Below are 243,793 nucleotides of genomic sequence, written 5' to 3'. Positions count from 1 at the left end.
TTGACTGAAGGAGCGATTGCCCTGAAGTAAACTCGACATTTGCCTCTGCTCTACGCGATCTAATTTAGAATCATACTCCTGGATGCTAGCAAGGGAATTGTGTCCAGTTACCTGCATAATTTTGTGTGGAGCGACGCCAGATTTTACAAGGGTTTGGACGGTTGTTTTTCGTACCGAGTGATTAGTATTCCGGCCTTTCAGTCCAGCAGCCTCGGCTGCCCTCTTTATTAGCTCTCCCAAAACGATGCTCTCCCATTGTAGTGGAGTAATACCACACAGCTGCATCAGGTTTGAGGCAACATTCGGTAATTGGAAGATATATTTTAATATATGTTTGTTTACTACACAATACATTAGGCGCTGGACACTTAGGTGAATAATAAGTTCTTTTATTTAAACAAAGTATCTGCCCAGAAAGACTATGCATTATAAACTAACAAAGCCGTGTGGGTGATCATGAAAAGTAGAACAAATGTTGGGGAAAATGTGACTAGGCTAAGTTTCTTTTGAAACAAGGTACTCAAACAGTTCCAGTTATGGCATGTAAACTCAATAGCAAAGACCAGGGAACCCAACAGTACATTTATTGTAGGGCTTTTGGTTGTTTATTTAATACACACAAGGCATGAATATATTACTAATAATCAAGCTAAAAAAAAAAGCATGAGTTTAGACAGGTTTTACCAGTTGTGCTCAGGAGAGCAATCCAAACATAACTATATGCGTAATTGGTGAAATCTACCTAATGGCTGGACCTTTTGTTGTGGATTGCTCATGTTTTGAATGTGTAAAACAATTATGATCTAACTACACTATTATGTTGAGCAAATTTCCTGTGAAACTAATCACACAATTGCATTTCTAAAGCATCTGTATTACAAAAAGGCTTCCTCGTGTTTACTCTTCATGATTTGCATTTAGGTGTTTACCCTTTACGAGACGAGTGTTGACGTCACATGGGGCAAAGTCATTTTCGTGTTTACACTTCACTAGTGTTGAATTCAGATGGGACAAAGTCATTTCGTGTTTACACTTCACGAGTGTTGAATTCGCATGGGACGAAGTCAGTGCATTCAGGGCTTGATTCAAACCATTTCTGCCTACCCATAAGGAAACGGTGAATGAAAATATGATACACAGAAAGAAGCTAGAATAAGTCAAAGAAAATTTGATGCTGTAGAAGAAAATATGATACATTAAAACAAATGTATGATTTTTGTCTACTAGTCGTGTCCACGAAAAACTAAACAAAATACCAGGCTAACTTCAACGGAAACGAAGTGCCTTTCGGACAAATACATTCTACTTGATGTTAAGATTATGTGGGGCAAAGCAGTATTCAAATAAATTAATAATAAATATATCCTTCCACTAATGACAAAAAATATATTTATATATCAAAGTTTAAATCTCAAATGTTTTACACTTACAACGTGCTCATAAGGACAGCTAAAAAGAAGCTGCTATTTCATGTTTATGTAATCATGGTGGCAGACTTGTTTTTGTGATTTCAATGGCGTTTCAGTAAGTACTTGCAATTTCGGCAATGTCCACACTTAATAGCTTGTCTTTTACGGTTTTGCGTTATCCTTTAACATGTATTTGATGTGGGAGTGTGGTGAGAGTTTTTGTGGAAATCAATCTTACGACTATGCACTCGGAACGTCTATGGTTGATATATAAAAGTCAAATCTGACGCAGAAATTTATAAGGCTTCCAGACTTAAAATGCTTACAGTTGGTTTCCATTTACACATAGGAATCGTCGTTAAAACGGAAACACTTGAGGGCGAATTTTAACTTGTTGAACAGCTTTATTAAAACTACTAACAAAAATGATGATTATTTCACATTAGTTGATATTTGTGCTAATCATACTACTTAATACATTGTCACATTTTGCGCGCCTATAACTCCATAGTATCAGTCCCATTAGTGTACTACAGTAAGTTCCTCGTTAACTCTTTCCACTTTATCCATATCTGTTTACTGTCTCCTTAGGGTTTACCAGCTCATCGATCCAATTCAAGCCAAAGACTGATATGAAGAGGACAAGTTATGGAACGTTACCTTACGTGACCTCTAGTGGTTCCGACCTTAAACTTTATTTCTGTTGCCGTCGTGATGGTCCAGTGACGTCAACAATTGTTCTTCCTTATAGCACACCTTTATACCTGTTAAAGGTAAGGCAATGACAAGAAAAAATTCCTACTGGAATTGTACCCCCCCCCCCCCCCCCACTCTCCACCTTACCCCCAGAAAGATCGCATAAGATGGTCTATTTTAGCTTAGATGGTAACTTGGTGGCTTTTTACTTTTTACTAAAACAGGTGAAGTGTTTTACTGTGGTAAATGCAAATATCGCATGGGTAAAATAACAGACCGTTCTCACCATGGGTGTACATGTAAATGTTTTCTCATATGGGTGTAAATGTTTTCTCATATTCGTGTAAATATTCTCACATGGTGAGAAGCAAATCTCGGCGAAGAGATAGGGAGACGTAGATATTGCTCAAGTGGGAAGGTCTTCCAGCAACCTGCGGATGGTCGGTGGTTTCCCCCCACCACAATGCTGGCCGCCGTCATATAAGTCAAATATTCTTGAACACGGCGTAAAACACCAATCAGATAAATAAATATTGACTGCTCATTACGAAAAAAAAATTTGTAGAAGCTCTGTGCAGCTGGAAAACATTGATGACAGGTTATTATGATACCTAAGAAAGGAAGAACATTCTACCAACGTCAAACTTTTCCGTGCAGAGCTTTGGGGCCATGAGTTTTGGTAAATGGTGGAAATTTCTTCATGCTGTATGCCTCTGTCTCCAATATGATTCAGTTGGGTTACAGATATAAGGAGTTCGGTTGACGGTTTATTACTCTGTTTAGGAGTCATCTGCAGATGGTTGCCAGGCAGTGGAGCATATGAAGGTCGCTGAGGAAGTATTTCCAGTGAGTGAATTGGTCACCCAAACAACGATCGAGAACGAGGCTCTACCAGTTGTCACCTCACCTGACGGCACCGGCCTGCACTTGTGTTTCTATCAGAATTACCGTACGTACTCGCTTTGCATCAACAATTTATATATTTACTTTGCAGCTTTACTTCTTATTCCATTAAATATACTTTTACAGCAAGATCGATGGACAAGGTCTAGCTGGTAAGGCCTTATTACTCAGTTCAACTATACCAAACGTTTTCATCAATAAGCCAATGCAAACGCATCCATGAAAACGGTCATTTAATTTATCTTAGAGCAATATTGTGTACCACCGAATTCACCATGAGTATCGGACTCACGTGACCACAGCGAAAGCTCGACAAGAGATAGAGAGAACTGTACACAAATGTCACACATGGATAATATAATCAAAGTCGATGAGCAAATACAAGCGAATATATGAAACAGTTAATTCAATTTATCTTACGGCAATATTATCCACTATCCGACCTAATGAAAGGTGATACTTGAGCAGGTACCCCTGGGGAAATCGCGTGAGTAAGGTGGTTCACAGTTTAGACACTCATACTTTACAGTCGCGCTTCATGGTCTCTTTACATATTATGACATGGATGATAAGGGAGACAATGGTGGCTACTTTGAAATACGTACTCGTGTGCGTAAACGATTTCATTCATGATTCATGATTGATATACCCCGCCATATAAAAACGACCTGGATTTGTGTACTACTTGTTCAGATAGCGTTCTCAAAAGCTTTATCGGTGCCTTTGTATCTTCGGCCAAATGTAACTTGCATGTGATACTGTGTAAAGGACATATATTAAAGAAATATTTGTTTTATTGTACTAATACAGGGGACTACTTCAGACTATAATTACTACATTGGTGTTTCATGTAACGGTCATTACACTATCTTAGAAATTCATCATGTCTCTTTAAAGGCGAAGACCCCTCAAAAATGAAGTATGTATCAAAGGCCATTAAAACTGTTCAGGAAAAGAGTTGGATTTATTTATTTTTTTGGAATTTGTTTAACCAAGCAAAATGCATTGGAATATTTTATTCCATAGTGGCCGTTTCTGACCACAACGGTGTGAGTGACGTCACATTAGGTTTTTGCTATTTAACGCACATTAGAATGCTACATTTCATCATTCAAAATGCATATACATATGGTTCTATGAATGCATTCTCTGATTTGACCTTGAATCCAATTATTTCAGGCAAAAAGTATAGATGTGACGTAACTGATGCTTTTTCGGTCACAACAGACCACCGTAGTGTCTGATCCTTTACAACAATTTTAATTCCGTTAGAAAAATTCCAACTATTTTCCTGGATAGTTTTTAATGACCTTTCACCTGATATATACTTCATTTTAGAGTGGTCTTTGCGGGACTTCTTGAGTCCGTGTTTCACTGCGACGAGCAGCTATGTAGGAGGATTGTGTGATTGTGAGCAATATTCCAACTGGATGGTGTCATTCTTGTTCTTAATCGTGGTGTGCATGTTTGAAACGCGCTTGCGTCACAGCTTGTGGTCGCACATTTACCAATTGGTCTTGTTTTTTCAGTGTATGTCTGAGTTTAAATGCCTGGACACCAATGAATTAGAGGCATCTGACTGATAGAAGTGGAAGTTGAAAATAATTTACACAGTTCCCGCGAACTTTTTTTTTAAACGTGTGTAGATGTGTTGCGATGTTTGGAAACCTCTGTTGATGTCTTACGGTTTTGTAAACATTTAAGATGAGATGCGTTTTTTGTAAACGTTTGCAGACGTTGCACGATTTTTTGCAATCGTTTGCAGCTGTGCTGTTTTTGTACATTTGTGAAGATGTATGCTTTTGTCATTAAAATATAGAGATGCGTGATCAGCATGTGCAGATTTGGCGGATTGTTGGTTTTACATCATATACGCTTGCACGTTGGCGGATTTTTGTGATGAAAATGGGGAAGTTAAAATGATTTGGATTGTATCCTTCCATTCCAGAGATCCCAAAATGCTACGACCCGCGGGATCACGGTATGACTTACCGGGGTAAAACCTCGGTCACGGTTAATAACATGACTTGTGACGCCTGGGAGAATCGACCCTCCTCTTACTTCAAACCGACAGGGAAGAACAAATACTTCTTTCAGTATATCGGCCTGGAGGGGACGGGGTATTGCCGGCTTCCAGACCAGAGAGACCGTCCCTGGTGCTACCACCAAAAGCGAGATTACAGGTTTGCCTGGAGTTACTGTGATCTCGAACCCTGTGGCAAGTAACCTATTTTATGCTCCTATGTCGGCCCGTTCTACGTGAATATTGTCAATAAAGTATCAATAAATAATTTCCCACGGCTTCAATATCAAAACATTTGCTTTCAAATAAAACACGACGTTAGTTAGAAGAAAAATGCCCTACAGAGCTTTAAGTCAGGGAAAAGTCCTAAATTTGGATTTACCTTGGTTAATTCAGAATGATCACAGATTAGTTTTACTGACTATGGTTAATGGAGTTTACAATAACATACCGTGGATACCGGATCAAGTTATGTCAAGATCATTTCTTCGCTCTAGACTGTTTGAATTATTGCTAGTTGAAGCATACCCACCCGTAGAATATTTACCTTGTTGCAACTTCCACAAAAAATATTGAACAGATTAAACATTTATTTACGAAACGACAGGTGTATGTTTTCAGAGCCCGATGTAAGTTGAATCTTTTTAGTCACCTCTAAATTTCATCTGTCTATCCCGTTCTCGTAGCTGTCACCAGAGAGAAGCTATCCTCCTTGGCCGTTGGTAAGCCAGCACGGTTAAGTTCCCTCAGAGTGCCCTCCCAGGACGCGGGTCTGGTGGTTGATGACTTAGGTTTGTGTTGTTTGAATTTTCACCTAGTAACAAGGGCTGATTCCACAAGGTTATTTTGACTTCAGCTGGGATTCAAAACGTCATAATTTAAATTTTGCTGGATTACTTACCCTTTTGGTAAGGCATAATAGGTGTTCACGATGTAAGTGTACTCAAAGAAAAGCGTTCAGATTATGGTCTAATTGTGGGAGTATGTCAAACATAGCTTTATAAATTGATGTATATATTACTGGTGGTGACAGTCCAAATAGATGAGCCCTGGAAGTTTAGGGGTCGTTTTCAAAACGGCAAATTTTTCTTTGGCAAATACTTTAAAACATAGTTGTCATCGATTTTATTTAATGGTTTCATTTGTATAGCACTAATTGAAAACATATTTCTCTTTGGCGTCTTACACGCAGACTGGACATGCGCGGAATCGAGCCCAGAGTCATCACCATGGCTACAGATTGATTTGCAGTCAATTCATGTTGTAAAATCTATAGAACTTATCATTAACAGACTTCAAGGTAGGTTCAAACAACGTACTTTCATCTGAAAAAGGCAAGGGCTTCGTAAGGTGTTATATCAGATATCTTACTCTATCCAACCCATTCTGTAGTTTGTAGAATTGATTATAATGAATGCAAATCTCTTGTTAACGAGGGGAAATTTGAGCACATGATTTATAGCATTATGTTTGTAATAACTGAGATATATGTATGAAATTCCTAATAGGAAATATGAGCACCTCTGAAAGTATTCCATTTATTCCTGATAAATAAAGACAATAGTATAGTGAGTAAAACTAGAGTAGCGAAGACAGTGTGATAGTTGGCAAATCGTCACAAGTGACTGGTGAAATGCGGCCTCTTGCCAATTCTTTTCTCATTTAGGATTTTATTAATTTATTTGATAGGCATGTTGTATCAATCACTATTCATACCCAAGCACTATGTTTACAGGTACTGATCCCATACTTCGCCACCTAGATATTCACGTGGGAATGACGTCAGAGGACTTTAAATTTCGCGGTGCTACTCTATGCCGCCATGATGTCACACTTGGAATAGGCAGAAACGCATGGTTCGATTGTGTTCAGCCAATCAGAGGACAGTATTTAACAATACAAAACACAGTTTTCTTTGACGACCACTGGGTTTCCCAAGCATCAGTTTTGAAAATATGTGAAGTCAAAATTTTGGGATATGGTACGTGTTTGGCGACTGATGGTTATTTTTGCAGTACGAAGATAAGATTTAATAGAGAATCATAATCGATATATGAACAGTCATATATGGCCAATAATTACTAACGCAATCGATAATATCGATGTATGACTTATCAGTTGCGTTAAGTATTTCTAATTATTGATGATACATGCTTGTTCAATAATTCTGCATGAAATGCTATCTTTATCTACAATGGATAAATGGCAAGTTTATGTCAGACTTCTGATGCAGAGTTTAGTTTTTTTTTTAAAATATAAAACCACTGAACAACTGAAGCGCTTGACCTCGATTCCTCATACATTGCTACGGCCAAGTAATTTAGTAACATATTAGCAGTTCTGTTAGGTACTTGAACTGTTGAACCTGGTCAACTCGGGGAGTTTAAAACTGAACTTTGTTTTTTAACATTCGGTTACTTTATCCTCAACACACTATCATTTGACTAATCCTACAGAATGTTATTGAAAACATATTGTGACAAGGTATTTTCGACTTAAGACGCCTCTTACTGGTCTACGACTGGCTATGGCCTACCGATGTCGTACTTGAGGCGTCGTCTGGTATGTTATGAGCTTGAAGAGTCAGCCATCAAATGTGTATCTTATTGCATCTTAGACAACCATCATATGATTACCATTTTCCAACATATTGTAGAACTCAGAGACACTAGATCGATCTTGCTTTCATCCTTTCAGCTTTTCCTGAAAATATATCTTTGTTTTGTACGCGTTTTGCTCATGACATTTCAGTTACAAACGATGGTTTACCGTTAGGATTGGCGTCGCGTGAAATCGGTTCTACATCCCTCTTTGCATCCTCTTATGTGGTCGGTGGTCTTGTATACAGCGCTTCTGTTAAGAAGAATTATGCCAGGCTTTATGATCAGAACTCTAAACTGTCCAAAGGTGGCTGGTGTGCTGCTAAGAACGACACCTACAAATATTTTAGGGTGAGTATTATCTTCAGGGAGAAAATGGGATGGGAATATGCAAGTTGCCGTGAGGTTAGTGTGAAAGAAAACAAGCATATATGTTGTCCACAGTATATAGATACCAATAATGCCTCTGAGTTCGTTAAAGATTTATAGATAATGAATGTATTTTCATAGATATTGAATTTTTCGGGACTGAAATAACTATCCTGAGGCCAGTTAAAATAATGATTCGAGTGAGATTCGAGGGTGTCTAGCGCCATCGCTCTAACCCTTGAGCGCCCAAGCCAGATAGAAGCGGCTTGCATTCTCAGTCCACTTACATGCGGTAAATAACTATACACACGCGTACGCACCTTCCCTTTGTGAACAGTGAATCTCAGTCGAGCCAGTATTTTCACTGATCTCGATAGTTGGTTCGGTGGCATTACATATTAATGTATTCCCTGATGATGATAGCAGTTGTTTCATATTTGTATCCTAGTCGTGCTATGAGCCATCTGGTGCTAAGATGCATAGGTTTTCTCTTAACCTTTGAAGTGAAAAACCTGGTTTAAGACAATAACCATCTATAAAATAATACAATAAAAGTCTAAGTACATTATCAATAGTCCTGCATGTGGAGTGTACACATCTCGCCTTGTACCATCTGTAAGATCCTGTGTGTTATGTGAAAACTTTAGTCAACATCACAGGTTATTACAGACGGCCAAAACTGGTGTGTCAAGGTTATTCTAGCAAACGCCCTAACTGTGATTTAACTTGTGTCTAATTGTGCTTAACCCGGGGCTAGGACGGTATATCCATCGTGATGAATTAGATCGTCAAAGCGAATATATAAACAGTTGCAATCAAAGACCCAGTCCGAGTACACTGACTGTTGGTTGAGAAATATTCGGATACGCCATATTCATAACTGCTCAACCTACAGTCAGACGTGCAAGTTTGTCGTAATGGTGTGACATGGGTGGCCGCCCCAATAACCACTCCACCTACTTCTCTCTGTTTAATTTCACGTCGTAACATCTTCCCTTCCATTCGTCATACAAATTGTTTTTAATGATAATCCATTTAAGTATCGCTTTAGGCGTAAAATGCCTTCAGACCAAGACCAACCGTCATGTTTTCAAGGCGGTCGCCATGTATATAAAATGGGTGAATACAATTTGAGAACGTATCCAAAAGCGGTCTTTTGTACTTTTTCTTTTCTGACAGTGATAACCTTAGTCTCGTGTATTATTTTTGCAGCGCAATTTTCAACTTTGTGGAATTGGGTTATGTATAGTATGCTAATTTTGCAATATCTTAAATGAAGTCAACTACGAATTAGGAGCTCGACTGTTATTGACGATTCAAGTGTTCACGCGACCCTGTCAAACTACGAGGTGAATGTCGGCCGTCTTGGAAACACGACGGTAGGTCATGGCCTGAAGGCATCTTACTGATACAATGTAAGAGACGTGTCCACTGATACAATATAAGAGACGTTTCTATTAATGCAATGTTAGAGACGCGTCCATTGATACAACACAAGAGACGCGTCCACTAATACAACACAAGAGAGGCGTCCACTGATACAACATAATAGACGTGTGCAGTGATACAATATAAGCAGCGGCATAGCCTATGTGTGACAGTAATGTTCATAGTTAAACTTTTGTTTGCACTCCACTGTACGTGTTTTGACTTATTTCTCCTCTCAATTTTCTTTCTATTACGTATCATTTAAAGTACTTCACTGAAGAAAAGTCTGCCCAGAAGACTCACGATCATCACAAAATGGTACCAATCGTACACCGCCGGCTTCCTTAACAATGGTATAATTGTTTCCTATTAGACCATGGGAGCGTGTGCCTGATGCAGGCAAGATGCCGTGGCAGACACATTTTTCAGTGCTTAATTCTGGCTATTAGGTTTGGCCTTAAATTTTGCCGCAATTTTGACTACGTGTCCAGTTAGATGTCAAAACGAACAGATGCATTTGAAACAAATTTTTGTCTAAATGTCACAGGTTGACCTTGGGAGGACCCGGATCGTGCAGGGTATCGCTACCCGGGGACTTGACAGCTATGGACTAGATGCACCTGGTTTCTTCACTTCGGTGTACTCCATTCAAACTTCATTGAATGGAACTGACTGGAAAATGTATTTGGATGGCCTGGGGCAAGTTAAGGTGATCATGTTTAGGCCACGTTGTATGGTAGACGGTTAACATGACAGAGGGTAAAATATAACAGGCATTAAATTTGATAAATTGACATCAAAATTCTTATTTTAGCTGTACTGGTGTGCAAAATTCAATTCAGTGACTGTGATTCAATAAAATTAAATGAAATTTTTTTCACATATAACAAGACACAAGACAGTGCGTAGGATATTAAAAATAACTTTGTCTGAGATTTAAAAAATGATCCATTCAATTTAATTACTAAAAACGAGAAAACATTGGTTAATTCTAATGTCTCAAACAATGGTGTGTATTTGGTAAATCTATGATGGTCATTAAGTTAGACAGTTAATTTCAGCGTGTCGCGAGGCAAACCACATTTGCGGGATGTACATTCTGTCCAGTGGTCATTTTCATCTGTCAGTTTTACAGTACCCCTCATAATTATCAATTAAATTCGCTGACCAATGAACTCTTTCTAATTACATATGCTTTCAGAACTTTTCCGGTAACTACGATAATTTTACTCCAGTTAAGAATGTCTTCAATCCCGTCATAGAGGCGAGGTTTGTACAAATTGATATCCAAGACTTCAAAGGATATCCATGCTTACGGTTTGAGTTATATGGTCAACGCACCAACACAGGTACAGCCAACAATTTTCACCATTATAACAATGATGTTTTGACGGACATAATTAAGTTAACAGAATGTTTGCATAATTGCGCTTGTCATGTGAATTTAATTGATTGAGGAAGTTAATTAAGATGAAGATTTCTGAACGTCTCTAATTACGAGAAGCGTTAAGGGCAATAATTGTGAATAATAAAAGCTAAAGATGGCTATATGTTAGAGGAGTCTAGGAATTTATGAAAGCATAGTTCCTCTCGATGTCAGTAAAGCTTTTGTACAAGGGAAGCACTCGTTAAAGCTGTAATATATAATGATTACTGCACGATGCGGATCAAGTTTACACACCAAGAACACTTCTAGTTTCTTTAGGGCGCCATTCTGAGTATGGCGTCAAATATCATTCGAGTAAAATTTAAGGCACCACTGAGAAATTTTGACGGCTTTTAATTTTAATTAATTTATTTATTTGATTAGTGTTTAACGCCGTACTCTAGAATATTTCACCTATACGACGGCGGCATTATGGTGGGAAGAAACCGGGAAGAATCCGAGGGGAAACCCACGACCATCCACAGGTTGCTTGCCCCTCTTACTTCACTAATAGTTTGTTCTGAACGTTGTTCTGGAAATGGCGCCTGTGATTACTTACTTGGGGCGTGAATTATGATGTTTTGGTTGTGACCGGTCTTTCGTCAATGTTTGTTTTAAAATGTTCAATGAATATTGAACTTATTTTTGTTTTGACAGAAGTAAACTGTGACATCACTGTATCTGAGCCAGGTTATATCGAATCCCCGAACTACGGAGGTTACTATGGCGAGAATCGATACTGCGGTTGGGATGTAGTTTTTCCAAAAGGCTCTTTTGCTGTGTTAAAGTTCGTGGAGATTGATCTAGAGCCAAAAGAAACTAGTCGAGTGGTAAGCCCCGTTTAATAAAATCTATAGACATAACTATTTCTGCGAAGTCTCTCCTCCAAGTAAACAACTTGTATTTGGAGACGTTGATGGTATTTCTTTTGAAAGGAACACAAAATGAATCCCTAAACCTGTTGATTTCATTATAGCCACTTTGTTATGGATGGTGCGTCATTGGGCTAAAAAGTCTTTTTAATTATTTAATCTAGCAGACTCTACCAGAATATACCATTGGTGGTCTGTGAAATAAACCTACGCTGAACAGGACTGTATCTATGGCACAATAATATATTTTTCATATTTTTTTCATTTCTAGGAGGGGGACTACATTGTGAAACCAGGGGACTGTGAGGATACCATCCGGGTCCAGACGCAGGATGAGGGCGGGGCTTGGGTTTCTGCCACGAATATCACACACGGGGCTCCTCTTACTCGGGTTGTCTCAGCCTCAAGGCGTCTACGAGTAGATCTGCTCTCGTGTTTCCGATATTCCAGACCGTCTGCTGACGGCTTTCGGGCAGAAGTGAACAGAACAGGTGCGGTTCAGTGAGGAAGTGTGGCGCCATGTGGGTTTGACGTTGTCTGTGGACACGTTAGTCCGGAGATTTTTTCTCTAAATGACGACACCATAAATATGGCGATACAACAGTTTGGTGTCCTAAAATATCATAATTGTTGTCTTAAATGTGTCAAAATGTCAGCTTTTAGTTCCAAAGATTAAACGTTCCGATGAGGTTTTAAATTTTGTCTCATGTCAGAAATGACTTTGTGGAGATGTTTGTTCGAGATGTTTTGAAAAACATATATCTTCATGTATGTGGTCTTTTCACCATACAGCAATATCATCATTTTATACCATAATTCGCATTCGATGTTCTTGTCATCTTTTTTAGAATGTGCTGGTTATGGCGTCGGCCATTCCGCCTGTCCGTCGGTTCACCTTTGCACCGCACCTTGCGGCTTTCTGGCCTCAGCAAACTACCCAGCCAACTATCCCAATCAGCATACCTGTCGCTGGCATATAAAACTCTCCCCCGGGAAATACGTAGCTTTACAGATCCTGCACTTTGACATCCTGAACAAACATGGGGACTGTTCCAGCGATTACTTGGAAATAGAGGACGTGGATGTGTCCGGGAGAATGTCTTCTCTGGGGCGGTTTTGCACGGACGCAAGGGTTCCCGAAGGCGTCTTCTACTCAAGCAAGAACGAGATGTACCTGACGTTTGTTAGCGACAAGTCCATCGCGGCCTCGGGGTTCCTGGTTTCCTACACCGAATACCTCTATAATGTTTCCGCTGATATTTACAGTAAATGGAAACAGGATAGTAAGTTCTGTCATATAAATCATGTTTTTAGCTACTGGAGGTGGCATCCATCTATTTATCAGCCAAGTCTGTCAGAAATACACACGTACCTATTGTTACTATTGTAGATATATCATCTTTTTGACATTTAGTAGAACGAAGACTTCAAGCGAATAATGCTTGACGCTGCATCCGCATTCCACCCAACTTTAAGCTCAAAGATACATGAACAGGGGCCATTATCGTGAAAATAGGCTTACCTGAGGTGTATCCATTTCAAATAGGGTCAGTTTTGAAGAAAATGCCCGAATCATCACCAAATCCCACAGCTTGCATTTTGATAATGAATCTTCTCCAAGAAATACGTTCATGAAAGACTCGATCAGTCAACTGGCTGGTTATTGGTTTCTTTGCAGGGCTGAAATGTGGCGAGGGTTGGGAGGGCTTTGACAGGAATTGCTACCGACTATTTGTCACCAACAAAACCTCCTGGATCAGAGCAGAGCATCTTTGTCAAGTTCAAGGTGGCCATCTTGTATCCATCCGCGACAGAACAGAGGGTTCCTTCATCCATTTTCTGCTAACCACTGTCTGGAAGATCAACCAAACGGAAGTCTACTTTGGTGCGGCATGAGAGCCACGTATTCGTGGATGAAAATAGCCTACTTTCAACAGCTAATACTTTTCTTCAAAAGTTTTCTTGATAATGATTGCTATAGTAATATATAGAAAATTCTATTTTTAATCCGGTCCTGTTCCAAAGTGATAATGCATTGGCAATAACATATAATTTGTAATGGTTATTGAAAGCTTTTGAATTACCATGCTGTCTAATACTCACGTATCCCCTGATTTGTACAGGTTTGAATGACAAAAGACGCGAGGGTCATCATGAATGGTCGGACGGATCCCAATTGACCTTCACTGATTGGTGAGCATACACACTGCCATGGGAAATAATAATAATAAAAATAAAACAAGAGAAAAGAAAGAAAACGGTACAAATTATCAAAACTCTTAGATTGAAATCTAACACCGCACGTAAAAGTTTCCAAAACACACCATGGCAGATCTCTAAGACCCGTATCCTATGTCCCAGGTATCAATAAATCACCTCGGAAAATACAAAAAAATATCACTTTCGCAACAAACATGGTAGATAAGGAAGCAGTGATTAGGGTATATGTGTTTACGATTTAGGAAAGTCACAATCTATGTTCTGCTGAGATTTAATCATATTCAAAACATATATTTTACATGGTTAATTTTATGGTCTAACACAAATACCAAGTCGCAGTCGCAGTTCGAGTGCATAGGTTAAAATACAACCATTGCTGATGTAAAGGATAATGATACACACAAGGCTCAATAACCCGAACATATACGTCACATTGCAATACCATTTTTCATCATTAGCCCTTCTTCATTAGTTTTATATTATCTTTTGTCTAAGCAAAATAAAGTATTGTACAAAGTAAGAGTTGATACATTTGATCTTTCTTGGAGACATTCTCTACGGTATAACAGCGTCGTTATATATCCCACAGGTATGTGTCTGAGGAAAGAACGAAGGCGTCACAGCCGAATGGTGGAGAGCAGGAGGATTGCGGAGTCATCATTCTAGGTAATATACAGTCCACGGCATACTGGCATGACATCGCCTGTGCCAACGATGACGTCTCTCAGTTCATTTGTGAAAAACCAATAACAGGTAAACAACTTTCTGTATACTTCTATAGCGCTGTGTTAATTTATTGTTTTTTGCGATTTGTTGCGTTTATTTATTTATTTAACAAATTGTTGTCTAATTATCTCATACACGGCTTGGGTCAGTTTTATGACCTACAGGTCAACTTGACATTGGCGTTCCGGTAGTCAATAGCCTTTAGCTCTCAGCGTGGTAAGGGAAACCTTTCAGTGATAGAGACTTAGAAGACATTAGTCTCAGATGCAAGCTTTTGAGCTTTAAGTCGGATTTCCAAGATTTGAAGGTCATATTTAACCTTGAGGTAATATCAGGGGAGGCGAGGGGTGAGGATGTGGGTGGGGTGTTATACGTACACATCCGCCTCTCTGTGGCCATTCACTGTATTCACAGTCTGACAGGAAGAAATTGAAGTTACCGGGGTCGAAAACGTTGCAAAACGCCTTGGGGTTTAAGCTTTTATGATAAAATGGCAATTGTCTGCTGACAATTACTCTCCTACACAGTTTTGCCTACTACCAGCCCGAGAGAAACGATATTTCTAATTAGCATGTTATTGGGCGAGAACAAACTTCAATTCAGTGTAGTGAAATGCCAGCGCTTGCCACTGGCGATAGCACGTTCAGATATGTAAAACGTAGTAGCGAATGCGACATATTTTTCTTGTCTAAACTAATGAACAGTAATTAATCGTGCAAATTACACCTGTATCCAACTGAAACAGTCAACTGGTTCAATTTCTATATGTATTAAAACCCAAGCATAATATCCCCTCCCCCTCAAACCTATCAAGAGACAAGCTTATAATACAGTTATTAAAGGTGTTATTTTCGTGCCTGCTAGCACAGAAGTAACCACTGAATATTACCAGCGACGTTTCATCGGGTTGGTGTGACATTTTGTCAATTATCACATTGTTGTCAATGCTCTGGTTTTACTCTTTATGCCGTTTTACTCTCTAACTTACATACGAGATCATTGGAAGATATCACGAGTTTCTAACGTATATGCGGGACCTTCGAAGGCTATCACATGTTTCTAACTTACACGCGAGACCTTATTTGAGTATTAGGACTTCAAACGCTCTTACGGTATCTTTGAAGGATTTGCATGCATTTAATCTTTGAAAGTTAAAGCCTGTATTCTATTTCTGCGTGGATGAGAAGAATTGGCGGATGTACTCTGTTCGACCTCGTCCCGTGAACGACCATATCTTACTAGGCTGTACCACTAATATGACAATCTTGGCAGAGCAGAAACTGAATTTGACTAATGTGTATTAAAGATGGAAGGAACAAAAAGTTCAGTGCGAAAAATTAGTTGCTCGTTTCAGTTAACAAACGTCTTCAATATGGATTTCGATCATTTTTATTTTTTTAATATATTCCTGAATATTATCATAATTCAGATTAAATGCATGTGTTTAGGTATAAACAACAAATTTGTATTCAAATGAATGTATTAGACATGCATCACATCCTTATTTGGAACATTATTATGCAAAGATATATACCAAGATGTGGTCACAAATACCCACCATACAAAAGTATTTTCAAGTGCCCTTTTTCCCCGAAAGAAAAACAATTAAAAGATATTAGACCATATTTGCAAAATCATCTAATTTTGGCATCATGTTCATGTTTTCTTCTCATTTAACACAAGTGATTTTCCATGTGCATTATTCTTGGATGGTATCAAGAAGTTGTCGTCAGCGCTCGCACAAATAGCCGTTTAGGTCTAACTTGAAGTTCGTTCAGCTTCACTTGCCTTCAGTATTACATACATATCGAACTCGACTTACGAATGACACTCTGGTGTTTCATGCACATGTGAGAGAGTTCGTCATTACTTGGTTCAGTAATTCAAATTCCACAAAATATATATTTGACGAATAATTCTTGTTTACGCAGAACTCAAGCAAAGAAGATCGATATGCATGTTAAGGCGTTTTTACTGCTCTGTGGAGACTCATTCTTGCAATCTTTATCACTTTCTCTGATTATTCTATAGTGTTTTTAATTAGTTTTCCTTTCTGTGTCTGTTGCCTTCTCTTTCAGACAGGGTCGTAGATGGAGTGGATGTGTGTTTAGCCCCAGAATACACGTGGAGTAACGTCTCTGTGTGTCTGTCAGGGCAATACCGTTGTCAGAACGGAGAGTGCATCTCGGCCCTGTTTCAGTGTGACAAAATGCCGGATTGCTCTGATGGCTCAGATGAACTAAAGTGTGGTGAGATGTTATATATACAAAGCGTGATAAATAGTGCAATTGCTTTTTTATTAAAACAGCTTGAACGTTGAAGGTATAAACATATCCACTCCAAAAGTTTCAAGAAGTGGACAATGATAGAAAGAATTAAAACAAAAGCGTTTGATGCTATGCCTCGATTGCTTATTTTAATGAACGCCATGAATTTAGAATCTAGTAGTTGTGAAGTGTAGCGTGAACTTATTCCTACTCTTGGCGTATTTTGTGTTCATTCAGGAACTGAATGCGGCCCCCTAAGCTTCACTTGCGACAATGGCGATTGTATCTCAATATCATTCTACTGTGACTTCAAAGCGGATTGTGCAGACAGATCGGACGAGGCTACCTGTGGTAAGTACCTTATCTTTGACGTTATATCAACAACATCATTCTGTTCGCTTCATGCGTGAACTCAAAACATAGACTGTTGTATTCCAAAGTAACCATGATCGATACCCATTGGGTAATTACCAAACACCTACTACTGTCACTCCAATCTTGGAGAATACATTTTGAATGTACAGGCTTTCTATTGAATTCCGGCATAGCTGGCCAAGTCAGTAACGCAGGCCTTATTACCATGTACTCTAAGTGTGTTTGATTTGTCGTAAATTATAAGCAAGCACTGACTGTTCCAGCCAGGCGACGCTGTGATCCAGACGAATTCCGGTGTGACAATGGCCAGTGCGTTCCCGGCGACCAGGTCTGTGATATCCAGACAAATTGCCAGGACGGCTCCGATGAAAGAGACTGTAGTACGTAAAACAAAGCACTTTTTGACTTTCACGAAAAGTGCCATCAATCTATGCATCTTTAGCGATGAACTGTCTTCTGGGACTTGTCGGAAATATTCATCGTATATTGAGTAAACTTTGTATGGATTGCCCCTCATTAATAACCGACAAGAGATGACAAGATAGATTCGATGGGTAGCTTGCATAAAAGCGACTTTGTGTCATTTTTGATGAGGATCATTAAGCAAGACAATGCAGAGAACCTATTAACATGTGTATATTTACCTGTTTTGTCTCGTGTAACCGGAGCTCTCTGTTGAGAAGTAAGTGGATGTGAACCACCTGGGAAATGCTTCTTGCTCAGGTAATACGTGTCTAATCAGCGGGTTAACGCTCCGTGTAGCTCTATGTACACAAACGCTAGCTTCCTGTTAACGGGATGCTGTTAGCTTTCTACCTGTCTAGTGGACTATATTGCGTGTATGAAACATTTATTTACCAGTGTGTCAGTGGTTTGAATGTTCTTCTTGTTCTAGGTTCAATGAATGAACAATATTTTGGTAAATCAATGCGAATGATCCAAATATATCAACACCATTATATCAACATTTCGTCCAGTTCCTTCAAAGTCTCTATGGTTCACTTGATAGTGTTATTTTATTGTTCCCCAAGAGAATTATATTGCAAATAAAGGGGTCGTATTATTCAGAGATAAATGTGTGATAAATAAAATTGATTTTTATCTACATCTGTCCACAAAAAATTATGTAACGTGATAAAATCGCTTTATCTAGTTCAAAAACGAATCATGTAACATGTGAAAAGTTATAGCAATTTTCAAGACTGAAAAAGTCGTTTAACATTTCTGGAAACTTTCCCCTCAGCCTTCTGTAGACCAGACATCAGCTTTAAATGTTACGACGGCCGATGTATCCCGAAGAGTGCCGAGTGTGATGGACAGGTGGACTGCAGTGGACTGGACCATGAGGACGAGGGTGATAAGTGTATAGAAGAGGGCGCCAAGAGAACGTGCGGCGATTGGCGGGAATCCGGCTACACGCAGGACGGACTCTATGACGTCATGCCTCGTGCACGAGGAGGTCAGTGAACTGCTGATAACAGCCGTTCATAATTTTATTTACATGAATCACTTAAATTAATCATACTTTTACCATGGTAACATAAAACGTACAACACAGGTTACCGTGGCAATCTGAAAAAAATTATTTTCTCCCATAATCAGTACATGAATTTAATCATCAAAGGTAGCTTTTGATACATCGATTCGGAATTTGCCTTCCGCATCCACCAATTTTCCACATAGTTAAACAGACAAATCATTTTTGTTACCCAGCCTTGGTAACTCTGCTCTGAGGTTCATTCACTCCTGGGATAACTCTGGTCCAGACGAAACACGCCTGTTGGTCACCGCAGACTATGACAATGTGAACTTCATTAGCGATAATTGTACCGGTAGTCCTGATTCGCCAAAGTAAACATCGATCAAGATACCAATTTGTCAACCTGCACTCAGTACTCAGCCTCCATTTTGTTCCAAGATTTTGGAACCGACTCGGCTTTTGGAACCATTTTAGAAAAGTCCAAACTCCCCCAAAAAACGGTTAATGCCCAAAAAATTTGGAAAAGTCCAAAATGGGTAATGAACAGGTTTGTTTATATGTTTTTCTTTCAGACAACAATAAAGTTATTTGTTTTATGACCGAAAATTTGATCCATATATTCCTTTTAAAGTGTCCAGCAAAGTCGAGTGCATATTTGAAGATGATGTGGGCCGGGCTGTGAATGTTTTTCACCATGACGTAGAAAACAGGTCACACGTGAAGAATATCGAGTGGAACTACACCCGGGACTTTAACTATCTACAGACCACTGTAGATGACATCCGAGCAGTGGTCACAATGTCTCACAAGTGCCAAATGTTCATGCGATACGAATGCAAGGCGAGCATGCTTGGAAAAGACGCCGCCGCTGTGGTGACATATAATGGAACAGAAATAAGCTTTCACGGACGTCATGGTCGTTGTGACTGTCTACTGACCGGAAATTGTCAAAACGTTACCAGGTAAGACGGAATAACCGCCTATTGCAATTGTTCTTTTAAACGAAATTTGACGAGCTTGTGAATAAATTAATCAATTTCTCTGACTGTCTGCCTTATTAACATTCGCTGAAGACCACTTCCGCCCATATGCCGGTATGTATACATGTACGTCAATCGCCAGTTCGTCAGTAACAATCAAATGAATAAACAAATATTTGTAACCCATCTAAATGATAACTGTATACATCTTCTTACATCCCGATTTGGAATGGCAAAACTTAAATTATTATAAGCATTAGAAATGTGATTGATACACATGTACCACTTCATTTACTCCGAAGTTTCCAGCATAAATAACCTGGAAGAGGCATAGCTGAAATTGGGACTTGCTTTTAACTTTTACAGAAGATGTATGTGTGACAAAAACACAAATAAATGGTTGGAAGACCACGGGTATATTAACGATACAGATATGTTACCGCTGAGGAGAGTGAAATTTGGAGACACAGGAAGCAGTTATGAGGAAGCTTATCACACCATAGGACCTCTTCGTTGTTATGAAGGTAGATCATTTTTGTCATTTCTTGTCACTTTTAGCAAGTGTCACAGTCAGAATACTCGGAATGAGTTCAGTAGTACGCGTGGAATCAGTATTACTCGGTCGCTTTTCAGAAAATTCTGTTTTTGAAAGTGTATTTTGTTATTATTCTGCTATGTAGCATCAGAAGTCCATTACTTAGAAGTATGCAACTTCCCTATAGCTAGTCTCCACGGCACAGTACACATGTCATCTGTAGAAGATCCCGCCACCTGGTGGAGAAATATGTCAACCTCTTGGGTGGAAATCGTGAATTGAATCATTGGAAATCTAACGTTCTCAGAAACTTTCAAGGTCGAAGCCATTTTTTTAATCTGCTGCTACAAGATCTGACCTCACCTTGAAACCGAAACTCTAAAAAATGCGATTTCGCTTTTCATTGTTGCCATGTAGTTAAGAACCCATAGACTGTTTCAATGTTTTCAAGAAACTCTAAAGCAGTTACTATCAAAGACATTGTTGTTCTTTTAAAAAACTCTCCGTTGTCGTAAGTATTAAAAATTTATTTCAAAACAATGGTGTTTGGACCATTTTTTCCCACCATGTATCTGCCGTTTCTCAAAAGTTTATTGTGCAATAGAGAGAAAAAATACATGGCTGCGCAGATATGTCACATAATGGATTAGAGATCGAAGAAAAGCGTAATGTGCCGTGAAGACTAGCTATAAGGAACTTGCATACTTCTAGGTAAGGGGCTTGTGGTAGCACACATACTCTATATTAAAATTCAACATAAAGAGTGTATTCGTCTAACAAGATATGATGTTGAATATGACATAGTATTATGTTATAATAAGATAATACGTTCCAGCATCCCTCATAGATTATTTTTTGGGGTGACGTATCACTGTCAATATATAAAGGCAATATCACCTTAACTAAAGGTATAAGAATATCATATAAAATGCCCTACAGTGGTGAAAATAGCATGTGATCAGTCTCATAAAGCTGCTCTGGCCACACTGGAATCTATCTATAATTTATATTGAGAGCGTAAGGACATAACATGAAAAATATCGACTACCGTAAATGGCGAACATATTTTCATATATCGGTGTTGCCATTTCCATGTTTAAGTGTATTTACAGTGATTTGGAATTTATTAATCCTAACAGCGCTCAAGTGTTTTCGATCAATTAATAGTGTATATCAATAGTTTTGGAAAACTTGTTTGCAGATGTGGACTTTGAGAAAGCTAGTGCTGCCTTTGTCTGTCGCAGTAAGAAAATGATCAGCAACAAGATGCGATGTTTACACCAGTACAACCAATACGGATTTGTGATGGGTTGTCGCGATTTGTCCCACCTGGACGACTGTGGTGAGTCGAGCTAGATTTTTCTCGTCTCGAACATGCCCAGACTTTTGAGCAGAATGTGACCACTTGTCAGATGTTGGCTGTTACACGCTACGATGTGCTTATTTAAATCTATTGTGTGTTTATTTACCACCGATATTGACGCTTTAAATCCAAGTTTGTTCCTGTTCAATTATGGGTTGTGTTCTTTTTACACAGAACAGCACGAATGTCCAGCTGATTGGTACAAGTGCCCTCAAGCATTCTGTATTCCCCACAAAATGCTGTGTGATGGGCGGAAAGACTGTCCTTTTGGAGAGGATGAATGCTTCTGCGGTAAAAAAATATATATAAAGTTACCACAATGGCCTTAGAAGTGCATCGACCAAAAAGCGTTTTCATAGCTAAGTTATTGCAGAGCTTTGGACAGCAGCATCGTTATATGAGCTAGTCGTGGCATAAATACGGTGATTGTACGACTAATAGCAAAGAGCAGTAAATATGTGCTGGAAATGACTCGGCCATTATTTATCTTTCAGAACAAAAATGTAAACATTTATAATAAATGCATTCTAATAAGATATAAGATAATAGCCTATAAAACCATATTCCAAACCAGTGTCGTTCTGTTGCAGTGTGTTGGTTTGTATCTACATATTCCCCAAACACTTATCCTTTTCAACATTTATACGTTAACAGTTATCACCTCTATTCTTCTATCCAGCTAACTTTTCTTGTCACGGCATGTACAGATGTCGCCAATCTTCAAACTGCATCACCAATGCGCAGGTCTGCGACGGGAAACGGGACTGTCGCCTTGGAGATGATGAACGCGTGTGTAACGTGACCTGTCCGCCATCTTGTTTCTGTGAAGGTCATTCAGTGGAGTGCCTACACGCGGGTTATTCGCATGTCCCGAATATATCGGAAAATACCAGGTACCTGGACCTAAGGTACAACAATTTGTATCAAGTGAATTTCAACACTTCTCTGAGAGAGTTGGGACGCCTTATTCTTGCCCATTGTAATATCTCACGAATATTACCAAGTGCGTTTGAGCCTATGGCAAACCTGTATTATCTGGATCTAGGCCACAATCAACTGGTTCAAATTGCACAGAGAACATTCATTGGATTGTCAAACCTAAAATATTTAAACTTGTTGGGCAATTCTGGTCTGATGAACATAGAACCCAGGTCGTTTTTTGGACTGTCCAAACTGCCGGTATTAACCTTAAGTGGAGCACAGTTGTACGTTATTAAATCCAACATGTTCGAAGGGTTGGGGAATTTGACTGAGTTGTATTTAAACTCGAGTAAAATAGTCAGTATTGAACATGGTGGATTTGATCACCTGGAGCGTCTTCAGACGCTGGCGTTACAAGACAACGCCATATCCTCTTACCCCCGGGACGTCTTCTTGCCTTTGGCGTCTCTGAATGAGCTGCAGTCCGACACGTACGCGTTCTGTTGCTTGGCCACATGGGTGCCCAAAGAGAAATGCGCCCCAGCAAGGGATCAACTCTCTTCCTGCGAGGATCTCATGAGGATCGCTCCGCTCAGGATCTCGTTATGGATGGTCGGTGCCATTGCTCTGGTGGGAAATGTCTTCGTCATCGTCTACAGGCTAAAGCATCCGGAGAGGAGTAAAGTCAACGGGATAATCCTTACAAATCTGGCCGTGTCGGACTTTCTCATGGGCGTCTATCTCCTTTTTATCGCCGTCGTGGACACTCGCTATAAAGGCGATTATTTCATGCACGCTGAGAACTGGACTTCGAGTCAGGCGTGCCACTTCGCGGGATTCTTGGCGACAGTAGCGATAGAGGTTTCCATGCTGACCCTCGCCACTCTTACTTTCGATCGCTTCACCAACATTCTGTTCCCTTTCGGACACTATAAACTGAACAGGGCGAGAGCCAGGGGTGTGCTGGTATTGATTTGGGGTATTGCGATACTGCTTGCAGGAGTTCCTATCCTGCCGATGGATTACTTTCAGGGGATGTTCTATTCCCGGACAGGTGTGTGTATCCCCCTTCATCTGACTGCCTCCACATATCCCGGCTGGGAATACTCTATCGCCATCTTTATGGTAGGACATTACTACATATCTTTCTGGCACATCTTAAATTGCAATTGACTGGGAGCTGTATATTTGCTGTATAATTTACGACCAGTATACACTGGTGACAGATCAAGGCACTGCTAGACTCTTGCTATTTTCAAGGCAAACTTGTTCAGAATTCCTAATTACGTTTATATTTTGGATTACTTAACCCATAAAATAGTTCGCCCGTTGCTTTCGGTGTCCTAACGTTTGAATCCACCTCTCAGATGCGGATTCAGATGTTCGAAATTGATAAATTGGCTTTTCTGGCGTGAAATGTTAGAAGAGTATAATTACCGTTCATACCATTATATCGTGGAATTTGATGCCCTTTTCTTTAATATACTTTATGCATTGGGATTAAAACAGCTGAGAAAGATTGTCTGAAAACAACAACAAAAAATGAAAACAAAAGACAAAAAAATAGTTAAAGGGCTCAAAATCTATGTAAAGTATGTTTGTATGTATATTTTTCCTTGTAGTAGAGTTTACCATCTTTTGCCCCTTTATACCTTTGTCTATCTACCTGCGAATAATGAAGGGTTAAACATAGTCAGATACAGAATAAACTGGTCTGTTAATTCTTTGCTTTTTCGTTTTTAGCCTGACGATCAATCCATGTTTTCAGACAGGCGCTTCAGCGTACGTTTAACAATTACTTTAAGCAACTGGCTGATACTCACTCAAACAACTTAGGACTGTCATTTAAGTGAACCGTAAATGTTGTGCTGTAACTTGCTTATTACTTGAGTTGTATCTACATGTCACTTAATAAGACTATTCTTTACTTTTCTTGTCTTTTTACCAGGGCCTCAACACAGCAATTTTCACATTTATCTCCATTGGCTACTGGTACATTTACTTAGCTATCAAACAGACCTCAATACAAAGGGTGCGATCCAAGGGACAGTCGAGGACCGAGACAGTGGCTGCTCGCAAGATGGCGCTTCTCGTCTTTACTAATGTGCTCTGTTGGTTTCCAACGTTCATTATAGGTGAGAAATAACTGAAAGGTACAAGTAGCCGTTAAACATGTTTTATGGGCTTCCCGCTTCAACAAGAACTAAATGACAGATGTCTGAGGGTTTATTAATGATCAGCCTGGTCAGCCATAAATTGTCATGTAAAATATTTACCGTAGACGTTACAGGAGGCGTTTTATTGAATGTGGTGTGCCATTAGACATCCAGATCATATTGTGAATGCATATTTTTACAATTAATGACTAACCTACATATTCATCTACTGGAAGCAAACCGATGAAACAGCGGAGATATTTCACAGGAAAAAGTACATTGTGGTCAGATGCTTGACACAGATCAGGAATGTGGTACGGTATTTTCCCCGCGCAATGGCAACTCGGGTCCGTGCTGAATTGATAATTGTTCTCTTGCATAGCACGAGTAATACGTCACCGATTTGGTCACACAACTTCATCGAAAAGACAGGAATAAACAATAGTATTGCATAAAAATCTCCACTTTATTACAGTGGAATTTACACATTTCAGTTCTCGACTGTCGCTTCTTTTATCCGGATGAAATGTGTGTATACCGCACACGTAAGGTATTCACTTAAGTTTTGTGTTATCTGTGTGGATGATATTTGATATTACATGAAAAAAATGTGCCTATAGTGCGCGAGGCCTGATTGTCAGTAATTCATTTCAGTTTTTGTGTTCACTGTGTGCAGATTGTGGAAATGGCCGCAGAAATTTGTCTTTTTACCGTACACCTAAGAACGCGATGATCATTTACTTACTGGGTTTCTGTGTTCATCGTGTACAGGTTGTGACATTGGGCGCAGATGTCTACGTCAGTATACAGTACACATCAGAAAACGAAGATCATTTACTTACCGAGTTTCTGTGTTACCTGTTTGCAGGTTGTTTGGTCTTATCTGGAGTGGCCCTGGATGCAGATGTCTATGCCTGGACAGTGGTCTTTGTCCTTCCCGTGAATTCGGCTGTTGACCCGATCCTATATACCATATCAACCATCCGGAGGACGGACTGTGTAAGTCCACTGACATTTGCTAGCAGCCCTATTTAAGGAATGTTCTTAATATTAGTGTTCTCACTGTCTTGAAAACACCATTCGTGAAAAATGCGCCTTGTGTATGGTTAGTAAATATAAGGAAAGGCCTCAGATACTCTGCTAAACATCTGCCCGAGAGGTTTCTTTCATGGCCCATTTTTTGTCCCAAAAAGTCATTCATTCGTGTAGGCCGATACTTGTCCATAACACAACAACTGGTAAACCTTACTTTCTCTGGCCTACTCCTCAAATTTTATCAAATAAGAACTAAGTAGTTAATAAAAAAACATATTATTCATAGACCACATTCTTTGCTTTCAGACTGACAAGGCCAAAACGGTGGCGTCTCGTCTATCGATGTCAGCCTATGATGATCTTTTCCCGTTCTACAGTTTTCAGTCCGGTAGGTCGTGATACTGTTATCAGCTGCTACACAGCTGGATGGCGATTTCAAGACCAATCCAACTCCACCATCTCAATTTAAAATGATACAGACCACTCTTTTCTAAGAAACGAATGTATATGTATTTCTGAAGGGCGTGTTTAGTCTGCTATCAGCGGCAAATATTAACGAGGCTGTTGAGTGAATTTTTTTCTAATTTGCTTTGATGTGTAGCTGATTAAACTTTCACCATATTAGAGCTCAGTTTTGACTTCACAGCATCTTATGATCGTAGTATTTGTCAGGTTGTATTTCAGTTTCTCCCTCTCGCCAATAGTTTTGGGCTAACATAAACGCTTACTGTTTTATTCTGCATTTCTTCTCTTGAAGATAACATCGTTAAAACTAAAGAAACTGGCACTTTGTACACGGTGGAACAAATTGCAGAGCTGAATGCATTCAAAAAAATTACACCATACATCGAAAATACTTTCAGTAAGTATGAACAGTAAAATGCCGGAACTGAGGGATGGTGTTGTAAAGTCAATACAATAACAAAGTATTTATTTATTTATTTGATTGGTGTTTTACGCCGTACTCAAGAATATTTCACTTATACGACGGCGGCCAGCATTATGGTGGGTGGAAACCGGGCAGAGCCCGGTGGAATGAACTAAACCAAGGTGGAATGAACTAAACCAAGGGATGAGCTTATCAATGATTCCTTACACAATGTGATGGTACAAGTGTGATCTTTGATAAGACTTTCTTCGGATGGTCGTGGGTTTCCACTCACTATAATGTTGACCGCCGCCCTATAAGTGAAATATTCTTCAGGACGGCGTAAAACACCGAACAAATATATAAGTGATAAGACAATCACAGTGCTGCCAATAATGTACTACTCCAAAAGTAAATTCCTTAAGCGTTAAGAAAGTTCCTCTGGATCAAAGAAACATTACATTGTTTACTTTGACGTATATCTTTGGATCGCCAAAACTGTTGGAAGTTATGCCATTATGCTGATTGTTTTCAGCCCTGTCAACAGACGCCATTGAGGAGCGCTCTGTCACCTGTTATGACAGAAATCACATGGGTGAGCAAGTGACTCTCCGACACGCTGTCCAGCACAGTTCACATTTGGTAGGGGAGAGTATGGAAAATGACGCTCTAGCGGCCTTTTCAAAAGCACTCGGCAAAACATTAGTGAACTTGCACAAAAATTGCTTGACCTTGGACTGGCAGAATTTCAAGGTCCTTTTTACAGATATTGGAGAAGAGGTTAGTACTCTTATTTTTCTATTTCTACTCATAGAACACGCACCAAGCCCACTCTTGAAGAGCAAGTGTCAGAGTATTATCTCCGTGTATGCACTACAGATCGGTGTGGCTATGGTACTAGAATATTTCACTTATGCGATGGAAGTCGGTATTATGGCGGGAGGAAACCGGTCAGAACCCGGGGAAACACAAGATTATCCACAAGTTGTTGACACGTGCCACGTGACACAAGAGAGCAAAACAACACGAGTTCGACGTGAATTCATAGCGGCCACATCAGTGAGAGGCTCCTGAGTTATGGGGCATACTTTTGTGAATAGGATTTATTAATTGTTTTAATAAACAACTGACAAGTTACAAGCCAGCTTTCCCGCACGTGTGCGACGTGCGGACTTGCACACCAAGTTGTTTTCAACGTGCGTAAGACGGCGCAAAGCGCCTTATGCGTGCTTAATAGATTTACCTGATGCCCATTTCGTCTGTTTCAGTGCATAACCGTGCGGCTAAATGGAAACTGTTACCCGATAGCTGACGAGAAAGCCATAAGAAAAGACAGGCTGCAGTATCAACAGTTTGTGAAGAAACTGTATCGCGAGAGAACACACGTTGATTCCGACAAGGGAGAAGACATCAGCCGTGTATAAAGAACGATAACATTATTGTCAGTAAGATTACGAGGAGAGGAAACCAATCCTTTGAAACAACGTTTCCTCCCCAAGGGTAAACCACTATTGTGTAGAGGACAAATGTTTGCAAAGATACAGGGTAGACTCCTATTTAGAGGACAACCGTTTGCAATGATACGAGAGGGGCTGATATTATTCGTGTCTAGGACAAACGTTTGGAGAGATACGGTAGACGACACCATGCCTGTGTGGAGGACACACGTTTGGAGAGATACGGTAGACGACACCATGCCTGTGTGGAGGACATACGTTTGGAATGATACGGTAGACGACACCATGCCTGTGTGGAGGACACGTTTGGAGAGATACGGTAGACGACACCATGCCTGTGTGGAGGACACACGTTTGGAGAGATACGGTAGCAAACGACGCAAGGCCTCGGTATAGGACAAGCGTTTGTAATGCGATGGTAGGAGGCGACACCAGGCATGTGTAATGGACAGACGTTTGGAATGATAGTGTAGCAGCTGACCGCAGTCCGATGTAAAAGACATATGCTTGGAACGATACGAAAGGAGATGACATTAACCTTGTGTAAAGGACAAACATTTGGAATGATACAATAAAAGCTGACCTCGGTCCTGTGTGAAGGGCAAACGTTTGGAATAATACGGTAGGCGACGACACCAGTCCTGTGTAGATGACAAACATTAGTAACGATACGGCCCTGTGCAAGAAAAAGGACGGGGATTGTCGATGGTAAGAGTGTAGCCAACCATAAGTCAGGAAGAACACCTGCCAGGGTATAGGGCAAACCTTTGTGCGCACAGTTGACAAATGCATTAATTTTGTGCAGTGGTTGTTAGCAATTTGGGGCTGATGATACCAGTCACATGTGGAGGACTAAGGCTAAAATGGCGCTTCGGTGTCCTAAAGGTTAGGGCGTCCGACTTGCAACAGAATTGACGATTTCATTCTAATGGTTATTTATATATTGAATTCGTGCTTTGTCATACTTATACGACTCTCATACGACGACGGCCATCATTTTACTGGGAGCAAAGCGGGCTATGGAATCCCACGACAGGGTGCTGCAGACATCCGCAGTGCGACCAGAAATGAAGCCAGCAGGAGCTGGACTGCGACTGGATTTGTGAAAGGCTCACGAGTCAGTGTGCTGCGCCAGCACGCTAAGTTACTGTAGTGACTGGGCTTTAACGTTTATGTCTCGGGTCTTAAATATTAAGCTATCTTAGTTTTGACCTTCGGTGATTTACTTGAACATGAAGCAAACAGTTGATGAAAATGTACCTACTTTTGTCATTCCATGTTAAATATCCCCAACAGATAGACTGCAATTTAATGGAGGGAATGTCTTTGTTATTCTACTATGCGTCAAAGATTCATGTAAATCATGTGCTGGTATATGGGGTTTCCGTATGGAGCTTGGAGTAACCGCGGAAGTTACCACAGTGTAAAATTCACCATTTAGTCATTTAGATGATTTGCCTTTTGATTCCATTGTAGGACACTTTACCCATCCAGCGTCCACATCACTCCACATTTGCTCACAATGACTGTTATGTCGTTTGATGTAACAAGTAAATATGAAACATTTTAACCATTCATTTGAATGATGATAAAGCGTATTTGGACGCCTAAGACATTCAAATGTTTCACCATTTGTTTACAGTTTTTGTTTGAATGGACGATAGTAAAACTCATTCCGATGTTCAAATGGTATTACTCAGAAACTGCTAAAGGCTATAAGCTGAACTATTGTTTACCCAATACATATTGTTCTAATGCTTGTTCTTGTGTGGTTCTTCTGTCGTGTGTCACATCTTCATATGTCACTTCACTTATCCATCAGTATCCTTGTTGCACTGACTGCTGTCATCCTTTGCAAGTACAAAGGTCCTTTATTTTAAAATGCTGTAAAACGTATTCTTGCTAGATCGTACACATCTGAATAAAAATAGAATTGGAATGAAAGTTAATTATCAATCGGTACATATTTGTTTTGTCAATTTTCGCCAACCACGGGAATTGTCTTCCGTAAACGAAGCTATAAAAACAGAAAGCGTCTTGGTCTTACTAAATTTATTTTTTGAATTGGATATTTTAAACCGAATATTTCATTTATTCGACGGCGCCTAGCATTAAATATTTATTTTATTTATTTATTAAATAAATCAATAAATAAATATTTATTTGATTGGTGTTTTACGCCGTTCTCAAGAATATTTCACTTATACGACGACGGCCAGCATTATGGTGGGTGGAAACCGGGCAAAGCCCGGGGGAAACCCACGACCATCCGCAGGTTGGAGACCCTGGACTCTTCGTCTAGGTAGCTCTAATAATGCTTGGTACTTTCTTGGTTGAATTGCAAGGGCTCTGTTACACAACCCCGTTACTGGGATATTTGGTTCGCGATGTATATCATAAATCAAAGAGACGCAACGGAAATAATGTTCAAAAGTTAACAAAATTTATCTTCTGTTTTTTTTTTCTTATAGTAAACGAATTGACTTAGCTGGTGTTTTGTACTGTACTCAATAATAGTTCACTTCTTTCGTGTTGCGCTTATTCAAAACCGGTTAAATGTTGTACCTGTCTTCCCATGTAATTGGTTCGTTAATCACTGGAAAATAGGTACTGCCACTTTCAGTCATAATTATTCCCGGTGTTAGCGTCAGTGGTCAGCCCGTCTTCAGCGGAAATGGCAGAGGAAAACTGTGAGCGATGTACCATACACTCTCTAAGATAGCAACGCACAAAACACTCGGCAAATCATACCACAGCCTTGATTCATGATTACCGCGAGACCCTGTCATGCTCTGGACTGTTATCAGTCGTCTGGTGAAGTTTGTAATAAACTGGTAGTCATCAGGTATTAATTCACCAACGGATAAGGCGTACAACTGCTGGTCACTGGTTCTTCGCGATGACAGCTGTTCAGCGTGAGACGGCATGGTCAAAATTCTTTCGTTTGGTACTTGTTCAAATTCGGTTAAATCTTGTACCTTTCTTCCCCCGTAATTGGCTCGTTAATCATTGGAAAACAGGTACTGCCGCTGGGCATTTTCAGTCATGATTGTTTTCAACAGAGTCCCCGGTGTAAACTGTACACCAAACGAGAACTTCCATTAATTAATTAGTTCGCAAAAGCAGGGTACATTTAGCTGTAGCTGAACCATCCATCGTTCACCTATCTGATATTTGCTCGACATTTAAATAATCCCTCCAGTGCTTTAATCAGTCTCGGAGTTTTCCACATATCTGCTCATCGTTGCAAACATTGTTTATGCCAGAACTTCCAGAGGGAATGAAAACAGATTCGTACTGCCGAGTGATTAGTTCTTCCCAGTGTCGTCCAACTCGTATCAGATTTAACTTCACTCCCTAAAACACTCCCATAAGTAATGACATGTCTAATCATTTGGACAACTATTTATACACATGTATATTTAATGCAGGTAAAGCGTCTAATCCTGGTAACAACTGCAGTTGTAACCCCTTAGTGCAGTTTGTCTGGCGAATGCCAGTAGGTAGTTTATTCGTACATGTATATTCTCCCCCCTTCCATTCTCTGCCACAGCGACTGTCAAATATTTATTGATTTTAATATTTCACCAGCATTATGGTGTGAGGAAGTCCACGACCATTCGCAGGTCGCTGGCATATCTTTTCACAAATGTCGCAACTGTCACATACAACACTTGCAAACATGATTGCCTCTGTTACTTTCAATATTTTGTTTTCACTGTTTTATGTAACTGTACATACACGTGCACGGTGGGAACGTATTTAAGAAAAAGGCTTTTCCAGCAATACAATGTTCCGATGAATGTATGTAGATTTTTTTCACAACTAATGACTTTACATCAGGTCGGTAATAACATCACAAAAACTAAACAAGGGAGACAATACGTTTACATTATGGAACATGTGAAGCACAGATGTTTGAGGAGTTCAAATTACCAATGGATCTAATCATGTAGCACTTTCCTGATTCATGAACATCTACATAGACGAGAAACCTCAGTAAAGCAAAAACATAATGGAATTGTCAGAATTAAAACTTTGCAATAATACTTAGATAAAGTGTTGCAATATCTGAAAATACTGAGTTAAGCACACCCAATGATGTCCATAACGCCGGCATACATTTACTCGTCATAAACATGCAAACAGCAAAATTGAATAATATGAATCTAATCTACAGATGAAAAAAACCAGCTTTCTTGTAACTGCCAGGTTACACAGGTTAACCACATTATTGAAGACTTTTGTCTGTAATAGTGACCGTGAACAAATGGAAAATGACATGATCTCAACCACTACGGTTTCACAGCAAGTACAATGTACGTGTACAGGTAACACATTAATCGGTTTCCCACCTGGAAATAATCCTCCAGGCGGAATAAAGAATATTTCATCGTTCACTACATTCAAGTTTTCTATCATTCCAAAGTTTTCTTCCATAGAATCTTTGATCATTCACTAAACCAAGATTTTCCATCTTGCCAAGGTTTTTCTACAGGCAGAGTAACAGAATCTTTGGCTGTATACTATATAATGATTTACAGCAACTAGGGTTCCCAAACTACTCATGTTTGGCTGTTCCTTACATGATCCTGTGATCCCATCCTGCTTACATGTAGGTTATCTCACATGATATCACAATCCCTAAAGGTTACCTACGCTTTATGTTCCCATCCTGCACTTTTCTCCCAGAATAATACGATCCTTGACTGTTCCTTACATGTACATCCAAGGTTCCAATCCTGCGTGGGTTCTCACCAGGATACCAGAGTCATGGATTGTTCCTTACATGATCCTGGGATTCCATCCTCATTAGGTTCTCCTCCAGGATACCCTAACCTTTGGCTGTTCCCTACATCCAAGGTTCCCGTCCTATATAGATTCTCACCCAGGATACCAAAACCCTTGACAGTTCCCTACATCCAAGGTTCCCATCCTGTATATATACTCACCCAGGATACCACAACCCTTGACAGTTCCCTACATCCAAGGTTCCCATCCTGTATATATACTCACCCAGGATACCACAACCCTTGACTGTTCCCTACATCCAAGGTTCCCATCCTATATAGATTCTCATCCAGGATACCACAACCCTTGACTGTTCCTACACCCAGGGTTCCCATCCTGTGTAGGTTCTCCTCCAGGATAATCTAACCCTTCACTGTTCCCTACACCCAAGGTTCCCATCCTCTATAGGTTCTCCCCAGGATATTAGGGTCAGTAGCATGGTCAATCAGGGCCTCTACCTGTTGCTCTACAGACAGTCCAGTGGCAGGCAGTTTCCCTCTGGCGTTCTCACGCTTGTCCCCCAACAACACACTTTCAAAGGCAGAGAAAGCTTTGTTTCTAGAATGTCCCAGTCTCAGTTCATCTCTGAAGACAAGCAACACAGATAATCATATTTTTATAGCTGTCATCACATGTGCATGGCAATCAGTAATGTTTGTTCTTTTTTCACACAATACAACTGAGGTACATGTAAGTTTTCAAGGCAGAGAATTTTTGAGGATTGTGTGGAAAAATCAGACAGCTGTTCTCAGCAATGCTCAGCAAGGTTAAAATTACTGAACGACACCAGAATTCAGTACTGTTCAGCCAATGTCAGTATTTCAAAGACGTAGCAGTTTCATGCTGTTGAGAACACTGTGGCTGAATTATCCTAAATAAATGTAAGCAGTGTGACAGTACTGAATTGTAATGTTCAGAGTAGAAGTGTAAGGTATAAGGTATTGCAAGAAAAGTCTTCTGCAGCAAGACTTCTTTTCAGGCTTTTCCTGCTCTCCATTGTAAACACCAATAAGCCATACAGAATTCACTTACATCATATCAATGTCTGAACTGCTGAGTGTTGTTGTTTTATTTAAAACTTTCTGCTACAAGGGTTCTGCTACAATATTGTTCACTGGAAACTAGGTATTACACAGTTAGACAAGGCTCTCACAGACTACGAAAACCTGGCTATACAAAATTTATGTCACTATTTTCATCATGCTATTGAAGACAGAACACTGAACAGAGCACAATTGCTCAAACTGCTAACCTAACTGGCTTGAGAAAGCAGTACCTAGTTATTCTTACCTCATAATGAATGCCGGATTATCACCATGGAATTTCCGCTTGGCCAAGCGAATCTTCTGTCTCGGATACCAAGCAGAGTCAATATTGGCATCTACAAAATAACATTCCACATTTTCATACGCACAAAATAAATGCAATAGATATATTTATAGTTATCAATATTGTCCAAAGCTCATCAAATACATCATAAATTAATCAATGGTGATTTTAGGTGAATTCATTTTGAAATAAGAAGCAGTAAAATGTTAAAAATGGGGGATGCTTAACATTATAAAACAATGGACAGACAGACGTGAGCTAAAATCATTCAGGCCAGAGATTACAAGGCCAGTGAATTTTATAAAACCATTAGATTAATAACATGTAAGTTTTATGAATTATAAATAAACTGTGAATTTAAACAGGGTACAACACACAGCTGTACATAACCATACCTTCAGTTTCCATGCCTTCCTTCTGCTGTTTCTCAGCAAATTGCTGCAAATAGAAGCAAAGAAATTTTTAAGATAACACACGAGAACAGGTGCACACATATATAGACGGCTATAAAAGGTGAAGATTTGTGTACATTTTCTTGTTCAGAGTGCATGTGTACTGACCTGCCAGTCCAGAGACGGCTCCTTGATGAAGACATCCATAGTGTTGAGCAAGAGGTCCGAGTCCTGTCTCAGAGCCCTCAGCCCGTGGGTCATGGTGCTCTCCAGTAAACCTTTCTCCTCTAGAGGTAACATCAAGTTACGAAGCTGCCGGGTCAACCGGAATGGCATCAACTCGGGAATGGGCAGGAACTGTTACAACATACGACAGCACATGGATTTCGGTTACTCGTTACTTGCCCGTTATGGATGAACATGTAAGGATAAATGTATGTGTAAATGTATTTCCACTCCCTGGTTTTCCATGAATGCTTCAATATGTACCTATTGATTTATCTTCCTGCAAAAACACAATACTTATCAAGCACTCTCCAGACCTTGTAGATCATGAGTGAACATCATACCTGTGTAGCTGATCCAAAAGCATGACCAAAATCAATGCCAATCATTCGTCCAGTGGTCAAACTGATCATGAAGTTGGACAGATGTCTGTCCCCAATTCCCAGCATGTACTGAGAGATGGAGATGAGGGCATGAGTGACAGCACAACGACAACGCAGCACGTGGAATGCCTCTGGGGAGGTGCTCATCTGCTGAAAAGCTCGTCTGGGAACAGAGTCACATAGAAACACTTTAATGTAATAACATTTAAAGTATTTTAAAGGTTTCTCCATATACAGTTTGGTGTTTGTCAAATGTATGTGCATGTAGACATGCACAAGCTTCGAGCAGCACTTAAAATCATGAAGATCACTTAAACAATAAGAGCAGGGAAATCTTGGAATTTTGTGAAAAACAAACTGGACCGCATCAAGTACATGTACATGTGTCTTTGACAACATACAAGTAAAGCTACAGAGTATGCAAATATATGACAGACCAGTAATGTAACCGTATCACCACACAAGTGCCACTGGCTACCTGAAGCATACAAACATGTGTCATGTCTACAGAGCATCATTCTCTGATCAATTCTCGCACTTTACCTGAGAAGATCCCACGGGACTTTTCCTTCCTTCATGTGGAACTCCTTGATGGTCTCAGTACGGGAGTATTTCTTGTACACATAGCCATACATTTCGTCCAATCTTTGCCCACCAAAAGCTTCTGTCCACTTCCTGTGCTGCATGGCAGGTCCATGTCTGGATGACAAAAGATGGAATACATAATGACAGTATCCAAGGACATGATGCTGATAATGGCAAAATGCCACCTAATATTGGAAATTTGTGAATGCTGGGAATCACACCTACAGGGTAAGACACAAGAAGATTATATAACAATATGTAATCGATTTTTGCAAAATTGTAACTACAGGATGCCAATCCTTACATGGATCGAACAGAGCTTTAATTTATTTCCAAAATGTTTGATTTACCCTGAGTTATAGAAGTTTAATTCCTGCTCAGTCATTGCTTCAAACAGGAACTCCTTCAGAGGCACTGTGTTGTCCAACCATTCAATCAAACCAACTCTGGAAAGAGAACATGGGGCATAATGCTTTAATGAGTAAAATCACTGAAAGAACTTTAACGAGCAAAATCACTGCAGGAACTTTAAAGAGCAAAATCACTGCAGGATTAACTTTTATTTTCAAGAAGATGACATTCATTTTCACAATCAACTTTACCTGAAGACAAGAATACTGTTGTTTGTTTGATTTGTGTTTTAAGACGTACTCAAGAATATTTCACTTACACGATGACCACTAGCATTATGGTGGGAGGAATCTGGGCAGATTAATTAAATATCCCACCTCTGAGCCATTTGACATCTGAGTGTCATGGGAGATCTTTATACCTAGGGGTCATGATAGAACATCTTACCTGGGTGTCATGGAAACTCTTACCTGGGTGTAATGGGGCATCTCACCTGGGTGTAATGGGACATCTTACGTGTGCCTAGATGTCATCTGACATCTTACCTGGGAATCATGGGACATCTTACCTGGGTGTTATGATAAAACCTCTTACCTGGGAATCATGGGAAATCTTAGGTGTGCCTGAATGTCATCACACATCTTACCTTGGAATCATGGGACATCTTACCTGGGTGTTATGATGGGACATCTTATCTGGGTGTTATGATGAAACATCTTACCTGGGAATCATGTGAAATCTTACCTGGGTGTTATGATGGGACATCTTATCTGGGTGTTATGATGATACATTTTACCTGGGGATCCTGGGACATCTTACCTGGGTGTTATGATGGGACATTTTACCTAGCTGTTATGATGGGACATCTTATCTGGGTATTATGATGATACATTTTACCTGGGGATCCTGGGACATCTTACCTGGGTGTTATGATGGGACATTTTACCTGGGTATTATGATGATACATTTTACCGGGGTGTTATGATGGGACATCTTACCTGGGTGTTATGATGGGACATCTTATCTGGGTGTTATGATGATACATTTTACCTGGGTATTATGATGGGACATCTTACCTGGGTGTTATGATGGGACATCTTATCTGGGTGTTATGATGATACATTTTACCTGGGTATTATGATGGGACATCTTACCTGGGTGTTATGATGGGACATTTTACCTGGGTATTATGATGATACATTTTACCTGGGTATTATGATGGGACATCTTACCTGGGTGTTATGATGGGACATCTTATCTGGGTGTTATGATACATTTTACCTGGGTATTATGATGGGACATCTTACCTGGGTGTTATGATGGGACATCTTATCTGGGTGTTATGATGATACATTTTACCTGGGGATCCTGGGTGTTATAATGGGACATCTTACCTGGGTGTTATGATGAAACATTTTACCTAGGAGTTATGGGAAATCTTACCTGGGTGTTATGATGGGACATCTTACCTAGGTGTTATGATGAAACATCTTACTTGGGAATTATGGGAAATCTTACCTGGGTGTTATGATGAAACATCTTACCTGGTTGTCACAGAACATGGGTGTCATGATGGGACATTTACTCATGTGTCATGGGACATCTTACCCGCGTGTCACGGGACATTTTACCTGGGTGTCATGGGGCATCTTACTTGGGAATCATTGGACATTTTACCTGGTTGTCACAGGACATTTTACCTGGGTGTCATGCGGTATCTTACATGTACATGTACCTGGGTGCATTGGGTCAGTTCACCTTCACATACATGTGGGCATCTAAGAGTAACTCACTTGTTTATCACTGTCTTACCTGGGTCCCATGCGTCAGTTCCCCCTCCATGTAGACATCTAGGAGTACCTCACCTGTGTGTCAATGAGGTGCCATGGGTCAGTTCCTCTACCAGTAGACATCTACATGTAACTCACCTGTGTATCATTGGTCATCTTACCTGGGTGGTATGTGTCAGTTCCTCTACCCATAGACACCTACATGTAGCTCACCTGTGTGTCATTGATGGGTCAGTTCCCCTACCTGTTGTCATCAACATGTAGCTCACCTGTGTGTCATTGATCATCCTATCTGGGTGCCATGGGTCAGTTCCCCTACCTGTTGTCATCAACATGTAGCTCACCTGTGTGTCGCTGATCATCCTATCTGGGTGCCATGGGTCGGTTCCCCTACCTGTTGTCATCAACATGTAGCTCACCTGTGTCTCACTGATCATCCTATCTGGGTGCCATGGGTCAGTTCCCCTACCTGTTGTCATCAACATGTAGCTCACCTGTGTGTCGCTGATCATCCTATCTGGGTGCCATGGGTCGGTTCCCCTACCTGTTGTCATCAACATGTAGCACCTGTGTGTCATTGATCATCCTATCTGGGTGCCATGCATCGGTTCCCCTACCTGTTGTCATCAACATGTAGCTCACCTGTGTGTCATTGATCATCCTATCTGGGTGCCATGGGTCGGTTCCCCTACCTGTTGTCATCAACATGTAGCTCACCTGTGTGTCGCTGATCATCCTATCTGGGTGCCATGGGTCGGTTCCCCTACCTGTTGTCATCAACATGTAGCACCTGTGTGTCATTGATCATCCTATCTGGGTGCCATGCATCGGTTCCCCTACCTGTTGTCATCAACATGTAGCTCAGCTGTGTGTCATTGATAATCCTATCTGGGTGCCATTCGTCAGTTCCCCTACCTGTTGTCATCAACATGTAGCTCACCTGTGTGTCATTGATCATCCTATCTGGGTGCCATGGGTCAGTTCCCCTACCTGTTGTCATCAACATGTAGCTCAGCTGTGTGTCATTGATAATCCTATCTGGGTGCCATTCGTCAGTTCCCCTACCTGTTGTCATCAACATGTAGCTCAGCTGTGTGTCATTGATAATCCTATCTGGGTGCCATGGGTCAGTTCCCCTACCTGTTGTCATCAACATGTAGCTCAGCTGTGTGTCATTGATAATCCTATCTGGGTGCCATTCGTCAGTTCCCCTACCTGTTGTCATCAACATGTAGCTCACCTGTGTGTCATTGATAATCCTATCTGGGTGCCATTCGTCAGTTCCCCTACCTGTTGTCATCAACATGTAGCTCACCTGTGTGTCATTGATCATCCTATCTGGGTGCCATTCGTCAGTTCCCCTACCTGTTGTCATCAACATGTAGCTCACCTGTGTCTCACTGATCATCCTATCTGGGTGCCATTCGTCAGTTCCCCTACCTGTTGTCATCAACATGTAGCTCACCTGTGTGTCATTGATCATCCTATCTGGGTGCCATGCATCGGTTCCCCTACCTGTTGTCATCAACATGTAGCTCACCTGTGTGTCATTGATCATCCTATCTGGGTGCCATGCATCGGTTCCCCTACCTGTTGTCATCTACATATAGCTCAGCTGTGTGTCATCGATCATCGTACCTGGGTGCGATGGGCGAGTTCCCCTACCTGTAGACATGTAACTCATCTGTGTGTCATCCATCATCTTACCTGGGAGTCATGGGGATGACCTGGTAGGTGGTCAGGTGAAGCTTTCGATGACGGCAGGAAGCATCTTTGTCAAACACCTCATTCATGATTCCAAACAGCTGCTCAATTCTCTGGTCCTGCCGCAAATCTTCCCCACCCTTTACCAGGAAGTTGTATTCCTTCTCATCATTGCCACGGATTGTCACTCTCTTAGGCTTTCTAAGAGATGACATCACTTTAACCTGTAATTATCCAGATTACATCAAATGTTACTCCGCTTTCTTGATGGACTTCATCTTTCACAGACAATCATCATAAAAACTTTGATTTTTGTTGTACAGCACTCTCCCTGGAGAATAATGATTTGTAAATTGGATAATGGAGAACTTACCCTTTGATCAAACCCAGCGATCTTCACATGATATTCTGGTAATGGTTTCTTCTTCCCATGATACTGCCCTATTATTTGAACAAAGAAAACAGATCAAATTCAAGGAAAATCTTTGCTAAATGTAATATGTGAACCAAACATGAACAGTCAGACACCCCTGTAGTAAGACATCAAAGCTTTTGTTAATAGTCAATATAAGCTGTATTCAACAGAAGAGTGTGTATAGGCCTCACTCAGCTCTGGAATAGAAATAGACATCAAAGTATAATTCTATTACCCGTTACTACATGTAATACGAAATCAGTAATTCTGCCACAGATTCTCTTCAATGACTTTAGAATGCAGCATCTACATCTTACGCTTACCTGGAATCTCAAGAGCCCTTCCCAGTCTGGTGTAACTGAACTCTGACATCCAGCGACAGTACTCCTTCAGCTGGCCAGGGGGTGCCAGGGGTTTCTGTGCTGCCTTGTTCATGTCCGCAACAAAAAAATTGGCCTTCTTGGCGAAATCCTTCAAGACAGGTGTAATAGGGCATGACTAAAATTTCAACAAGCTACACATCTTTGAACCTTCACTTGTTTTCACATAGTATAGGTATATTATGATGAAATTACAATGTACCAACGGCCCGATTCCCAAAGCTAACGTAACGTTTTGTGCACTTCCACAGCGACCAGTACTGTAGGTATTACTTCACCATGGTAGTTATGTGAACATAGCGCTACATGTATGTGAATGTAGTGTGACATGTATGTGAATGTAGCACTACAGGTATGTGAATGTAGCGCTACATGTATGTGTACTTTGTGAAATAGGTCCCTGATCTCTAAAGTTGGAAATAAAGATGTATTAATCTACTGGAGGTTGCAAACCCACATGAGGGTACATGAAAGTATTCAGTCAAATTTATAGAGTTTACTTCAAACTACCCAATGAAGTATGTCTAAAGTATGATCAATGCCCAGTAAAATCCTGATTGATGTTTACATTTAGCACATCCACACTGGTTTCTCTGCAGGTTTTTAACAATCTTGGTGAACAAAACAACAAACAAACAACAACATGTGTACATACACTCAGTGACATTTCTGCCAGTTTAGAACCATCCTTTCCAAATGATGCTTCCATATCCTTCATGTATTTCTGAAAAGCCAAAAAGTTCTTTCTTCTTTAATATCTTAGTGTAATAAATATCCTCTTCCAAATGCAGGATTTATGTGTCTATTTGGAACTATCCGATATACAAAGAGATTGGAAAAGCACTATTAACAGACATATTACCTCAAACAAATTATAACAATTTCAGGGGTTAGTGAAACAAAATCATTCTGAAGTCCACAAGAAGATGGTTTCCATTGTCTTGATGCTCTGTTGTGCTTACTTCTTTGAACTATGGTTTGTCTTGCAAGCTTTCAATCCTACCAGGGAAATATTAGTTTAAAACAACAGACGTACTAGGATGGAGTTTTAATGTATTTCACTGAAATGAAGGTGGTCGTGTTTCTGGGTGGAGGCAACTGAATCCGGAATACACCACCTGACAAACCTTCTGACTTGTATGTGACCGACATGTAAACTGATGAAGCCACTACAGCAAGAGTGACAAGTTAGCTGAACACTGGTCCACATGGAGCTCTGCTTGAGGTATATAACAACAGATTAACTTGGTAATGAGTAAAACAGATTGATTAGCCAAACTGGGCCTATTTTTGCAAAGCTCTCACCAGTCAAGTACCTTTACCATGGAGACCTGTCACTTCACCATGTGATTTACGACAATTATTTAATAATGCTTATTGCGAATGCTCCATAAAAATGCACTATACACATTACCTGAGCAAACTTGCGCCTGTAGTCACCCATTTCCACAACAGATATGGCTGTGTCAGACTCTATGCTGGCCTGCTCAGACGCCTTCATCGAGCCCCTGGGGTTCAGCAACTCCCTGAACATGTCCATGTACAGCCTCTTTATCTCATCTTTATCTCTCTTCCCCTTTGTCAGCCTCTTTCTGATATCATTCACCCAGTCCTAAACCAGCAATGATGTACACACGCAACAATTTCTATGAACATTATTAGTTATCCTACACATCTATGTTACACTGCACTGATCGGTGTAAATGCTTATGCCACACAACATGTCCATAAATTTAGCCAGACTAAAGGGTACAGAAGATAAGTCTGGGAAATTATAATACGCTGATGTTTATTATACTGATATATATATATAGTGTACGAACATTAGATTTACTAAATAGGAGAATGCTTATATCAGCTGGTGGCCAGAGGGGTCTGACTTTTATCACCCTGATGTGTCAAACAAAAGCTTGTTTTTCTGTACCGCACACATTTCTTAATACTGCTTATATGTTTGGACAACAGCAAAGCCCATACTACAAATATATATACATGTTATATTTTCTGACATCAGTATTTTGGGCTGTGGAAAAGAAGGTTTTAAAACTTAGTGATCATTGTAGTTCTGTAGTGCATATGTATACCTTGAACAGCATGTTAGGCTGCCCGAACTGCTCCAAGGCACTGATCCATTTGGATACCAATGGGACATTGCTGTCATCCAATAGGGCTCCGAGTCTGCAACATTAACAGCTACTAACTAAAAGAAACAAACTATAATAACACTCTGTACACGTTAAATAAGCTAAGTGGAAGATTTGCGTTATTCTTGGTGAACTAGGAAATTTAATTTGATTTGATTTGATTTGATTAGGAAAGATACATTTCTCTGCCCCAGATTTCTGGTATAGCTTCTTTAAACCTGGTTAACATGTGTCTTTCATGTCAGTTTAATGGATAATGAAAAATTTTTAAGGGAAGACCTGATGAGACCTGAAACGGCAGATCGCATGCCTTTATCTTTTGATATGACTTGTGGTCTTATTTTCACTGCAAGATCTCTGCCAAATCTAGGCTAGCAGATGATCTTCAATGAATTCACATACATCTCCACAGTGAATTATTTACCACTTACTGTGAATTAAACCACCCCAAAAAATGATAAATTGGGTGTATTCAAGTGATTTCATAACCACTGAAGGTATTGCAAAATACATCTGTAGTAGGATTAGGTCTATAGTTGTTGTGATCGACAGGTCCCTTGATACCGTAACAATTCCTTATTTGCTTATATTTGAATACTCAGTTGCTTATACAGATTGATACCCCAATCTCCACATAATGAATGCTGTTACTAGATTATTTGAGCTTACACAGATAAGTTGTAATAATGTCTGAGTGTACTGGTACACAAATCAATGGTGTGAAAATATATTTTATTCCTACCCCAGCGCAAGTGAACGGTGAGTCTGGCATGTTTGATGCAGAAAGCCCGGCCAGAACCTACAGTGTTTTGGAGTTTTTTATTAATTCTACTGGGCCTTTTGTGTTGTACAAGAATTTCAAAAATGATAAATAAACAGGATCATACACTCATGGTTTTATTTTGCAGAAAATCACCAAATTTGTATGTACATGTGCAGTATCCAAACCAAACAAAGAACTTTAGCACTGTTTCAAATACTTAATCTTCGTGGAAAATTTACCTGGTTTTACAATCATGGTTTGCTTCCTCAGGAGGTTGATATCACGCTGGTAAGTGAACCTTTGTAGTTGTGTTGACAATTTGGTATATGTTCACAAATTACAATGGATCATCTGCTTAAGTGATATTAAAAACTTTCTTCGAGAAGCTGTAAACTATCATCCATGCCAACAAAGAGTGTTCTTTTTTAAATCAGCAGAGAATATTGCCCGTAAGACTTTGTACACGTTACATTAATAAATGGAGTTTATAGAGTAAAGTGTTCAGTTATGTGAACAGAAAGTAACAATAACTGTTGTCCTCATGGCTGAGTGAAGCTTCCAGCTATTGGGCAGCCAATCTTCACAATTTAGCAGAGAGGCAGCCTGGCCAGGAACGGATAAAGGAGCAGCCCAGCTGATTGGACATTCGCCACATCAGGCATATCCTGTAGCTCAAGGCATATCCTTGCACTGGACATCGTTTGTTCTAGAACAGATGGCTGTCCATTCTGACTTTTGAGCTCTTCCATTAAAGAATTAGACTGTACTAAATCTACAGATTCAGAGAAGATGTTTCAGCATGCAACAATTTATGTACATTTAACTATAATACAGGTACTAACTTTTCCACCACAGCTTTATTCTTCTTGCCCAGAGCAGAGTTCTCAAAAACAAATCCTTCCCGGCTGATTTTGTAGGGGTAAATAACAGCCTGAAACAGATCCATCACAACTAACTAATTACATTGCACTGAAGATAGAGATAAACGTACGATATCATAAATACCATACTGACTTTATCACAACACCTTTGGGTTATCTTTAGCCAAGGCATATCACACAGCGATAATATTTATAGCCAATGCCAGCTGGATATTCTGGACTGGTAACCTACTAATGGTAATCTTTAGCCAGTGACATCAGGACAGTTCACCTCTTTGGCCGGTGCTTACCTCTTTGGCCAGTGCTATCTGGCAAGTATCAATACAATTCAATACCTGGGATACTCTTTAGTCAATGACAGCTGGACAGTTTACTTCGGGATACTCCACAGCCAGTAACAAGTAACAGTTTATGTGGGCATTCTCTTTTTGCTAGTAACAGCTGAAAAGTTCACCTGGGGATACACAATCCAGTGACAGTAAGACAGTTTACCTGAGGACACTCTTTAGCCATTGACAGCAGAACATTTTACCTGGGGCTGTTCTTTAGCCATTGATAGTGGGACAGCTTATTTGGGGATATTCTTAGCGACCACAGGACAGTTTACCTGAGGATACTCTATAGCCAGCAACAACAGGACAGTTTACCCGAGGTTACTCTTTATCTATGGAAAACAAGAAAGTCTACCTGTGGATACTCTTTAGCCAGTGACAGCAAGTTTCCCTGGGCATATCCTTTAACCATTGACAGCAGGAGAGTTTACCTGGAGATGTTCTATAGCTATTGACAGCAGGACTGTTACTCTGGTGATCCACTTCATAACAGCAGGACAGTTTACCTGGGGATATTCTTTAGCCAGCGACAGAAGGGTGATTTACCTGGGGATACTCTTTAGAAAGTGACAGCAGGACAGTTTACCTGGGGATACTCTTTAGCCAGCGACAGCAGGGCAGTTTACCTGGGGATACTCTTTAGCCAGTGACAGTAGGGTAGTTTACCTGGGGATACTCTTTAGCCAGCGACAACAGGGCAGTGTGGACAGTGGGAGCCTCAGCTTTGTCAAGCAGAGCCATCATCTGACTGATCCAGGAGATGAACATCCAGCTAGGCACCTCAGAAATCTGAAATGTGAACCATGTGACATGATAAAGATGGAAGATTATTGAAACATCTGCATGCTCCTAGGCCAATCAGCAGACAGGTACATGTATAAAACATGGACCACGCTTAATACCGTATTTCATTAATACTTTAGCTGTAAAATAAATCCAATTTGAGCTGCTAGTAGAGCTGACAGGGGAGAGTGATTAGTCTCCTGCTGTGCAGCAAACACTATAGTGCCATTCTGGCTGCCGAACCACACCACATGGGATGAACTCACCAGACAGGGACTGATGGAACTCACCAGACAGGGACTGATGGAACTCACCAGACAGGGACTGATGGAACTCACTAGACACGGATTGATGGAACTTATCACACAAGGACTTATGGAACTCACCAGACAGGGACCAATGGAACACACCCGGCAGGAACCAATGGAACTCACCAGACAGGGACCGACGACTAACCAGACAGGGACTGATGGAAATCACCAGACAGGGACCAATGGAACTCACCAGGCAGGAACGGATGGATCTCACCAGACAGCAACTGATGGAACTCACCAGGCAGGGACTGATAGAACTCACCAGACAGGGACTGATGGAACTCACCAGGCAGGAACGGATGGATCTCACCAGACAGTGACTGATGGAGCTCACCAGGCAGGGACCGATGGAACTCACCAGGCAGGGACCGATGGAACTCACCAGACAGGGACCAATGGAACACACCCGGCAGGAACCGATGGAACTCACCAGGCAGGGACCGACGACTCACCAGACAGGGACTGATAGAACTCACCAGACAGGGACCAATGGAACTCACCAAGCAGGAACGGACGGATCTCACCAGACAGGGACTGATGGAACTCACCAGACAGGGACTGATGGAACTGACCAGACAGGGACCAATGGAACTCATAAGATAGGGACTGATGGAACTCACCAGGCAGGAACTGATGGAACTCACCAGACAGGGACTGATGGAACTGACCAGACAGGGACCGATTGAACTGACCAGACTGGGACCGATGGAACTGACCAGACAGGGACCGATGGAACTGACCAGACAGGGACTGATGGAACTGACCAGACAGGGACCGATGGAACTGACCAGGCAGGGACTGATGGAACTGACCAGACAGGGACCGATGGAACTTACCAGACAGGGACCGATGGAACTCACCAGAAGGGACTGATGGAACTCACCAGAAGGGACCGATGGAACTGACCAGGCAGGGACTGATGGAACTCACCAGAAGGGACCGATGGAACTCACCAGGCAGGGACTGATGGAACTGACCAGACAGGGACCAATGGAACTGACCAGGCAGGGACTGATGGAACTGACCAGACAGGGACCGATGGAACTGACCAGGCAGGGACTGATGGAACTGACCAGACAGGGACCGATGGAACTGACCAGACAAGGACCGATGGAACTGACCAGGCAGGGACTGATGGAACTGACCAGACAGGGACCGATGGAACTAACCAGACAGGGACCAATGAAACTGACCAGACAGGGGCCGATGGAACTGACCAGACAAGGACCGATGGAACCCACCAAACAGGGACCAATGAAACTCACCAGACAGGGACCAATGAAACTCACCAGACAGGGACTGATGGAAGGGTATTTGTACACATATACATAAACATATTGTGTCATTGTGGACGGGTAAACATAAAGGATGCTTCTTGAAGACTGGCCACATTCTCAGGGTAGTTCTGTTTTAGTCCTTAATTGAGGAAAATGCTCAACAAATCTACTGTGGTGGTGAGAACACAGATCTGATAACAGTTTGCACAGGTGAATGACAAAGTAGTCAATGATAATGTGTCATACTTCTATGGGTAATCTTATACTTATCTTATACTTATCTTATTCCTGTTTGTCTTTGAAACCACCAAAACCACCCACACTTGTGAATTTCTAACAATGTTGAACGACTTCAGTCACAAGTTCACAATTTGGAGTTCACTACTTGTACACAATACTTAAGTCAAACTTAAAAGACATCGTGTTGTTAAACCTCACTTTTCTGTTATGTAGCTTTATACAAAGCTGAGTAATAAAACCGATGTTTCATGATGTTGCCTACAACAATCTTTAATGAGCAGGTTTGTATAACAGGTATGCAGGTATGTAGAACAGCCCTCGCCATAATAGTTTGTATAACGAAGAATTTTATCAGCTGAGACCTGTGAATGGACATCTTGATTTTGTTGTGACAATCTAGAGTAATGGTGGTATGCCTATATGAAGACATATGGCCAGAGTGTAAATGTTTTGATATTTCTATAAAAATTGGCTTCCGTCAAAATGCCGGGTACAGACGCATGTGGTTATTTATTTATTGTACGGTCTCCCTGTACAGTAGCACTGCTGTAGGGTCCAATCACCAAGATACACAACCTGACATAAGAAATCATTCTCTTATCTAAACATGAATAACGCAGTCAGTGTTTTTTAACTACCTGGCTCTCTGATGATATAGTCCATTTCAGTTAAGACGACATGAATTAAGATGTCTGCTGAAGTTACCCAACAAAGTTTAAACTGCACAAGAAAATCTGTAATCGCAGGTCTGACATTGCTTGATGACATTATGAAACACCACTCATGCTGAATGTGCCAGATAAAATACGCGTCAGACTGGTACCTTGCTACAGATGAGTGGGATGGTGTCTGGGTAATACTCTGCTAGCTGCAGGAGGCGTGGGAACCTTTGTCTAGCCTCAGCTGAACCCTGCTTCATGGCTGTCAGCACACACAGGACAATCGTCTCAGGGAACGAGTCCAACAGACCACTGGCGATCTTCACATCTTCTGCACGAAATGAAACATAAATCAAGCCAATCGCTGAGTAGGAACTAGAGAAGGACATTTGCAATGTTTTATTTAGTTTCTTTTTATTTCAAAGTTTTAATATACTGACAATTCAATGCCTTATTTCAAAATAATGATGTGGGATTATATCTCAAATAAAATAAATTCACCACCATCATCTTCAGTTATCCTCAGGAATTTATCACAGAAGGTTGCCATGGTGATGTGGGTGTTGCTTTTTTTGTCAGCTGACAAATCTCTGGCATCTGATTGATCCATTTCCTGACTGACTGCACACTTCAAGTGCTGATGTCCGTGCTCCACCAGTCTAGCTATTAACTAAAAAAACAAAACAAGCCAAAATACATTTATTATTGACAGCACATGAAAACTATGGTGAATAATATTGCAATTAAGATGTGCAAATGGCTGCCCAAAGATAATTGGATGATCACCTGCTTTACAGTACATCAAGTTTGCAGCTTTCACTGGATATTGAAGGTCACAGTTGATTTCTCACTACATCTTACTCTACATAATGAGTTTGTTAGCTGTCTATTACATCACCACTCACACACAGACGTACATGAAAAATACATGTAGTTACCAGTTATATATACTATCCAACTACATTTTGGTGCTAACAAATGAAATGGTGGAACTTTTCCTCACATCCTCATCTTTGCCTTTCCCAGTTTTCACAAGGTCAAACATTTTGTCCTTGATGTCTCTGCTGACATGTTGGAGAATATCAGAGACGAGGAAGGTCTCTGCCAGCAGCTCATAACCCTGGCCTTGTAACACAGCGTGTTTCTGGGAGAGACTGGGACATGCAGATAACACTGAGCTGCCGTTGTGCTTATCTGAAGGAATGAAAATAAATAGCATCATAATTCATTCTGGTTTACTTATCAGAGAGTATCAATGACACGTTTGAATGCCTTAAGGTAGTTAGTGAGCTTTTCCAGTTCAGTGTCATTTGATGTACGTTTTTGATACATTATAAAATGTTCATGTGGTAATGCTTTATATAGAGTACATCATAAAAATGTCCTCAATCTGAACACATGCAATAGCACTGTTACGGTAACTCCTACATGGGGGTCAAAATGAAAGTAATTACCTGATTGCCATTAAACTTAAGCATGTATAAATTCAGAAAATAGGTAAGATGTATCGTAAGTTTCGTCAAAATCTGTGCTGTAGTTTGCAAAGAGATGCGTGGACAAAATCGTGCCTACAGCCAGACAAAGCGACAGGGTCATGCCAGTTGATCCCACTGTAACTTTATTGAGTGGGTTATAAAGACAGCTTTCATCATGAAGTTTAACCAACCTTTAACTTTTAATAATATTAAAATAATTCCAAATACCTAATCTCAACGAAATAAGTGCATTAAAAATTGGTCCCCAATGGGACTGGCAAAGTGAGAAGGGAACACTGACAAGTTGCAATTCTATGGTCATCCTTGATTTTGCAGACAACTATCATCGATGTATTAGACCTGTTTTAATGAATGCATGATTACCAAGCTGACTGAAGGTGGTCAGTAAATTGTTAATGGTATCATCTGTCCACTCCAAACTGCAGGCACATTTCTTCTGGTGTGTTTGAGCGTACAGCTGATTCCATTCCACAATACCTCGCTCATCCTTCATGGCCTTGCAGGACTGGTAACAGAAAATATTCACACCTAACATCAACTTTGGCATTACATAATGTTTAAATAAATAAATCTAGCACAAAAGTGGAACGTATATTTTCCATTATCCACATGACCAATCAATTCTTGCTCTTCAAAATTCTGGCCAATACCACAATATCTGCCTTGCAATAACAGTTAAAAATCAGTCAGAGGATGTGCAATGTCATTTAGAGGTATGTGCCCCCTTCTCTGTCTGTTTATATAACAATGATACATAATTTGTCTTCAGATACAATCTGTATAACAGAGAATACAAAATAAGCCCAGAGGAAAAAAACTCACTAAAATTGAAAGAAAATCTTGTGGATATAAAGCTTCATATATACATATACATGTAGGTATGCGTTCACCTTGTAAGTCTGTTTGAGTATCTTCAGAGTCAAGTTGAAGTTGTTCTGTTCCCGTGCAGCTCTGGCCATGCCTAGTTTGAGTCGGATCTTGGTGTCCAGGAAGTGACTGGTATCTTGCTCAGTCTCCATCAGCTCACTATCAGATAATCCGCTCAACTTCTGGCTGATCAGATTCATAAAGACCCCTCTGCAATAGATATCCGACATAGTGATATATATAATTCCAAGCTAGAGTTTACAGCATGAAACTTGACTTATTGTTGGATACTTTATCATGTACATTTAGGTCTAAAGATGAATCTTTTCCATGTACATGTACCTTACCTTCAGCTGCATAAATTCCTCAGGTGATTTTACACGTATTTACACGGGTGCTTTGCTAATCGCCACTCGGCCCTTCATGCTTATAAAGGCCATACTCAAAATCAATTCTAACACGTCCATCAACAGTCTGACAGGTACACGTATGTGTCTGTCAGCTGATCAAGGTTAACCACAAACATTTTGGTTTCCTTCACTCACAAACATGACAGTTGTCAACATTCGAATTACAAGTACATAAATGATGTTCACGTACACGTATCAGCAATCAACATTTCTTTGACCCTGTGACAAATTACAAACAGCAGGATACGGATGTTGAAAATAAGACACATTACTTCATAAAAGAGGTTAGCTAATCCAGAGATTTTTGACAACAAAAATCCCAATTTGCCAATCCTATCAAATTCTCTGTATTTGCCACGAATAACTCAAATTATTGCCGTTCAAGTAAATATCAGATTGGCACCTGTACTACATTGAATATATAGTATTTATGGTTCTAAAGTTTGAACAAGTTATAATGCAAAGAGTTTCACAAATTCAGAGCTTTACTACTGATTTTGAATGGTAACATGTGCACAGAAGTGGCTGATATTTTGCGAAAGACATTATTTTGGGATATTTTAAAATAATAACAACACTTTGATTAGATTTACCCTGACATATTTTATGCCAAAAGTCTCCAGTACTGCCTTATTCAGGTCTGTGTAACTGCTGTAGACAAGTAAACCTTGATCATTAAGGTTAAACGTAAAAATAAGCATCCAGCTTGAGTACCGGTACTCATGATACAGGTTAGTTTCTTCATATACATGTAATGCACAAGCACCAAATGACAAGTCTGTGTTATTTGTACCTGTTAGTGATGACATCATCCCAGATCTCCACAGGGTCCAGCACTAGGTCAGGCAACCTGCGCTCCCACCGTCTGATTAGAGATGCTGCCGGAAGAGGGGAGGTGAAGTTACCTGAAACACCAGGTACTTTTACATCAGAGTTTTTGTCTTTCTGTGAGGATCACAACAATGTTGACTAGAAAATATAACATAATACTGAATACACTTTACATATGCATTTCGTGCAAATGAACATAAATTTATTCTTGTCCCTGTCTTCAAAAAATTGTCAATTTTTTCAAAAACAAGCATGAACTTTACATAATTTCTTGACAATTTTTTAAGAAAAAGAAAAACCTACTCTCTACAGCCATGAAATCAAAAACAACCTACTCTCTACAACCATGAAGTCTAAAACAACCTACTTCCTGACTTCAGCCATGAAGTCAAAAACAACCTACTCTCTACACCCTTGAAGTCAAAAAACAACCTACTCTCTACAGCCGTGAAGTTAAGAACAACCTACTCTCTACAGCCATGAAGTAAAAAACAACCTACTCTATACAGTCATGCAGTCAAAAACAACCTACTCTCTACAGCCATGAAGTCAAAAACAACCTACTCTCTACAGCCATGAAGTCAAAAACAACCTACTCTCTACAGCCATGAAGTCGAGAAACTCCTGAAGTTCTGTGAGGCGCTGTAAAGTCTGAAGCCTAGATATCCGACTTGTGGACATCAGGTCATCTGTGCTGCTCCAGTCCTACAATGTACAACCAATATAAAAGCTTTCAACATCACTTTGGACCTATTCAATGCAATAGGCTGGTCCAAATCTGAGATATTAACATGCCAAAGACACCAGGCACAAGTAATGACACTGGGCTAGCCAGTTCTTGACTCAATATGTCGAGCGTCAAGCTTAGGAACTACCAAGATTGCAGATCTCTTGGAAGTCTGAATGCACTACTGACTGAGCTTTGGTTTCTGGCATTAACGCTCCTCCACTCAGCCATTACAATGCAGTTTGTAGACATACAATGTAGATACAGCCTAACAACAGTAGCACAGTGTATATATATCTTACCTGAAAGAATGCATTCCTGGCCCTGCGTGTGTAGTACCGAGCTCTGTCCATGTCATTCTGCCAGATGTACATCATGGCTAGTTCTTCACAATGGTTGTTCTTGAAACGAAACAAGTTTTATATAACTATATATGCATGTGTACACCATCTTAACCTTTCTCGTGTTTTGCTTTAATTTTGCAGTGCATTTTTGAATTGGTATAAATTAAAAGCCATGAGTCTTATTTTCATACCACTGAGTACTTTTAATACATACACTTTATGTTAATTCCATGATATTTGCCACTCACTTCCAGAACTGCCTTCTGCTCTGCTGACTTCATGGCCTGGTCAACAAATGACAGAAGGCTTTGTTGGTTGTCACCTTGTAACATTAGCTTCAGTTTGGAGCGAAGTAGGTATGGCAAATAGTGCTCCTGTTGTGAGAAAACAAGAGTATATGTACAGCTATAACAGTTAGTAGTTAGCTAATCAGAAACCTCAACAACCTGTAAAATGACAAACCAAATATTCAAAGAGGAAAAGAGCTCAGGGCTACCTTAGCAATGTCGAACAGGTGACAAGTGAAACCTCCAAGTACATTTCAAAAGGCAAGCTTTCTCGAAGTGAATGTTAAGAAAGGGCATATGACAAAACAATTCTAAATGATTCTGATCAACATGCATATTATACAAGATGACATTTTCCAAATGTAAGAATGAGGCACACAATGTGTATGTACCTGATGATAGGTGTCCTCCCAGATCTTGCTCAGGTTATCTCCCCTAATGGAGTCCACTGCTCCTGTGATCTGCTCCAGTCTGCTCCAGTCTGACAGCTTCACACAACACTGGAGGGTGGGGGGAAACATGAAAACATCACCATATGACCACAATCAAACAAACACAAGTATCAAAACTGCTATAAAGGCAGCCGTGGACCATACAAATCACTAAATGGTGGACTCGGAAAACCTTATTATGCTACAGATGCTTTAACAGGGATGTACACATGCAGAAATCTGAACACCTCCTAATATAATATGAGTCAGAATTCCAGTTTTGAAGGAAGGGCGTGATTAATTTTAACCTTACGTATGGATAATCAGCTAATGTTTAGGAGCATATTTTTCCTTAAAAAACTTCTACATTCTGCCAAAATGTTTGTTTTTTGTCTCAACTGTGTTGGTAGTTGAAGCAGCCATTTTGTTGATGTGATTCAAAATGGAGCACTCTAAAGTGATGTCATGCTTGAGACTCAGTAACTGAGATATGTGTATTCCAATACTCAAGCATGACATCATCAAATACTTCATGGTTAAATCACTAGAGGTGAAATTCCATCAAGGCAAAATATGGGATGTACATGTACCAATTTACCCAAACAGTATCATTTGAAGTATCCCATGTTCACATGGACATGACTATAGACTGTTCATGTATGTACTTTACATCTACTGTCTTACAGAAGAGGGAGCTAATTATGACTTTATCTGTGGACATTTTTTTTCTTGCATTAGGGTAAGTTTCTGTAAAAAGACACTGAATAACCTGGCATTCCTTGTCATGAATTCAATGTGGAGTGTAAATCCTGAACATGACGGTTGAACAGTTAGACTGACCTGTATCTGGCAGTCGTCCCACAAATCAATTTCTGCCTGGAGAGGGTTGCCGTCTGGCCACTTCTCTTCTGAAAGTGCCTTCAGAAGAAGTCATTTGTACACATTTGAAATCACATATGTTAAATGTGTCTTCAGCTCAAGCTCATCAACACTGGCTACATACGTGAATGATCTGGGACTAACCCCAGGTATGATACACAACCTCAGTTCAAGCTCATCCACTCTGGCTACATATGTGTATGATCTGGGATTAACCCCAGGTATGATACACAACCTCACCTTAAGCTCATCTACTCTGGCTACATACGTGTATGATCTGGGACCAACCCCAGGTATGATACACAACCTCACCTTAAGCTCATCCACTCTGGCTACATAGTGTATGATCTGGGATTAACCCCAGGTATGATACACAACCTCACCTTAAGCTCATCTACTCTGGCTACATACGTGTATGATCTGGGATTAACCCCAGGTATGATACACAACCTCACCTTAAGCTCATCAACACTGGCTACATAGTGTATGATCTGGGATTAACCCCAGGTATCATACACAACCTCACCTTAAGCTCATCAACACTGGCTACATACATGTATGATCTGGGATTAACCCCAGGTATGATACACAACCTCAGCTTAAGCTCATCAACACTGGCTACATACGTGTATGATCTGGGATTAACCCCAGGTATGATACACAACCTCAGCTTAAGGTCATCAACACTGGCTACATACGTGTATGATCTGGGATTAACACCAGGTATGATACACAACCTTCTCTTAATAGATGTTCAACTGCTCTTAATGTGTAGAATTTCACTGCATCCGTGCTGATAGTGATATCCCTTGGCAACGTTGTCACTTCATGGCACAGTAGGGCCAATTTTAACATGGTGTCGTATATAGAAAATAGAGAACTAATGAATCAACATCAGATTAATGTTCAGAATTACTTTCTTGGGCCGATTTGGGTATTGAGTATTGAAATAAAAATAATATTCTATTGGTAGTTATACCCTTAAACTCAAATCGGTATGTTAAAAGATAGGCAAGTAGCCTTCCCCTGATGTAAAGCAGCAAAGTCATTCTGCAATGGGACATCAAACTTTTGTCGTAAGGATGTAACTCGGAGTCTGCATATTTAAACTTAACTGTTTTATCCTTTACACGTGCATTAACCAACGTTAAGAACCATATACTTATACAAGCAAATGTGGCGTACCCCGTCATAGAGTTTGTAAGCCTGAGCATAATCTCCCCTGGCCTCGGACTCCAGGGCCCGATGTGTCACCTCCTTGGTGTTTACTTTACCACTGAATATCCCCCGTAACACATCATACTCATCCACAGATTTGTATAGTCTAAAACCAAAGTGAAAGATATAAGAAAAAAAAAAAGACAAATAATTTATACACAACAGCAAAGTTTGTTACACATCTTCATATATATAGAAGAATCTTAGCTGTCATAGGTCTTTGCTGATTCTAATTTTAGACCAATCATATTTCATCAATTGTCATCTCCTCACTGAAAATTCGAATCTGCTACTTCCTGTTTTGAGTGTGGGCTGATCCAATTTGAATATTTGAGAACAGTAAAGTATTTAAGGAAACTGGAAAAATCAACAGCCACACAATAGCTGTTCTCATCTAACATTTAGAGTCAGACTAAATCATCTGACTGATTTTAGACTGAATTTTGAACATGATCCCAATGATACTAAAAAGCAGAATGTCCACACCACTATATATATAATTTTGACACCATTTCTACAATTATATTTCAAAAAGTTAAGAATCTGCACCAAATACTTGTACATCTTTACATATACATGTAGTTCTAGGGTACATGTACTTTTACCAGTACCGGTATTCCTAAATGACAATTTATTTATTTGATCTGAGTTTTACCCTATACTCAAGAATACTTCATTTATATGATGACGGCCAGCATTATGCCCTCACACAGGCGAACAGAGGAAGCCAACATGAGCTGGACTATTATAGTGTTGTTATTATGCTGTATTAGCATGCTATCCACTAGGCCATGGAGGCCCTGTTATAATATGACACTATTCAACAACCTCCATTGTACATATAAATGTGAAATGAAAAGCTGACCTGGCCAGTTCAAGCCACATGGAGACATCCTGGGACACAGACGTACTGCTACTGGCCAGCTTTGCTCTCTTATTACTCCTGGGTTCATCATTATCCTGGGATAACAGCTGACCCTCCAACACTACAATACCTATAATTACAACATCAACATACATGTACGTCCTGGGATAACAGTTGACCCCCCCACCAGACACTACAATACCTGTAATTACAACATCAACATACATGTATGCCCAGGGATAACAGCTGACCCACCAACACCACAATACCTGTAATTACAACATCAACATACAGGTACACCCTGGGATAACAGCTGACATTCCAACACCAAAATACCTGTAATTACAACATCAACATACAAGTACATCCTGGGATAACAGCTGACATTCCAATGCCAAAATACCTGTAATTACAACATCAACATACAGGTACGTCCTGGGATAACAGCTGACATTCCAACACTACAATACCTGTAATTACAACATCAACATAGATGTACGTCCTGGGATAACATCTGACACTCCCACACTACAATACCTGTAATTACAACATCAACATAGATGTACGTCTTGGGATAACATCTGACACTCCAACACTACAATACCTGTAATTACAACATCAACATAGATGTACGTCCTGGGATAACATCTGACACTCAAACACTACAATACCTGTAATTACAACATCAACATAGATGTACGTCCTGAGATAACATCTGACACTCCCACACTACAATACCTGTATTTACAACATCAACATACATGTACATCCTGGGATAACAGCTAACACCCCAAACACTACAATACCTATAATTACAACATCAACATACATGTACGTCCTTGGATAACAGCTGACCCACCAACACTACAATACCTGTAATTACAACATCAACATACAGGTACATCCTGGGATAATAGCTGACATTCCAACACCAAAATACCTGTAATTACAACATCAACATACAGGTACATCCTGGGATAATAGCTGACATTCCAACACTACAATACCTGTAATTACAACATCAACATACATGTACATCCTGGGATAACATCTGACACTCCCACACTACAATACCTGTAATTACAACATCAACATAGATGTACGTCCTGGGATAACAGCTGACACTCCCACACTACAATACCTGTAATTATAACATCACCATACATGCGCGCGTAGCCAGGACATGATGTGGAAACTAACTGCAGCTGTACACTTACACAGGAGATATGCAACTTCTTTGTATCAAGCTAGTATGTCTGGTTTGTTAAATAGGCCAACCTACTGAAGTTACACTTCTGAGAATCTTTGGATCCACTCTTAAGATTTAGACATACTTCTTTTGCTGTATGCTTTACCAGCATAAGGGGAATGTTTTTGTCCCCTTCCCCACCTACCTAATGGCTGGAGATGACTGGTGATGGTGCAGGTCCCGACAGACCCTGGGTCAATAAACAGCTTCTTCTGCAGGTGATGGGCTATGTCCTGACAGGAAAATAATGGAAATTATCAGCAAGAGATGCAAATATTACTGTGACCACATGTACATAGACATTCCAGAGCAAAACTGGGAAGTTATGGCAAAACTGTTCGTCATACATGTACTGTTGCAGAATCACCAGTAATTTGAAACCAAGAACTGATCACTGTGGACAAGATGAATGGAGAGATAATTCTGTATGGATGAAATTACCAGCAGAGGGATGAATGAAGGGTAATGATGTGTGGATGGACTCACCAGTATAGAGAAGAATGAAGGGTAATACTGTGTGGATGGACTCACCAGTATAGAGAAGAATGAAGGGTAATACTGTGTGGATGAACTCACCAGTATAGAGAGGAATGAAGGGTAATGCTGCGTGGAAGGACTCACCAGTATAGAGGAGATGAATGGAGCGTAATACTGTGTTGATAAAGTCATCATTGTTTCCAAACTATGGTTTATCTGTCCCACTGTCTCTGTCACCTCTCTATCTGTCTTTACAGTATCCATCTCAGCAAATATCGCTCTAAACAGTGAACTGAACAACAGCTTTGCTACCGCACTGTTCCTCTGAAACAGGAAGCAAATGACCGCAGACATTCTGACATTATCGTGATTCATAACCATACCTTTCAATAGCTGATTTACTTTTAAACTCCATCATATGATCATATCACTGGAATAATGCTGAAAATGGCATCACACCAGAATCAAATGCTTATTTATCTCACTCAAGTACACACATGTATTGTAATAAATGAAATGACATATACAAACAATTTTCTTTCTTAAAGACTGATTGAGACAAGACACCTTTTTAGTGACCGAATATCTGTTGTGGAACTCACCTGAGCGACAGCCTGCAGCGGAGCAATCAGGTCAGAGTGTTTGATCTGTATGTCAGGTAGATCTCCTATCCTATACTTCCTGTACATGGTCACTTGATGTTCCCGACGAGCTAGCTGCTCTTTCTTGGCCTCCTGATAAAGCAGTCACAAAGGAACAATGCTTGCACATACAATGGGACATTATCATCCATCTTGCTACAGTAATACTATACAAAGACAGTGGCAGACCTCAATGCCACTGTTTTACCTAACACTATAAGAGCACATATGTATTGTACTGAGTATCCTAAAGATAACAAATACTATTTCGTGATGTACATGGACAACCTCGTATAAACGATGATACAAACCTCCCTCATTTTGTTCAGTCTGGTTTGACGCTTCATGAAGAAAACTCTCTTGGCTTCATTGTCTTTCATAAACCGCCTCTTCAGACGAATGATTTCACTCTCTCCTTTGCTAGCCTCTGGAAGAGACCAGGAAGAAATCTTTACCTGGAAATCTCTTCGGTATTTCTGTGTTATGGTATCATGCGTAATCAATCCTGTGTGTTGAATACGATACACTTAAGACTTAACTGATAAGAACATGGATATGGAATGCGTCTGCCCCGAAGTCAGAAGACCCCAGGATCAAACCCGGGTGGGCTCATACATGGACTTTAAACATGGTGCTGCTGCCTTGCTTGGTGAGAGGAAACATGACTGGTTAGCCCGGTGACAGTATAAAGTTACTGGGTGGTGTGTCATGTCTGGTGCCTTCAGCATGATACTTCAGTGGCAGCAGCACTTTCACGGCATGGACTCCCCCTGCCACAAGAAGACACAGTATATGCATGCACATAATGACTCCTTTTCATCATATAACTGAAAAATAGTTATGTACGGCATTATTTATTTATTTGATCGGTGTTTTACACCGTACTCAAGAATATTTCACTAATACAACGGCGGCCAGCATTATGGTGGTTGGAAACAGGGCCCGGGCGAAACCCATGACCATCCGCAGGTTGCTGGGAGACCTTCCCACTTACGACCAGAGAGGAAGCCAGCATGAGCTGAACTTGAACTCACAGCGACTGTATTGGTGAGAGGCTCCTGGGTCACAACGCTGCGCTAGCGCTCTAACCAACAGAGCCACAGAGCCCCCAGTAGAACATTAAACCCTAGGCATACACATATACTTAAGATTCAGTTACCATCTGAGTTCCCAGCTGCTGTCTTCACTATTTTCTTTCTTTCCTGACCAAAATTTGAACCCTTGACCTTGGCAAACTTCCCTCTCCTATCAGAAGACTTGGTGCTCTCCATACTGCCAATCTTAAACATGAGAGAACTAGCAGAGTCTGACGCTGATATGGACGGGGTTTCTGCATACGTTTCTAGACTGCTCCCAGTTAGCCAGTTGAATGGTGCCTTGCTGTTCCCTCCTGAAGCACAAGCAGGAAAACATTCAAACAGGTGGTGAAAATCAAAAATTCTTCAGCCTTAGGATTTTCTTTATACATTGAAAAAGTACCTTACACAAAAACTACTCTCAATCTTATATCCTGAATACATGTATCACTACAATTAACATTTAAACAAATACAGTCAGCCTGCTGCCTTCTTTTATTTTCCACAAGGACCAATTTACAGACTATGGTTGCAATAGGAATGTTTAAAGCTGTACAACAAGTTTTACCCATATCCTGTGTTGGGGTGAACTGCTGAGCATCCAAGGTCGCCCTAACCCCATCAATGGTGTCTCCGACAGTTGCAGACTGCATACTATGAGACTGGGATGCCTGTGTCTCCGCAAACAGGGGTGTCATGGCTGCATGGCGCTGTCTCCAGGAAGACTGTATACTCATATCCTAAGAAGTCAACCAAAGCTTCTTAATTCTCTCAGCCCAATAGCTTTGGAATCTTAAAACAGTTATTTTTTAAACTCTTTACCTGAGACACAATGTTATTTGATTGCTTGATTTATTCAATTATTTTACTTTAGTGTAATGCAACAATGTACAACATTTTATCACTACAATCTGCTCTACTGGTGATAAAAGAATTTTGAACTGTTCATCTAGAATAAATTTACCTCAAACTTGCATTCTGATAGAGGGTGTTCAAAAACCTCCCTGTGGAAGTCGGGGCTCTTAGAGGTCATCTCCATGAGGAGATTGGTGGCGTAACCAAGGTACTGACTCTCTGTGGCAGGAGTGTACATTGCCTCTAGCATAGCAACCAGCCGGTCCAGTGTGTTACCTGGTAACCGGGTCTCACTGGTCCAGAAATTCTGTAGCTGAAGTCTGTGTTACACATGTATAAGAAAACGGGCTTTGTTTAAGTATTACTGTAAACATGTATATGTATAATAACAAGTTTTCTCTATACATACATCTGATCTATACACTGCTACTCAAATTAGTCTGTAACTTACAACCATAATGGTTGAAGGATTTCACTACGTGGGTCACTCCAGGATTCTCTATACATACATCTGATCTATACACTGCTACTCAAATCAGTCTGTTACTTACAACCGTAATGGTTGAAGGATTCCACTCAGTGGGTCACTCCAGGATTCTCTATACATACATCTGATCTATACACTGCCACTCAAATTAGTCTGTAACTTACAACTGTAATGGTTGAAGGATTTCACTACATGGGTCAGACCAGGATTCTCTATACATACATCTGATCTATACACTGCCACTCAAGTTAGTCTGTAACTTACAACTGTAATGGTTGAAGGATTTCACTACATGGGTCAGACCAGGATTCTCTATACATACATCTGATCTATACACTGCCACTCAAAGTAGTCTGTAACTTACAACTGTAATGGTTGAAGGATTTCACTACGTGGGTCAGACCAGGATTCTCTATACATACATCTGATCTATACACTGCTACTCAAATTAGTCTGTAACTTACAACTGTAATGGTTGAAGGATTTCACTACGTGGGTCAGACCAGGATTCTCTATACATACATCTGATCTATACACTGCTACTCAAAGTAGTCTGTAACTTACAACTGTAATGGTTGAAGGATTTCACTACGTGGGTCAGACCAGGATTCTCTATACATACATCTGATCTATACACTGCTACTCAAAGTAGTCTGTAACTTACAACTGTAATGGTTGAAGGATTTCACTACATGGGTCAGACCAGGATTCTCTATACATGCATCTGATCTATACACTGCCACTCAAATTAGTCTGCAACTTACAACTGTAATGGTTGAAGGATTTCACTACGTGGGTCAGACCAGGATTCTCTATACATACATCTGATCTATACACTGCTACTCAAATTAGTCTGTAACTTACAACTGTAATGGTTGAAGGATTTCACCACGTGGGTCAGACCAGGATTCTCTATACATACATCTGATCTATACACTGCTACTCAAATCAGTCTGTAACTTACAACTGTAATGGTTGAAGGATTTCACCACGTGGGTCAGACCAGGATTCTCTATACATACATCTGATCTATACACTGCTACTCAAATCAGTCTGTAACTTACAACTGTAATGGTTGAAGGATTTCATTATGTGGGTCACTCCAGGATTCTCTATACATACATCTGATCTATACACTGCTACTCAAATTAGTCTGTAACTTACAACTGTAATGGTTGAAGGATTTCACTACGTGGGTCACTCCAGGATTCTCTATACATACATCTGATCTATACACTGCTACTCAAATCAGTCTGTAACTTACAACTGTAATGGTTGAAGGATTTCACTACGTGGGTCAGACCAGGATTCTCTATACATACATCTGATCTATACACTGCCACTCAAAGTAGTCTGTAACTTACAACTGTAATGGTTGAAGGATTTCACTACGTGGGTCAGACCAGGATTCTCTATACATACATCTGATCTATACACTGCCACTCAAATTAGTCTGTAACTTACAACCGTAATGGCTGAAGGATTTCACTATGTGGGTCAGACCAGGATTCTCTATACATACATCTGATCTATACACTGCCACTCAAATTAGTCTGTAACTTACAACTGTAATGGTTGAAGGATTTCACTACATGGGTCAGACCAGGATTCTCTATACATACATCTGATCTATACACTGCTACTCAAATTAGTCTGTAACTTACAACTGTAATGGTTGAAGGATTTCACTACATGGGTCAGACCAGGATTCTCTATACATACACCTGATCTATACACTGCTACTCAAATTAGTCTGCAACTTACAACTGTAATGGTTGAAGGATTTCACTACATGGGTCAGACCAGAATTCTCTATACATACATCTGATCTATACACTGCTACTCAAATTAGTCTGCAACTTACAACTGTAATGGTTGAAGGATTTCACTACGTGGGTCAGACCAGGATTCTCTATACATACATCTGATCTATACACTGCCACTCAAATTAGTCTGTAACTTACAACTGTAATGGTTGAAGGATTTCACTACGTGGGTCAGACCAGGATTCTCTATACATACATCTGATCTATACACTGCTACTCAAAGTAGTCTGTAACTTACAACTGTAATGGTTGAAGGATTTCACCATGTGGGTCAGACCAGGATTCTCTATACATACATCTGATCTATACACTGCTACTCAAATTAGTCTGCAACTTACAACTGTAATGGTTGAAGGATTTCACTACGTGGGTCAGACCAGGATTCTCTATACATACATCTGATCTATACACTGCTACTCAAATTAGTCTGTAACTTACAACTGTAATGGCTGAAGGATTTCACTCAGTGGGTCACTCCAGGATTCTTTATACATACATCTGATCTATACACTGCCACTCAAATTAGTCTGTAACTTACAACTGTAATGGTTGAAGGATTTCACTACGTGGGTCAGACCAGAATTCTCTATACATACATCTGATCTATACACTGCTACTCAAATTAGTCTGTAACTTACAACTGTAATGGTTGAAGGATTTCACTCAGTGGGTCACTCCAGGATTCTCTATACATACATCTGATCTATACACTGCCACTCAAAGTAGTCTGTAACTTACAACTGTAATGGTTGAAGGATTTCACTACATGGGTCAGACCAGGATTCTCTATACATACATCTGATCTATACACTGCCACTCAAATTAGTCTGTAACTTACAACTGTAATGGTTGAAGGATTTCACCACGTGGGTCAGACCAGGATTCTCTATACATACATCTGATCTATACACTGCTACTCAAATCAGTCTGTAACTTACAACTGTAATGGTTGAAGGATTTCACTACGTGGGTCAGACCAGGATTCTCTATACATACATCTGATCTATACACTGCCACTCAAAGTAGTCTGTAACTTACAACTGTAATGGTTGAAGGATTTCACTACGTGGGTCAGACCAGGATTCTCTATACATACATCTGATCTATACACTGCCACTCAAATTAGTCTGTAACTTACAACCGTAATGGCTGAAGGATTTCACTATGTGGGTCAGACCAGGATTCTCTATACATACATCTGATCTATACACTGCCACTCAAAGTAGTCTGTAACTTACAACTGTAATGGTTGAAGGATTTCACTACATGGGTCAGACCAGGATTCTCTATACATACATCTGATCTATACACTGCTACTCAAATTAGTCTGCAACTTACAACTGTAATGGTTGAAGGATTTCACTACATGGGTCAGACCAGGATTCTCTATACATACATCTGATCTATACACTGCTACTCAAATTAGTCTGCAACTTACAACTGTAATGGTTGAAGGATTTCACTACATGGGTCAGACCAGGATTCTCTATACATACATCTGATCTATACACTGCTACTCAAATTAGTCTGCAACTTACAACTGTAATGGTTGAAGGATTTCACTACGTGGGTCAGACCAGGATTCTCTATACATACATCTGATCTATACACTGCCACTCAAATTAGTCTGTAACTTACAACTGTAATGGTTGAAGGATTTCACTACGTGGGTCAGACCAGGATTCTCTATACATACATCTGATCTATACACTGCTACTCAAATTAGTCTGTAACTTACAACTGTAATGGTTGAAGGATTTCACTACATGGGTCAGACCAGGATTCTCTATACATACATCTGATCTATACACTGCTACTCAAATTAGTCTGCAACTTACAACTGTAATGGTTGAAGGATTTCACTACGTGGGTCAGACCAGGATTCTCTATACATACATCTGATCTATACACTGCTACTCAAATTAGTCTGTAACTTACAACTGTAATGGCTGAAGGATTTCACTCAGTGGGTCACTCCAGGATTCTTTATACATACATCTGATCTATACACTGCCACTCAAATTAGTCTGTAACTTACAACTGTAATGGTTGAAGGATTTCACTACATGGGTCAGACCAGAATTCTCTATACATACATCTGATCTATACACTGCTACTCAAATTAGTCTGTAACTTACAACTGTAATGGTTGAAGGATTTCACTCAGTGGGTCACTCCAGGATTCTCTATACATACATCTGATCTATACACTGCCACTCAAAGTAGTCTGTAACTTACAACTGTAATGGTTGAAGGATTTCACTACGTGGGTCAGACCAGGATTCTCTATACATACATCTGATCTATACACTGCCACTCAAATTAGTCTGTAACTTACAACTATAATTGTTGAAGGATTTCACTACGTGGGTCAGACCAGGATTCTCTATACATACATCTGATCTATACACTGCTACTCAAATTAGTCTGTAACTTACAACTGTAATGGTTGAAGGATTTCACTACGTGGGTCAGACCAGGATTCTTTATACATACATCTGATCTATACACTGCTACTCAAAGTAGTCTGTAACTTACAACTGTAATGGTTGAAGGAGTCAGAGCAACCGAAGTCCAGCGCTCCACCAACTGGGTTCAAGGGAAATTCTCACTAGCTACTCCCTACTTAAATCTTTTCCCTCTTCCAAGCCCACAGGCCCAGAAACCCACACTTCTTGGAACCTGTTTGGTCACGGCACCAGTGTAATGGTTGATGGATTTCACTACGTGGGTCACACCAGGATTTGAACTTTGTTCTCAGCGGCCAAGTCCAGTGCTCTACCAACTCATGAACTGAGCTAAAAAGAAATTCCCACTAGCTACTGGTAGTATAAGCACTGGAACGCTGCTCCTGTTCCACAATGTTACCATCAAGGCCATCAAAATATCAGATCAGAAAATAAATGAAACAATATGCACCTAAAGCAGGAAATCTATGTAAAAATGGGGTAGACAGATACCTTAACAGACATCAATTTGTTTATGTACACTTAATGTACATATACGGCATCAAAGATCATAAATAACTCAGTACTGAATATCACTCAGGGTTACCAAGGTAAATGTAGACATATACCAGCGTTCGGTCGTCTCACCTGCAGTGCTCATCCTCGTCAGCCAGTCCCCGCAACAGGCACTCCTTAGTCTGACCCATGATCTGGTGACTCTCTGGGGTGTCATCCTCTCTGTAATCAAGCACAGGTGGGTAGGAATAATCATTCATAGGTGGGTAAAGATAAACCAGTCATCAACACCACCAGCAGGCCTAGTACTAACTTATCGTCTGTCATCAGCGACAAGTACACAGGTAAGCACATTGAGTATCAAGTGTTTTGGAACCTCAAGTTACTCCTGTCACATGAACAATCGCACAGCGAATAGCCAGATAATGTCATCAGGCTTAGTGTGTTGATCATCCAAATACACAAGAACGGCCGTAGGAAGGTCTGTCAGCCACATACACAAGAACAGCCTAAGTGGGAAGGTCTGTCAGCCACATACACAAGAACGGCCTACGTGGGAAGGTCTGTCAGCTGCCTGCTGGTGGTCATGGGACTCCCCCTGGTTTCACTCGGTTTCCTCCCATCAAAATGTTGGCAGTCGTCATATAGGTGAAATGTTCTTGAGTAGGGCATTAAACACCATCAAATAAATAGATAAATAAATACACAGGATTATGTTATTTCAAACTCTTAAGTGGCACACCTGGCTGACCAATACATCTGGCTGACCTGTTTTTGATTGGTCAACCTGGTTTTCATAAGTGACAGTTCAGAAAGGTCTATCACATGAATATGTATGTCATCACCTTCAGCATGCTGACTGTACATGTTAAAGGCATACCTGTAGTTGTCATAAATCCACATGAGGACTTCATACATAGTCAGCCTGCAGGTGGCACTGCTATGACTGACAAATGCACAGAGCAATGGCATGACAGACAGCAATTCTGGTGGTTGCATCTTCTCCATGATGGCCTTCACTATCTTCAGAGCTAACAGCTGAGTGGCTTCATCTCTGTTACATGACAGACAAAAGTGAAAAAATGAAATTGGTACCATCTAAAGTAAACAAAAACATCATGTTTGTGAACAAAATAGGTCTCTTTAATAAAGATTTCCTGGTCATGAACCCTTCTTCAGTTGCTTGGTGTCCAAATGGACACTTGGTGATGAAATAGGCAAATGATTTGCTCTTACATGTAAGTATGGCACAAAATATTTACAAATCTAATATGGGAACTGACATCCCAATTACCTGGTCTCCAACAACTTGTGTAATCCTTTCTGTTTGAGCTCCAGGAACACATTCTCAACCTGATCGACCCGGGATAGGATGATCTCCAGGCAAAGGGGTCGGAATTCTCCATGCAGGCTTGGCAAGATGAACAGTAACCTGTTGATGAACCTGTACAAAGGAAAACAGAACTGCCATCATACAGAATACAAAGAAGAGGGTATGTTCTGTTGGCTTGTTTTGAGTTTGCTGTTGCTTTCAAGGGTACAGAGGTTATATCTGTAGATATATCAGAGTGTCTAGATTTGGCAGGAGTCTTGAATGCTGGCATATTCATACTGCTGTCTCTTTTGAAAGCATGATTGCATGCCAGATACTCACAGAATACTGTTACCAAGAAGACCAGTACTCGGCCTATATGTAAATGTACAGCACGCCCTTGTTCTGAGAACAAGGCATAATGCTAAAAAAGCTAAGACAATGACAAGAAATTAAGAAAGAGTAATTGCATGTATATGTACATGTGTCTACAGTCTGTTTTTTAAATCACTGAATTTTGTCATCAATGGGTATCAAAGGGATAATTTGCGCATAACAGTATTAACCATATACACATACACTACTTACGATTTCAAGACCTGCCTATTACTATAGATGTACATGTATGGCTGATGAGTTAATATAGCATTACCTGTCAGCCACTTGGGGGTAGTGTTTGTGCATGCCGTGAGCGCAGACAATGAAGCTGTCCTGACGGCTGGACTGCAGGCTGGTCAGCAGATTACCCACGTAGGTGTGCAGCGCTCCCTCAGTCTCCTTGTCCACCTCAGCCAGGTGTCTAAACACCATTCCCATCACCTCTGACGCTGCAGCATACACTGTCTTGTAGTGATGGTTCATCAGGCCTGCCAGAGTCACCAAGTACCTGCAGGAGTCAAAAAGATAATGTGTAACGGCCTCAAGAGAGAGGAGACAAAATAAGACATGAAGCCTTATACTGATGTTTATCAGGCCAGCCAGAGTCACAAAGTACATGCAGGAGTCAAACTGATAAGTTGTAAGGGCCTCAAGAGAGAGGAGACAAAACAAGACATGAAGTCTTATATTGACTGTTTATCAAGACAGCCAGTCATCAAGTTCCTGCCGGAGTCATATTGACAAGATGTAAAGGCCTCAAGAGAGAGGAGACAAAACAAGACATGAAGCCTTTTACTTTTGTTTATCAGGCCAGCCAGAGTCACCAAGCACCTGCAGGAGTCAAACTGACAAGATGTAAAGGCCTCAAGAGAGAGGAGACAAAACAAGACATGAAGCCTTATACTTATGTTTATCAGGCCAGCAAGAGTCACCAGCACCTGCAGGAGTCAAACTGATAAGGTGTAAAAACCTCAAGAGAGAGGAGACAAAAGACATGAAGTCTTATATTGACTGTTTATCAAGCCAGCCAGTCATCAAGTTCCTGCAGGAGTCAAACTGACAAGATGTAAAAGCCTCAAGAGAGAGGAGACAAAATAAGACATGAAGCCTTATACTGATGTTTATCAGGCCAGCCAGAGTCACAAAGTACATGCAGGAGTCAAACTGATAAGTTGTAAGGGCCTCAAGAGAGAGGAGACAAAACAAGACATGAAGTCTTATATTGACTGTTTATCAAGACAGCCAGTCATCAAGTTCCTGCCGGAGTCATATTGACAAGATGTAAAGGCCTCAAGAGAGAGGAGACAAAACAAGACATGAAGCCTTTTACTTTTGTTTATCAGGCCAGCCAGAGTCACCAAGCACCTGCAGGAGTCAAACTGACAAGATGTAAAGGCCTCATGAGAGAGAAAACAAGACATGAAGCCTTATACTTATGTTTATCGGCCAGCCAGAGTCACCAAGCACCTGCAGGAGTCAAACTGACAAGATGTAAAGGCCTCAAAAGAGAGAAGACTAAACAAGACATGAAGCCTTATATTTATGTTTATCGGCCAGCCAGAGTCACCAAGCACCTGCAGGAGTCAAACTGACAAGATGTAAAGACCTCAAGAGAGAGGAGACAAAACAAGACATGAAGCCTTATACTTATGTTTATCAGGCCAGCAAGAGTCACCAGCACCTGCAGGAGTCAAACTGATAAGGTGTAAAAACCTCAAGAGAGAGGAGACAAAAGACATGAAGTCTTATATTGACTGTTTATCAAGCCAGCCAGTCATCAAGTTCCTGCAGGAGTCAAACTGACAAGATGTAAAGGCCTCAAGAGAGAGGAGACAAAACAAGACATGAAGCCTTATACTTATGTTTATCAGGCCAGCCAGAGTCACCAAGCACCTGCAGGAGTCAAACTGACAAGATATAAAGGCCTCAAGAGAGAGGAGACAAAATAAGACATGAAGCCTTATACTGATGTTTATCAGGCCAACCAGAGTCACCAGCACCTGCAGGAGTCAAACTGACAAGATGTAAAGGCCTCAAGAGAGAGGAGACAAAACAACACATGAAGGCTTATACTTATGTTTATCAGGCCAGCCAGAGTCACCAGCACCTGCAGGAGTCAAACTGATAAGGTGTAAGGTGTAAGGACTCAAGAGAGAGGATACAAAAGACATGAAGCCTTATATTAACTGCTTATTTGGCCAGCCAGAGTCACCCAGTACATGCAAGATTCAAACTCATAATGTGTAAGGACTTCAACACAAACAAGCCACAGAAACATGTAGATAAGACAATACACAATTACAACATATCACATGTATGTGTAGGACAGACAATGCACAATTACAACATATCACATGCACGTGTAGGACAGACAATGTACAATTACAACATATTACATGTACATGTAGAAAAGACAATGCACAATTACAACATATTACATGTACATGTAGACAAGACAATGAACAATTACAACATATTACATGTACGTGTAGACAAGACAATGCACAATTACAACATATTACATGTATGTGTAGACAAGACAATGAACAATTACAACATATTACATGTACGTGTAGACAAGACAATGAACAATTACAACATATTACATGTACGTGTAGACAAGACAATGCACAATTACAACATATTACATGTACATGTAGACAAGACAATGCACAATTACAACATATCACATGTAGGTGTAGATCAGACAATGCACAATTACAACATATCACATGTACGTGTAGACAAGACAATCCACAATTACAACATATTACATGTATGTGTAGACAAGTCAATGCATAATTACAACATATCACATGTACATGTAGACAAGGCAATGCACAATTACAACATATTACATGTAGGTGTAGATCAGACAATGCACAATTGCAACATATTACATGTACATGTAGACAAGACAATGCACAATTACAACATATCACATGTACATGTAGACAAGGCAATGCACAATTACAACATATTACATGTAGGTGTAGATCAGACAATGCACAATTACAACATATCACATGTACGTGTCGAAAAGACAATACACAATTACAACATATTACATGTATGTGTAGACAAGACAATGCACAATTACAACATATATGTACATGTAGATAAGACAATACACAATAACAAAATTTTACATTTGGTGTAGACAAGATAATGCACAATTACAACATATCAAATGAAAATGTAGACAAGACAACACATAATTACAACATCAGCCAAATGTTTAAAAGTGTATTGAAGTTCATCTAGACTTAAATCTTAATACCAGTCTCATCTCAATACAGAGATAATAATGGTACTTTGTCTGGACTAAAGTTAATATCTGGATTAAGCTCTAATACACTGTTGAACAACTGGCCCTGGAACATGTACGTGCAGAAAAAAAAACAATACATAAAATACATAAATACAACATATTACATGTGAATGAAGGTAAGCCCATAAATGAAGAAATACCAGTCATAAAGACCAGACAACACAAGAGGCCAAGCTTTTTTTTATTTCAACATGCACTCTATCTACACATGAAATAAAACAATGTTGGAGGAGTGAAAAACTGATGACAACATACTTCATAATCCAGCATGAATAATACCTAAGCACTATGCCCTGTATAAAACTTTAACCATTTTCATATCAACAAAAGTACAACACAATTTTAAAGTACAAAACATATCTCATTTAAACAGAAAAAAAGAAATGATGCATCCTACAGGCAGCCATGTTGGTGTATGTTTCTACATAGAACAGATAAAAGGTTGGGGGGGGGGATGTAAATTGTGACAAGAGCAACTTTACTCACTTCTCTCTGTCCACAGGAGCAGTGGGCCCATAGGGAGGTAGTTTAGCTGCTAGGATCACCCCCATCAGCTGGACCCCTGTGCTCACTCTCATAGATTTAGGCTCACCTGGGATAGGTTTGAATTGCTCATAGACCACCCTGGGAAACAGAAATACAACACTTGTAATATCAATTGTGACTTCTTTAGACAACATGCAAGAAAATAAAAATTATATTTTTACACCTTATACACTTATCGGGGTCCCCACAACATCTCCAGGTTGTTCCTGAACTCTTCACTTACCTCTAGGGTATCTCCAACCTGGGTCCCCACCACTGTATTAAGGTCCCCAACATCTCCATGTCATTCCTGACCTGTACACTTACCTGTAAGGTATCTCCACCCTGAGTCCCCAGCACTGTTTTAATGTCCCCAACATCTCCAGGTTGTTCCTGAACAGTTCACTTACCTGTAAGGTATCTCCACCCTGGGTCCCCAGCACTGTTTTAATGTCCCCAACATCTCCAGGTTGTTCCTGAACAGTTCACTTACCTGTAGGGTATCTCCAACCTGGGTCCCCACCACTGTATTAAGGTCCTCAACATCTCCAGGTTGATCCTGAACTGTACACTTACCTGTAAGGTATCTCCACCCTGAGTCCCCAGCACTGTTTTAATGTCCCCAACATCTCCAGGTTGTTCCTGAACAGTTCACTTACCTGTAAGGTATCTCCACCCTGGGTTTCCAGCACTGTATTAAGGTCCTCAACATCTCCAGGTTGTTCCTGAAGACAGCTCTGTTTTCATGGAATGCATTAGACATAAGGAATTCTACCACTCTCAAACAAAGGGCCTTGTCCTCCACACTGTCCTGTTTGAAAAAAGAATTTCACTTGATTGAAGTTAAATGTTGCTCTCTGAGATATAAGATATTACAGAAATTACTGAATAAGCGTACAGAACTGTGATAAGAAATGTCACAAACGCATACATATGCGTACATAGAATAGTTTTAAAATGATACACTGAAATTATTAACTTATTTAAATATTTAAGGCCGGTTCACAACCACAACAAACAGATTAACATGTAAAGTTCACTCAGTGAGTGAGACAATGATTAAGTATGGATAAAAACATCAATTGTACAACCACTTACAGCGGGAATGGCCATATGATGCCATGACAACATGGTGACCACCAAGTCCACCACCATGTAGTTGATCTTCATCCCTAAATGACCACTGACAATAAGCTGCATCAGTCCTCGCAACCAGAATTTAGCATATGGTTGGAAAACCTGATAACAGAATAGCAAGATTCACATTACATCAGTAACTGATTGATTGATTACTGTTTAAACCAAATTAGTTATTCTATTTGTTTGGAATTTTGCATTTACATTGCTTTCAACCTTATTTCATTCCACCTATGACTGGTCCATTTAGTTTCACCTTAACCTTGACCTGCAGTTCCAGCATTACCTCTGCAGTGTTGATGATGAGCTTGGTGATGAAGAGTTTCACATTGAGATGAGAGGTTGGGTCACACAGTTTCTGATAGAGGTTGTTCATCCAGGTTGGCATAGAGTTTGGCACCTCGTCCTGCAAGCACACAAAAACAGCGCTAAGAGATTAGCAGCACTAATGGAACTTCATGTCTTTCCACGTGTCACTATATTTTCAGTGATACATGTACATTTCCCGCAAACAAGCATAAAGGAAAGATAAGAGAGATTAATTTCTCGGAGGATTTGTGTTTTATGTAATACACAAGCTTATGTCACTTAGATAACGATGGACTTCAGGAGGTATTCGGCAACCCTCCAACAGGCTCAGGAATTGACAAAACCTGGGTAGTCATCAGGGCTGAGGCCATCTTAACACCTTGTTGATCGCTTCTAGTGATAATGATTAATATGAATCTCCAGATGATCAATGCCAATAACTGAGGCCTCATATCTGATGTGCAGTGATGCTACTGCTGGGTGATATCACCAAGATGACAGATGCCATATATCTGATGTGCAGTGATGCTACTGCTGGGTGACATCACCTAGATGACAGACGCCATATATCTGATGTGCAGTGATGCTACTGCTGGGTAATATCACCAAGATGACAGAAGCCATATATCTGATGTGCAGTGATGCTACTGCTGGGTGATATCACCAAGATGACAGATGCCATATATCTGATGTGCAGTGATGCTACTGCTGGGTGACATCACTTAGATGACAGATGCCATATATCTGATGTGCAGTGATGCTACTGCTGGGTAATATCACCAAGATGACAGATGCCATATATCTCATGTGCAGTGATGCTACTGCTGGGTGATATCACCTAGATGACAGATGCCATATATCTGATGTGCAGTGATGCTACTGCTGGGTGACATCACTTAGATGACTGATGCCATATATCTGATGTGCAGTGATGCTACTGCTGAGTGACATCACCTAGATGACAGAAGCCATATATCTGATGTGCAGTGATGCGACTGCTGGGTGATATCACCAAGATGACAGATGCCATATATCTGATGTGCAGTGATGCTACTGCTGAGTGACATCACCTAGATGACAGATGCCATATATCTGATGTGCAGTGATGTGACTGCTGGGTGACATCACCAAGATGACAGATGCCATATATCTTATGTGTGGTGATGCTACTGCTGGGTGACATCACCTAGATGACAGACGCCATATATCTTATGTGTGGTGATGCTACTGCTGGGTGACATCACCTAGATGACAGACGCCATATATCTTATGTGTGGTGATGTGATTGCTAAGTGACATCACCTAGATGACAGACGCCATATATCTGATGTGCAGTGATGCTACTGCTGGGTGATATCACCAAGATGACAGATGCCATATATCTGATGTGCAGTGATGCTACTGCTGGGTGACATCACCTAGATGACAGATGCCATATATCTGATGTGCAGTGATGCCACTGCTGAGTGACATCACCTAGATGACAGATGCCAAATATCTGATGTGCAGTGATGGAACTGCTGAGTGATATCACCTAGATGACAGACGCCATATATCTGATGTGCAGTGAGGCGACTGCTGGGTGATATCACCTAGATGACAGATGCCATATATCTGATGTGCAGTGATGCTACTGCTGGGTGATATCACCTAGATGACAGATGCCATAAATCTGATGTGTGGTGATGCGACTGCTCACCTGCTTGACAGCTGGAGTGATGCTGTTCCTCTGCATATGTTTGAGGACTGCGATCAGAGGAGCCATACAGTCATGCTGGTTGAGCTCGTCCTGCTCCAACTCCACGTAATCATCCAGCACTGTCACTTCTGTCTTCTGCCATAAAACATATGACATTAGATTTAAAAGCAAATGCTAATGACTCATTATTATAAGCTTTGCAGAAGAACATTACACAGCAGGTCAGGAGTAGTTACTCCTTGCCTGTGTCCTTGAAAGTGTCCTTGAACAACATAACTCATGGAATAGGACGGAGGCTCTTTTGATCTTTCTTCTGGCATTAGTATTTTCTCGAGCAAACCCACCCAACAAGCAAACCCATACTAAAACCTTCGCTCAACAAGACCCATACTGAAACCTTTGCTCAAGCAGACCTACACATCAGATTGCACAAACAAAATTTCTCACGTCCAAACCTTTGCTCACACAGAGCCTCCCACATCCAAACCTTTGCTCAAGCAGACCCTCCCACACCCAACCCTGCTCAAGCAGACCTTCCCACACCCAAACCTTTGCTCAAGCAGATCCTCCCACACCCAAACCTTTACTCATGCAGACCCTCCCATACCCAACTCTTTGCTCAAGCAGACCCTTCCACACTCAACCCTTTGCTCAAGCAGACCCTCCCACACCCAACTCTTTGCTCAAGCAGGCCCTCCCACACCCAGCTCTCCTCAAGCACACTCTCCCACACCCAACTCTTTGCTCAAACAGAACCTCCCACACCCAACTCTTTGCTCAAGCAGACCCTCCCACACTCAACCCTTTGCTCAAGCAGACCCTCCCACACCCAAACCTTTGCTCAAGCCGACCCTCCCACACCCAGCTCTCCTCAAGCACTCTCCCACACCCAACACTTTGCTCAAGCAGAACCTCCCACACTCAACCCTTTGCCCAAGCAGACCCTCCCACACCCAACCCTTTGCTCAAGCAGACCCTCCCACACCAAAACCTTTGCTCAAGCAGAACCTCCCACACCCAACCCTTTGCCCAAGCTAACCGTTCTACTTCCAAACTTTTCCTAAAGCAGCCTACAATGTATCTGCCCTTACATCAGCCTCCATACTGGAGTCACTCTTCTTCTTCCTCAGTTGTGAACGAATGAAATTTCTCTCTCTGCCTGACACAGACTGTAACATAAACACAGAGGAAATCTCACCATACTTGTTCAAAGGTATGACTGAAGAGGACATTTACACAATAATGCCAAAAATTATTACCTGCTCTTAGAAACCCATACTTTTGTGCAAATATGTTTGATGATTATTTGCAATATTCAATCAAAAAACTAATTCTGAACAACTTCAGTAGCTTATTATTGCTGGTGTACTTGCAGTGTACCTTCTGATGTCAACATGTCAAGTTCACAGACCCTAAAATGAAGCATGAATCACAATAACATGACTACATATATACCTGTTGTGCAGTGGCCATGGTGAAGTCAAACTGGTTGAGGTCCTCACTAAGACTGCTGTCTGCAAGGTACTGAGACGCCAGATGGTATGACGGAGAGTGACCAGATGTGTCCAAACTATCAGCATCACCTCCGGATTCCTCTTCCTGTCTCTCTGTTCTGATGGACACAAACCTCTTCTTTCTCTCCAGAGGAGACTTTAACAGATATGATGTAAAGTGAGGAATGAGGAAAATAGTATCCAGACCCAGTTACAGTAAAAGCTAAAGTTGAGTACGTGCTAGACTGGATCGGTGATTATAGCTGATTTTCAGATAAGAAAACTAGGTCAAAAACACATCACCCGTGTAGTGAACAAACATCTGGATATAATGCCATACACTTGGATTGACATACAACCTGCCACAGAACAGACAAACAGGCATCACCTACAATGTAGTATTCAATAATGATTCTCCCTTTGTATACAGTATACAGTATTGTATACAGATAAATAAATTGTGTTACCGTTAATTCCACAGAAAACTCGTAGTTTTTTTCTTTGTCAACCAGGTTATCCCACAGGAACTGGCCCTACAACACAGGTACATTTATTACAAATAGCAAAAACAGACAAGAAATACATGAAAGTATACTTTCATTTTGCATTTCCACAATGGCAGTCAGTTTTATGAGTGGAAACCTTAGAGCCCGAAGTAAACCACTCAGATTTGGCAAGTTACTGACAGACTTTCCCTCTTTTGAAGAACAGATATTCACATCATACTGAATGATAAAGTGATCTTCAATGAATGTGAGGATGTGTAAACAGCCACTTACATTTTGTTAAAAGTGACAGTAGGGAAATCCATGAATTGTTCTAGCCTCTAGAACATGTATACATGCATATAATCATAAATGTTAGTACATGTTTGTCAGTTTATACCTTGACTTCATTCTCAGAAAACAGGAATCCCACATAGAACTTTTGCTCTGTCTGTGTACAGGATATGACAGCAATCAAGGCATTGTACGCGGCACAGTGGTACTGTCGTCGCAACTCAAGCAGAGTGCTCTCCCCTCTCATATCTTCACTCTTTGCTAAATGAGCCATCCTAGTTTATTAGCAAAACCAGAAATATCAGTACAACTTTAGCATGATCCACCCCATCCACATATATAGCACTGTGCTTAAAATACACCTTCTGAATTACATTTTCTCAGCTACTGTTGTTAAAGATTTCTCATCATTTGTTAATTGATATCAATAAATTCTAATGATGAAAAAGAATCACACAAATATCATATCAAGAAAATTCCACAAATTATATATTATGTATTTATAAATTATTTGAAAATCAACCATAATTTTTTTTCATGATATGTTTCTGGTGGCAGCTTTACACTCACTTGGTGACAGCTTGGGTCATCTCCTTCCCAGAATCCACTTTTCCCTTACAGTATTTGTTATTAATGGAGGAAGTCTTGCTGTTGACTTCTTCTCGTGACAGACGCGAGTAGAGAAGCTCTAACAGTTGAAAACAGCACAGCTTGTTGATCAGCTGAGACTCAGATCCCTGAAATCACACATACATGTAACACTACTTGAATATTCAAACAAATGGCACAATAATGGTTGAAAATCAAAACTTGTGCACATAAGGCTGTTTAACTTTGAAAGTTCAAACAAATGACTGATGCTGATCAATACTGATTGAAAATTAGAAATATATTTCCGTGCAACACTAGTTACCTTCAGGGTTAAAAGAGGATGACAAAGTACAGATTGAAAACCAGACATACATGTAACATTGTTCATTTCCAAACAAATCGCACAATGGTGAAATACATATATTTACAGACACATGTAGAATATTACCACACAAAATAAAAGACTACCCAACATGTAGGTCTTTCAACTGCATCTTAAGGATAGGATGTAAACAAAGTACATCCATTAAATTAACACCTCAAATACAAAAAATAAATTTCTGAATTAATTACGGCGTGATAAATTAAGATCTCACCTTCACTGTTTTACATTGTATAATTTCCATCAGCCAGATGATGTTGTCTAAGAAGAACTCGATCAGTGCAGTTTTGTGTGCCTGTCTAAGGAGGGGTAAGGTGACATTTTCTACAGCCCTGCGGCGGATCTCATTAGAAAACCCACTCTCCTTAGAGAAGATTGCATATGGGATGTCCACTGCAAGCTTGTGTTTGTCAGCAGGCAGTCTATAAGTCAACAGAATAAATGAAGTATTGTAGCTGCAACTGATTTTTAGTTTTATTTGATTGATACTAGTTCTGTACATGAGAATAGTTAATTTGAAAGAGAGCAGACAGGTTAACGTGTTGAGAAATCCAGCAGAAACATGAACAACTTCACTGCATCTCTGCAGGTACCTGAAGAAACCTGTTGGTGTAGTTAACCCAATGGGATCCACTTTCCAGCACTCATTATTACAGCTTATATGATAGATGTATCACCTACATGAATACAAGTAGAGAATGCTCAGTCATTATGAGGACATATAACAAGTAAAATGACAGCTTCAGAATGCTATACAGTGCAAACTTGCTACTTTAGCACTGTGACTCAGAGTCTGTGATTCAATCTTGAGAGTCTGTGGCTAAAATGACTGAACCAAGCAATCCCTTCTCACCTCTTGATGAAGCCGGACAGGGCTGACAGTATCTCCTCCTCATACACATGATTGGATTCCCTACACAGGATGCTGATCACCAGTTCTAGCAGCATCAGACTGCCTGTCATTTCTAGTGCGGCCAAGATCTAACAACAACAACAGGTGTACCTCATCATGCATGAAATAGGGGCTGGACATGCAATAGCTGCCGCAGACCAATAACTCAAGTGCCTTTCATGAATAAGATCGCTTTGAGATCAAGTCTAGCTCATCCTGGCTTCCTCTCTGGTTGTAAATGGGAAGGTCTGCCAGCGACCTGCAATTGGTCTCGGTTTTCCTTCCACCATAATGCTAGCTACCGCTGTATAGGTGAAATATTCTTAATTATCCCATAAATGTGACTCAGGAAAGGGGATAAGGGGGTGGGATAACTATCGTATCCCACCTTTCGTCCACAATGTTGACAGAGCTACATGTACTCGACTGGCTCACAGAAGTTCATTCATAAAAATCAGCCAATCAAAAGCTACACACGGACCTGACTACTTTTTTTTTACTAGGCGATTTTGTCATCTACATTTCTGGGACGAAATCATGGCGTAACCACTGAAAGTTGGAGGTTTTGTTTCCATAGACAATGGCAGAGAAGGGAATATACTGTGAAGTACCTAATTTTCGTGTGGAACTAATTTTGGCAGATTTCGCGGTAAATTAACCGTGAAAAATAATTCCAGCAAAAAATAATTCCAGCAAAAAAAATATACAATATTTAATCATATACTACAGGTAGCAGTAATAATGAAGAAAAATCTTTGCCAGGCTGACGAGAGTTGCGCTAAGGAAGTCTGACGGGCCAGCTAAATTTCTAAAGAGCAGGGAAGGGAAATTATCGTTCAAATATATATATATACAACCGCATACAAATGCATGATGCTAAGGCTTGGTGGGTATAAAACAAAGTGGGAGTTTATTCGTCTTTAGTTTGATCAATCTTTGCTATGCCCGTAAAGTGAAAGAAAAGTAGATACCAGCATGTGCTGGCTTCTATTGAATGTCACTCTGATACCAGCTATCCCATTGGCTGTACCTCTCCTGTGGTCCAATGAGTGAGCTTTTAACAAACTGTGAAATGTGTACAACACATGGCCGTTTGACAGCTATGCCAATGTTTGCAGTTTCTGACCTGCTACAGACTACGATTAAAACTGAAAATAATGCAAAATAAAGAATGAGTGACCATCGTTGATAATGGTGAATTCATATGTTTTGCATTGAACTGCTCAAAAGGACAGGTCACTTTGCCAGGTGTTTAAAAGTACTCATCAATGATTTGAAAAGAAGTCACACCTGTTTGAGTACTGCTCACGGTAGGTGAGAAAGCAATCTTCTTACTTAGTGATAATCCATTCCCCATTGTTTTAATCTCTGATCCAGATCACAAGGATTAGCGACACCGCAGGAAACAAAGGAGGATTAAAGCCACCCATAATGATACCTGTTTGACGTGCTTGAATAATTTCGGCCACATTATACCGGTAACTTAGAAAAATTTTAAGATTTGTTTTTCAATATTGTCTTAAATACGCGAAAATCAACTCCCCTGAACATAGCTTTCAACAAAATCTGCAAAAATAAATTCCAGCAAATAATAAGTACTTTATCTGATTATATAGTTGAATTTTCACCGTGCACAGGTTTATGTAAAATTGTACTAGCAACAACACCACATGCGGCCACTACAGGTACTGTGCTCGTAAATGTTTACTTCATCTGCAGCATTAACCACAAACAACACTGGTCAAAATTTTGCCTGTACTAGTTCAACTTTCTGCATCAGACATAGTACGTCGAAGATGGAAATCAGGTCAAGTGCATCAATCTCCAGGGGGCCGATCACAGGTTGGGTCCTCAACATTCACGACCACAATCAGAAAGATGAATATCCATCCGTTAAATACTGTCATACCTGGGTAATCCAGTCCACACAATCGTCCGAAGAAATGCAGACTGTAGTCACACATACCTTGGAAATGTCAGTATGTGTAGGTGCATCAAATTTCAACTGCATGCTTATGACTCCTACACCCCTGACTGTTTTTCCTGCGACTTCTGTTGACGGATATGTCAAAGAATCGCTTGCTGCTGTGTTTTAATGTATATAGATGATAATTTGGAAATCCTATCCAAGCTTGTGAGATAAAGCCATTCTGCATTGAACTCTTTTTGTGTGGTGTATATTTGATCTTGTTTATAAATGTTGGGCTTTGGGCTGAGCACAAATGACTGACGTAACATACTTAAATTCCTCTGCAATGTTGCACGCTCTTGTGCAAGCAGAAAATGTAAACAAAATATTCTCGCTGATTTGAGGCATAATTTTGTACATTTTTTGGATTTTCCATTTATGGGATAAAGAGAATCTGTAAACTCATTGGAGATCCTCTATGCATGGGATAAAGCTTCAAACAGAACAAGTTGAACATGCAGACAAAAATTAATTAAAACTTTAAACCGAACCTTGTTAAAAGATTCAATCATTTAACAAAAATTCCATTGGAATCACACATTGCTGTAGGATAATATAACAAACAGAATGCTCCCTTGTCACTCACCTTATCCAGCGCAGCTGCATAGTCAGCATACTTGGCTGTGCCTTTGGTAAACTCTGCACTCTTGAGAGGAAAGTGGTCTGCCACAAGCCGGTTGAGGCAGTCCCTTCAAACAGAACAAACCAGTATTCACATACAACATTAAGATCAACTTAAGATAATGTAAACTATAAGTTGAGAATACTGAGAAGCACACCCTCACATACCGGCTAGTTAAGAACTGCTCAAAGTTAAACACTCAAACTCAGGGAAAATTGAGCACATTACAGCTAGATCCTGGTCAAAAGTCCTACATTGGCCAGAGCATATCCCCACAGTCCTGCCATCGTACGCAGGCCCTAATCCACTACCTACTGCCATCCTAACCCAAATGTCCTACATTAGCCAGAGCATACGCCTCCAGTCCTGCCATCCTACACGGGCCCTCATCCACTACCTACTGCCATCCTAACCCAAAAGTCCTACATTGGCCAGAGCATACGCCCACAGTCCTGCCATCGTACGCGGCCCCTCATCCACTCCCTACTGCCATCCTAATCCAAAAGTCCTACTTGGTTAGAGCATACGCCCACAGTCCTGCCATCGTACATGGGCCCTCATCCACTACCTACTGCCATCCTAACCCAAATGTCCTACATTGGTTAGAGCATATCCCCACAGTCCTGCCATCATACACGGGCCCTCATCCACTCCATACTGCCATCCTAACCCAAAAGTCCTACTTGGTTAGAGCATACGCCCACAGTCCTGCCATCGTACATGGGCCCTCATCCACTACCTACTGCCATCCTAACCCAAATGTCCTACACTGGTCAGAGCATACGCCCATAGTCCTGCCATCGTACGCAGCCCCTCATCCACTCCATACTGCCATCCTAACCCAAAAGTCCTACATTGTTTAGAGCATACCCCCACAGTCCTGCCATCGTACACGTGCCCTCATCCACTCCATACTGCCATCCTAACCCAAAAGTCCTACATTGTTTAGAGCATACCCCCACCGTCCTGCCATCATACACGGGCCCTGATCCATTCCCTACTGCCATCCTAACCCAAAAGTCCTACATTGGCCAGAGCATACCCCCACAGTCCTGCCATCGTACGCAGCCCCTCATCCACTCCCTACTGCCATCCTAACCCAAAAGTCCTACATTGGTTAGAGCATATCCCCACAGTCCTGCCATCATACACGGGCCCCGATCCACTACCTACTGCCATTCTAACCCAAATGTCCTACATTGGTTAGAGCATATCCTCACAGTCCTGCCATCATACACGGGCCCTCATCCACTCCCTACTGCCATCCTAACCCAAATGTCCTACATTGGTTAGAGCATATCCCCACAGTCCTGCCACCATACACGGGCCCTCATCCACTCCCTACTGCCATCCTAACCCAAATGTCCTACATTCGTTAGAGCATATCCCCCAAGTCCTGCCATCATACACGGGCCCTCATCCACTACCTACTGCCATCCTAACCCAAATGTCCTACATTGGTTAGAGCATATCCCCCAAGTCCTGCCATCATACACGGGCCCTCATCCACTACCTACTGCCATCCTAACCCAAATGTCCTACATTGGTTAGAGCATATCCTCACAGTCCTGCCATCATACACGGGCCCTCATCCACTACCTACTGCCATCCTAACCCAAATGTCCTACATTGGTTAGAACATATCCCCACAGTCCTGCCATCATACACGGCCCTGATCCACTCCTTACTGCCATGCTAACCCAAATGTCTATCTTTCAAAGACAGTACACCCACAGTCCTGCCATCATACACGGATCCTGATCCATTCCCTACTGCCATCCTAACCCAAGTGTCCTACATTGGTTAGAGCATACGCCCCCAGTCCTGCCATTGTACGCAGGCCCTATTCCTTCCTGCCATCCTAACCCAGTCGTACGCCCACGGTGGGACAACCATGCCACCATCTTGGATGTAAATGTATCAACCTGATCAGAATTTGCCCGTGTTCATGTTCTGGTTTTTACGAACTTATTTACCGAAAATTCATCGTGTCTTCCAGGAGTGACAATAAGTATTTTTTCCTGCTTGACAATTTATCACAAAATTCAAATCAAATTCACAGCACTGGTGTTTGTAGCCTACTACTTGTGGCATGTATTGCACACCTATCCTGCGAAAATAATAACACATTCCAGAGTTTAAACTCCCACGCTTGTAGAAATTGGGAACACAGGTGAATGATGCTGTGAGGTCATCATTAGCTACTGCACATAATCACCAGACATCAAGTTACATTGTTGTGGAGTTTTCACACTGACTTTGTACAAGGTACATAGGCTGAGGCAGAAACCGAATGTCCTTTTAGTGACAAACTCTACAGGCATACAGACTCATGGATTTTAATACTTCTTCACATTTGAAGACCACTGAAACATGCTGACATTGGTGTAAAACTTCAGTGTATACATACACAATTGTTTACAGGTCACGCACATTGCTGTTGTAGCAAAAAGCAAATTATATACATGTATGTGCTTGTTTTAATGTCGTAAAGTCATACAACAATCATGCACCCATGAGAGGTGTCATGGTACACGCATCCTGATTGGATCCTACTCCTATGATATTGATAGTAGCAGCAGTGTTAACAATGTTACTTTATAGCAGTGGTATGAGAAATTACTTGCTTGTGGGAAGCAATGAGCCCAAAAAACTGGAAATGCAAAGCAGTTTCGACCGGGGTCCATGTCGTTTGCTGTTGTTGTAATCATTGTATGCCATAAAATAGAAGACAGCACAGCTCAATGTCATCACACAACCGTTTCTAGAAAGCATGGACAACGCAACAGAAAGCAACGAGACATGCATAGCATAAACCTAGTCCAGTTGCCATCTAACTCAATGTTAAAGCAGTGGGATTAACATCTATTTCTGAAAAAAAAAACAAAAAAAAAACAATTTAAATGCTTCTAGTGAGAAAATTATTGATCGTAGCTCAAATCAGTTGGCATGTTTCAGGAAGAGCATGTCCAGGGCTACAATTTGGTGCAAGTTTTACATTTCTAGCTTCCATAGTTCTCCAGTTACTGGTCACTAACATTATGCAACTAAATTTGAGTTTTTTGACTTAATCTCACAAAGTTACAAAGATTTACAGTTACAAAGGCAAAAAATAAAAGCAGATTTGGAATCAGTGGCTCAAAATACACCAGAAATTGAAATTTCAAAGCTAGCTGTGATGACACAATTTCGACCAAAGGCGAGTTCCAAAGTTTTTACTGAAAGTCAATGATTTCATCAGAATAATCCGTTCAATGGTTCTTGAGAAGAAGATGTTTAAACGATTTCATACAAAATCCAATATGGGTGCCAAACCATGTGACATAAAAAAATCAAGCTCCGTAGTGCACAGCTTCAGGTATTTGGGGAATTTTGCTGAAAAATTTCAACTCAATTGGTCAAAGGGTGTAGGCTGTATGTTGCTCACAAATCAGTGGGAATAATAATAATAATAATCCAAACGAGAACAGTAGGTGTACCGCAGGACTACCTGCGTGGGGCCCTGATAATCCAAACGAAAACAAGAGGTGTACCGCAGGACTACCTGCGTGGGGCCCTGATAATCCAAACGAAAACAATAGGTGTACCGCAGACCTACCTGTGTGGACCCCTGATAATCCAAACGAAAACAGTAGGTGTACCGCAGGACTACCTGCGTGGACCCTGATAATCCAAACGAAAACAGTAGGTGTACCGCAGGACTACCTGCGTGGGGCCCTGATAATCCAAACGAAAACAATAGGTGAACCGCAGGACTACCTGCGTGGGCCCCTGATAATCCAAACGAAAACAATAGGTGTACCGCAGGACTACCTGTGTGGACCCCTGATAATCCAAACGAAAAACAGTAGGTGTACCGCAGGACTACCTGCGTGGGCCCCTGATAATCCAAACGAAAACAATAGGTGTACCGCAGGACTACCTGCGTGGGGCCCTGATATCCAAACGAAAACAAAAGGTGTACCGCAGGACTACCTGCGTGGACCCCTGATAATCCAAATGAAAACAATAGGTGTACCGCAGGACTACCTGCGTGGACCCTGATAATCCAAACGAAAACAACAGGTGTATTGCAAGACTACCTGCGTGGGACCCCTAAAAACAAAAAAAATTTCCAAGAAGGGCAAATATCAGCTTAGTGATGTTCAAAAACTTACTTTAAAGTATCAGTTTCAGCAGCTGGTAAATCGCAGAAAAATGGCAGTAAATCTAAGGCCTGGTTCTGCAAAAGAAGCACAAAAAGTTGAGTCACAACTGCATTAATTCCCTGTATATGACTTATGCCAATATACACACAAAATCTCTTTAACTGCAGACACTTCAAAGGACAAATAAACCGACATACCTTAAAAGATAATTCCAACTTGGAATCTGTCAGCATTGCCTGGTACATCGCAAATACTTCTGGGAATGCTGTGCTGTCAGGTTTGGATACAGCCTATTAAAAGGAAAAATACATGTATAAAAGAAGGCATGAATCAAATCTGAATATTAAATGTACATGTATTACTTATCTTAATATTTCAGTGTGCTAAATCAAGTTCTGAATGTCACATGTTGATCATGATAATACTGGACAGTCCATGTGCTAATCAACTCTGAATGTCACATGTTGATCATGATAATACTGGACAGTCCATGTGCTAATCAACTCTGAATGTCACATGTTGATCATGATAATACTGACAGTCATGTGCTAATCAAGTCTGAATGTCACATGTTGATCATGATAATACTGGACAGTCCATGTGCTAATCAACTCTGAATGTCACATGTTGATCATGATAATACTGGACAGTCATGTGCTAATCAACTCTGAATGTCACATGTTGATCATGATAATACTGGACAGTCCATGTGCTAATCAACTCTGAATGTCACATGTTGATCATGATAATACTGGACAGTCCCATGTGCTAATCAACTCTGAATGTCACATGTTGATCATGATAATACTGGACAGTCCATGTGCCAATCAACTCTGAATGTCACATGTTGATTCATGATAATACTGGACAGTCCATGTGCCAATCAACTCTGAATGTCACATGCTGATCACGATGACACTGAACAGCCCTTCTGCTAATCATGTCTGACTGTCACATGTTGATCATGATAATACTGGAGAGCTTTACACTACTCAACCTGATGATATCTGACAGTCATTGTGTTTTATATATTTTCTGTGTATGAATATGACATAATGACACTTGACAGTAACTGTGTTCATCAAATCTGAATGTCACACGGATCACTTTTTGCTCATACAGAGTATGGCCTGAATATCACGTGATAATCATGTTACTTGACAATGCTCTAACCTATACATCTGTATGTACCTATACATTGTACATTATAGGTAATTTGAACTAACTGATTGATAGCCACTCTCAAGGCACATATCAGAATGTTGCCCAAGAAGAGGCTTACCTTACTATCAATGAGGATGACTTTGGTGGTGAGAAGGAGTGACATGGCCATCTGCTCCACAGTAGCAGACTTGTCCCACCAGATACTAAATCGGCTCCAGTTTGACAACAACATCTTCACAAGACTTTCTCCTTCACTGAAGTGGACATACAAAAATATAATGGGAAAGTTAATACAAGGTTCATTTGCGCAATTCAACAGCCCTACTGCTTTAATTTTTGATCATCTTTATGCTTGAGAATCTTTGTGTTTATAGTGACATCTGGTGAGAATACTTTTGTTTTTTATAGAAAAATCTGGTCAGAATTCTTTGCTTTTTATAGTGACATTTGGTCAGAATACTTTGTTTTTTTACAGTGACATCTGGTCAGAATACTTTGTTTTTACAGTGACATCTGGTCAGAATACTTTGTTTTTACAGTGACATCTGGTCAGAATACTTTGTTTTTTTTATAGTGACATCTGGTTTTGAGAATATGACAAATCTGACAAAGGACGAGGAGAAATGACTTAAACAAATGACCACACTAGTCAACAATTTGTTGCCTTCAGTATCAAATCACTAAGCCAGAAAAGGCTGACAAAAACTTCAAACAAAAGCTATTTACTGGCAGGTAAAATCTACAAAACAAATAAGGTACATGTGTAAAAGGCAATATTTTTAAGTTTTATATTTCACCATTTTCTCATCTTCTTGTCCCGACTGACATAGTCAAGGGAGGCAACCAGGATACTACAGACTTTCCTCCCTTTGTCCTTAGCATGTCTTGCCAGTAGAGGGATGACATCTTCAGATGACCTCGCCACCTCTATGCTAATCTCTTGTTTGAAGACAGCAAAGAACAATTCCCCCAGATACTGCTTACAGCCTCGGCTACTTGCAGATACTGGTGTCTTATCCAACAGAGATTCAACCAATAGACTCTTCTGTAAACCAACAAAAATTTACTGATGTTCATTTATTCATTTTTTAAATCTATTCCATCACCTTCATCATAAATTAAAAGCATGACTTGTTACAAGGTATTACTTTTGCTTATGTTATCATACAGTTAAATATTTTAACACCATCATAATGATGCATTTATAAAAATGTCAAACTGTCTTCAGTACACAACCAAAGCAATGCTATAATCTTTTATTGATGTCAATAGGTTGGGCGGATGTGGAATCAATGACGTGCAAATTTTATGTCATATCAATGTATTTTTACAAAATCAGTAGTGTACATGTAACTTACTTGTAGACCAAGGTTAAGTGCTAGTTCCAGCAACCCTTTGGCAACTGCGAGGGCACTGGGACTGAGTGTTAGAGCACTCAGCTGGGAATTCTCAGATTCCGTCACTATTCCCTAAGGATAATTAAAATTAGCTACATGTAAATCCCCTTACGCATCAATTAAAATAATGAAATGGGTTAACAATTTCACTTTGGGACCTACAATAACAGTCACTGACATCATTTAATAAATTTCTCTTTCTCAACCTGGAAATGCTGCTTACTTATGCTTATCATTTTAATGCAATCCATTAAGGCAGCACTTCTACCAGCCATACAACTTGAGGACACTTGATGAAATTGCAAATTCATCTGATAAATTACTCATTCATTGGATGATCATTTGACAAACACAGGGTGTTCTCCACTTATGCTGAGTACAAAGTCACATCAAACATTATCAACTTGAGATCAAGTTATTTCATGCACATCAGAAAACTGGAAGTCAAATGCTCTTGTGTATGTTATGATGTGACCCAGAAACACAAGTACACCAAGTCAACCTGACAAACCAATACCTACCTTGAGGACATTACTGAAAAGCTTCTGTGCTAACTTCTGCTGGCTGTCCAGGTGTTTGACAGCCGGGATAAGAAGCCCCACACTATGGAGCCTCTTGTAGCCTGATATTGTCTGCTCCAGTGTCAAGTGGTCTAAATCTGACTGGGAGAAATCCAGCGGTATCTGTTTGATCAAACTCCTACAGACAAACCAAAAAGAACATGTCAAAAACCCCAAATGAAGGATATGAATTATGTGGGTGGGAATTCAATCATAGTACATTCAATGATTTTTCTACAACAAAAAGCTGTTAAAATAAAGAAAAGTTTGCCACTGTGCTATACGGTAGTCCACATGTCTGTACTCTCTCTGATATATCACTAAGGCGATGTGCTACTTTTTTTTTACTAAAAATGCACAAGGCAATATACCGCTGAATTAAGGGAAATGATTTGTAATCAATGATTTGTCACTATCAGTCAGAATGTACTGTGAGACATGTTAGTCTATAAATATAAATGTCAGATTGTCTACTGCTGTGACTGTATGTGCACCAATCACTGTAGAGTGGGAGTACACTGTACCTGGAGGCTGGATCATGACAAGAGAGCTACGTATCCTTCTCTCCATTATTGTACTTTTGCTTATATTTACTCATTTGGCTGCTGCCTGATGTTGTGCTCACAGTGTGTTTTTCACACTATAATTCTTCTCCATGGTTATTTAAGCACATTTTGAGGGCATTATGCTGGGTATATTGACAAAATCATACTTTTTGTCAAGCTCTGAAATTGGCCATTCCAACCAACATAGTTTTGTCAAAAATCAAATTAAAAAGGTACATAAATTACACTAAAAGCTTCTCCTTTATATGTGAAAAGGCTGAGGAATTCTGAAGGTATATATAACCTAGCAGTCAGTGTGTGGGTAGAGGAAGCATATGGGAGACCGCTACAACCACTAATCCACTGAAACTGGGATGCTGATTTAATGAGAAATGCTGTCATCTGCTGTGTTCAGGATAATGAACTGAAGATACACGTATCACAATCTGCTCTTCGATGAGGTAATTTCTTCAGTTCTGAATCATTCAGGTAAAAGTTACCCCAAACAATGAACAGAAATCAAGTTGTCTCCCTGAAAATGCTTCACTGACAGATCAAAACTACTGTTGACCTATTTGTTTATACAAGTAAATGAATTAACATGGACTTTAAACGTGTAACAACCCACTTACTCTGGTCCTGACAGGGCTCTTTTCAAACCAGCAGTGAACTCTGCCCTCACAGAGCTGGGAAGACATTTGGAGAAAACTGACAGCATACTGTCTACCTGTAATTGTCAGAAACCCAAAATCTATATATGTTGTATTTGCTAACAAATAAAATGACACTATTTTAATGACACTATTTTCATGAACTCTTAACATATTGCAAAGTGCTTCTTGCCATCAACATCTTCAAAGTCTAACATAAACTACTTTAAATTTAGGTTGCATTGGTTTAGTTATAACAAGCAGCACTATGGGAAGACTGCATTTCGATGTTGTTCTTGTTTTTTTGGTAACAACACTATTTATGCATCATACAATTCAGCTATCGTCATATAGATGTGATACCATGCATGCACATACCTCCTGTGGTCAGCCTAACTTAACCTCCACATCTCCACGTACGTACCTCCTGTGGTGAGCCTAACATAATCTCCACATCTCCACGTAGGTACCTCCTGTGGTCAGCCTAACATAACCTCCACATCTCCATGGACGTACCTCCTGTGGTCAGCCTAACATAACCTCCACATCTCCACGTACGTACCTCCTGTGGTCAGCCTAACATAACCTCCACATCTCCATGTACGTACCTCCTGTGGTCAGCCTAACTTAACCTCCAAATCTCCACATACATACCTCCTGTGGTGACCCTGACATAACCCCAACATCTCCATGTGCGTACCTCCTGTGGTCAGCCTAACATAACCTCCACATCTCCATGTACGTACCTCCTGTGGTCAGCCTAACATAACCTCCACATCTCCATGTACGTACCTCCTGTGGTCAGCCTAACGTAACCTCCAAATCTCCACATACGTACCTCCTGTGGTGACCCTGACATAACCCCAACATCTCCATGTACGTACCTCCTGTGGTCAGCCTAACATAACCTCCACATCTCCATGTACGTACCTCCTGTGATCAGCCTAACATAATCTCCACATCTCCACGTATGTACCTCCTGTTGAAGCCTAACATAACCTCCACATCTCCATGTACGTACCTCCTGTTGTAAGCCTAACATAACCTCCAAATCTCCACGTACGTACCTCCTGTGGTCAGCCTAACATAACCTCCATATCTCCATGTACGTACCTCCTGTGGTCAGCCTAACATAACCTCCAAATCTCCATGGACGTACCTCCTGTGGTAAACCTAACATAACCTCCACATCTCCATGTACGTACCACCTGTTGTAAGCCTAACATAACCTCCAAATCTCCATGGATGTACCTCCTGTGGTAAACCTAACATAACCTCCACATCTCCATGTACGTACCTCCTGTTGTAAGCCTAACATAACCTCCAAATCTCCATGGACGCACCTCCTGTGGTAAACCTAACATAATCTCCACATCTCCATGTACGTACCTCCTGTTGTAAGCCTAACATAACCTCCACATCTCCATGGACGTACCTCCTGTGGTAAACCTAACATAACCTCCACATCTCCATGTACGTACCTCCTGTGGTAAACCAAACATAACCTCCACATCTCCATATACATACCTCCTGTGGTTGGCCTAACATAACCTCCACATCTCCATATACGTACCTCCTGTGGTAAGCCTAACATAACCTCCACATCTCCACGTACGTACCTCCTGTGGTAAGCCTAACATAACCTCCACATCTCCAAGGTTAAAGCCTAGTGATGTTGGATGAACAGTCAAGGCAGTGGTTATTTCCCATAAATTAGCAGACCAAACACCAGGAGGCACTACCTAAAACCATGACAACAGGAAAGGCATTCATTATGCATTGAAAGATACTAAATCACACAATGTGTACAGTTCATTCTAAACATTATATATAAATATAAAGCTTACTTTGAAAAATGTTAAGAAATGTTGTCATGAGCTGCTAGATTCTCTATCATACAATCTACTCACTTTCTCAGCATCCTTTGGGTATTTCCCAAGCAGTAGAGTCAAGAAATTCAACACTCGCACGAGCACTGTGCATTTCAACCTGTCCAGGATCAAACCAATAAAAATGGATGAATAGATGTATATGTAGATATGGGAAGTTTCAGCATTATGGTTTCACTTTCTTTCCACAGGTGTCTTGCAATTCTGGTACATACAGAAAATGTAGTTGATTTGTAAAGCAGTTAATACACATTCAATACCGACGTGTACAAGCACCGTTTCTCTCTCTAACAAAACTGAAACTATTGACTGCTTTATTTTTGTCAAAAAACTACTTGTGTTCAAATTATTTATTTGATTGGAGTTTACGCCACACTCAAGGACATTTCACTAAAATAACTGTGGCCAGCATTATGGTGAAAGGAACTATAGGCAGAGCCCAGGGGAAACCCATGACCATCTGCATGCTGCTGGCAGATCTTATGGCAGATCCGTATGGCTGGAGAGGAAGCTACCATGAGCTGAACTCACAGGATCACATTTTTGAGAGGTTCCTCAGTCATTGTGTTCAAACTATACACCATACTTAAGCAGTTTTCACTTATACAAAGCTGGATAATTTAAGGGCAGAATAACCCCCTCACCCACCACCCCACCCCCCAACATTAAACAGGCAAATGACAAACCTCACGACTTACAGCTGCAGCAAAACTAACCAGCGATTGATTCAAGCCTTTAATTGTATAACTTTAGGAGAAGTCTATGTTTAAGACACACACTAATGATTCCATTAATGAGTCAGCTCCTCAGATATTTCAACTGAACTTTATGGGTGGGAGATTATGGTGAGAATTGTGGTCATACCTGTTGTAATCCTCCACCTCACGAGGTGTGAAGAACTCAGAGTGAGGTGCATTGTGGAACATAGAGGCAACAGTAGAAATGTCCGTCAGAGCTACCTTCTCCACAAAGTGACTCACAGACTCAAACACCTTGCTATTCTTTCCTACAGCAAATGAATGAAAAGATAGGAATACAAGGTATCAACATCATATAATTTCAGAAGAAGCATTAAAAAACTGTGTAATATGATTTTTGTTTATCGTATATTACACACATGTAGTTAAACCTAACAAAATATTGCACAGGCACTATCATACATTGCAACATTATAAAGCACACCTTAGTATTGTGCTCCATGTATATTTGTACCTTGGGATATTAACACATTGCGACTAACATAATGTTCAAATTTGGTTCTGTACCAGTGAATAGGTCAGCCGGTGTGAGCAACCCCTCCCCTAACACCCAGCAGTAACAGTCCAGCGCTGCCAGCAGCAGATCAAACCACGCCATGGCTGTGGACAGGCTGAATGTGTCAGCCATGTCAGTGAGCTGAGGAAAACAGGCAATGCCAGCATTCCTCCCTGTCTGACCCCCTCCTTCAAACCTGGAATAAATGAATTTTATGGCCAATTCATCATCAAAATAATACAGAGCAATACAACATGCCATATGTGGATGTACTTAAGCTTTGGAGTTCAAGATCAAATGTTGGACATTTGAGATGAGATGAGAATCTTAAGTAAACCTCACAAATCTTTTGCACATACACCTCACAGATTCAGCTACTTTCCTTGTTGAGACAAATTACAAATCAGACAGAACATGGCATAAAAATAGTCACATTGTAACAATGTTAAAAAGATACTGGAACAACAGTAACACTAAATTGGGAGACTACCCTGTTGCCACAACTTATAAAGGAGTAAAACATGTTCAAAACATACCTGTTCAGAAAATAATTTGGTCCCCCAGTTTTGGATTTCAGGAAGGCAGAAAAGTATTCTTTTGGAGTCTTTACCCCTGAAATGTTACGAGATAAATACATGTTGAGATCACAAGAGATTCATCAAACAAATTTAGCTCCACTTATAGTTTTCTACTTAAAATGACAATAAAACAAGCTAAAATAGAAGGTGTGTGATCACAGCTGTGATGTTCATAGTATACATGCAGGTATTACTCCCTTTACATTGCCAGGAGTGTTGCTCTAATAGCTCAAACTGTTACATGTCACTTTTCAAAATGGACCTCATAATCAAGAACAACACGAACATCCAAAACAACAAGAACAACTATAGTGCCATTCTCCCATAGAGCTGTTACAGCTAATAATAAAATAAAGATGATCTAAAGTGAGGGATGCATCTCCTACATACCTGAGACCAGTGCACATAGTTGATACACAAGCTTCATGCAGGCATGACGACACTCTGTCTGGGGGCGACCGGACTGACGCAACAGCCAACGCACAGCAATGTCCAAAGTTACCTGACTCCAGTCACTGACCACACAAACAGAGCAGATACTAGCATGTAATCACAGATGTACAGTACTACATGTTAATCAGGTATGTGTATTCAATGTAGAGCTGTCAAAGCATAACTCAAGTTGTGAATGAAGTTATAATGCTGAAACTATACCACCGCTATGTTATAAATCTGTTGTTCTAAAGGCAGAATAAATCTTTTTCCCAATGTCGTAAATATAAAACATGATTTTGTCTAATTTGTGGAAAATTTGGACTATTCCATCAATGTTTACTCTTGACAACATATTTACACGATCAGAAAGTCTTGAAAAACAAGGAATCAAAACAAAAACAGTAAAGATCAGACAAAATAAAAGGTGAATTCTCAGTTATAGGTTTATTCCATTTTTGGATTTTTTTACCATCAGCTCACCCGCAAAAACAAAATGCAACTCAGCTAAATGTATTTCGGAAGACATCATTTTACTATCTCAGACAATGGAGCAGTCACATCACATGACTTTCTGATTTTATACCATACAACAACTTTGCATGGCTTTCTCCATTGGTTACACAATGGTTTTACACTTTTCAGCTTACTAAAACACATGTGTGCACATAAGTCATATATGAAAGACATGGTCCATCATGAGATGACTGAGAAACTGAATTATTTTCATGAGTAAATCTGGACACTTATTTCTATATGAAACATCAACACATGTACTGCTAGATGTACTCACTGGGGCTCAATTCTGTGCTTGCTTTTCGTGGACAACAGCTTGGATTTAGCTTTGAGAATTCTCTCCAGATGTTCTAGTGCCTTTGAGCAATGTTCCTGTGTACCTGTCATAACAACATATGCAAAATCTGTTCTACACTGTGTGGATGTCCACAATACAATCTGTGAAATATCTGAATTTCTAAGAATAACAACATCTGTTGAAGCAACTAAAAGGATATTTGCTACCCCAATTCCAGCATACCACAGAAAAGTCCAAATTATGGGGAATATTACAACAAATTTAGCTTAAATGCTTTCAAGAATTAAATAATTCATATAAATTAACTACAAAGAATTATCAGTACAAATTTGTTATGGTACATACTTGTCTAAAACATTAAGTTAAGATTTCTCAATATCTGAAAACTATTTTCACCCAAATTAGCCTGCTAAAAATGTGCCGAAATTGAAAAGCTGTGTTTAACCCTGAAATCTGAAAGTGAAAGTGAAATCTGCAGTTACAACACAGGGATTAGGTGCTTTTCTTCATACCCAGGGATTTGTCATCTTTATGAGCAATGGCCAGACTCTCAACAAAATGTTTCAACAGGTCAAAGGTGAACTGGTCCACAAGGCTCTCTTCTTCCTGGAACAGTAAGTTATACAGTGTTAACTGATTATTACAGTTCTACAGAATGGGTAGAGCATTACAGCACACACCAGTACATACCACACTAATTATTACAGTTCTACAGAGTGGGTAGAGCATTGCAGCACACACCGGTACATAACAAACTGATTATTACAGTTCTACAGAATGGGTAGAGCATTACAGCACACACCGGTACATAACACACTGATTATTACAGTTCTACAGAGTGGGTAGAGCATTACAGCACAGACTGGTACATAACAAACTGATTATTACAGTTCTACAGAATGGGTAGAGCATTGCAGCACACACCGGTACATAACAAACTGATTATTACAGTTCTACAGAATGGGTAGAGCATTGCAGCACACACCGGTACATACCACACTAATTATTACAGTTATACAGAGTGGGTAGAGCATTACAGCAGACACCAGTACATAACATACTGATTATTACAGTTCTACAGAATGGGTAGAACATTACAGCACACACTGGTACATACCACACTAATTATTACAGTTATACAGAGTGGGTAGAGCATTACAGCACAGACTGGTACATAACACACTGATTATTACCGTTCTGCAGAATGGGTGGAGCATTACAGCACAGACTGGTACATAACACACTAATTATTACAGTTCTACAGAGTGGGTAGAGCATTGCAGCACACACCGGTACATAACAAACTGATTATTACAGTTCTACAGAATGTGTAGAGAATTACAGCACAGACTGGTACATAACAAACTGATTATTACAGTTCTACAGAATGGGTAGAGCATTGCAGCACACACCGGTACATAACAAACTGATTATTACAGTTCTACAGAATGGGTAGAGCATTACAGCACAGACTGGTACATAACAAACTGATTATTACAGTTCTACAGAATGGGTGGAGCATTACAGCACAGACTGGTACATAACACACTGATTATTACAGTTCTACAGAATGGGTAGAGCATTACAACACACACCGGTACATAACACACTGATTATTACAGTTCTACAGAATGGGTAGAGCATTACAGCAGACACCGGTACATAACACACTGATTATTACAGTTCTACAGAATGGGTAGAGCATTACAGCACACACCAGTACATAACACACTGATTACTACAGTTCTACAGAATGGGTAGAGCATTACAGCACACACCAGTACATAACACACTGATTATTACAGTTCTACAGAATGGGTAGAGCATTACAACACACACCGGTACATAACACACTGATTATTACAGTTCTACAGAATGGGTAGAGCATTACAGCACAGACTGGTACATAACACACTGATTATTACAGTTCTGCAGAATGGGTGGAGCATTACAGCACACACCAGTACATAACACATGAAAATGCATGTCAACCATTCACACTGGCCAACCATACAAAAAGTCCTTATTTTAACATGTACGTTACCATGCTTATCAGATTTGAAGACAGTGTTTGTGCTTTTTCTCTTTGAAAAAGTCAGACCTCATGTACATCCAGTATGCACCTGTCTAAATCATGTCTCAGTTTACCACTGACATCAGACTCACCTGAAGATGGTGTAGATGTTGTTAAATGCCAGGGCTGCACCTAGTCTCTTAAAGGCGCTGGGGTGAAGGGCAAAACTGTATAGCCGTTTCAACACTGACTTGGCATTGATGGGACTTTTCTCTTGTTGCTGTCAAGAACAACACATGTATGTAAGGTAAAGCTAATGATAGACACATACATAAGAATACAGTAAAATTAGAATCCATAAAAGTCAATACTTATGACATCTAGAAGACCGTCAACAGACAAAAGAGATCACTTCTTCAACACTACTCAAGTCAGAAAGTACCACATAAACACTATTCTTAATCCATTTGTATGTGAAAAACTGAAAAGTTGAAGTGCATTTCCAAGTGCACCCGAGTGTTTATCGCACCATGAATGTACTATCTTCAAGTTACAATTGCAACAATATAACAGTACTGTATATGTACCTTTTTGGATGTTTGCTTGATAGACCACTTAAGAAACTCTTTCAGACATTTTGCGCTGAAATCTCGCAGTCCTGTGTCCTTTGCCTGCACTATTCCATCCTAGAGCAATAATACATGTATATATATATATATATATATATATATATTACAATAATTACATACATGTAAACCACACAACATTTCCATACAATGTGTAGAAACATTATTGCAAACATTGCCATGTAGAAATATACTAGCTGGGCCAGGCTATGATTAGAAATGGAATCATCAAAGTTATGTAACAGATGCATACAAATTTCAGTTACCGCTTGCTGGTTTGGGGCATCTCTGCCATTGGGTTACTATCTACTTGCTAGTAGTAGGCCCATCTATTGAACAAAAAATGAAGTAAATACGAACATAGATGGTATCCAGAAGAGCCATGGTTTCTGCACTCTCTGCCTTTTTGTTATTTGTGAACCAATGGATGAGCTGCACGGTCAAAGGTTCAAACAGTTGCTGGGCAACCTAAAACAGGAAAGACGGTGAGAAGGATAACATATTACCCATCAAGAGGATTTCATATTCATGTTCAAAATAATTCTGACAACAGCAGACAAAAAGTATGACTTGACTACAGCATTACAAAGATTTAAAGGAGGAAAAGCTGTGGAATGTGCATCTCAGAGGGTCCTTCAAAAGAAAATGAATTTTCAGGATGTAGAACAATAAAATCCAGTGCGAAAAGATAAAATTTCATTTTGGGATTCTATCTGATATTTTCCCAATAAAATTTTTCAGTGGCACATTTAATTTATATCCTGTGGAGAACATTGACAAGGCATATCTGAAACCTTGAAACAGTGAACATTTGCAAGCAATGCTGATACTCAACTATCATAAAACACAAGTAGAACTACTGTGATACAACTTCCATAATACACACCCTTTCAACATCACATGCCAGCTGAAGGATGACAGGGAAGAGACGGCGGTAAATCCTGTCCATCCGGAACTTCTGGGTTGTCTCTCCTGGCCGCTGGGCTCCCCTGCCCAGGGTGTAGAGGACAAGGGAATGGAGGAGTTCACAAGCGAATACTTTTGTCTGGCGATCGCTGGAGGATGTGGCTAACTCCACAATGAGTGGCAGGAATGGGTCTGTAAACAGACAGACATGCAACACAGAAATAACAAACAGTCATGCATTGGATGACAATATGATGTGAAATGGTGAACCAAACTCTCACTGTAGACAGAACATGTATGTGTAAATCTAAGCAAGCTTTCAACAATAGATGGAATAATTTGATCTGATAAATACCTAGCGTCACAGTAAATAATTTAATTCATGACACAGTTGTAATAACTGATCAACTTAACAAATAGATTTATGCAATACGTAACTTCCTTCTGATGTATACACGCAAACATACGTGTAATTTGAGCAGAATATAATGGTGAAACAGGTTTATGGACACCATGTCTTCATTTGTCTGAACAATGATTATGTGCTTTGCAGGCACTGATTGAAGCACAATACAATTTTAAACATACAATGAACTGGTGTCAGTCTAAAGAATACAAAGAGGCATAAAATTTACACTTACCAAAGTGTATGGAGGGTTTCATGTCAATGAATGGCATGGAGAACTTGAGGTGTAACTGTGTATCCCAGGCTAGGGCTTTCCTGGCAATGATCTCCTCTGTGTGGAACAGCAGGTTGTGATTGAGCTCACCCCCCAAGCTGCCCAGGTACCTCACGATTCGCTGTTTGACCACACTCAGTCCAGTCTCTGAACTTTGACCTCTCTCATCTCGGGTTTCACGCACCAAGCGGACAGGTAGCTTTTTTCCTTTACCTTTCTTCTTTGTGACTGTCATAACTGAACTATCAGCAACCAAATCTGCACCTGTGTATAAAACACTTGATAAAACACATGTATGTTATGTGCAGAATGCTAGAATGATTCCCCATATGCTAGAATGATTCCCCATATGCTACAGATCAGGGATTCTAGAAAAATCTGGAGAGGAACATCAGATTTCTCGTCTTCTTGACATACTAATTTTTAATGCAATTACTGTTTATCAATATTTTCTCTCTCCTATTTTTTCCACCCTTTCTTCCAGTCCTGGTTTCAATTCCTGCAATTTCTCCCCACATTTTAATACTCCTCATAGTGGAGGTTTCTACTGTCAAGTTTAAGCGGATGCAATGATCAGCCTTACTTCCATACTCCTCACACTGAAGCATCGTCCACTTCAACCTACCTTGATCACCTGTTTTCAGGTAACTGTCCAGGTATGGTAAAATGTCCTTATAATGGGGCTTTAGGATATGACTGGGAAGCTGATAGGACCAGTACTCCAGAGCATCCAAACCCAATGAGGCAAGGGGCAGGTAGCTCAGGCCAAGTGTAAAGGCAGTCTGAAATACATGTAGGTGTAATGTAAGTGGAATCTACATGTACCTCCAGAGTGGAGGTAATTTCCATTTAGTCTAGTGGTAGAAGCATGGACTTGAAATCAACAACTGAACAAGAGCTATTATACAAGCAAATACTGGGGAAAAGAGTTTTATGAGGAAGACAAAACTGACTATATTAAAAAAAAAACACTACATGTACATTCAGAATCAATGAACAATAATTCATAAAGGTAACACTAATAGGCTGTCATCCAGAGTAACATGACCTAGCTGATATACCTCATACTACTTTACTTGTGTCTTACCTGTAGGGCAGGTATGATGTCCAGTATCTGGGTGATGACAATTTCCTGCTTGGAGAGTGTAAACCCTTAGATAGAAAGGGACACCTGTACATATAGAGGCAAAGCATTATGACTTACCTGTATTGCAGGTATGATGTCCAGTATCTGGGTGATGACAATTTCCTGCTTAGAGGGTGTAAACCCCTAGATAGAAAGGGACACCTGTACATATAGAGACTAAGCATTATGACTTACCTGTATTGCAGGTATGATGTCCAGTATCTGGGTGATGACAATTTCCTTAGGTAAAGCCAGGATGAAACTCAAACAAGCAGCCAGTAAATCATCTCGGAACTGCTTCATGCGCACCAAAACCTACAATGTACATCCGAGAAGGATAAAACACACACTTCTGCGAAACTTTTTCTGAATCTACTTTGATCACTATGAGTTACATGCATATTCACTCATACTGAGAGATGGAAAACTTTGTAAAATTATTCACCTATTTATAAAAAAAAAGTCACTAACTAAAATGAAGTTTAAAAATCCATGTCTCCCTTTATTGTAAATACGTGTGGATATAAAAGTACTACATATAACTCATATGATAACTGGAGTATATTAGCTCTTTACCTCCTTGGCAAATTTACTGAAGAGCAAGAAGCATGTTTTGGTCTGAGTGTTGGTCTGTGCAGGATCCTGATCTACCTCCATCGTACTACTGTCAGACTCACTGGATCCCTGAGTAACAGCATCACATTATCACAGGACATCACACAAGTGTACATAATACACGTAAATGCATCACTACATAAATATGAAGTAGCCACCCTGGTTTCCTCTATCCATAAAACCGACTGCCATCTCATTCATGGAAAAATTTTGAGTTTGTCATTAAAATAATAATCAAATAAATACATCAATCCAGAGATAAGCATGTGTATGAAAGCAAAGAAATTCATCCATGTTTGGACATAAATGTTAGAGACAACCGCCTGACTGGATAAAACAACATCAAGCTTGTTGTAGAGCTTGCTGTCAGGGCTTTTATCTATCTTGTGCAATTGCACACCATACACAAGGTGCTTTGGAAATAAGACTTACTCGTTTGTCTTATTTCTTTATTTATTTGTTTCATTTGGATGGTGTTTTAGGCTTTACTACAGGATATTTCACTTATGCAACAGCAGCCAGCATTATGGTTGGGGGGAAGCCAGGCAGATCCTGGGGGGAACCCACAACCATCTGCTAGTTGATTTGCAATCTGCTGGTTGATTGGCCATATGCCATGCAGTTTAGATTCATATTCCATAAAATTATCGAACAAATAAATACGAACAGAAACGTGCACTGATACTGGTGAGATTGACATACCTTGAACAGATCCAGTTTGGTGGATATTTTCATGCACATGGCTAGCAATTTATAAAATCCACTGACCAAAGGAAGCCTGGGATAGAAACAAAATAATATTCATCCATTTCAAGGTCATCGCTAAGTAAGAGTAACACACCACATGTACGAGGAAAGGATAGTTATCTTGCTATCATGAGTCCTACATTTACAAGCATACATTAAATGCAACCGATATTTAGTAGAAAAGATGTCATGCTATATCTCAAATCAGGATCACTGTCAATCCTCTGAAAATTTAAAATGATAAAAAACAATCTCTTTCTAAAAACTTCCATATCCAGTATTCTGGAGTGGAGTCATCCTTTTCAGATCCAGGAACTAACTTACTTGGTTGACTGCAGGATAATGGCATAACCAAATGGGAACACCCACTTCTTAAAACAGGAGTAATGCTTTCCGGGAAAGAGATCCCTGAAAATGTGAAATTACCATTACAAACTGAGGCGACTCACTGTCAACATCTGGATCCATCAGACTGCAAATGGCCATGGTAGCTATTTGGCGGTCAAATGGAAGTCAAAAAAACAAGCTCAAACTACTGCACAAATCTGAACTCAGGGTGCAGGAAATCTTTAACAGACAATCCACACAGCCATATCCAACAGAGACACACAATGGATGCAGAGAACATTCAAATACAGTAAACAAAATTTTAATGGCAGCCATCTTGGAATACATAGATGTATAGAAAACTATAGTATGCCTCCTATGACTAGAACAGCACAATACCTGGAGAATTCCACAAGGTTGATAAAGAGCTGGAAGTCTTTAGGTTTGTTGGCATGTATACCAGAGAGAGGGTCAGCTGTGGTCAGTTCAGCTGTGGGCTGGTCAGCTTCACTGGTCATCCCAGACTCTTCACTCAAGCCTGCCTCTGGCTAAAAATACATCACACATTGGCAAAGTCATGGATTGTTTACCAGATGGTAGTAACCTGAAGGTTTTTATGAATTTGATTACAGTTTTAGGCTTAACCATGTCCATGAGCAGTATGTACATATAATATCACATGTTAACATAGCATTATAACAAGGTCAGGTACACAGGTACATGTAGTATAAGATATTATTACTCCCCATGGGGTAATTCTCGGTTTCCACTGGTTGAGAGATGGTCACATGATACTCTGCACAACACGATGTACAACAATCACGGACGCCAAGGAATGCAATGTCACATTCACGTGGGTTTATTCCACAGCAGTTATCTCCCTGAGAGCTCTTTGGTGTCTGCTTGTTCATAAAGTAAACAGCCTGATGGTGGCTATAGATCCCTTAATGACATACAAATTTGGCAATTTAAAGTACAACTCGAAAAGGTACTGTTTTTTTTGGTATAATAAAACATATGGTGCATGCTATGGGTGGGACATCAGGAACTGTCAGTTCTGGACAATTTATGCTCGACTCAAGCTTTGTCATCGCTGAATATCACTTCTCTGAAGCTGACAATTCCAGATGTCCCAACCTACAGCACACACCATATGTATTATGTTTCCTCATTATGAAATGTCCCACCCCACAGCATGCACTATCTGTATTGTTTCCTCACTTAAGAAATGTCCCACCCCAAAGCATGCACTTTCTGTATTGTTTCCTCATATATGAAATGTCCCAACCCACAGTATGAAATGTCCCACCCCACAGCATGCACTATCTGTATTGTTTCCTCATTTATGAAACGTCCCACCCCACAATATGAAATGTCCCACCCCAAAGCATGCACTATCTGTATTGTTTCCTCATTTATGAAATGTCCCACCCCACAATATGAAATGTCCCATCCCAAAGCATGCACAATCTGTATTGTTTCCTCATTTATGAAATGTCCCACCCCACAGTATGAAATGTCCCACCCCACAGCATGCACTATCTGTATTGTTTCCTCATTTATGAAATGTCCCACCCCACAGTATGAAATGTCCCACCCCACAGCACGCACTCTCTGTATCATGTTTTCTCATTATGAAATACAACAACTACTTGATAAATTTTTTGTACATGTATTTTGAGCTCTATTTTCTCTATTGTAAATATTACAAAATAATTTAAAATTTCAAACTTAAGTTCCTTATCACTGGGTATACATACAGACAAACGTACAGACAAACCAATGAGAAGTTAGAGTTTAAGAGTCTATTATACCTGTTCGCCATGCTGAGCAGAAGAGGACAAGTCCAGTTTATTGAGCATCTTTAACACTGACATAACCAGCTCATCGTGCAGGCCTTCAGCCAACGTGGTCCTTTCCTCAATCCCTATTCCAGACTTGGCCAAATCCTATGGCCAAAAACAGGTGTTAGATCAAACAAGAAGACGAGATGAGAGAATGACACCAGGCTCTGGACTTGCTATAACCATGTCTCACGATAAAATAATAATAATAAGTTGGCCTTGTAGGAGTTGCATGAAGACGTACGTGGGAAGGTCTACCAGCAACCTGCGGATGGGCGTGGGTTTCTCTCTGGCTCTGCCCGGTTTCCGCCCACCATAATGATGGCCACCGTCGTATAAGTGTAATACTTGAGTATGGCATAAAACACCAATCAAATAAATAAATAAATAAAACATGATTCAAGAAGTTTACAAATACAAAGAGATTATCATGACAGTGCATGATCCGTGATGATGTATCAACATCGAGCTCGGCTGATACCACAGCCCGACCTCAGATAACGAGATGTTGATACATAGAGATTATCATGACAGTGCGTGATCCGTGATGATGTATCAACATCGAGCTCGGCTGATACCACAGCCCGACCTCAGATAACGAGATGTTGATACATAGAGATTATCATGACAGTGTGTGATCCGTGATGATGTATCAACATCGAGCTCGGCTGATACCACAGCCCGACCTCAGATAACGAGATGCTGATAAATAGAGATTATCATGACAGTGCGTGATCCGTGATGATGTATCACCATCGAGCTCGGCTGATACCACAGCCCGACCTCAGATAACGAGATGTTGATACATAGAGATTATCATGACAGTGTGTGATCCGTGATGATGTATCAACATCGAGCTCGGCTGATACCACAGCCCGACCTCAGATAACGAGATGCTGATAAATAGAGATTATCATGACAGTGTGTGATCCGTGATGATGTATCAACATCGAGCTCGGCTGATACCACAGCCCGACCTCAGATAACGAGATGCTGATAAATAGAGATTATCATGACAGTGTGTGATCCGTGATGATGTATCAACATCGAGCTCGGCTGATACCACAGCCCGACCTCAGATAACGAGATGCTGATAAATAGAGATTATCATGACAGTGCGTGATCCGTGATGATGTATCAACATCGAGCTCGGCTGATACCACAGCCCGACCTCAGATAACGAGATGTTGATACAGAGATTATCATGACAGTGCGTGATCCGTGATGATGTATCAACATCGAGCTCGGCTGATACCACAGCCCGACCTCAGATAACGAGATGTTGATACATAGAGATTATCATGACAGTGTGTGATCCGTGATGATGTATCAACATCGAGCTCGGCTGATACCACAGCCCGACCTCAGATAACGAGATGTTCACACATCTTCGTGGAACACACACAGTCTTGATGATCATGTAGTAATTATCCTACACATGTAGTAATTATCCTACACATGTAGTAATTATCCTACACATCCTGCAAATATCAGCCTCTGGTAGAATTAATTCCACATGAGCCAAAAAACATGCATATGACATTACATAATTATGAAACCAAACATGATAAAGAGCAATCAAGTTCCATTACACGTCTCGTGATGCAGACCTTACTACTTGGGCAATCCAACATGGCTGACCACAGGCTGAGATAGTCCTTGTAAGAGATCTGTCTGACCACTCTGTCTCCTTCAGGCAATTCACCGGTCAGCTGGTCAGTCTGGCTAGTGTCCAGCGCCACGGGGTGGGAGCACATGCGAATAACTCCTTGGTACACTGAACAGGTAAAACATACTTAAGACACACAATCACTGGTCAGCAACTAATGCATTTTCATATATACAGGAGATCAGACTTAGCTGTGACATAATGTTGTTTTCGACTTGCTCTCAGCCCCTAAAGGAATGATCCATGTTATAATGCAAGATAAGATGTTAAAAAATTGATTGGCCAGTCTGTGTTCAACAATAGGATATATAAAATTGGCCAGACTGGCCCATGTCATAAAGATACAATGTTAGATAGAAAATCTGACTGAATAAGAATCTGACCGATTCGTAATCATAACAAAGTTTTGTCAATGATTTCTAATCAGAAATAAAATATTACTATTCTTTGATTTAGTTATTTAACTGGTGGTTTATGCCCTACTTAAGGAAATTTTATTTTAATACATGAATATAGCCAGCATTATGGTGGGAGGAAACCAGGCAGAGCTCAGGGGACTCTGCAGTTTGTTGGCAGACTTTCCCACATGTGGCCGGAGAGGATGTCAGCATGAGCTGGAGAGGACCTCCCGTCGAAAGCATTGAGTCACTATGCTGTCCTAGCACACTATCCACTGGGCCACAGAGGCCACTGTTTTCACTATTCATAGTTTAATTTATTTATTTCATTGGTGTTTTACTCCGTACTCAAGAATATTTCACTCATACGATGGCTGCCAGCATTATGGTGGGAGGAAACCAGGCAAAGCCAGTTGGAGATCTTCATAGTTTTGCAGAGATGCCATAGCTCCTCTGAGCCAATCATCAACAAACTCTTTAGTCATGTGACTAGTGGTGAAAACAAACCAAAACTTAACCCAGGCAAGATAGGCCTTGAATATTTATTTACTTATTTATTTGATTGGTGTTTTACGCCGTACTCAAGAATATTTCACTTATACGACAGCGGCCAGCACTATGGTGGGTGGATATTGGGAAAAGCCCGGGGGAAACTCCACAGTAGACCTTCCCACATACAGCCGGAGAGGAAGCCAGCATGAGCTGGAACTCACAGCGACCATAGTGGTGAGAGGCTAGTGGGTCTTTATGCTGCGCTAGCATTCTAACCAACTGTTCCACGGAGGTCCCCCTAGGCCTTGAATAAGACTTTAGCATGAATAATGAAAAATATAGCTTTTTAGGTATGAATTTTTTTCTGGAAAATTAACCAGAATATGGCTAACCTTCAAATATGATAGTTTCACCGTCTTGTGGTCCTTTAAACTTTAGAATTCAGCAAAACTCAGCATTTCTCTCATATAGCTCCATGTTATTTATCACCTCCTGGTCCTTTCGAGAAACCCAGATGCTCATAGCTATGAATTATTTCAATCCAACAAAATTTACTTTTAACATTTTTAACATTACCTGTGCCTGCTAAGAGCTGACTGTAAGTAGCTCCTTTAGGCTGAACAGCCAGCAGAACCCTGAGAATTGACAAACTACAGAGGAACTGTATCTTGCGGTGCACATTAGGGTAATTCTCTATCATCAGCACCAAGAGCCTTTCCAGAGAACTTACAAATGTCTCGGAGATCTGCAAGGCAAAAAATCGTGAATTAATGAAGTGATGATTTATTGTCGTTTTGGTCTGTAATATTCAAGCTCTGTAGATGTATATTTGGGTCTTCAACATCAAATTAACATTTCTGTAGGTAATAGATATGATGAACCAGGCATAATCTGGTCACACCCTACTCATAGTGCCTCAGTGTTTAAAGATAAGAGGGGATGTGTATCATCTTCAGTCTGTCTGTAATAGCATTCAGGGCACAGTTGTTTAAAGTGAGTGAGTGAGTGCTTGGGGTTTAACGTCGTACTCAACAATTTTTCAGTCATATGATGACGAAGGAATCATTAGGGTGCATGTACGTGTAATGTGCCTCCTTGTTGCAGGACAGATTTCCACCGCTCTTTTATTTAGTGCTGCTTCACTGAGAAGATTTACCGAAGGCAAGTAAGACGCCCCGCCCGAGCCATTATACCGATACGGGTCAACCACTCGTTGCACTATCCCCTTCATGCTGAACGCCAAGCGAGGAAGTTACAACTTCCTCTTTTAAAGTCTTAGGTGTGACTCGATCAAGGATGGATCCTGGATCTACCGGTCCCGAAGCGGACACTCTACCAACTGTGCTATCCGGGCCGATACAGTTGTTTAAAAGTGTATTAGAGGTTAAGCCCCGTATTGATTCTAGACTAAAGTCTCATTAGCTTTGTATTAAGCCAAGACAGGTTTCAGAATTTAAGCCTGACCCCTGATGGAAAAAGTTAATTCATGAATCATTCTTCATGTCTCACCTCATCCACTTCCTTAACTATGTTAGCTAAGGCATCCAGGTAACTTGGTAAGCTGACCAGTTTGTCATCTAGGCCATCTGTGTTGCTGCAGTAATGTCATAAGTACAGAACAATCAAAAAACAACCTTGATTGTGTTACAGATCTACAAACATATGTGCACCAAATGTAAGGTGAGAATGAGACACCTACATGTGCTTTCTTTACTTGTTTATAACATCATTTCTATTGATCGTATTACTATTGTGGCTTGATGTCAACTTTAATAAATGCCGCCTCACAGAAAAGCCCTGCCAAGACACCAAACATGACGAAGTATACCAATACCTTGATCTTCAGGTCTCACCATATATTGAGTGCAAACCAAAGAAGGTAACAAGATTGTAAATACACATACTTTACTGAGGCAGACACTCTACTAAATCACACTGCCACTGGCTACATTCTACTTCAAGAACAACCCACAGCAGCACTGGTTAAAACAGTCAAGTGTACATATTACCTCTAGGTATATGAGCAGCCTCTATATACCTGATAAACTGTTGTTCACTCTTCTGAATCATCTCACTGAACATGTACTGTACATCAGCAGAGGTGAGGAACAATTTGCAGGGCTAAAGTGAAAGTAAAACAATGACAAAACCTTCATTATTCAAACATCCTAGCACTCTGGTATGCTACCGCACATGTACAATCTTCTAAAAACATTCATATGTCTAACATACATCTTTGTTTGGTTATCTGCTGTACCAATCGTTTTTAACTTTTGTACCGAAAGAGCTAGTAGATTAAGGAAACAAAGTAAGATAACTATTTACAGAAAACGGGGCCCTAGAAATGTATGCTAATATGTTATTCAATCGTATTTGATATTTGTCTCTGACTGGTGTAGCCAGCTAAACATGTCAGACAGTGAGTCACAATCACACTTACTGCTGCCAACAAACCATAACCTTTGATGGCCAGAGAAATCTGCTTGGAGCTTGCAGATGTGTCATCCATCACAGTGCGGAACTTTTTGATGAAAAACTACAAACAGAATGATCATTTGTCAGTCCAATTTTCTGAATAGCAGCTGGAAATTCATTCATGGTAGGATAATTAAAATGTACAGTATTTTATGTCAGTGAATACAGTCAGGCACCAAAACTGTTTTTGCCAAGCAATACATTGGACAATTTATTCTAAAGCAAGCTGTAAAGTATGGCATTCCTGTCATATATGTATTTGTGCAAACTAACCTTAAATATGGCTCCTTCCTTAGTGCCTTCCTTAGCCCGCTGAGTCAGCATTTCTGAAATCTTGAATATATAACTACAATAAGGACAAGGGTTAACCTTCTGTCAATACAGCATTTTGAGGTAAAAAACATTTTAGGCCATTTCTGCTGAGATTAATTTACCCATCATCTGTCTCGTCATGTACTGAGACCAAAATGATACCTACATGAATAATCAGCTCCTCAATTTTCCCCTTTGTTTATCTACTCTAAATACCTTTTCTGAATTTTTTTTCAGATGCCCATAGTAACATAATCCAAAATAGATGACTATAACATTTTTGACAGGTTACCTGATACAGAAGGACTTTCTTTTTCTTTTTTTAATTCAAGCAATATGATTTTGAACTTGAAACTCCCCTACTTAGCTCACTGGAACATTATAACATAACTGTGCCCAGGATGAAAAGCATTTATTTCTGCTAAGGTACTGTTATACATGAGTACTTTAATCAAAGTTCTCATAATAGTTACCTGTGAGAGGAAAGACTCCATGGCCATGCTTCCCAGGTGAGACATATCCCTGTTGTGATGATGGCTCCAGAAGTGGAACTTTTCATACATTCCCTTAAACATCAATCACAGGTACAACGTAGAGTCAATACTGTCAACATTTCAGAAAACTACAAAACTATTTATGACCTCCTTTCCTTATCTCCTTTCTATTCAAACACAAGCTCTTAACGAGAACAAGAATAACTTCAACAAATTTTCAAACCAAATCATCATGAAACACAATTAACAAATTCACTGATTTCGTACAACTCTGATTTTGGCAATCTGTGGATGTTAAAGACAAAATTATTGCACCTAAACAGACAATAAGAATAGAGGTAAGAAGGACCACATTTCAACATATCACACCTCATAATCCTCAATCAGGTACTGGCAGAACTGGGAAGCATGCCTGGCAAGCAGCTTTAGCCCCGCCTTTGGCATGCTGTACCGAGTCACGTCTAGTTCTGGGTCAATGGCTGACCGAGAGAAGCGGAAGATTTCATACGCGTGTTTGGCGCCTGGCAAGAAAAAAATGCATCAATTATCTGCAAATCACACAGTGGAATTTCTGTTTCAAAATGATCAGTACTGAAAAACTTATGTTAGAAACATCCAGTTGCTGAATTCAGCAAAAGATTGTGCATAATTAATGAAGTAAACCATAGTCATTACTTTAAAAAGCCGAAGTCCAAATATTACGGAACAAATTTTATTTACAATAGCAACTAATCTCCCATAAATTAAAGTGAGCACAATGGTATTTGGCAGCAGTCCTTTACCTTAATTTATTTCTTTATTTCACGCATGAGTGATAGTCAAAAAATTTTCACTTGTACTATGGCAATCATTTCTATGCGGGCAGAAACCAGAGTGCCATGCATAAACCCCTGACTGGCAAGTTTTCCACACGTCATACACATATGCATATTATATTGGTGAAAGACAAGTGGTCTTCAATGAACATGAGACTGTGCAAATGGTATCATCAATCACTTATTGTCACCAAAGTTCCACGTGCACCAAAGAGTGGAGGAATCTACAATTCGCCTGCCGCAGGCTGGGTTTGAATCTACATCTCCTGTCTGAATGCCACACTAGTGTCCCTAATCTCTAGATCACACCTGCACCCCACCTGTACCTTAACCTGTTCATACTGCACACCAACCCAGTAAGAGCAAGTTTTGTCAGTTTTTATATCTAAGTCATGACACATCTTCCGACTATGCCAGATCCATGAATACGAGGATGAGGTAATGTTTCCACCAAAGATGCCTAAGGCTACATCTATCCTTGTGTTGTAGCCAGGATCTCACCTTCCTCTGCAGACTGGGTGAAGTTCACTAGACATGAGGCCAATCCCTCCAGGCAGCCTGCTATCACCGTCAACTCTGCTTTTCGAGCTTTGGTCGTCATCTGCCAGGTACAAAACCCGTGTTAAGAAAGGCACACCTTCATGACCATTTCATGGCTAACAAAAACTATTAAACAACTGAAATTACAAAACATATGTATATTGACAAGTAAAGTTATAGCACTTGATGACTTATCATAATTCTGACAATAAGATGTGAACGAGTGCAGTTACCTGTACAAGAACTATGGACAAGCTGTAATTAAATCCTCAAAATCTATACAATAAATCCTCAATATTTATACAATAAATCCTCAATCCTTACAGTGTACAAAGATGTACATTTTTACATCAAAATAAATCTGGTCATTTTATTAAATTTTATACTCGTGACATTTTTTGCCAACAATATGTCTAAATGAAATGGATTCATAAATTTAAAAAACAGTCTGTCCCATGCAAAGTAATCCTACCTCAGTTTTGATTGCATTAACATAGAGGCCAGTTAGTCTATCCGCATATTTCACCATATACTCTGGGTACACCTCTGCGATAACACCCAGTAAGATGTAGATACCCTGCTTCACTGTCAACAAAATAGGTTAATGACTTCGCTTCAATTGCACGTAAGTGAATTGATCTTATTTAATAGGCCTTGACAATTTGGGACTAGAAAACTAGCTGGGCATGGGATTCACAGCTTTATTAGACAAAACAAGAGCTGACCATAAAAATTAATATCAAAGAAATTGTGCCACATTAAAATCCAAAGTTGCATCCTGTAAACTAAAAACTAAAACACACACAATAAACATGAGGGATGTTTCATTTTAATTCTTGTTTATTCAACATTGCTTTTATGTGGAGAGATACAATGTAAATAAATCTGATATTTATTATATACCATAACAGAGGCATTCTATATATTTCCATATAGGATGGTTGTCATATACATCCTCTGTAAACAGGGACTACTTTCAATGTTTATGATAACTTGCTGGTAGATGGCTTCTACTGACAATACCACAACTCCCGCTGCCACTTCCTGGTGGACATGCGCAGGAGTGGACTGGTGCATTTTGTTTTTGCGTTGCGGAATGTCTATGTGTCTATCCTTGTATGGAATACACGTGTGGAATTTGACTTTGTGTGTCAGTTTACATTCAAAGTGCTTTTTACCGGCGAAAGCCCTGAACACTAACATTGGAATTTGCAGAGACGTAACTACAACAACATTAAATTGTAAAGAAAACACATTTAATGGTCTTTGTTTTATCACACAAAGAAACGACAAGTTTCACGCAAAGAAACAACAGTCTGCAGGAAATTTATGTAACTTTTTACACCAAAACTGCCCAAACTTTGATGGCCGCTCCCAAATTAACTTGTTCTCTGTATCAAGCATGGTTCACACCGCAACGTGTCTGACTGACTTTTGTAGTGAAAATCCTTAACTTTGTCAGGCAAAGGCAACCTACCTAAACACAAAGTCCTCAGTAGTTTCATCTTTAATTTCCACAAGTGCTCACGATCAATGTTCACTGCTCGTTTTGAAACTTTCCAGTGGAGTCACTGGAGCTACAGCCAAACGATCAGTGGTTACACGGCCACACAAGGATAATATTTTCAATAAATGCAGACTTTGCATCACTCTTGTAGAACCAAACTTCCATTCCAGTCATCATCATGCAGCCGTTTCTTTCAAACAAGATGTGACTTTGAACCATATTGCACGTTGAAAATTTGCTAGCATAACCCACGTCTCTCTCACTTGACAACAGAATGTGAGGTGATTCCCTTGGCGTAGGGATTTGAAAGCATTGCGTGAAGTGGCCCCCTTGTAATAGTCTAAGCCCGTGAATTTTTGCTATTGAAACTAATGAAATAGAATTTAAAAGAACATAATCATATTCAAACTGAAGAAATTGTGCTCATTTATAGATGAACAACATCTCGTCAGCGCACATTATCTAGTTGTAGCAAATTGGTCTACCGTGTGTCTTTTCAACATTTAGTCCGCAAAAATAAAGGTATGTGATACATAGATTACCATAAAAGTGTGTTCTCCACCATGTTGTATTAGCCCTCGTTGTTTGACGTTGGCCTGTCACATCTCTTTGTACACAAGCAAGCAGCAACCAAGAGTGACAAGTGCTTGGTTTTATGCATTCACTCATATATCAGTTCATATACAAGCGATGCCTCACAAAGATTCTCGTAAACAAGAGGCTGTCAGACTTTTATACCATTAAAATCAATAAGGCTTTAAAATCTTGATACTGAATATAGCAGCAGTGTATCATATAAAACAAGATTTCATATAAGAGGTAGACAGTGGATAAAGACCTCATAAGAGGATACTCAAACACTGAACCTTAATGACCCAATTGACTTCATCATTGCATGTATTATTGATCACCAAAATGTCAAACTTACCTGTTGAAGTCAGCTTAGAAGCACTTTTACTCAATTCAAAGAAAAACTTCTCTATCAATTTCTGAATTTTCAGCTCTTCACCCATTTGGGATCCAACAGTAATTTCGATTAACTGCAAAAGACAGATTTATCTATGATTCATCTACAGGAAAATGCTTAAAAGAAGGTTTAAACTGTAAAAATCCGACTATATATAAACTGACGGCCAAAAGAAACTTTACGACTCTGTGAGTTAAATTTAACCAGCCTTTTCAGCAAATTAATACCAAATTATTCTAGGAAAACATTGTATGAAGCATATTCCCATGTGCGACAAGCGTCATATATGCTCACACGAATTTGTTTTGAGACAACGAAGAAATTTGAAAAATCGTGGGACCTATGGATGGCCGCAACTGCATGAGTGTATAAAAACGATACACACAGTGTGCTGGACTTACACACTGACTAAAAACCACCAAAGTAATGCCTCGATTGACTCCAGAACAAAGCGAGAGGGCCCTGGGTATGGTATCCATGGGAGCCACCCATGCCCACATTGCAAGGACTGTCGGCTGATCTCCTGTACCTGTGTCAAACTTAAACGTTAGACACAGACAGGGCAGACATCAGACAGGCCAAGAACAGGCAGGCCTAGGGTAACTACGTCCAGAGAAGACGGGTACCTGCGCACCTTACACCTGAGGAATCGCTTCCTGACAGTGACGTCATCGTCAATCAATGCCTTAGGTCATGGGGTCAGTCGGCAGAACGTGTCAAGGAGACTCGAGGCTCACCGAATTAGGACCTATCGACCATTCAGAGGACAGTTGTTGACAGCCGTACATCGTCGCCAGAGGTGGTGATGGGCTCGAATTGTACGCCGTTGGCAGCGACGTGATTGGCAAGGTATTGTTTTCAAGGATGAAAGCTGCTTCTGCCTGTTCCGAGCCAATGGCAGACAGAGAGTTTACCACTGAAGAGGTGAACGAATGGCTGCATCATGCGCCCAGGAGGTGGTACCATTTGGTGGCGGCAGCGTGATGGTGTGGGGTGGGATATGTGGAGAGGTCAGACACCACTGGTCATCATCTACGGGAACCTAACAACTCAACGTTACATGGATGAAATTCTACGTTCTGTTGTCCTGCCATTCCTTCAACAGCAGCCCTGTGGTGTCCTGTACCAGCATGAGGCCTGACCCCATTCAGCTCGAGTTGTGCAGAACTTCCTGGACGCAAACGTCAACATCTTACCGTGGCCTGCACATTCCCCAGGATAGAACACCTTTGGGATATCATGGGGCGTCGAGTAAGGCAATGGCCACACCTTGTAGCCAACCGACAAGAACTGGTGTTCGCTCTCCAAGATGAATGGCAACGAATCTCACATCATCTCATCAGACAACTGACTTTTTCTATACCTCAGAGAGTTTTTGCATGCACTGAAGCAAGGGGTGGACACACGTGATATTGACTGGTTTTGATATTGAATGACTTTAAAAATTTTGTATACTCTGCCCATTGCTAACCAAGATGGAATGGCTATTTTTCCACCCCTGATCTGTTTGTTCACTTGTAAAATGATTTGAGGGCTGCTATGTCTGTTCTTACTAAAGACTTTCAATATCTAAAGTCATTGGTCTTTTCAATATATTAAACTTCAGTCATCCTGTTTTGTTTTTTTTTTTAAATTTTGTAAAGTTTCTTTTGGCCGTCAGTTTACTTTATGTATTACACCTTCAATTTTAAAACTGACATACATGTATAAAACGTTCTACTATTTTTGAAACCATGTTTATAACATCAATGTGACCATTTTCATCTATACTAAAGAAATTAGTTATGCAAAAAAATTGTACACAAAAAACTGACTTACCTTGGTAAGAACAGGGAAGGTGTTCACTTTGACCTTTGCAAATCTGTCTCTGCTGAACAGAGATACACACACATCCTGGCAAGAAAAATGGAACAGTCAACATAAATGTGTCAAGTACTACTGATGAACAATGCTCTCAAGCATACTTTTACTTATATAAGCATGACTTATACTGGAATGCACCAAACATGTGCATGTAACACTTGTAACATCTTTATACTGTCTACTGCCTGTTCATGTTTCTGTCTCAAGAAGGAAGAAGGTACATACAGTTCTATCTAGCATATTTTACATCTGTCAGTACCTTGATGTCCACTGCGTAAGGAAGTACTTTCTTCCCAACCTTCTGAATGAACTCAGACAGGAATATCAGCAAATTGGCTTTGCATGATTGCAGCTGAAACATATATTTATTATTTATTTATTTATTTGATTGGTGTTTTACACCATACTCAAGAATATTTCACTTATACGACGGTGGCCAACATTACGGTGGGAGGACTGCAAACAGAGAGAAAGGCAGCATGAGCTAGACTTAGACTCAAAGCAATTGCATTGGTGAGAGGCTCCTGGGTAATTGCACCGCACCGGCACACTAACGACTTCAGCAACGGAGGCCCCCTGAAAAATATGAATTTCTTGTCAAGCAGCAATATTATAAAATGTGCATGACTGCACAACAAAAAATATATCTAAAAATATTTAAACACGGTTTTCAAAATCTTATCTGGGTTTTACATTTAAAAAACAAAAAAAAAAAACAACAAAACATACATGTATATACTCATTCCAGGTATGAACATACTATCACCTCATAGCAGAAATATTTCCGCTGTGGCCTAACTATAAACACTGTAAGCAACTGAAATTCTGGCAGAAGCATTACACTGGAAGCTGGTGTCTTATATTACAGCCAATACACTTCAAACAGCTCATAATACAAGTTTTCCTTCGCTGTAACCCAGACCATGTACATCAAGGTTAGGGTAACCATGGTCATTTCTCCTGACATATAAAAAGTTGTGTCCCTTGCATTGCTATCAGGACCAGAGCTAAGACTGAATGTGATCCAGGCTAAAATAATTGACCAGTGACTTTGTTAATGGTATTTGCACAAAATATATTTGGCAAATATACTGGAACTGTAAATTTAATAAAATGTAAAGGCACCCAGCTTATTTTTAAAAGCATGCCTAGATAATATGTAGTTTATATCAAATACAAAGACATCTGAATATAGCCACAGAACAGTAAGCCATTTTCTTTTCAGATTCTTACCTGATCAATAGTAACTATTTTCTGCAGATAGGTGATAATTCCATCTGATTTGTCAAACAGCACTGAACAACAAAGGTCTGAAAAAAAAAAAAGACACATGCTCAAGACAAAATTAAAATTTCCTATTTTAAATTAACCTAGAAATTATTGATGGGCTAGTCTGGTAAGTCAATTAATTAATTTCACTGGTGATAATCACATAGTAAAGGATAAGAAAACTTTACAATTAATCATAAGCATTAAAACGTAATAAATGCACAGAGAATTATTGATTTAGAGCCAAATTTGCGTGACATGCCACAGAGTAAACAAGCAAACAAGTACAGCCCCATTCAAGCAGCATGGTTTGTCCTTCTAACTTCACATGACAAGTGGGCAGAGTGGGTAGTGTGCACTAGAGCTGAGAAGAACACAGCCCTATTAGGACAGTATGATTTGTCATAAGGGTACCGACTTTCAGAATTTAAATGAAGTGTGGAGAATTCAAGGAATGAGTCTAAACAAAGAGTAAAGCCACATTCACGTCGTGTGATTTGTCATACCAGCTTAGAGAATTCAACAAAATCGAATGTGAGAAATTAATGACTATCAAGTTAGTTGAAGGGTACAGATCGTGTTATGTTGTTTAGAACATTATGCAAACAGTTTAGTTTTGCACTGACATTGTAAAATATTGCCAATATCCTGATAAGCCTTCTAACGTCAAGCAGCAGATCTTGCTGGAGCTGGATTCGAACTCACGACCTCATTGTCTTGATCAGACTGAAAGGGCGGGAGCGACAGTTTCGCCGCATTTTTCATCTCTTCCTATGTAATTTCACTGGCCACAGTGTGAAAGTTGTGTTGTACTGTAGCGTTAAACCTTACACTTTAAACATCGAAACTTTCAACTGACAATTAGCCCTTGTCAACTGAGATCTCTAGTCTGGAGACATTCATCATGAATGATGTCACGAAAGCTGGGCATCGAATGCTCTCCACCCTGCAGGCTACACACGCTACGCAAGTTTGAACAGCGTAATAAACGACATAATCAAGCGTACCAATATCTTTTTCATCAATTTCATGTAAACCGATCTGGCAGATATCTGCAACAAGGCTGTCAGCATCTTCTATGCTGCCATCTTCGCTGTCAGGAAGACACTGACGAAGAGATCGCACGCTCTCCTCAAGCCGCGTTACTGCCATTTTGAAACACAAACATTGAGCTGATCATGTGACTGGAGCAACCCGATTGGCCCAGCCACCTGTCAAAAGTAAATGCGCGCGACGCAGATTTGAAATCTTATAAAGTAGCCTACGGTACACAAAAGTCAACCTTCAAGTATTCCATTACATGGGAATCCGCTTTAATATCATGAAACACCCATTTACCTGCCTTGATGCCGTCTGTATATACATAATTACGCTGTAATATCATGGACCTGTAAGGCAATTTAATTATTTAAAGTGAAATACAGCACCTGACTAATGTTTATGTCAAGGTTTCTTAAACCGGCATTTAATATTGTTGAAGACTTTTTTTTCAACCAAGTAAAAGTTTAGTGAAACTCAGTCTTGTCTCAGTTTTAGTGCGTCTCCATTATCGAGGGCAAGGTGGCATCACGTTTACTCTGGCTTTCTAACGTCGAAGGTACTGCCCGTATAATAGTCTAAGCAATAGCCTAGGGCAGATTAAAGTTGTGGACTCCGGCGATAAGGACCAAGTGATAAATTGCTTTCTCAGAAGCTGGACATACTGGAAGGATATTTATTCCACTGCTTGAACTGTTAGTTTACAGTAGGCCTACTTTTTCGTTTGTTCAGTTTACGTATAGCTTGCACGGCCGGGGTATTCCAAGTTCAGGTCGTTGATTCCTGAGGGTTGCGCTCGTACCGGTAATTCTGACTCAATAAAATTACAATAGGATTGTTGTACAATTAGATTCATGCTCAATTAGATTTTATGCTTCAGTTATATTGTGATGGCTTCAAAGATGAGCGGAGTGCTGATCTAATCATGGCGGACGCCAGGGATAGCCCGAAAGCTAAGCTGGACTTTCCTACCGAAACGCCCAGCTTAGGTTATATAGACTTCCATGCGGACAATTTCACTAAGTCTCCCGAAATGTAATATGTCAAAGCCAGATTCGAAAGCTTAAACGACTTGATTACTCTTGAAAGATGGTTTATTAATGCTGGCTTTGACATATTACATGTTTTGGGTGATTTAGAGAATCGGTAGACAGCAAAAATAAGGTAGGGTTCGAGCCGTTTTTATTTCAGTGAAATTGTCCACGTGGAAATCTATATGACCGAGCTTAGCTTAGCTTTGGGCTAGCCAGAACTGTCGCCTGACGGTCTTGTTACTGGATTTGTCCAACTACACCAAAAACCTGTAAACTTACGGGTTTCCGGCTTCGTGCAGCCAAGTGAAAGCATGCTTATGCCGATTCACGCTGCAGACCTTCCCACGTAGACAATATATGAGCAAGACGATGATTTTGTTATGCTGTGTACAGCACGGCTTAATATGTATAGGACACCTAAATATATTCGAGAGGCCTCCGTGGCTCAGCTGGTTAGATCGCTAGCGCAGCGTAATGACCCAGTAGTCCAGCTCATGCTGGCTTCCTCTCCGGCCGTACGTGGGAAGGTCTCCCAGCAACCTGCGGATGGTCGTGGGTTTCCCCCCACCATAATGCTGGCCGACGTCGTATAAGTAAAATACCAATCAAATAAATAAATACATTTGCAGGTATTAGCCACTCAGATGATGTTATACTACCCAAAAAAAGAAACGCATAGGTGTTTTGTTTTATTTTAAAATGAAATAAATACATTTTGTCTTCATTTCATGAGCAAAATGTGTTTTAATATTGTTAATAGTCACAGTTAGCACACATTTTATTCCTCAAAACATTTCTTGGTTGAAAATGTTGAGTTTGGAGGCCGTTTTTGGAAGAAGTAAAAAATACAGCACCATAATGCATCACGTGCAGTCTTACACGCCGAACTTACGCATGGAAAGCATGCAGTGTGTGACTATAAAACCGCAACTTCGGGCCGGAAATCGGCGTCTTTCAAGTGGTGTTTTCAAGCTGGTTCAACATGCCACGTCTTGACACTGTCACAAGAAATATTGCCATTGGAAGACTTCAAGCTGGAGAGTCCCAATCGTCCATTTCTAGGCGTCTACACGTCAGCCAGAGCACGATTTCACGGCTTGCTGCCCGCTACAACAATACTGGGACAACAAATGACCGTCGGCGTTCAGGTCGACCACGTGTCACTACAGCAGCCCAAGATCGCTACATAAGGGTCCTCCATTTGCGTGACTGTTGTGCTACAGCTGAAAGCACAGCAGCCAGCATACCGGGACTGAGGAGGATATCAGGTCAGACAGTGCGGAACAGGCTGAGGGAACATGGACTGAGAGCCAGGAGGCCCTATGTTTTGATCGTGCTGCGTCCTCACCATCGCGCCAATCGCCTCCGATGGTGTAACAACGTGACTGCATGGAATCTACGCAACTGGCGACGCATTTGGTTCAGTGATGAGTCCAGATTCCTATTGCAGAGACGTGATGGTAGAAACCGGGTTTACAGACGTGCTCACGAACGTTATGCCCTTAACTGCGTACGCCAAGTGGACAGATTTGGTGGAGGGAGTGTGATGATGTGGGCAGCAATATCGTATACTGGTCGTACAAATCTTGTCCACGTTCAGGGAAATCTTACGCTACCGAGACACCATCCTGCAGCCACACCTCTTACCTGTCATTGACGTTCAGCGGGAGTTGTTCCAGCAGGACAACGCCAGACCGCACACGGCACGTGTCACAAGGGACTTCCTCGCCGAAAACAATGTAAATGTGCTACCCTGGCCGTCCCGTTCCCCGGATCTTAACCCAATTGAGCATCTGTGGGATGAACTTGATCGACGTCTACGCCAACGTCAACCTCAACCCCAAACGCGTCAAGAGCAAGTTGCATGTTTGCAGGAGGAGTGGCAGAACATTCCCCAGGCCTCTATCCAGCGTCTCATCCAGTCCATGACAAGGCGTGTCAGAACTGTTATTCGTGCCCGTGGTGGTCACAACAGATACTGACATTCCACTCAAGTGGGAGACTCATTGTGAGTGTCTTACCTCAAGTTGATGGCCTTGTTGTCTAGATATGGACCTTTCCTTAATCTGTGTAAAAAAATATTTGCAGAATAGCAATTCTTATTTAGTTTTGCATAATTGAAAAGACTGCATCACCTCCGCAAAAAACCGGGTTATGCGTTTCTTTTTTTGGATAGTATATAATACAATCAGTCTGGAAAAAAGATAAGTGTACAAAACATAGTGTTTTCAGACTAACTTCATTTATATGCGGATAGAGGCCAGTGAATTTCGAAATGTTCTGTGATATTTCATTAATGTGTACAGTGCAGTTAACATCGTACAGTGTATACATGCAGAATCAAATAAAACTATACCGTGTCCCTCGAGATGTGAGAATTTTGTAACTTGGCCGATGTATACCCTCAATAAAATTTAAGAAGGAATCAACAGGCCTATGTTTTATGACTGTTGTCAAACCTGTATGTCTACATATACACAGGTTAGATGTACGTACTAGATCTGTACATACGTCCGTGTATTATATTTATGTAAGTCCGTCTAATGTTGTTTTATAAATGTACTTGCGGGCTTATCCGTCTAAAGGACAATAATTCTTGTCTCAGGCGGACGACCCCTTATATACAGCTGGTCGTCATGCCAAAAACATGTTGGATAGAAGCAAGTAAAAACGCAAAATATCTCAAGAATATTAAGATGCCAGACTGAAATTTGAATGTTTTTGGTCTGCTTGGCATATTTCGGCCAACATGTACGGTCAAAAACAAAAAACTACACCTTTAATTTGTGTGAAAGACAACAATTTCCTCCCAGAATTATCGAGAGTACGAGCTTCCCGCTCATTACTTATACAGTAAATGGTGTTAAAATTTGAAAGTAGAGCATAATACGTATAGGCACAATGTGACATTTTCTCAATTGGTATACGTGTCCAGTAAAAGCCGCTTATTTCAGTGATCATGTCAGCAATTCATGCATGGTGTCTGCATTTAATGTATCATTACGAATATTTTCATGTTTGCTCTCCGTTTTACACAAAACATTATAAACATTTCTGTAAACAAGAGAAATTAAGGAGGGTATTCTCAGTGCGAAGGTTATAGATATGGCTCTGCTTAAGGATATGATGTCATAAAGAGCTAGGCTTATAGAACTCATTAACACTTTAAAAGAAACGAAAAACGTTCAAATGATGTTGACCACGACAATGTTTCTTTTGGAGGTATCCTTGATTTTTTTTTTTTTTTTTTTTTTTTTTTTTTTTTTTTTTTACAATTTTCATTAAGCTTTTACAACTCCTCGATAGACTGGAAAGTTTATTAAAATGTTCACCTAGAAAATACTCTCCATCATGAGATGCACCACATTCGTCTCTCTATGATTAAATTGCGCACGAACAGTGTATAAAACCTGAAATAAGATTTGCTCGGAATTGTTTCAGATTATTTCGGTGTCATACGTCTTTTCTATCTTTAGTCGGAAAACAAGCTTGGTTGTGGATAGGCACGCGCCAATTTTGCGAAAACGGAAAAGTACTGTATAGAATAGTGACATGATACTTCAATTCTGCTGAATTCTTAGAATAGATGCTGTGTTTGATCTAATCGGTCAATCTCCATCAAGGGCTCGAACGCAACAAACAATCAAGAAGCAAGGACCCCGTTCGGAAAATCAAAGATCTCTATGATGATCACCCTCGGCCCCGGGTGTGGGAGGAGTACAGCAGTCTTGATGAATGGGGCTGATTTGGCTAGGTTCCTCAGCCAATGCATAATGGGAAAAGGCAGATAACTTCCCGAAGAGCAAAACCTCTTCATTGCTGTAAACAACTGTTCGCAAATCACGAAGAAACTGACACACGCCAGATCTTAAAGCGCCTGTATGCCACTCACTCTGGCCTAAATCGAGCCAAGGTTATCTTTAGACACAGCAAAGGTGTTTCTTATGCTAATCTACTTCTTCGCGCCAGGATATACTGAAGTGTTGATGGTCAAGTGTCGATTAAAGAGTTAAAGTGTTATTCAGTTCATCAAATCGTCACGCGCTTATATGTCAACAATCCATTGCAAATATAGGCGCCAATGCATTTACTCGTTGCGATACCTTTTCGTCTTTCACAGCAACTGTCAAAAAGACTGCTTGGAACGTTCATATCTGTTAGAGGGACTTTATGAGAGACACGCCGGAAGTTTGTTGGTTGGATGTGCAATGTGGGTACAAGAGAGACATGATGCAGTGAAAATAAAGACAACAATTGGATTTCATTGATTGATTATGTCACGTTAATACCATGCATGCCCTAGCACAAACCTTCATGATCATAGACATAAGATGTCACTGACACTCAATTTCCTCATTCAAATAAATGCATTTTTTCTCGATCAAATAACTTTGAAAGTATATGTAACAGTAGTGCTAAGGTGATCGAAATAAATGCCACCTCACAACAAAAATGCCATCAACACTTTTTAAGCATATTTATGTCTTTTGGCCGACCATGAAGTCACAAGTTAAAGAATTCAGGCCTAGCTGATTCAGTCAAGGTTTCACGTCTAGAAAATGCACGAAAAAGATATAGGGTGTTTTACTACAGAAGTTGTAAGTCTGCATGTTTTGTTCGTATTCGTTTGTTTATTGGTGGTTGGTTTTTATATGTGAAGATCGTGTTTGTCCACATCTGTACTGATAACAGGGATCTATGTCCACTATCAGGTCACGCTCCAGCAAACAAGCAAACCCAAAAAATTATTGATACGAAAAATGAAAATTCCATTTTTTTCTTAGTTCTAAAATAAATGAATTCCCTGTCTTGTGTGTCCTACATATATAGCCTTTTGTGGGATTCAAATCTCATGGTTATTCCTGTCGCACACGGTGAGGATTATTTATTTATTTATTTGGTGTTTTACGCCGTACTCAAGAATATCGGTGAGGATTAAATTGCACGAAAGAATTAGGCACACACTGAGTGTAAAACAGACGTCAGTGATAAGATTAACCAGTATACAGCCGGTGTTTCTCCACGCACTGTAAGGTCACATGGGGGAGATATAAAATAATCTGTGCCCCCCCCCCCCCCACTTATTCCATATATATATATATATATATATACATATATAATATGTGATTTTTTACCGAAGGTATATACAATCCTGGACGGCTGACACCGACAATGATCAAGTACTTCATTTTGGCATCGTGTCTAATTGCTCTTTCTTTACAGGTAGGCCTAATCAGGCGCGGCTTTCTTTATCTTATTTCTGTGGCTGTAAATTGTCGTAAATTCCATTGTAGAATTTTGGCAGGACATGGTTGTGTGGCCAAATTGACGTAGGTATACCCTCCGTCATGCACCTCAGCCTGTAGATCACTGCACATGTACGTGTACTTATTGGGAATTTGTTGGTCTCGTCATATCGTTCCCTTGGGTGATCACTGCACATGTACGTGTACCTATTGGGAATTTGTTGGTCTCGTCATATCGTTCCCTTGGGTGATCACTGCACATGTACGTGTACCTATTGGGAATTTGTTGGTCTCGTCATATCGTTCCCTTGGGTGATCACTGCACATGTACGTGTACCTATTGGGAATTTGTTGGTCTCGTCATATCGTTCCCTTGGGTGATCACTGCACATGTACGTGTACCTATTGGGAATTTGTTGGTCTCGTCATATCGTTCCCTTGGGTGATCACTGCACATGTACGTGTACCTACTGGGAATTTGTTGGTCTCGTCATATCGTTCCCTTGGGTAAGCACTGCACATGTACGTGTACCTACTGGGAATTTGTTGGTCTCGTCATATCGTTCCCTTGGGTGATAACTGCACATGTTCTTCTACCTATTGGGAATTTGTTGGTCTCGTCATATCGTTCCCTTGGGTGCGCATATAGCCTGCACATTATGTTGTTAAAGATATAGCAGCGGAATATACATCTACAAATGTGTCTGTAAATGACATTAACACACACACCTTTACGATCAAAATTTCGGACAAAAACTGCATGAAAGAGTGGCTACTAAATGTAGCCGGATTGATTAACCTTATATTTCTATTATACGTAGGCTATAGGCCCGATTGACCCTAACTGGCCCAGTCGAACCTCCTGTTCCAGTGGATATGATTGTCCAGTTGGACACTGCTGTGTGACCTCCTACGAAAAAAGGGGATATTTGCCACCTTCGGAGATTAACTCTGGTAGAACCGGTAAGCCAATATTTTCCACTATAATCAAGAAAAAAGATTTCTATACATGTTAATGAATACATTGTCTGTGCAGTGCCAGAGGCAGGTATGCTGAACTCGTGCTGAAATAAAAACGTTGCCCCTGGGACTATTGTACGCATACTCCGTCCAGCCAATAACCTTTGGTAGGTTACCTGCCTCACTCCAGCCACATTCAAACAAATGTTAAAGATTCCAAATTTAATCATTTCTACTGATGAGTCCTTTGTTTGAGCGATAAGGAGTAGATAATTTAATGTAACAAAATTAATTATATCAGAATGCACTCAACGGTAAGGCGTCAAAGTGGCAAATTACTAAACATACTCACAGTATCTATAGCCGACAAACACAGGCCAGCTCTAGAAATGGGACTCCCAAGATACCTTTGTTGGAGGCCCTCTTGTTATCTCATGCTTTCATGGAAAGGGAGAGATGTGAATGTGTCTTTTGGTCTGCCAGTCTTTTTGGTTTACCCTTCTGCGACGCTTTGGTTGTCATGCAATAACTTCTATAAGTAATACTCTGATTTTGATCAAATATTGTGTAAACTCAGATCAAGTTTTAAAACAACCCATGCATAAGATTTTCTCATCCATCCATACGTTTTGCATTATTAATATGAGATATAAATTCTCTGAATTTGCTTGTTTATATATTACAAGATTAGGTTTTTGGGACAAAGTAAATGGCATACCAATGATACTAACAGTTTCTACCACGCAAGCATGCAGGGTTGTATATTAGGAGCTTCTAAGAAAATAAAACAAAAAGAAAATCTAATCCAGGCTAATCTTAAGATTGTTATGAGAGAGCTGTAAAGCTTAATGTGTGCATTTGACATTAAAATTGATGGGTTCTTTTCTTCTTGCAGGCCACTGTTTGCCCTGTTTGGGATAGGATTTTGCTAGAAAAAATTGTGACGCAGTAGTTCGGGAAATAAAACAGAAATATATCTTGGTTTTTTCAGATGGGTCTGCAGCTTTTGTCCATTATGCACTTGGTTGGTACATTATTTATTTACAGGTCTTGTGTGTAAGTCATGAAAAAAACAACACCTGCACGCGAAAGTGAAAAATTCTCTGTTGTTTTATAACCATAACCATAACGATAAATGCTTAAGACGAATATTAACACTCGCTTAAAAGGCAAATATGCGAGAGTAGCTAAAACATCTTGAGCCTCGAGAGCATAAAAACAAGAGAAAAAATGAGTGGATGAACAGCTCTACAAAAAGAATGAAATAAGGTGAACAATTTCCGCGAGCTTATGTATTCCTGTAACCATCTTCCATACTCCATTCTTTAATAGCAGAGCCTAATAATGGGAATCATTCAATCGCCGTGATAAATTTCTCTGTATGGTGAAGTGCAAAAACAAGAAGATATTTTAGCTGCATAAGTGTGTGAATGGTGCAAGAAAAGAATCTAAAAAATCCATGGTCTAAAAATTTTAAAACTGCAGTAAAATGTCTATACACACACAAAATATTTTATCTGTAGTTCTTTGTGAAATGACGACATAAGAAGTTTAATAAGTTAGCACTTATATACTTTACGTTATCACAAAGTGTTAAGCAATATAAATGTAATAACCAGAGTGTAGGAATCGCGCGATCTTTGGCTATTACACGAAATATTCAGGTCACTTAAGAATTTAAGTGTAGTAATGATTGAAATGTTAACACAACCATGTGTGGTAGAAAGTGGAAGGGAAGTTACAAAGATTTCAGCTTTCTGCCGCTGTATTCCCTGCACGAGGAGAATTGCTCATAACCCTGTATTGATGTTAGCTGCTGTAGAAAGCAAAGTGCTCAAATCATGAGGTAAAGTGTTGAAATGACCAGACAACGGAACCGTGTATGCAGCCTAGCGCTAGGCAATTTGTCCAGTTGACACGGTAATCTACATGTAGATACAATAAGCGACAGAAGTTTTTAGTTGTCAAGCAAAATGTCCAAACATTTACGATTCAGTAGCATATTACAGTATGTATCAGCAATCTCAATCTTTCTCACTCACTAAACGGTATGCTGATTATCTCCTAGCTTTAAACAACCCATGTATACCGAAGGCTGTGGAGTGAGTGCTTGGGGTTTAACGTCGTACTTAACAATCCGAAGGCTGTGGAAGATATTTATCCACCTTCGCTGGATTTTAAGAAAACCACACTCTCCAGATAGTGCATGTTATCTGGACCTATATTCGTACAAAGATCAAAACGGTTTCCTCTCTCGAAGGCTTTACGATAAGAGGGATAGTTTCAATTTGCCATTGTGAATTATCCTTACTTGGACAGCAATATACCGAAGGGTCTTGCCTATGGAGTGTACATATCTCGCCATGTGACGATTTCAATCCAAATTTCTTAAGTTTTGCGATGACTATTCTCTTAAGTATGGACAAAGAGTCCAGAACCTCTGGCGCTTTGCTTCATGATTGTCTCTAATTCCACTTAACCCGGGGCTAGGGGCTGTATATCCATCGAGCTGATCGCCACGTGAAATATATGAACAGTTGCAATCAAAGCGCAGCTGTGATACATATTTTGTTATCGACAACTGATATTCTAGCATGGTACACGATTCGAATATTGATTTCACTCAGTCGCCATGAGTGTACCTGGCGTCTTTCCAACATCACTGAAAACTTTTGACCGTATCCCTTTATACGATCCCGCCCTATTTTTGTACTTTATATATTTTATTAGTTCTTTGGTGGTTTGTGTTATACGTGGTTTTGGGAACTGACCTGTGATTATTGACCTGGAACGTCCTTATAGGTTAACGGTTGGTAAACGAATGTCTGTTTCGACGCATAGATTCAATCAAAGTTTTAGCTGTAGTACTAAGCGTCCAATTCACTATAGTTGCGTGATTCGCATCAGCCAAGGTATGACCACAAGGGACGTATGTTTGATGTGCTGTGTAATTTCTTTTGAGGTAAATTACTAACAAACCAAAATTAATAAACCCATTGTAAAACTACGCATGTTCATTATCTAAATACGACCTTCATTTAGGTTTCATATGTAATATTTGTATTTTTATATGTTTTATCTGTACTGTATTCAGCACTTTTATATACCTAGTGTCAGACATGTTTTTTTTTGAAATAGTTGTTTCTTATTTTTGAAGACTTACATTTGATTATACATTTATCTTCCATATAACTGGCAATGCATGCAGCTGCAGCAAAGCTAGTGATTGGTTTCGAAATTCCTTCATAGGTTATACCGACATATTGGCAGATGGCCACGGTAAACCTTGACTCCTTAATATGAACTGATGGTTGCTGCTGATAAGGCCATGTCGACAAATCGAAAATCAAGCCGACCAGGGTCAGAGATTGGGTCAGAGATTGCATCAGGTTATTATCTTTCAATGATTTCTTTCGCCTGTATCCGTTTCATGTCTGCAAATAATGTCCACCCAGACCCATCATGCACTTCTGAAGAATGCCCGTTCATTTGTTTCATCCAAAATACAATTTCAAATTATAATCCCAACAACTATCTCCTGTGAAAAGCAGATACACAAAAAAGTCTTGCATAGGTCCGAGGAAAACTAGTGGGGACAATAACTCCAAACTCAAAACGTAACATCTAAGTAGGGTGTTAGCAGTTATAGCCATCCCAGAATACCTCGCGAATATGTGATCAAAATCTTTTTTCCACAATAGACGCTGCACTTCACCTATGATATGATCTTCAATTAACGCCACGCTTTGACGTGATTTGTGCAGAAATAAGGAACTTCCTCAGGGTGAGTTTTTCTTCGATTACGACTGAAGCCCTAGAGAGATTCAGAAAGCATTCACGCTGACAGCGCATCCGTCTTTACCGGGCTTTCGAACAGGAAAACAAATAGCTAAATATCCTATCCTATCGGTTACATAACAGCTGACATATTACCTTATTTGAATATATATAAATCTTTCATTATATCGGACAACATTTAACCGTCTTAAAGTTTTAAGAGGACTCGTAAAACTGTGAACGTGTGTATAATTTATAAATACCTGTATGATTGAAATTAACGTTGTTGCCATACTGCGCATACCGGGCATCTCAGCAGTCCCAATGCAAACATCAGCCGTCGCCTCAAGGAACAGAATTATAACGTGACATATAACACAAACCTAATCCTCGAATGATTTCCTCCCACGGAAGATAAAGCGTGGCCAAGGCGATCTCCGGGTCTCTGTGACAAATGGTGGACAGGTGAGGAACTTTTGTAATTTAGACGTAAAAGGTTGGTACAGTGCATGTCGTACAAAGCAGCCCATCCTGGCTGACCCGTCGTAAGTCACCACCTCCCAGAATTAAGGTTTTTATCATGGTATGCTAAACATCTCCAACATTAGAGTATGTAAATGTGAAAAAGTGTCCATATCCCGTCTTCGTGTCCTCTTTTGATTCTTGTCGGGAATCAAACAGTGAAAGGTGGTGTGTTCTCTCCACTGAATGTCTTGGAGAATATCTGAGAAAGTTAAAGAAATAAACGAGATCTCAATCTGTATAGAAAAAAAAGAAATAACCCAGATGACGAGGTAAAACATTAGGTCTATAATACGAAAGTTTTGTGAGTAAAACAATCAACAACAGAAAGGTATCAAACCACGTGCTTTGTGATGTTCATAGTGATGCTCTATCTTAGATTCTACAGTTAGAAAAGTTTAAAACCCTTGACGAAGTATATTGACAAGAGGTAGGATTTTACCAGTTACATTTGACCATTTACCACCACATAGTGGTCGCACTTCTGGTTTTACTCTCTACGCTGTAGTCGTTTGTATCAGTCATCTTCTTGCTTCGATATACTTAGATAACAAAGAACCTGTAGGAGATGAGGACAATTGTCCACTTGTCTCCCCAGCTTATCAAGGGGCTGATGTCTGCTATCACAGTTCGATAAAGTGCGTTGGGTATCGATCTACCACAACTTTCATTGGTTTCACAGTCCAGTTTACACACTAGAGAACTTAAAACTGGCAAATGGAGATCAAACAACGATAATGTTAATGACTTGATCGTCAGGACAACTCTCGTCAACTCAGCATTCCGTACGTTGTGTTATAGCATAATCTTCGACCATTCTTTGTTCTGCTAGAAGCTTAAACACAACCTTCCTACATAATTCAACTTGAGAATTCAAGTTTGAGAAATGCTCCTAAAGGATGACATTGAGAAACGAGTTTTTGTTACTTATGTTCCAGAAGTGTTTAAACATTTATAAACATTGACTGGGATTTGATGGCGCACTTCGGAATATTCTCCCAAGCCTGGAGAAGAGGTGTATATGCACCACATACAGATATAACATGACATGAAAGTAAACTACGGATTATACAACTCCAGTCCCCACGCTGTGATGGCAATCACACCCTTCTATTAATTGTCCGAATCAATATGAGACCTGCTGCTATACATTTATCTATAAATGTACCTTACTGACGTAACATGACGAAGATCTAGTTCATGCTGCTATAAATATTTATGCACCCACATAGTGTGTGTATGCTTCATCACTACCTTTTTGTTTGATTGTACTCTCACTCTTGAACTCCAAAAAAAAATGAATGCCACCCATGCTATTACTGAAGCATAAACTACACAGTGTTGAATAACTATGCAAACAATTACTTCGGCAGTGTCCTTAGTTAATCCTCTAGACGAGCATGTGCGATATGGGACATTTTCCTGGGAAGAGATCACTAAACTGACCTGTGAACAAATTGTACACAAATCTGACAGATAAGTAGATTCTTTGACTGGCTGCGGCGAAGATCTACAGTCTTACATTTGTTTATAAAGATACCATAACAAATCAGTTTGTAAAAGTCCGAGACAAACCGGAAATGCCATATGGCCTGGTGTGCTATTACAGCACAGCAGCACCAAATAAAGTAAGGCCTCATCTCCAAACATGGGCTACACATAGGCGCTCTTTGAGTTTCGGAAGGTGTAACCACTTTTAAAGTCCAAACGTTCGTTTCTTAATGTGTTTAAAGCTCTCTCCATCACAGAAGATTGACATTTATTGCTGGTGAGGTCGCTTGTTTGAAACCAGGAGTGGTTTCCAAAGGACTAAAAAAAGTACGAAAAATTCTAAAATACAATTGTTACAAATTTCCAACTACGTATGATAAGAATTAAAAGGAGCATGTGATGCCATGTGTTAAGTTCTGTGTTACGAAAAGGGGTGTGTCACGAAGACGGATGATTATGTTCCATTGTGAAGAAAGCCATACTAATAAGTTTATTTTATGTTGACTTTCAGGTTTAATAGATATGAATTCTGATTGTAGTTACAATTCCACAAAAACGTATAACAACAATAAATACGAGAGAACTTATTCTAGGTTAGTTTTCACTTAAAATTTCAATTAAAATTTTTTACATCGGGTTACATTGACGAAAGCATTACATATTATTCCAATGTCATTCGTTACAAGATACAGTATGGATATCTCCGATCATGATTGTTTTCTTGCAAACGATACCTGTCTAGCCTGAGACAGTGCAAAGTGTCATTCATTGCCAAGAATTTGTCTTGTCTGGCCAGGACACGTGTCCGTTTTGTCCAATTCACAGAACTCAGCCACGGCGGGTATGGAAAGCGATTGGCAAGGGGTAGGGAAAGAATCTGTGAGATTCCTGAAGAACTACTTGACTGAGGCAGCTTAACTTTAACCATGGTTTGTAATGTGTCTGTAGAGGACAGTGGGCGACTTGTTTACGAGAGTACATTTGCCACGCAACATCGATTTACATTGTCCATTATTTATTGTGTGTTGAATTACGAGTTTTACAAGTAGTGAGGTAATCTGGATTCCCAGAAAATAACGGATGTTTTTCCCTCCCCCGAAGGTCGTGGGCACCGACTCAGTCCATTTCCATTAATTTCCAGATGACAGATACACGTAAGACATACATGTAAGACATTTCTACAGAGATAGCTTGCATCACCCTGACGCTGGTGCTATCCATCTTTTTCGAACAAGTGTTGAGTGTTTGTGAGGAAATAAACTGTGCACCCGTTAAGCAGAAACTAAAGGGGACAGTTAATAAAGAGGTTAAGGTTAAACAAGGAAGCTTGACAAACAAAAGTTACGTATCCTACTGATTTTGATGATTCAAAAAATCAAACAAATTAATGCCTCAATCTCCTTTCGTATAATTATTTCAGTACGCACTGCTATGTACACGCAGAAAGAAATAAAGAAACGAAGAAACAGACCACGACTGATTTATGTCTATAATTCTACACAGTTGACATAAAGATCGATATGCGACATAGGATGGGACAGTAAATTTACCATTTGTGGACACATCAAAGGGTATATCAGGGCTACATCTGACGAAGAGCTGGTTTATGCGATCACTTTCCGCACAAAACGTCATTACCGTTTGATATACGTTACCTGGGTAAGGTTCTAGTGTGTCAATTCATCTTTCATATCTATAGTCTTGTCGAAATCATGTTCACCCGAGCTTTTAATATGCCAGGTTTAGATGAAGTTCTATTCCAATCAAATTGGCTGACCTCATACCTGTGGGGATGACTAAGTGATCGGTTTGAAACAAAATAATGTATTCAATTCATATGCGATTTCAGACAGAAAAAGGAGTCTGATTCGATCTATTTTACTGTTGTGTTTATGTCGTACGAAGGGTATTTCACATAAAAATATCGACATCAAGTTTACGGATGGGAAAAAAGCCTGATCTGTACAGTTAAGAAAAACCAATGACGTGTATTTCATTGTAACTAACCTCACTTTATGTTCATTAACATTCTATTCAGTGCAAAGGTCTATGGCCATTGTAGGTGGCTACTATTGAAGTATTTACATGAAGAATTAGAATAAAACCCTAAATGAGAATTTCACCACTTACATATCGCTATTTTCCAGTTATCACACCTTCACCCCCGCCCTGCTTTTTCTCTCTATACTGTAGTCTTTTATATCCTAGTTAGTATAACTGAACACATCGATTGCATGAGCTGTATATTATGTATTATTGGTTTCTTAACTCATCTAAAACAAACTTTCCGTTTACTGTTTTATATACAATCACAAAGGCTCGGTGAGCGACTGTGACCCAGTGCAGTTAAATTAAAGTCGATATCACAACAAACCGAACAAAACACCAATCAAATAAATAGCCATCAAATGAGGTCAGCGTCATTATCAGTAGTTAAGCAGTCTCCAGGGAGATGATAGGGCCGCTCACATACTTGACGGCCAAATTCACTTTTTGTGACTCGGCCTGTGAATCCTTTTTAAAGTCGGTATGTTTGTGTAGAAGCCTAGCCTCTTTCCGGATAAATAATCGCAAGACCAATTCCCCCAAAAAGACGTTTACCACAAACCACCAAAGGACTAAAAAAAAGTTCGAAATTAGAAAGGAACCATTCAAAGAGAAGCAGTCATCAGTTTTCAGTGATGTTGGAAAGACACAAGGAATGTCCTAGGCGAATGAAATCTGTATTCAAAACGTGTATGATGTTAGTATATAAGTTGTCAATAGTCAAAATAAAAAATAGGTAAAGCGGAATTAGACACATTTATGCATTCTGAACGCTCTGTCCATATTTACTTAGAAGAAAAACATGCAGCGTTCATCAACCATTAGAGTGAAGGCGTTTGATGGCGCTTGACACACCAGAGTTTGATGCTGAAATCGTCACATAACGTGCAAGACCTTACAAATGCCGGATATGTGCACGCCATGTACAGAATCCTTTGGTATATTGCTATTCAAGTAAAGATAATGACATCTGATGGCTTTGGTAAATATAACTGTTATTGGCAATGTATACCATATATCATTCTACAAACCACTAGGTAACACACACTTACAGAATTCAGATACTAAGTAAGTACTGTGTTTTGTCATTTGTCATGGTGACAAATGTTCACTTGGCCAAGATCTTAATATTTGGAGTGGAAAGCAAGTCTCTGTTTAGAATATCGATCACACAGGTCAAATATATGGTTTGCCTTTTTGCTGGACACATAACTGACTGGCATGTCATTCCAGACGCTGAAATTACACCCATAATCCGCCTTGTCTCTCTTTAGCTTGACAACCAGTTGTAGTCCGACAAATGCAGGGACTTATGTGATCAACTTTTTTGTATTTGCTTTCTTCAGAAGATAATTGTTGGGATCAGATTTGAATATGGGATTTTAGGTGAAGCAAATGAGCAGCTGGCATTCTTCAGAAGTGAATGATATGTGTTGGTGAGCCTACAGGCGGAAATAATCATTGAAAGGCGCTGACGTAAATCTCTGACACAGGTCGGCTTGTTTCGCGATCTGTCGAAATGACCTAATCAGCAGCGTTCATCAACCATCAGTTCGTCTGCTGTCCATCATCTTCCGGTCACATGCTCATCCATTTCCGGGATCAAGGTTTACGGTGGCAATTCTTCAGTTTGACAAGGTCTTCAAATGTTAACCCGTCCAATATTTGCTGCAAACAGTATAACATGTTACGTGTGTAAGTGTAACATGAGAATATCATGATGGGCGGATAATACACGTGAACAATGCTCTATGTAAACAACGAGCGCGCTCGGTTTTAAACTGAGTTTATCGGTTTTATTTGACAAGATCTTTATTTTGTTGCAACAAATATTACAACCGCATAGGCCCAGTACTGCATACGTCCATATTAGTTATGCCACGCATGATTCTCTAAGCTAAAACATGCTCGCAGCTATAGTGAACTGGACGCTTCTTCTCGTACGCTAAACCTTTAGACCTTCAGTGATATTATTGTCTAATTCAGATGCACCTTTGAAGGCAATCATGGATATTCAAACATACGAAGCTGAAATATCATATTCGTGCGCTTTCAATAATTTCTAATACCTTTCACATATTACTCAGTAGCTGTATCTTATATATTGATAATGATGTACCCGGTGGTAAATCTTTCAATGCCTAGGAGCAATCTATCTAATTCACAAGAAAGCCAGTGCGTATCACACTTGAAAGCATTTTATATACAACTTTACAAACATCAAGCTAAAAGACGTCTTTCGGTTTTCCTCTTATTTTTGCTTTATACTATTGTTAGATGAAGCTTTTACGGACAGGATCGTGTGGCAATTTACCATAAATCAAAAGAAAATTTTATCAGCTCAGCTAGAACGTTCTGACAGGCCTTCTGGGGTTGTCTGTAGACTTACGGGTTCCTGTGTCTAACATTTATAAATAATCTGCTCTAATTGAGATTAGGGGTGTCTTTAATCAGGTTGCTTCATTAGAGTCGTGCCTCACAGCTGCTAACACGGAAATGTGACCACTATCACAACGCCTACTTTCTTTGACTCTGAGCACACCCTTCTATATCAATGCCCCTGGCCGCGTCATACCAACAGTCTGTATTTAAGTGTCTGTCATGAAAGACGCCTATGAGTCAGAAGTAAAAAGCCCAATAAATGTGTATCCGTCACTAATCCGTCCATCCAGATACATGGAAACCTACTGATAAGAATTAACACACATAAAACTAACTGAATACAAAAACAAGTGGCTTTATCTTTCTTTCAAAGTACAATTTTTGGATTTGCACATCTATTAACATCTGAGAAGGTTTTTGTCCAAAGAAATAAAAAGTATCATCAGTCAGTTTATGTGAAGTCAAGACGATAACCATGTAAGAAAATAGGGGTGTTGTCTTCTACGTTCTCGTTCTGGAAATATCAGACTACATATATTGATGCCACAAAAGTGGAGAACACATAAGAGGTAATAGATACCGTATGAAAACCTACCCACAACAAAGTGGACTTCCAATGAATGACAGCTAAACATGTTGTCACATGCTCAGTGTTACCAGCTATCAAGTTGTTACCGTTACGACCATTTTGAGGAACAGTGTCAAAATATATCAAAGCAATGTCAACACGGTTAAACACACTATTTAGTAATTGATCAACTTTCCCTTTGGAGACATAAAATATATATTAATATAGTATGTGTGTAACTAAGGCTGGAGCCGTCGTAATCTGAGCTGGAGTCACAGTTTTAGGTCCATTGAGAACCGAATATTGCCCTGGCGTGCTAGCTCTTCTGGTGAAACCACCACAATGGAAAACTTCAAACGGACAAAACATCCAGGTACTATCGTTATGTGCCTGTAGGATCTGTCGTCAGAACACAGGAAAGCAATTTTGATCATTTGCGGCTGTAACTGGAGGGTTCTCATGAGGTCGTTTCAAACTAGGTCATCAAAGGGAATGTCTCTAAAGTTACTGTATGTTTCTGTAATTCGTCTTCTACATCTGGAAGGTGTTCTTGGTGAAAAGATTAAATAACAAACATTTAAGTGTGAAGCAAGTTTCGTTTGCAAAGTGAGGTTTTGAAGTGACCAATTTGTCCTTTAGATTTATGACCTTGTCATATGTATTATATTTATTCATTAGCTGTCCATCCAGCATACATATATGCATTTTCTTTGCTTCCATGCCAGATTTCAAACCTTTTTGGTAATGAAAAGCGGAATAAATCCGTTTAATGATTTCCCTCACCATGGAAAATGAGGTAATGTACTCCTGATTGACAGCTCCATTCATCGAGACCTCTTCCATATGTGTGCCCAAGCAAAGCTAAATAAATATGGACAATCAAACAAGGTTACGGTGAGTGAAACCGTACATACGAAATGTATTGGTGGCATAACAATAATCACTAATGTCTAAACCACACTGAATGAAACCTTATCACTTACACTCATCCAAAATATGTCGGTATACCTTACGCTGAATTTTATGTGGTATAGATTAGATTTGCACACGACCTGAAATCGTCATTCTGTCCAACAATATGGATAAGGCGAATGGTTATAACTAATCCCGCTAGAGCAATGCGATAATGTAAAATGTGAAATGGCTATAAATTTGTTGCCGTTACTTTCATTAGAAGACTATAACATGAATGAAAACGCTATAAACATAGTTCTAGTGCTGTCACATGTTGCGGTGTTGCAAAGTACTTGATGGCACATCTACTGATATGCTGTTCAGTTACAGTGCAATTTAAGATGATGTCCACCTTAGATGACGGGTAACTGATACCGTGATAACAAGGCTTTTCGTGATTCTTATCAGATGATGTATGACGAAAACAACTAATTAGTCTGTGAGACAATCGTATTGTTTTGTGACGCAACTCAGGGTAGTGTTTTTTCGCATTTTTGAACATTCCTCATGAATATTTAAGATATCACATGATTTACCTCACCACTTTCATGTGAGCACGTGACGTTTTGCTGACAATATGATCAACCTCAGGTAATTACCATAAACTGATCTCTCTACGACGGCATTTGTTACATTCAAAGTAGATTATTGTCTGCGAAATTCCCCAAAGCTGCACAGCATGATGTATTTTAACCGCTACATTTTGTGAGCCAGAACTTGAACTTTGACAAATATTAAATGAGATTTATAACATGCAACAGATTACATGTCGGGTTTTAGGTTTTGTCTACGGGTTTCCAGATAGTGTTAACGGTTTCCTAGTGCTAACGATGCTTCGTCATAGTCTACAATATGTGTTTTGGCCGAGGTGGTTAGTGTCCCACTTCTCATCAGCCTCTCATGGGTGCGGTCCCCGTGAGTTCAAGTCCTGCTCATGTTGGCTTCCTCTCCGACCGTGCGTGGGAAGGTCTACCAGCAACCCGCGGACGACCGTGGGTTCCCCCAGGCTTTGTCCAGTTTCCTTCCATCATAATTCTGGCATAATATTCTTGCGTACGGCATAAAACACCAATCAAAAACATGACAACTGCATATGACAAAAAACAAAAAAACCCCCAAAAAACAACACTATGTCAAAAGTTAGAACAAGATGAAGTTTATCAGATATTACATTAGCTCAGTATCGACGATTACATGTCGTTCCAACATGTTTGATGTAGAACATTAGAACATTACCATTGCTTAATTCTGTATGCTAACTTTCGTTCCCATAACATCTATGTTGGGAGAATTGTTACTGTTTTGTTGTTGTTTTAAGTAGTATTTAATTAGTGTTTCTCTAAGATTTCCTATGTCAAGATCGCACTGATTTTAAAGAGACAGAGAAATGCCTTTCGGATCCCTGATGAAAAATAAATCCTATAAAAGTTGTTCGAATTAATTAGTTTCACAGTAAGGCGTAAGACATTTCTCACTACAGACTCAAAAATTCAAATGCTATCATAAACTTATTTATATTAAGCACAAAGCTACAGAGCTCCACGTTGTCTTAAACATGCTGCTTTTTACCCGTACCTTGTATCTTTTCGTGGAAAGAATTACATCGATTTATGTGCAGTTTTAAATGAGGCTTTATCCTTGCAAAAGTCGTCATGTTTTTTGTAGTAGGATTGACGAATTTCTACAGCTCATGCATAATACAGTAATGTTAGGGTATCGGTATAATAAGCCAAAATCAATTCCCGACAACGAGCCTAACCTGGGTCAAACAGAGTAACACTCTCAAACACTCAAATGGTTGGTTTAACAATTTAATAAATCAAAAAGGAAAATAATGAGTTACACCACAAATAGCAACGCACAGGATATAAATATAATTAATATTACAATAAATGGCTTCAGCTTACTCGTATGTACAAATTCTTCAGACGTGAGTTAACTTGCCTTACCGACGTTGTCCAATCGGCCCTGGAATATTCCAATCCTGTTTCTGGACCTTCGTTTCCTCTATACAGACGCAGTTTGTTGATCTCCGCAACCATAACACGAATGAATCCTCTGACATGTCTGGCGAATGGAGGTTTATACTCTTCTGGTATCGAGACTACAAATCCTCCAGCAATCATCCATTAGTTCTGGTCCGGCTAATCCAAATTACACGGGCTCTTCCACTCCACGATACTAAAGGTACTAACGATTTCTTCTAACTACAGCTGTGATGTATCGTCCATAACTTCGTCAAAACACATTATAGCTGTCCAAATATCAGTGTCTTATCACTGTCTGTCTCTGTTCATAGCTATCACTTACTCTCTCTAAGCCTACAAATCTGCCGCCCTGTATATTGTTATCGAAGCTTCGAGAAAGAACAAAGAAAAAACATAAACAAAGTCATTTTCCAGAAGCATCGGTCATTGGAAACCGATAGAAATTTACAAGATGTTTAGCCCGGCTGCGATTGAAATGAACACGTCATGACTAAGCGGCGCTAGGAAATGTACAACTATAAACAAACAATGTATTGTTACATGACAGTAAATGGAGAACATGCTCATGTTCTTTGTGCAAATAAAGTGTGTCGATCTAGAATACAAACCGTTATACCTATAACAGAAACGCAGGCCACATTCCCCCGATTGAAACCCTTATCAACCCAATCATATATAACTCAAGTTTATATAAAGGCCAACTAATTTTAATTTTTAATATTTGATAATTTGGTGAAAGTATAAAAGGTTTACAAAGAAACAGGCAAAAATGTACAGAACTGGGCTTCATGTGTCTCATCAAACAGATGTCCATATTTACACCACAGACATACCGCAGGCGGAATGATTACGTGTACATCTCTGGCTTCATGATTTACGTATGTAAGTAGTAGTTTGATACTGAGTACTGAGCAATGGGATCGTCGCTAAACCGCACTAATGATAATCATGAGCGGGTAGAGAATGTTATCGTAATGTCACCGTTAGAAAATGGGCGTCTGATGTCAGAAGTATTTAAGGAGGCCTCCGTGGCTCAGTTGGTTGGCGCGCTAGGGCAGCGTAATGATTCAGAAGCCTCTCACCAATGCGGTCGCTGTGCGCTCAAGTCCATCTCATGCTGGATTCCCCGCGGAAAGGTTTCCTCCCACCATAATGCTGGCCGCCTGTGTATAAGTGAAATATTTTTGAGTACGGCGTAAAACACCAATAAAATAAATAAATAAATCAGAAGTATTTAAGGCCATTTCTCAGAACTGTTTCGGAGTCGATCTCTACCTGGTGACATGATATACGTATATGTTTATTTGTTGTGGACAGTGGCAGACTGTACATAAAAAGGTCAAAACAATTTTTTTCTGGCGTGTAAAGTCGCAGTGCTTACGTACTGCTTAAACGTGTTAGGTGCACACATACACTGAAAAATATGACGTATTGCAGGGAGGACCAAAACGGCACTAAACATAACATTGGACTGCTTTGTTTCATGATGAATGAGTTTACCAAGCTCTCCACTCAGAATTAGCATAGATTTTTTATGATGATTAACCTTCTTCGTTGCCCTTGTTTTTTAATGTACTGCCTGAATAAATGAATGCTTGGGATTTAGCGTCGTACTTTAGAATTATTCAGTGATATGACGACAAGGAGTCATTAGTCGTGTGTACGTATACTGTGTTCGTACTGCATGAGTGAGTATCTATAGCCTCTGTAGAAGCTATAAAAATGAAGGACGTCAAATACTTTTTCATCAATTTTCAAGAAAAAAACCTTTGCAAATGGACTCACGTATGCAGCCAATTGGGCGATAAACCTTCTGAACGTGTTAGGGGTTTCCAATTTGAAAATCATTGTGCTCTATTTTCTAACTTAATTCTTGAGAAATATAAGGAGAAAAAACAGCTGCCTTGACTAATTTGGAGAATGTTCAGATGTTGTATTAATAACAATATTAATATATTTATGGTTATGGGGACTTGTCCATAGTTGGAATGGACTATTACTAGCACTCTTTGTCTAGAGAGAAACGTGATGGTCATTTATACCGATACTAACGATACAGTCCTTGGGAGAATTTATCACAGCCGAATTTTTAGTGTAGATCTAAGATTGGGGTATTTAATGTATTGTTCAACCCACACACACGAGTCCATCACCTGGATCTCCAGTGACCTCTTTACCAAAAGAGAAACCCACAGGAGACACGGACATCGGCCAGCTCATTTGTGAGACTCTGCTATTAATCTATTCAGACAATTAATTTAAGTTTGTGCATTCTAAATCGCTTTTTTGTCCGTTTTCTTACTGAGTGAGATTCTATAGCCAATAAAAATAAAGGACGTCGAACGATGTCAATTTGAAATAAGAAACCTTTGCAACTGGCATATCTTAAAAAAGCCATTTGGCAGATAACGTAAGTGATTTCTTCAGTTTCTAATCTGGAAAGGATTATTTTCAAATTTTCTTACTCGCTCTTTAGAGAGATGTTAAAATAATTCCGATGGCTAATTTGTTTTTTTTTTTTTAAGCAAATGACAATTTAGTGTTTTCTTAGGAATACCGTTTAGAATAATATTTCAGCACTGGAGTATTAAAATGTAAGATCCCCACAGATACGTTATGATCATCATACTGATGCTTATACAGATACTAACGATGCAAGCCTTTTCTTCATCACCAGGATCTTCAGAGACTTCTTTATAACAACAGAAACACTCAAGAGACATCCAGGCCCACCATCTTGTTTGTCAGACTCCCCCAAGCAATTAGTCAAACATAATTCTTCTATGTTGGCTCAGCAAAGATCGGAGTGGAAACAAGTATTGATATCATCGTCTTTATATTTTTTTTTGACTGAATAAAACTATGAAAAATATGTCTAACCATCTGAACGTACGTAAACACCTTCAATGTCCATCTGATTTTAGCCAATCCAACACGCCTGTTCCAGACTCTGCGCTCTTAAACACAAAGTTGACATTATCCAGTCTTGTCATGCGGAGATATTAGAAGTAATCCGTGACCTTTTTTCATAGCTTTAGTTGTGTAGCCCTGTTGAACACGATAGATTGTCCACGTAAAATTAAGCTCACTTCAACAGAAAATGTATTCATCTAGAAAGCCCCAAATGTAATCTACCGATTGGATGTAGTGTGCGGATAACGCCTGCGTAATGGAAGGCCTTGGTTTACCAGTGGCAATATATTTGTGTTTTTCATAAGCATTGCTAACGCTGCGACACTCTGTGGATTCTCTCTTGTCGATGACGACCTTGGCCAATGAACTGCTGGTTGACTGCGCCTTCTGGTCGGGAAATTTGTCAGGTAACTGGCGAGACTTGGAGGTTTCCCTCCTGTTTGGTTTTTCCGATTGCACAATCGTGGCTTCTACATGACTAGCTACACTTAAAATCCGGGCTTTTTTTGATATCGGTTACCCTATTTAATTGAATCTTGGTACTTCATCATGACAATTTAGAGCTCAATTGTGTTTTGGGCCATTTCAACAAATAATGATTGATTTTGTTGTATTATGGACCAGCTATTTTGAACACGATTTTTATAGTATGTCCCTAAATTGTCAGATCTGACTAATAATAAGTTTGTTCATTTTTCTATTCTGATGTCCTTTCGTATGACCCAAATCCTTATGACCCTAAAACCTCTGTAAGTAACAAGGGCGGATCAGACAACACGGATACCGCAAATGTCTGAAATATAGTCTGTGTGACTGACAGGAAGTAAAAGTTAAACCATGCAAAGAGAGTCTTTAATATTAAACTCACAGACGAGATATGTAAGATAGACAAGTGTAAATAATGTGCTGTGTCGGAAATCAATGATTCCTAATCAGACTCCATTTTCTGTTCTCAATTCCTGTCTTATAACCAAATTCCTTGTGGCCCTATCTGCTTTGTAAGTAACAAGAGAGTATCATCCCTCAGACAGCACATATAGGGCAAATGTCGGAAAGAGTGTTTTAGTTGAAGGCCGAGGAGTGAAAGTTAAGCCGTGCAATGAGAACCGGTGAATATTAAACTCAGACAAGATGCGTGATTAGGCTTAACATGGGATGAAGTCAGTTTGGCCACCAAGCATGCGAAAGGCCATGTCATCTCCCGGGAGACTGCTTAACTACAGATACTGATGCTGACCTGAGTGGATGATTACCCTCAACCCTCCAGATTTTTGTTATATCGAGTGTTATCACAATCGATGCATGTATCACGGTCGCCCACTGAACCATTGTCTGCTTATGCACAGCACTGAAGGTCAAGTAACCAGTGTTAACCAAAACAGTCAGGGGGGAAAATGTACCTCAGATACGGTTTTATATTAACTGTTCATGTAAATGCTTAAATAGTCACAACGCACTGCCTCTAACGCCATGGCTTAAACAGAATAAGTTTATTAGATGTCACTGGACACTCTTACATGTACGTGTAGCCGTCATTTCTATATAGATCAGATCAATGTCCAAGTTTCAAGCACTGTCTTAAATGCAAGAAGAAGCCCTTGCCGGCTCCTGTACTAATGTGTTAGTGTTTCCTTCATCAGTGAGGTCCTAGGGTCAAATCCAGCTCTGGTTAGTTCGATTTAAGTCAGTCTATCAGGGACATAAGAAAGGCCACGGTTTAGATATCCTTCTGTCCATATGATCACATATTAATGAAAAGCTTTCGCAGATGGCGTTAATCACAAATAAAATAAATCAATAAATTAAACTAAAATAATGCTGTTTTCACTATTCATTACCTTGATCGCGATCATATAAAGTGAAACATTCATATATAGATCTGGAATCAGATATGAATTCAGTCAAACCGTATCACTTACGTTTCCCCATATGTATTAGGTAGAGTCAATGAAATGTGGGCAACCCATTGCATAAGGTTGAAAAGAGCTTCATGTAAATCATATATATTAACAGTCCAGAGTCAGAGGGTTCCACAAAACCATAGAGATGAAATATCAACTGACACCTTAGAACATTACACAAGCAGCGTATATCAAACGTCACTGACATTGTGTGCGGAAAGAGATCTCATAATCCACCTGTTCGTCAGATGTAGCCCAGTTATAGCCTATGATGTGTCCATAAATGGTAAATTTAATGTCCCATTTTACATGCTGGATATCGACTTTCGTGCATCTACCCGTTTCTCAGTATCCGAATACGGGCATTTGTTTTGTCACGGAACATTTACAACCTCAAATGCCGAAAATCAAAAGGACCAGCATTGGAACCTTCGTTCAGGTACGTGTAATTTTTGTTTTCTATTCTTTACAGTTTACCATTAACCTCCTAATCCGCTCTTGCCTCCTTTGGATGCTATGCCTTTGCTTCGGTTTGTTAATATGGAGCTGTATTGTGCACATTTTATTGCGTCATAAAGTATCACTGAAGCAACAGCTCTTGAGCGATGTGTGCTGTCTTGCATATTTAATATGCGTTCACATGTGACTGTGTCTAAATATACATCACGTCTTAATTTCCTGAGAATCTTACGGATATCTGTCATGTGCTGGAACGACTGCGATGGTGGCCGCGACCCTCGGGGCCCGGGGGAGGGGGGCAGAAAATTATCTGTTATTTTCTAGCCAGTGAAGATCACCTCCCAGCTACCTGTCTGTGTAAAACTCGTACACTGACACGGAAAAAATAATGGACAATGTAAATCGATGTTGCGAGGCAAATGTACCCTTGTAAACAAATTGCTCATTGTGGCCGACTGACAGGTTACAGACTGTGGTTAAAGTTATGCTAAAGGAATCTCCCAGATTGTGTTCCTATGCCTTGCCAATCGCTTTCCGTTGTCAATCTTCCTGAAACACGTGTCAACACGAGACCAAACATATATAAAGTAAACAATTATAGGAATACCAGTAAAGGATTTCACATGAAGTTTGAAAAGCATAAGTTTTCTTTTTTTTTTTTGATATTGCACATCAGTTATCGCAGTTCAAAGAAAGCAAAAACATGCACTTCAAGAAAAGTGCCGCCTTGTAAATTTTAACCAATCAGACGCGATTTATTTTTATAACCCCAGAAGGTAGCTTTTTTTTGCTGCCGTCGCCCGAACCAATTTTTGGAATTTTACGAGTTTTCTATGAGACTACAGTCAGTCTCATAGAACTCCGTACACTGAAAATCTAATAAATAATCGATGCATGTGTTTTTAGTTCCATAACGTCCGTTATGGAGTAAACGGCCAACTCAGCATTTAGGAACTCCCACATTTGACGCACCTATCTTAATAGTTCAATGGCTATGGCCGAGCTTCTTATAATATTCATCCAGGGTCCATTGTTTTAGGACACAACTGTAAGTTTTACGAAAAAAAACGACATAATTCGGTGAAATTCTAAATTTATTGCTTTTAATCATTACCACAGAAGCGATGTTATGATGTAGATTGCAAGAAGAAACAAATTAAAAAGAGCACTGATCTTTTTCAGAGGCAGTTCACATCTTTTACGTTCATTCGCTGTAATGACACAACAGGCAAAGTGGCATTTCTCTGCATTTTGGCTCTGATTTTGCCGCCAGCTTCTTCGTCTAAATGCTACGTCTCAAGTAAAACTGCTAGACAACATGAAATTGACCTTCATCATAACCAGTCGAAAAGTCATTATTTTTTCCTCCGTCATGTTTGTGTACATTTTATTCAGAAATCAGTTTGGTGGTCTGTACCCAGGTAAATATGTAACAATAAAAACGCTTCAAAGCAAAGTGGCACTATTGTGTCACATGCTTATCAGCTATGGAGTGCTTGCGGGGCCTTGGTGACAACATGCGTTCGCCGAACCAATTTTACGTCACAATCAAATATTAAAGTGTATAGATATTACCAAAGTAGGGCGTGGCCGAAGGATTTTTTTTTGAAAACATAACACACACATTATAACTCATGTAGCTGTTTAAGGCTTCTGTCTACACGCTTTGATTTATTTATTTATCTGATTGGTGTTTTAAGCCGTACTCAAGAATATTTCACTTGTACCAAGGCTGCCAGCATTATGGTGGGAGGAAACCGGGCAGAACCCGGAGAAAATTCATAGCCACAGGTCTTCCCACGTACAGCCGGAGAGGAAGCCAGCATGAGCTGGACTTGAACTCACAGCGACCGCATTGGTGAGAAGCTGGCGCGCTAACCAACTGAGCCACAGGGATTCCTCCCTGAAGAAAATGAACCAGTAACTGGAAGGCTTTGCTTCATGTAACATTAGTAAATAGATATAATTACAAACACAGGTGTTACAACACAATTACGTAACTAATTTGACGACGTTGTATAATTGACACTAACATATCAACAAAACTGATTTTTTTCGTCCATTGTTTTGTGCTCGAGTTATCTAAATAGCATTATCAAATTGATGAAGAATAATATGTGCTCGTGGTGATTACATGCAGTATGTACAGTAGCAGTAGATCAGCCACGTCATGTTAAATGTGTGCGAGGCATAAATATGCTTACTAGCAATGTAAAATCTACGTTGTTTTATACCTCTATATGGTGCATAGGTATGACAGAATTGACACTAAACGTCACGTGTAAATGCAGGCATGTTTGCACCAGGTTTTCATCAGGTTATATCAAGGACTCTGGTATTAACAATTAATTTTATTTTTGCATTACAACCCTTATGTGCATTTATCGCGAACACTATGTAGTTGATCCAAGTGCGACATTTGCTTTAAAGATTCCAGTCTAACGAATGTTTCTTGTGAAAGATTAGACAATAAATTGGTGAATTTCCGGTTAACGACAGTTGTCCTGACTACCAAGTCATTAACATTACCGTAGCTTGATGTCCATTTACCAGTTTTGAGTTGTCCAGTGTGTAAGTTGGACGGCGAAACCAATAAAAGCCGCGGTAAATCGATACCGAACACACCTTGTCGGCCTGCGATAGCAGACATTAACCCGAAGATAAGCTGGGGAGATAATTGGAGAATTGTTCTCTGATAAGACAGTATTTTCTGGAGGTGGGGGGTAACATGCCTTGACAGCTAACAGTCCTTGGTCGGTAAATGGAGAGCTATTAGAAATGTACCGGGAATATTAAATTTAATTTGACGAAAAATGAAGAGATTAACCTTTTCAAACATTTCCTTAACAGGGGCGCAGTTCGTAAAATGTCTTATTAGGATCTTGAGAAGATCCTTGGTCAGCGTATATCGAAATACATTACACGTATACTTAGCTTTAAGTATACGTGTTCTGTGCTCTCTTTGATTCATGTACTTTGAAAGTGCAACAAGATTCACTTTAAAACAGAGAGGGCTAGATATTACATTTGGCTGGAATCGCGTACTACAGACAAGTTACTGATGCTAAAGTGATGTCACCAACATTGTCGTCAAAATATATAATACCTTATTACCTTTTTCTAATGAATAATATCCTTTTTTCTCCATGCATGTTTAATATCTAATTGAAATACTAAAATAGGAGTGCTCAGTAGCGCTTTATAGAAACAGCAAACACCGGATAACACCATGCCGATAGTTAAATTGGTACTGTATATGTTTTCACGCAGTCATGAAACGGGACACAAAGCACCAGTACCAACTTGTTGAACTCTTGAAGCTTGTACATGTCATTCATTTTGAAATTTTACATGTAAATAATCTGTTCAACCTCTCTATGATTCATATATTAAATTTAGAAAATTAAATTACGCATGAAGTTTATTGAAATTAACTAAGAGAATTCTGGATAAAGATCCACTAGTCTCTGTACCTTCCATCGCATTGGACCTACAAAACTTGACCGAACCAACAACTCTTCTCATTCTCTTATATGAAATCAAGGCTATAAAATGAGGTTGAACATATATCGTATATGCTTATTACAAATTATTGATTTATTACATGTACATCTTTTTTTCTATACAAGAATTTTTTGTTATTCCTTTAACTTTCTCTGATATACTTCACGCAGTATTCCTTCACTCAAGAGAACTCATCTCTTGATGAGTCAGTGGATGAGATCACTCAAGAATATTTCATTTATACGACTTCGGCCAGCCATATAGGTGGAGGAAACCTGCAGAGCCCGGGAGAGACCGTCCCCAGGTTGCTGGGAGACCTTCTCACGTACGAACGGAGAGGAAATCAGCATGAGCTGGAACTGAACTTCAGCGACCCACGTACGGTCGGAGAGGAAGCTAGTTTGAACAACAACCTCATTGGTGAGAAGCTTTGGGGTCATTGCGCTGCGCTGGCATGTTAACCATCTCTGTCACGGAGGACCCCAGGTGATTTATAGACGGGGCTGGGCGGAGCTGTTTGATGACAATTGTGTACTATGATGACACTGTTATTTATTTATTTAACCTTGGCAACGCCCTACTGTGGTAATATCTATTCACTTTAATATTTCACTTGTACCACGGCGGGCAACATTACCGCGGGCGGAAACCGGGCAGGATGACAATGTTACTTACAGTCACACAGACATATATAAATTATACACACGTTCACGGTTTTACGAGTCCTCTAAAAGCTATGGAGCGGTTAAGGAATCAAAGATTTATAAATATTCAAGTAAGGTATTATGCCAGCGGTTATATAACTATTAGGATGTTTAGCTGTTTAGATCCGTTGTTTTCCTGTATGGACACCCGGTATTGACGGATGCGTTGTCATTGTGTATCCTTTCTGGCTAACTCTATCGCTTCAGGCGTAATCTTAAAAACTCACTCCGAAGAAGATCCTTATTTCACAAATGACGTCAGATCTTAGCGTTAATTGAAGTTCCATCATAGATGAAGGGTGGTTGTGTCAACGGAGCGCACCAGATCCGCGAGGCATGTTGGAACGGCTATAATTGGGAACTCTACTTTGATGTCACATTTTAGATGGAGGTATCATTACTGTGTAATGAAAGGCGTAGACGTACAGCATAGAAAGTAAAACCAGAGCAGCGACGTCCGTCCCCGAAGGCTCAGTTGGTAGAGCGTCCTGTAAAGGGGCCATGGATCCAGGGTCAATCTTGGGTCGGGTTACACCCAAGACCTTAAAAGAGGAAGTTGTAGCTTCCTCGCTTGGCGTTCAGCGTTAAGAGGGTAGTGCAACGGCCGGTTAGCCTGTATCAGTATAATAGCTCGGGACGGGCGCTTACTTACCTTTGGTTACGTCTGCTCAGTAAAGCAGCACTAGATAAAAGAGCGATGGAAACAAGGACGCACACTAAACGTAAACGCGCCCAAGGACTCCTTTGCCGTCATGTGACTGAAAAATTGTTCAGTACGACGTTAAGCACTCACTCACTCACTCAGAGCAGGGACGACAGTGTGTTAGCTGACAAATGGTCACACATAACTAGTGTCATAGTTGGCTTGAAGTCAATTTATCTCAGTCAGGGAGTCAGGGTTTTATTCTAACTGCTCTTGTAAATGCATCAATAGTAGCAATTTACACGCCCTCCTCCCCCCGTCACCATGGCTTAGGCATAATTAGGTAAAAAATACAGTGACGTTAAATGCAATTTATCAGACGTCATGGGTATATAATTACTCAAAATGCTGTGTTATCATCACATTTAACCAGGTCTTGGGTATGCTTAGTACAAAAGAAGAATCCTGGTTTATGCAGAAATACAATGTGATTAAAGATACATTACATTATAGAGCGTAAAACCAGAGCAGCGATGACAGTGTGATAGTGAGTGTTGAAACGCTAGCTCGAAGCAAACATCAGGCCCTTGAACAAAGAAGTCTCTTCGAATCCCGCCTTCCATGTTTCGGCTGCGTCTTCAAGTCAAAAAGTTTGTCTCTAGGCGCTCATTGTTTCACCTCTTATGTTATGCCGACTGATCCTACAAACACAAAAGTGTTGGGGATCTTGTTTCTGTTTGAAGTTTTTCATGGTGTGTTATGAGAAGAAATAAAAAGCCACAGCAAAATTCGGTTCTGAATGACCCTGGCTTTGGACCTAAACACCTTTGGCTCTAGCCATACTCGATCTATCCGTTCATACATCGTTTATATCTCCAGAGAGGAAGTAGATTTATAGCTCTATTGTGTGTGGCATGCTAACGTTGCTTTTGACGCTGTTTCTCAAAGTGGTCACAACGGTAATAAGGTGAAAATGTAGGCTGTAATCTGTTTAACTTGTCGCCTATATTCTGTAAAAGCACTGTACCAAAACTCCTATACGTCAGTGACACGTATTTTTATCACAACCCAGACATCAGATTCCCTTTAGGGATAAACCTTGAGTTCAGCGTGGAGAATGGCTTACCCAAACAGGAAGAAGTTATGATTAGAATACAGACCTGAAGAGCAGAGTATCTGAGCGACAGCCAATCCAATCCTAGAATCACACCTGAGAATAAAATTTAAAACTGCTACTCTGTAACAGTTTGCTTATTAATAAATCCAGGTTTTGGACGTAATGGGGGACGTACAAAAAGACCCGCGGCCCAAAACCCCGTCGGACAGAAGCCCCAGGGACAAAGTTCCCTCAGTAATGCAGTATTAAGAGTATGTTGTGAATGACAAACGTTGACAGCTTGTTTCAGAAAATTCAAAACCTTCTACCTGAAGTGATGTTTCAGATTTTTAATATGTTTGCAATAGATCTCCTTCTTACTCGTCGAAACAGCATGTAAACTAACAGTTTTTTGACGAAATCGTATTTTTGCGTGGCACGAAATCAGAAAGACCTATTTTCTCTCAAGCACCATTTAGGCTAATCTGAAAGCAAAAGATATCTGCAACTATGGTAAGTAATTACGGTTTTATAGACTTTCATTCCTGTTAGAACACAGATCTTATGTATATGTCGATTATTTCTATTCCAGAGAAATATATTTTGCATGATACAGACAATGGTTAATTCAAAATAATTTTGGCAGGGATCTTTCAGATTGTAGAGAGTTAGAACATGTAGCCAATACCAATTGTCCGCAATTCAAGGCATAATATATAAATTTATAATTTACAGAATTAACATGTAATGGTGATATAATTAATTTCGGGGATTTTTTATTGCTTCTTTTACTGCTTAATATCAGCCTAGCAAGATAATTTTAACGATATAGGCCTATGTATCCATGGGTATAGATAAAATAATGAAATAAAAACGGAACGAAAACGATGAAGTCGAAACCAACTTTTGTTTGACTGGTGGCAACATATGCGCTTTTATCAAATGGACAATTTGCGTTTCCGCAAAGTTGCGTTCGACAAATTTGCGTTTCGACAGTTTGTCAGTTTTAGCAGACAAAACTCACTGCTCAACAAATTTTGTATGTATAATTTACAAGTTTTGTGATTCCGAATAATTTGTATTAGATCATATACATCCAGGTTGTACATGTTACAAAACAGAAATTACACAGAAAATTAGAAACATAAATTCATGATTTTTTATTCTTTTTCGTATTTAAAAATGATATTTTTTATAAACTATAACAAGATTTGTTTTACATTTCTACATATCCTAAATTTTCAAATATATAAAACAGCATTTGATGCCTGTAAACCGATCCAAATTGCATACGTCACGGCATACGCGAGGTGATACTGTGAATCATAGGAAGCCATAACCGGCCTGCCATGCTGAAACATTTCAACGAATCAAACGGAGCACAGTGGTAGATGCTTCGGAGAATCAACTTTAAGTATAAGAAGTGAAAGACTAGTATTCAAAGTATCTTTAAACCAATTGTGGATGTGGTTTTCCTCTTGGATGTGTTCGGTTTCCTCCCGAAATAACGTTGGTCGCATTCGTTTAAGTGCAATATTCTTAAGTGAGCCAGAGCAGAGAAAATCTCTTTTTGGTTTCACTGTGGATCTTCCATGCATTTTCCTCCCCTAAAAGTGAAATATTCTTGATTAATACCAATCAGATAAATAAATAAAGATATGATTCATGTGTGAGCAAGCGTTTATTCCTCACTATGTACTTATACTAATAGATCACTCTATTTCTATTTATTTATTTGATTGTTGTCTAACATCAGTCTGAAGAATCTTTTGACTTTTCACACTAGGTCGAAGAAACCGAAGGACCCTGTTGAAGGGCTGGTTTGAATCTGAAGCGATTCAAAGACAAAATGAAGTTACCGACTCCACCACGATTCACTCTCCACTGGACGAGTGTTAAGCATTTTGGGGTTTTACCGCATTATATTGGTCAGTCCATCTTGTTTCTTTGGGTACACAGGACAATGTTTATTATTCGCTACTTATGGTTTTGTGTTGTTAAGCTACCACTGTTGCCAAGTACACACTGGCTATATCGGACAAAATCATGACTTTACACTGCTAGCACTCAGTATCCTTGATGAGGATAAAAGTTGGAAACTGCAGTAGCAATTCAACGATGTAAAACTTGTGAATATTTCCTTTTTTTATACGTGTTCTCCACATCAGAACATTCAATTTTTACCTACATATACTCGGTATCTTTGGTAAGAACGAAACTTCGAAACTGCAGTTGGAATACAAGGATGTAGAAATCTGAGAACGTTTCCTTTGTTTTTTCTTATATATGTACATGTCGATTCTCCTGTTATGTAAGCGGTTATAAACCCAACTGACCTGACCACTTACAAAAAAAAAAGATATTCGCCGCCTAAACTGATTAACCATGGAAGTATGGGTAAGCCAGTTGTGTTTATGAAAAATGACCGATTATTTCTACACAGGTTAACAAATACATATTCATATACGGCAACTTAAAATATATATGTATGTAACTAAACGGGGCCTGTCAGTCGCCATGTTTTCTGAGCTGTTGGATAAGCAATGTTCATTCTGTGTAGACTATTAGACATGGACTCGCAAATAATCCACGGAGTCCTGTAGTACCTTATGGTATATTGCTCGTCTCATTTCAGACTGATTTAAAAACTTACTTTCTTCAAAATTTAGTCTTTTGGAGAATTTAATTCCTCTGAATCCATAGTATTACACAGCAATAAAAGTATTATATTCAAGAAAAAAGAAATGTGTAAATATTACATTAAACAAATTTGATTTGTATTTGCTTGAGCGGCTGAGGTCTTTACGGTAACACAGTTGCCCTCGTCTTTTATGTCAACAACTGAGGCGCATCAATGTATTGTATAGATAACATGCACCGGTATGGGCATATTAAAGTTACAAATGACTTATTATGCAATTAGGTAGGCTACCTATGATCGATAAGGGGCTATGTAGCCTGTTGGATACAGTGCTACTTTCCAAACACTAATCCGTTAAATTTAACAGAAAATCTGTGTGATGCTAGAATGCATATATATTCTGTTATTAAATATGGTACACATATTCTATTAATTTAAAGATTACATTAGGCTAACAGGATATTATGTTCAATATAGTGTAGCGCAGCAAAGGTGGTCTATCCAGAAGCTTCTCACCAATGCGATCGCTGTGTGTTCAAGCCAGATCATGTTGGTTTTTTCTCCTGGCGTGCTTGGTAAGGCCTGCCAGTTTTCTCGGGCTCTGTTCGGTTTACTTCCACCATAATGCTTGCCGGCTCGTACAAAGGAAATATTCTTGAATACGGCGTAAAAATCCAATCAAAAATTACGGTCGACAAATACACTGGCAGATTGGGAATCCAACTCACAATACCCTTGTTGAAGGTCTACTTGTTAACATTATAAAGAAAGCAGTTATGGTTCGGCAACATGAATCGAATATCGATCATACTAACAATTACTAGGCAATTACTAGTAGAAAGTTTCAAATGGTGCAACAAGCAGGTTCTTCCATCCATTAAGATTGTCAGCTAACCAACTGTTCGAAATGATGAGTGGACGTGATGGCTAACGCCGGTTCCAAGCCGTGGTAGAACCCATCATTCTCTGTTGTATTGCCGCAGTGCTTTTGAACCGCGAATTTGTTTCACAAGCACATGTATTCAGAAAAAGTGACTTATTGCAGAAAAGAGCTAAAGTGTTTATCATTAAAGGAACAAAGCTCAGTCCCAGCACGTGCAGCCATAGTTAAATGTTCATTTTAAACAATTCATTTCCTAAAGGGATACAAGTTTCAGGATATATATCAAATAAGAAAACAAATTTCTTCCTCGCTTTTGCTTTGTACTATCATAAAAAAAGGACAGAACTCCTTGCAAGAAAGTGAAGGGACATTTCTTTCCTGTACTCATTCACCTTGTGTATCCTGATATAAGATTATCCGTCGTGCCGTTTTTTCATCTTCACGAGGCATGTAAAGCGGAAAAATCACAGGCTGTATACTGGCGTCAGTGATGGTGTTTTGAACAGTTGTGTGCTTTTCCTGTCTTACCAGCAGATCAGCTATAGGTATGCTCAGCAGGTGTTTTGCTTCTCACACTTTCGATAAGGACAACCCAGTATACCGTAAGGAATCAGATAGGTCTGCAGTCAACTGTTCACTTGATTAGTACATTATTTAGAGGGTTTATCTTTAATAAGTCATACAAGAATACCAGAATGTCAAATTGAAAAGTTCTATGTTGTTTTTCAACCTAGGCACATGGAGAATACGACCACTCGCATTCTCGTTCCACGCCATAGGAACGCAGAAGTTCGACTACAGTTTCGAGGTGGAACTCTCTTTATCTTTAGAAAAATTCCAACTGTATTTTTTTTTTTTTTTTTTTGATTGGTGTTTTACGCCGTACTCAAGAATATTTCACTTATACGACCGCGACCTGCATTATGGTGGGTGGAAACCGGGCAGAGCCCGGGGGAAACCCACGACCATCCGCAGGTTGCTGGCAGACCTTCTCACGTACAGCCGCCAGCATGAGCTGGACTTGAACTCACAGCGACCGCATTGGTGAGAGACTCCTGGGTCATTACGCTGCGCTAGCGCTTTAACCGACTGAGCCACGGAGGCCCCTCCAACTGTATCATGTGACCTGTAAATGTTTGGCAACTATATGTCATCACATTTACTGTAACATTGGCGTTTGAAAAAAGTTTCACCAAAAGTAATCTAGAGTTGACGAACGATAGAGAAAATTGATGAGCTGAACGCTTGTATACTTGAGACGTTCTTATAGGAAATAGGTGTAACTTGTTCCTCTGGAACAGAGTGAAACGGGTGATCAGTAAATTAATATCAAAGGTTGCCTAACATTTTCCGCGAGTCATATAATACAGTTGAACCGTTTTTACCTTTAACGACAAAAGACTTCCAGCTCGAAACCCTATTTTCGGTGTTTGTGTGTTTATAAAACATATATGAAGCACACACGCAGTGCAATGTTACCCAAGAAATCTACTGTTACTGAATCTTTTGTGTAGCACGTCTTCGAGTCTCCGATTAATGTGAGTATGTGAGAAGATGTGTTAGTTCTCCAAAGCTTTGTGTTTCCAGTGTGGCAGGAAGACATGGGAAGTGGTAGTTCTTTGTTCTGGATTCTTTTAGTTGGAATAATTCGAATAAAACCTTAAATCAAGTATACTGACAAGAGGTTATGTTTCACCCGTTAATCTGAACTTTTACCAACTGTCACATACATGTCGCTACTCAAATTTTATTCTACAAATTTTAGTATTTTTTGTATCCTTCAAGTTTATCCTTCATGATATACTTATTATAGAAAAAAGGATAAAGGATACTTAAGTTTTGCTCCATCACGATTTGATAAAATCCCGCACACACCGTGGAATTCATAGCATTAACATGGAAACAGTCATTTGCGTCTTTTGTCCATTGCTGAAAAGGCTATAAGCAGGGAATGTCTACTTTTAACAGATTCTTCACATGCGATATCTCAAAATGAATCACGTGGACGGGGTACTGTATGTATGTATACACATATATATATATATATATATATATATATATATATATATATATATATATATATATATATATATATATATATATATATATATATATATATATATATATATATACACATAGTATGAATATTCAACCTAAACATAACAGTTTTAACAGCATCTTTGTTAAATCTGCTCTTCCTGTGATCGCTCCTGTTTTCGTACTCTACCTAAATACTAAACGTTGCATAGAAAGGATATTATGGACTGACATTTATTTCATGAAATATTGGCTTTCATGATCGTTGAAAGCATATAAACAGCTGTTAATTTTCCAGCGTATGATTTCAGTAATAGGTAATACATATCCATCTCTATTTTAAAATGCCGTGAAACGCGATGTACGTTTGAAGTACACGAATCGAAGGCAGCAAAGGGAAAGTGTACTTATATCTAACCGTACTCCTTATACACGTACTCTGGTATATGCTCAGCTAGGATTGGTCTATAGATGCCAATAACAGACATGTTGTGGACTGCTTCCTTTTTAAAGAAGTGTCTAGAATATGTCGGATCTCTGGCTGGAACCATATATTAAATTAAATTTTCCAACTACACCTCAAATTGCTCCTAATTTAGCGGCCATGGCGTGTCAGCCTCCAAGGCCCTTCTCCAGAAAATACTGTCTGATCAGGGGACAGTTCTTCATTTGTCTCCTTAGCTTATCTTCGGGTTATTGTCTTCTATCACAGACTGACAAGGTGCGTTCGATGTCGAGCTACAAAAGCCTTTCTTTGTTTCGCTGTCCAATTTACACTTTTGACAACTTTAAACTGGTAAATGGAGATCAAGCAATGGTAATGTTAATAACGGTTAGGGCAGCTGTCGTTACCTCGGCAATTTGGACCATCAGGGCAGCTGTCGTTACCTCGGCAAACTGGACCACCATGGCAGCTGTAGTTACCTCGGCAATCCGGACCGTCAGGGCAGCTGTCGTTACCTCGGCAATCCGGACCATGAGGGCAGCTGTCGTTACCTCGGCAATCCGGATCGTCAGGGAAACTGTCGTTACCTTGGCAAATCCGCACGTAAATTTATAGTATGACCCTGGACCTTTTTTTGTTTGGCTAGAAGCTTAAACACAGCCTTTGTACATAATTCAACTTTGTGAAGTTCGAGAAATGCTCGTAAATGTTGGCAACGCGAAACAGGTTTTTCCGACTAATGTACCAGAAATGTTTATACATTTAGCTGATGGATTGAAGTTTACCTGCGTACTGGAGAATATTGCACTTTTACGACTTTCATCCAAGCCTGGAGAACAGCTGTATGTGTACCATATAGAAACATAACCTGACAAAAATGTTACATAAAGATTACACAGCTGTGCTTCCCGTGTTACGATGACTTTCACTCTGTTCTATGAACTTTCAGCATCATGTGACTCCGGGGGGTTGCTCCAATCATTAACATGGCCATAGTGTGGGACCTGCTGCTATACAGATGTACCTTACTGACGTAACATGACGAACTTGTTATCTTGCTGCTGTACGTATTCATGCACCGACCTAGTATGGTCTATACCACATCAATACGCCGTTGTTTCATTGTATGCGTTTGTTTTAATTACATAGCCTTGCTTACCAAGTGCAACATCTATGGCAGTAATAGGGTCTAATTACTATTGCTTTATGAAGCAAAACTCGGATTTTCACAAGTGTCTTGGGAAACAGTGAAAGATCTGTTTGCCAGAACATTATTTAATAGCGAAGTCGCTTGTTTCAAGCTAAGTGTAGTTTTTACCCAATTTTCAGCACTAGCATCTGTCCAATGCGAAAAAGTTTAAATCCTAAAATGCGATTCTTTTTAACTTCATTGACAATTGATATGCATGACATGACCTTTATAAAAATGCCACATTTATGATTGATGATTATGTGGCATTTTGATAAAAGTCATACTCATGTTTTTCCAAATTTAATGGATAAACTCTACTTTCATTTACATTCCACAAAAACTTGTAACAAGAATAAATACGACTGAAGTTAATCTTAAATCTTAATCTTAATTTTAATCTTAAAATTTAAAATCAAGCATTTGCCTGATATGCTAATCTCTCAGAAATATCACTTACAATAAAGGGCGTATTATTTCATGACAGATTATTCTAATTGTATTTGACACAAGATTAAGGATGGATATTTCTGATTATGATTGTTACCTTTATGCAAACGGTAAGTCTCCATGCTGATCTCAGAGTACACACTATGAAGACTAACGCGTCAGTCGAGGCCAAGAATTTATCTCGTCTGGCCAGGACACATATACAATTTGTCCAATTTACAGGTACGCAAAGCAATAAAAATCTGAGAGATTCTGGGTTAACTACTTGACTGAGGCAGCATAACTTTAACCATGGTCTGTAACCTTTCAGTGGAGGACAATGGGTGACTTGCTTACGACTGTACATTTGCCTAGCAACATCGATTTAAACTGTCCACTAATTATTCTGTGCTGATTTACGAGTTTCACGCGGACAGTAGATCTTGATTGGCAAGAGAACAACGAATGTTTCCTCCACCCTCGAGAATCGTGGGTACCCAGATATTCGACCTTACTTACTGACATATCCGACGCACTCTGTTTCCGGCCATTTCCACATGACAGAAGCACTTAACATACTAACGAAATTAAACCATAAGATTTATATTTAGGAACAGTTAACGTATATCATTTAAATATGCAAAGACAGCATCCACCGCCCTGAGACTGATGGTGACTTTCCGTCTTTTAAGAGGAGCAGAAGCGTCAGTTTTACTTTATGGCGCAATTAACTGTGCAACCGTTACAGAGAAGCCAAGGCGGGCCGGTAGTGATGATGATGGATATAGATTTACATGTATGCAGCTCCACACTACTGAGTGACGTGCGTCAAGTAAGTGATGTATATGCTTGACTCGGATGGTCCAAGGTAGCTAAACTAGTTGAAAAAAAAGAAAGAAGTTAACCAAATAATGTGCTTGCACACATGGACACGTCACATATGAAGAATTATAACTCCTTGTTAAAGAATCTAAGCTTAGCCAAGGGAACCAAAGGAGGCAGCTTCGGGTCAAGAGGTTAATGTTAAGCTGGAAACAAACGTTACGTAAAAATATCCTGCTTCCTAAACATACTGATGTTCCACTGCTCATCATTCTGCTTTTCGGCGTTTACAAATGTGAATGTTCATTAAAAAGATGAGACAAAATGCTTCCAAATTATTACCTCCACCACCACCCAACGCATCACCATACATCTAAAGTGTGCACATATACTTGGATCCACATTTACGTATTTCGTGATGACTATTTTTCCATGCATCGTTTTGTACATGCAAAAACAACTAAACAACCATCAGTTCATTTATATAATCTCCACAGTTGACATAAAGCTCGATATCCGGCATGTTAAATGGGACAGTAAGTTCACCATTTGTGAACATATCAAAGGGTATCTCTGGGCTACATCTGACGAAGAGCTGGTTTATGGGATCCCTTTCTGCACAAAATATCATTAACTTTTGATATGCATTATCAGGGTAAGGTTCTAAGATGTCAATTGATTTTTCATCTCTATAGTCTTGCTGCACATTTTCACCTGGATTGTTAATATATTAGACTTGGATGGAGCTTTTTTCAATGGCTATCCAATATCTGATTCCAGAAAAATGTAGTTGTGTGATTACATTTGTTCCTTACTAAATCATATAATTTACTAAGGAAACAAATCTAATCACACAACTACTTTTTTCTGGAATCAGATATTGGATAGCCATTGAAAAAGAGTTCCATCCATATATAATTCTCTAACTGTAACAAATTCTACATAGGCCAAACCGGTGATTCATTAAGGAATCGATGTAGGGTACATATTAACAAATAAACACGCCAAGTTTACAGATTTTACCTGTAACCAAACCTATTGCATCCTGTACCCGTAACCTACACAGTGGGCCCAAGTTCCACATAATGCCCTTCTTTAAATTATCAGTGAATAAAGCTCAAATAAGAGGAATCAAAGAACAGTACTTCATTCATAAATTTAAACCTAAACTTAACGAGATAATCTCTCCGAATGGATAATCCCCTGGGCAAGTTCGAACTTGATTATATTACATGTAATTTGTAACTAGGACTGATCACCATGGCTTAATCTACCTGCATGTATATATAGCTGTCGCAAGATATGCTGAAATAAAACATCCGTCATGATTCGGTGAAACTAATAAGCTAAATCAACAAGTTGAGTTTGTCATGTTTCTTCTATATATATATATATATATATATATATATATATATATATATATATATATATATATATATATATATATATATATATATATATATTGCCACATTGGCAATATTTCAGCCATAGCGAAGATATAAAATGACGTATAAATGATATCATAATGTTTGAGAACTGCACTTGAGGATGTTGTCCAGAAATAAGTTGGATTTTCGATACCAGAATCTCTCTACACTCAGAGGCAGCTGTGAGGTGATTTTGATTGCCCAGAGAATGACGGATGGTTTTACCTCACCCGAGGGCTGTGAGCACCGACCCGGTCTACTTACAGTAATTTCTACGACAGAAATTAAGCCTTAAAATGTATATTTAGATACGGATACTGAGTTAAATCTAAGTAGGAGTTGGTTTATGAGATTATCTGCCGCACAAAATGTCACTGCTTTTGATATATGTTACTTGGGTAAGGCTCTGAGGTGTCAGTGTATTTTTCATCTCTACAGTCTTGCGGAAATCATCTTTACCTGGGTTGTTAATATGCCAGGTTTTGGTGAAACTCCAATCCACTTGTCCTATCTCATATTTATGGGGATGCCTAAGTGATAGGTTTGAAACCACATGTTCTATTGAATTCATATCCGATTCAAGACAGAAAACGTAGTTGTCTGATTTGAAATTTTTTATTGTTGTGTTCATGTCGTACTGAAGAGTATTTCACATTATATGATGCGTTTGGGATGAACAGCTCTGTCTGAAGTTTTTTTATTTCTTTATTGTGTGTGATTACCGGTATTTTCAGGAAAGTGAGTACAAGGAGAGCGAGATGCTCAAGTTATGCTACAGCTCTTTACCAGCTTCCGACTGACTGAAAGCCGCAACCAAACTAGCGAGAGCAGGATTTGATCTCACTTGTAAGGGCAACGCTAACTACTTAGCGAGTGAATCAGTTTAGAAGGATTGACATGCTGTACTTCTCTTCTCAGTTTTGGTTACCACTGTATGCCTTCCGTTTCTACAGAGGTAGTTAATGAGTAAGTAATCAATATCCGTGTTGATTGGTTGACGGCAGTAATATATCAACAACCTGCTTGTTACTTGAAATTCACGCAAAGTAGGGTAGCTTTAAATGTGACCCAGTGTTAACTATTGTTACATATCAAAGAAAAGACGCATGTCTGGAAGATCGATTGTTATGTGGAGTTCTGATGAAGGCCATAATGAAGTTTTTTGACACTAATTTCCGAGAGAGGTGGACAGGAAGTTTAGCAGGTTTTAAATTTTACACAGAAATGCAGCTATAATAAAGAACATTGAAATCATCGATCAATTTTTCTATTCCAAACTTTTCCAAATTTGATATAAAACATTTATTGCAAATGCTAATCAGAGACTTTTGTTCTGCATCCCCACATGTATAACGGCTTTGCCATTGATTATTCCAATGGTATTTGATTACAAGATAATATCCAGATATCTGTAATTGTTATCTTTATACGTCTTCGGTATAATTTTAGAGTATGTACTATGGAGACAGTCTTGGCCATGAATTGGTCTAGTCTGACCAGGACACGTGTACAATTTGTCCAATTTATGGGACTCAGAAACGGCGGGTGCGCAAAGCGATTGGCAAGGTGTAGGGAAATAATGTGTGAGATTCTTGGTGAACCACTGTGCTGAGGCAGCATATCTTTAAGCATGGTCTGTAACTTATCAGATTTGTTTACAAGGATACACTTGCCTCGCAACATCGATTTACATTGGTTTACGAGTTTTACAGGTTTTACAAGCAGTGAGGTGACTTTGATTGCCCTCAGAAAAACGGATGTTTACACCCCCTCCGAGGGCCGTGGACATCGGCTTAGTCTTCCTTTCTCAATGAGATGTCAGATTCCATCTGTTTCCAACGTAAGACTAAGACTATCAGGAAATAGAGCAAGAAGATATATATTTAGATAGAGTTAGAATGAGCCTAGACAATGATATATCTGCTCGACTGAATGGCCAAAAGGTAGTTACTAAGCGAAAATAAAATTCAACAAAAGTGTATGTGCTTGTTGAGTTATTATAACATCTAGACACTAAAATTACAGCCCCGTAATTGGTCTGATACTGATGTTCCAGTGCTCATTATTTTGATTTTTGGCATTTGAAATGGTGAATCTTCAGTGACGAAGATGAGACAGAAATAAAAAATGGTCCAAAAGTCTAGATTGAATACATTATCATACATCTGAAGAACACATATACTTGTAAAACAGTTAAATGTTCACTGCATCTATGTCATCCATGTTGATTATTTCACCACGCACTGCAGTGTACATACTGAAAGAAATCAAGGAGCAAAACAAAAAAAAACCAAAAAAAATACGGTTGATTTTTAACAATAATTCTCCACAGCTGACATAAAGGTCTATATCCGGAATTTGCATGAGACAGTAAATATGTGGATATATGAAAAGGTGCCTCTGGACTATATCTAGCGAATTGGGTTGAATGAATGAGATCATCTTTCACACAAAGGTGTCATTAACTTTTTATATACGCTACAAGATTGAGGCTCTAAAGTGTTAATTTGATCTTGTGACCTTCCTGGTGAAGGCGAAACGAACTCTTTAGTACATGAGTGAGTGCTTCGTTTTGCATTTTAGGACAATGTTTGAAACGTATACATCCGTCTGATCTGCATTGACGACTAACTGTATAGTCAAGGGTGTCCGGTGACGTCTCATAACTTATAATTGGCATCAATGCAATTTTGCCCATCCAGTTAAAGCCATCGTGGTATAATTGCGATTATTTAAGCATTTACATGAACAGTTAAAATAAAAACAGAGGTAAAGTGCCAAAAGTTCGGATTTCCCCGCTTATGCGCAAATTTATTAACATCCTATATGCTTCTCCCAATAAGGTTATGCTTATCGCTGTTTCACTTCCCTTCTCTGCTGTACAGACACTGGTAACGGTTCAGTGGGTGACTGTGATCAGTACACTTGTAATAACACTTGATATAACAACAACCTGGAGAGGAGAGGACAACCATCCATTGAAGTCAGCTTCAATGTCATTAGTTAAGTTATTTCCCAGGAGATGGCATGGCCATCCTATTTTAAGCCTCGCCACATATCTTGTCTGTGAAATTGACAGTCACCGGCTCTCATCGCATAATTTAACTTTCTCTTCCCGGCTGTCACACAGTTTATATTTCCGACATTTGCTCTTTCCATTTAAGTGCTGCCTGACTCTGATTGTCTCTTGGTACGTAGAGGCGATAAGGTCATAAGGATTTTGGTCATCAGATTGGACTTAATGGAGATCTAGTATTAGGACTCAATGATTTATAGCACAGTAAGAACAATTCAGCACAGCATTTAAACTTGTCTATCTTACCCAGAGTCCAGATCATCAATTCCAATAAGTTCCGGCGATAGCACAGGCTTTAAAGCTGAATATCTTACTACCGCTACTCCCCCGGTTAGTGCTGAGAAAAAGGTGACAGCTCTAAGTTCTATGCGTGTCAATATAAGTAGGTTGTGTTCCATACAAATGGCCGCTTTTACCAAATTTTGAGTGAGTGAGTACTTGGGGTTTAACGTCGTGCTCAACAATTTTTCAGTCATATGACGACGAAGGAATCCTTAGGGTGTATGTACGTGTAATGTGCCTCCTTGTTGCAGGACGGATTTGCACCGCTCTTTTCTTTAGTGCTGCTTCACTGAGACGATTTACCGAAGGCAAGTAAGCCGCCCGCCCGAGCCATTATACTGATACGGGTCAACCAGTCGTTGCACTACCCCCGTCATGCTGAACGCCAAGCGAGGAAGTTACAACTTCCTCTTTTAAAATCTTAGGTGTGACTCGATCAAGGATTGATCCTGGATCTACCGTTCCCGAAGCGGACGCTACCAAATTTTGTAAACCTATTTCTGTCAACAACATTTGTACAAGACGATGTCTTTTTTGTAGCGCTGTAAGACAACATGATAGACGGTTTAACTTACACGGACTGGATGTACACTTCTCCGCTGTGTATAATATAGACGGCGATATCAAATCCCAGTCAAAGGAACCATGACATTTGCACCTTTATAATCTCAATACTTTTCTGGATTTTCTGTATTAAAACGTTAGTTTTGTATCTGAACTAAACCAGAGGGCCTCTGTATAAGGAGAAACAACGTTCCAATGCTGTAAACATGTCTGCCATCAATAAAAGTGTTGATGGAGAGTGTTAATAGATCTTCCAGTCGATACCGATCTTCTGAGGACATGGCAACGTGGGACAGTTTGACATAAGTATGCCGTTGGTAATAAGATGGAACCTCATTCCACGATGGCCCTTGCAACAAGATAAGAAATCGTCCCACTTTGGTGCAGCAGTGAGGTGTAATATTATTTTCATCCACAAAAACAAGTAAAACTAGCTTGAATATGAAGTACAATTACTAAAGTACATCTGTGAGAAATATTTGAATGATGTAATTTATACTTTTTGTTTTATCAAAACACACAAGTAGGGTCAAAAGCAGATTTTACTATTTTTAGGCGTTTCCCAGCGGAAATTCCCTTCATAATAAAAATATGTTTACTTGAACCAAAATCACTTCCACATATTTGGTGTCTAGTTAGGGAGCAGCTGCCTATAACGATGTCTCATGTTGCTTTACGCAATCATATTTTCATAAGCGGAAAAGAAGAAATAATTTGGAAGTTCAGAGAAACATTTACCACAACATTTCATGGCTTCCAAGGCATTGCCGGCATTGGTCCAGTGGTAAAATGCATGCCTTGAAACACTTTTGTCGATAATGTTTAATTATCATGAAGTTTCAAATCAAAGACGCTGCACTTAGTCTAATACAGTAGTTGTATCTTATTATATTGGCAATTATGTATCAGTGGTAACCTTTCAATGCCCAAAAGCAGCCTGTTCAAGTTACAAGACAGCCAGTACTTATATGAATAATAGAGTGCATATCATACTAGAATGTATTGTACACACAGTGTTGCAAACATCAAATTGAAGAGGTTTTCCAATTTTGGTCGTATTGTTTTAGTTGGAATCTGAAGCTAAAACATTGAGAGTTAGACAAACGTTTCGATGTAAGAGCCTGTGCAAGGGAATAAAACAATTAAGACCATGTGGTAGAGCGGCTTAAAAAATGAAAAGAAAGTTTTGTTATCCCTGATACGTAAACAGTTTTGACATGCCTTCCTGGGCTGTATGTAAACTTCCGGGTTTGTGTATCTTACAATTGTAAATAACCTGCTCTAATTGAGGTGTTTTTATATGGCAAATGAAGTTGCTTCATTGGAGTCTTACCTCACAGCTGCTCACACAGAATCGCAGAGCCTACTTTCTTAGATTGTGAACACTTCCATGTGTAGCAATTCCTCAGGCTATCTAACGTTATAATAAAGACAGTTTGATATATCTTTACTCAAAGACGCCAGTGAGGTGGAAATAAAATGTCTAATGACGTCACGAATATCTGTAAATTCGGACGTATGGATATTAATACATACAAAACTTTCAGAATGCAAAAGCAACTGACTATATTTAATTTTTTTCAAAATAGAATCTTTTTTTACAAAAATATCTGTAACATATGCTAGTTAAAGGCATTTTGCTTAGTAATCCACAGGTCACTCCAATCGATTTACTTGGTTCGTCAGATTGAGCGAGACAGTGTTAAAGACGAAGAAACATGTTAAAGTCCAAGAAATTCTGATCATCATCAGTCAAGTCTGTGTGAAATTAAGTGGATAGCCACCTAACAAGATTAGGGAATTGTCTGCCACATTCTCCTGAAAATATCGCACTACATATACTGCTGCCACAAATGTGAGAAATACATAAGAGGCAGTACGTACTGTGTGAAAGAATACCCACAGAAAAATGGACAGTTTCAAAGAATGACAGCACGGTATGCTGTCACATGCTCAGTAATGGGTGACTAATTGATGGATCTCGTCTCTCATTAGTACTAGGCTGTCATATCACCTTATAACCGTTACAACCATTTTAACAATATCTAACATTGTTAAACAACATCTAACAATATCAATGTTAGCACGGCTATAAACTTTTAAACATATGTACTATTTGGTAATTGATGAACTTCCACTCTGGAGACATAAACTCTGTATGAAGGGGTATCTGGTGAATGTGTACATGTACAGTGCCGGCATCCTATTGTGAGTTGAAGCAAGAAGGGGAACAGAGAACAGAATCCTGCTGTGGTATTTATTTCTTCTAATAATACAAACAGCGTGGAAAACTTCCAACGCACAAAACATTTAATTGCGCTGTGTGCCTGTAGGATCAGTCGCTAGAACAAGGGAATCCCATTTTGATCGAACTAGGTCATTCAAGGGGGGGGGGGGGCGTTCTCTAGTACAACTACTGGGTTCTGTGATTCGACTTTTACATCTGAAAAATGCTCTTCGCTAATGACTCGACAATTAAGATTAACGTTTAAATTATTTTATAAATATCAAATATTTAACACTGTAAGTTGCAAATATATTTTCTTTGTAAACACAAAATCACTTAACGTTCTAAAGTGGCAAATTTGTCTCTGACTTTTATGTCTATCTAACATGTTTTGTACTTGTTGGTTAGCCATCAGTCCCCATGTGTCCGTGCTAGAACTCAAACGCATGTCAAATAAGGAAGATAGCATTAGTTCATAACTCTGCCATATGTTCGTCCGCCAACATCCTGGCAAAGCTAAGGCAAGAGAATATGAACATCAATTAAGACTGTGGTGGGTGAAATCTTTGTACACGATATATAGTGATGGCGTGACAATTGTCATTGATGGCTAAACCTACCCACTTAACGAAATGCTATCACTTCCACCCATCCGAAATATGTTGTTATGACTGGACTGAATTCTGTCTGGCGATGTGGATTACATATGTAAAACATCCAGCAATCGTCATTCTGTTGAACAACACAGATAAGGCGAATAGCGTTACAGCAATCCAGATAGGGCAAAGGGATAATTATTTATCTTCTCACCTAGCAGTTTTATTCTACAACTTTGTGTTTAAAATTTGCTAAGTCAAATTTAACAACATCTTAACAAAATTTAGCATATTACTTAAAAATATTTGAAAAAGAGCTTAAGCAGCAGACGCACAAGGGAGACATAAGGGCACCTATATGTGACGACATCTGTACGTGAACTGTTTTCTCTTGGAAAGCAATGCTGTGATTCTGACAAGATATTGCATGACCAGTGCCATTTGAAGCGAGTACAGAGTAGCAATTTTAAATGTAATTCTCAACCGTGGCTCTAACACAGGAGTATAATATACTCACAATACTCACACTGTCGTGCAGGTGCTAATAAATGTAAATAGAATTTAGGTGCTGAAAATAATGCAAAAATATGAATTAAACCTGCTTTTCAGTGTCCACAAATAATCTAAACATTTTCTGTACACAGTTGCTTTTTATTTGTGGCACATATTATTTTTTTTTCTTTATGTACACGATTACCTCACACACTGTGAGGCGATTAAGCTATTGCTAAGCCTGTTTCTGTTTTTGCTTGTAAAAACACATCGTGGATTGAGACAATATTGGTTTCCATCATGTCGTCTGATTTGCTATATCTAAAGCAACACAGACGCTTTACAAATGCTAGTGTTACAAATGCCAGTCCGCATTTTAGCGGATATGGATTCTCTTTAGAATTATACTGATTTTCATTTACTGGTAAAATAACACGTAGTAAGTTGAATTCTACACGCCTAAAATAACTGTAGTATACATGGGTGTGTCTGGAGATATACGTGTGAATTATTTCATTGTCTAGGAGGAATGCAGTCTAATTAGCAAGGACTTTTAATAATGCATTGCTTAAAGCTTTCAGATGTATAGTCCCTCTTTCAACTTCTGGGTAATTGCGTTAAGATCACCTTGTATGAAAATGAAGTCGTTTTACCAAAGGTAAAGTCCCAAAGGCTTTGTATCGCTACCCTTTGTACGTTCAGTTTCACAATCCTTGTGGATAAAGTCGAACTACAAATAACTTTCACTTTTTGACATAACATCACATTTAATATGCGGCAAAGCGTAAATCATCTCTTATGTATTTAGAGATCAGACATGCACCTTCTATGGTACGATCTATACTTTAATGCTTTAATCAAAGTTTTAGACCTTTGTAATCCAACGAGGTAAACTAAATCAGCTAAGCGTGTATTATATAATCGCCCATCTAAGAAAAATGTCACATCCTGTGTTTCGTATATCGGTTAAATGTGCACTGGGGAATAATTCTGGGATTACATGTTGTTCAGGCTACTTTATTTCCCAGACGCTTGCGCCATTTACTTCATAAGAAACGCCTGTGACTTGAGCAAGATATTCCTAATGTGGGATGAAACTGATGATTCCCCAGTGTGTCCGCTGAATGCGTCTATATACCAATCATTTCCAAATTATATCATTTTACCTCATCGATATTCTCGACAGAAAGCTTTTCCTAAACCTGATGGTGACTTTAATCTATTTACACAGGTTTAACCAAACGTTAGTGACTGTCAAATATCACGCAACAGAGTACACGACACTTCAGAACATCCGGTCACAACTCCACGGGTGTTAACTACAGTATCGGTGATTGACAGCTGTAGCTGGCGGATTCCTTTGTCAAGTGGAGAAATATTCGGACTGAAAACAAACGACTTGCCAGAACGTTGCCTCCACTGCTTGGAGGTTTAGCCTCATTTCGCCTACTTTCACACCTTTATGAATCTCATTTCGCCTACTTCAGATTTTTCGGACAGGCATCCTGTAGATGGTTGGGGGCACGCCCCCTAATGGGTTCCTACTGAGCGTCTCTCACTCATCGGCTGAGTGAACTTAGTAGAAGCGCAATGCTCACTGAAATCTTGATGGGGAATACCGTTTGCATCAGAGTGACACTGGCAGAACTTTACTCACTTATCACAATAAATACGATCGCAAACATCGAGACAATCATTGGCATGATTTGAACCATGGCAGTATTTGAACCTATACAATAAGCTGTAAAATGCTACCACAAAGAGGTTAATCCCACCAATTGACTCATGTACATATGTAAATAGTATACCAACGCACTGCTGTTATGTAACCAAAATATACGTGTGTTAAAAAAAAAATAAATAAAACAATGATTTGATGGGCCACGATATCCGCCAGGAAAGTGGCCCTAAAACCAGTAAATAAACAAAAACGAGACAATCATTAAGTAACATCATGGCAGCAGTGCAAGCACAACTTGAATTCATACCAACTACGAGAGGTGGGGTAACTCTTGTGTGGAATAATTACGAATACCGACTGAACAGAAAAAAATCTGATTATCGGACTCTGGACGAGAAGTTACAAAGATTGAAAGAACAGTTGCAGGGAGAACAACTGACATTGGTGGAATTTGCCGACAAAGCATCGTTCTTGCTACACTTGTAATTTTTAACTGTCATCATTTATCACTTATCTATTTACCACTCTTATGTATTACATTCCTAACAATATGTTTTTTACTATGATCTATGCGTCCATCTTTGGGTCATTCTTTTGTCCACACGGTCCCTGAGGTTTAATCGGATTACACCCTGGAGTTTTAATACCATTAAATGGTTATCTTCACACCTTGGGGATTATCATTTCGCCTACCTCCAATTTCTAATTTCAAACAAAAGAAGTAGGCGAAATGAGACTACACCCTGCTTGGTTCATGCCACATTTTTACTATAAAATATTTGTCATCGTTGAAGATGTAACCTTACATGTAACTGTTAAATACGACTAAAATACTTAAGTACCTCTTCTAGATGTGCTGAGTTGATTTTCGTGAAATCTGTTTACATGAAACTAATTGCACAAAATTCAAATAACTGTTGCAAACAGTCAGCCGAAAAATGAAACTGCTTAGCTGATAAAAAACCTTCTTATCTACTCTGTTTTTATTTGAATGGTCCAGACTTACATGTCTTCGCTTTGATACATGATCAAGTTGCTCTGTATCAAACAACACACCTAGACTACGCCAGACGTGTAGGGAAGTGAAATTTAAACCAGAGACTTTTTTTTTATGTGACTTCCCGTCCATTAGTCTGGAAATGTTACGTATATAGCACCATGGAAGATTCATGTTAATGTGCTTGTGTGTCATGTGAACATGACAAGGGAATTACAGAATGTAAAGAAATCACATAAGACAGTGTTATACTATAAGTCTATCACAACCTATGAATGGGTTTCTGCATTCTATGGCTTAGTGCCACAGACAGAATAAAAACTCACAGTACCGTATGTACCATAAAAACATCCGAAATCTTTTCTTGATTCCGTTGATTTTGTAGCGTCATATGGCATCTGATGGTAACTGTGATAACAAGGCCTGTTGAGAGTCTTACCAGATGGTGTTTCACAAAAGTAACTAACTAACCTTTAAGACAATCTTGGACCGTCTTGGACACTACCCAACAGTAACAGATTCGAAGAACATTAAGTTTTGTGACATCTGTATATCATTGAAAAATTTGTGGGAGAAGCGCGGCGAAACTTTCTTTAAATTTTGCTTTGATATTATTTTTCTGGCGTTAACACTTACGCAGCGTAATTTTAAAGAAGCCCTAAAATAATGTGCAATTCAAGTTGGTACAGTATAGCTATGAGGGCCCAAACACATTTACAACTACATGTAGCATTATAATCACATAATTTTGAGAATCCCTAATTGATTACAAATTAGCGCTCAGAAAATGGCATGTAATAACTTTTGCATCTTCAAAATTTGATACATCACTTTCTGACCACTTCATTTCCAGATTGACGAGCCTGTCGCGGAATGATCGAGATGCAATCTTATTACCAAATCCACATTGAAGTAAAACTGCCTCTCATACCTGGCTGGGTAGTGTACAACGAGTAACAATCAGCTTCGTTCTTCGGGTTTTGGTTTAGCTATAAGTAGGTAAATACACCACATAAAAAGTATCTCTATACATGTGTGTTGTTGCACTCCCAATTCTAATTGTAATAATATTTACCTGTATAAATGAAAAATTCAAGGCGTAATATAAGATGTTCACCATTAACATTGTTGACAAAAAAGCATGTTACATGCTTGTTACATGAAAAAGCATGATACAAAAAAATATCATCTCGGCGCTTGAGGAATATGTTCAAAATGGCCAAAACGGGAGAAATTGGATTCTTGGGTACTTAACGATTGGCTTGACATTGTCAAAAAGAAGGTTAGTTTAGCTATACACCGTATAGACATTGATGCTCTACCTAAAGTTAAACAGGTTCGGAAGGATCCCTCTGTGCAAGAAACACTCGCTGACCTTCATAGTAAATTTGTCATCACTGTAGCAGACATGTACATCTACAACATCCACGTATTCTGCTACTACATGTACTCTGGAGGAACTATCTAATAAACACACAAAACCTTTCTTAATGAAAGGCGCCTGAATATACCTACCCGCCCTACAGATACACCACAACTTTACTGGATTCCTAAAATGCATAAATCCCTATAGAAGGCTCTATTTATTGCGGGCTCAAGAAGTTGCACCACCAAACTATTGTCAACCCTACTTTCGAGAGCGTTACAAGTCATTTTGGAATAAGTATTGTTGTGCCATAACAAAAAATTCAGGTGTCAACTGCATGTGGATTCTTAACAACTCCAAACGTCTTACAGAAAAACTTGATGCTCATATGCATATACCGTACAAAGACGTATCCACATGGGATTTCTCTAGTATCTATACTACAATTCCTCACAAAGATCTTATTGAAAGAATATCGTCGTTAATTGTCTCGGTATTTACTAAAACAGGTCACCGTTACATTAACGTCACAGGCAATAAGGCTTTCTTTAGTTCTACTACTCATGGGATGTTTCATTATTTATTGAATTACTTGAATTTCTCATTAATAACATCTATGTGATATTCGGGGATACCATTTACCAACAATGCATAGGTATTCCAATGGGTACCAATTGTGCGCTGCTTTTGTCAAACCTATACCTGTTTTCATATGAATACGACCATATGCAGAAATTACTTAAAAGTAATATCCTTTAAGCTCGATCCTTTTCATTTACCAAGCTGTATATTGATGATCTACTGGCGTTAAATAACCCCCATATTGCTGAAGCGGTGAAGAAAATCTATCCGCCTTCATTGGATTTAAAGGAGACAACACATAGTCCGGATGATACATCTTCTTTGGATCTATAGCTGTACAAAGACGAACAAGGTCTACTTTCACGCCGCTTTACGACAAAAGGGGTAATTAGGGATCCCGTTCTTCCCTATTGTAATCGTTCTGTTTTTTTTCTTCTTCTTCTTCTTCTTATTTTTTTTTCACCGACTTTGTTAGCAAGGAAACTTCTACACCGTTCAACATAGAAGTCCCAAATTTTTCTCATATATTTTGGCGGTGAATATCTCGGGAAAAATTCTCCATTTTTTTGCTATGCGACGTGGTTCGGCCGCCATATTGAATTTTGTGTAAAACCTTTAAAAATCTTCTTCTCAAGAACCACTGAACCGATCGTTTTCAAATTTGATATGCAGCTAGAAGGTCACGAGTTCTTAAAAGTTTGGAAAAAATGGTTGACTTCCGGTCAAAACTCTGGAAGCTCGCCAATGGTCGAAGTTGTGACGTCACAAAAAGTTCAGAAATGTCAATTGTTCTCAACGTATTCTAATGTATCTTAAGCTGCTGATTCCGAATCTGCTTTTAATTTTTGCATATCTGTGTAACTTTTTGAGATATAAGCAAAAAACTAAAAAAGTTACGTAATTTCAATGACCTGTAACTGGAGAACTATGGGAGCTAGAAATGTGCAATCTGCACCAAATTGTAGCCCAAGACATGCTCTTTCGAGCATTTGTCAACGGATTTGAGCTCCGATCAATAATTTTCTTGCTAGAAGCGTTTAAATGACAACACCGTTTTTTGTTTAGAAAAAGACGGGAATCCCATTGCTTTAACATAGGGTTAGGCGGGGACTGGACTAGGTTTATAGTATTTCGGCTACACTATCCGTGATCTCCCGAAACGGTTGTAGGATGACATTCAGCTATACAGTACTCTATTAGATGGCACAGAGATCTAACTACAACAGCAAACGACGTGGACATGTAAATGTTAGCTTTGTTTTGTGCAGGCCAGGTGTTGACTTTCTAACAACGGCCTAGATATCAGTAGAGCAGTGAGTCTGTTCATGGCAGGTCGTGGATTGAGACATGAAAGTACAAACTTTGATTTTTCTCTTTTCTTTCTTTTCTCTTACCGCTGACGCCTGTCATTCATGTCAGAGTTCGATCCCAGCTTTGCCAATTTGTCAGGCGATGAAAATGTTGTGAATTGCAAGGTTTCAAGTAGGCTGCTAGGCGTAGTTGCATGTTTTGATGACGAATCTGGTAGTTTTTCCTTTCTCCGACGCACGGTTTTGTCGCCAATTGCTATGAAAGTGCGAAAAAGTGCAATTTTTGCTCATGTTTTGGAGGTCAGGTTACACAAAAGCGCTGCAGCTGTGGAGCTGAAAATGACTGAGTGCAAAGGGCTATATGGATACTGTTGGCGTGCGGAAAATCGTTGAATAAATGTGGGAGTTGCAGGGCTTGAAAAATTGTCCAAAGGCCGATTGGCTATGTTTGGCACTTTGACGTCCCCATGTTATATGATGCATTTTAAATGCATTTGAGACTAGGATGAAGGCACGAACATTGTAAGCATGCTACACAACGTAGTTTGACGTCCTGGTCATGAATCTCGACTTTTTTCTTTCCGGCGAAGTACAGTTTTGCCTCAAATTGCGATCAAAAGACGAAAAAGCGCAATTTTTCACCATATTTGGAGGTCTGGTGAGAGAAAACCGTTACAGCTGTAAAGCTGAAAATCACTGAGTGCAAAATGCTTTACATGTACTCTATGGGTGCTAAAGATCTTTCATTTGTGTCAATAAACACAGGACATGCACGTTTTCAAAAAATGTCCAAGGGCAGATTTACCACATTCTGCACATTTACATAAACTTGCAGTTACAAGGGCCGTGTATTATTGGGTGGGGAAAACGTCATCGATCCGATCCGGGATCCCGGCCTAGGATCTGCTGTTCGCAGATCCATTCTAGTTTCAATTTTGATATTGTAAATTATCCTTATTTGGATAGCAATATACCAAAGGGTCCTGCGTATGGAGTATACATATCTCGCCTCGCAGCATTTGTCAGATCTTGCGTAAATTGTGATGACTTTAATTTGCGTCACAAGCTTTTAGTTCAAAAACTAGTTTGTCAAGGATACTCCATCAAACGCCTTCATTCTAAGTTTCTCAAATTTTACAATGACTGTAACACTCTCGTTGGCAGGTATGGACAGAGGGTTCAGAATCTGTAGCGATCTGCATTGTGATCAACCACATAGAAATCGCTGTTATCCTTATGTACATATCTATCGTGTACATGGTGTTTAACAGCCAAGCGTAACCGTCTATCTTGTAGACAGCTTTTATACAGACCAGCATGTCATGTGTAACATCATAGATGGCGCTTCTTGTAGTATGAGATCCTTACATATTAACGGGAAAGACGTAATCGTCCGTTACTTTTGAATCACAATCTGTTCGGTTATGGTCTGTAACGCTCGGCATTTTCGAACTGTATCTAATACCGCTTAACCTGGGGCTAGGTGCCGTAAAGGCAGCCATGCTCATTACATCTGCATGATGCCTTTGTGAACAGTTGCAATCAAAGCGAGACTGAGATACCTTGTTTAATTGTTATTTGACCTGGAACTCATTCATGGACTACGAATTTTAACTTTGACATGGAATTCATGCCTCGAATATCCACTGTCTGCCCGGCATCATTGAAAAACTTTTTATCCTATTTGTGTAATTTCTTACGTATCTTTGTCTTTGGGAGCTAGTGTTAAACGTTGTTTTGGAAATGGATCTTGCAATTATCGACTTGGAACGTCCTTTACGTAGTACGAATGGTACACGAATGTCGGACATGACGCTTATATATACATATATATACACAAGAAAGCATGCATCAGACTAAATGGTTTATTTAGTTGAATTTAGTTCTTAATCGGGAGTGGTCATCGGATACCCATGCAGCCACATTGGATACCCATGCAGCCACATTGGATACCCACGCACCCACATTGGATACCCATGCAGCCACAATGGATACCCACACAGCCACATTGGATATCCACACCTTCACAAATCACACCCATCGTCAAGCAGCTCTCACTTAATGGCTCACCTGATATTGTCAGTATTACTAACATTACTACCTTCGTGCCACAAATCATTAATGACGATAGTATAAATGACGCTCAGTAAGGCGCAGAACCTCATTGCTAACCATGCTGTACGTCCTCAGACGATCGGTATCGACTGGAAGATCTATTAACACTCCCCATCAACACTTTTATTGACGGCAGACATGTGCATTGGAATGCTGCTTCTCCGGATATAGAGGTTCTCCGTTTTTAGGTACGAAACTAACATTTTTGCTTCGGAAAATCCAGGAAAGTCTTGTGTCAAATTATAACTGTTCATATACCATGGTTTCTTTGCCTGGCGTTTATTGTCGCTATCAATATTATGACAACAGGATAGTGTAGGTCAAGTCTTTCTGAATTATCCGGTCTATTACGTTGCTTACATCGCTACAACAAAGACAGCGCTATATCTACAATTGTTGCCAAAAAGTAGGTTTACAAAATTTGCTAAAAGAGGTCTTTTGTATGAAACACTGCCTAGTTATAGTGTCGCCACCTTTATCTCAGCACTAAGCAACAGGGTAGGGGTAGTAAGATATTCAGTTTTAGAGCCTTTGGTATCGGCAGGCGTGATAGGAATTGATGATCTGGGCTCTCGGTAAGATAGTGTACATACTGACCTGTGCCGGAAGTCAGGGAGTCCTAATCTTAGATCTCCATTTTCTGTTCTCAATTCCTTTCTTATGACCAAATTCATAAGATCCTATTGGCTCTGTAAGTAACAAGAGAGTATCAGCTGTCAGACAGCACTTTTGGAGCAAATGTGAGAAATATAGTCTGTGTGACAGTCGGGAAGTGAACGATAAACCATGCAATGGGAACCGGTGAAAATTAAACTCACAGACAAGATATGTGATGAGGCTTAACAAAGGATGAAGTCAATTTGGGCGTCAAGCATGCGAGAGGCCATGCCGTCTGACGGGAGACTTCTTCACTACTAATACTGAAGTTGACCTCAGCGAATGGCTATCTTCTCCTCTCCAGGTTTTTATATTGAGTGTTATCACAAGTTTACTGAACACAGTGAGTCACTGAACCGTCACCAGTACAACAGTGAGGGGAAGTGGAACAATGATGTTCAAAACCAGCTTATGTGAAACACAATGTCAATTTAGTCATTCTAGCTGTTCATGGAAATGCTTAAATAGACGCAATTTGCCGTCACCAGCACCATGGCATAAACAGAATTGGGGAAAAATGCAGTGATGCTAATTGCAGTTTATTAGATGTCACCGGACACCAGCTATTGTTCTGCACGGGTAGCTCTCATTTCTCTGCAGATCAGACAAATTCCCATGTTTCACGCATTGTCTTTAATGCAAAAAAGAATCCCACGTGTTGGAATCGTTGGTCGTCGGTTTCCTCTAGCTCTGCCCGGTTTCTTCCCATCATAATGCCGGCCGACGTCGTATAAGTGAAGTGTTCTTGAGCACGGCGTAAAACACAAGTCAAATAAATAAATAATTAATGTGTTGGTGTGGCTTCACCAGTGAGATCGCAGGATCAAATACAGTTCTCGTTAGTTCAACTTTACGCCAGGGAGTTTGTCAGGAAAAAGAAAAAGATAAAACATAAAGTCAAACTTTCTTGACCATACATATTTATACACTAAGGAAACAAATCAAATCACACAACTACTTTTTCTGTCTGGAATCGGATATGAATTCAGTAAACCACTCGTTTCAAACCCATCACGTAACACCTAACGTATTAGGTAGACTCAGTGAAATATAGGTAATCCACTGGAAAAGATTCCACAAATATATACAAATGAAAAATTAGGTCCTGATCCAGGTATCGTATACCAAAAGTTATTGACATTTTGTGCTGACAGAGATCTCATAAACCGGCCCTTCGTTAGATCTAGCCCAGAGATACCCTTTGATATGTCCACAAATGGTAAATTTACTGTCCCATTCAACATGCCGTGTATCGATCCTTATGTGAAATGTGGAGAATTCTGTAAACAGGCGGGCGTGTTGAACAATCAAAATGGATTACGTGAACATTTAACTGTTTTTCAAGAACACGTGGACTTTAGATGCATGCTGATGTATTGAATGTGGACTGAGGTAATAACCTTGTTGAATTTTGCCTCATTTTGGCCTCATGACATTCACAAGTTCAGATGCCGAAACTCAAAATGACGAGCGTTGGAACATCAGTATCTTTATGTATTCCTACCCATTCCAGCTTAACACTAACCTCTTGATCCACTGCTGCCTCCTTTGGGTCCCTTGGCTCAACTTGGATTCTTGCCTAAGTAGCTGTAATTCTACAGATGTTATTACAATTTTTCAAATGCGAAGAAATGTTGGCAAGGACATAATTTTGTTTAATTGTCTTTTTTTCATTTAGTTCTTCTGCTGTAAACCCTGTGAGTCAAGCATATATATCACTTACTTGTCGCAAGTCACTCAGTAGTGTGGAGCTGCATACATGTAAATCTATATCCATCATCATCACTACCGGCCCGCTTTGGCTTCTCTGTAACGGTTTCACAGCTAATTGGGTCATAAGTAATACTGAAGTAACGGCTCCCGGTAAAAAGTCTGAAAAGCAGCATCAGCCTCAGAGCGGTGGGTGTTTGCATATTTAATGAGCTGCGTTCATATTTCAGTGAGGAAGATGGAATGGTTTGGTGCCCGCTACTCACGGGGGAGGGAAAACATCCGTTTTTCTCTGGACAAGGAAGTTCACCTCATTTCTTGTCGGTGTAGAACTCGTAAAACATCATAGAATAACCATCACTTACAAAATAACTTATTATTAGATAATGCAAATAGATGTTGCGAGGAAAATGGACCCTTGTGAAAAAGTCGCGCATTGTCCTCGACTGACAGGTTACCAACCGCGGTTAAAATTATGCGCCTCAGCCAAGAAGTTTATCAGAAAATCTCACAGGTTGTTTCCTACGCCTTGCCAGCCGCATCTTGTTCCGCCGTAGCTGGGCTCTGAGAACTGAACGAATTATATACGTGTCCTGGCCAGACGAGATAAATTCTTGGCCAAGACTGACACTTCATTGTCTCCATAGTATATTCTCTAAGATAGGCTGGAGATGGTTCGCATAAAGGTAACAATCATCATCATAGATATTATCTCGCGTCAAATACCATTGTAAGTGTCCGTGGCAAAACTGTATACATCTGGTCTCATGTAGAGTAAATGTTGAGACAAGTGATGAGACATAATTTGAGACAAATGCTTCATTTCAAATTTTACATGTTTAACTGATGGACAGTTTCATTTTTACTAATACCAGTGATGAAAGAAAGGAAATGCTATGTCTTTTGTTATACATAGATATCTATAGCAGTGACGTCATATTACGTGTGTGCAATGATTAGATATGTATGACAGCAATATCGAATCTACATCATTTTATATCTGTATATAATGCATGGACATAGATATAGCAGCCTTGATTTTAGACCTTTCGTGTAAATGCAGGCGTGTGTTTGCGCCATATTCAGATGTGATTTGCGTTGTGTTTTCATCAGGGTATATTACAGACTCTGGTATAAAAATTTAATTTATTTTTGAATTGCAGCCTTAAAATACATTTCTCCAACATTATGTTGATCCAGGTGAGACATTCGTTGGGTTGCATTAAAGATTCCAACCTAACAAATGTCTCGTGTGAAAGATTAGACAAAAATTTAGTGGATGTGCACTTAACGATAGTTTCCTGACTACTAAGTCATTAACATTACCGTAGTGTCTAAACTGGATTAGGAAACCAATAAAGCTGTGGTAGATCGGTGTTGAATGCACGTTGTCGACCTGTAATAGCAGATATCAACCCTTAGATAAGCTGAGGAGACAGCTTCAGAACTGTCCCTTGGTCAGACAGTATTATCTGGGGAGTGAGTGAGTCCTTGGGGTTTAACGTTGTACTATTACATGGGGAAGGGTCGCGGAGGACGCCTTGACCTATAAATGGAGAGCAATTTGAAGCATAGTGGGGAAATTAAATTTAATGTAACGGAAATAAGGTGAGAGGATCGGCCTTTCCAAAATTTCCTTGTGAGGGAAGTTGTCCACAATTTGTCTGTTATTAGCTGGCATCTGTAGAGGATGCTTGATAAGCGTAAACCGTAATACATGGAGTGCATGCTTTAAGCACATAATCTGTGCTGTCTTTCATCCATGTACTTTAAAAGTACGAGGCTGAAGACAATTCAAAACAGAGAGGGCTAGGTATTATTTTTCGCTGGCCATTGACATTTAATGATGACTTGAATACACGTTCTTTTACATAGGCTAATGTCCCTTTTTATCCATGCATGTTTAATATTTAAGTCAAATGTTCAAATACAAGTCCTCGGTAGCGCTTCACAGAAACAGGAAATATAACGGGCCAAGGTGAAGATAACACCATGTTCTTACCTTAATTGGCGGTACATATGTTTACACTCAGTGTTGAAAGAGAGCATATAACACCAGATACAAACTGTTGAACTCCAAGCGGTTTATTGGGAAATAAATGATCTGTTGAACCTCAAAATTGTTTCTATATTAAAGTGAACATAAAGTCTGCCACTATACATACAAAGAAAAATGATATAGGACAGTTATCATAGAAAAATATGTAAAAAATTCTATAAAGTTTTAGAAGCCGAGAAGATGAAGTTCAGCATTGGTGATGTGGCACTGACGGACAATTCACTCCGAATAGCCATGTTGTAGAATATCTCATAAACTTAGCCAATCACTAGCGCTGAAAGCGTCACGTGATAATTGGCTTTCAGGTCAAAAAATCTCGATTGACCGTGTGGTTTCTTATAGTGGATAGACAGATATCTAACTTTGCGGTTAGTTTCAGCGTTAAACTGATGCATTTTGGACCATATATTTATGAGCATTTATGAGAACTGGGAATGGCCGCCCGTGTCACAATGCATACATGTTGGTCAGGAGACTGCAGTAGCTTGTCACGATGAGCTGGCAAGAAAACGGTCTAGGGAGAGAGTAATTGGTTGAAGAAAAATATTGTGACTGCATTATTTTTCCTTAGCAAAGTCAGATATATTACGAAAATATCTTCCCAAAATCTGAATGAAAGAGTCATTCATCAATCAGAAGGTCCTGCTATTTTCGGTAAATTTCCTGAAGTCAGTACAGCCAGCTAGGCCAAATGCTTACCCCCATACGGGACGAGGACGAGCAGGGCCGCTAAAACACGACTCCTGTATCCACTAATAGACCTGACCGAGCGCCAAACTAAAAGAACAGGAATACAGGTGCTTTGAGCACGGAACAGAGCTGATAGTCTTTGGTTGGGTATCAGGCGTTTTTACTTGTGTTTTGTTGATAAGCGGTGTAGAATTTTAAAAAATATTTTTAGAACATTTTTGGAATACTATTTTATTAATTAATTCAGCTTTAGTGGCTGACTTTATGTTCACTTTAACAATATTTACAAGAATGAAGTTAACTGAAACCAACTGAAAGAATATGTGATGAAGATCCACTATTTCCCACCTAATCGTTGTCCCTTCCAACTTACCGGAACTATAAAGCTTGACCGATCCAACAAGTCTTCTCATTCTCTTATTTGAAATCAAAGCCCAATGAAAGCGTGGAAGTTGGATAAATCCGCTTATGGAATGCTCTACATACAAAATTCTTCGATCATATACGGTGTGTTTTCATTTTCAAATGTTTTCTCGGCGTTTTTTAATTACATTTGTACATATACACAAGGCTTTTCTTTATACCTTTTCCTGATATACACCCAACAATATTCCAGACCTTCACTTGGAAGAAAACATTAGCTTTAATTAGTTGGTGCATGAGATCCAACAGGAAACCAGAAGAATACGAAGGCGGGACATGAAGACATTTTACATTTTATATGAACTGCGACTGTCATCCAGAGTTCTACAATCTGCACTACATTAACCATTTCTGTTTAAATCACAAGAGTTTCTCACCTGTCCACCATTTGTCACCGGGACCCGTGGGTCGCTATTACAGCACTATATTTCCCATGGAAGCTATTGATTATAGGGAACGGTGAATTAGGTTTGTGCGGTGTCCCGGGTTATAATTCTATTCCTTGAGGCGACGAGTGATGTCTAGACCGGGACTGTTGAGATGTCTGGAAGGCAATTGCACAGTGTGACAACAGTGTTAATTTCCGTGATGAAGACATTTATGAAATTGTACATAAGTTCACAGTTAAAAATTGATTAGTATTATCAAAGATTTATATCTATTAAAAAAGGTAATATGTCAGCCATTACGTAAACGTTATGATCTTTAGCCGTTTGGATCCATTGTGTTCCTGTTTGGAAGCCAGGCATTGATGGATGCGCTGTCAGTGTGTATCCTTTCTGGCTGTCTCTAGGCTTCAGTCGTAATCTTAAAGAAAACTCACTCCTAGGATCCTTATTTCTGCACGAATGACGTCAAAGCGTAGCGTTAACTAAAGTTTCACCATAGATTAAGAGTAACGTATTTTGTTTAAAAAAAGATTTTGACCAAACTGTGTCACGGAGGTCCACAGCTCCTCGAGGCATTTGGGGAAGGCTTTAAATGGGAACCCCCTACTTTGATGTAATGTTTTGGCTGGAAATATAAAAGCTGTAGCACTGTTTTTATTTGGGTAATGCTTTTTTCCATGCCTAGATAACACATCACATACTACTCACTACTTCGACGATCCACAGATTATTTAAAGGGCATATCTACTATTGGCAATGTACACCGAGTCAAGTCATATGGTATGATACAAGAAATTGTCTGCTTGCTCGAAAGTACATACAAGAAGGTTTGGATGCTATCTCAGCCTGGAATAAAGCCTGGGGGGTTCAATTTTTGAACAGCTAAGACAGAAGCTTCAGTTAAAGCTAAGCTTGACAGTATTCAATGTTCAGCGCTGCGTATTGCAACAGGTACGCTTAAAACAACTTCCTCAAATGCACTTCAACATCTATGTAATGAATGGCCTCTTTTTGTTCGAGGACATTCTCTAAGTGTGATACTTGCTTTACAGAATTTTAAGCTCAGGAAATGCTCTCCAGTTATTTTTGATATACTTCATTTATGTACCTGTTTATTCTACCAAGGTGTGGAAATCTGTTTTGAGCGCTGTCTCATTTACATATTGCTGAACATGTGTCTGTGTCTGTTTAAGACGCAATGTATATATTTAATTCATTTTGGCAGGAAGACTGGGACACCTCCACTAAAGGGACATATTTTTATAATTTTAATAACAGTCTTTCTAATTCTCACCTTGTTAGTCTTTCTTCCAGGCGAGCAGAAATCCTATGCAACAGATTAAGGACCGGGCACATTCAAACGAATTCTAATTTAAACAGATTTCATTTACATAATTCGGGTGTTTGTTATCATTGCCAGGTTGAGGAAACAATTGAGCATATGTTGTTCCGATGCGCAAAATATACTCTCCAGAGACATCGCTATTATGCGGAACTGCTCTGTGCTGGCATTATAGACCCCTGCCCAGGCAATGTTTTAAGGTCTGGCAAGAAGTCTGGTAGAGTCTTCGAAGCTACAGTAAGGTTCCTACTTCCATGCGCTAGGAGAAAATTTAGAGTATAGTTCATTCTCATCTCTATGTTATAATGCATTAATGTGAACACTTCTTGGTTTCAGCACTGATCGTGGCGTGCATCATTCATTAGAATGGAAACGCCTTTAAACAAACTACCACCACCAGCACTCGTCTTCACTCAGGGTGTGCCGAAGGGGGACAGGGGGAGGGGACAGCATTTGACTGTTTCGTATAATGTGTGTTGTCAAAATTGTTTTTGAAAAAGGCTAACTTACTTCTGTTGATCAGTTACTTCTGAATAATGTGTAAAAATGTCTATCCGTCTGCACTCAAGGTGTGCGGGGAGGTCAGCATTTGACTGTTCCTGAGAAAGGGGCTAACTTACATTTATGCATTCTATTATTTTGACACCTGTAAATATCGTGTGTTTTTTTACTTTTATGTTATTGTTCACCGATATGGAAAACGTATTAATAAGACAGATTCTAGTGTATAATGATCAGTCTGTATTCCCCTAATGTTAGAAATTTTCTGGGATGCTAGCCCCGATATTTTCCAAATATTTGTAATTCGTTTATTATCCGGCATTGTGATGTTGCACTTTAATGGTTGAAAGGATATGAGTTTATTTCGTAATATTTTCCCATGCCTTTTAACTCGGAGGAGTCAAGAATATGTATGCTTCATGGGTTGGTTATTCATGCAATATCGCATAGTAATAATTTTTTTATTGTGTTTGAGTGAGTGAGTGAGTGAGTGAGGGATTGGGGTTTAACGTCGTGCTCAACAATTTTTCAGTCATATGCCGACGAAGGAATCCTTAAGGTGTATGTAATGTACGTCCTTGTTGCAGGACGGATATCTAGTGCTGCTTCACTGAGACGACTAACCGAAGGCAAGTAAACCGCCCCGCCCGAGCCATTATACTGATACGGGTGAACCAGTCGTTGCACTATCATCTTCATGCTGAACGCCAAGCGAGGAAGTTACAACTTCCTCTTTTAAAGTCTTAGGTGTGACTCGACCCAGGATTGATCCTGGATCTACCGCTCCCGAAGCGGACGCTCTACCAACTGGCCGGTATATTGTCTTTGAAAGCCTATTCCTAAATAAATATCAAGTCTGTTTTCCCATAAATTGATCAGAGGCTCTCGGTGGAGTGAGGCTTTCTGGCGTTTTTTCGCCCCGACCTTTGAGGGTTATAATTGTTTTAACATAAATTCATTACAAATAATGAATTCATAAGACATTTTACTTTGGGTTTAATATCTTAATCTCAATAAATTTGTCATTTTGACTGAATGACCTAATAACACATTTCTGCCCATCTTGTGGTTTATCTGTTACTGGCCACCCGTAGGTCTCTAGCCAGTTCTGTTCCTTGCATAAATAAACGTTACAAATGTCATCACCTACAGTCTTGAAAATATCACGTTGAATATCACGGCTAACTTGAAGAGTAAAGACAAACCATTGACATTGAAACTCTCACATCTTTACTGACATGTCTTTTCAACATTGACTTTTGGCCAATCGAGCGTTTAATGACAGATCTAGAAGGTTAATGAAATGACACAGGATTTCATAATATATCACAGAGCTCCATTCCTAAACATGGCACCATTCTTCTGGAGATGAGATCCATTCTTCTCGGTCGCATTTTTATATATAGATTTTCCAAATACGTTAGTTTGTGCAATGTTCAAAAGAAATTATAAAAACTGATGACGTATTCTACCAAATATGATTTGTATTCTGTCTTTTTGTTTTATTTTTTGTTGTTCTTGTCGGAAATGAGGTAGTGGCCTTGGATGGAGGGGCGAGTAAGCTCTCGGAATAGGAGTAACATTCACTAGTTTATGCATTTACATTCGCCCAGCCTGCACAGCTACATTGTCAGCTTTTCTTTTCACTCTTTACCTCAATATTTACACGAGGAGGATTCCTAAAGAATCCCAGTGTTTTATTATTCACCGTTCTTTTGATTAAATGTTTATCTTATAATAAACGAGAAGGAACCCGGATAAAGCAGGTGCTCACAATACTTCTAACAGTAAGAAAGTTCTTAAATGGTGTGAATAGCCGTTTGCAAGAAGGCTGACCTTTGAAGATGCCGCAGAATTGATGCAGACCTCATTCGACGGGTCACGTTTTGGCGTTAAAAACAGGCTGACGATTTGTGTCATTTAGCACCATCAGTTTCTGCCATAATGTAAAGAGAAACTGACAGGACCCTTATAAAGATTATGTTTTTCTGCCGCCTGAGCCAACACAAGCTGTAAAGCACAACCATCGCTGTTACCACCTGCCATGTTCTCTTTGCCATCAGACATTAACATTTATTGCGCCTTTACTTCTTTTTAGACTCTGTCAATGACACTGAATACTACTTTACTTTGTTTGAGTTCTGTCAGTGATATCGAATATTATTTTACTTGGTCTTTAGAGACGTAAGAGAATGTCATTTATTTCTTGCATTTGACCATGCACTCAGAATTCCATCCGTTACTTTGAACTGATTGTATTTAACAGGATTAAGAATCAACTGATCGTTGATCTCATCAAAGTAACATAAATGACTGGATCCGCCCATGCAAGGACTCTAACAAGATCACCAAAGCTGTGGACACAGATAGACAATATATGTTTGGTCTATTACGACGAACTGTGTAACGGCGGTCATGTTAATCATTTGGGGAAATTCAAGCGGTGCCGTGGGGAAATGACTACACTTCACCAAGTATAAAATACCTAAGAAACCTGCTGGAGAAAGCACTATTCTTAAGCAACATTAACCATAAAAACTGACTTGGACATTTATGGCAAAATTTAAAATTTTATATTGATTGTAGTTCACAAATTTAGAAACAACACTTAGTTAAGACTAAGTATGACTTAATCTGAGGCAGATTTGTGGCTCGGTCAACGGCCAGTGCTATGAACTGAGGTAATGTAGAGCCTTGTACCTGAGACAACCAATAAACTCAATCCTCTAAAATCATGATCTTTCAAACAGGGTAATACTTACTTTGTTTTAAACCTGGAATCCATATAGCAACACACATAGACGGAAGAAGGGAAGAAAACAAATATAGACACAAATTTAAAATATATCTCATAGAACGGTGTATTACACAACATTATATAACATTATTTTATGAATGCAGACGTTTCAAGAAGATTGTTTGAGGCAGTACTTGTAAAAGTGATCAATACAACACCCAGCAAGCACGTGCACTAACCGTAAAAAATGAATCTGCACTGTATGATAAAGAATGACTCTGGATAGAATGGTACAGAATGACTCTGGTCAGTGTGATACAGAATGACCCTGGATAATAAGGCACAGAATGACTCTGGATAATAAGGCACAGAATGACTCTGGACATTGCGGTACAGAATAGCTCCGAAATATGGCACAGAATGACTCTGAACAAAACGGTACATAGTATCTCTGGACAATGTGGCACTATTCAGAATGACCCTAAACCAAGTGGTAATGCGAAGCAGCTGAGGTCTGCTGTGTGACAATCTCATGTGAGTACAGAACAGTAGTCAGTCGCTGCATTGCTATGCAACGCCCTGTTACAATTAGGCACGGCTACAAAGCTGTGTGGAACTTTGTGAGAATCTTTCAGCTCAGTCAGTAAACGTACAGTTCCGTTCTGTGAAAGACTTGCTACGTGTACGTCTGTGTTATGACAGACGTTCTTGGCCATGGTCAATTCCAATGCAGCCTATGTAATAACACTTAATCAGCTGGACATTCTACTCTCCGCTGAAATTTTTATGCGTGGAACTAGGCGTCTAAAACACCGTCTTTCTCAGTGTATCGATTTTCACTAAAAAGTAAGAAAATAATACGTTTAATACATAATGCGTTTGTAACCCGAAAGAAAGGGTTAGACGGTACAGACGGAAATCAAGTAGTCATAGCTGCCAATAAGGCAGATTTCGAACACTTTTATCGTTAAGTCCAACTGTATCATATGACCTGTCAAAATGTTGGGCAACTATTTTTGATCACGTTTACTATAACAAGGGCGTCTGAAAAAGGGTTATAAAAAGTAATTTAGAGTGGAGGATTGACAAAAAAGATTGAAAATCTGAATGTTTGTGAACTGAGAAGTTCCTAATGGAAAGAGGTGTCACTGGTGCCTGTGGAAAAGGGTGAGATAGGTGATCCGTAAATTTATGTCAACAAAGGTTGCCTAACATTGTTCATCATTCACATGACACAATAGGGCTGTAACACCCCTATTCGTCCCCGTTCCATTTTTCTGCACTTATTTCGTGTTATAACAACCCTGTCCCTTATTCTACAAAGTACTGGAATTGCCATACTGAAAAGCCTATATTGATTTATCCCGTAACAATGTCTGGTGCTTCAAAAAAATTGCTGTAACAGTCCATCTATTGTTTCATAAAATTCCCTTTAGAATTCATGACGTAAAAATACTGACTTCATGAAGCGGTCAAGTAAATGTCACGACACTAACGGCAATTGACTAATGTTACTCTGCTGAACAACGCAAAATTTGCCTCTTGGCCTTCATGTTTGAGAAGCCAATAAAAGAAAATAAGGTTTCTCACACGACAAGTACACATTGTACGACACGTTGTACGTAGCCTTTCCGCGAAAATGGAGGGACCAGTAATAAAATTGTTACTCTTGAAAGCAGTGGTGCTTCTTTTCCTAAATTCCAAGAAAAGCTTTATCTTTCAACAGAGAAACCAGAGCTTGGACAAATTTGTTGCATTCTATCTGCATTTGCACTGTATTTCCTAGAAACATTGATTTTTACATTGTATCTAATTTTAGTTATTTTTTCCTGTATTTTGACAGTTGTGTGGAACTTAACGGTTTAATTTTATAATCTTAATATTGATCTGCGCCAAATTCACAAAACCGAATATATACAATTGCGTAATAAATAGTTTTAAACACTATTAATCTAAAATAATTAAATTCGTACATCGCTTGATCAAGATGTGGAACTGTTGTTTTTTTTTATAAACAACATAATATTTAGCGAAAAGTTATGTGAAATCAATCTATTTCTGCAAAGGTGTGATCAATATGTCAGTAAATAAGTCTCGATCCCAATGTTATATCGGGAACAGTGTTTGTAATCTGTTCACCAGTATATTTTATGACTGAATGCAGTACTTGATACACATGAATTGTTGAAGCACAATGGCAGTATCTGATCAGCCTAATACGTAATGGAGCATAACATACCATCATTCAACTACAACTGCCACGACACATAAAAACTATGCGTTTTCGTATTCCTAATTTCATTGGTTATATTTGTTAGGATGATATAACTCACTGTTATATAGACAGTGTGATAGTTGACAAATGGTCACACGTATTACCGATGAAAAGCGGCTTCTTGTGAATTTGCGTCAAGTTTTATTCTCACTGTTCCTGTAAATTTTTAGAATTAGCTTTAAAAAAAAGCAGTGGTGTTAATTTCAAAATATTACCTTAAATGTCAACATACCGAAACACTTTCAAAAAAACACTTGACTGACAAATTACCAATGGAACTGACAGGCGTCTTTACCAGTGACAGATTTTATGTTAATATCAATATTTTTGGCATTATATTAAAATTTCACCACCTTCTGTGGTATGCCTTTTCAAGGTGTGTCGGTGTCTAACGCAATATGTCATAATGTTGTAAACATTAATGTCGTGTTGTTGTGCCTGATCTAGTGTTAACGGATTTTAACCGCTGATGAATAATTCCGTTTTCTGAACAGTCGACTGTCATTGTTGTCACGTGTAATGCATGACCATCGTCCCAGTGAACGCTTGTTTCAGAATTCATATCTATATATGTTCTTCCTGTTCAGTTCTTCTGATTCATTCGTTTGAATGTCACAAGACCTGGAAAATATCATCCAGCTGACCCGAAAGTGACAAGAGTCAAATTGTAATATCTGACAGGTAATCTCTCCAAATAGAGATAGAGCCAAAATGTCATTCTAATTCCCGAGGGACGTCTGGTGAAAATAATCATTTGACCTTACGTTTATTTCCTGCCATAGCCAAGATATCGCTGTATTATGTAGGTATTGGGAATGACAGGCTTGACAATAGCATTCATATAGACTTTATTACTAGTGTTACTGTTTAAACATACAGTTATGCAAAGACGTCAATCAGACAAAAACGTGCTTAGTTTGCTCAAACATATGAAAAGTTTCCTTCAAAACTCTTTTTGACAATTTGAACATATAACTCCCTACAAGGAACTACTTATTCACTTCTACCCAAGCGCTGGATTTCTATGCAGTTGCGTTAATAAAACGCATGTTTCACGCCGTACTCATCAATATTTCACTTATAAAACAGCGGCCAGCATTATGGTGAGGGGAAACCGGGCAGAGCCCAGGGGAAGCACGACCATCCAAAGGTTACTGACAGACCTTCCCACGTTCGGCTGGAGAGGGAGCCAGCATGCGCTAACAGCGACCGCATAGGTGAGAGGCTCCTGGGTTACTGGGCCACACGTGCTAATACCCTTGGCCAGGGAGGCCCCCTATTGAACATATAGGGTCATGGAACTGGACTCCCATGAGTTTAGCTGGAAATGCCATTGCGACATGCACGTTCAGCTCTCTCTCTTTGCAGTTTGTTTCTCTGGACACTCCGGTGTCCGGCTTTATTGACCACAGTCGTAGAAATATATGTACGGAGTCAATCAAAGTCAACTTCAGTCAATCAATCACAGATACCTATGTAAATACCTTGGGAACTAAACAGATGATCAATGGCGAATTGCTTTAACACACAACGTGTCAAAAAGCAAAATTTCTTTCCCACTGAGCTAACGCTTTGACGAAAATACATTCCGAAAGTTTTAAATTCTAACGTCGACTAAAGGCGGGATGTTCACCCAATGTTTAACATTGTCAGCTGTGGAAAAGGTGGCGGGATGTTTACTCAATATTTAACATTGTCATCTGTGGTAAGGATGGCGGGATGTTCACTCAATGTTTAACATTGTCAGCTGTGGAAAAGGTGGCGGGATGTTTACTCAATATTTAACATTGTCATCTGTGGAAAGGTGTCGTGATGCTCACCCAATGTTTAACATTGTCATCTGTGGAAAGGTGTCGTGATGCTCACCCAATGTTTAACATTGTCATCTGTGGAAAGGTGTCGTGATGCTCACCCAATGTTTAACATTGTCATCTGTGGAAAGGTGTCGTGATGCTCACCCAATATTTAACATTGCCAACTGATTTGTCTTTGTAACGACTAAACCATTTCAACTCTAAATATATATCACACGTGCCATCGTGAAACCTACAACCGTTCCACTGAGGCCTGGATTGAAATACTCAAGCTTCTTTTGCAATCTTAAGTGATTTTAAAATAATTAAATAGACCCATTTGTGACTGTACACTTTTGGAGACAGAAAGCAAGAAATGGGCAAAAAATTTTGTTCACTTGTCGGGATGTAGCTGATTTCTCTTCCTGTACTTAATGTACCCATATCCATGAAGTGTAAGGTGTACAGCCGGAACTAGTGATGGCATTCGCTTCAGTCCAACACCTTCCAGACCTCCAAACAGTCCACCTAACATGGTCTATCAAATTTCATCCCGGTGTCATTTATAAATAACGTTATTGTCCATGCTGTGTAAAAACTGCGCCAAACATTCGATACATAGGACCGTGTCACTAAAGTCTCGTCCGATTTATTGATTTTCAGCTCAACGCTGGTGCATCAGAAAAAAAGAGAGCCTTCGGGGACGAGTACTTGGACTGGTTAACCAATATAAACCGATTCTGGCCACTGAGCGAAAAGTGCTAGAAACATTTACGGACAAAAGACAATAATGATAGGAACTCTTATCACCTGAGACACTCGGTATTAAGTCAGTTGGTGCAGAAAATGATGTTCGAGACTCTCTACACAGTATTAGGTCTCACTTTATAACTATGTTTATTAGCTGTTTCATTGTTGTTCAATGGCTTATTTGAGAATTTTTGACTTATGCACTGGCGGTTGATTTTCTGGAAGGAAAAAAACAGAGAACCCGAGAGTTATGCTTAAGATCATTGTCGCCATGAGAAAGTTTTACTTCGCGCCTGGAAACCTTGTAGACACGACCACACAACCACACCATCACGTTATCACACGAACACTGCACCAAGATCTTAGCACCATTTGTATGGCCATTTGTATTTCAAGGTATTTGCCATATAACTGGATGTATACATTATGCCGTGAAGTAGTCACAACCATATACATGTATGAACGGGCGCCGTCAGTCCTACATAGGTGTGTGTTTGTGATTGTCCGGATTGTGGAGAGTTCACGGCCTCGCAAACTCGATTGGGACTATTTATGTGTTGTGATCTTATTTAAGAGTAATGTTACCACACTAAATCATTTGAAAACAAGAGAAGTCCGGTTTGGTGATTCATAGCCATCAGAGAGGTCACGCGTGGCAGGACGCCGTACATTACATAAAGTCACCACCATGCAAGGTCACCACCGTACAAGCTCACACAACACATCGTACACACCACACAAAATGCTCTTACGTTAAGATTCGCCTACTTGCAGACACGAAGCCCAGGGCTGCTTCCAACTAGATTTCATGATCGCTTCTGTAACAATCAACTTAACATTGCAATAAACTTTGTAACGACTATTTAAGAATTACATCATTTATTTCATTATCCTGCAAATTTGTTTGCATGAACTGAAATGGGTCGCTACTTACCCGCTTCACAGCGTGCATATCAGAGATGCTCTGCTCCAAATAGCCTACATTATTCTTATCACATATTCTTCCCTTTAATGTTTATCGTTGTTGACGTTAACTCGAGTTTCATTTCAGACGGGAGTCTGGCATTTCTGGGCTGATTGGTGAAAACAGACAGATTTAGGTAATGCCAAGACTGAACATTTTCCACAATACTTTTCACAACGTCAAGCATCTCAAGCCTATGGAATGTTTTTAACACCGTTGTAATCTTCAAGCCATTTACAGCATCACAGCAAAACCAAAGGTGCTGTCAACAGGAGAAACATTTAATAGTGATCATATACATGTATGTCAACTGATTTTTTTCTCCTGTTATAACTGAAAGCTTCAGTTTACATAATCAGATAAGGTTTATTGCACTTTGATTATATGTTACATTGCATAAACGTACAAACACGCAGATTGTTTTGATTGATTGATTGGCGTTTCCGCAGCATTTAAGTATACATGGGTTTCATCTTACGAGAGATTAATTCATTTAACCGTACCACTTTGTGGGGTAAACTGCTTTACTCTGTAACAATCAATCATCAAAGCAGTATAATTCAACAGGCCTGGTGTTATTTCGGGAGGTTTTGTGCTCTTAATATGCTCGCACCAAATTTCCTCCCTTGAGGTCACTCTCCTTTTTCAAAGGTGCGTTTTTAGGGGTAACCTGTGGATTGGTGGGGCCTAAGAAAATGGTTAAGGGCTATCAGTAAAAGATTCGTCAGCTTTAGTTTAAGATCTAGCTTTAAGGCAGATTGTAATTTTATAACTTTAAATGGAAGGACAAAACGCTGTTTGAGATTCATTTGGAAATTTTAAAATCCAGACCCTAATTACAAGACAACTCAAGCTTAAGCTATTTCATTCAAGATTTCTCGACATTTCCGCGAATTTCGGAAAGTGATATCATGTTTTTTACATTCTGTTATTAAGAGAATATTTGTCGTTGTAGTGACATATATCCTACATACTACTTGCTTTAATAGGCGATATCCCACTTCTCGTAGTTTCACGCCTCAAAAACTTATTCAGCCTTACGTCATTTATTTATTTATTTGATTGGTGTTTTACGCCGTACTCAAGAATATTTCACTTATACGACGGCGACCAGCATTATGGTGGGAGGAAACCGGGCTGAGCCCGGAGGAAACCCAAGACCATCCGCAGGCTGCTGAAAACCAAGCCAGCATGAGCGCTAACCAACTGAGCCACGGAGGCCCCCGCCTTACGTCATAGTCGTTGTCGTGTAACAAGGGTGGTGATTCAGACAGGCTTAATGTAAATGTCTGGGTATGTAGTGTCCAGCAAAGCATTGCTGTGTAATGCGCATGCCTTATCCGGAGGAAACCGGGTTGCCCGGAGTAAACCGATCAGGTAAGTTGCTGAAATGCCTCAACTGACCGAATTCAAACGATGCCTAGAGAACGTCACGTAAGATCTCCAGAAGAGCTTACACTGTCGACTTCTAATTTTCACAACGCCTGGAAAACACAGAAACCAAGGAAATCTTGAAAATGTGTCCGAAAATAAAATTAAACCTACGATTAGTGTGATCTAGGGCTAGAACCACTGGGCCATCACTAGCTCCTTTCCATCAGTAATACCATGAGTTTTATTGGCATTACTAAATATGGCAATTTGGAGTTATATATTTTCAAAGAAGCGCAGAGACGAGCCATAGTCTAATGAGATAATCTTGTATTTTTATCACGCAATAAATTTGGGGTTACGGTTGTCAAAAAGGATCAACAACACAATTGCTTGGGCCCATGGCAAAAGGTTGAATTTTTGTCCCCATGCAACCGAAAAACTTCATTGTTTTGTTGTCAACAATACTGACCTGCTTAGTATACCTCACTGTCATGACAGATCACGCCACATCCTTTCCATCTAGGCTTTTGAATGGGAAGAAGTATTAGCTTACTCCAAGAAACCTGGGGTACTGTGGTGTGACTATATATCTAATGCGTGCTGGAGACAGGACAGTAGCGATATACCCTTTGACAGGTTAATTCGTGCAGTAAACTAGATCTGTCTGATACAATACCATGTTTCTGTTACACATAAACATATTGATTTGGTCACTTAATATTTTGTTGTTGTCTGTATTTTTGTGCGGCTTTGGGCAAATGGACTTCATTCTGAAACCTGAGAGATATTGTTGTCGATTTAGCTATCTCAGCCAGGCTCTTATTGTATTTTACATCACAAATATCGCTCGGCTTCTCTGTACTTCCGTCCTACATACTATAATTAGTACCTTTAATCTAGATTTCAACGGCGTTCACGCAACTCAACATGCCACTCGGCTTTTATCGATTTACATGGGAACAAAAGAACTAAATATAAATAAAACCATTCCAGTTGTTCCCTAAAACATATTAGCACAAGGGGCGATATAGATTGCTTGAAAAAATGCCTTTCAGTAAGAGCAGTATAATTGGTTCCACGGGAAAAGGCCTGATATTTCAAGACGAAAATAACTAATAATACATAGGTAATGGTTTATAGAGGTTATTGTTTTTGACAGGGTATGCATTTGTCATCCAAGAAAAGTTTTATCATTTTCTCCCTGATGGGCCTATTATCGAACCAAAGACTGAGCGCAGACAGACGATTACACTTGTCTGTGGACAGCCGAGGTGATCTGGGTAATCTGACATCTAGCTATTTTCCCCCTGAAATAACGTTTTATATGTGATGTCAACTCTGATTGAACAGCCACACATGTTCTAATGTGTTTCCATTATACAGCCTTCTGCACAGTGTTCACTTTATTTGTAGACATCCTGCGAGTGTATAAAGGCGGGAGGTGAACGATTATGCAGTCGTATCACAAAACCCGTGATCACAATGCCCGTAATAACGTCACGAGCTATTTACACTTCCAGACAACTGTGCAACAATATGCATACACTGTAAGCTTTCAGCCGCCAATACACGGTCTGTAACATTGTATGGATTAGAGGTAAACTTAACATGACACTGGATACAAGCTTATGAAATTGAATAACTTAACACACGTATTCACACAGCACAAAAAGTCTTCAAATTTTATTGTTTCCATTTTGTTGCCCACGTTTTAGTAAATATTTCATATAAGAAAGCACATGTGAATTTTGGAATAAATTCACAACGCTCACTCTGTGGGCAATCCCAGATCTGTTTTGAGAATTCAGGTTCCAAGAATCAAACGCAAAAAGTCCCATAAAAAGGGTCTTCATAAAAAGTACAGTCACAGGTACAAACGGAAGATAAATGGACTTCGACTCTGGCATTTGATATGTTCCTGTAGCACTCTATGTTCAATTCTTTTCCTAGCTCTGCGGCTTGGAGAAGGTTGGAAATCGAAGAACAGTTTGATATCCCATTATCACCGTTACAAAGACTTGGAGAAACAGTGTCAAGACATATCAAAGCTTGGTCAGCCTGTTTGTACGCACACTATTTAGTTTTAGATGAACTTTCTCTCTGGAGACATCAGCAATGAATGGATTCCTCAGATTTGGGAACAGCTCCTACTAGAGCCATAGTATTTAGTGTAGGTATACGGCTAATGTCCAAAAGTAGAGCCAGATGTGTAACCAATGCTGCGGTAGTTTTTGATTTCTCCTAATAATACTAACACTGAAGAAAACTTCAAACGCACACACCATTCACCATTCACTTACAGGCGCTGTGTGCCTCAGAAATTCAAGGAGAATTTCTCTAAAGTTACTATGTGATTCTGTGATTCGACTTTCACATCTGAAAGATGGACTTGCAGTGTCCAATTTTGAAAAGCTACTTTTTGAGATTAAAGCAAACTGTATCTATGTAACACCGGATATATATATCAGGGAATGAGGCAGCTCATACACAAGCCCCTGGATGTACAGGACATCATATATGGACTCCCTCTGGAATTACCTGCAACAGCAATATTTCCAGTAAAGAAGCAGAGAAGGCAAAGCCACGTTGTTCCTTCCGAAATCAACGTCCGGTGAGTGACGAAAATATTTATTACAGTTCAAACTTACATTTTAGTCAAAGTAGTGACACAATACGAACATAACGGGCTTCCATACTTTGTGACTTAGTATTTTGTGTACAGTCCAAAACTACATAAACCTTATCCATTTAGTTCTCTCAATGTCACAGTGGTTAATTATCAGTATCTAGAAGCATTATTTAAAGCAACTTCCAATACAGTAAGCAACCAAAATGCGTTAGTTCATCAAATCCAGACAACACAAAGTTTTTACAATATAATAATATATTTAGCGTATGTGTATATTTAAGAAAAAGGAAAATGTGCAGATGAGGGGGGGGGGGGCACTACAACACTGCATTACATCTATTAAGATAGATGCCTGATTTTCTTTTTTTAGTCTCAACATGGGTATAGATCTCAAGAAAATAAATATATAATATTAAGCAGAAAACAAGTTTCGTTTTCAACTCGTAGTCTTTTGGTATTTTCAAGGGGCCAGTTCGTCCTTCTCATGCTTTTTATGTTTATTGTTTACTGTCATTACGTCATTCATACATGGCTTATTGCTTCCATGCTAGCATTCAGGACAAACCCATTTAATCGGAATGACTGGATCATTTTGAAGACTGCGTTTAAAGGAATTATTTCGACAACACCATGGAGTCCCCTTGTAGACATCCTTGTCCGGCGAAAACCTGCTAGTGTCTTTCTGACTGTCTCCTTTCGTCATCGACAACTCTGGCATGTGTATACCTCACAACAACAGGAAGACTCTAGGTGAATTTATTATATGGGGTGATTCTTCGCTTCCACTGGTCAATACACGTCACATGATATTAGCAAAATATGATGTACACTCAAGCAAATCAACGTCACGCTCACAAAGTAATATTCCACGTTCACAAGGAAATAGACAAAGATGGCGTGTTAATATACAACGATGATGTGCGCTTATTCCACTGCTGTTACCTCCCTTTGTGTACATCTCTGACGTCTGCTTGTTTGTAATGTAACAGCAGGCCGATGGCTAACTCAGCCACCAGTGTATAAATTCGTGAGCTTGAAGAACCAACTCAGTAAGTACCATGATTTGTCGGTGTAACAAAACATAGCGCATATCGGGGATTCTCGTAGAATATCACTTCCCTCGAGCTGACAAATCTTGATATTTCATCCTCTAGCATGCACTGTCTATACAATGGATAACAAAGAAGACACCATATATAATGCCGGTGTGTCAATTACCATTTAAAGCTAAGGCCACTCACCTAATGAAATGTTTGTCACATTCATTCATCCCAAAGGCATCAAAGTTGTACCGTTGAACACATATGTAAGAAAATATCCATATGTAACGAAATGCTCTTAATGAGACGTGCTTACGTAACAGTTGTTCACGGGAGACTAGCCTACATGGCTCTTGTGATTTTCAAGTGAAAACTGACGACTTCTGTATGTGAACTTTGGTATCTTGTAAATCGCTGTTGTGGAAAGCGCGCTTTCGTGAGTTATTCCTGGAAAGATATGACGTGACGACTGTCACTGTAGGTGGTTACAGAGTAGCAATTTTAAATGTTATTATTAGTTGTGGCTCCAGAGTTTGAGTAGCTGTCATTCAGACGCTCTGCACTTCACGTCTCTATTCTAATCACAACTTCTGTGGAAGAGCTTCTGGTGCTACGTGTCAATGACGAAGAGGAGCTTGGTAGTTAGTATGAGTAGATACGTAGGGCCAAATGAGAACTGAATCCTGCGGCAATTTGTTTATATCTTCTGATTATACGAGCACCACAGAAAAATTCAAGCGCACACATCATGCACTTTCGCTGTGTGTCAGTAGGATCAATAGCCAGAACACAGAAAACCCATTTTGATCATTTGTTGCTGCAAGGTCATTCCAAGTTAGGTCAAGGGGAATTTCTCTAATGCTACTATAGGACTCAACAACTGGACTGCTTCACCCTCAAGATATTCTTAGTTGATGTTTCAAAAATAAATACTCGATACATATCAGCCCGGAGAAGTAAAATGTGCCTGAATTATTTTAGTCTAATCATAACTATAAAGCCCAAAATAAAGGAAAAGTCTAATATTAAGATGAAAACAAGTTTCATTTGTATACTTAAAGTTTTCAAGTGGCCATTGTGTCCTTCTCATGTCCTTCTCATAAGAGTTTGCATTTAATGGTTAGTATCACTACATCTTTCAGTGGTCGTGGATTTTCCCAGTACTCTGTCCGGTTTCCTCCCACTATAACACTGGCCGCCTTCATATAAGTGAAATATTCTTGAGTACGGCGTAAAACACCAATCAAATAAATAAATAAATACATCATTCAAACATGTTTTTTGTGATGAGCACAAACCTATTTGATGAGGAAGATTGGGTTATTTTCAGCTCCGTCGAAATGAATAGAGACGTTTAGTAACAAGTTACAAATTGTAACTTCTAACTTAAAATTTGAATTAGTTTACCTAATCAGATTGAAGTTACAAGTTGAAATTTGTAACTTTTAAATCCTTAGCGCCATCAAGTCCGTTTGAACATTTCCTTCTCCACCGAAAATTTATCACTTCCACCCATCTGAAATATACAATTAAATTCAATTTGAATCTTTTTGCAAAAAGCTGTGTTGCCGTTGTTGTCAATATGTGTCTGCGATAGTAGCCCTGGGACGTCTCTTCACGGTTTACGGGTGATATACGAATGTCGGACTTGATGCTGAAACTGTAATCGTCATTCTTCCTAAAAATTTACTCAGGAGGTCAATTGTGTTAAACCAGTTGATTTGGGACACTTTCAGACATAACAGTTGTATTCTAAAACTAATTAAGTCCAAATTAATCAGTTAACTTCTTTAACATTATAAAACATTTCATTTATCGAAATGATCTAAGGAGACGAGCTTACATAACAGGTGTTCAGGTGAGACGGGGTAACACGGCAGTTTTTAAGTGGGAACTGACGATATCTCTATGTGAAATGTGGTCTCTTGGAAATCACTGTTGTGGAAAACTTGCGTTTTTCGTGAGTTCTTCTTGCAAAGATATGACAAGATATCACATGACGACTGGCACTTTAAGCAGTTACAGAATCGCACTTTTATATTTTATTCTCAGTTGATGGAGGGTTGGAGTAGTCGCCGCTCAGACTGCTCTTTGCGTCTGTATTCTAGTCACAAGCTCTGTCTCTTTAGGTTAACGATTCTCCACGCTTAACTCAAGTTTTATTCCTAAAGGGGGTCTGATGTCTGGTTCGTGACGAGCTGGTGTTACACGTGTCATTGAGGAAGAGGAGTTTTGGTAGTTAGTATGAGTGCTTTTACAGAACATAGGCGATAAGTTAAACAGGTTATAGCCCATAATTTCACATTATTACCGTTGTGACCACTTTGAGAAACAGCGTCAAAAGCAACGTTAGCATGGCACACACCATAGAGCTATAAACCTACTTCCTCTCTGGAAACATAAACAATGCATGTACGAATACCTTTGTGAGCATCGGACGCCGTCGTATAGGTGAAATATTCATGAGTAGGGCCAAAACGCCAATCAAATAAATCAAATACAGTGTTCTTGTTCTGAGTGTAAAACACCAAGCGACTTAATAAAATACAGCCATCTTATGCTGAGCATAATTATGGTTTACGTCCAAAAGACTGCCACTGAGAATCGAATATTCCAGTGGATTTTTATTTCTTCTTATAATACAGACATCATGGAAAACTGCAAACGGACAAAACCTGCACTGTAGAATCAGTCACCAGAAGAGAAAACCCCATTCCGATTAACTGGCGGGCGCCCGTGAAGTTAATCGACACGAAGTCATCATATTTCTCTAATGCTGCTGGATGATTCTGGCAGATATCATAATAGCAGATATCACATTACGTTGAAAGCAGGTTTCGTTCATAATAAATACATCGTTGCACACAGCTCTTAACTAGCCACTTTATGTTACACTTACTGAAGAGCGAATCATAACTGTGCATGTTTTCGTTGCCTCCATGCAAGTGCTCAGTTATTCACATATATGACGGAGGTCAGCTTTATGAATGGAGAAAAAAGAATCATGACAAGCATTTTGATTTAATGCCTCAGCCGAGGAAGGAGAGCTCGACTCAAACAGACCTGACAAGATGACGTATACTTTTCTTTGCCTTTAAATCTTCAAAATCAATTATGACTGACACAGTTTCTCCTATCAAATCATTTTGAGTTTTTTTCACAGGATGAACTGACACGTAACAACCTGAATTCTATCCTCACAGAATATCACTTTCGTGTTGTTCAAGGCCTTAGTTTTACAACCAAACATCTCAGTGTAAAACTTAATGCACATGTGTATCCTATTTGCCGTGTCGGTTCGGTTTGATCTTCATATTTTATTTTACCTTGTCGATGGCCCTACCAACAGCAGGAACTTGGGTAAACGCAACCTGTTTAATTTTTCATGTCGGCCATTTGCAGTATTCCATATATGGTGTATGGACAATTACTTGTACACCAAACACACTGGTTATCTGAGACATATTCCAGAGATATAGTTGGTAATCGCAAGAACTAGTTTCAAGCAATCCTTGTTGAACACCACTTTAAAGACAAACCTAAAAAGATACACGAAATACTTTGTTCACATGCAAAAATGGCGTTCATATCCGTTTCTATATAATGTCAGAAATAATCGACATTCAATGACAGTTGCTCATATAGGGATCGATCCTGGGTAAATTTCCCAAGACGAGGCTATTCTACTATTAAGCTCTCAGCTTGACTATTTTTAAGATATGAAACACTGACCTGTCTGCATTCCAGTATCTGAGTGGTTACTGCGGTATCCACACCCACCAGGTTTTGGCACATGTATGTATCTGCTGCTTAATGCCACAGGCTGGTGCTTGTCTAACTAATGTCTTCTAATCTACTTTGATGGTCGTATGCAGACCTTTATGTACAACTTTCCAGCAGATTAGGTTGTGGCCTTCTAGGCGTCGGAGTACATAAGCGACACGCTTATCCTCTTGTAGTATACGTGAGTATCTCGAGATCTACGTGTGGTTTCCCATATATTCTTACTTCATGATCCTGAGGGAATGCTGCACAAACAGCAGGGGCTTACTTAATTATCTACTGATTCAATTTTCAAGGCCCTAAATAATATAAAATTTAAAAAACAGGAAAACCGCTTCTTTAACTACTGGGTAATTACATTAAAAATACGCTTGTCCCAAAATGCCATTCTGAAACTGAGCAAATATAATATAATTAAGACGCACAATATAATTAATATAAGGCGCCCCTAGAATCATTTGATTAAACTGAGTAAATTTTATTTTACAGAAGATAACTTTCCCAAATAGCAACCACTTAATTAAATTGTATTGAAAACCAGTCATACTACTCCATTTCTGAAACTGATGTCATTTTCTCCAAGGTAAGAGTCCAAATGTTAAGCGCTCATAATGCCAGATCTCCGTTTCGCTGGCTTTGGAACATTCGGTCTTACAATCCTAAAATCGAGCTAAAAAAAGCTCTTCCACTTTTCTTGCATTACTTCAGGTTAATAGGCAACAAGGTGAAAACCAGCTCTGATGTATTTAGGTAAGGTGCCTACGAAGGTTAGATCGATATCAGCATAGTAATAGTTTTAACCAATAAAAGTCTCATGGGCCTACGTTAATCAAAGCTTCATCCTTTGTAATCTAACAAGGTAAACTGTATCTGCCAGGCGTGTATTATATGATCGCCTTTCTGAAAAAAATGTCAGATCCTAACTCTCGTATATCGTTTGAAGGCGCACTTAGGAGTACTTCTGGGATTGCATTTCCTTATTCAAGCGACCTGAAACTGCCTCCCAGACACTTGCGCCATGTAGTCCATGAGAAACGTCGGTGACCTGATCAGGGGCCTCCGTGGCTCAGTTGGTTAGCGCGCTAGGGAAGCGCAATGACCCAGGAGTCTCTCACCAATGCGGTCGCTGTGAGTTTAAGTCCAGCTCATGCTGGCTTCCTCTCTGGCCGTACGTGGTAAGGTTTGCCAGCAACCTGCGGATGGTCGTGGGTTTCCTCCGGGCTCTGCCCGGTTTCCACTCACCATAATGCTGGCCGCCGTCGTATAAGTGAAATATTCTTGAGTACGGCGTAAAACACCAATCAAATAAATAAATAAATCAAATCGGTGACCTGATCAGGACTTTCACAATCTGAGATGAAATTGGACTGTCAACCGAATACGTCTATGCGTACCATCATTGCCAGTCATTTCCAAATTATGTCGATATTTTAGAATGAAAACTTTCACTGAGAATGAATGTACTTTTGATCTATCACATAGGGTTTACAAAACGTCATTGTCAAATACTATGTTACATGTTACACGGTTCTGTGAAACAACCGGTCACAGCTCTGTATCGGTAAATGGTGGCTATAGCTGGGAAATTTGTATAGTGGGGACATTTCGGGATTGAAAAACAGTTTGCTTAACAGTGTTTGTTTCCTGCCACATTTTTCATGTAAAATATTTGTCACTGATAAAAATGGAACCTTACATTAACCTTATGTTAAATGTGACTGAAATAAAAAAAAGCCGTGATTACAACACATTCACGGTTGCTTGCCGTGAAATCTATATACATGGAGCAGTGGAGGAAATTCAAATTAATGTGGTAAATTCCATCAGCTCAAAAATTCAGTTAGAGTAGACACAGGAAAATTGGACCTCTTTACTAAAAGCCCAAAATAGCACTTATCTCATTAAGTTGAAAACTGGGCTCGTTCATAATCAACTGGCCTCTTTGTTCATCAGAACAACTTTTTCTCAGATGTGTTACACTTACTTTAGAGAGAATCAGAATTATGCGGGTTTTCTTTGCCCCCATTTCAAGTGCACAATTATTCACATATATGACAGAGGTCAGCTTTATGGGTGGAGAAAAAAAAGAGTCATGACACGCATTTTGATTTAAATCTCCAGCCGAGGAAGGAGAGCTTGATTCGAACAGACCTAACATGATGATATATACTTCATTTTAATGTTTTCTTTACCTTTAAATCCCCGATACCAATTTTACCGGATATAGATTCTCCTGTCAAATCACTTTGATTTTTCTCTTACAGGATAACATGACACAAAACATACTGAATTCTATCCTCTATCTTTTGCTCAGGGCCTTTATAAAATAGTTTTATAAATAAGCATCTGAATGTAACACAAAATGCACATCTGTATCCCATCTGCCCTGTCAGTTCAGTTTGATCTTCATATTCCATTGTGCCTGGGCGATGGCGTTCAAACAAAAGAATTTTTTTTTCAGTGTGACCTGTGATACCATGTCAGTCATTTGTAGTATTCCATATACAGCATATGGACCATGACTTGTACACAAAAATGGCGAAAATTTCGTTCATGTCTTATGTTGTCAGAAATAATCGACATTCATTGACAAATGCTGATATAGGGATCAACCATCTGTCAATTTTCTCAGACCCGACTATTCTACCCTTAAGCTATCAGTTTGATTATCTTTAAGATATAGAACATTAGCCCTTCTTTATTCCAGTGTCTGAACGGTTTCTGCGTATCCACACTCACCAGGTTTTGGCACATGCGTGTATCAGCTACTTAATGCCACAGTCTGGTGCCCGCCTAACTACCGCCTGTTCTGATCTACTTTGATGTTTGTATGCAGACTTTTATGTACAACTTTCTAGTTGTACATAAAACTTTCCAGATGATTCAGGAGAAATGTTGTCCAAACTGTAAGGGCTTACTTATTCACTGATTCAATTGTCAAAAGCTCTGAATAATATATAAAATCTGAAAACCGGAAAACAGTTTCTTTATCTATCGGGAAATTACATTAAAAATCGCTTGTCCCAAAATGCAATTCTGAAACTGAGCAAAGATAATATAATTAAGACGCACAGTATAATTAATATAAGGCTCTCCTAGAATCATCGGATTAAACTGAGTAAACTTTATTTTACAGAAGATGACTTTCCCAAATTTATTTTATTTATTTGACTGATGTTTTGCGCCGTGCTCAAAAATATTTCACTTATACGACGGACAGGAAGCCAGCTTGAGCTGGACCTGAACTCCTGGATCATTACGCTGCTTTACCGCGCTAACCAACTGAGTACTTTCCCAAATAGCCAACCACTTAATTAAATTGTCCTGAAAACCAGCCATAATTCTCGATTTCTGAAACTGATCTCATTTTATCTAAAGTAAGAATCCAAATGTTAAGCACTCACAATACCAGATCTCCGTTTCGCTGGCTTTGGAACATTCGGCCTTACAATCCCTTTCGCTGATAAAATCGAGCTAAGAAACACTTGCATTTTCCTGGCATTACTTCAGGTTAATAGGCGACAAGGTGAAAACCAGCTCTGATGTATTTAGGTAACAGTCATGTGCCCACTAAGGTCAGATCGATATCAGTATAGTAACAGTTTTACCCGATACAAGTCCCATGGGCCTACGTTAATCAAAGCTTCAGACCTTTATAATCCAAGGTAAACTGATTCAGCTAGGCGTGTATTATATGATCGCTTTTCTAAAAAGAAATTGTACACCCTGCCTCGTAGATCGGTTAAAGGTGCACTTGGGAATACTTCTGGGATTGTATTTACTTTCTTCGAGCAAACTGAAACCTAAAATTTTATTTCCCAGACACTTGTGCTATTTCTTCTACGAGAACCGTTAGTGGCTTGATCAAGACGTTCATAATGTAAATGATATTATACTTCCACCAGCATGTCAACCAAATGCGTCTGTCCGTGCCGTCATTGCCATTCATTTCCAAATTATATCCTTTTGCCTTTTCGATATTTTAAACCGAAAACTGGCGCTATAAAGCAAGGTGCTTTTGATCTACCACACAGGGTTTACGAAACGTTAGCCATTGTCAATACTATGTTACATGTTATACGCTTCCTTGAAACAAGCTGTCACAGCCCCTCGGGTGTTTGCTAGGGTATTCGTAAATGATGGCTATAGCTGGCTAATCAGTTAGTCTAGTGGGGAAATTTGGCGAATGAAAACAAATTACTTGCCAGAGCATTTGCTTCTATTGCATAAATCATACCACATTTTTCATGTCAAATATTTGTCATTTGTAAAGATGTCACCTTACATCTATAAGTGTTCGATGTGACTGAAATAGAAAATAAAAGGAGTGATGACAAAGCACGTTTACAAGACGTTCTTGATTGCTTGCCGTAAAATATGTATTCATTGAGAAGTACACACAATTCAGTTAAGTGCGGTACATTCCATAAGTCAAAAAAAAAAATAACTGCCAAACCGGCAAATAAAACAGACGATGATAAGAAATACCCATCCAAAAATGTATTTTTATATGGGAGGTTCATACGTGAGCGCCATACAAGTATACAAAAACAAAGACAGTTATCATGTATTTAGAAAGTAAGAACGTTTCACAGTTACACGACGTCTCGCAATACATGCAAACTATGCCCAGTGTATTGGGACGTGAAATATGACCTTGGCCTTTCTTACAAATTAACCGTGTTTTCGTATATTACCATGTTGTGATGAAGTAGGTTATCTGATGGAACACGTGATGTTCAGCCACACAAACCTCAAAAACAGTTATAAACTGTTAGACATTCGTGTTGTTGCGCTGGGACATTACATAAGCCAAAAGAAGTCAAGTTTGTCAGATTTTTTGATATTCCTAATAAATATTACCATTATCACACGATTTGACCTGCCAGTTACAGGTTAAATAGAATTGCCGTGATCACCTGCCGTTTATTTGGTAACAATGATAACAACAGAGCAGTCACCACACGCTGTTAAGATGTCGTTCTCCTTGAGATTCCCAAAACTAATAAATTAAAAGAGTTTTTCAACGCAGAAAATCTTGTATTTTAACTCGTGTATTTTTACCAGTATTTCTACTATATATGCGATAGTTACTGAAAGGCTCCGTTTTACTACATAGTGAGTTAACAGATGTCTACCGGTCTCCCAATAAATGCCTCATACACTATTTCATTGTCTACTGAAATATATAGATAGTTTATTCTTTCAAGAAGCTAACTTTCGTTCAAATTACGTGCATGTATGGTGGATTGTTATGCTTTTTTCCTGAAACAGGTCATTGGGAAAACAAATCTGGTCAATGTTTGTTATCGTTTTGCTGAACCTATACGCCTTTCGAAATCAATAAAGGAATGATGACGCGGCTTCTCGGATAGATGAGTTTTATGCATGCTTTTTGTTCAGTACTTCTCGACGTGTCAGTTAGTGTGCCATTTCAACGAGGCCGTTGTATCTGCCCCGAAAGACAGTAATGCTTGCCCATTGGTTCCCCATCATATCACCCATGAATAACACTAGTATTACATTACTAATAATCAAACTTATTTGAGGTCCACTTTGCTTACGGTCTACAATCGTGTCTCACACGTGGCCCTGATACACATTAGTCTACACACTACACCCTGTGTGGGTACCGTACTGATGCCAACACCTCACAGATTACAGGAAATCGCACATCGAACTGATAACGAATAAATCATGAATCATTCAAATCATTCTAATTTCGACCGATTGCACAGTGTGCCAGTCAGACGGCCTTGCAAAGGTATTCGAGTTAAATTGCTCTACATTACAACGTAAAAAAATGTTTATCCACAGGAACAACGATTTCAAAAAAGAACAGAGAAATAGTTACATCAAAAGTACGAAAAGTACAAAGATACGCTGCTTGAACCATTTTTCTACGGGAAATAATCAAATAGAATTATATTTAGTTCTTCAAGTAAACCTTTGTTTATCTATTTATTTATTTTATGCCATACTCAAAAATATTTCACTTATACGACGGCGGCCAGCATTATGGTATGGGGAACCATTGTTTTAGTGTAAATGTAATCATAATTATTGCAGTGTGATTAGGTGATTTGAAAACCAGTTTCTACAGCACATAATGCGGTACATTATGTTAGGGTTCAATTTAGCAATATATCTATATAACGACCAATTCATCTGAAACATTTGCTTCTATTTTTTCAGGGTTTGTATAGAAGAGGTTAAACCTCTATAGAATTCCCCTCCATTTGGCACGTCAGAAAGATGCGCTTATTATCACCACATACTCATACTGACCACTCCTACGTCTAGTAATTAGGTAGATATTGAGCTAGTGGGGTGGAAGCTAAACCGTGCCAATGATAAACCTTAGGGTTAGACGATGTGATTACAACGTAGCCGTCAGGAAATGACCGTCTAAGGCCAGAAGCGTTTATGGCCAGTTCTCACAACTGTATCCGAGCAAAACATTTCAGGAAAAACGTATTTATATAATTGCCGTTTACGCCATACGATTTCACTTATACGAAGGCGGCCATCATTATGGTGGGATTTATTTTATTTATTTGATTGGTGTTTTACGCCGTACCACATCATTATCTCCCATCCTACGTACGGCCGAAGAAGGAGCCAACGTGAGATGGACTTGAATTCACAGGACTGTAAATAATAGAAAAAAATAGTACAGTTTAGCAACTTAAAAAGCAATACTGACCTGTACAAAGGGTGTCAAACATGCATTTAACCGTGTAATGAACAACAGGTACTTGTTACAACTGTCACTGCCCTTCAAGCATTAGTTTCGTGACCAGTGGGTGTAATAATGATATAAATGTCATTGTTTACCCAAATTAAAGCGTATGAAAGTGAGTTTGTTCGTATACCACTTACATCTGTAGGATGTAGTCATAAATCTCCTGCGGCCAGTTTCACAAAGATGTCGTACATGTACGATAATCGTACATATAGGACAATGGTACGGTGAAAGTGATATACTACATGTCGTACGACAAATGTACGAAATGCCGTACGCCGCTTTGGGAAACTGGTTTCAACGTCTGCAATTTTTGGCAACATTTCCACTTTCCTCACAATGTAACTTTCAGAGAGTGCATTTTTTGGCCACACTTCCATACCCATCACAAAACCATGGGCAACCATCGGAAACCACAAGCTCATGCAAAGCCCTCATTTAAAGGCTGACCTAAAATTAACAGTATTACCTCGTAAACGTACTCCACTAGAATCTTGTTACGAGTCATTAATGACGATAGTATAATTGACGCTCAGTAAGGCGCAAATCCTCATTGCAGTGTCGTCAGACGACCGGTATCGACTGGTAGACCTATTAACACTACTCACGAATACTTTTATTGACGACAGGCATAGGTACTGTGTACAATGTTGTTTCTAACTATACAGTCCGTGCTGACTTAGGTAAGAAATTGCCTGATGTTTACTGTCACTGTCAACACTATTTCAGTAACAGTTTTGTACGAGTCATATCTGCGTAACCTTTCCCGTAAGTAACATTGTCTTGTATAATTATAACACAGACATAGCAATATCCAAAATAAGTTTCCAGACATGAGATTTTACATTTGTCCTGGACCAAGGTCGTCAACTTATGGAGCAGACGTTGTAGGGATTGATGATCCGGGCTCTGAGTAAAAGGTTTCTATCCTGTACTGCTGACTTGTTCCTAATGTGCCCGATCCAAGTGGATGTTGATCGCATGCTTATAGTGAAAATATCATCTCTTATGGCGGGAAAGTAAAAAAAATAAATAAATTAGGTGCTCCAGCTTGAAAGGTTTTCCGCTCAAATCTTCTTAGACTTGTCTGTTAATGCGTTAATTTGGGTATAAGATTGTGTTTTGTTATGACCCAAATCCTTACGACCTTACCACCCGTAAGTACCAACAGACAATCAGCTGTCAGACAGCACTTATAGAGCAAATGTGGGAAATACAGTCTGTTTGATAGCCGGAAAGTGAAAGTTAAACAATGCAAAGAGAGCCGGTGAATATTTAACTCACAGACAAGATATGCGATGAGGCTTAACAAGGGGTGAAGTCAATTTGAACGTCAAGCATGCGAGAGGCCATGCCATCTCCCGGGAATCTGTTTAACTACTGATATGGACAGGTGCACGGTAACTCTCCAAGCAGATCGTTATATAATCACAAGTGCACTGGATCACACTCGCCCGACGAACCTTTGTCAGAGAATGCACAACAGTGAACAGAAGGTAAACACTAACAAGCAAAAATAGCATGTCAGTCATGATAAACTAACTTACTCGTTAAAGTGTTTGTTTTACACTTAGAAGTGAGATCAAATCCCGCTCTCGCTATTTCAACTGGGGCTTTAAGTCCGATGGCTACTCTGCTATCCTTTTACCAGATCAATTAAAAAGTCTTTTTATCACTTTTTAAAATTAAATAAAATTAAAAGAAAGCTGTTTAACCCAAGCATTAACTGCATCACGATCATATAATGTAAAATAGTGTTCAGTACAACAAAAAATACAGCAAAACAATTCAAATGGTCTCCACGACATCATAGACATGAAAAATCCACTAACACCTCAGAACATTAGCCAAGTTGCGTATATCAAAAGTTATTGACATTTTGTGCGGAAAGAGATCTCATAAACCAGCTCTTCGTCAGATGTAGCCCAGAGATACCCTTTGATATGTACACAAATGGTAAATGTACTGTCCCATTCAATATGCCGAATATTGACCTTTATGTCAATAGTTGAGAATTATAAACAAGAAGAGGTTTGTTCCTTTGTTTCTTCATTAGCTCCAGCGTGTGTATATTTGTGCGTGGTGAAATAAATTAATATGGTTGATGTAAATGAGGTTAACACTGAATCTGTTCTCCAAGTGTCCTAATATCTGCCTGCAGCGTATTTGTGGAATGATGTACTGAATCTAGGCTGAACTGATAGTTTTTAGAAACACCAATATCTGTAGGATGTAGGATACTTCTATGTAACTTTTGTTTCCTGTGTTTCCTTGCTTCACCCTAACCTCTTGATCAACTATCCCCTTTCACTTTTCCTAAATGGATGTAGTTTCTTACGTAATTGAAGAAAAACTGATGCCGTTCGTAAGAGATCAATAGCACCATCCTCAGGGTGATGCATGTTACCATTACCTATATAAACCTTGTATTTATATGTAACTGTATATAAATTTACATCTTATGGTTTAATTTCCTGAGAGCCTTACGTGCACCTGCCGTAGAAATTGCTGTAAGTATACCGGGTCGATTCCCACGAACCTCGACGGAGGGAAAAACATCCGTTATTCTCTGGGTAATCAAGATCACCTCACTACTTGTCCGTGTAAAACTCGTAAACCAACACAGAATAATTAGTGGACAAAGCGAATCTGTTTTGCGAAGAAAATGTACCCTCGTAAATACGTCCCCCATTGTCCCCAACTGAGAGGTCACAGACTATGATTAAAGTTATGCTGCCTCGGCCAACCAGCAATCTCACAGATTGTTTCCCTACCCACCTACCAGTCGCTTTCCGCACCTGTCGTCGCTGAATTCTGTGAATCGGACAAATTGTATACGTGTCCTGGCCAGACGAGACTAATTCTTGGCTACGACTGACACTTCCTTTTGTGTCCATAGTAAACCTCCTAAGGTCAGATTAGCGATGTATCGTTTACATGAAGGTAACGATCAGAGACATCTACACTATCTGGTATTGAATAACGTATTACATATGTGATCCCATGTTGAGTAAATGTTCATCTCCGACAGATTAGCATTGGAGATAAATGTCTCTTGTCGAATTTCAAATGGTTAACTGATGAATAATTTTATTATGAGTAACGCCAGCGACGTCTATTAAATAGACATTAGCATAATTCACTGCATAATTCGTTTTACCTAATTGTGCTTAAGCCATGGTGCTGGGTGGTGTAAGTTGTTACGATTTGGTCGTTTACATTGAACAGTTAGAATTAAACTCTAAGGTAAATCCCCAGAGGCCAATGACCATTTAAATATATACGAAACAAAGCGTCTGAAGAAATGGTGACACCATTGTGTTACAGGCTGATTGACTGTGGAGTGCTTGTTGGGTCTCGATGACAGTACGCGGTCGCCGAAGCTCGTATGTCCGAATTTGCGCAACCTTACGTTCGTTGAAAAGCACCAGCATGGTGGGCATATCTCTACATCACATTTGGGAAAGATTTTCGACAACCTGTCAAAGGTCGGTGGCTCAAACCTGGCACCGCAGTTTCCTCCACCCATAAAACTGACCGACATCGTATAACATGACGTTAAGAAACAATCATATAAGTAGATATACATGTATATTAACTATTTAAGATATATGATAAATATATGTTTTGAAAACATAACACACACATTATCGGTACACCTGTGATAAGCTAACTCCGCTAGCCACGTACCTGATGATACGACCAAGAAGTGTTTACAGCAATTATCACTGTTTCCCAAGGCGTTGTTGAAATCCGAGATGCATCAGACGGAAATGAAGTAATGACCCGAAGGCTGTGCTTCAGACAGCATGAGTAATTAGATACAGCCATCGGTGTTACGAGACATTTACATACATGCATATGCAATTTGGCAATGTTGTATAATTAGCACTCACGTAATAACAACACTGGGGAGTTCCGTGCAGTGTTTTGAGTTTGAAATGTCAAAAATGGAATAAGCCAACAGAATTTTTTAAACAGATGAAGAACCGGAAATTATGTCTGTATCTTTTGTAATGCATCCTTATGTATAACAGCAGTAGAACAGCGACGTCATAGTATGCGATGATTCGATATGCACACCAGGATTATCAAATGTACGCCATATTATATCTCTGCATGGTGTACAGATGTAGATAGGTATAGCAGATTTGATTGCAGGTCTGGAATGTAAATGCAGGTATCAATGTCCGCCATATTGTGATGTGGTTTGTGGTTTGTTTGTATTAGGGAATATCACGGAATCTGGTATGGGACATGCAACTTATTTCTGGATGAAACTCCTTAGCAGCAATTCTCGAACATAATGAAGTTGAATTTGGTGTGACATTCCTTGGCTGGCTTTAAGGCGACCAGCCTGAACAAAGGTGTGATAATAAACGATGAATTGGTGAATTGTCGAAGTAACGAGAATTGTCCTGACTACCAAATCATTTACATTACCGTAGCCTGATCTTATATGTTGTATGGTTAGATCTAAGTACACTCACTCTTTGATGTCTTCGATCCGTGAACTTTAAAAGTGCACCACATTTTAAAATATAGAGGGATACGTATCTTTGGAATCATACGCTGGATAACAACAGCTGGTTACAGGCTTTCAACGATGTCATAAAAGGAATCCCACTGAACAGTATTCTTTCAGACAATGTTTGAAATTTAAGGCGATCAGTAGCGCTTCACAGAAAAAGCAGTGTTTGAAATTTAAGGCGATCAGTAGCGCTTTACAGAAACACCAGTGTTTGAAATTTAGGGCGATCAGTAGCACTTTACAAAAACAGAAGTGTTTGAAATTTAGGGCGATCAGTAGCGCTTTACAGGAACACCAGTGTTTGAAATTCAGGACGATCATAGCGCTTTACAGGAACAGCAGTGTTTGAAATTGATAACGACCTGTAGCGTTTCACAGAAAAAGCAGTGTTTGAAATTTATAGCGATCCGTAGCGCTTCACTGAAAGAGCAGATGTAACAAACAAAGATGCTGAGAACAGTATTATCTTCAGCATCCCGTTCATTGTTAATTTTGATACATTGCGTGTGAATAGCCTGTTAAAAGCAGACATTTTCTGTTTCGACAAAAGATGCAAATGAGCCTTCCTATGTTCGCGCTATGAATTCCACTGTATGAGCGGGATTTTTCCAAATTGTGACGGCGCTAAGTTGAAGTATCCTTCATTTTCTACAGTGTCTATGTTAGCTAAATCGCAGAGAAGTAGATATCTGATTCTATTTATTTATTGATTTATTTATTTGATTGGTGTTTTACGCCGTACTCAAGAATATTTCACTTATACGACGGCGGTCAGCATTATGGTGGGTGGAAACCGGGCAGAGCCCGGGGGTAACCCACGACCATCAGCAGGTTGCTGTCAGACCTTCCCACTTACGGCTGGAGAGGAAGCAAGCCTGAGCGGGACTTAAACTCACAGCGACCGCATTGGTGAGAGACTCCTGGGTCATTACGCTGCCCTACTGACCGCTAACCAACTGAGCCACGGAGGCCCCAGATATATGATTAAAAAGACTACAGTATGGAGATGCAGAATAAATACAAAAGAGCGAAGAGTATGTGTTAGTCGCCAACTGGAACACGTAGCTGGTGAAATATGACTTCTTGTCAATTTACCTCATTTATGGTTTTACTACAACTATCCCAAGATTTGAAGCAGCTGCTTTCAGAGTTTCGGTGGATAGGGCACATTAATACATAACATCTAATAGAAATTCCAAAAACACAAAAGCGGGACAGGGACTCGAGTCATAACGCTCTTTTGTACATTTACATACAATACTGCTATGGATAGTTAGCATACCGTGATGAAAGCTTTCTTTCTGAGAGGTGGTCATTTAGGACGGGTCATCTTGCGTACACTTTAAACTACGACATTACCAACCTTTGACACCTAAAGTCCAAAAAAGGGACCAAAAAGTCGCCAAGACTCGAACGAACGGTGACTTATATATTTTTGCGATTTATCATGTTTACAATTATGTTCCTTGAAGCGACGGGTGATGTAAAGCCTGGGACTGTTTACATGGCCGGATGACAATTGCACAGTATGACCACAGAGTTACTTTCTGTCCTACAGACATTTATCATTTATACACACGTAAAAGGGAAAAGATCCTCCAATATAATTAATGATTAATATGTGTGAAAATAAGGTAATATGTCAGCTGTTGTGAAAATGTTAGAATACGTTATTTTCCTGTTTTGGAAGACCGACATTGACGGATGCGCTGTCAAGGTGCATCCTTTCTGGCCCTGTTTCAGGCTTAAGCCTAATCTTTACAAAAAAATCACTCATGCAAAGTTCCTTATTTCTCCATAACTGACGTCAAAGCGTAGCTTTAATTAGACTTCCATCATAGATGAAGAACAAAAGAATTTTGTGGGAAAAAGATATGTGCAAAATATGCGAACAGAGCGCCACACATCAGCGAGGCATTTTTTAAAATAATATTTTGGAATACACTTTTCTCCTGTATAAAATTTTTTTTTTAAATTTTAAAGACAATATTTGCAAACAAATTTTCACGCTCTTTCATCTGTCGTTTGTATCATTTTTATGTTTTCTTCTCAGTTTTCAACAATGTACGTGAATTATCTACAAATCATAATACTTTAATATATCTATCGTTAGACAGACCTATACCTGTTAAACATTCAGGAGTTTGAAATAGTTGTTTGTAAAATTGGATGGGTTTACACTCGAGGTTAAATTGTTGTTCCATAAATGGCCATGTATTTACCTGCAGTAAACCTATTAAATTTCTTCGTAGGTTATGTCGACCTTTTCAAAGTGACCGATGGCCACAGTTAACCTTGACCCCAAAACGAATGAACATGACACCGGAAGGTGTTGGCGGGCAGACGAACTGATGGCCGATGCACGCTGCCATGTCCACAGATCGCGAAAAAAGCCAACGAGTGTCATAAGTCCTCCGCGTATTTCTGTCTGCAAATAAGGTCAACGAAGATCATTCACTTATATGGAATGGCAGCTGTTCCCTTGTTTCACCTAAAATCCAATATCCAATACTAGTCTTAGCAATTATCTCCTCTAACATGTAGATACAGATTAAAGAACGAGTTGATTACATTAGTGCCTTAATGTTTGCAAGTAACTGTCGCGTCACGGGGACAAGGCGGGTTGTAGATGGCACTACACTGTATGGAATGGAATACTCAGTCATTAATGTGTCCGGCGAAGAAGCAAATCTAATATTTGACCTGTATGACTGATATTCCGGACACAGACTTGCCTTTCAAACCATACATCCATGAACGAAGATATTGGGTGGGCGCTTAATAGTTCTCACGACAAATGACAAAACGCATAACTTAATCTGAATTCTGTATGTGTTGTGAACATACTGATATGTACAACACATAACTTAATCTAAATTCTGTATGTGTTGTGAACATACCGATCTGTACAACATATAACTTAATCTAAATTCTGTATGTGTTGTGAACATACCGATCTGTATAACATATAACTTAATCTAAATTCTGTATGTGTTGTGAACATACTGATATGTACAACATATAACTTAATCTAAATTCTGTATGTGTTGTGAACATACCGATCTGTATAACACATAACTTAATCTGAATTCTGTACGTGCTGTGAACATACCGATCTGTACAACATATAACTTAATCTAAATTCTGTATGTGTTGTGAACATACCGATCTGTACAACATATAACTTAATCTAAATTCTGTATGTGTTGTGAACATACCGATCTGTACAACATATAACTTAATCTGAATTCTGTACGTGTTGTGAACATACCGATCTGTACAACATATAACTTAATCTAAATTCTGTACGTGTTGTGAACATACTCATATGTACAACATATAACTTAATCTAAATTCTGTATGTGTTGTGAACATACCGATCTGTATAACACATAACTTAATCTGAATTCTGTACGTGTTGTGATCATACCGATCTGTACAACACATAACTTAATCTGAATTCTGTACGTGTTGTGAACATACCGATCTGTACAACACATAACTTAATCTGAATTCTGTACGTGCTGTGAACATACTGATATGTACAACATATAACTTAATCTAAATTCTGTATGTGTTGTGAACATACTGATATGTACAACATATAACTTAATCTAAATTCTGTATGTGTTGTGAACATACCGATCTGTACAACATATAACTTAATCTAAATTCTGTATGTGTTGTGAACATACCGATCTGTATAACATATAACTTAATCTAAATTCTGTATGTGTTGTGAACATACCGATCTGTACAACACATAACTTAATCTAAATTCTGTATGTGTTGTGAACATACCGATCTGTACAACACATAACTTAATCTGAATTCTGTACGTGTTGTGAACGTACTGATATGTACAACATATAACTTAATCTGAATTCTGTATGTGTTGTGAACATACTGATATGTACAACACATAACTTAATCTAAATTCTGTATGTGTTGTGAACATACCGATCTGTACAACATATAACTTAATCTAAATTCTGTATGTGTTGTGAACATACCGATCTGTACAACATATAACTTAATCTAAATTCTGTATGTGTTGTGAACATACTCATATGTACAACATATAACTTAATCTAAATTCTGTATGTGTTGTGAACATACCGATCTGTATAACACATAACTTAATCTGAATTCTGTACGTGCTGTGAACATACCGATCTGTACAACATATAACTTAATCTAAATTCTGTATGTGTTGTGAACATACCGATCTGTACAACATATAACTTAATCTAAATTCTGTATGTGTTGTGAACATACCGATCTGTACAACACATAACTTAATCTGAATTCTGTATGTGTTGTGAACATACTGATATGTACAACACATAACTTAATCTGAATTCTGTACGTGCTGTGAACATACTGATATGTACAACATATAACTTAATCTGAATTCTGTACGTGTTGTGAATATACTGATATGTACAACATATAACTTAATCTAAATTCTGTATGTGTTGTGAACATACCGATCTGTACAACATATAACTTAATCTAAATTCTGTATGTGTTGTGAACATACCGATCTGTATAACATATAACTTAATCTAAATTCTGTATGTGTTGTGAACATACCGATCTGTACAACACATAACTTAATCTAAATTCTGTATGTGTTGTGAACATACCGATCTGTACAACACATAACTTAATCTGAATTCTGTACGTGTTGTGAACGTATTGATATGTACAACATATAACTTAATCTGAATTCTGTATGTGTTGTGAACATACTGATATGTACAACACATAACTTAATCTAAATTCTGTATGTGTTGTGAACATACCGATCTGTACAACACATAACTTAATCTAAATTCTGTATGTGTTGTGAACATACCGATCTGTACAACACATAACTTAATCTGAATTCTGTACGTGTTGTGAACGTACTGATATGTACAACATATAACTTAATCTGAATTCTGTATGTGTTGTGAACATACTGATATGTACAACACATAACTTAATCTAAATTCTGTATGTGTTGTGAACATACCGATCTGTACAACATATAACTTAATCTAAATTCTGTATGTGTTGTGAACATACCGATCTGTACAACATATAACTTAATCTAAATTCTGTATGTGTTGTGAACATACTCATATGTACAACATATAACTTAATCTAAATTCTGTATGTGTTGTGAACATACCGATCTGTATAACACATAACTTAATCTGAATTCTGTACGTGCTGTGAACATACCGATCTGTACAACATATAACTTAATCTAAATTCTGTATGTGTTGTGAACATACCGATCTGTACAACATATAACTTAATCTAAATTCTGTATGTGTTGTGAACATACCGATCTGTACAACACATAACTTAATCTGAATTCTGTATGTGTTGTGAACATACTGATATGTACAACACATAACTTAATCTGAATTCTGTACGTGCTGTGAACATACTGATATGTACAACATATAACTTAATCTGAATTCTGTACGTGTTGTGAATATACTGATATTTACAACATATAACTTAATCTAAATTCTGTATGTGTTGTGAACATACCGATCTGTACAACATATAACTTAATCTAAATTCTGTATGTGTTGTGAACATACCGATCTGTATAACATATAACTTAATCTAAATTCTGTATGTGTTGTGAACATACCGATCTGTACAACACATAACTTAATCTAAATTCTGTATGTGTTGTGAACATACCGATCTGTACAACACATAACTTAATCTGAATTCTGTACGTGTTGTGAACGTATTGATATGTACAACATATAACTTAATCTGAATTCTGTATGTGTTGTGAACATACTGATATGTACAACACATAACTTAATCTAAATTCTGTATGTGTTGTGAACATACCGATCTGTACAACATATAACTTAATCTAAATTCTGTATGTGTTGTGAACATACCGATCTGTATAACATATAACTTAATCTAAATTCTGTATGTGTTGTGAACATACTGATATGTACAACATATAACTTAATCTAAATTCTGTATGTGTTGTGAACATACCGATCTGTATAACACATAACTTAATCTGAATTCTGTACGTGCTGTGAACATACTGATATGTACAACATATAACTTAATCTAAATTCTGTATGTGTTGTGAACATACCGATCTGTACAACATATAACTTAATCTAAATTCTGTATGTGTTGTGAACATACCGATCTGTACAACACATAACTTAATCTAAATTCTGTATGTGTTGTGAACATACCGATCTGTACAACATATAACTTAATCTAAATTCTGTATGTGTTGTGAACATACCGATCTGTACAACATATAACTTAATCTAAATTCTGTATGTGTTGTGAACATACCGATCTGTACAACACATAACTTAATCTGAATTGTGTATGTGTTGTGAACATACTGATATGTACAACACATAACTTAATCTGAATTCTGTACGTGTTGTGAACATACTGATATGTACAACATATAACTTAATCTAAATTCTGTATGTGTTGTGAACATACCGATCTGTACAACACATAACTTAATCTGAATTCTTTACGTGTGTGAGCATACCGATATGTAGAATAACACGATATACTTTGCCCACAGGAGTTACATTTGACGATGCCATCAGATGTGCCATTTAACAACCAGTAATACCTAGAAGTAGCGATCAGCATGTCATACATCATTTCGACATTGCCAAAGAACTTTACACAAAGGAAAGAGTGCGACAGTCTTGTTATCGAGACTGTTACGAACCCCGTCTTTAAACATTGCATTATTTTTATTATTATTATTTTATGAGGTCAATGCCTGACCTACAATTTCCCCTTTTGTGACTTTATGTCCTGCGCTGTAATTAAGTCGAGCCTTCTCGCGGCTTCGGTGTTTGTGAGTTTCGTGTCCTTGTAAATAGGGTATATCTTCTAGAAATATGTATTGGTGTTGTTAACATGTTTACTGTCAAACCATCCATTTTCTGTACGGTAGTCAATAAATATGGACAATGGAGATATGGAGTCGCAGTCATTTACTCAAGTCTACGTGACAGCAGTAATTTGCTGCGTTTGGAGATGTGGGCTTTCACGCCATTCGACACACGTCATTTTTACTCAATTTGTTGTACGCAGCACTTTGTGAGCTTGTGTTTCGTCACTTGCTATTTTTGGAGACGTTATTTTGGAGCTTGTATCGCTCATTGTCTCATTGTGCGATTTCGTACATCTCATCCCAGTTTACCCAGAAAGTGACTTTGTGTATATTTCCGAGGCGTGAAACATACATCGACAGCTCGGCACTACGGACGATACCGTTAACCCGTCCGCCATGAGATCTGTGTCACTCATCGGACTGTCATCCTTTGATTGGGGAATTCCTCTTAACTGTGAATTCTATACTTACGGCGACTGACTCGCCTTTGGAAGCTGGAATATCCCCACTGCGATTTAGACGCTGTCATCAGTAAGAGACTATGTATATTTATGTAATTATTTGTATTGTTTGTATATTATTGTCAGTTGTATTATTTGTCTATTTCGTTCAAATGTGTGTACTGAACTTATTTAAGCGTCTTCGTGTTTCTTTGTTTGATCATGTGTAAGGTCTATTGCAGATCTGAGAGTTAAACAAGGCAGTTACTTCTCATCTTTGCTCCCCGATAGTGGTACCCTTACAGAGACATTACATCAAAGTTGGATGTTCCCAGTTATAACCGTTCCAAAATGCCTCGGGATCTGTAACACACTTTGATCAAAATTTTTCCCACAAAATACGTTGCCCTTTATCTACGATGGGACCTAAGTTGACGTCATGTTTTAACGTTTTTTATGGATTAATACAAGGGATTTTTTATATTACGCCTAAAGCCTCCCAAAGGCAGTCAGAAAGGGTGCATGCCGACAACGTAGCGTTCAATACCGCGATTCCAAACACGAAAACAACGGATGTAAACAGCTAAATAGCTATACTGTTATATAACAGCTGACATATTACCTTATTTTAATAGATATAAATTTTGGTTATATGGGGCGACTTTGAATCACTGTAGCTTATAGCTTGCAGAGGGCTCGTAAAACCGTGAACGTGTGTATAATTTACACATATCTGGGTGATTGGAAGTAACTGTTTGGTCATAGCGCGCAAATGTCATTCGGGCTTTTGAACAACCCTGGTCTATACGCCACCCTCTCCTCGAAAAACGGAATGCAACATGGCACAGAGCACAAATCCAATCCACCGTTTTCCGAGTCATTTTCTCACATGGTCTCTGTGATAAATGGCGGACAGGTGAGGATCGTTTGTGACATATATACGTAAATGGTTGATGTAGTGCAAGCCGTCCTACGCTGGATGACAGCCGAAGTGCTTGTAGAATGTCCATGTCCAGTCTTTGCGTTCTTTTGGATTTCTCTTGTTGTTGTTTGGAGTATATTAGAGAAAGTTAAAGGAATAAGCAATAACTAATCTGGACAAAATGTAATGATGAAACAACGAGAAAGCAGATTTTTGCTATGCTATGCATTTACATTCAATATTTCAAAATGAGTCATGTGCAAACTTCGTGAGTACAAAAGATTGGATCTGGTGTTTCGTGTTCTGTATCATGACTGCTTGTAAACATACATAGTGACAACTAAGGTAATGAGCATGGTGTATCAGCACCGTTGTCCGTTATATTCCCTGTTTCTGTGCAGCGCTACTGAGCACTCCTCACTTCACTATTCGATTTAAATTATAGAAAACAGGATACTGTGGATCGGAGCTAGGAAATGATATCTATTTTGAAGACATCGTTGAAAGGCGGTTATCGTCTTCAGAAGCTGGTCTATAGCTCATGATTCCAGAGAAAAGTAATATTTGGCTTTTGTTTTAAATTGTCGTCAACCCCTTTGCACTTTTACATGCATGAAAGACAGCACTGAGTACGATATTTAAAACTATCCGCACATGTACACGGATGTATGTATACTCATCAAGGATTCTTTTACAGATCCTAATAACTGACATTTTGATGACTGCTGTCCTCTTAAGGAAATGTTGGCCTATGCTCTGGTTGGATTTTAGTTGATTAAATTTAATTCCCTCGCTATGTACTACCAATTTTTCTCCATTTAGCGGCCATGGCGTGTTACCACGACCCTTCTCCAGAAAATACTGCCTGATCAGGGGACAAATGTCTGCTATCACATGTCGACAAGGTGCGTTTGGTATAGATCGCCCACGGCTTTTATTGGCTTCACAGTCAAATTTAAACATTTTTTAATTTAATTTAATTTATTTCTTTATTTGTTTACTGAGGATATCCCACAACCCATGGGTCACTAGGGGGTCTCCTCAAACTTATATACATCATACATTTATATAATCAAAACTTGATAGTGAAGAATAAAATATTTACAATATTTACAATACACATAGGCATCCAATACTGCACACACTCATATACTTCATTAAGTACCGATTATATAACAGATTTAAGAATGGGTTTCAGTCTTAGCACTTTGTACCTTAAAAGGAGCTTGTTTGAACTACTTGGTGAGTACGATGGATAAATCTTCGAGTATCTTGAATGAATTTGTGCACAGAACAGAATATGGTTTTATTGTCCTCAAGAGATAGGTCATTTGATCCAAAAAGTAAAATATTTGAGATATGTTTTGAGCAATGCGGAAGGAAAATAGATAAGTGAGCATTTGGAGAAATCGTTTTAGTAAACCTGTCGAACATGTACTTCCTTTGAGCGGCATATGCGGGACATTCAATAAGAAAATGATGAGAATTTTCACATTTGTAATTACATTTATGACAAGACTGGTCATCTGAAAGGCCATTGGTAAATAAATAACATTGGGCAACTAAAAGCTGGTAAATGGTGACCAACCAAAGGTAATGTTAGTGAGTTGGTAGTCAGAACAACTGCCCTTAGCTCTGCAATCCACAAATTTAATGTCTAATCTTAGACCTTTGTTAGGATGGAAGTTTTCAATCCAGCCAAATATACTCAAGAAAAAAACACAATACAACTCAAATTATGGCGGACACACATACCTGCATTTACACGAAACTTCTAGAATTAAAAATACTATATCTATGCCTTTGCACCACATAGACATATAAAATTACGTAGATGTGACATTGCTGGTATACATATGTATTCATGGCACTCAAAGGTCTTCAGCAACCTGCGAATGGTCATGGATTTCCCCCGGACTCTGCGCGGTTTCCTCTCACCATAATGCTGGCCACTGTCGTATAAGTGAAGTATTCTTCAGTACGGCGTAAATACCAATCAAATAAATAAGTAAATAAATAAATTGCGCTCAAATAACACGACATAACTGTTATACTGCTGCCATACAAAAATACATAACATTTCCTACTCTTCGTCAGTTTAAAAATACTGCTGGGTTATTCTTTTTTTTTTTAACGATTAACGAAATTTTACAATTTTTTTTAATTGTAAATCGTCTTTGACGAAGATGAGACAAAAATGAAAGAAAATTATTACATCAGCCTAAATTCAATACATTAGCATACATCTGAAAACCACAAAAATGAAAGAAAATTATGACGCCAGCCTAGATTCATCATACATCTAGAAGAGTTTGATGTACACCGTATAAATCTAAAGAGAACATATACTTACTCGTAAAACAGATGTTCAGAGCATGTACGTATTTCATGTTGATTATTTCACCACGCACGCCTGTGTACATGCGGAAAGAAAATCAAACATCAACAAAACAAATCACGACTGATTTATTTCTATAATTCTCCACAGTTGACATAAAGCTCGATATCCTGCATGTTGAATGGGACAGTAAATTTACCATTTGTGGACATATCAAAGGGTATCCCTGGGCTCCATCTCACGAAGAGCTGGTTTATGTGATCACTTTCCTCTTAATATCGTTTGATATACGTTAGCTTGGTAAGGTTCTAAGGTGTCAGTTGATTTTTCATCGCAATAGTCTTGTGGAATAATTTTCACCTGAGTTGTTAATTTATTAGGTTTAGATGGAGCTTTTCTCCATTATTTTTTCAGTGGATTACTCATATTTCACTGAGTCTACCAAATACGAAGAGAAAATGTTTTACTGAATTCATATCTGATTTAAAACAGAAAAATAAGTTCTCTAGTGTATACACATATATGTATTGTGCATCTTAAGTTTAATTTATTGGTTTACTGAACCATGGTCTGTTCCATCGGGGAGGGCGATACCTAGACCTCGGGCGTTACGATGTTACTTACATATCTCCTGACTTAAAACCGCAGTTAAACTAGCGAGAGCTGGATTTGATCCTGTGACCTAACTGTTGAAGGCAACACCAAGGCTTCAGTACATGAGTGAGTGAAGGCTTGTTTTTACATTTAAGAAAATGATTGAAACTTCGATACTAGTCTGACCTGCATGTAAATGACAGCTACTCCTACAAGAGTGTCCAGTGACCTGTAATAACGTGTAATTAACATCACTGCATTTTACAGCTAGAACAAAAACTGAGGTAAATTGGTAATCTGGGGTTAAGTGTAATTTGATTGACATTCTATATGCTTCTCCCTATCAGTTTTGGCTTATCACTTCCCTTCACTGTTGTACAGACACTGGTAACGGTTCAGTGGGTGACAGTGGTCAGTACACTTGTGATAACACTCGATGTACCAACAACCTGGAGAGGAGAGGATAGCCATCCATTCAGGTCAGCGTCAATATCTGTAGTTAAGCAATCTCCCGAGAGATGACATGGCCTCTCGCACGCTGGACGGCCAGATTGAATTCATCCTTGGTTAAGCTTCATCACATATCTTCTCTGAGAGTATAATATGCACCGGCTCTCTTTGCTTGGTTTAACTTTCATTTCCCCGCTGTCACACAGATTATATTTCCTTCATTTGCTCTAAAAATGCTGCATGACAGCTGACTGTCTCCCGTTACGCAGGTTATAGGGTCGTGAGGCGTCTGGTTATTCGCCTATTGCCCTCGACATCAGAATAGAAACTGGAGATCAGAGAAAAGGATTCAGTGATTTCCAGCGCAGTAAGAACAATTCAGCACAGTAAGAACAATTCAGCACAGAAAGAACAATTCAGCATAGTAAAAATAATTCAACACAGTAGGAACAAGTTAGCAAACAATATAAACTTTTCACCCAGAGCCCAGCTCATCAATTCCCATAACGTCTTGCCATAACATGTGTTTTAAAGCTGATTATCTCGCTACTGCTTCTCACTCTCTTAGTGCTCATATAAAGGTGACAGGTCGAGTGCGTGTCACGATATCTGGGAAGTGTTTAAGTATTTCAAACAAAAAACCTCTTTCACCAAATTTTGTAAGCATAATTTCACATGGCACTGGTCATTGCAATGTCTCTGCTATAATGAAGTAAGGCTACGTGATAGACTGGATAACTTACACAGACTTGATGCACACTGTTTATTGGGTTATAGAAGTAACGTTGACAGCGACAATAATCCTCAAGCAAAGAAACCGTGATATCTGACCCGTGTTACCACCCAAACTGTCTGTATTATAAAGAGATGGCTTGTTCGAAATACACAACAGTTTAGCCGCACATGAAAAGAAACCAAAACCAGCAGAATTTATTTTACAACAATTTATTAGGTTTAACAAGAACAGATTACAAGACTTTTACAAATACTAAAGTACTTAAGCTTAACAAGAGAGGATAGCAGTATCTATACAAATACTAAAGTACTTACATGTACAACGGTGTCATATATTCCACAAGGCTGAAAACCATACAGGCATAAATGCACAAATTAGAGGGAAAATCCACAGTATAACTGAGTGCATGACGAAATATACACAAAATTCCACAGACAGGGTCTGTGTGCTAATAAGCACTGTGTACACAAGCGCACAAACTAAATATACAAGTTCAGACTGAAAAAGTGCTCGGTGGAGATAGGATATAACAAAGCCAGAGGCTATAGACACCAATATTCAGCACAAAGGCCTACTAAAGTAATACACAGCGAAAGCATCCAAAACCCTCAATAATTCTCCTTTCTCCTCCCTTTGACCTGCTTTCATAGGTCTTATATAGACTGGTGAAATTTTCTTGAACACTTGTTGTAAACAAACAGGCACCGAACTGAGGGTATTCTGGAACACTCTAAGGCAGAGGCAGACAGCAGGCTCTGAACTCAGCATATGTAATCAGTGGCAAGCTAAATCTAGAAGCTGACGGCAGTCGTGCACATAACACCCATTATAATTTGACACAAATTTTCCTGGATTTTCTGAGTTAAATTGTTAGCTTTGTCTAAGATTTCTACCTATGAAGAAGCCACATTCCATAGGGTAGACACGTCTGCCGTCGATAAAGGAGAGAGTTAGTAGGTCACCAGTCTATATTCGAAGGTCTGGTGACGTACATCAGCAAAAGTACTAAGGTTTCACGCCTTACTGAGCGTCATTTATACTATCGTCATTAATGACTCGTAACACGAATCTAGTGGGGTACGTAATACTGCCAAGTACAGGACAGCCATTGAGTGAGGGCTTTACGAGCCTGTGGTTTGGCGATGCCTTTGATTTTGTGAAGTCATCGGGGTGGGTATCCGATGACCACTCGTGAGTAAGAACTAAATTCCCCCATTTAGCAATTTACTCTACGCCTAATAAATTCTGATGCATACCTTCTTGCATATGTAACATACATATTTTAACACAGTCTTCCTGCCAGTTTCAAACATAGCTCTGATGAACATTTGAAAATTGCCCCTTAAATACTGCAGTTATACAGTTAATACAGATTATACAGTTATACGTTGTAGAGCAACACACGTATACATGTATATACTCTTTATGTGGTGTAAATAATGACCACTATATTGTCATTACACCAACTTGTATCTAACCTAAAACCTAAGGACAGTGATGATTGTTACTCTTGTACATTACCCGGTTAACCTGATTAAGTATGACCAGGTGAGACAGTTTTACTTAAGGACTGATTGTAATATTTTTTAGGTTTATTGGAGTATAAACCGCTGTGCATATAGTATAAATCCGCGTAGCGGTTGATTCAAAAGTTTGAACAGCGGTCATTAAACTGGGTTTTGCTTAAGTCTATTCGATCAAGGCTTCCCTGTATTTATGTACACTTAAACATTCATGGTAGCTCGATTCATAATCACCAAATCTCATTATAGTTATTACAACTTGGGTATAAGTATAACTGAACACCGTAAGTAGTGAAACTGCAGTGTTCACAAAAGTGGACAAGACTATGAATAGAAAATAAGAAAAACTTAATTGGTATTTATTTAGAGAACACGTGTTTCCCCGGCGGGCAAAAGCGCAGTCGTCTTAATTAACTTACAAAACCTATCCGACAGTCTAACAAATATGATGGTAAGTATTTGTTGACGGGAATTCATCTAGTGTGACCTTGTTTTCCATCTAAAAACTTATCACCAAAACGTTTTCCACTCTGTCACTTATGTTGAACAGCTTTCCACTCATAAGTTTTCAAAACAATATCACCAAAAATGACTGTCTCTGATGTCTCTAATATTAATATCGAATCCTTTTCGTCGAGCAAATACATATTTATTCTACCGCTATACTCAGTTTGTTTGGCTATTACAAGTATTATAGCATGGCATACAGGTTATAGCTTACTACGATTCACAATATTATCTCGCGCCTGCTGTAGCGTATGCATTTTGAGTGCACACAGGCATCTTATGCAATATTATGTGTTGGATATAACAGATGTATTTCTAAAGTTTGATTATTTAGAAATTTCGAAAACTAAATCATATTACCAGAAAAAAATCATTTCTGAATAATCTTTAAAAAAGTAAAATATCTTTATAGGTTACTGTGTACTTTTTTCTATTTTATATGCCTTACGTGAATGTACATGATAAATAAAACGAGTCAGTGATCTTAACGTTAAATCGGAAGCATTCTATATTAATTTCGTAAATTAAAATCTATATTATTTCCCGAAATCGAGAAAAATGAATGTTGGCTGCATGTATTTGAACATTCAGACTCTGAAAGATCGAAACAGGCACGTTTTGTTTCTTTTGTTTGCTGAGGTTAAAACTATCACTGCAAAAAGTATTTGGAATCAACAATTTTCTTTAGAGGTTTTAGGCTGTAGCCTGATGTTTAAACAGTAAATATAACAGAATTAAAGATTCACAAGCGCAGCCGTTTAAAGTTGTGGGAAATGATCGATTTCCGTAAAAAAAAATGTGCCATAGTTTTGAATAAAGCACTCGTGGGGCCACTTCCCGCCTTCAGCAAGCGGCCTGAAGCTATGTACGGAAGCCCATTTTTTCTCTCCTGCTGTACGTCACATGTTTGGTGTATATGTGCTCATAAAACACCTAGGTCATACACAAGCACTGCAGCATTACGGAGGAAAAATGCCTTCTTGCGCAGGCCCTAATATTCTTACAATATCATCAGCGAATAAACATGCTTTCATGACATATTTCTGAACAGCTGACGGTAAGAAATCAGGATGAGTTTTGATCGAATACGGTCCTCAGACATGGTCATAAATGTGTTTCACCTGAAATGCTCATTTACTGATAGCTACATCCTAATTACATATTCAGCCTGCTTAAGTTTATCAAAGACGCCGTTTAGTTTGAGTTTAATTGTCATTAGCTTAATATGAAGCTTAGCTTGATCTGAAGCTTATCACTACTTAGATACGCAGAACATGGAGCGAGAGCAAAGCACGTCACCACATAGTCTTAAAGGAGAACCCCAACGACTTTATGTTCACACTAAGTGTTCCCTACAGACAATATTTGTGCTATGTTAGTCTGTAAACTGCATATTAAAAACATATTATTTTCGCTAGTTCTATTTAAAGAAAGCCATTAAAGTGGGACCCTCCCACCCATCTTGTCGACCACGCAGCCCTGTCCCTTGACGTCATGCCGTCAATACTTGTCGGGATTATGTATTGAAAAGCCCTACATAGTCAAGTCCATGCATTAGGCCAGCCCACAGTGTGCTTTTCGAGAAGCTATCGTGTGAATTAATCAATAATTACCCCTACGCGTACACATCTTAATTAGCACCCTGAAAATAATATAAGCAAAACAGCTTCACAACAAATATTTTGAAAGATAGTCGACGGAGTTGTATAATATCCCGGAAAAGCGTGTAGAGAATAGCGACTGGGCGGTACGATGGCCGGTTTTCGCTTACAGATCGGCCACGTGGATGACAGAAATGCGCTCCCGTCTGGTTTGTCTGACACGAATTTGGCACGGTTTTGCAGTTAACAGACTATAAATTTGCATGGCCAAGTTAAGCGACACCGGCTGAGACACGATAATCCATGTAGTCGGGCCAGCCGATTGTGAGTTGCACTGACGACAAGAGTATATCACCCAACGCCGGTGAAACTAACAATCGAGCTAAGCTTTTTGGTTTTGAAAAACTATCACCGGCAAAAATAAATGAGACATGAATTATATTGAATTGAAACGACGATTGGCAACACATAGACATGCCAATTTAAAATTTGCCTGGGTTCCCGTTACGGGCTTCAAGGTACGAAATGCTGTGGCGTGCCTCTCGCGCATAGCAGCCTGCAGGCGAGGTGTGAACGAGCTCGGGGCTGTTGTAGGGCAAAGGTTAGGTCCTCTCTACAGCAAGTAATTGAGTACGACGTTAAACACCAAGCACTCAAACAAGCAAGTAGCTAAACAACTTCTGCATTATGGGAAAATCTCTTTTGTGTTTTTTTTTTTTTGGGGGGGGGGGGGGTGGTGGGGGTGAGATGTTATAAAGCTCGTCCTTCGGCCTTTTATTTAGTAGGCATAGCTGAATTAAGTCTCATACGAAAGGGCGTTTTGGACCAGATCTGGCCCATATTTTTTTTTAAATCTCTGCCATTTTAGGTCATGTATGTAAGTTTACATTGTCCTGCGTTGTGTTACTGCGGTCGAAAGCAACATTTGGGTATGGAATAATGTTGAAATTATCTGTTAAAGTATAGCGATTGTTTGCTGTTGGCAGTGTTATTCACATTGAGAAGCCCGGAATGAATTCAGGGGACTGCATCTGCAGTTTGGAAGGCCCAGCGCTGGGAATCTACTTTAAGACAGTGTGTCGTGCTGATATGCACATCTGTTTGAACAGAGGAATGAAAGTGGAGTATGTCACTTGCTGCTTTCAAATTTTTAAATTGTCTTGAAATCATGGAATATTTAAGATTAATTAACGATAGGTTACTGTAGTAATTATCTTTGTAACCACAGGTTATTGTATTAATTATCTTTGTAACAATAGGTTACTGTATTGCTTATCTTTGTAACCATAGGTTACTGTATTGATAAGGGTTTACTTCAGAAGATTATGCCCAGATCGAGTGTGTCTTTTACCGTTTAATTGAGTTTTTCATGGAGAAAAATCTAGGGTACTTTGAGAAAAATAATGACTTCCAGGATCTTTATACATTTGTAGCTGCTATAAATAAATTTCTATTGTTATGTGAATGTTTGTATTGAAAAATTTCTCACGTTGTAATGTAAAGTTAATCAATTCAAATAACTTTACAAGGCTATCTGTCAGGCCTCACGGTTCCATCGTATGAGATTAGAGGCACATCGTTTATTTTTCAACAGAATCCGAAAAACATGTTAATGTGCTTTTTCCTGAAATCTGTGCGACCTTGACATCAGTGGTCATACAGGGTGAAATGTGCAGACTAATCAGTAGCTCATGGCCATGTTCTTTGATGTCAGACACAAATGCTGACCTTAAGCAAAAAAAATCGTCAAATCGTCAATTAAATTGATTAGTAATGTAATGATACTGTTATAATCATGTGGCCATAATGGTACATATAGTTGTAACTGTGATTGGGCCCCCATCGTCATACTCCATCATCTTGGGTTGCGTATAAATTATGGCTTCACTGCAAAAACTTTAACGCAAGGAAAAATAATCCCAGTGTGAGATTCCAATGAAATGCATGTATACTTTTTTTTACAAAGTATATGACCAACTGAGACATTTATCGCCATAACCCCACAGATTGTGCACAATGATTTCAATCCACGCGTGTTAGCAAGACCCGGATATTGCAGAATTCACTCGTGTACTTTACAACTGACACAGGTTTAAGTTTGAAAAGATCATTTATTGCAGAGTCTGTCATGAAATATGATCTTCTCCAATTTGTGACTGGCTAACAGGTTTTTACTTTGGTGGATTACGTAGAGGATTTGAGGAAATTATATTTATTCATACGCTGTTTTTTTCTGATTGGAAAGGTAATGTTTGCTTCCATCCTATAAACGTTTGCGAGACTTGTGCGTGTTGAGTCTTACTATGGAACATCATTAGCACTATTAAACCATTAACTCTTTTTCGCAGGACATGAATCTGCAGCATGTATTGTGCTTACATGTTATAAATCTCAGTTACTCTCTGTTCAAGTACAAGTCCTGGCACAAAAAATATAGTGGTTAAAATGCAATATTTTCAGTGTTGAAAAGCTCATTCATTTTCAGATTTAGGAATTTCGTGGACAATAATTTATTTTAAAGATAACGTTTGGCGTAGTATAATGAACTCATTGTGGTCATTACCCTGAAACAGGCAATATTGTCAGAAGCAAATTTCCCGTGCTCACGACAGTTGTACATAAACTAACAGAGTTGACGTAAATCACGTGATAATAATATCACATGAAGTCATTCATAATGAATCTTCAAACACATCAGTTGGCATTTGTTAGATTACTTCACACAACGATACGATTGTTTTACAGACTGTTTTCGTCACACATCAACACAAGACTCTCAAAAAACCTTAATAACACAGTGTCAGTTATCTACCATCTAAGGTGGACATCATTTTGAAATGGTTTATAACACTGAACAGTATAACAGTAGATGTATCACCAAGTACTTCATTGCGACATGGCACAGTACAAAATCAGTGGAATCAACAAAAATTTGTGGGGATTTTTTCATCTCAAGTTTTTTATGGTACATGCGGTACTGGGAGTTTTTGTTTTGTATTGGGAGCACTTGCTCCTTTCTTAGAATGTCTTTGTACTGAAATCTATTTATAGGTTACGATATAAATTATACTCTAACAACGTCGACATGGCACACATGCACTGTAACATGAGTCTCCACGGTTCTTCTCTGTGTGACATCCCCAGACTAATGGACGGGACCACGTAAAGAAGGCTCTGGCTTATATTTCATAGGGCTCAGTTGGTTGAGTTCGTGCAGCTCATGTTGGCTTGCTCTCCGACCGTACGTGGAAAGGTTTGGCAGCAATCTGCGGATGGTCGTGGGTTTTGCCGGTGTATCAAAGATTGTGTATCAAAGTGAATTCAAGTGAATCTGGACCACTGAAATAAAAACACATTTGTTACTTTTTATCAGCTAAGCAGTTTCATTTTTCTGCTGATCGTATGTACAACAGATATGCGTTTGTTTGGAGTTTTGTTACGGTATCCAAATCATTTTCATGTAAATAAATTTCACGAACAGCAGTTGAGAACAATTTTAGAGATACTTGGTCATCACACTTTTGATTTTTCATCTTAGTCACATTGAACAGAAATATTTAACGCTACATCGTCAACAATGACAAATATTTTACAGGAAAAATGTGACATGATTTATGTAAAGGAAGCAAACATTCTGGCAAATCATTTGTTTTCAGCCCCACAATTCCGGCAGTAGGCCAAGGAATCTGCCAGCTACGGCCATCATTTACCGATGTCGGAGCAAACACCTGGGACTGGCTGTCGTACTGGGTCCTATAGTTTGTAACATTATAAGTGGCAAGGACTAACGTTTGGTTAACCAAAAATAACCGGTAATAAATGTATATGAGGTATTGGGCTGACGCTTTGGCCAGTGTCCAGTTTCATCTCGCATTATGAACATCTTGACCATGTGAGATGTATTCCCAGTTGTATTTTACCTGATATACGAGAATCAGGATATGACAGTATTTTCAGAGAGGCGATCATATAATACACGCCTGGCTGATTCAGTTTACTTTGTTGGATTACAAACGTCTTAATCTTTGGTTAACGCAGGCCCATGGGACTTGTAGAGGGGGAAACTGTTACTATACTAAATACATGAGAGCTGGTTTAGGCTTTACCGCTTATTTAACGCGATGTAATAACAGAAAACTGCAAGTAAATTCTAGAAATACAGACTAAAGATCTGAGAATTAAAGTACATGTAATATAGCATTTCAACGTCCTTCCAGAATCATGAAATAAGAATATATGGGAAATTACACGCAGATGTCGAGGTACTCATGTACATTACATGAAGATAAGCGACTACTCCGACTCTAGAAAATCAAAGTCTAATCTACTAGAAATTTGAACACTGACCAGTACAAATCATTACACCTATAAAGATGAGACTAGGTCGGTGTGGACACACAGTCAGCATTGAAACGATAGAATGCAGAGGTCAATACTCCTTATCTTATAGATGATCTCACCGATAGGCTAATGGTGGAATCGTCTACTCTGGGAAAATTAGCAGAGTCCTAACTAATTTATGGTTGGTGAAGATCGATTATTACTGATATCATAAAAACGAATATGAATGACCCTTTTGCATGTGAACAAGCTATTTATGTATTTTTGTATTTTGTCTTTACAGTGGTGTTAAAGTGTCAGTGTTTAAAAGTTAGACATTAGATTACAGGCTATTAATTCAAATTTGCCCCAGGTAAGGAGTTGTTGGTGTACAATACCAAAAATATTGAATACTTTAAATGACCGTCATGCAAAAGTAAAGCGGATTACATAAAAACAACTTTCAGCCCAAGGAAAACCATCGCCAGTTAAGGCACAATGAAATGGAGGATTCAACCTAAATTTTATTTCTAAAACACAGTTTCTGGTGTAACACGGCAGTGATATTTTATGAGGATAAAATTCAAAATGGTACATTATGTTGTAAAAGAAAATCAGTAGAACTTTATAAAATTCGTATCGATGATTTAATCGAAGTATTTGTAAAGCATCGTCGTGGCTTTTGGGCATAGTAAATCACAGAAGATGATGTAAAGTGAGTGTTGCCTAAATCAATGTTGTGTTTGCACAGGCAAAAACAATGATAGCCTTGGTAATGCATTAATTGCCTTATCATGTAGGGGAGGATTGGTTTCGCTACGTATAAAGTGTATGAAAAGGCCAAATAGCCCAGGTACTATGTGGATATGCCATAAATTGTTTAATTTGCAAAAAGATTTCTACTACCACCTTATATTGGGTAAAATAGACCTTAATACTTCAATTTATCGCAGTAGGTTGGTTATCAAGCAAAAAAAGTTTTGTACTCCACCTTAAAGTCCTAATCCTAGAAATTACATCAAAAAATAAAAGTTTGGTATAAGCTTTTTAAAGTGAGTAGACTGAAAGGTTGATTTGTTTAAATTTAAAGGGTTGGTTTTTAGTGCTTTTGTCAACTTTGAGATTGGCTCCAGAACACTTTTGCCATCGGTAATTTCCGTCGCCATAGCCTAAATGAAGTCACATTTTGAATTACCTTTGATGGCCTAGTTTTGAATGACCTCACATGTGCCCTCTCGTTACGACTGCAATTGATCAAAATTGGTTTCCTGTGTTCTGGCAACTGATCGTACAGGCACACAGTGTTAGTGGATGCTTTGTCCGTTCCAAGTTTTCCATGATGTTTGATCAGAAGAAATGAAACGTCACAGTGAGATTCGGTTCCCAGTGACCCTTTTTTTTGGACGTAAGTCCTGGCTTCAACTCACAACACGATGCCGGAACTGTACATGTACACGTTCACCAGGTATCTGTTCATACAGACTTTATGTCTCCAGAGTGGAAGTTCATCAATTACCAGATATTATGTTGACATCGCTTTGATGTTTTTTGACAATGTTTCTGAAAGTGGTCACAAACCCTAGTGCTGTTGAGAGACGGGTTCAGTTTCATGAAGCATACTTAGTGTTAAGTAGCACCTTAGCTAAGTGCACCTCACATCTCTACTACATAGGTTGTCATGTTAGGAGCATACTTAGCTTAGTGAACTGCATGAAACCAGCCCCTGGTATGTCCCACAAGTCACTCATCACTGAGTATGTGACAACATTTGTACTATCATTCTTTGGAGCAGTCCACTTTGCTGTGGGTAGGTTTTCACACAGTACGTACTGCTTCTTATGTATTTCCCACTTTTGATGGCATCAGTGTATGTAGTGTGATATTTCCAGCAGGAGAATATGGAAGACAATTCCCTAATCTTGTTAGATGGCTATCCACTTGATTTCACACAGACTTGATTGATGATGATCAGAATTTCTTGGACTAGATGGTTTCTTACTGTAAAATTTGTAAAAAAAACAAATATTTACTGTGCCTTTTATTTCTACCTCATTGGCCTCTTTCAGGACAGACAAGTTTTTTGTTGTGACACTAAATAGCCTGAAGAATTGCTACTTAGGGGAGTGTTCACGGTCTAAGAAAGAAGATTTTGTGATGGTGGTCACGATACCGTGTAGGCAGAAGTGTGGCCAATTTGTAAAGAAGCAACTTGATTAACCATATAAAGCACCCCTAATCTCAATTAGAGCAGATTATTCATAAATGTCAGAAATAGGAAGTTATCAAAAATAATAAAGAAAACTTTCTTTTCACTTTATAGACTGCTCTACCACATTCTCTTTTGTTCTCTAGCCCATCGGAATGTTGGGCTAATTCTCAGTATTTTATCATGCACTATTTTCGAAAGCTTCAGCTTCCAAAGGAAAAAATAGGACAAAAACTAGGAGACCTGTTAATGTTTGTAATGCTGTGTACATGCACTGGCTCTCTTGTAACTTGGATAGGTTGCTCCTGGGCAATGACAGATTACCACTGGTATATGGTTACTAATACAATAAAATACAACTACTTAGAAGTTTATTTTAAAAGTTAAAGGGTATCATTGAAAGTGCACGTAGGTGATAGTTCAGCGCCTTTGATTTGAAAAACCATGATTGCTCCCCTAGGTGTGCCTGCTTAAGAGGACTGATTTTAAGGCTGCGCCAAGTTGTATGCTAAATTGGCCTTCAGTTGAAAGCCAAGCCTAACTGGAAGTTAACTGATATTCATAAAACTGTGCTAAGCTTATTTGCCTACTACGATAGCTGCTAAGGTTAGAGTTGATCTCGTGTGACTCTAAATCACTAGCTGACAACCCAAAATAAACCCACAGAAAACATGGCAAAACGTATATAACTGGTATAAGTGGGCATTTAGTAGTTTGCTAAGGTCTAGTTGCTTGCTAAGTTAGCAGTCCTTTAAGAATGTGAACCCAGCAATTTACTCCCCCATTTTTAGCTCCAAGGTAAAGCAGTGCAGTAGTGAACTGTAGACGGCCATTTTATTTTTGAACGAGACAATACATGGCGATAATGGTTGACAGATCTACCATTTCCACTTGATGAAAATTTGAAACACATACAGACTTTTATCTAAAACTTTAAAACTGACAATGTAAACATTTTGTCGTCGGGAACTTTGACCAGGGTATGGTCAAATACAACCGTCTTTCGCTCCTGTACAAGTATTTATTTATTTATATGATTGTGGTGTAATTGACGAAAGATAATTTTACGTCGTACGGCGGCCAGCATTATGGCGTGAGGAAACCACGACCATCTGCAGGTTGCCCGGACAAAAACACTCTGGATGTGCTCTGAGAATATCCATTGAGACTAATCTACTACCAATTTACAAGCAGTTCTCGCTACGGGGTGATTGCTTTGAAATATTGTATTTCCTACAATTCAGATCGTTTAGGATCTATATCGGGAAAATGTGAAGAAATTTCAAACAAAACAAAGGATTACCTTTCTTTTTGCTCTCGACACCAAGTTTGTGGAGTGAATTAGAAAATGTACTTTAAATGCGTTTCTTTGCCCAAAGATGGACGTCCCGAATACCGTTGTGTAGAACTTGTGGTGTAAATAACGAAAGATAATTTTGGTAAATAGTATGAGTGTTTTTTCACAGCTGAAAACAGGTTAAAACGAAACGTACCAGTATTATAAATCTGATTGATGTACTACCGGTCTACAATATGAGAAAAGTCCATATCACAGTAAAGATTTTAGTCACTGCAGCCGGTGAAAAATAGTAATTGTTGAAATTACCAGACGATTAGGCTGTATTTGTACTAAGCGATCTGTTCACGTGACAAGAAGCTGTTGCTGTTGTATTTGTCAAAGTCCAAATCTGCATGTGACGTGTCCAAAACACTTGAGGCCCAGTATAACATTATTACAGTAGGTACCAATCAATAAATGTTTAGCTGAAGTACTATAGGCGAGGAAAGGCGTCCAGTTCACTATATATTTGAGTACATGGTTTAGCTTATACATTAAGTGAGGTATAGCCAAAACAGAATTATGTGGTACGATATGTTTGTGATATTTTGGCGGCAAAGAAATAGATCATCACCTGAGACTAATAAACCCACTTTACACCAATTCGCGATCAACCTTTAAATGTAACTTTATTCAAGTTTGGGCAATGTATTTGTTTTGTCTGAATCTTTTGAAACTTTTATATACCTATGATTAGTCAGATTTCTACTTGTTGAACTTTGAGACGTCTGGAGTACTACTTTCCAAAGTTTGAGGAGTTTACAGTTGAGTATACATTTATCCACCACATAAAGGACCATGCATGCACCTACAGAAAACAGAGTGATTGGTGCTGAAATTCATAGCTAGGTCACATCGACCTTGTCAAATTGACGGATGGCCACAGTAAACCTTGACTCGGGAAAACGGACGACTCTGTGACTGGAAGGTGCTGGGGAGCATACGAACTGATAGCTGATGCACGCTGCTGATAAGGCCATGTCGACATATCGAGAAACAAGCCGACCAGTGTCAGAGATCGGGTCAGAGATTACCCTAGCTTATTATCTTTTACTGATTTCCTCCACGTATCTGCAAATCAGTTCCACCAAGACACATCATTCACTTCTGAAGAGTGCAAGCTTCAATTTTAAATCGAATACAATAATCTCCTCTAAAAAGTAGATCCAAACACAAACAAGGTGATCACAAATGTCCCTGCAAATTTTTGTCAAAAGCACATGGACAAGACGGATTGGGGATCACTCTACATCGTATGCAATGAAATACTAAATCATTTGTACGACCGTTCAAAAAAAACAAATCTTATGCTAGCATAACGTATGATGGATATACGGTACAGGAACTTCAAATCACGAATTGTCGGAAGAAGATATTGGTTAGGTGTTTATTTTTCCTAATGACGGACAGAAAACTGAATTATACGCGTTCCGATTCCAGTGAATTGTAGAATGACATGATGCGCATTGCCAATACCAGTTAATTTGGCAATGCTGTAGGATATATCGCTTAAACAACCCGTGATACGTCGACATAATGAGTAGTATGCCTGCTGTTCATATATTATCTAGGGCGTCCACTAAAAAGTGTTACAGTCTTTGTATATTAAATCCAGTGATTTCTGGGTCTCTTTAGGCGTAAAACGTTCATATAGTATTATACATACTATCATGTTATGCTAACCGTCTATAGAAGTAGTGAATGTAAATGTTAAAATGCATGGAACCGAGTGCGCGCCCCGTCTTCGTCTTCTTTGGGATTTCTGTTAGCTCTCTCAATTAAAAGTTTAAATGCAGCTGAACTTTTTTACTAGAGTATCTTCTATGATAGTTGGAACAAAATCCTAAATGAGATAAACTGGCAAGAAGTAATCAGTAATTTCACCAGTTACGTGTAGCATTTGGCATCTATCACATTCTCGTCGCTCTTTTGCATTTACTCTCCATCTCCAAACTGCAGTCTTTTTTATCAGATATCTCCTTGCCTGGTGATACAGAGACTGTAAAAGATGAAGGATACTTCAATTTAACTTCATCACAATTTGGACAAATTTCACCGTGGAATATTTAACATGAACATGGAAAGGCTCAATTGTATTTTTTTCCCGACTATTCACATGCGATATCTCAAAATTAGCCATGAACGGGATACAGAAGATAATGGTGTAGTCAGCACACATTTGTGTGTTACATCTGCTCTTTCTGTGAAGCGCTACTTATTACTCTAAATTTCAAACATGGTCTAAAAGAATACTGTTGATCGCGATATCTTTCATGACATTGTTGAAACCTTATAACCTTTTTATTCAGCGTATGATTCCAGCGATACGTATCCCTGTCTATTTTAAAACACCGTGAAGCGCAATGTACTTTTAAAGTTCATGAATCGAAGACATCAAAGAGTGAGTGTACTTAAAGCTAACCATACCACTTGTAAGCCTACTTCGGCAAATGCTAATAATAGACATCATGTGGACTGTTTCCCTGATAAGAAAAAGTCTGCAATGTCGAACCTCTGGTTGAATTTTCGTTAGATTAAACGTAAATTCCAACTATACTCCCATCTATTCTCTATTTAGCTACCAAGGTGTGTTACTCTCCACGACTCTTCTCCGGAAAATACTGTCTGATCAGCGAAAAGGCCTCACAATTGTCTCTCCAGCTGATAAATGGGTTGATGTGTGCTATCGCGGGTCGACAAAGTGCATTTGGCATCAATCTACCACAGCTTTCGTTGGTTTCACAGTCCAATTTACACACTAGGCAACTTAAAACTGGCAAATGGAGATCAAGCTACGGTAATGTTAATGATTTGGTAGTCAGGATAATCCAATAATTTATTGTCTAATATCAGAACTTTGTTACGCTGGAAGGTTTTTAAGCAAGCCAACGAATATTACACCTAATTAAACTTCATAACATTCGAGAATTGCTACTAAGAGGTTGTATCCAGAAATAACTTGCATTTCCCATCCAGAGTCTCCAATTTACACTAAAAACAACACTAACCACATCACAATATGGTGCAAACACATATCTGCATTTACATGAAATGTCTACAATTAAGCGTTCTGTATCTATATATGTGCACCATGTAGAGATATAGCATGGTGCACATTTGACAGTGTGGCATAGATTTTAACATATCTAATCCTCGCACACCCTTAACCATGGCGTCGCTGATCTACTGCTGTTTTATATATGGATGCATTACAGACGACATAGACATAACTTCCTATTCTTCGACAGTTTAAAAAAATTCTGTTGGCTGATTCTATTTTTGGTGTTACGTGAGTGCTAATTATACAACATTGCCAAATTGCATATGCATGTATGTAAATGTCTCGTAACACCGATGGCTGTATCTAATTACTCATGCTGTCTGAAGTAAAGCCTTGCGGTCATTACTTCATTTCCGTCTGATGCACCTCGGATTTCACCAACGCCTTGGGAAGCAGTGATAATTGCTGTAAACACTTCGTCGTATCATCAAAATGTGTAGACAGAAGCCTTAAAGAACTGCATGGCTAGTGCAGCTATGCATTAGCTTATTACATATGTACCGATAATGCGTGTACCATGGCTTCAAAACATATTTTTCCCTTCCATTTAGGTAATATATATTTACTTATTTAATTGATTCTCAACTTCATGTTATACGATGGCGGTCATGACGGGTGAAGGAACCAGATGTGCACACCATACTAGTGGTTTTCAACGAACGTAAGGCTGCACAACTGAGGACACACGAGCGTCGGCGACCGCTTTTTGTCGTCTACCCCACAAGCACTTTCCAGTCAATAAGCCTGTAACCCAATCGTGTTACCACTTCTTCAGGTGCTTTTATTGGTATGTATTTAAATGGTCATTCGTCTCTTGTGAATTTACCTCAGGGTTTAATTTTACGCCCCCCGCCCTCACGCTCCCAGCACAATGGCTGAATCAGAATGAGGTAAAATGAGGGAATGCAGTGAATTATTGCAATATCTATTTATTGCAATATCTATTTAGACCTCACCGGTATTACTCATAATGAATGATAATAAACTCATAATTATCAATCAGAAACATTTGAAATGAAATATTTGTCTCAAATGCTAATCTCTCGGAGATGTGGCTAAGATTGACTCTACATGGGTCCACATATATAACATGTTATTGACACAGGATAATGTGTAGAGGTCTCTAATTGTTACCTCCATACAAACGATACTGTCTAATCTGATCTTAGAGGGTTTACTATGGACACAACAGGAAGTGTCAGTCGTAGTCAAGAATTCATCTCGTCTGGCCAGGACACGTATATTATTCGTCCAGTTCTCAGAGCCCAGCTACGGCGGAACATGATGCGACTGGCAAGGCGTAGGGAAACAACCTTTGAGATTTCTGGTAAACTACTTGGTTGAGGCAGCTTAACTTTAACCACGGTTTGTAACCTCTTAGTCGAGGACAATGGACGATTTGTTTGCGAGACTACATTTACCACACAACATTGATTGGTGTTGGTGTTGGTTTACGAGTTTTACACGGGCATGAAACGAGGTGATCTTGATTGCCCAGAGAATAACGGATGTCCCCCTCCCCCCACCAAGCGTCGTGGGAACCGACCTAGTGTATTTCCAGTAGTTTTCTCATGACGGAGCCACGTAACACTTAGGAAATTAAACCATAAGATACAACATTTATATAGGTAAATGTACATGAAGCATGCACGATTCTGAAGATGGGGCTATCCATCTTTTACGACCCGTTAGTTTTTCTTCAAGTACGCAAGAAACTATACACCCGTTAAGACCAATGGGGGCAGTTGATCAAGAGGTTAGGGTAAAACAAAAGTTGCATAAAAATATCCTACATCCTACAGATATTGGTGTTTCTAAAAACTATCAGTTCAGTCTAGATTCAGTACATCATTCCACAAATACGCTAGAGGCAGATATAAGGACACTTGGAGAACAGATTCAGTGTTAACCTCATTTACATCAACCATATTAATTTATTTCACCACGCACAAATATACACACGCTGGAGCAAATGAAGAAACAACGGAACAAACCTCTTCTTATTTATATCTATAATTCTCCACACTTGACATAAAGGTCGATATCCAATATGTTGAATGGAACAGTAAATTTACCATTTGTGTACATATCAAAGGGTATATCTGGGCTACATCTGACGAAGAGCTGGTTCAGGAGTTCTCCTTCTGCACAAAATGTCAATAACTTTTGATATACGCTACGTGGGTAAGGTTTTGGCCAACCAAATGTAAAGGTACCCCTAAATGTAGGAATCAATATTTCACATTATAGGTTAACACTTAGGTTGAACGGCATTCTTTAAATTTTATTTGTTAATAGATTTGTGGTCAGGTTTACATGGGTGAAAAATAGCGGCATGCTCAGAGTAAGCCACCGCTTTTTTCCAGCTTCCTGAAAAGTCACCTGACTTAAAGCCGCAGTTGAAATAGCGAGAGCAGGATTTCATCTCACTGATAAGGGTGATACGAACACTTTAACGAGTAGGTCATTTTATCATGACTGACATGCTATTGTTCTCCCTCTGAGTTTTGCTTATCACTATTTACCTCCCATTCCGTGTTAGTGCATACACTGACAAAGGTTTGGTGTGCGACTGTGATCTAGTACACTTTTGATTATACAACAATCTGCATGGAGAGGAAATCCATCTATTCAGGTCAGCGTCAATATCTGTAGTTAAGCAGTCTCCCAGGAGATGGCATGGCCTCTCGCATGCTTGACAGCCAAACTGACTTCATCCCTTGTTAGGCCTCATCACATATCTTGTCTGAGAGTTTAATATTCACCGGTTCTCATTGCATGGTTTTACTTCCCGACTCTGACACAGACTATATTTTCCTACATTTTACATAAGTGCTGTCTGCCTGCTGATTTTCTGTTTGTACATGGGGGTGATAAGGTCGTAAGGATTTTGGTCATAACAAAGGAAAATTTTACAGATAAACACAATAAGTTCTCATTAACAGACAAGTCTAAGAAGATCTGAGAGGAAACGCAGAAGTGACATACACAGGACCTGATATTATCGAAAGAGTGTTACCAGTGACAGTAAACATCGGGCAATTTTTTACCTAAGCAAGTAGGCAGGGTTTCTGCATAGTTACAAACACCATTGTACACAGTACCCATGCCTGTCGTCAATAAATGCTTTCGTGACTAGTGTTAATATGTCTACCGTCGATACTGGTCGTCTGGGTACACCCTAATGAGGATTTGTGCCTTAATGAGCATCAGTTACACCGTCGTCAGTAATGACTCGTAACAAGATTCTAGTGGAGTATTTATTTGTTCATTTAGTTCATGCCGGCTTTCTCTCCGGCCGTACGTGGGAAGGTACCTGCGGATGGTAGTGGGTTTCCCCCGGGCTCTGCCCTATTTCCACCCACCATAATGCTGGCCGCCGTCGTATAAGTGAAATATTCTTGAGTACGGCGTAAAACACCAATCAAATAAACGAATAAATAAATTTGTTCATTTATTAAACTGGTGTTTTATAAGAATAATTCTCTTATACGACGATGGCCAGCATTATGGTGGGAGGAAACTGGGCAGAGCTCGAGGGTAAGAGGCTAGTGGAGTATTTAAATAGCAATACCGTAAAGTTTAGGTCAGCCTTTAAATGAGAGCTTTTCGTGAGCTTGTGATTTGGGGGTCGTTGCACATGGTTTTGTGAGGGTATGGAAGTGCGGCCAAACATTGCGCTCTCTAAAACCTACTTTCTGGGGAATGTGGAAGTATGGCCCACGATTGCACTCACTGAAACCTACACTGTGGGGAATGTGTAAGTGTGGCCAACAATTGCACTCTCTCAAACCTACACAGTGGGGAATGTGGAAGTGTGGCCAAAAATTGCTGAAGTGAAATATGAAAGTGTGGCCGAAAATTGCAGTCTCTAAAACCTACACGGAAAGGAACGCGGAAGTGCCGCCCACAATTGCACTCTCTGAAACGTACAATGTGAGGAATGTGGAAGTGTGGCGGAAAAGTGCAGTTGTCTAAACCAGGAGAGGAATACTCATGGTTTATCATTAGCGCCGAAGTCTTTCTACATGGTATCACATGATTTACATTGCATAAACTGGGAAAATATTGCAAACAAACAAATATTGCAAACAAAGATTCGCAAGCATGTCCATTTAGAGTCGTGGGGAAAATGTCGATCTCCATAACATTTCCCGTAATAGAAACAAAGAACGTGTTGTATGGATTTCATTCAGTGTAGCCTTTGTTTTCCCCAATGTCGACATTGTTTACATATACATATGTCTGGCGTTTTTCGTGAAATAGCTGAGTCGTGAAGGAATTACGATGAGTTTTGCTCGGATACAGTTGTAAGAACTGGCCATGGATGTCTCTGGTCTGAGACATCCACCTTCTACACGCTTGGGTTTAACATTGACACGGTTAGCTTCAGACTTATCTACCTAATAACTACACGTAGAATACAAACGCTGCGTCACTATTGCGAGGTATGTGTTGCTGAAAAGGGCATATTTTGAGGTGTCAAATGGAGTGGAATTCTGTACATTTTGACCTTATCTCTTCAATCAGAAAAGTGTGTCCTGATTTTCCATTAACAGATATAACTGTTTGCATTTTAGATCGACATGATGAAAGGATACCACTATCGGAGAGTAAAGATGAGAAAAGACTGGTTTGTCCAACTCTCTGATCAGCACTAGGCCTTACACAAGACCAAACAAAGAAACACGAAGACGCTGGAATAAGTTCAACACATATATTTGTACAAACTAGACAAATAATAACTGACAAAAATATACAAAACAGTACAAATAATTACATAAATATATGGTCTCTTACTGATGACAGCGTCTAAGCCCAGATGGAATATTCGGTTTCCTTAGGTTTCCTAAGAGTTAGTTCACATAAATATAGAATCCACAGTTAAGAGGAATTCTTCAGTCGGAGGATGACAGTCCAAGATAAGTGACATGCTGTAGTGGGCACGGTAAGTTGATGATTGTAGATTCACAAGGTGAAGGTGTAACTTTTCAGGGCGGATGGGTTGACAGTAGCGTCCGTGATGCCGAGCTGGCCATGTATGTTTCACTCCTCGGAAATATAGACAAAGTCACTTTCAGGATAGACTGGGATGAAATGTACGTAATCGCGAAAGAGACAGTGAGCGATACAAGTTCCAAAAATAACGTCTCAAAAAATTACTAAGTGGCGAAACACAAGCTCACAAAGTGCTAGGCACAGAAAATGGAGTACAAATATCCAATGGCGTGAAAGCCGATATCTCCAAACCCGGTAAAATCCTTCACATGAATGACAGTAAATATAACTGCGAGTACATATAACTGTGAGTTTTACAACTCCGTCGCCCATATTTATAGAGTAACGTACAGAAAATTCTGGATGGTTTGATCGTAAACATGCTTACAACACCGATACATATTTCCAGAAGTAGTATAGGGAAGGAGGGTTCTGGCACACCCTACCCCTGGGGCCCTCCCCAGGACAAAATAGAGGCCCCAGCCCCCAGCGGAGGGTCTGATGGCTATCGAAATTTCTTATTAGGTATACAGCGAATATGGAAACGACCAGCCAGCCTATTTGGGCGAAGTTAGTCAGCACGGTGCAAGACTTGCGAGGCTACAAAGAAGTCACCTACAGCATGTTTGAAGACGGACGCGTCAACGCGGGCCGGTTGCTTGTGCTGAAGCTCTTCACCAACGACGTGTGCGCTTCGGTAGGTCATCCCGAGCCAATCCGGCAGTATTATGAAAACCGGCTGCTGCCCGAG

At 39.3% G+C, this 243,793-nt stretch overlaps 3 protein-coding genes and 2 long non-coding RNA genes across 5 annotated transcripts; 4 read left to right on the top strand and 1 right to left on the bottom strand.

The window, feature by feature from the left end:
* The first annotated feature begins 10,008 nt into the window (after nucleotides 1-10,008).
* LOC135467742 (uncharacterized) lies at nucleotides 10,009-11,673 on the top strand. The gene is made up of 3 exons (XR_010444182.1): nucleotides 10,009-10,137; nucleotides 10,630-10,777; nucleotides 11,512-11,673. It is a non-coding gene; the product is annotated as an uncharacterized LOC135467742 (long non-coding RNA).
* An 879-nt stretch (nucleotides 11,674-12,552) lies between these two features.
* Nucleotides 12,553-17,702, top strand: LOC135462669 (low-density lipoprotein receptor-related protein 2-like). Its single transcript, XM_064739926.1, has 6 exons — nucleotides 12,553-13,009; nucleotides 13,850-13,919; nucleotides 14,536-14,699; nucleotides 16,751-16,921; nucleotides 17,177-17,290; nucleotides 17,578-17,702. Exons 1-6 carry the CDS (start codon nucleotides 12,553-12,555, stop codon nucleotides 17,700-17,702), a joined length of 1,101 nt encoding a protein of 366 aa, XP_064595996.1.
* A 968-nt stretch (nucleotides 17,703-18,670) lies between these two features.
* Nucleotides 18,671-30,063, top strand: LOC135467737 (G-protein coupled receptor GRL101-like). The gene is made up of 12 exons (XM_064745569.1): nucleotides 18,671-18,773; nucleotides 19,426-19,756; nucleotides 20,141-20,298; nucleotides 21,511-21,651; nucleotides 21,847-21,963; nucleotides 22,352-23,718; nucleotides 24,542-24,728; nucleotides 25,618-25,748; nucleotides 26,091-26,172; nucleotides 26,542-26,646; nucleotides 27,188-27,432; nucleotides 27,921-30,063. The coding sequence occupies exons 1-12, from the start codon at nucleotides 18,755-18,757 to the stop codon at nucleotides 28,074-28,076; spliced, it is 3,039 nt and encodes a 1,012-aa protein (XP_064601639.1). The 5' UTR covers nucleotides 18,671-18,754; the 3' UTR covers nucleotides 28,077-30,063.
* Nucleotides 30,064-32,710: 2,647 nt separating this feature from the next.
* Nucleotides 32,711-117,464, bottom strand: LOC135466759 (DNA-dependent protein kinase catalytic subunit-like). The gene is made up of 94 exons (XM_064744429.1): nucleotides 117,320-117,464; nucleotides 116,277-116,353; nucleotides 115,303-115,395; nucleotides 114,999-115,073; nucleotides 113,142-113,253; nucleotides 111,179-111,291; nucleotides 110,668-110,767; nucleotides 109,721-109,872; nucleotides 109,331-109,423; nucleotides 108,819-108,878; nucleotides 108,511-108,606; nucleotides 108,109-108,191; nucleotides 107,580-107,664; nucleotides 106,647-106,815; nucleotides 105,122-105,288; nucleotides 103,482-103,616; nucleotides 102,067-102,215; nucleotides 101,665-101,748; nucleotides 101,296-101,371; nucleotides 100,555-100,662; nucleotides 100,174-100,293; nucleotides 99,478-99,634; nucleotides 98,814-99,116; nucleotides 98,153-98,364; nucleotides 97,627-97,734; nucleotides 97,228-97,326; nucleotides 96,793-96,920; nucleotides 95,139-95,233; nucleotides 94,606-94,708; nucleotides 93,771-93,895; nucleotides 93,339-93,414; nucleotides 92,814-92,998; nucleotides 92,413-92,554; nucleotides 91,570-91,648; nucleotides 91,279-91,401; nucleotides 89,642-89,736; nucleotides 88,426-88,603; nucleotides 87,866-87,976; nucleotides 87,305-87,552; nucleotides 86,626-86,761; nucleotides 85,541-85,633; nucleotides 85,353-85,417; nucleotides 81,160-81,262; nucleotides 78,566-78,693; nucleotides 77,927-78,134; nucleotides 77,310-77,476; nucleotides 76,846-77,014; nucleotides 76,428-76,493; nucleotides 75,923-76,117; nucleotides 75,559-75,636; nucleotides 74,468-74,602; nucleotides 72,746-72,865; nucleotides 72,421-72,561; nucleotides 71,982-72,133; nucleotides 71,284-71,421; nucleotides 67,741-67,974; nucleotides 67,071-67,220; nucleotides 66,657-66,830; nucleotides 65,909-65,998; nucleotides 60,610-60,820; nucleotides 60,214-60,385; nucleotides 59,729-59,959; nucleotides 58,881-58,996; nucleotides 58,531-58,662; nucleotides 58,073-58,252; nucleotides 57,597-57,684; nucleotides 56,203-56,332; nucleotides 55,305-55,443; nucleotides 54,081-54,158; nucleotides 53,202-53,309; nucleotides 52,771-52,896; nucleotides 52,481-52,579; nucleotides 52,048-52,156; nucleotides 51,414-51,525; nucleotides 50,234-50,420; nucleotides 49,707-49,848; nucleotides 48,851-49,041; nucleotides 48,349-48,517; nucleotides 48,012-48,178; nucleotides 45,241-45,363; nucleotides 44,204-44,292; nucleotides 42,539-42,632; nucleotides 41,869-42,066; nucleotides 41,110-41,178; nucleotides 40,398-40,545; nucleotides 40,033-40,100; nucleotides 39,663-39,883; nucleotides 36,165-36,260; nucleotides 35,773-35,928; nucleotides 35,191-35,392; nucleotides 34,790-34,978; nucleotides 34,625-34,667; nucleotides 34,191-34,281; nucleotides 32,711-33,485 (listed from the first exon to the last, which is right to left on the bottom strand). Exons 1-94 carry the CDS (start codon nucleotides 117,462-117,464, stop codon nucleotides 33,281-33,283), a joined length of 12,480 nt encoding a protein of 4,159 aa, XP_064600499.1. The 3' UTR covers nucleotides 32,711-33,280.
* A 6,059-nt stretch (nucleotides 117,465-123,523) lies between these two features.
* LOC135471095 (uncharacterized) lies at nucleotides 123,524-125,586 on the top strand. The gene is made up of 3 exons (XR_010444407.1): nucleotides 123,524-123,607; nucleotides 124,452-124,593; nucleotides 125,486-125,586. It is a non-coding gene; the product is annotated as an uncharacterized LOC135471095 (long non-coding RNA).
* Nucleotides 125,587-243,793: the final 118,207 nt, after the last annotated feature.

Source organism: Liolophura sinensis, chromosome 1, assembly GCF_032854445.1.
Source record: "Liolophura sinensis isolate JHLJ2023 chromosome 1, CUHK_Ljap_v2, whole genome shotgun sequence".
Taxonomy (NCBI): domain Eukaryota; kingdom Metazoa; phylum Mollusca; class Polyplacophora; order Chitonida; family Chitonidae; genus Liolophura; species Liolophura sinensis.
The sequence above is the reverse complement of the archived record's forward strand: the minus strand, read 5'-3'. Positions and strand labels throughout refer to the sequence as shown.

What these genes read in the sequence shown, in the direction of transcription:
- LOC135462669 (XM_064739926.1), top strand. Translation starts at nt 12,553, where the DNA reads ATGTTCTTGTCATCTTTTTTAGAATGTGCTGGTTATGGCGTCGGCCAT. An exon ending in CAATTGACCTTCACTGATTG is followed by an intron (nt 13,920 to 14,535) that starts GTGAGCATACAC and finishes TATATCCCACAG; the next exon opens with GTATGTGTCTGAGGAAAGAA. An exon ending in CTCAGATGAACTAAAGTGTG is followed by an intron (nt 16,922 to 17,176) that starts GTGAGATGTTAT and finishes GTGTTCATTCAG; the next exon opens with GAACTGAATGCGGCCCCCTA.
- LOC135467737 (XM_064745569.1), top strand. An exon ending in ACCTCTTCGTTGTTATGAAG is followed by an intron (nt 20,299 to 21,510) that starts GTAGATCATTTT and finishes ACTTGTTTGCAG; the next exon opens with ATGTGGACTTTGAGAAAGCT. An exon ending in GTCCCACCTGGACGACTGTG is followed by an intron (nt 21,652 to 21,846) that starts GTGAGTCGAGCT and finishes CTTTTTACACAG; the next exon opens with AACAGCACGAATGTCCAGCT.
- LOC135466759 (XM_064744429.1), bottom strand. Translation starts at nt 117,464, where the DNA reads ATGGCAGTAACGCGGCTTGAGGAGAGCGTGCGATCTCTTCGTCAGTGT. An exon ending in ACCCAAAGGATGCTGAGAAA is followed by an intron (nt 91,402 to 91,569) that starts GTGAGTAGATTG and finishes TCATGGTTTTAG; the next exon opens with GTAGTGCCTCCTGGTGTTTG. An exon ending in AATAAAGCTGTGGTGGAAAA is followed by an intron (nt 42,633 to 44,203) that starts GTTAGTACCTGT and finishes TTAATGTTGCAG; the next exon opens with ACTCGGAGCCCTATTGGATG.